At 51.7% G+C, this 251,217-nt stretch overlaps 9 protein-coding genes and 1 long non-coding RNA gene across 49 annotated transcripts; 4 read left to right on the top strand and 6 right to left on the bottom strand.

Annotated features, from left to right (window-relative positions):
• The first annotated feature begins 10,500 nt into the window (after positions 1-10,500).
• On the top strand, positions 10,501-50,125 carry ENG (endoglin). Its single transcript, NM_001132937.1, is given in 16 exon segments — positions 10,501-10,870; positions 22,180-22,331; positions 35,654-35,794; positions 38,802-38,964; positions 39,430-39,471; positions 39,636-39,801; positions 40,132-40,258; positions 40,516-40,690; positions 41,025-41,167; positions 45,103-45,240; positions 45,479-45,517; positions 46,313-46,429; positions 46,765-47,022; positions 47,940-47,994; positions 49,093-49,203; positions 49,334-50,125. Coding segments are annotated over 16 exon segments (2,019 nt in total). The 5' UTR covers positions 10,501-10,803; the 3' UTR covers positions 49,459-50,125.
• Positions 50,126-51,065: 940 nt separating this feature from the next.
• On the bottom strand, positions 51,066-62,464 carry FPGS (folylpolyglutamate synthase). 12 transcript variants are annotated; one of them, XM_063714452.1, is made up of 16 exons: positions 62,096-62,296; positions 60,754-60,882; positions 60,615-60,668; positions 60,467-60,531; positions 58,049-58,163; positions 57,851-57,928; positions 57,655-57,716; positions 57,449-57,551; positions 56,829-56,906; positions 56,435-56,582; positions 56,251-56,340; positions 55,308-55,458; positions 55,032-55,107; positions 54,127-54,193; positions 52,369-52,419; positions 51,066-51,936 (listed from the first exon to the last, which is right to left on the bottom strand). In XM_063714452.1, the coding sequence occupies exons 1-16, from the start codon at positions 62,231-62,233 to the stop codon at positions 51,527-51,529; spliced, it is 1,815 nt and encodes a 604-aa protein (XP_063570522.1). In that variant the 5' UTR covers positions 62,234-62,296; the 3' UTR covers positions 51,066-51,526. The 12 variants fall into 12 exon arrangements, with proteins under 12 accessions (XP_063570522.1, XP_063570523.1, XP_063570525.1 ...); XM_063714453.1 differs by having other exon boundaries at positions 60,754-60,852; positions 62,096-62,287; XM_063714455.1 differs by lacking the exon at positions 62,096-62,296 and adding an exon at positions 61,762-61,978 and having other exon boundaries at positions 60,754-61,023.
• Positions 62,465-72,362: 9,898 nt separating this feature from the next.
• CDK9 (cyclin dependent kinase 9) lies at positions 72,363-79,225 on the bottom strand. Its single transcript, XM_024252717.3, has 7 exons — positions 78,820-79,225; positions 78,278-78,359; positions 77,453-77,543; positions 76,952-77,118; positions 76,680-76,851; positions 76,373-76,521; positions 72,363-75,879 (listed from the first exon to the last, which is right to left on the bottom strand). Exons 1-7 carry the CDS (start codon positions 78,909-78,911, stop codon positions 75,514-75,516), a joined length of 1,119 nt encoding a protein of 372 aa, XP_024108485.1. The 5' UTR covers positions 78,912-79,225; the 3' UTR covers positions 72,363-75,513.
• A 690-nt stretch (positions 79,226-79,915) lies between these two features.
• On the top strand, positions 79,916-126,688 carry SH2D3C (SH2 domain containing 3C). 7 transcript variants are annotated; one of them, XM_054520677.2, is made up of 13 exons: positions 79,916-80,208; positions 82,063-82,159; positions 90,551-91,028; positions 103,407-103,446; positions 113,737-113,865; positions 115,373-115,827; positions 117,752-117,876; positions 119,924-120,459; positions 122,054-122,169; positions 123,049-123,220; positions 124,642-124,753; positions 125,123-125,329; positions 126,085-126,688. In XM_054520677.2, exons 2-13 carry the CDS (start codon positions 82,090-82,092, stop codon positions 126,258-126,260), a joined length of 2,616 nt encoding a protein of 871 aa, XP_054376652.1. In that variant the 5' UTR covers positions 79,916-80,208; positions 82,063-82,089; the 3' UTR covers positions 126,261-126,688. The 7 variants fall into 7 exon arrangements, with proteins under 7 accessions (XP_054376652.1, XP_063570519.1, XP_002820282.1 ...); XM_063714449.1 differs by lacking the exons at positions 79,916-80,208; positions 82,063-82,159 and adding an exon at positions 86,327-86,503; XM_002820236.5 differs by lacking the exons at positions 79,916-80,208; positions 82,063-82,159; positions 90,551-91,028 and adding an exon at positions 93,464-93,846.
• LOC129048022 (uncharacterized) lies at positions 80,094-88,294 on the bottom strand. 4 transcript variants are annotated; one of them, XR_008510019.2, is made up of 3 exons: positions 87,157-88,294; positions 80,588-83,380; positions 80,094-80,265 (listed from the first exon to the last, which is right to left on the bottom strand). It is a non-coding gene; the product is annotated as an uncharacterized LOC129048022 (long non-coding RNA). The 4 variants fall into 4 exon arrangements; XR_008510020.2 differs by having other exon boundaries at positions 80,133-80,265; positions 82,036-83,380; XR_008510018.2 differs by having other exon boundaries at positions 80,133-80,265; positions 82,040-83,380.
• A 1,583-nt stretch (positions 126,689-128,271) lies between the features above and the next one.
• On the top strand, positions 128,272-133,139 carry TOR2A (torsin family 2 member A). Of its 11 annotated transcripts, XM_054520687.2 has the most exons (6): positions 128,674-128,691; positions 129,985-130,250; positions 130,514-130,595; positions 131,114-131,289; positions 131,981-132,108; positions 132,392-133,139. In XM_054520687.2, the coding sequence occupies exons 2-6, from the start codon at positions 130,135-130,137 to the stop codon at positions 132,634-132,636; spliced, it is 747 nt and encodes a 248-aa protein (XP_054376662.1). In that variant the 5' UTR covers positions 128,674-128,691; positions 129,985-130,134; the 3' UTR covers positions 132,637-133,139. The 11 variants fall into 11 exon arrangements, with proteins under 11 accessions (XP_054376668.1, XP_054376662.1, XP_024108493.2 ...); XM_054520685.2 differs by lacking the exons at positions 128,674-128,691; positions 130,514-130,595 and adding an exon at positions 129,055-129,433 and having other exon boundaries at positions 129,842-130,250; XM_009244876.4 differs by lacking the exons at positions 128,674-128,691; positions 130,514-130,595 and adding an exon at positions 129,067-129,433.
• Positions 133,071-148,684, bottom strand: TTC16 (tetratricopeptide repeat domain 16). Of its 5 annotated transcripts, XM_054520682.1 has the most exons (15): positions 148,561-148,665; positions 147,729-147,901; positions 147,321-147,411; positions 146,973-147,116; positions 144,535-144,635; positions 144,318-144,447; positions 141,358-141,572; positions 140,320-140,564; positions 139,780-139,921; positions 138,195-138,360; positions 137,505-137,647; positions 137,152-137,347; positions 134,955-135,042; positions 134,357-134,429; positions 133,071-133,989 (listed from the first exon to the last, which is right to left on the bottom strand). In XM_054520682.1, exons 1-15 carry the CDS (start codon positions 148,576-148,578, stop codon positions 133,962-133,964), a joined length of 1,953 nt encoding a protein of 650 aa, XP_054376657.1. In that variant the 5' UTR covers positions 148,579-148,665; the 3' UTR covers positions 133,071-133,961. The 5 variants fall into 5 exon arrangements, with proteins under 5 accessions (XP_054376657.1, XP_002820283.2, XP_054376658.1 ...); XM_002820237.4 differs by lacking the exon at positions 134,357-134,429 and having other exon boundaries at positions 148,561-148,671; XM_054520683.1 differs by lacking the exons at positions 134,357-134,429; positions 134,955-135,042.
• On the top strand, positions 148,682-171,555 carry PTRH1 (peptidyl-tRNA hydrolase 1 homolog). Of its 5 annotated transcripts, none has more exons than XM_024252720.3 (5): positions 148,682-149,183; positions 149,533-149,752; positions 150,024-150,123; positions 150,302-150,347; positions 150,443-153,722. In XM_024252720.3, the coding sequence occupies exons 1-5, from the start codon at positions 149,046-149,048 to the stop codon at positions 150,623-150,625; spliced, it is 687 nt and encodes a 228-aa protein (XP_024108488.1). In that variant the 5' UTR covers positions 148,682-149,045; the 3' UTR covers positions 150,626-153,722. The 5 variants fall into 5 exon arrangements, with proteins under 5 accessions (XP_024108488.1, XP_063570521.1, XP_054376670.1 ...); XM_054520695.2 differs by lacking the exon at positions 150,443-153,722 and adding an exon at positions 169,524-171,555 and having other exon boundaries at positions 148,710-149,183; XM_024252723.3 differs by lacking the exon at positions 150,024-150,123 and having other exon boundaries at positions 148,710-149,183; positions 150,443-150,790.
• Positions 150,702-157,740, bottom strand: CFAP157 (cilia and flagella associated protein 157). Of its 2 annotated transcripts, XM_002820233.4 has the most exons (9): positions 157,507-157,740; positions 155,009-155,280; positions 153,956-154,109; positions 153,213-153,480; positions 152,760-152,890; positions 152,361-152,511; positions 151,835-152,001; positions 151,504-151,690; positions 150,702-150,891 (listed from the first exon to the last, which is right to left on the bottom strand). In XM_002820233.4, exons 1-9 carry the CDS (start codon positions 157,668-157,670, stop codon positions 150,820-150,822), a joined length of 1,566 nt encoding a protein of 521 aa, XP_002820279.3. In that variant the 5' UTR covers positions 157,671-157,740; the 3' UTR covers positions 150,702-150,819. The 2 variants fall into 2 exon arrangements, with proteins under 2 accessions (XP_002820279.3, XP_054376659.2); XM_054520684.2 differs by lacking the exon at positions 151,504-151,690 and having other exon boundaries at positions 157,507-157,738.
• A 273-nt stretch (positions 171,556-171,828) lies between the features above and the next one.
• Positions 171,829-250,778, bottom strand: STXBP1 (syntaxin binding protein 1). The gene is given in 19 exon segments (NM_001133100.1): positions 171,829-173,751; positions 181,989-182,143; positions 184,319-184,404; positions 186,028-186,129; positions 187,493-187,602; positions 188,302-188,440; positions 190,611-190,691; positions 191,757-191,822; positions 193,966-194,026; positions 195,739-195,846; positions 197,627-197,757; positions 198,533-198,617; positions 200,516-200,664; positions 202,641-202,744; positions 203,745-203,823; positions 205,353-205,429; positions 209,999-210,080; positions 212,101-212,150; positions 250,621-250,778. Coding segments are annotated over 19 exon segments (1,785 nt in total). The 5' UTR covers positions 250,658-250,778; the 3' UTR covers positions 171,829-173,668.
• Between the last annotated feature and the right edge of the window lie 439 nt (positions 250,779-251,217).

The following is a 251,217-nucleotide window of genomic DNA, read 5'->3' as shown; positions in this document are numbered from 1 at the left end:
GCTGTAATGCAGGCTAGCGGGGTCGCGGTAGCAAGAGACAAGGCTAGCAGTGTACTAACCAGACTCACAGGGTTTCTCATAAGGGCAATGAGAGGCTAAAAAAGAGGTGTTTTTTGGTTGGTTGGTTGGTTTTTTGCAACAGAGTCTTATTCTGTCACCCAGGCTGTAGTGCAGTGGTGCAATCTCGGCTCACTGCAACTTCTGCCTCCTGGGTTCGAACAATCCTCCCACCTCTGCCTCCCGAGGAGCTGGGATTAGAAGTGTGAACCACCATGCCCAGCTAAGCAGGGTTTCACCATGTTGGCCAGGCTGATCTCGAACTCCTGACCTCAAGTGATCTGCTTGCCTCGGCCTCCCAAAGTGCTGGGATTACAGGCACCAGCCACTGCACCTGACCAAGAGGTGTATTTTTGTGTGTTTTTTGTTTGTTTGTTTGTTTAGAGACAGGGTCTTACTCTGTTGTCCAGGCTAGAATACAGTGGCACAATCATAGCTCACTGCAGCCTCAAACTCCTGGGCTCAAGTGATCCTCTTGCCTCAGCCTCCCAAGTAGCTGGGACTACAGGTGTGCACCACCACCCCCAGCTAATTTTTTTAATTTATTTTATTTGTTTATTTTGAAATGGGGTTTCTCAGACTCTTGAGCTCAAGTGATCTGCCCACCTCAGCGTCTCAAAGTGCTGAAATTACAGGTGTGAACCACCACACCTGGGTTAATTTTTATTTTTTATTGTAGACAGGGGTCTCAGTATATTGCCCACGCTGGTATTGAACTCCTGGCCTCAAGTGACCCTCCCGCCTCTGCCTTCCAAAGTGCTGGGATTACAGGTATGAGCCACCACATCTGGCCAGTTTTTGTTTTTTGTTTGTTTGGGTATTTTTTTTTTAAACAAAAATTGGAAGAAAATATATACTGAACACCCATATACCCATCAACATTTAGCAATTGTTAACATTTTCCCATACTTGCTTCCTTGTTTAACTTTTGCCAAAGTATAGTATTTTTATTTATTTATTTATTTGAGACCAAGTCTCACTCTGTTGTCCAGACTGGAGTGCAGTGGCATGATCTCGGCTTACTGCAACCTCTGCCTCCCGGGTTCAAGCGATTCTCGTGCCTCAGCTTCCCAAGTAGTTGGCACTACAGGCACGCACCACCACACCCAGCTAATGTTCGTATTTTTAGTAGAGACGGGGTTTCACCATGTTGGCCAGGCTGGTCTCAAACTCCTGACCTCACCTGCCTTGGCCTCCCAAAGTGCTGGGATTACAGGTGTGAGCCACCATGCCTAACCTTGCCAAAATATTTTAAGTAAATTACAAATATGAGAAAAATTTACCCCTAAAGTATGACCAAAGTCTGGGCACTCCACTGCACTCCAGCCTGGGCAACAGAGTGAGACCCTGTCTCAAAAAATAAATAAATAAAAATAAAATAAAGTATGACCAAAAATAAGAACATTTTCCTAAATAACCACAACTCAGAGTTTCAATAACATTAAATTCACACACACTGTCATAATAGCTAATACTCAGCCCGTGTGCAATTTTCCCCAGTGTCTCCAAAATGTGTCTTATAGCTGGTTTGTTGAAACTTGCATGCAATCCAGGACTGCACATCGCATTTGGTTGGGATGCTCATCAGATCTTATTTATTTATTTATTTATTTATATTTTTGTTGAGACAGTCTCGCTCTGTCACCCAGGCTGGAGTGCAATGGTGCAATTTCAGCTCACTGCAACTTCCACCTACCAGGCTCAAGTGATTCCTGTGCCTCAGCAACCCAAGTAGCTGGGACTACAGACACGCACCACCATGCCTAATTTTGGTATTTTCAGTAGAGACGGGGTTTCATCATGTTGCCCAGGCTGCTCTCGAACTCCTGGCCTCAGGTGATCTGCCTGCCTCGGCCTCCCAAAGTGCTGGGATTACAGGCATGAATCATTGAGCTCAGCCAAGATCTCTTTTAATCTAGGACCACTCTCCCCCTCTTTCCGTGAAGGAACCAGCTGTTCTGCAGAGAATTCCTCCTTCTACATTCATCTGTCCCTTCTTATGGTGTTGTTTAACTCGCACCTTTATCCTTCAACATTTCTGTAAACTGGAAGTTAATTGTAAAGTCTTCGTAGATTCAGGTTAAGCCTTTGGGACACACTCGTGACGGGTTTTAAAACCAGACAGGAAGGTTAGATCTGCAGTGCTTCCAGCTTTGGTGCACGCATGAATATCCCGGGGTGGGGGTCTTGTGCAAAAGCTGATTCTGACTCAGCAGGTCCAGGTTAGGTGGTGACGCCCAGGCTGCTGGTCTATGGCTGACACCGTGAGCAGCTTAGGGAGATCCTGCTTGGTGGAGGGAGGGCCAGAGGGGGTCCCGTGGAGGCAGGAGCTCAGGGAGGAGTGTGGAGGAGGAGGGGACCCCTCCAGGGTCAGTGAGTGCTCACCCCCACTGGTGGACTGAGAGTTGGGCGTGGTGTTGGGTTGGATAACGTCAATGCTGTCACACACTTCTTATCTCTAGGGACACTCCAGGCAGTGGCTTGTCCCAAGGTGCTGGAACATTCTGACCAGCCAGTGGGATTAGAGCCTCTATAACCTGGGTGCTCCTGGGCAGGACTCACTTGGTAGTGGCCTCAGATGACCCCTGCTCCCCCCCCACCCCTCGCAAAGACTGTGCCTCCAGGTCTTGGCCTCGAGGGCCCTGAGGGCCTGGGCCGGAGGCGCTGAAGTGGGAGAGGAAGGAAGTGGGGAGCAGAGGAGGCCAAGGCTGTCGCCTCCCAGCCGCTCTAGGGGCCTCGAGTAAACAGGAAGGCCTGGCGACTCCGCGAGGGGGGGCTTTAGAGGAGTGGGGGCCAGGAGCCCTATTGGACACGTGCAGCCTGTGCACACAGGGCTCCCTCACTAGGGAAGTGGGCCCAGAGAGGCTGTGTGGTTGGCCCCAGGTCGCACAGCAGCAGGGGCAGGGGGTGAGACCTTCTCCCTGTGCCCATGGGTTCTAGTGCGTGGGCTCCTGCATGGGTCGCTATGGTGGGAATACACACTGAAATAACAATAAGCCAGGCTCGGTGGCTCACGCCTGTAAACCCAACACTGGGAATGCTGGGTGAGTCCCTTTCCCTCTTGGGCCTCAGTTTCTCTTTCTATGAGCTCAGAGCCGTTACGACTCAGAGGTTCTAGAATCCTGGCCCAGTGGAATCCTCTGTCTCCTAGGGGGGTTTTATGAGTTCTTTAGCTCTAGGGGGGTGTGTTTCATCAGGAAGGCCAATTTCACCCAGGATTTGGAGGCTCCAGCTCCCAGGGCCCCTTCCTTGGGGAAAGAGAGGGTGACTTTAAGGGACTCTGCTCTTCTAGAACAGAGTAGGGTCTGGCGGGACGTGACCAGACCTTACTCTTGGGGAGTCATTCCCCCTCTTCAGAGACCCTGTCCCTGGGCTCAGAATGCCCCCAACACCCATACCCCGGGAACTCAAAACATCGCCCATGAGACCTTGAGCTGTATAGCCCAGTGGCCAAACCCACTCATTGATTCACAAGCTTCTTCAGCACCTACAAGGCCAGGCACTATTCCTAGTGATGGGGATTCAGCAGCAAACAAGGCAGAACCCGGTCCTCATAGAACTTCTGGAAAGGAAGACAAATCAATCAACAATATATAGTGTGTCAGCTGGGTACTGTGGCTCACACCTGTAATCCCAGCACTGTGGGAGGCCGAGGATGGTGCATCACTTGAGCTCAAGAGTTCGAGACCAGCCTGTCCAACATGGCGGAACCCCGTCTCTACTAAAAATACAAAAATTAGCAAGGTGTGGTGGCGAGCACCTGTAATCCCAGCTACTCAGGAGGCAGAGGTTGCAGTGAGCCGAGATCACGCCACTGCACTCCAGCCTGGACAACAGAGCAAGACTCCGTCTCCAAACAAACAAAAAAACAATATCTAGTGTCCGATGGTGCCACGTGGGCCCATTGCTAGTGGGAGGAGAGGGCTGTTTTAAATGCGCTGCTCAGGGAAGACCTCACTGGCCGTGTGACATTTGATCAGGGATGAGGGAGCGAGCCCTGTGATGACCTAGGAGAAGAATGTTTCAGCGAGCAGTAACAGCAGGTGCAAAGGCCCTGGGGTGGGCATGTGCTTGGCACATTTGAGAAAGAGCAAGGAGCTGGAGTGGAGTGGGGTGGAGGTGAGCAGAAGGGGAGGCTGAAGAGGGGACAGGGAGAACCTCATTGGCCTGAGGGGCTTTGGCTTTGACTCTGAGGGAGACGATGGCCAGTGGAGGGTGCTGAGCAGAGCAAGGATGGAATTGGACTCAAGCTCCCTTGATAGCGGAGAAAAGGCTTGGGGCAAGTTGGAAGCAAGGTGGGCTCAGTGCAGGGACTGGGGACTGTGACATTCCAAGAGGGAGGTGGCTGTGGGTGATGAGAAGCAGCCATATTCCACAGTCTCTGGGAATCTGAGGGAGGGCCTGCCAGATTTGCTGTGGCTTGGATGAGGGCATGAGAGAAAGAGCCAAGGTCAACCCCAAGGCTTGTGCAGTAGGAGGAGGTCAAGGTCTGAGATGGAAAGACTGAGGCAGGAGCAGTTTGCAGAGAAAGAACAGAGCCCAGTTTTCAATGTGTGGAGTCTGAGATACGACATCCAGGGCCCTGGAGCCAGGGGGAGTTCTGGCTGGAGACATACAGTCGGGAGCCCTTGATATCTAGATGGTATTTAAAGCTGTTGTCTGGACAAGGTTGCCTGGAACAGGCCTTCTCAAACGTTGACATGCACACGATTCCCTTGGGGATCTTGTGAAAACGCAGGTTCGGATCTAGCAGGTCTGGGACAGGACCTAAGAGTTTGATTTCAGTTTTTTTGTTTTTTTATTTTGAGACGGAGTTTTGCTCTGTTGCCCAGGCTGGAATACAGTGGTGCGACCTCGGCTCGCTGAGAGCCAAGGGTTCAAGCAATTCTCCTGCCTCAGCCTCATGAGTAGCTGGGATTACAGGCGCGCAACGCCACACCTAATTTTTGTATTTTTAGTAGAGACAGGGTTTCACCATGTTGCCCAGGCTGGTCTCGAACTCCTGACCTCAGGTGATCCACCTGCCTCAGCCTCCCAAAGTGCTGGATTACAGGCGTGAGCCACTGTGCCCAGCCCTTGCATTTCTTTTTATTAAAATGTTTTCATTTTTCATTTTTTATTTTTATTATTTATTTGAGACAGAGTCTCGCTGTGTCACCCAGGATGGAGTACAGTGGTGCAATCTCAGCTCACTGCAACCTCCACCTCCTGGGTTCAAGAGATTCTCCTGGCTCAGCTTCCCAAGTAGCTGGGATTATAGGCACCCACCACCACACCTGGCTAATTTTTGTACTTTTAGTTGAGACGGGGTTTTGCCATGTTGGCCAGTCTGGTCTCAAACTCCTGACCTCATGTGATCCACCCACCTTGGCCTCCCAAAGTGCTGGGATTACAGGCGTGAGCCACCACGCCCAGCCCTTCATTTTTTATTTTTTAGACACAAGGTCTTGCTCTGTCACCCAGGCTGGAACACAGTGACGTGATCATAGCTCACTGCAGCCTTGAACTCCTGGGCTCAAGCAATCCTCCTGCCTCAGCCTCCTGAGTAGCTGGGACTGCAGGCTTGAGCCACTAAGCCTGGCTCAAATCTGCATTTATAAGAAGCTTCCAGAAGAAACAAGACCACACTTTGAGTAGCAACAGTCTAGAGCATTATATTTTATGGCCAAGACTCGTTGGTGGGTAACAAAACCAACAGATGAGCTTGTGACGAGTAGTGAAAGAAAATGCAACAGGTTGGGGGTTAGTGGAGGGCATCACAGCCGCAAATCTATCTACAGGACCACAAAATGCTTGTTTCCATTATTTGAGTCTGAGTCCCAGGGTCTGTGCTGGGACTTGACGCCAGGGTCACAAAGGTTTGAGAAAACCTGGCTTGGGAGTGAGGGTAAACAGAGAAGGAAGGGGCCAGCGACCAACCCTGGGGGAACAAGGAGGAACCAGGGAGGAGACAGATAAGGTGACCAGGGAGGTGGGAGGAAAGCCAGTACAGAATGTTCTGGAAGCCAAGGGAAAAAGGCCTGGATTTCAATTATCCTCTGCCTCTTCCCAGCCCTGTGGCCTTGCAAACCTGAGCCTCAGTTTCTTCCATTGTAAAATGCCGACATGGCAGCCTCAGCCACTGAAGTGGCTGCGAAGTGGCACTTGGCACAGGGCCAGGCAAGCTCATGGATGGTGGCGCAATTCCAATTCTTGTCTTGCCCTTTGAACTCCTCTAGACCAGCAGGCTGCCCTCCCCTTGTGCAGATGAAGAAACTGAGGCTCAGAAAGTGGAAAGATCTGGCTGGGTGCGGTGGCTCACGCCTGTAATCCCAGCACTTTGGCAGGGTAAGGTGGGTGGATCACTTGAGGTCAGGAGTTCAAGACCAGCCTGGGCAACATGGTGAAATCCAGTCTCTACTAAAAGTACAAAAATTAGCCGGGTGTGATGGTGCATGTTCCCAGCTACTCGGGAGGCTGAGGCAGGAGAATTGCTTGAACCCAGGAAGCGGAAGTTGCAATGAGCCAAGATCATGCCACTGCACTCCAGCCTGGGTGACAGAGCGAGACTCCGTCTCAAACAGACAAACAAACAAACAAACAAAGATCTTGCCTGAGGCCACCTGGCCAGTGTGGGGCAGAGCCTGGGCACCCTGCTCCGTCCTGTGGGTCTGGCCCTGCTGTTATCAATGGCCCCTGGCTCCAGGCCAGTGCTGGAGACGGTCAGCCGCCTGGTGGGTCCCTGGGGGCCGCCCGAAATTCCTTCAGTGGCCAGTGGCCAGGGTGGACGTGCTCTGTCCTTTCCTGCAGCCCTGGCCTTCCTGGCCAGCCAGGAGGAAGAAAGAGCAGAAAGTGTGCATCTGCCCTTTGTGGGGTCCAGGCACAGAGGCCTGGCCACTAGCCATGCGTCTCTCGGGCGTGTGGACAGACGGCACCTGAACACATCCGTATCAGTCAAAGCCCCGGCAGGAAACAGATGGCACGTTCCAGCAGGATCATTAGAGGAGAGTTTGGTGAAGGGTCTGTTTACACAGGTGTGGTCGGGGTGTAGGGAAGCCCCAAGGGACGGTGCAGAACCCCAGGGCTGGCAGCGGCGTGGGCTGTGACCACCCTCAGCCTGAAGGGGCCGGGGAGGAGCTGAGTCCACAGCCGGACAGGGCTGGGTGGAGGGGGTCCCCAACAGGACCGTGGTCTTCAGTGGAGGGAGGCCACCAGTATGCAGTGACCCTGCAGGGAAGGGGCTGGAAGATGGACCCTCCTCCTCCTGCCTCCTCTGATCTCTGCAGGGATGGGGAAGTGGATGTGTCCCACAAGAGGGAGAGTGCAGCTGGGGGACGTAGAAGACAGCTACCCCAAGGCCTGTGCCCAGCAGTGAGGCCATGTGGCCATCAGGCTTCCTGGGGCAGGAGACCCAGTCCAGGACTGGCCTTTTCTCCTGGGAACCAATGACAAGGCCCACTTCTCTGGGCCTCCATGATCCCCACCCCTGCCTTGACTTCTAGGCTCCCTCATGCTTTCAGCAAATCTATCTCAAGAGCCAAAAGGCCCTGGGCTCTGTGCTGGGGACACGGCAGTGCAAAGGGTGTCGAAGTCTCTGCCCTCGTGGGGCTTCTAGTCAAGTAGAGAGATACATACAGATGGCTGCACACAGGCTTGGGTGTGACGGGGAAGGTCAGGGTGCTGTGGGAGCCAGAGATGACTTCTGCTTCACCCCCCACCCACGGTGGTCCCAATTTCTTCCTTCCTCCATGAGGTGTCTGGGGTCGGGGCCCCAGTTCTTCCTAGAGTCCATCTGGAGTCTCTCCTGCTTTCTAGAGAATCCACTGGGTCTTGTTTACAACGTGGATGGGGACAGACTGTGCAGCGTGGAGGGAAGGGGAGGGAGGGAGGTTTGGGAAGAGCCTCCTGCAGGGTCCCTGTCACTGCCCCATATGCCCCCAACACCCTGTGATACCCACAGCCCCTGCCACCTCTGTCCCTCACTCCAAACTCAGCTCAGGGGGTGGTGGCAGGGAAGGAAGTGAGCTTGGAGCCAGGCAGCCCTGGGGTCACCACCCTCCAGCTGGGGTTCCTCCTCTGTAAAGTGGGGGTATAACAGTACCCACCTCCCAGGGTGGCTGTGAGGATTCAGAACTGATAAGGTGAACGCCTAGGGCGGGCCCTGGTGCAGAGAGAGTGCTCAGCCCCTAGGGCTGGATTAACTGTCCCTGGGGCACAGACCTTGGTTTGGGGCCTGGGGAAACCTCACAGCCACCCCTGAACCCACACTGAGCCACCCTTTGCCTCGCAGTGCCCATGGCCTCGTCTCCGAGGTTACAGGAAAAGGCAGAGGAGATGCCCTTCTCAGGGTGGCCCCCTGGAAGAGGACACTCTCCCTTGACCTCACAGCCATGCTTGGCTGCAAACTGGCCAGGCAGCCACAAAGCTGGGCGAGCAAAACTATCCCTAATCCCCACCCAAAGAGCCACACCAACCCTCCCAGCCCCTGTGACAGCTCCTGCAGAGACAAACACATGGCCTACTCTTGTCACCGGGGCCGGCCAATAAGCACGGAGAGGCAAGGCCTCAGACCCTGGACAGACATCCTCCTTCCAGAGGCACCCAGGGCTTCAGCCTTCTCCTCCCTCCCAGGACCTCAATTTCTCCACCTGTGACCCAGGGCAGGTGGATCCAGGGAGAAGACCCTTCTGGCTCCATCTCACCGTGGGTCCTGCCAGCACACATGAAGATTTGCCCTCTCAAAGCCCAGCTCTGCCAGCGTCCTTCTGCTCAAGAACTCTCCATGACTCCCAGTGGCCCTAAGGACAAAGTCCTGGCATTTGAGGCCCTCCCAGTGCAGGGCCAGACTCTGCCTCTCCAGCTTCCTGTCCCTACCACACCCCTGCTGGTCTCACGGTGGTCCGACTGCTTCCTGCTTCTGTGCCTTTGCTTAGTCTGGCACCCCTGCCTGGCATGCTTTCCTCACCCCTTCTTCTCCCCACCCTCAACTCACCCAGTCTTTCAAAGGGCAGGCCTAAATACCAGCCCCTCCAGGTGGCCCAGGCTTCCTTCTCTGAGCTTCCATGGGCCTGGCCCTGGGTGCTACCTGTGAGTAGTCCCATGGTAGGTACATAGTAGGTGCGCTTACTGTTTGCAGAATGAACATGGGACAGTTTGGGGACTGTCACCCAGCTCAGGGAGCACTGATAGCGAAGCATCTCCTGTATGTCCCAGGGCTCAGTGCTGTAGTGTCCTGACCCTCAGAAATCTCATAATGGCTTGGTTAGGAAGACATCGTGCCCCACTTTGCAAACAAGGGGTGCTGAGAATTGAGGGGCCTTGTCCAAGGTCTCATGGCTAGGAGCAAGCAGAGTAGGATTTGAACCCAGGGCCATGTGACTTCAGAAGTGCCATTAAAGTCCCCATAATTTGGAGCTGTCTTTTTTTTTTTCTCCTTTTCTGTTTTTTGAGACCGAGCCTCACTCCATCACCCAGGCAGGAGTGCAGTGGTCTGATCTCAGCTCACTGCAACCTCCGCCTCCTAGGTTCAAGTGATTCTCTAGCCTCAGCCTCCCAAGTAGCTGGGACTACAGGCGCACGTCACCATGCCCGGCTAACTTTTGTATTTTTAGTAGAGATGGGTTTTCACCATATTGGTCAGGCTGGTCTCGAACTCCTGACCTCAAGTGATCTGTCTGCCTCGGCCTCTCAAAGTGCTGGGATTATAGGCTTGAGCCACTACACCCGGCCTGGAGCTGTGTTTTGTTCGTGAAGGATTTTCCACCCATGAAGGGGTCAGACGTGCAGTGTGTGGCCCTGGGCAGCTCCTCTGAGCCCAGAGACGCCAGCCCTAGCCGCCTTGCTGTGCCACTTTGGGACTTCCCTCCCTAGCCTGAGCTTCAGTTTTCCTGCCTGTTAGGCAGCCCCATGTCAACTGCACTTAGTAGGCCGGGTTTGGTGCCCAACAAGACGTGAAGTGGTGGAGGTGGGCAGGATCCCAGCGCTACCATCTTCTTGAACCAGTGATCTCAACACACTGGATCTCTGTTTCCTCATCTGCAAAATGGGATCGGTGAGCTCAGGGGGGGTCACAAATTCCACAGGAACTACTTTAGCCAAGCCCAGCCCCCTGAAAGGTCCCCTCGGTGGGCTGTTAGGGTGATTGTTTTCATCTGTGGGGCTGCCGGATGCGACTGTTAGGGTGATTGTTTTCATCTGTGGGGCTGCCTGATGCGTCCCCACCCGCTAGCCTTGGAGAGGGTGGGATGGGAGGGTGGGGTGCTTGGGGAGACAAGCCTAGAGCCTGGGCCCTCCCACCCCACTGCCTCCCCCCATCCCAGGGCCCCCCACCCAGTGACAAAGCCCGTGGCACTTCCTCTACCCAGTTGGCAGGCGGCCTGGCCCAGCCCCTTCTCTAAGGAAGCGCATTTCCTGCCTCCCTGGGCCGGCCGGGCTGGATGAGCCGGGAGCTCCCTGCTGCCGGTCATACCACAGCCTTCATCTGCACCCTGGGGCCAGGACTGCTGCCGTCACTGCCATCCATTGGAGCCCAGCACCCCCTCCCCGCCCATCCCTCGGACAGCAACTCCAGCCCAGCCCTGCGTCCCTGTGTCCACTTCTCCTGACCCCTCGGCCGCCACCCCAGAAGGCTGGAGCAGGGACGCCGTCGCTCCGGCCGCCTGCTCCCCTTGGGTCCCCGTGCGAGCCCACGCCGGCCCTGGTGCCCACCCGCAGCCCTGCCACTGGACACTGGATAAGGCCCAGCGCACAGGCCCGCACGTGGACAGCATGGACCGCGGCACGCTCCCTCTGGCTGTTGCCCTGCTGCTGGCCGGCTGCAGCCTCAGCCCCACAAGTAGGTGTCCAGGGACCCGGGGTGGGGAGACTCGGCCTCCGGTGCACGGACCAGGCCCCAGGTATTCCCGGCCTCCTTCCTGTATCCTGAGCTCACGCCCAGCAGAGCCATCCTTGGGGCTTTGAAGGGTCACCAACCCTCCCAGTTTGCTGGAACTAAACGGTTATGCAGGACTTTCAGTGTTGAAAGCCTCGGGCAAACTGGGCTGACTCACTTTAACCCTGGTCTCTGGCGTCTGCTCACTCAGCTGTGTTCCATCACTCCCCAGGAAGCCTAGGTCCCAGAATGCTGTGCAGCCACGGGAGAGTTTCCTGGCCTCTCTGGGCCTTGAGTTTCCCCATGAGGAATGGATGGGAAGGAGGGCCCACAGCCTGGGCTCTGGGCACCGGCTCTGGGTTCAAATCTCACATAGGCACTTCCTTGTGGTGTGATCCTGGGGGACTGCCTTCGGGCCTCTGAGCAAAGTGGGGATGAGAACAGACTTCCCTCTCAGAGCTGCTGAGGAGGTGGGTGGTGAGGGATCATTGCAGAGACGGCTCTGGCAGACTGGCCACTTCTGTGTTGTTTTATTTTTAGCTTTGAGTTCCTCCAGCTCACCTTCCCCAGGGCCTTTGAGCAGCTCCTAAAACCCTTTGAACAGGCCAAGGCTGCAGGGCCCTGCCCTGCCTCCCTCCCACCTCCCTGATCCCCAGGAAGGGTGCAGGAGTAGGTGCCGGCCAGGTTAGGGGTTCTGAGGGGCTCCTCGGCCTGGGGGCTCTTCCAAGGGGTCATGGCCTCTGCTGCTTTCTGAAACTGACCAGAAGAGGGGCGGTGAGGAGCCAGGGACCCCCAGCCCCACGTCCCACTCCCTATCCCTCGGCCACCTCAAGCTGCTGACCGGTCCTGTGGACATCCTTTGACCCACCTGTGCATCCAGGGGCTTCCTGACGGATGTGGGGGAAGAGGCGCAGAAGCGAGCTGAGAGTGTGGGGAGGAAGGGGAAGGAAAACAGCGGTGGGGCAGCCAACTTCTCCCCACCTCCCCACCTGATGGCATTTTAGAGTCCCTGATTCTGGGTCTCTAAAGCTCTGCCCACCACCTGATTGATAGGAAACTGAGTCTCAGACATATTAAGTGACTTAGCAGGGATTTGACTCCCAGCCTGCGGCTCCCTAAATGTTTGCTCCTAGTAAGGTGTGATAGGGCGAACCCTCTTAATGCAGCTCACAAAGACCCTGCAAGATGGCTGCCATCATCATCCCCATTTTACAGAAGAGAAAATGGAGGCTCTAACCTGCCAAGTTCACATGGCTAAGACGGAGCCCCTACCTAAGCTCCAAGATCTCCCTCTCTCGTATTTCTCGCTGCAGTTAACACTCTCTTCCTCTTGGTCGTTAGAGAAAGGTCCATGCAGACATTTAGGGCCTGGTTTTAAGGCTCAAAGGCAGTGATGTGCTGGTAAATAATTAACAACGGGGTGGGGAGCTGAATTTGCAGCGTTTGTGGATTTTCACAGCGTAAATACTCCCGCCCGGCTGACTTCAAGCCACCAACTCACCAAGTTTGGAGCTGGGAATCAGTGCCCAGTAGCACCTGGCAGTTGGTTCTCCAGAGTCTCTGCAGGCGCAGATCACATCGAGAGCAAAGATGACAGTCAGAGGTGTAAAATGATTAGGAAGAAATGAGTTTGGACATTCATGATCTTTTAAAAATATATAGTAATAGCTATGCAACAGCCAGTTGGAAAAACTCCTGGAAACGTATCCGTCTGCTCCTGTGAGCAGGTAGGAGCTGGTCCCAGTGCACCAGGGGTCACAGGCTCAAAGGTACAACAGACCATCAACCCAACTCATTTATGGTCTGGGAAGCTGAGGCCCATGGAAGGCAGAGTGGAGCCTGGGGCCAGGGCCTGGAAGCCAGCTGGGGGTGGGGGTAGTAGCGACCCTGACCTCCTAGAAATGGGTCTAGAATTTGGGGGCACCACTTAGAATCTCCTAAAACTGTACGTTGCATGTGACTTGTTACCCTCACAAATCAACCTTCAGTAGTCAGCCTTCTAGAGTTACTCGTCCAACTCTGTAAAGATGTGGTCCATGGGTACCTGTAACAAAAACCCGATAACTGGAAATGATCTAAATGTCCACGAGCAAAGACTGTTAATAAATTACCACACGACGGAATATCATGCAGCAGGCACCAAGAAGGCAGAGCCATATGAACACTGCCGTGGACGGATGTCAGGGACACACTGTTAGGTGCCCAAACAACAATAATTCCATTTTGGCAACAATAAAACAGTAATAATGTACAATATGCACAGAGAAAATTCTGGAATAGAGTTTTCTATTTAACCCACTATTACTGTTCTCTGGTCTGGGGTTTTCTCTGTGGGACTTTCACTTTCTTTTTTAAATTTTTTTGAGACAGAGTCTTGCTCTTGTCACCCAGGCTGCAGTGCAATGGCACAATCTAGGCTCACTGCAACCTCCGTCTCCTGGGTTCAAGCAATTCTCCTGCCTCATCCTCTCAAGTAGCTGGGATTACAGGCACCAACCCCACACCCGGCTAATTTTTGTATTTTTAGTAGAGATGGGGTTTCGCCATGTTGGCCAGGCTGGTCTTGAACTCCTGACCTCGTGATCCACCTGCCTCAGCCTCCCACAGTGCTGGGATTACAGGCGTGAGCCACTGTGCCTGGCTAGGACTTTGACTCTCTAAGACACACTTTCCTGTCATGTTGGGTTTTTTTGTTTTCTTTTGTTTTGTTTTAAGAACAAGCAGGCCGGGTGCAGTGGCTCACGCCTGTAATCCCAGCACTTTGGGAGGGAGGCTGAGGCGGGTGGATCACCTGAGGTCAGGAGTTCAAGACCAGCCTGACCAACATGGCAAAACTTTGTCTCTACTAAAAATACAAAAATTAGCCAGGCGTGGTGGTGGGCGCCTGTAATCCTAGCTACTTGGGAGGCTGAGGCAGGAGAATCGCTTGACCCTGGGAGGTGGAGGTTGTGATGAGCCGAGATCAAGCCACTGTACTCCAGCCTGGGTGAGAGAGCGAGACTTTGTATCAAAAAAACAAAACAAAAAAAAAAAAAACCAAGCATGTAGAGATTTTTTTTTAAAGCAATTAAAATTAACCATATAGCTGCCTCAGCCTGCCCCTCAAAAAAAATAGAGAAAAGGGAAAAAATTACCTCGGAACTCCTTTATTGATACAGGTACTGTTAGTATGGTGGTAGATGGCTTACTAGTTTTTTTTCCTAACTTTTTAAGCTACTTTTAATCCAGATGGGTCCACATTTTGGGAGTGTTTTGTCTACTTCTTTCGAACCAGGTCTCCATGTTGTCCTGTGGACCCCATGACCGTCCTCTTGCAGTTCTGGAATATTCTGTCCCATCAACTTGTCACGTTTGCTTTGCAGACCCCTTATTGTTAAATATTTAGGTGGTTTCCCGTTTGTTCTAGTTATAAATACTACCACAATGCACAGCTTTGGTACATGCACCTTTTCCTGTATTTTGGATTATTTCATGTGGATTGCGTCCCGGCAGCAAGGTTGCAGGGGCTTGTGGCCCGTGCTGGGCGGCTGGGATTGAAGAGTGTTCCTGAGTGTGGAGGATCCTTTGCTAGAGGACTTGAAGTCCCCATGCTGCTGGCTGTCTGTGTTGGAGTCTGGGACTCGCTGGAGAAGGGTCAGTGGCGCAAGACCGAGACCACAAACACCCGTCTCTTAGAGGCTGCATTCCCATTTGCTAGGAGGAAAAAGAGGCTGGAGCAGGAGCTGTGTGAACCAGGAGAGGGTGGGCTCCCTGAGACACGGGGGACGTGACCATTAGCATTCTCCCTCACCTCAGCCAGACAGATGTGACCCAGAGGGACAGAGGGACTTGCTTGTGGTCACGGATGTGTTGGTGCTGGGCCCTGTGGCGACGGACCCATTCGTTTGCCCCAGGGCTGGAGGTGGATCTGGGCAAGAGTGAGGCGGCCACGTCTCCTCTGTCCCCAGCATGTCAGGCATAGTGCCAGCTCCTCCTTGCCTCTATCCCCAGTTTACAGATGAGAAAATTGAGGCTTGGGAAAAATGACGGGTCCAGATTTCAACTCCAGGCCGTCTGCTTCCAAATTCAGCTTCTTTTCCCCACAACTTTTGTGGCCCGAATGCTGGAGACCTAAAGAACTGTTTACCCTGGCTCTGGGACCCTGCTTCCTAGTTCCAGCCCAGGCTTTGGGGCACCAGCCTTGGAGGCTGAAGGGGACCCTCATCCAGGGTTCAGCTGGCTTCAACCCCTGTGGCAGGAGTGGGGGTAGGATAAAGAGATGATGTAACAACTGACATTTATTCAGCACTTACAGTATGTTAGACACTGCTCTAAGCGTGGTATGTGTACTGTCAGACTTAACGCTTGCAAAAGCCCTACAAAGGAGATACTCTTTCTGCCCCCATTTGACAGATGGGGAGACTGAGGTACTCATATAACTCAGTCAGGTGAAGAAATTTACCCAAGTAACACTGCCCTGAAATGAGCCACTGGGGCTTGAGCCCTGGGCCTAAGCACTGCGGTGTGCTGCCACAGTGGAGAGGATGGGGATCTTCCTGTTGCCTGATCTTCTCCCCGCAGGCACTCAGCCTTTTCTCTGGTCCCCATAATGGCCCTCCCATCTGGGGCACAACCCCTGGCACCCTGCCTTTACCTTCAGCAGCCCCATCTATGCCCTGCCCTCTCTTCCTCCTGCCTTCATCCTTAGGTGAAACCTCAGACTGTCAGACCCCTAGTAGAACTTAGAATATGTCCTATCCACCCCTCCTTCTTCCCCACCCACTAGCCATAGGGAAACAGAGTCCCAGAATGGTGGCGGGACTTGATGTGGGTCACCCAGCAGGTCAGAGGCAGCCCTGACCAGCCAGTTCCAAAAATGGATGTTTGTGGTGTTAGAAACAAAATGCTTGTTCCTCAGTGCCACAAAGAAATAGCACTTGAACATAAATGTAATTTTCTCAGCAAGGCAATTTTTACTTCTATAGAAGGGTGCGATTCAAGAATGGAGTAATGGCGAGAGCACATCTGAACAAGGGAGGGGAAGGGGTTCTTACTCCTGACGCAGGTAACCCCTACTGCTGCATTGCTCCCCTATTGGCTAGGGTTGGACCGCACAGTCTAAGCTAATTCCAATTGGCTCTTTTAGAGAGAGCAGGGGTATGAGCCAGAGTGGCGGGGTGAGTAGTTTGGCAGGAAGGATGGTTAGGAACAGGTAACTAAAGGTGACTTAGGTCAAAGCAGGTGACCAGGGGTGAGTGAGGTCAAAGCACATGACCAGGATGAGTCAGGATAGAGCAGGTGACCAGGGTAACAGATGTGAACTACTGATTAAAACTAGTGGAAAAGGTTGTTTACTGAAACCATGAAGAAGTTAAACTTTAAAATGGAGGACAAAGAACTGAACATACTGACATACTGATTCTTTGAAGAGAAATCTAGAACTCACTGTATCCAGTGGAAGTGGATGTTTGCTCTGAGCCCTGGACTAACTGATTGGGACAAGGAATGGTGTGGACTCTCCTTGTCCTGGAAAAACTCACTGTCTGCTGGGAGTGCAGACACAGCACACCTGGGCATGTATGGGTCTGGTTCTCCAAAGACATCCAAGGACGGATGCACCTAAGAAAGGAGGGACTGGCTTCAGTGAGATTTTCAGGACAGAGTTTTGAAGGATGAATAGAAGTTGGCTAGGGGCTGGGGCCTGTAATCCCAATGTTTTGGGAGGCTAAGGTGGGAGGATCACTTGAGGCCAGGCGTTCAAGACCAGCCTGGGCAACATAGCAAGACTTTCTCCACAAATATTTTTAAAACTTAGTTGGGCATAATGACTCATACCTGTAGCTGCTCAGGAGGCTTAGGCAGAGGATTGCTTGAGGCCAGGAGGTGGAGGTTACAGTGAGCTATGATTGCGCCACTGCACTCCAGTCTGGGCAACAGAGCAAGACCCCGACTCTCCAAAATAAAAAAAAAGGCCAGGTGGTCAAACAAAGGATGAGCGTTGGTCTGGGAAAGGGCATGGCAGGGGCAGGAGCGAGGTGTGTTTAGGGGAAGAGCCCACATCTCCCCACTGACTAGGCATAAATAATTGTGACGGTAGTCACCAGTTCCTGAGCAACCCCCACTTAGCAGGAGCCGGCCTAGCGCTGTGCAGGTGTAATTTACTGGCCTGCTTGCCAACTCCATAGGAAGATGTTATGATGACCCTCATCCCCATGTTACAGATGAGAACACTGAGGATGGAAAGGCAGCTGGCGGGTGGAAGAATCAGGACCTGAACCTTTGGCATCTGTCAAATCGCTGTGCTTTTCACCTCTACTGTAGGCTGCAGTGCGGGAACTTGACCCTGCAGGCATCGTAGAACCATGGGGGAGTCTGGGGCCAAGGCATGCTGAGACCTCCTGGTGGCTGGGGGCAGTGGCTGGGCTGGATGCTGGGAAACCTGTGAGGCTGTAATTGGGCCTGAAAAGAGTAAAGAGTGGCCCGGGGGTACCGAACAAGACGGGGCAGGCGTTGCAGTAAGAAAGACCCTTGTTGAAACGTATCTTCCTTGGGAGGCTGAGATGGGTGGATCGCTTAAACCCAGGAGTCTGAGACCAGACTGGGCAATATGGTGAAACCCCGTCTCTACAAAAAATACAAAAATTAGCTGAGTGTGGTGGTCCACTTGTAGTTACTCAGGAGGCTGAGGCATGAGAATCGCTTGAACCTGGGACGGGGAGGTTATAGTGAGCTGAGATCAAGACACTGTACTCTGGCCTGGGTGACAGAGCGAGACTCTATCTCAGAAAAAAAAAAAAGTGGCGGGAGGCGGGGCAGCGGGAAGAAAAGTATCTGTCCTGGTATGATGAAATAATATTCACAGCTTCTGTGTCTGGGCCACCTACTCAGTACCAGGCACTCGACAGGGGTTACCCCATCAAACTGACACACTCAGCCTGTGAATGCCTGCTGCTTGCTGGAGCCAGACTGTCTGGGTTTAAATCCAGGTCGTGACACTTACTAGCCAGGTCACCTCGGGCACATTCTTTAACTGCCCTGGTCTTCAGTTTCCTCGAGTGTGCGTGGGTGTAATAGCATGGCCCACCTCATAAGGCTGCTGTGAGGATCAAATGAGTTCACTCGTGTAAAGCCTTGAAATGCTGCCTAGGCTCCCAGTAAGCATGATGGGAGCATCTGCAGCGATTATTGGTGGTCTGCAAATGGGGAAACTGAGGCTCAGAGAGGTTAGGCTTCTGCTCAAGGTGACCAGCATTTTAAGAGGCAGAGCTGGGATTTGACCCAGGCCATCTGGCTCCAGAGCTGTTTTTCTTGATCATCCTCCAAGGTGCTGAAGGTAGCCCTCTGGAAAGTCTGGGAGGTGCTGTGTGCACGTGGGTGGCGAGGGTGGAGAGGGGACAGTGGTGGGAGGTGGCTTCTGGGTCTCTCACTTGGGGTTCCAGTCACCCAGGCCCCCAGCGGCTCCTCCTCTGACCCAGTCCCGGGAGGCCCTGGCGTTTCCCTTGGTGCCAGGGGATTGTTTTCAACTTGGTCTGGGCCCGCCTCAGGCTCCGGGAGACAGGCCCAGGCGTCACACTCCCTCCTGTCTCCCCATTCTCGTCTGTGGGGTGGGGGCGGCCAGGATTCGAAAAGGCCCCAAAATAAATGGACCTCTTATCTGATCTCCCCGCCAGGCCTGTTATCTGATCATTACATAATGGCCAGGCTTGCGGCCTCTCCCGCTGGCTGACGGCATGGAGGAGGCGGCCCCAGGCGGCCCCAGCAATCCGGGAGGAACTGGGGTTCCTGGAAGTCTGGGGAGGGGGCAGGGAAAGTCCCAAAGGGAAGGAGGAAGGCGCTGCGATAATCTGCAGGCCAGACACTGGGTCATGTCAGGAGACGTGGGTCCGAGGCCCGGCCTGGTCAGCCATGTGCTGTGAGACTTTGACCTGTCCCGTCCCTCCAGACCTCAGTCTCCCTATCTGAGTAGGAGGGGCTTCAACTAGGTAACAGCCAAGGAACCTGTGCTCACCGATGAGGAAAGGAGAGGGTGGGGAGAACATGCGGGCTGGTGGGTCAGAGGGGCTGGAGACAGGAGATGGCACCAGCCCTTGATTTTGTTGGGGTGAGGGAGACCCCAGTGACCTCTCCATCCCAGAGGACCGTCACCTGGAGGCCACCCCATCCCGCCACTTCACCCCACCCCTTAGAACAGTCAATTCTACAGTGACTGAAGTCAGTCAAATAATTGTAATTAAGAGAAAACTGCCGGCCAGGCGTGCTGGCTCACACATGGTAGCCCACACCTGTAATCCTAGCACTTTGGGAGGCTGAGGCGGGAGGATTGCTTGAGCTCAGGAGTTTGAGACCAGCCTGAGCAACATAGCGAGACCCAGTCTCTACTAAAAATTTAAAAAATTAGCCAGGTGTGGTGGCGCACAACTGTAGTCCCAACTACTCGGGAGGCTGAGGCAGGAGGATCACTTGAACCCAGGAGCTCAAGGCTGCAGTGAGCTGTGATCACACCACTGCACTCCAGCCCAGGAGACAGAGTGCAACCTTGTCTGAAAAATAAATAAATAGAAATTTAAGAAAGAATTGCCATGTGCCCAGTCTCATGGAGTCCTCCCAGCCACCTCTGTGGATCATGTGGGCTCTGTTGTCATTTTATAGACCAGGAATTGAAACCCCAAGGGGTGAAATCATTCACCAAAGCCACATAGCTGGTAAGCTTTGGGCCCGAGAGGCAAACCAGGTCAGCCTGGCTCCAGGGAGCTTGCTTTTAACCAAAATGCCACTATGTCCAGGCACTCCAGAGTCCCTGGGACATGTAGGATAGGGCCAGAGAGAGGACATAGAAGGCCTGGGCCCCCGTGGCAGCCAGATGTCCTCATCCAGATCTTCTCCTTCCCAAGACAGAGCTGGGAATGGCGTTGCCATGGCAAGGGGCAACCATCTCACTTCCTTTGCTGACTTCTGGAGCCCAGAGCCCAACGTGCTGTGGGAAGGTGAGGAAGGAGGCCGGTGAGGCTCCAGACAGCCCAGGATTCAGAAGAAGCCTCCCTGCCCCCTCCTCTGAGCCGGCCTTGGCTGGACATGAAGCCAGTCTCTCCGCGCCCATCTTTGATCTCCAAGAAAACAGGAAGTGAGCGCGACAAGATGGAGACACAAACTTCCAAACAGTCTCCCCTTCTGTCCTCCTTCCCTCCTCCGGAGCCCCCTTCCCCCGGCACATTCCTCAGGACGAGGTGTAGGAGCCTCATTTCCTTTTCCGACCCTGCTGGGTCAGGGTGAAATTCCATTCCTTTCCCTCAGGACCTGTGTTTCCGGGCTCTGCGGTCTGCTCCGGCAGCCTCCAAACCTGGGCCGCCTTCTCGGCTCGCCCTGTCCCTTGGGGCTAGGGAACTCTCAACCCCTTCAGACCATTCCTCTCACCACCTTGAGGCAAAAGAGGGGAAGCTTTGTCTCCTGATCTCAGCTCCTGCCTTACCTGGAGGGAGACTTGGGTTCACACCTAGGCCCTGCCATGAAGTTAGGGTTGCCAGATACATCAAATAAAAATAAGCCGGGTGTGGTGGCTCATGCCTGTAATCCCAACACTTTGGGAGGCCGAGGTGGGAGGATCTCTTGAGTCCAGGAGTTCAATACCAGCTTGAGCAACATGGTAAAACCTCATCTCTATAAAAATGCAAAAATTAGCTGGGTGTGGTGGTGCATGCCTATAGTTCCAGCTACTCAGGAGGCTGAGGTGGGAGGATCACTTGAACCTGGGAGGTTGAGGCTGCAGTGAGCTATGATTTTGCCACTGCACTCCAGCCTGAGCAACAGAGCAGAGTCTGTCTCAAAAAAATAAAAAATAGGCCAGGCGCAGTGGCTCATGCCTGTAATCCTAGCACTTTGGGAGGCCGAGGCAGGCGGATCACCTGAGGTTGGGAGTTCGAGACGAGCCTGACCAACATGGAAAAGCCCCATCTTTACTAAAAATACAAAAAATTAGCCGGGCATGGTGGCGCATGCCTGTAATCCCAGCTACTCGGGAGGCTGAGGCAGGAGAATCACTTGAACCCAGGAGGCAGAGGTTGCAGTGAGCTGAGATCACACTGTTGCACTCTAGCCTGGGCAACAAGAGCAAAACTCCGTCTCAAAAAAAAAAAAAATAAATAAATAATAAAAAATAATTTTTAAAAATAAATAAAAAATAAAAATATACGAGGCTGGCCGGGCACGGTGGCTCACGCCTGTAATCCCAGCACTTTGGGAAGCCGAAGCGGGCAGATCACCTGAGGTTGGGAGTTCGAGACCAACCTGACCAACATGGAGAAACCCCGTCGCTACTAAAAATACAAAATTAGCCGGGTGTGGTGGTGCATGCCTATAATCCCAGCTACTTGGGAGGCTGAGGCAGGAGAATCATTTGAACACGGGAGGCGGAGGTTGCAGTGAGCCAAGATCACACCATTGCACTCCAGCCTGGGCAAGAAGAGCAAAACTCCGTCTCAAAAAAAAAAAATATATATATATATATATATATATGTGTGTGTGTGTGGGTGTATATATGTATATCTATATATGTATATGTATGTATGTAGATCTATGTGTGTGTGTGTGTATATCTATATATACACACATATATACATGGGGCCCAGTGAAATCTGAATTTCAGATAAACAATGAAAATTTAGTATAAGTATGTTCCATGCAATATTTGCAATATACTAATACTTAAAAAAATTTACTCATTGTTTATCTGAACTTTGAATTTAGCTGAGTGTCCTTCTATTCATCAATCCTATACATAGTAGCATTGTGACCTTGGGCAGGAGACGTTTCCTCTCCTAGCCTTGGTTTTTTTAATCCATGGAATGAATATAATGATATCCACCTCGTAAGGTGGCTGTGATGATGCAGGAAAGCCCTTAGCTCATGTCAAGTCCCTAGGAGACGTTTGGAAAGTAGGAGTCATTGGCCGGGCAAGGTGGCTCATGCCTGTAATCCCAGCACTTTGGGAGGCTGAGGTGGGTGGATCACCTGAGGTCAGGAGTTCAAGACCAGCCTGGCCAACATGGTGAAACCCCATCTCTACTAAAAATACAAAAATTAGCTGGGTGTAGTGGTGCACGCCTGTAGTCCCAGCTACTCAGGAGGCTGAGGCAGGAGAATCGCTTGAACCCAGGAGGCAGAGATTGCAGTGAGCCAAGATCACACCACTGCACTCCAGCCCAGCCTGGATGATAGGTCTCCAAAAAAAAAAAAGAAAATAGGAGTCATTGTCATCACCTTATTCTCACCTGGCCTCCTTCTGGATGTTTCTCCAACAGGTCTTGCAGAAACAGTCCATTGTGACCTTCAGCCTGTGGGCCCCGAGAGGGGCGAGGTGACATATACCACTAGCCAGGTCTCGAAGGGCTGCGTGGCTCAGGCCCCCAATGCCATCCTTGAAGTCCATGTCCTCTTCCTGGAGTTCCCAACGGTGAGTGTCCCATGGCAGGGTCGGGTGGGGGCTCAGAGGAAGCTCCAAGGCAGGTAGGGTGAGGGGTGCCTTCCTTGTGGCTGTCCCTGGGGCAGTGGCTGAGTCCTCATTAGGCCCCCTGCCAAGAGAGTGATGTGGGCATCTCACAGGGCCCATAAGAGGTGGCATTTCTGGGGGCAGGGTCTGGATCAGGGCAATCTTTTGGGTGCCACCAGAAGACTCAGGTGGGAAGAGCTGAGTAGAGAAGAGCCAGATGGGTGGGGGGGACCAGGTGAGTGCTGCTTATGCACCTCCGATGATGGAGACCTCACGGAATCTCAGAAGATGCAGCTCCTCTCTAGAGAGCTTGGACTTTGAAAAGTGCTTCTTGGGCCAGCCGCAGTGGCTCACGCCTGTAATTCCAGCACTTTAGGAGGCCGAGGTGGGTAGATCAGGAGGTCAGGAGATCGAGACCATCCTGGCCAACATGTTGAAACCCCATCTCTACTAAAAATACAAAAATTAGCTGGGCATGGTGGTGAGCACCTGTAATCCCAGCTACTCGGGAGGCTGAGGCAGGAGAATTGCTTGAACCAGGGAGCTGGAGGTTGCAGTGAGCTGAGATTGCACCACTGCACTCCGGCCTGGTGACAGAGTGAGACTCCGTCTCAAAAAAATAGAAAATAAAAAAATAAAAACAAAATAAATAAAAATACAAAAATTAGCTAGGCATGGTGGCGCATGCCTGTAATTCCAGCTGTACTTGGGAGGCTGAGGCAGGAGAATCGCTTGAACCCAGGAGGTGGAGGTTGCAGTGAGCTGACATTGCACCACTGCACTCCAGCCTGGGTGACAGAGTGAGACCCTGCCTCAAAAAAAAAAAAAAAAGGAAAAAGAAAAAGAAAAGTGCTTCTCAGTTGAGCCCAGATATTTCTCCCTGGAATGTCCCCTGTTGAATATCTGTGACCCTCAGAGATCCAAAGGCTGCTGCCGGCCTGGAGACGATTCTCCCCAGAAGACGCCCCCTCCCAGCCCACCATCAGTTTGTCTGATACGTTTGTCCTTAATAATAACACCACCTTTGTTAAGTGCTATGTGCTAGAGACTGTGCTAGGGCCAACTCTATGCTAGGAATTAAGCATCTCACATGTATTAAGCCTCCCGAGGCTCATCTGCCAGGGTCTGTTATTATCCCCACTTCTTGGAGAAGGAAACTGAGGCTGGCTGAGAACGATGGAGTGACATGCCCAGGGCCAGAGTTCACACCAGATCCCTGGGGATGCCAGAGCCCGCCTGCCACTTGGTTCCCCAGGTGGATCTCAGTATTCAGGTGGCTTCTGGCCTGGTTGGACTGGAGATTACGCCTGGTTGATGTGGTCTTAGGTCCTGATGATGACTTCGCCGTGTCAGCTCCGGGTAAACTTATGGCCAGTCTGCCCCCAAAACTGTTAAGTTGCCTTGCGTTTGTGCAGTGATAAGAAAGTGCTCAGACCACCAATATCGGGGGACCCTGCTCCCCACCGCCCTGCCCTCCACCAGGACTGTGGGCTTTGATAATTTCCAAATCATAGATAGTGCCAAACACACTTTGTGTGGTTTTCATAGGCATTGTCATTTTTTTTTTTTTTTTCAAATTTGGTAATGATATTCAAAATACGACTGCCTCTGTTAGTTCACGTTGTTTGTTTTAATGTTCAGGTCCCTGTGCCTCCTCTGGGGGACTGGGATCCCCCAACCCTAATTGCTCAATACTGGGCCAGGGTGAGAGGAGGGCCCCTAGGCAGGTGTCTAGGTCTATGGGAGACAGGTGTGTAGATAGCCAGCCAGGATCCAGGGAACTGGTGCGTTCTCGGGGCACAGGGCCAGGGCACTCCAGCTGCTACGGGATTAGGCATGGCTTGTTACGGCCACACCATCCTGAACACACCTGATCTCATCTGATCTTCGAAGCTAAGGAGACTTGGGCCTGGAGGAAGAAACATCATGGATGTCCAGGAGCTCACCAAGGAAGGAGGTGGTGTGGAAGAGCACAGAATAGAGTGAATGCGGAGGCAGAGGGGGCAGGCTTTGTCTGGGGTCATCAGGTGGCAGGAGCTAGAGGTTCCCCAGCAGGACAGGGGAGATGGCAAAGGCCTGTCGCCATATTAAGAAGTTTGATCTTTATCCCGTGGGCAATGACAGTTCTTGGAGGGATTTTAGGGGCATGACAGGGGGCCACTGTAACTCATGCCATATTCCAAGGATCCTTGAGTTCATGACAACAAAATCTCCCTGTTAGCCTCTGCCTCTTCTAGAGAACTCACTCCAGGGAGCTTCCAACTTTTAATTCAAGGAGCCAGGCTGCAGGCTCCAGGGCTTTGAGGGATGTTCATTTGAGGAAGTGGTAGAGACATCTGGGGTCCAGGAAACCCAGGGTTCAGTCCTGGATCTGTCCCTGGCCAGCACCTCGCATAGCATCTGGTGTGCAGAGGGTGGTTCTTCTCCCCACTTGCTGGTAGACACACCTTTCTTGGACTCAGGAGCTCACCTGAGAACACAGAGTAGCAGAATCTGGCCCAGGGACCTGGCTTACACCAAATCACTCTTTTTGTTTGTTTGTTTTTTGTTGTTTTTGTTTGTTTTTTGCCTCAGACTCCCATAGCTGGGATTACAGGTGTCCACAACCACACCCAGCTAATTTTTGTATCTTTAGTAGAGACGGGGTTTCACCATGTTGGAGAGGCTAGTTTTGAACTCCTGACCTCAAATGATCCGCCCACCTCGGCCTCCCAAAGTGCTGGGATTACAGGCATGAGCCACTGCGTCTGGCCCCAAATAACTCTTGAACGTGTGAGTGAATGCACGCATGCGTGCACAAATGTGTGCACCGCTGTATGACCTTGATGCAGGGGTTGAGAACACAGGTTCTGGAGCCAGACAGCCCTCCAATTGAACTGTGGCTCCACCTCTGAGAGCCACATAGCCTTGGGCCACCTCTGAGCTTTGATTTTCCCATGGGAAACCTGGAACCATTAACAGCACCTGCCTCACAGGTGTGTTGTAAGACTCCAGCAGGATGGTGCAAGCAAAACACCAAGTGCAGGACCTGCCTGGAGCGACGACTCAACGTATGGTGGCTACGGTTATTGTTATTATTATTTCTCTCTGGGCTCCATTTCTCATCTGTGAACATCCTCATTTTGGCAGGGTTGTTACCGTTTACAGAATGTCTTCGCATCAGTTGAATAATTTGAAACTCAACGGTTATTGCTACAAGATCAATGGGGCAGGTCAGGCGCGGTGGCTCACGCCTGTAATCCCAGCACTTTGTGAGGCTGAGGCAGGCGGATCACTTGAGGTCAGGAGTTCGAGACCAGCCTGGCCAACATGGTGAAACCTCATCTCTACTAAAAATACAAAAATTAGCCAGGCGTGGTGGCAGGTGCCTGTAATCCCAGCTACTAGGGAGGCTGAGGCAAGAGAATCACTTGAACCCAGGAGGCGGAGGTTGCAGTGAGCCGAGTTTGCACCACTGCACTCCAGCTTGAGCGACAGAGCAAGACCCTGTCTCAAAAAAAAAAAAAAAAAAAAAAAAGATCAATGTGGCAGGGCTGTGAATCATTTTCAGCAGGGCAAGCTGAGGTCCAGCCTCATGGAGCTGGGCCTTCCTCCTCCTGGTGCTTCTTGTCTCCCTGCTCTGAGGGTTGAGCCCATGATGCTGCCAGCCCCTATTGCTGTGACCACTGAGGAAACTGTGGTTTCCCTGGGAGGCACCTTCCTCCCCAGGCATCCCCTAAGAGTGGGGTCTAGAACTCACAGTCCCCATTGTGCAGCCCTCACCAGGTGCCACTCTGTGCCCAGCCTGTGTTGATGATGCAGACAGAAGGTAGAGCCAGGGAGGCAGAGGTGGCATCAGCAGCCCTGGTATGAGTGGTGGGATCAGCAAGTGGGCCTTCAGGGGGCCGCAGGTGATGGGGCAATGAGCACTGAAGGTAGAGGAGGGAGGGGCACTAGGGAAAAGGCCCCTGGTGTCTAGCCCAGGAGCAGGGTAGAGGGCATTCCAGGCAGAAGCCAGTGCATAGCAAAGGCCTAGCGGCATGGGGCTGGACGTGGTAGCGGGGGTGGCGGCTCTTAGCAGCCAGCCCAATCCCTCCTGACCTATGGCCGGCTTCTTCGATCCCTGGCACAGAGAAGTGGCTTTCCCGTCCATCCCTCAGAATCCTCAGATTTCCTGTGGGTGGGTGGTAGATGGGCGGTGGCAGCCGAGAGCCTTGGGGAAGTGCCGCTCCGTGCGTGTGCTGGGCAGGTCTGCAGACAGCCCCGCTGGGCAGGGGCTGGATCTCGCTGGGTCCCTGAAGGGCAGGCCGGAGCCTGGATTCCGGGAGGGGGCCTAGGGTCACATCCTGACCCTCGGAGACAGGAAACCAGCCTGGTGTCTCAGCAATTCCCGTCAGGCTGACTGGGCCGATCTGCTATCCTCCTAACAAATGCACAGGCAGCCAGGCCAGGGCAGAGCTGGGTCAGCACTGATTCACCCACTCCTGGGCAAACTTGGGGCAGCTGAGACCCCACCCACCCCTGAACAGACACAGCCTGTCAGGCCCCAGCACTGACTCACTCTTGACCAGAGGGGCAGGCAACACCACTCAGGCAGAGAGAGAGAGCCGGGAGGGACCTTAGCACCCCAAGACTGTCCTGGGAGGCTGTGGGAGGCCATGAAAGGCAGTACAGCCCTCAGACTTGGGCAAAGGGGACCCCTGCCTAGGCTTGGGGGAAGCCAGTCTCCCTCTGGCCCTCTGCCAATGGCAGCCCTCTCCCAGGGTGGGGACTCTGTGGGGCCAAAGGGATGTACCCCCCTGAAACCTGCACCCCTCCCTTCTAGACGATGCTCTGGGTACCCAGGACCCCAGAATCCCAAATGGCTCTGAGCCTCCTCTCAGGGCTGCAGGGATCTTTCCTGTTCCATCCTCCAGGGGAGCACTGCATGGCTATGTGAGCTCCCCCAGACCTGAAGGATGGTTGAGTTGGCTACTTGGGGAGGCAGGCATGGTGGAGTTTGGGTATCTGGGCTGCTGAGCTGTCCACATGTGGACACATGAGCACCCTTGCTGGGCTGTCAGAACCACAGTGATGAGAAGGAGAAAGCACTGGGGCCAGAGGCTGCCATTTGTATTCTTGTCTCAGGCCTTGCAAATATTAGAGGCAGGCTTGCTGAAGGGGCAGGACTGGGGGTTGGGGGGTGTCAGATGGGCTGAGCAGGGATTGTGCCTGCCCTCTCACTGCTGAATCCTTGGTGTTAAGCTCAAAGTCAGCCCAGGAATCAATATCTGTTGGATGGATGGGTGGATGGATGGATGGATGAATGGATGAGGATGAATGGATGGATGGATGGATGGATGAGAGCATGGATGGATGGATGGATGCATGGATGAGAAGATGGATAGATAAGAGAAGGGAGGGAGGGAGGGAAGGAGAGAGGATAAAAGAAAGGAAGGAAAAACTGTACATTCTTATAAGTATTTGATGATTGGCTATTCCCAAGGGGGCTGATGGTGTTCCTTGCTGTTTATGTCTGGTCGTTCGGAGGTGTTGGTTTGTTGTCTGCCAAGCTCTTGAGGACAGAGTTATGCCTTTTCTGTCCTTCTTTGAGAACACAGAAGCTCCAGGCTGGGCCCAGTGCCAGCCTCTCAGGCAGGCAAATGAGTTGGAGAGGTGAGGACAAGTGGGCTGACCACCAGAAGGGCTGGAGGTACCAGGGGCCCCCTCAGCTGAGGAAGAAGCATATCTCTCCAGGGGATTCTGGAAACTCACTCTGGCCATCTGGCTGGAGACCAGGGCTCCTAGATGTAAAATGCTGGGACCCCCAGAAGGCAGCCTGGGATCTAGGGGCCACACAATTCTAGAACATCACTGAGCTCAGCTCCTCCCTGTAGAGATGGAGAGGCTGAGGCTCAGAGATAGGATGCCACAGCGAGGCATGGCTGAGAGATTTGTAGTTCTCACCAGCTGCAGCCCACCTCTAACTGGACCCATGCTTCCCAGCCCCTAAACCGTGGATGGCTCTCCTTGGATGACTGTGCAAGGGGAGAATCAGAGGGATTAAAAAGCCAACCAGGCCAGGCGTGGTGTCTCACGCCTGTAATCTCAGCACTTTGGGAGGCCGAGGTGGGTGGATCATTTGAGGTCAGGAGTTCGAGACCAGCCTGGCCGACATGGGCGAAACCCCGTCTCTACTAAAAATACAAAAATTAGCTGAGCATGGTGGTGGGTGCCTGTAGTCCCAGCTACTCAGGAGGCTGAACCAGCAGAATTACTTGAACCCAGGAGGCAGAGGTTGCAGTGAGCCGAGATCATGCCACTGCACTCCAGCCTGAGTGACAGAGCAAGACTGTGTCTCAAAAAAAAAAGCCAAACTACTCCCACATGTTTAGCTGGGCACCGGACAACCTACTTTGCAGGCGGAATTGCAGTGAAACCTCATAAGTCTATGAAGTGGGAATACCATTTTCCAAATCAGGAAACTGAGGCCCAGAGAGGCATAGTGACTGTCCAAGGTCATAGGCTAATGACTGAGCCCCCTTCTGAATTCAGGTTGGTCTGGCTTTGATCCCTTCCCCTGCCACCCTGCCTGTAGGACCATCTGAGTTTTCTGGGGTGGACAGAGGGGCAGCTGGCTCCAATCTGACCGCCTCCAGTCAGGCCCTGGGAGGGTGGGAGCTGCAGGCAGCCCTGAGGCTCCACTCCTAGAAGAATTGCTGGAAGCGACTTTCTATAAGTGGCTACTAGCACTCAGGGCCTCCTCACCGAAATCCCCCCTTCCCACCACCAACTGCTGGGCAACAATGGCATCTGTGGGACATTGGCACAAAAATAGAAACGCGGTCTCCCGCCCACCCGCTCAGGGAGGGGGCCGGGTAGGCGCAGGCTGGCCGGGCTGGGGGTGAGGGGCTGGCCAGACTGTGGAATTCCCAGGGTCCCATGAGGAAAGCCGGGAGCTTGGGGTTGGGGGCACAGCTGGCGCCATCGTTCTTTGCCTCTGGGGCCCCCGGCCGGGAAAGAAGGGGGAAGTTGGTGTGCGTGTGAGTGGCCGTGGCGGTGAGTCAGGGCCGTGGGGAGGGAAATGTTTGCTGTAGAAACCCTGACTGGGTTTTTCTGGTAACCAGCTGTTTTTCAGCTTGGCCCCGCAGCTCAGAGAACCTGAGCACCCAGCTTTCCAGCCCCTCTGAGTTTCCCAACTACTCACTTGCCGTGTGACTCAAGGCCCCCACCTCCTACCTGCCCTCAAGCCTGCAGGGAAGGACTTGGTGACAACTGAGTGGTAGCTTTGGTTCGTGAGCTCTGGGATGAGAGCTGAGTGTCCCTGAAGTTCCAGCCTCCTCGTCACCCCTCACACCCAGCATGACCAGGCTGTGACCTGCACTTCTCTTTTTTTTCACTCCTTTATCCACAGCCCAACCTGGTGCTGGTTCCCAACCCTGTCCTACCCCCATTTCACAGATCAGGAAACTGAGGCATAGAGGAACAGGGACAGTGGCGGAGCAGCAGCAGGACTGGATGGCCACGGGGCTCCTTCCTCCCCACTCAGGGCTTGGCCACCAGACTGCACTCTGGCTTCTGCAGCACGCTTGGCCTGTGGGTGTCACCATGGGATGGCGGATGGATGTCCTCATCTACCACAGGCTGTGCTGTGTCCTGGCCATGATCTGACTATCCAGAGGGCCCATCTCTTCATCATGTGGGCCTTGCAGTTCTTTCCTCCAGGTGGGGACAAGCAGATGGGGCCGCACAGCAATGGACTGTAGGGCAATATGAGAGAGAGGTGCAGTTGAGAGGGAGGACATGGTCCAGGGAATGCAGGCCCCGCTCTGGCATCACACCCAGCCTAGAAAGCGTGATATTTTTTAAAACTGTCAGGTATGGTGGCTCACGGCTGTAATCCCAGCACTTTGGGAGGCCGAGGTGAGTGGATCGTTTGAGTCCAGGAGTTCAACACCAGCCTGGGCAACATAGTGAAACCCCATCTCTACAAAAAATATAAAAATTAGCCAGGCATACTGGTGTATGCCTGTAGACCCAGCTACTTGGGAGGCTAAGGCGGGAGGATCACTTGAGCCTGAGGGGCGGAAGTTGCAGTGAGCAATCACGCCACTGCACTCCAGCCTGGGCAACAGAGGGAGACCCTGTCTTAAAAGAAAAAAATTATATATATATATATATAATTTTTTTATTCAAAACTGACGAAACAATATATTTCGAAAACCAAAAGTTATAAACCCACTAGAAAACATTAATCAAAACATGAACTTATACAAACATAAATTTGAAACATATCTTATCCCATAAATTAGCATAAAATAATTATTTAAAAATAACCAACCTAACTGGGCGCAGTAGCTTACACCAATAATCCCAGCACTTTGGGAGGCTGAGGCAGGCAGATCACAGGTCAAGAGATTAAGACCACCGTGGCCAAAAAGGTGAAACCCCATCTCCACTAAAAATACAAAAATTAGGCTGGGCATGGTGGGATTACACACCTGTAATCCCAGCACTTTGGGAGGCCAAGGCGCATGGATCATGATGTCAGGAGTTTGAGACCAGCCTGGCCAAGATGGTGAAACCCCGTCTCTACTAAAAATACAAAAACTAGCCAGGTGCAGCGGCAGGTGCCTGTAATCCCAGCTACTCGGGAGTCTGAGGCAGGAGAATTGCTTGAACCCAGGAGGTGGAGGTTGCGGTGAGCGGAGATCGCTGTACTTTAGCCTGGGCGACACAGCAAGACTCTATCTCAAAAAAAAAAAAAAGAAAAAATTACAAAAATTAGCTGGGCATGGTGGCACACGCCTGTAGTCCCAGCTGCTCGGGAGGCTGAGGCAGGAGAATCGCTTGAACCTGGGAGGGTGGAGGTTGCAATGAGCAGAGATCGCTGCACTCTAGCCTAGGCAACAGAGCAAGGCTCCATCTCAAAAATATATATATATAAAAATTAGCCGGGCATGGTGGCGCACGCCTGTAGTCCCAGCTACTCAGGAGGCTGAGGCAGAAGAATCGCTTGAACCCAGGAGGCGGAGGTGGCAGTGAGCCGAGATCGTGCCATTGCACTCCAGCCTGGCAACAGAGCAAGACTCCATCTCAAAAAATAATAATAAATAGAAAAAAACTAAATGGCACACTAAAATGAAAAAAAAAAATTTGTGTTTACAAGTAATTGATCACAACCAGTTACAGATTGCTTTGTTCCTTCTCCACTCTCACTGCTTCACTTGACGAGCCTAAAAAAAAGAAACAATATTTGTGACACATTGAAAATGAAATACTATTATTTGTTCTTTTTGTGTTTTAAAGAGGAAACTTAAAAGCAAAGAGTAATTATAGCATCATTATTGAGTAACAGAAATATTTCTGGGCAGATTTTTCCAGTGGCTGAAACACTGTCTCTGGCTTTGTGACGTCAGTTGGGGAAATGGCAAGATGATTAAAAGTTAAATCTCAAAACTTTCCACTGGCATCTTCATCTTGAAATATCCTTCCCCTTTTTCATAACTTTGAAAAGACCTTTTGGATCATCTTTTAGACTGGCAGCTTTTGTATGAGAGCACTGGGAGTCTGTGTTTCAGCAAATTACATTTGTCTTTGTCCTCCTGAGTTGGTGGCAGGGCTTCTGAGGCATTTACCTGTCTTTTTTTTTTTTTTTTTTTGAGGCAGAGTTTCACTCTTGTTGCCCAGGCTGGAGCTCAATGGCGCGATCTTGGCTCACCGCAACCTCTGCCTCCTGGAGTTCAAGCGATTCTCCTGCCTCAGTCTCCCGAGTAGCTGGGATTACAGGCATGCGCCACCACACCTGGCTAATTTAGTATTTTTAGTAGAGACGGGGTTTCTCCACATTGGTCAGGTTGGTCTTGAACTCCCAACCTCAGGTGATCCACCCACCTCAGCCTCCCAAAGTGCTGGGATTACAGGCGTGAGCCACTGCGCCCGGCCCACCTGTCTTAGTCTCAGCACTCACCTGTTCACATGCCACTAGTTCAGAAAGTCTTTGAGGTCATTCTTTCAATAGACACTGCCTTGTAGATTGCTGTGTTCTTTTTCTTCTTGGGAATAAGGTTAGAAAAATGTGCTAGGGAAGGATGTGCTACACAAAAATGTGTAGAAAAAATGTGAGAGCGGCTGGGTGCGGTGGCTCACGCCTATAATCCTAGCACTTTGGGAGGCCAAGGCGGGTGGATCACCTGAGGTCAGGAGTTTGAGCCCATCCTGGCCAACATGGCGAAACCCCATCTTTACTAAAAATACAAAAATTAGCTGGGCGTGGTGGCAGGCACCTGTAGTCCCAGCTACTTGGGGAGGCTAAGGCAGGAGAATCACTTGAACCCAGGAGGTGGAGGTTGCAGTGAGCCGAGATCGCACCATTGCACTCCAGCCTGGCAACAGAGCAGGACTCCATCTCAAAAAATAATAATAAATAGAAAAAAACTAAATGGCCCACTAAAATGAAAAAAAAAAATTGTGTTTACAAGTAATTGATCATGACCAGTTACAGATTGCTTTGTTCCTTCTCCACTCTCACTGCTTCACTTGACGAGCCTAAAAAAAAGAAAGAAACAGTGAGCTGGGATTGCACCATTGCACTCCAGCCTGGGCAGGAAGAGTGAAACTCCATCTCAAAAAAAAAAAAAAAAAAAAAGTAAAAAGAAAAGAAAAGAAAGATGTGAGAGCACAAGCCTGCCTGGGCACGAATCCCAGCCCCTGGCTGACTTCCTGTGTCATCAAAGGCAAATGACTTCACCTCTCAGGGTCTTGGTTCCCTCATCTGTAAGTGAAAATAAGAATGGTGGCCGGGTGCAGTGGCTCATGCCTGTAATTCCAGCACTTTGGGAGGCCGAGGCGGGCAGATCATTTGAGGTCAAGAGTTTGAGACCAGTCTGGCCAACATGCTGAAACCCCGTCTCTACTAAAAATACAAAAATTAGCCGGGCATGGTGGCAATCGCCTGTAGTCCCAGCTACTCAGGACGCTGAGGCAGGAGAATTGCTTGACCCAGGAGGCAGAGGTTGCAGTGAGCCGAGGTTGTGCCACTGCACTCCAGCCTGGGCAACAGAGCAAGACTCTGTCTCAAAAAAAAAAAAAAAAAAAAAAGAGAAAGAATGGTAGCTCATGTCTGTAATTCCAGCACTTTGGGAAGCCGAGGTGGGAGGACTGCTTGAGCCTAGGAGGTTGAGGCTGCAGTGAGCCGTGATTGCACCACTGCATTCTAGCCTGGATAACAGAGCAAGACCCTGTCTCAAAAAACAAACAAAGAAAAGCCAGCCTGGCCAACATAGTGAAACCCCATCTCTATTAAAAATATAAAAAATTAATCTGGTGTGGTGGCACACGCCTGTAGTCCTAGCTACTCAGGAGGCTGAGGCAGGAGAATTGCTTGAACCCAGGAGGCAGAGGTTGTAGTGAGCTGAGATTGTGCCACTGCGTTCCAGCCTGGGAGACAGCAAGACCCCGTCTCAAAAAAGAAAAAAAAAAAAAAAAAAAAAAAGGCCAGGCAGGGTGGTTCACGCCTGTAATCCCAGCACTTTGGGAGGCCGAGGCAGGTGGATCACAAGGTCAGAGTTTGAGACCAGCCTGACCAACATGGTGAAACCCCGTCTCTACTAAAAATACAAAAATTAGCCAGGCATGGTAGCGGGCGCCTATAGTCCCAGCTACTCAGGAGGCTGAGGCAGGAGAATGACTTGAACCTGGTACATGAAGGTTGCAGTGAGCCAAGATCGCGCCACTGCACTCCAGCCTGGGCGACAGAGTGAGCCTCCGCCTCAAAGAAAAAAAAGAAAAAAAAAAAGCCAACCTGGCCAACATGGTGAAACTCCATCTCTCGTAAAAAATACAAAAAATTAGCCATGCGTAGTGGTGGGCACCTGCAGTTCCAGCTACTCGGGAGGCTGAGGCAGGAGAATTGCTTGAAACTGGGAGGCAGAGGTTGCAGTGGGCCGAGATCACGTCACTGCACTCCAGGCTGGACAACAGAGGGAGACTCTGTCTCTTAAAAAAAAAAAAAAAAAAAAATGGTATTTACGTCTTAAGGTTGTTGAAAGGATTAAATCAGTTAATGTGTAAAGCACTTAGAACACTGCTGGGATTTAATAGGCCCTATTTACGTGGTAGGCAGGTGTTATTGTTATAAAAACATTCTAAATGTATACACCATTGAACAATTAAAAATTTTAATGCAGTGGGTACGTCTCAAGACATAAATGATTTCAACTTCACATTCTTATATCAAAATAATGGCATTATACCAAAAACAACCCCCCAGGATTTTAGTATTTCAAAATGGTAAGACAAGCAGGAATACTGCAAACTGGGAGAGCAATTGTGACTGTCTCATGTGGGCTGGAAGCAGACCTGTCACTCAGGGACAGCAGGAAAGGTGGTGGGGACGATGGGGCAGGGGATCGCTGCCTCCATGCACAGGACACTCCCTAAGGCCCAGTACACAACAGGTTCTCATTCGATCCTTGATGGATGCAATTCAGGCTCATCCCTTTTTTTTTTTTGGAGACGGAGCGTCATTCTTGTTGCCCAGGCTAGAGTTCAGTGGCGCAATCCAGCTCACTGCAACCTTTACCTCCTGGGTTCAAGAGATTCTCCTGCCTCAGCCTCCCAAGTAGCTGGAATTACAGGCGTCCACCACCAGCCCACCTGGCTAATTTTTTGTATTTTTAGTAAAGATGGGGTTTCACCATGTTGGACAGGCTAGTCTCGAACTCCCGACCTCAGGTGATCCACCTGCCTCAGCCTCCCAGAGTGTTGGGATTACAGGTGTGAACCACTGTGCCCGGCCTTTTTTTTTTTTTTTTAGATGGAGTTTCACTCTGTTGCCCAGGCTAGAATGCAGTGGTGCCATCTCAGCTCAATGCCACCTCTGCCCCCAGGGTTCAAGCAATTCTTGTGTCTCAGCCTCCCGAGTAGCTGAGATTATAGGTGCCCACCACCACGCCTGGCTAATTTTTGTATTTTTAGTACAGATGGGGTTTCACCATGTTGGTCAGGCTGGTCTCGAACTCCTGACCTCAGGTGATCCGCCCACCTCAGCCTCCCAAAGTGTTGGGATTACAGACGTGAGCCACCGTGCCCAGCCTAATTTTTTTTCTCTCTTCAGATTTGCTGGGCTTACCTCCTTCATTTGTTTAGTGTGAATTCCCTGAGGATGGCCAGAGGGCCAGGCACTACCCCGGGCACTGGGAGGCGAGGGTGGACAGAGCAGGCAGGGAGAGTGGAGTGGAAGCATCCAAATCATCACTGCCTATCTGGTTGGCACAAACTATACAAATCTGACTGGACTGTGTGTGTCTCTCCTCTGTGTCCCCCAGGGCCTGTCACAGCTGGAGCTGACTCTCCAGGCATCCAAGCAAAATGGCACCCGGCCCCGAGAGGTGCTTCTGGTCCTCAGTGTAAACAGCAGTGTCTTTCTGCATCTCCAGGCCCTGGGAATCCCACTGCACTTGGCTTACGTGAGTGTGTTCCCTCCAACCCCAGGCTGAGGCTCTGGCCATGGGAGGTCCCTGCTGTCCATCTCTGTGGGTCAGGGTCTCCCACCCCAGCAGCCCAGCCCTGCTTCTCCCTTTCATCCTGACATTATTCACCAGGGTCCTGCCTGGTGAATCCAATGGTCTCTGCCAGAGAGAACCCAGAGGGCACTAGGACTACAGTAAACAGTCTAAACCAAGAGGTGGGAGTCAGGTTGATGTGCAGCCCTGGCCAACTCTGATCCTCTGCATAGCCTCAGTTTGCCTCTCTGTCCAGTGGGACAACTGAACTCAATATTTTCTATGATAATCTTTTCATTGTCTTTGAAAAAGTTACATGACATATATTTGAAAACATTTAAAGACAGAGGAAAAGGGCCAGGAGAAAACCTAACGATGTGTTAACAGTGGTTATGGCTGGGAAGTGGGATTAGGAGAGACATTTAGTTGGTGCTTCACACTTCGTTGAGTTTGCAAGAGTTGCTCTAAATGGATTTGGCCTATTTTGGAGAAAAAAATATTTTTAAAAAACTCAAGCTTTCAGGTCAGCTGTGGATTTGGGGAAAAAAATTAAAAACAAACAACCAAAAGCCTCAAGTTTTAAAAGTGTTCGATATATCCACCAGAGAGAGAATGTCAGGGAGCTGGGACCCACTGCCAGAGGTCAGGGCTGGAGGAGGTGGGGTGGCTTGCCAGCACTGCCTCCTCCATGTGGAATGTCTGGGAGGTGGCCCCCAGATGTGAGCAGCTGTTGTTTACAACAGAGAAAGCAGAGGGGCAGGAAGGGGAGAGCCCGGGGGAGAGCAAAGATAGCAAAGGGGAGAGAGGCATAGAAAGAAACATGCCCATTGCGGGAGGGAGGCAGGCTTGAGCGAAGTTGGGCGTGGGGGACAGGGGAGAAGCTTCCGGACTGGTGACAGGGACAGCACAGAGACAGTCAGACACGACCAAGCCAGCATGCCAAAGTCCTAGGAGGGAGGGGGCCAAATCCAACCACCAGGGCCAAGAGGATTTGACTCCTTGCAGCCTATCCCTTGGCCGCCCAGAAGGGGAATCGAGGTCCCAGAGGGGGCATGGCCTTTGCCATGGACCCTCCCCCTTCCCGATCTGAGTCCATGCAGCCCAGGCTGAGGCAGGAACATGAAACGCGCCCGCCAGCCGGAAGGTCGCAGCAGCCGCCGGCTCTGGCCTCGGCCACACCGCCTTCCTCCTGGGGCCGCGCCGCTTCCCGAGCGGGCTCCCTGGGGCCGGTGGCCAGAGGGGACAAAGAGGCCAAGGGGCGGCCTCGGTGTCGGACCCAGTGCCAGGCGACCAACAGATGTCGTGCCCTGCTGTATCCCCATTTTACAGGGGATGACTCAAGGATCAGATCCCTTTCCCAACCCAGCTGTAAAGCCAGTGTCCCAGCCCTTTCCCATTCCGCGGGCTGGGTTCCTCACCCAAGGTGCCCATTGCTTTGCCCCCTTGTTGAATCCCTGCAGAGAAGGTATCTGCTTCCTTCTAGATGGGCCATTCTCGGGTGTCTTGTCTACTGTTGCCATCTGGCAGTCCTCAATATCTAGCTTGGGCCAGGCGACCTGGCTTATGTCGGTAATCCCAACACTTTGGTAAGCCGAGGCAGGAGGGTCTCCTTTTTTTTTTTTTTTTTTGAGATGGAGTTTCACTCTTGTTGCCCAGGCTGGAGTGCAATAGCCCCAACTCACCTCACTGCAACCTTCGCCTCCTGGGTTCAAGTAATTCTCCTGCCTCAGCCTCCCGAGTAGCTGGGATTACAGGCACCTGCCACCACCCCCACCTAATTTTTTGTATTTTTAGTAGAGACAGGGTTTCATACCATGTTGGCTAGGCTGGTCTCAAACTCCTGACCTCAGGGGATCCGCCTGCCTCGGCCTCCCAAAGTGCTGGTTTACAGGCGTGAGCCACCGTGCCTGGCCAGGAGGGTCTCTTGAGGCCAGGAGTTGGAGACTAGCCTGGGCAACATAGTGAGACCCTCGTCTCTAAAAAATAACAATAAAAATTTTTTTTAAATCAAACCCAAAGCCCTTTTGCCCTTCTGCTGCTGCTGCTTCATTCAGCTCAATGCCCCTGGCTTTGGAGACTGTACACTAAGGAGCTCAGTCAGTGGCCCCAACAGCTTCCTCTGAATCCTTCAGCTTTCCAGAGTCACTCCTCCAGGAAGTCTTCCCTGTCTGCTTTCCTCCTCACCCCTGACCCCCATTTCTTCTGAGGCAATGGCAGGGTAGGCAGTGAGATGCTGGAGCCACCCAGATTCCCCATCCCTGTCCAACCAGGAGATCTGTCTGGCTCCTTTCTCATTAAATAAAATTCTGTCTTCTATTGCTTCAAATGACTTGATGCATGTCTAGTTTCTGAATGGTAATATCCCCTAGGGCAGGGACCACAGATATCTGTCTTTAGTTCATTAATTCATTCATCCATCCCTTTCTTCTTTCCTCCCTTTCTCCCTTTCTTCCCATAGGCAGGGAACACCCACCACATGCTGGGTGTCAGGGTGATGCTGGCATGTCAGGATCCTGTGATGGGCCCAGGGCCCAGCACAAAGTCAGACAAATATTTGTCAGTGCGTACTATGTGTCAAGCACTGTGCAAAGATGGGCAGGGTAGACGTTGCCCCCTGTGGACCTCAGAGTGTAGGGGGATCCAGAGCCTCAGGGTGTAGGGAGAGACAGCCGCATGATGGCATAGATGTGGGTTGAATGAGAACAGCTCTGGAGGGGTGGGTGATGTTTGGACAGGTGGATGAACAAGGTGGTATATTCATCTGGCCCCCCAGGTATGGAAGGGAGAAGGGGCTGATCTGACTGCTAGGGGGCTCTGGGCTGACTGCAGATCCACCAGCCGACATTCTCAGCTCCTGCCTCTTTCTCTCAGCCAGTGGGCTGACTCCACAAATTACTTCCTGACCTCCTACATGGGATAAAGGGGGCACAGGGCCAGGAACAGCATGCTGAGCCTCCACATGTCTCCCCAGAATTCCAGCCTGGTCACCTTCCAAGAGCCCCCGGGAGTCAACACCACAGAGCTGCCATCCTTCCCCAAGACCCAGGTCCTCGAGTGGGCAGCTGAGAGGGGCCCCATCACCTCTGCTGCCGAGCTGAATGACCCCCAGAGCATCCTCCTCCAACTGGGCCAAGGTCAGTTTCCCCAGCAACCTCTCTGGGCTCATGACACCGCTCAGGAGGAATCTGAGCTCCTCTGGCCCACACCTCAAACTTGGGCACCAAGAGTGCAAGAGGGGACACGATGTGCCACACTTCACATACCACAAACCACTGCTGCCTTGGGACAGTGATGGCTCCTCCACCAAATATCAGATTGAAACATGTGAAATATGCCAGTTTTTGACCTAAAAACCCCCAGCATTTTCATATGATTTATTGTGCATCTACTATGTGCCAAAGCCCTATTATGCTAGGCACTTGGGGATACTGTGGGGACACACTCAGGCCCTGCCCTCCTGGAGCTGATAGAGGGAGGTCACAATAAACATGTACATGTACACAGATACATCCATAATTTCAGGTCTTGCTGGGTGGTTTCGGGGCTGCAGCCTAACATGTGTCATGGGCTCATCCCTTATGTTAACCCTGTGTTGACAGATGAAACGGAGGCCCGGGGACTTGCACAGGGTCACTCGGCAGGTAAGTGGTGGAAGGGAAGTTCGAACCTAGGTCCTCTGACGCCTCTTGCCCTCTGCAGCACTGTCCTGCCTGCCCCACCACTACCTTTGGCTGTGGGTGAGGGTGGGGCTCTGTTAGGTGCAGGGCTGCTGGGGGAAGGGACTGAGGTGCGCGTGTCTCCGCAGCCCAGGGGTCACTGTCCTTCTGCATGCTGGAAGCCAGCCTGGACATGGGCCGCAGGCTCGAGTGGCGGCCGCGTACTCCAGCCTTGGTCCGGGGCTGCCGCTTGGAAGGTGTGGCCGGCCACAAGGAGGCGCACATCCTGAGGGTCCTGCCGGGCCACTCGGCCGGGTATGGGTCTCGCCCCGTCCCTGACACTAGTCCCCACCCCGAGAGACGCCCCCACCCCCGCCCCCTCTCCGGTCCCTTATAAAGCCCCACCCCGGTCCCAGCCCCAGCCCCGCCGCAGCCCCGTGAGAGCACAGTCGCCTTCTCCTACTCTAGGCTACGCCCCCTTTGGGACCCTTCCCTTTGGGCACAAGCCTGGCCCCAGTCCCATCCCTATCCCATAGACCCACACCTGGCCAGGTAAGAGTGCAGCTGCCGCCCACCCGACGCCAGGCCTCGCTCCCTGCCTGGCCTGTCCACTTCAGTGTTCCATCCGCGTCTGTCTCCCCGCAGGCCCCGGACGGTGACGGTGAAGGTGGAACTGAGCTGCGCATCCGGGGATCTCGATGCCGTCCTCATCCTGCAGGGTCCCCCCTACGTGTCCTGGCTCATCGATGCCAACCACAACATGCAGATCTGGGTGAGTTTTGCGCAGCTCCCGAGACACAAAACCCAAACTCCCAACCTCTGGATCAGGGAAGTTTCCTAGAAAGGTGAACCCCCCGAGCTGAGCTGAAGGACAAATCACCTATGCCCATACGTGAGGGAAGGGGCCAGGCAGAAAACGCAGCAGGAGTGGGGACACAGCAGGACTGAGGCCTGGCGTAACACTGGCTGGCCTGCTGTGGCACAGACTGTGTCCATGGCCCCCTGTTCTGCCTCTCTCCCCACCATTAGACCACTGGAGAATACTCCTTCAAGATCTTTCCAGAGAAAAACATTCGTGGCTTCAAGCTCCCAGACACACCTCAAGGCCTCCTGGGGGAGGCCCGGATGCTCAATGCCAGCATTGTGGCATCCTTCGTGGAGCTACCGCTGGCCAGTGTTGTCTCACTTCATGCCTCCAGCTGCGGTGAGCACCCTTCCCCTCCCTTGGATCAGTGGCCACACTGTTGGTGAAGCACCTCTGTGTGAGCTTGGGCAAGGTACATCAGCCTCTCTGAGCCACATTTTTCTCATCTGCACTTGGGAACAGTGGGAGTAGCTAATCATAGAAGAGCCTGAGAATTGCTTGAAACCGGGAGACGGAGGTTGCAGTGAGCCAAGATCATGCCACTGCACTCCAGCCTGGGTAACAGAGCAAAATTCTGTCTCAAAAAAAAAAAAAAAAAAAAAAAAAAGCCTGGTGCAGGCGCACAGTGATCACACAGTGACCATCCGCCTGGCCTGCCTCTGCTACCCCACAGGTGGTAGGCTGCAGACCTCACCCGCACCGATCCACACCACTCCTCCTAAGGACACTTGCAGCCCGGAGCTGCTCATGTCCCTGATCCAGACAAAGTGTGCCGATGACGCCATGACCCTGGTACTAAAGAAAGAGCTTGTTGCGGTAAGGGAACTTCTGCCCCTCTGGCTCAGGATGACATGGACATCTGGTTCCTCCCCTAGCCCAAGACTCTTGGGGTCCTAGCCCAGGCAGGGGGGCAAGTCACGTCCCTCTGCGAGCCTTAGTTTTCCCACTTGTATAATGGAATTGATAACGGTACCTACCACGTGGTTGAGAATTAAAGGCAGTCTGACAGGCTGATCACGTGGCACAGTAAGATGTGGTACATAGTAGGTGCTTAGTAAATAATGCCAGCACTAGGTAGTTGTCATTATTAATTCTAAATGCTCTCTGAGCTGGTTGGTCACTTAGCAGAATACCTACCTACGCAGGCCAGGCATGGTGGTTCAAGCCTGTAATCTCAGCACTTTGGGAGGCCAAGATGGGCAGATCACTTGAGGTCAGGAGTTCAAGACCAGCCTGGCCAACATGGTGAAACCCTGTCTTTACTAAAATACAAAAATTAGCCAGAGGTGATGGGACACACCTGTAGTCCCAGCTACTTGGGAGGCTGAGGCAGGAGAATGGCCTGAACCCGGGAGGCGGAGCTTGCAGTGAGCCAAGATCGTGCCACTGCACTCCAGCCTGGGCGACAGAGCGAGACTCGTCTCAAAATAAAATAAAATAACACGTGCTGGCCAGGCACAGTGGCTCACACCTGTAACCCTAGCACTTTGGAGGCCGAGGCAGGCAGACTGCCGGAGCTCAGGAGTTTGAGACCAGCCTGGGCAACACAGTGAAACCCCGTCTCTACTAAAATAGAAAAAATTAGCCAGACGTGGTGGTGTACGCCTGTAGTCCCACCTACTCAGGAGGCTGAGGCAGGAGAATCGCTTGAACCCGGTAGAGGGAGATTGCAGTGAGCTGAGATTGTGCCACTGCACTCCAGCCTGGGCGACAGAGCGAGACTCCGTTTCAAACAAACAAACAAACAAAAAACATGCTTTAAAAAATATGTGAAAATTAGACCCAAAGACAATGGCTGCCAACATTTTGGTTTGCTTCTTTCTGGAGTGTTTTCTCTGTGTATTTCTTATATTGATGTAATCATAAGGGATGTGTTCATTTGTCTCTTGCTATTTCACTTAATGTATTTTTAGAGCTCTGACAGCTGTACCTAATATCATGTTTAATAAGCACATATTATTCCATCATATTGACATGCTATAATTAACTCCTCTTCCCTTGTTACACATTTAGGTTGTTTCCAATTCTGTAGTATTATAAATATGCAAAAAATGTCATTGTGCATGAAACATTTCTTTATATAGGATTATTTTCTCAGGATAGATTTCCACATTAGTGGAATTACTGGGTCAAAATGAATGAAGTTTCAATACATGTTGCCAACCCACTTTCCCAAAGATGATTTGAATTTTCACTGCTGATTTACAAGAACACCTCAACCTCTTCGCTCTCTCCAGACTATAATTCAAAAAAAGAAAGGAAAAACCTTTGCCAGTGTGGGAAGAGGCACATGGCGTTCCATTCTTGTTTTAGTTATAATTCTCTGGTTAGTAGTGAGCGTGGGCATGGCTCCATGTGAGTGATGAGAACCTCAGTCTCTTTATCATTGAGGCTTGGTATTTTTCTTGATGATTTTTATAAGTTTTAATAAAAAAAGGGTTGCCCCTTTGGCCATCACTTCCCTTGATTTGCTGTAATTCTTTCCATTTTGGCTATAGTGGTTTTTCCTTTCTTTTCTTTTCTTTTTTTTTTTTTTTTTTTTGAGACAGAGTCTTGCTCTGTCACCCAGGCTGGAGTTCAGTGGTATGATCTCGGCTCACTGCAACCTCCACCTCCCGGGTTCAAATGATTCTCCTGCCTCAGCCTCCTGAGTAGTTGGGAATACAGGCGTGCACCACCACGCCTGGCTACTTTTTTTTTTTAGACAGTCTCACACTATTGCCCGGGCTGGAGTACAGTGGCACAATCTTGTCTCACTGCAACCTCTTCCGTCCGGGTTCAAGAAATTCTCCTGCCTCAGCCTCCCGAGTAGCTGGGATTACAGGTGCCCACCACCACTCTTGGCTTATTTTTTGTATTTTTTTAGCAGAGATGGGGTTTCACTATGTTGGCCAGGCTGGTCTCGAACTCCCGACCTTGTGATCTGCCCACCTCGGCCTCCCAAAGTGCTGGGATTACAGGTGTGAATCAGGTGCCTGGCCCGCAGCCTAGCTACTTTTTTGTACTTTTAGTAGAGACGGGGTTTCACCATATTGGCCAGGCTGGTCTCGAACTTCTGACCTCAGGTGATCTGCCTACCTCAGCCTCCCAAAGTGCTGGGATTACAGGCGTGAGCCACTGCAACCGGCCTTCTTTTTCTTGTTTTAGAGACAAGGTCTCACTCTGTCACCAAGGCTGGAGTGCAATGATGCGATCTCGGCTCACTGCAGCCTCCTCCTCCTGGGTTCAAGTGATTCTTGTGCCTCAGCCTTCCCAGCAGCTGAGACTATGGGCATGTGCCACCACACCTGGCTAATTTTTATAATTTTAGTAGAGTCGGGTTTCACTGTTGGCTAGGCAGGTCTCGAACTTCTGGCCTCATGTGATCTGCCTGCTTCCACCTCCCAAAGTGCTGGGATGACAGGTGTGAGCCGCCACACCCAGCCTGTGCTAGACTTTTATATGACCGGCAGTGCAATAAGTTTGCTTACACCAGCATCACCACAAACACTAGGCAATAGAAAATTTTCAGCTTCATTATAATTTTATGGGACCAGGGACCACCATCATATACACAGTCCATCACCGACCACAACATTGTCCCATGGTGCATGACAGTATTTACTATCTGGCTCTTTATAGGAACACTTTGCCCACGCCAGGCCTGAGACTGGATTATGCTTGTAGGGTTTGCATGCCCTTGGGGCTGTGAGTGATGATTATATGTGGAACTTGAAGGAATATTTTTAATAGTTCTGTATTTATTTTGATAGATATAAAAAGAAAATTTGGCCGGGCGCGGTGGCTCACGCCTGTAATCCCAGCACTTTGGGAGGCCGGGGTGGGTGGATCATGAGGTCAGGAGATCGAGACCATCCTGGCTAACACGGTGAAACCCCATCTCTACTAAAAATACAAAAAATTAGCTGGGCGTGGTGGCAGGTGCCTGTAGTCCCAGCTACTCAGGAGGCTGAGAAGAATGGCGTGAACCCGGGAGGCGGGGCTTGCAGTGAGCCGAGATTGCACCACTGCACTCCAGCCTGGGTGACAGAGTGAGACTCCATCTCAAAAAAAAAAAAAAAGGAAGAAGAAGAAGAAAAAATTTATAATCTGACAGCTATTATTGCTTAGGACAAGGCTTAGTGCAAAAGTGAGCAAGTTCAAGAAGTCTTAAGTAGGCCAGGCATGGTGGCTCATGCCTGTAATCCCAGCACTTTGGGAGGCCAAGGCGGGTGGATTACCTGAGGTCAGGACTTCCAGACTAGCCCCGCCAGCATGGTGAAACCCCGTCTCTACTAAAAATACAAAAAAATGGCTGGGTACAGTGGCTCACGCCTGTAATCCCTGCACTGGGAGGCCGAGGCAGGTGGATCACCTGAGGTCAGGAGTTTGAGACCAGCCTGGCCAACATGGTGAAACCCTATCTCTACTAAAAATACAAAAAATTAGCCGGGCATGGATTACAGGCACGTGCCTGTAATCCCAGCAACTCAGGAGGCCAAGGCAGGAGAATCACTTGAACCCAGGAGGTGGAGGTTGTAGTGAGCCGAGATCAAGCCACTGCACCTGGGCAAAAAGAGTGAGACTCCGTCTCAAAAAAAGAAGTTTTAAGTGGTGTAGGATGATGACATCTAACAAAAATGAAGAGGGAGTAGAGCAGGGGCATGGCTGTGACTTGGGACCCCTGGATTGTGGTCAGTCCTTGGTGCTGGGGTGTGGCAGGCCACAGAAACTGCAGTGCCTCCTGATGGTGCCCCTCTCTTCCAACCCAGCATTTGAAGTGCACCATCACGGGCCTGACCTTCTGGGACCCCAGCTGTGAGGCGGAGGACAGGGGTGACAAGTTTGTCTTGCGCAGCGCTTACTCCAGCTGTGGCATGCAGGTGTCAGCAAGTATGATCAGCAATGAGGTAAGAGCTGGGGCCAGAAAGGTATCAGGACCAGCCTGGTTGGTGCCCCCTCAGGTGCCTCCCTGATCCCCCAGGGCAGAGGTGTGTTTGGGAAAGCAGGGTGCAGGGGCTCAGAACACAAGACAAACTTGGCCATTGGTTGGCTCGGTCTCCCCATCTGCAAAAATGGGTGTATTGGGTGGGATACCCTCTGGGATCCTTTCTGGCTCTGACCAGCTCCCTGGCTTTATCCCCGCAGGCGGTGGTCAATATCCTGTCGAGCTCATCACCACAGCGGGTGAGATGGACAGTCACGTGCTAACTCACCTGGCCCAGGGGCTGCTGCTGGGCCGGGGCCTCTTCCTGGCTTGGGAGGGAGCAGGCCTCGGGAAACTCCTGGCAAGCCATGTGTCTGGCATGCCTGGGTCTCCCTTTCTATATGACCGGAGCAGGACTGCTGAGGGTGACACTCTCAGTCTCTCAAGTCAGAGGGCTTAGCACATACTGGCTGTGTGGCCTTGGCAAGTCACTTTAGTTTTCTGGGCCCAAAGGTGGCCTAAGAAAGGACTCTGCGCCACAGGGTGCTTCTGGGCAGCCAATGAGGTGCTGTGTGGAAGCTCTTCACACAGCCTGGCAGCTGGTGCCTCCTTGATAAATATTAGTTTAAAAAAAAAAAAGGGCCGGGCGCAGTGGCTCACACCTGTAATCCCAGCACTTTGGGAGGCCGAGGCAGGCAAACCACGAGGTCAAGAGATTGAGACCATCCTGGCTAACATGGTGAAACCCCGTCTCTACTAAAAATACAAAAAATTAGCCGGGTGTGGTGGCAGGCACCTGTAATCCCAGCTACTCAGGAGGCTGAGGTAGGAGAATGGCGTGAACCCGGGAGGCGGAGCTTGCAGTGAGCTGAGATCGCACCACTGCACTCCAGCCTGGGCGACAGAGTGAGACTCCATCTCAAAAAAAAAAAAAAAAAGATGAGGAAGAGAGTCAGGCAACTCCACGGGGCCATGATGCCTGTTCCTCCCCGCACCCCTCGCTCTCCTGGCTGGTGCCGCCAGAATGACCAAGTCTCCCTCCCGTCCTCCCCCAGAAAAAAGTGCACTGCCTCAACATGGACAGCCTCTCTTTCCAGCTGGGCCTCTACCTCAGCCCACACTTCCTCCAGGCCTCTAACACCATCGAGCCGGGGCAGCAGAGCTTTGTGCAGGTACCTGGCATGCCTGTCACCCCTCGGGCCTCCCAGCTCCTGGAACTTCCTCTCCGCCTTTCCCACCATGACTCCAGAGGAGATGAGAATCCCAGAGTCAGGAGGGGGACAGCCTGGGTGCACGGGAGGGGGAGAGACAGAGAAGGCATTGCTCAGGGACGCTGACAAGGATGTGGCCCTGTCCTCCTCCTCTGCCCCAGATAGGTCCATGTCTTTCTTTCCACCGTGAAGACTCAGGGGTGGGAACTCTTAATTCTAGCCGATATTTCAAGGCAGCAGGTGGGGTGGGGTGAAGAGCAGCTGCCCATGCCGCGTGGCCCTACCTACCCGTGCAGGTCAGAGTGTCCCCATCCATCTCCGAGTTCCTGCTCCAGCTAGACAGCTGCCACCTGGACTTGGGGCCTGAGGGAGGCACCGTGGAACTCATCCAGGGCCGGGCGGCCAAGGGCAACTGTGTGAGCCTGCTGTCCCCAAGCCCCGAGGGTGACCCGCGCTTCAGCTTCCTCCTCCACTTCTACACAGTACCCATACCCAAAACCGGCACCCTCAGCTGCACTGTAGCCCTGCGTCCCAAGACCGGGTCTCAAGACCAGGTGAGTGGGGCCTGGGCCGGCCCCAGCTTCAAGTGGGAGCTTCCAGGTCTGTGGTTTGCAGGAAGGGACATGGCAGCCCACAGGGATGTGGGGCCAGCTGGTGAGGGGCGGAGCCTTAGGCATGTGGCCTGGCAGTCTGGCTGCCAGCAGCACTTTCTGCCACCCGAGAGCTTTCTGGTGGGACTGCTGTGTCTGGGGCACTGGCAGACTATGCAGCTGCAACTGTCTATCTATCCATCCATCTATCCTTCCACTTACTCACCCGTCCGTCCATCCATCCACCCTCCCACCCAGGAATCTAGCCAACCGCACATCCATGTAGTATGGTCACCAGTGTAATCTCAAAGAACAGGAGACCTGAGGGAAGAGAGGCAGACAAAGGACACACACTCCTGGCTTTCTGTATTTGCCAGTCACAACACTTCACCATCTGGTGACCCCCCACTCTCAGGCAATCTGTCCTGGATGCCCCCAGAGTCACCCCCAGGCCCTTGCACAGACAGGCCTCCAGGATTACAAACTTCTCTGGTCGTGGGAAGCTAGGGAAGCTTTCAAGGCTCCCCTAAGTGGGCCTCTTCCTCCAGCCACAGTGAGCCTGGGACTCTGGGCTGACCTGGCTCATAGCTCCAAAGTGTTCACGAGGGTGAGGGATGCATAGTGCTCCCACAGTGCGCCCGGGCATCAAGGCCTCCAGGAACTCACAGGAAACATTTCAGCAGCAGCCAGGGATCGTCCACTAGGCACCCTCCCACAGCACAGATCTTCTAGGACTCACCCAGAAGCATCCAGCTACGAAGCGGTGGAGATGGGATTCAAAGCCAAGGCTCTAGGGTGGGCTGAGGTCACAAAGCCAGGGAGTAAACCTGGAAGCCGCCTCCCAAAGGTGCCACATACTGCTCTCTCTCTTCCTCCTCCAGGAAGTCCACAGGACTGTCTTCATGCGCTTGAACATCATCAGCCCTGACCTGTCTGGTGAGCCCCCTCCAGGTCTCTCGGGTTTGTTCTAGTGGCTGAGGTCACAGTAGGGCACAGCGGGCAGCCCTGAGAAGCGGCCTGGGCACATAAGCACATGGCAAGGGGGACCCCAGAGAAAGCGGCCCAGAAGGGGCAGGAGGAGGGCTTCCCAGAGCCATAGCAGCCTAGAGCGGGGGCCGGAGCTGCACTTTGCAGATGGAGATCCCTTGCCCGGGACCGCCCTGTGGGGTGGGAGTCTAGGCCTCTGCCCCTACTCACGGCTGCACTCCATCCCCACAGTTATTGGCTGACCTTGCTGGGAGGATGGAGCCTCCTGGGTGGGACAGAGGCCCTTTGGGGTGGGGGTGCTGGCCTTGCCTTCCTTGAGGCCTCTCCCTGCAGGACGCCCCCACTAGCCTCTCCATCAGTTCCCCCCAGGCCCAGGCCCACACCAGGCAGAAGAGTCCCGACACTGGCGGCAGAGGCAGGGGTGAGGGATGGGGGCACCTACCTCTTTGCCACCCCATCCAGGCCAGGATGGAGCCTCCACTCCCAGCCCAGGACCAAGAAGGCAGGGCTGATAGCCCCATGACACAGAATCGGATATCAGAGGCTCAAGGGAAGACTGCTTGGCCCATAGTTACACAGGAGTCAGGAATGTGGAGGGAATGAGGCTTGGAGCAATCTGAGAGCACAGCTGCAAGGCACTCGGAGCTGCTCTGACCCATTCTTTACCTGCTAAAGGCCTCAGAGAGGGGCAGGGTTGACCTAAGGTCATGCAGCAGGTGGGGCAGGCTCTGTACTCCCAAGCCTCAGTTTCCTCACGTTACCCCATCCATCCTCCCTGAAAACGCATCTCCATCAGCCTTGAGGGGCAGAGGCATGACCCAAAAGGCCTGGCTGGCCCTCTAGGTAGACAGTCCTAGCAACCATGGCTCAATGCCAGGCCTGGCTGTGATGAGCCCATTTGCTACAAGAGGAGACTGTGAGGTTCAGAGAAGTCAAGGGTCCATGGCTGAGCAAGGCTGGCACCACAGCCCACGTGGGCCAGCACAACAGGGTAGGGGATGGGGCAGAGGCAGAGGTGGCAGTGCTGATGGCATCGGCCCTCTCTAGGTTGCACAAGCAAAGGCCTCGTCCTGCCCGCCGTGCTGGGCATCACCTTTGGTGCCTTCCTCATCGGGGCCCTGCTCACTGCCGCACTCTGGTACATCTACTCGCACACGCGTGAGTACCCCAGGCCCCCACAGTGAGCATGCCGGGCCCCTCCATCCACCCGGGGGAGCCCAGTGAAGCCTCTGAGGGATTGAGGGGCCCTGGCCAGGACCCTGACCTCCACCCCTGCCCCTGCTCCCAGGTTCCCCCAGCAAGCGGGAGCCCGTGGTGGCGGTGGCTGCCCCGGCCTCCTCGGAGAGCAGCAGCACCAACCACAGCATCGGGAGCACCCAGAGCACCCCCTGCTCCACCAGCAGCATGGCATAGCCCCGGCCCCCCGCGCTCACCCAGCAGGAGAGACTGAGCAGCTGCCAGCTGGGAGCACTGGTGTGAACTCACCCTGGGAGCCAGTCCTCCACTCGACCCAGGATGGCACCTGCTCTCCGTGCCCACCCTTCCCGCCTCCCTCTTAGAGGCCTGCTGCCAGTGCAGCCACTGGCTTGGAACACCTTGGGGTCCCTCCACCCCACCCCACAGAACCTTCAACCCAGTGGGTCTGGGATATGGCTGCCCAGGAGACAGACCACTTGCCACGCTGTTGTAAAAACCCAAGTCCCTGTCATTTGAACCTGGATCCAGCACTGGTGAACTGAGCTGGGCAGGAGGGGAGAACTTGAAACAGATCCAGGCCAGGCCAGCCAGGCCGACAGCACCTCCCCCCTGGGAGCAGAAGAGGGCCCAGCCCAGAGCCACCTGGATCTATCCCTGCGGCCTCCACACCTGGACTTGCCTAACTGGCAGGGGAGACAGGAGCCTAGCGGAGCCCAGCCTGGGAGCCCAGAGGGTGACAAGAACAGTGGGCGTTGGGAGCCTAGCTCCTGCCACATGGAGCCCTCTCTGCCGGTCAGGCAGCCAGCAGAGGGGGAGTAGCCAAGCTGCTTGTCCTGGGCCCGCCCCTGTGTATTCACCACCAATAAATCAGACCATGAAACCAGCAACGGGTTGGGCTGGGAGAAGGGCAGTGACATTCAAAGCCAGGGTGGGCTGAGGGCACAGGACAGGGCTGCTTTTGTACTTGGCCCCCACTGGGCTGGCCTGGTGGCAGGGGTGGCATCCTGAACAGTAGCAGCAGCCAGGGCACAGCAGGTTTTCATTCAGCCAGTTCCCCTCTGCCACCCACCCCCTCGACGGCACACCCCAGGGTCTAGGCTGCAAGAAAGCAAACATCAGGAGGCCCCATCCACACTCTCTCTCTGGGGTTCTGAACACAGGCCCTCGACTGCTCTAAGCTCAAATCCTGGACCTGCCACTTGTTGGCTTGTGACTGTAGGTAGGTCCCATGACTTTTTTTTTTGAGACGGAGTCTTGCTCTGTCGCCCAGGCTGGAGTACAGTGGCACTATCTCGGCTCACTGCAACCTCCACCTCCCGGGTTCAAGCAATTCTCCTGCCTCAGCCTCCCGAGTAGCTGGGACTACAGGCGTGCACCACCACTTCCAGCTAATTTTTATATTTTTAGTAGAGACGGGGTTTCATCATGTTGGCCAGATGGTCTCGACCTCTTGACCTCATGATCTGCCCGCCTCAGCCTCCCAGAGTGCTGGGATTACAGGCGTGAGCCACTGCGCCCGGCCCCCATGGCTTGTTGAAACCAGCCACAGTTCCCTCGTCTGTCAAATGGGCATAATTCTCCATCACAAGGTCTCTGCAAGGGGGTCTGCAGAAAGCACTGCCTGGCATATGGTCAACAGGCTTCAGTCCGGTCTTCCCATCTCACAGACAGGCCACCTGAGGCGCACAGGGAGGGAGGGACTTGTCCCAGGCCACACAGCCAGGCTCCCTCTACACAGTGCAGGTCCCTGACCACCAGCAGCCCCTCTCTCCCTGTCTCTACTGAGGGAGCAGGGGGTCAAGGGTCAGTCGAAGGCTTTGCCATTTCCTTAAAAAACAAAGGCTTTAATTCACTTCAGCCACCCTCTGTCCCACAGTGTCCCAGGCAGAGGCCCTCTTCCTTCCCAGAAGGCACTGGGAGGAGAAAATCTACCACCCAGCACATGGCAGTACCCGGGGCCTGGCCAGGCAGCACACACAATAAGCTGGGCCTGAGCCAGGAGGCAGGCGGGGTGTTGGGGGAGACAGGCTGAACGGCCAGGCCACTGCAACAGTGAGAGACCCGGGGAGCCCCCCTGCTATCTCGGCCAGGAGGAAGGAGAGACCAAGGCACAGAGCCTTAAAAAAGAGGACATCCTCTCCCGGCCTCCCATTCCAGAGCCCTGGTCCCTGGGCCAGTCTAGACAGAACCAGGAAAGCAGAAAACAAAAGGCACCTAGTATGTAAGTTCATGGGGAGAACGCAGGCAGGTGTGGGAGGCTCCCACTTCCAACCCCGGGCCTTGGCTACTGGGACAGTGCGGGCTCCAGCAGCTTCAGGACACCACCCACCAGGTGCAGGCTGCCAGTGACTAGCACATGGATGGCAGCAGCCTCACGGAGTACGCCGGCCCCACTGTGAGCCACGGGGTGGGTGAGGAGGCCCTTTGGGGGACTGGGGGACTGGAAGATGGGGTCTCGGCCTTGGCTGATCCATTGCAAGGCATGTGAAATGCAGCTGAAGACGAGGGAGCTGGCACTGCAGGTGTGGGGTGGGTGGGGCGCCAGAAGCAGGGATGTGGACCCACCAGGCTCTGGGCTGGGGGCACTCCAGAGGTCCGGGCTGGCCTGCTCTTCGTCCAGGTGGTTCCAGTGCTGCTGGTGTTCCAGGCAGCGGAGCAGGACCTGGTCCAGTGTCACTGTGAAGTTCTGTTGGTCTGTGGGGCACAGAGACAGGCATATCAGCAAAGGGAAGAGGGAGTAAGGGACAGGGGTGGAGAAAGGGGCGGGTGCACCGTGAGCACCTGCTTAGCACCAAGCCCTTTACATCATCAGGCCAGCAGTCTCGGCTAGTGGTCTTCTCCATGGACACAATGAAGAAACTGAGGCTCAGGCAGGTTCAGTGACTTCACCAAGGTCACGAGAGGCAGAGCCAGACACTCTGGCTCCAAAGCTTTTGCCCACTAGGCACCCCTTCCCCACTCTGGCCTCACTGTCTCCATCTATAAAATGTACATCCAGCTGGGGACCATCACCAGGTGGGCATAGTTATTTCTGGGGCTGCTGGTTAAAAACGCAGATTCCAGGCTGGGCGCGGTGGCTCACACCTGTAATCCCAGCACTTTGAGAGGCCGAGGCGGGCAGATCACCTGAGGTCAAGAGTTCAAGATCAGCCTGGCCAACATGGTGAAACCCCGTCTCTAAAAAAAAAAAAACACACAAAAATTAGCCGGACAAAAATTAGCCAGGTGTGGTGGCACACGCCTATAATCCCAGCTACTTGAAAGGCTGAGGCAAGAGTATCGCTTGAACCCGGGAGGTAGAGATTGCAGTGAGCTGAGATCAAGCCATTGCACTCCAGCCTGGGCGACAGAGCAAGACTCCATGTTATAAACAAACAAAAAACAAAAATTAGCCGGGTGTAGTGGCACGCGCCTGTAGTCGCAGCTACTCGCGAGGCTGAGGCAGGAGAATCATTTGAACCTGGGAGGCAGAAGTTGCAATGAGCCGAGATGGCACCACTGCACTCCAGCCTGGGCAGCCTGAGTGACAGAACGAGACTGTCTCAAGAAAAAAAAAAAAAAAAAGCAGATTCCAGAACTCTCCCCAGCCAGACTGATGTGAGGACTGGAGATTTTTTTTTTTTTTTTTTTAGACAGGGTCCAGGGTCTTGCTCTGTCACCCAGGCTGGAGTGCAGTGATGCAATCACGACTTCATGACTCACTGCAGCCTCCACCTTCCAGGCTCAAGCGATCCTTCCACTTCAGCCTCCTGAGTAGCTAGGACCACAGGTGTACACAACCACACCTGGCTAATTCTTCTATTTTTTTTAATAGAGATGAGGTCTGGCTTTTAACTCCTGAGCTCAAACGATCCTCCTGCCAAAGTGCTGGGATTACAGGTGTGAGCCACCAAGTCCAGCCTGGGATCTGTATTTTTTACACTATTTCAAACTTTTTTAACACGATACATAGTAAAAAACACATTTTACATTGCAACCCAGGACTCACATACTTATACATATACCTGGAACAGAATAATATTCACCAAACAGGACCTATCCTTACTCTGTGCAATGTACACTGGTATTTTCTATTCTACACTATTTCATATAAAATAAAAAATGCTGGCTGGGCCTGGTGGCTCACACTTGTAATCCCAGCACTTTGGGAGGCTGAGGTGGGTGGATCATTTGAGGCCAGGAGTTTGACACCAGCCTGGCCAACATGGAGAAACCCTGTCTCTACTAAAAATACAAAAATTAGCTGGGCATGTTGGTACACGCCTGTAATCCCAGCTATTCCAGAGGCTGAGACATGAGAATCATCTGAACCTAGGAGGCAGAGGTTGCAGTGAGCTGAGATTGTGCCACTATATTCCAGCCTGGGTGACAGAGTGAGACTCTGTCTCAAAAATTAAATTAAAAAAAATTTTTTTTTGAGACAGTCTCGCTCTGTCGCCCAGGCTAGAGTGCAGTGGTGCGATCTCGGCTCACTGCCAGCTCCGCCTCCTGAGTACATGCCATTCTCCTGTCTCAGCCTCCCACGTAGCTGGGACTACAGGTGCCTGCCACTACGCCTGGCTAATTTTTTGTATTTTTTTTTGTAGAGACGGGGTTTCACCATGTTAGCCAGGATGGTCTCGATCTCCTGACCTCGTGATCTGCCCGCCTCGGTCTCCCAAAGTGCTGGGATTACAGGCGTGAGCCACCACGCCCAACCAAAAATTTTTTAAAATAAAATTAAATAAAGTATACTTTGGTGTATAAAAGAGTATAAGTACACTAAAGTGTGCTTATACAGTAAAACAAATTTATTTCCTACCCCAAACCTCCAGTTTGGAAGCCCCCACTGTCTACCTCAGGGACCCCTGCTCATCCCCAGGGGCCATGCCTGTCACCTCTCACCTGCGTTGCCTGTGGATGACACCTCTGTCAGGTTAGGGCAGAAGACGGCATAGTCAAACTGGCAAGGCTAGAAGGCCAAGGGAAAGACTTGGTGTCAGACCCCTGAAAGGATGTCCACCAACTTCCATATGGCCCCCTGCACCCACATCTCTGGAGATGCAGCCTCCCTGACAACTAGAATGATGCTGTATAAACCTAGCCAAGGTACTTCAGCACCCTGCCCCCATCTACCTCAGTATACCCTGCCTGGCCTGTGGCCTGAGCAGCGAAGCCCCAACCTACTGTACAGACGAGGGAACAGTGGCCACGGGTCAAGGGGACTTGCTGAAGGTCACTCAGATAGTGAGGGGGCCCCAAATCCAGGCTGGAAAAAGGCTGTGGGTAAATGGGAGAGGTTCTGGATACAGCCTCAGCCTCCTGGTCTGTGAAATGGGAGATGATACCTAGGGGCCACTTCAGCCCTGACAGCTTGGGCAGCCTCAGTTTCCCCAAGCAGAGAAAGGCCCAATGACTCCTTCAACCAAACTTGAGAAGCAGGTATCCTTAGCAGCAACCCCATTTTATGGAGAGGCAAACTGAGGCTCAGGGAAATGCCATTTCTCGTCCAGGGTGATATGCTAGTGCCTAAAGGGGCATGACAAGCGAGTCCAGAGTCTACACCTTTAACCACGATGTGGCCCTCCTCTTATGCCTGGACTTGAGTCTAGACACGCGGGAAAATGAGTAATGACCTATGACTGAATTCCCCGCGGCCCTACAGCACCTGGCGGAACCAGCACAGGCACCTTGTCCCATCTAATCCTCAATACAACTCAAGGGGGAGGGGATTCGCACCCCCCAGGGTCACACCGCCAGACCTGGGGCTTCAGGACTGCCTACCGCCCACCCCCAAGTCGGCCCCTCACCTGCAGCAGCTTCAGCAGGGCCGCCGGGTCCCGGTCCCCGGTAGCATTGAAGAGCAAGACTCGAACCTCGGGGCCACTGCGACAGGGGTGAGGAGCTGGGTCAAAGGGCGCTGCCCGTTCTCCCTGCCGTCCCAATCCCGTCCCCGCCCACGACCCCGCCCCTCCCCGTGGGCCCGCCCCCGTCCTTCCCCACGACCCCGCCCCGCCCTTCCCCAAGATCCCGCCCCTCCCCGTGGGCCCGCCCCGGCCCCACCCCCCCCAAGCCCCGCCCCTCACCCGCTCGGCCGCTCGCGGCCCTGCAGCGCCTGGCGGAACCAGCGAACGCAGGCCTGCACGCTGCTGGCGGTGTGCGCACCGTCCAGGTACCAGGTGAGGGGCCCGCGCCGCAGCACCTGCGTCCGGCCCGGCCACTCCGTGTTCCGAAGCCCTGGGGGAGGGCAGCAAGGCAGTCCTCCAGGCCCTCTCCCACCCCCGTCCTCAATTCCGCACACACACTCCTGAGCCCGTTCTCCCCTGCAGACTGCGCCCGCCCTCAACACTCAGGACCCCGACAGCCCAGGAACTTTTTACTGGCACCAGTCAATGGCTTGGGCTTTTCGGCTGTCTCATCTGGTGGAATCTTTCAGGAAACCCTGAAAGGGCCTGCTATTCCCGTTTGACAGCCCGAGAGCCCTTAGCTGGCGCCGGGATGTGATGGGAGGTCGGTTTGTCTCCAGGACCTTATCACTTGCCCCTGACAACAGGCATGGCACACAGCGGGCCCACCATTTGCTGAAGGGGCTTAACAGCATGAGCACCTGCTGGGTGCTGAAAGCTTTGGGGGAGGCAAGAAGCAGATGACTGGATCACCATCCTCCAGAACCTCAGGGTCTGATGACGATGATAGTGACAGTGACAGCAGCTACCACTGGCTGGCACTTTATCCCACATTGGCCAGTCTCTGCACTCAGCACCTTAGTGATGTCACCTCAGCGAATCCCCACCACAGCCCTTGGCAGTGGCTCCTATCATCATCCACTCTGGCAGATGAGAAGACAGGCTCAGAAAGAGTTCATGAGCTCAACAAGGCCAGGGAGGTTTGCTGACATCAGAGTCCTTTCTCTTAAGCACCACTTCAAATTGTCTCTGTCTCCCAAACAGAAAACAAACAAACAAACAAAAATCTGAAGGGGCACAGACACACGCAGTGGTCCCAGCTGGGCAGGAAGGTCCAACTCACCGAGCCGCATGTGGGATGTGGGCTGGAACACAGGTGCCAGGGGCAGCTGCCACAGAAGCCCTGGCCTGGATGCCTTCGGCTCCCCAGCACCTGCGGGGTGTGTGAGACCAAGTGTGCCTGGGACCCTCCTAGGCAGGCTCCACAGGTGCCACCCACCTGCCTGCCCACTCAGCTGCCCACTCACCATGGTGGTCCTGCCGCTGCAGCCAGCAGTGGGCCAGCTGCAAGGCCAAGGCAGCGTTGGACCGCTGGTGCTCCCCCTCCAGGCCCAGAGTCAGCGGCGGCCCCCCTTCCTCCAGGGCCTCCAGCATCGGACACAGGTATAGAGGACACTGGGGGAGACAGGCAGGAGCGGGTCAGCAGAGGCCCTCCCTGACCACGTCAGCCCTCGCATCTCTCCCCTCCCCCAGCCACCAAGCCCTGCTCCCAGAACTGAGATGTGTTCCAGCAGGCCCGGCGGCTGGCCCAGCGTCCTCACTGCACAGATGAGCAAACTGGGGCCCCAGAGGATGCAGTGCCTCCTCAAACAGGAGGGACACACGCCCACTCCGCCGCTGCCCCATTCCAATCAGACTTACTGAGATCTGCTGGGCTCGGTCCCTCAGCACTGCCAGGGGACCTTCAGGTTGGAGCACAGTGAAGGCAGGGACACCTTGCTGTGGAGGGAAGGAGAGAGAAAGGGCTACCTAGCATCCTCCACACTCCTATCTCTGGCCCCCACATCCCTGGGTCTGGGCTACCACTGTCTCTCATCCCTCATGTTTCTTTTCTTTTCTTTTTCGAGATGAAGTCTCACTCTGTCACCCAGGCTGGAGTGCTTTGGTGCAATCTCGGCTCACTGCAACGTCTGTCTCCCGGGTTCGAGTGATTCTCCTGCCTCAGTCTCCCCAGTAGCTGGAACTACAGGCGTACACCACCACACCTGGCTAATTTTTGTATTTTTAGTAGAGACAGAGTTTCACCATATTGGTCAGGCTGGTCTCAAACTCCTGACCTCAGGTGATCCTCCCACCTCGACCTCCTGAAATGCTGGGATTGCAAGCATATAAGCCACCATGCCCAGCCATCCCTCAAGTTTCAATGGGGAAACAGTCTGGAGAGGAGACTCAACTTGTTCCAGTCACACAGTGAAGCCAGGATGAAAACGCAGACGCCCAGGCCTTCCATGTCTCTCCCTTCCCCCAGTCTGCCTGGTCACCTTAAAGATGCCCCCTTTCTGCCATGCGATCTTCTCCACCGTATCCCCCAGGAGGCTGGTGTGGTCGATGCCAAGAGAGGAGACTCCGCACACCACAGGCTTCCTGCAGGGGAGGAAAAGGCCATGAGGCCCTGCCCTGAGCCACCAGGCGGCAGGTGAGGCTGTGTTCCTGGCTGCCACCCCTCGTCCCAAGCAACTGCGCTCACCTGATGATGTTGGTGCAGTCATAAGCCCCGCCAATGCCCACCTCCACCACTGCCAGGTCCACCTGCCAAAGAGCAGAGGGCACGGCAGGGGATATGAGGGTGCCCAGAGGCCGCATGAAAGCAGGGAGCCCCCAAGCCTGCTGAGGTTCCTGTTCCCAAGGCCTCAGATGCAGGGTTCTAGGGAGAGGGCACACACCTTCTCTTGGAGGAAGACGTGGAAGGCCATGAGTGTCAGGAAGCGGAAGTAGGGGGGCATGGAGACACAGCTGCCATCCTGTGGCACAGGGACATGTCAGGGCCCAGAGCCCGTGCAGCCCCTCCTCTGGGGAGATGGGGTGCTGGAACACGTAGCACCCCAACCACACCCACCCACCAGCCCTCCTGCATGGGGCACCTTGGTCTCTTCCAGCCGGTGGTAGAGGTGCCAGAAGTACTTGGTGAAGAGCTCAGGACTGATGGGCTGCCCATTGATGCGGATCCGCTCCCGAACCTGCACCAGGTGGGGAGAGCTGCCGGGACAGCTGGGGTCATCAGGACTCCCTTCCCGAGCGTCCTGGCCTTCCCCCACCCTGCAGGGGCTGATGCTGCTGGCCTCCGTGCCTCACCTCTCCTGTGTCCTTCAGTTTGTTCCTGGTGCCCCATCCCCCCGGACTATCTGTAGCCCCCCGGTCCTCCCCCTCTTCTATCTCCAGGCCTCTGCACCTGGCTCACCCTATTCATCACACTGGTCTCAACTAAGACAGCTCCTCCTCTGGACCCTCACCCAGGCTGGTCTTGCACATTCTATGGGCTCCAACAGTCCCATACCAATCAGTCACTCTGCTGACATCTGTCCCACAATGTCATCTGTCTTACAGCTCTCAGAGACAAAGCCCACAAGCAGTGTTCAAGCTGCAGCCCTAGGCTGGCCCTCAAGGCCATGTGGGCCCAAGTTGAAGGCTAGGTTTTTATCCCAAAAATGATTGTAGTTTTTATTTTTGTTTATTTATTTTTGAGACAGGGTCTTGCTCTGTTGCCCAAGCTGGAGTGCAGTGGTGCAATCTTGGCTCACTGCAACCTCTGCCTCCCAGATTCAAGCGTTTCTCATGCCTCGGCCTCCCAAGTAGCTGGGATTACAGGCACACACCACTACGCCTTGCTGATTTTTGTATTTTTCGTAGAGACAGGGTTACGCCATGTTAGCCAGGCTGGTCTTGAACTCCTGACCTCTGGTGATCCACCCACCTCAGCCTCCCAAAGTGCTGGGATTACAGGCATGAGCCACCGTGCCCAGCCAATTTTTTTGTATTTTTAGTAGAGATAGGGTTTCGCCTGTTGGCCAGGCTGCTCTTGAACTCCTGGCCTCAAGTGATCTGCCCGCCTCGGCCTCCCAAAGTGCTGGGATTACAAGCATGAGCCACCACGCCTGGCCCAAAAAAATGATTTTAGAAGACAGGTTGGTGCCTTATTTTTCAATCCTCAAAGCTACTCAGGTAGTAAGTCCTCCTCTCCATCTCTTTATTTGAACAAGAACTGTTTAGGGAAAACATATCAGCTTGAAATGACCTTAGGCAGCTGATTTCCGAAGTTCCTGGTGATGGGCTTAGGAGACATGCGTGGCACAGGAAGAGTGATCCCGGTTCTACCTAGCCATCCTCTTGTGTAAGTCTAGACAAGTGAGACCAAGAGGGGGTGCTGCCTCCAGGGCAAAACCACAGTGGACACTGGCCGAGCAGAAGGGCTCCTATCTGCAGCCCGCCTGGGAGACCTTAACGTGGATGGCACAAGCCACCCTTATCGTTTAAGCCCTTGCAAGGCAATTTTCTCCTTACTCTAAAGACATACTAATTGATAAATATCTCTATGTGATTTTAAAGTTATATATGGACTTTAAAATTTTTTTCTTTTTCATTTTTTTTTTTTAAACAGAGATGAAGTCTCACTATGTTGCCCAGGCTGGTCTCAAACTCCTGAGCTCCAGTGAGCATCCCACCCTGGCCTCCCAAAGTGCTAGGATTACAGTTGTGAGCCACCACACTCGACCTGGACTTTAAGTTATTAAAGAGACATCTGACCATCTGACTATTCCAACTATGTAATTTTCTTTTTTTTTTTAAGACAGCATCTTGCTCTGTCGCCCAGGCTGAAGTGCAATGGCGTGATCACTGCTAACTGCAGCCTTGACCTCCCTGGGCTCAGGTGATCCTCCCATGTCAGCCGCCCAAAGTGCTGGGATTATAGGCATGAGCCACCACACTGGACCTCCCGCTACATATTTAGTTTATACATTAAAGTTGCTTCCCCTTCCCCAATTTTTTTTATTACGAAAATTAAGGCCAGGCACAGTGGCTCACACCTGTAATCCCAGCACTTTAGGAGGCCGAGGTGGGCAGATCACTTAAGGTCAGGAGTTCGAGAACAGAAATGGCCAACATGGTGAAACCCCATCTCTACTAAAAACACAAAAATTAGCCTGGTGTGGTGGCAGGTGCCTGTAATCCGAGCTACTCGGGAGGCTGAAGCAGGAGAATTGCTTGAACCTGGCAGGCGGGGGTTGCAGTGAGCCAAGATCGTGCCACTGTACTCCAGCCTGGGCGACAGAGTGAGACTCAGTCTCAAAAAAAAAAAAAAAAAAAAAAAAAATTAAAGGTTGCCATAAACATGGGCCAATATGGTAAGTGCTAACTGAATGTTTATTGAATGAATAAACATTGGGCAGAGAGACATGCAGCTGACCTCCTGGGGGTGACCCTGGTCCTGAAGCACTGGCTGGTTCCATAGCCCCCCAGGGTCCATTGGGACAGAGACACCACATCCCCCCACAAGCCAGTACCTAAAGAATCCCGTCTTCAGGCCATAGCTTCGGAGGATACATTCCGTGAAGGCACAGGTGGAGCCCTTGAAAGAAAAGGGATTGTCTGGGCAGGCTCTACCCCACCAGCCACTTAATAGACCTCCTACCCCAGGGTCCTGCCCCTCACCTTCCCCTTCGTCCCAGTGACGTGGATGATGTTCAGCCGATCCAAGTCCTCCACCTGGGACAGACAGACAAGGTCCCTGCCTCAGCTACGGGGATCACAAATGGGGGTGGGAGGTGGTCACAGGCCCTCTCTACCTTACCTGCAGCCCACTCCGTGCCAGGTACAGTTCCATGGCTTCCAGCTGTGTCTGGGGGTCACCCCGCTGGCGCTTCACCTGCTCCAGGTAGCCGGCATTGGTCTGTAGGGTATTGAGCATGCGCACGGCATCCTGGCAACCACAGTGCCCAGGTAGCAGGTTAAGGCTCACTCAGGGTCCACAGGCACACTGACAGCCAGCAGACCGGTGGCCAAGCCAGGGCAACAAGGCCAGTACCAGGCCTGCCTGCCGTGCCAGCACTGTTAGCCTAGCCTGTAGGTTAAGCAACAGAGAGCATGGCATCTTTCCAGCTCTGGCAAAAATGGGAGTCTGGGGCAGTTCAGACCCACCCAGGGAGTGCTACACAAAGAAGGTGGCGTGACTAACGGGCTAGCCTTGCTTCCTGCCCAGGCTCCCCCGACTTCACTCCTGGGCCTTTGCCCTCATTCTCCCCAATGGGGTCCATTGCTATATTGCTCCCTGCCAGGGCGGGGCCAGAACTACAGAAGGTTGGGGTATTCGAATTCTGGAGTTCCCCGAAGCTCCACCCCAACCCTCATGACTCTGGGTTCCACATTCCAACCCACAGAAGAGCAACTCAGAGGGAGGAGGGGTGTGCCAGGGGTCACTCAGCCAGGAAGGCAGGTAGGTACGGCTTCAGGAGGGTTCACAATGGAAGTGAGAGTGGGGGTGCTATTTCATTCCCCTTAGGCCTCATATTCCGTGCCTCCCACCCTCAGGACCTCAAGGCTGGTTGGAGGCCCCACCCTCATCAAACCAGTGCCACCAGCCTGACTGGCATCAGGGTCTGGTCTAGGGCAACCGGCTCTTGGCACAGCGCCCGCGGACATTTTCTGTTTTCCAGGTTCTGGGGCCCTCCACTACCCCTGATTCCTGCCTCTCCCCCAAATCCAGGCCCTTGGATCCCCAATCTTCTGAATCCTGGACAGCCCACCCCCAGATTAATACTCCTGGATCTTTCAAGCCTGAATTCCTGAGTCTCTTCCCTACCCTCTTTCTCCACTCTCACTGCCGGTTCAGACTCCGAGATCGCTGGAACTCCAGAAGCACCGCTGAGCCTCTGGGCTTCTGGATCCTAGCTCCAGTGCCCCTTCCCACTCCCCAACCCGGGGCGGGGACGCTATAGTCTCCGAATTCCCAGACCCGGCGGCCCGGGCCCAACTTCCTGGTCCCTGTCCCCACCCCCAGCCTCCAGGATGTTCCGCCCCCCGAGTCCCCCAGTCCAGGGCTCCCGATACCCTCTCGGCTAGCAGAGCCCGGATGTTCTGCGGCTCAGCGCAGGCCCACGTGTCGTCGCGCCCCGGCCCGCTGGCCCGCCTGATACCTGGTACTCCATGCTGGGCTCCTGCGGCACCGGCCACGCGCTCAAGCCCCGCCGCGCCGCGACCTGGGTCGTTACGCCGCGCGCAGACGCCGCTGCCAGGAATAGAGCGGCGCGCAGGTGGCTCCGCGCACGCGACATAGTCCCGACGCCCCCGGCAGCGCTCTAGGCCCGGGCGGGAGACGCCCCGCCCCCCCCCCAGCCAATCAGCGCAGCGCCGCCTCACCACGCCCCCCGCCAATCAGCACCGCCCCGCCCCGGCCATCATCAATTAGCACCGCCCCAAACGCCCCCCGACCAGCCCCCTTGCGCCACTAAAAAGCCGCCCCTCCCGCGTGCACCATCCTGATGAGGGGCAGGCCTCGGGACCATGTTTTTGAGTGGCACGCTCCGGGGCGTCCCCTCCCTTAGCGGGCACGCACTCCTTTCGTCATCAACCTCCCAAGGCCCCCCCGGCAGCACGTCCCAAAATAGCCAGTCCGGGTCAGCAGCCCTCAGTCTCTGCTCCGAACAGGGACAGGATGACAGAGCTGCGGACACCTGGGACACCTCTAAACAGCTGCTGCAGTTTAGAGAATGGATTTGAGGGCCACCTGGGGATGGTGGGGCAGTAATCCTTCTTTTCTGTGAGGAAGACACCTATTTGTCGTCCTGGAGTTTTCAGAGCTTTTTCTCATCTGTTAGCTTCTTGGCCCCAACTGCTAGCATGAAAAAGTTGCATGGTGAAATCCTTTTGACAGCTGAGGCCCAGAACTGGGGAGGAGGAAGCTGCAAACAACCCACTATGGAAAATCAGTCTGATAAAAGGCAGTCCTTCAAATGATTGATGGAGTTTCCGTACCTCCTTCCCCTCTCCCTCTTCCCGGCATTGGGAGAAAATATTTATGAGAAATTGTTTGATTTCGAAATAAGCAAGTGATGTTTTGGGAAGAGTCTGTCATTGGCTGGACTTCTGCCTTTCACACACTGCTGGGGTGCCCCGACCCTGGCCCCGTGGGAGATAAAGAAGTTCTTTCTTGGTTTCCTTATTTTTAGTCATTGAAACTTTCTCTGTACACATGCATGTACATAGTTTAATGACTGCATAAAAATAATCAAGACACTGGACGCAGTGGCTCACGCCTGTAATCCCAACACTTTGGGAGGCCACAGCGGGCGTATCATGAGGTAAGGAGTTCGAGACCAGCCTGGCCAAGATGGTGAAATTCCATCTCTACTAAAAATACAAAAATTAGCTGGGTTGTGGTAGCAGGCGCCTGTAATCTCAGCTACTCGGGAGGCTGAGGCAGGAGAATTGCTTGAACCTGGGAGGCGGAGGTTTCAGTGAGCTGAGATCGCACCACTGCACTCCAGCCTGGGTGACAGAGCAAGACTTTGTCTCGAAAAAATAATAATAATAATAATAATCATGAGCTTTAAATATTTTTATTTTGCTTACTCCCTTCCCCCTCCCCCCATACACACACAAACAGTTCCTCCTCTGGCAATCCTGTTGACAACTAAGTATGTGTCCCATAGTTTTCTATGCTCATGAAACCACACACACCTAGACATCTATACGGTCTTGCCAATGCAGGTGACAATAATTTTGCATCTTAGCTTTTCAAAAATGTTTATTTTTAGAGACAGGGTCCCAATCTATAACTCAAGCTGGAGTGCAGTGGCACAATCATAGCTCATTGCAGCCTTAAACTCCTGCCCTCAAGCAATCCTCTCACCTGGGCCTACCAAAGTGCTGGGATCACAGGCATGAGTCACCATGCCTGGCTGCAACTTAACTTTCTTACTCAATGACAAGCTTATTATTTTTTTAAGACATTTACTTAGCAAACCCTTTTTTTTTTTTTTTTTTGAGATGGAATTTTGCTCTGTCACCCAGGCTGGAGTGCAGTGGCGCCATCTTGGCTCACTGCAACCTCCACCTCCCAGGTTCAAGCAATTCTCCTGCCTCAGCCTCCCAAGTAGCTGGGACTACAGGTGCATGCCATCACACCCGGCGAATTTTTGTATTTTTAGTAGAGATGGAGTTTCGCCATGTTGGCCAGTCTGGTCTTGAACCCCTGACCTCAGGTGATGCACCTGCCTCGGCCTCCCAAAGTGCTGGGATTACATGCTTGAGCCACCACGCCTAGCCCTTCGCAAACACTTTAAGTAGTACCTCTCTAGATTCAGACACTGCTAAAAACACTTCTGACACAGTTGCTCATTTAATCTTCATCACAAACCCATGAAATAGGTACTAATATCATATAGGCCCAAAGGAGTAAAAGCATATGCTCAAGTCACAAAACCAAGATTTGATATCTGGCCCCAGAGTCCTTATTCTTAGCCTCTGCGCCTCCTTCCCTGTCTCCGCAGGGACACTGCTAATTCAGCGTCTTTAATGGCCGTATGGCCTTCCCAGGAGCATCCTGGATTCGTCTGTGGAAGGGCATTCATTCTGCCTTCAGTGTTTTGCTGCTATGAATATGCATTTACATCGAAGGGCTTGATTTCTGTGAGCTGGATTGCATGGAGGGGTCGGGTTGGGTCCAGGGATGTTTGCAATCCTTTTCCCCAATGCTGCTGTAGTCTTGGCATCCCAGCAGCTGTGTGTGAAGGAGGCACCCCTCTCCCAGGATGCCCCCAGAGCACAGGGTGCAGAGAACCATCTCAGTGTTTCTGTCATTCCCCCGCTGCAGTGAACTTGAGCATCTTCCCATGCATTTATTTCAGTGAACTGCCTAACCCATCCTTGGCCCATTTTTCTAATGTCTGATTAGCTTTTTCATGTCAGTTATAATAGCCCTTTGTGGGCTGGGCGCAGTGGCTCACACCTGTAATCCTAGCACTTTGGAAGACTGAGGCAGGAAGATTGAAGCCTAGAGTTCTAGATCAGCCCGGGCAACATGGTGAAACCCCCTTCTCTACAAAAAGCAAAAATTGCTGGGCATGCTGGTGCACATCTGTAGTCCCAGTTATTTGGAGGCTGAGGCAGGAGGATTTTTTTTTTCTTTTTGAGACAGAGTCTCACTCTGTTGCCCAGGCTAAAGTGCAGTGGCACAATCTCAGCCCACTGCAACATCCGCCTCCTGGGTTCAAGCAATTCTCCTGCCTCAGCCTCCCAAGTAGCTGGTACTACAGGCACGTGCCACCATGCCCAGCTAATTTTTGTACTTTTAGTAGAGATGAGATTTCACTATGTTGGGCAGGCTGGTCTCAAACTCCTGACCTCAGGTGATCCACCCGCCTTGGCCTCCCAAAGTGCTGGGATTACAGGTGGGAGCTACTGCGCCCAGCCAAGGAGGATCATTTGAGCCCAGGAGTTTGAGGCTGCAGTGAGCTATGATAGCACCACTGTACTCCAGCCTGGGTGACATAGCGAGATCCCCATCTTTTTAAATAAATAAATCAAATGTTTAAAAAGTTAAAAAAAAGAAAAAGAAAAAAAGGCACTTTGTGTAGCACTGATATTATCCCTCAGTTTCTGTCCTCTGTAAGGTAAGTATTTTTTCCAGATCTACTATTGGTGGCCTCAGTGGACTCATCTGTAGGAGGTGGCATAGGTGCTCTAAGCCATTCCTCCATGAATGAGATCCCAGAGCCGGACTCCCTCCTCCGGTGTAAGGTAGAAAGCTTGTCCACATTGCTGGAAAAAAACACTTTTTCTTATGTTTTCTTTTTAAATTCTGGTGTTTTTTGGATAATATATCATTCAAATAGTTCAAAGATTGGCTGGGCATGGTGGCTGATGCCTATAATCCTAGCACTTTGGGAGGCCAAGGCGGGTGGATCACTTGAGGTTAGGAGTTCGAGACCAGCCTGGGCAACATGATGAAACCCCATCTTTACTAAAAATACAAAAATTAGCCAAGCTTGGTGATGCGCACCTGTAATCCCAGCTACCTCGGAGGCTGAGGCACAAGAATCACTTGAACCCGGGAGGCAAAGATTGCAGTGAGCCAAGATTGTGCCACTGCACTCCAGCCTGGGTGAAAGAGCAAGACTCTGTCTCAAAACAAACACAAAACAACAAATAGTTAAAGGGTCAAAACTGTGTACAGCAAAAAGCCTCCCTCTCTGGGAGCCGAGATTCCAGCACCCTAATCCTCCTTCCTCAAAGCAGTCAATGTTATCAGTTTCTTGTCACCTTTCCAGAGAGATGTTATGCATTTACAAGCAAATACAAATATATATTGATTTCCCTTTTATACCCACAGATAGCAGCAGACTGTAAGGCAAGCCTGCCTTGTACTTTCTCCATGTCCCTTTTTAACCAGGGCCCTATTCTGGGCTGTGTCAGTACATAAGGGCCACTCCGTTGGCTAATTTGTTTTGAAGCTGTGTAGTACTCCATGGTGTGGAAGTACTACTGTGTATTCAGCCAGTTGCCTATTGATGGACATTTGGGTTGTTTCCAATATTTTGCTATCACAAGCAATGGATAACATTTTACCCAAGCTACAGTGGGTAACATTTTACCTTCATCATTTCTTCCTTGTGTGGGATATTTCATGGATAAATTCCAAGAAGTGCAATTGCCAGGTCAAAGGTGACCTGCACTTGACATTTTTTTTTTTTTCTGAGACGGAGTCTCTCTCTGTCACCCAGGCCAAAGTGCAGTGGTGCCATCTCGGCTCACTGCAACCTCCACCTCCCAGGTTCAAGCAATTCTCCTGCCTCAGCCTCTCGAGTAGTTGGGATTACACGTGTGCGTCAGCACGCCCGGGTAATTTTTGTATTTTTAGTAGAGACAGGGTTTCACCATGTTGGGCAGGCTGATCTCGAACTCCTGACCTTGTGATCCACCCGCCTCGGCCTCCCAAAGTGCTGGGGTTACAGGCATGAGCCAGTGCGCCCAGCCGACATTTTTATACACATAGCCACATTGTCCCCCAGAGGGGTACAAGTTTCCCCGACTTCAGCAGTGCATGAGCCAGCATTTCCTCACATCTTCAGCAACACAGCCAGCTTTGATCCTTGCCAATCGTAAGGTGGAAAAATGGATTCTCTGAGTAGTTATCATTTACATTTATTTTATCGTGAAGGAGGCTGAACACTTTTTTGTGTTTAACAGCCGTTTGTGGCCGGGCACAGTGGCTCTTGCCTGTAATCACAGTACTTTGGGAGGCTGAGGCAGGTGGATCACCTCAGGTTCAAAATCAGTCAACATGGTGAAACCCTGTCTCTACTAAAAATACAAAAGTTAGCCAGGTGTGGTGGCACTTGCCTGTAATCCCAGTTACTTGGGAGGCCGAGGCAGAAGAATCGTTTGAACCTGGGAGATGGAGGCTGCAGTGAGCCAAGGTCGCACCACTGCACACCAATGTGAGGGACAGCAAGACTCCATCTCAAAAAAAGAAGAAAAAAAAAAAAAAGCTGGCCGGGCGCAGTGGCTCACACCTGCAATCCCAGCTCTTTGGGAGGCTGAGGCAGGCGGATCATGAGGTGAGGAGTTCAAGACCAGCCTGACCAACATGGTGAAACCCCATCTCTACTAAAAACACAAAAATTAGCCAGGCGTGGTGGCCCGTGCTTGTAATCCCAGCTACTAGGGAGGCTGAGGCAGGAGAATTGCTTAAACCCGGGAGGCAGAGGTTGCAGTGAGCCCAGATCGTGCCACTGCACTTCAGCCTGGGCGACAGAGTGAGACTCCATCTCAAAAAAAAAAAAAGCTGTTTTGTTTCTTTTACAGCCCACTCACCTCCTTTGTGGCTTTTTATTTGAAAAGCCATAAATATTTATAGAAGGAACTAGAAGAAAGCGTAAAGGGAAAAATCAAAGGGATCTTCATCATGCAGCTGGAGAGGAAATCGCCATTGGCCTTTTGGTGACCACGAAGGCACTGCGTTCTCTCTCTCCAGGAAGAACAACAGAAACACAACCATTGATGGAGAGAAGAGAAAACAAAGTGGGCAGGGGAACCAGTAAGTGGGCCAGTGCCCACTCATGCAGGCAGATCTGCAGGTGCGTGTGGACGGAAGGAGGGGCTGGGGTAGAAGCAGACTGAGGAACTCTGCCTTAACCCCCACCTTCCCACAGGGAAACGATGTCATTCATTCACTTATTCATTGGGAAGAAATTATCTCTGCCAGACCCTGGGCTAGATGCTGGGGTCACTGTGGAGAACAGAAGAAAAGGTACTGCTCACAGAGCACCCAGTCCTGGGGGTGAGAGGGCAGCAAAGAAAGAAATTCACAAAGGAATATACAGATTTACAAACTCTGATCAGATCACAGGGTAACCACTGTAGAGTGGCAGGCTGAGGCTGAGAGAGAGACAGACAGCTGGGGCCTCACAGTGGGTCAGGTCTTTCTAAACTCAGATCTGCCTGGGATACTACACTCTCTCCTGCCCCGTCATACACTCGGGATTAATAAAACCCACAAGTTCACTGTGGCCTGGTCCCTGCCTGCCTCTGGACTCATCCCCCACTTACAGGGCACAGTCCCTGCCAGCTGGCAAGGACTTCAGCAATTGGCCTTGGCCTCTCCCACCTGCAAGCTTTTGCTCGCGATGTTTGCCTCTGCTGAAACACCCTTGCCTTGTGTTTGTCCTCTTTCCTTTTTTGGGGTGGGTTTTTTTTGTTGTTGTTGTTAACATTTATTAAGTAGGCACTCGGCTGGGAGCAGTGGCTCACGCCTGTAATCCCAGCACTTTGGGAAGCCACGGTCGGTCAGTCGCTTGAGGCCAGGAGTTTCAGACCAGCCTGGCCACAACAGTGAAACCGCATCTCTACTAAAATTACAAAAATTAGTTGGGCCTGGTGACACACTCCGGTAGTCCCACTACTTCGGAGGCTGAAGCAGGAGAATCCCTTGAACCAGGGAGGCGGAGGTTGCAGTGAGCCGAGATGGCGCCACTGCGCTACAGCCTGGGCAACAGAGTGACAGAGTAAGACGCTGTCTCAAAACAAATGAACATTTATTAAGCACTTATCCCTGTGTTTGGCACCTGGAATCTCATGAAAATTGTGTGAATTACAGATGATCCCTATTTTACAGGTGGAAAAATGGAAGCTCAGAGAGGTTAATCAACTCACCCAGGAATACAGCAGGCACATGGATGTGGCAAAGCCGATTCAAACCCAGATTACTGACTTTAATGTTGGTCCTTGCACCTTACCACCACCTGTCTGGTCACCCTGGCCATCTCTGCTGTCGAACTGCTGTGTGACCATGGGCAAGACACTTCCCTCTCTGATCCTGTCTGACCCTTAGTCTCCTCTTTAGGAGGATGAGGAATTTTTGTTTTTTATGAGACAGAGTCTCGCTCTGTAGCCCCGGCTGGAGTGCAGTGGCGCGATCTCAGCTCACTGCAAGCTCTGCCTCCGGGGTTCATGCCATTCTCCTGCCTCAGCCTCCGAGTAGCTGGGACTACAGGCGCCCGCCACCACGCCCGGCTATTTTTTTGTATTTTTAGTAGAGACGGGGTTTTACCGTGTTAGCCAGGATGGTCTTGATCTCCTGACCTCGTGATCCACCGCCTTGGCCTCCCAAGGATTACAGGTGTGAGCCACCGTGCCCGGCTTTTTTTTTTTTTTTTTTTTTGAGACAGAGTCTCACTCTGTTGCCTAGGCTGGAGTGCAGGGACCTGATCTCGGCTCACTGCAACCTCCACATCCCGGGTTCAAGAGATTCTCCTGCCTCAGCCTCCAGAGTAGTTGGGATTACAGACATGCGCCACCATGCCAGGTTGTTTTTTCTTTTTTTTTTTTTTGAGACGGAGTCTCACTCTGTCGCCCAGGCTGGAGAGCAGTGGTGTGATACTGGCTCACCGCAACCTCTGCCTCCCAGGTTCAAGTGATTCTCCTGCCTCAGCCTCCCAAGTAACTGGGACTACAGGTGCCCACCATCACGCCTGGCTAATTTTTGTTATTTTTAGTAGAGACGGGGCTTCGTCATCTTAGCCAAGCTGGTCTCGAACTCCTGACCTCATGATCCACCAGCCTCGGCCTCCCCAAGAGCTGGGATTACAGGCATGAGCCACCGCGCCTGGCCGTCTTACCAAAATTTTCAGAGGAAAAAATGTGAGATTTTTTTTCAATTTGTTCTCACCCTCCAAGCATGCTGGGTGCTGAGCTGAGCCCTGTGAGGGGCTGGCAGCATCGCCCCCAAGAAACTGAGGCTTAGACAGGAAAGGCCAACTGCCTGGTCACCGGGTTCTCCTACCTGGAAGGAGGCAGTTTTAGCTGAGGAAGGATGTCCGGATGGGCCCTCCATGGTTCCTTCCCACCAGAACTTCTCAGCCACGGGCAAGGAGGCAGCCAGGGACCTGGCACCTTTCATCCCTTGGTTTCCTACTCCCCTTCTGGGTAGGGCACGAAGTGACGCACAGGTGTGGGCACTTCTGCCAAGCCAGCTCTGCCCAGGATTTAACTAGAGCTATGAGGCTTGTTGACCCAGAGAACGTGATTTGGGAGATGCCAAGGCCTCCCCTCCCCTGATGGGACTGGGGGCAGAAGTTCTGACCTTTCCACTGTGCAGGGAGAAAGGTTTTACCTGATAGGTTCCTGCCCTCATCCTAGGGTCAGCCCAGGGACTTAGCCCCCCTGGCAGGTTTCTGGAGTGGAGCATGGGACTGGTCAGAACCTCACCGCGAGTTAAATAACAACTGGGTGGAGGTTAAAGGTAAGCACGCAGACAGGCAGGTGGGTGGGAAGAGAAGGGGCTACGCTTCGGAGGCTTCCAGACCTTGGGGCTGGCTTTATCTGGCCTCTTCCAGGCCTCCTTATCCCAGCCCACCCACCTTACAGTTAGAGCCCGTTTTGCCCTTGCCCTGCCAGGGTGAGATCCTGGCCAGGGAGAGGAGTACACAAAGTACAGCATGGACACGGGACACCCTTGACTTAAGAGTCCAAGTCCGCTGGAGGAAGAGGCTTTGTTTCACCAAATCACTTGGGCAAAAAGAAGCCAGGTAGCCGGGGGAGTGGGTGGCAGGCACCTGTAATCCCAGCTATTCGGGAGGCTGAGGCAGGAAAATCACTTGACCCCAGGAGGAGGAGGTTGTAGTGAGCCGAGATCATGCCACTGCAATCCAGCCTGGGTGACAGAGCCAGAGTCTGTCTTAAAAAAAAAATAATAAAATAAAATAAAAATTATACTGAGGTGAAGGGTTAAGCTGTAACATACTTGATTCCCTTAGCCATTTTTTGGCTGTTCTACTATAGTCCCTATTTTGATCGTTATGCTAGTATTTGTGGAAAGAGGTCTTGTATTTGCTGAATCATAATGACATCAGTACTACTTTGGCTGGTTTAAGTACAAATGAATAAAACAACCACTTTTTCTTAAAAAAAAAAAAAAAGGCCAGGATGTGACTCCAGGCTCTTAAAAAACAAAAAGCCAGGACACAGAACTCCGTCCCCAGCCTGAGCTCATCCCTGCGAGCTGGTGAAGGCCTTTCCCATCTACACAGCCTCCTCGGCCATCTGTTCACTGCACTCACTCCACTGTATCCCAGAGACTCACGTGTGCAGGCACTATCTAGGTGCCGGGAACATGGTAAAAGCCCCAAAAGGCCCTGCCTTCTGGGGAGCCTTTATTCCAGGCGACATACCTCCCTCCACAGGTGGAAACAGCACCCATGTCACACCAGAGCTTGATGCCAAAGCTAGAGAACCCTCACCTGACTGGCCAGCCCCGTTCCTCCCTGGGGTAGACTCTGGGGAAGAGGGGTGAGGAGGAGCTTGGGTCAGCAGCTCCAAGGTTTAGGGCCTGTCTTGGATGTTTTAAAATGTAGCTTAATTGGCTGGGCCTGGTGGCTCACACCTGTAATCCCAGCACTTTGGGAGGTCAAGGCAGGAGGATCCCTTGAGCTGAGGAGCTGGAGACCAGCCTAGGCAACAAAGCGAGACCCCATTTCTAAAAAATATATGTATTTTTAAAAATGTTTAAAAATGAAAAGATGGCTTAATTGCATGAACAAATGTATTAGTTAACCAACTATGAGGAAACACCGAGAAACAGAAGAACCACACACTCTACAAAGCTCCCCAAAGGCTCTTCAGCCCTTGGCACTTGTACCCACACCCATGCCCCACAAAGCCTTGTCTCTTGATTTCTGCTTCCATGTCATGCTGAGCCCCTCAACTCCCCCCTGCTTTTCCCCTCACCCCACTTCATTGTTTTCCATGGAACTCAATCAAACCAGTTTGGACCTACTGGAAGGTGAGCTCCACTGGGGTGGGGGTGGGCCACCACTGTTTCCAGCTGTATTAAGTCCCGAACAGGATGACCCTTGGAAGACGCATCTAATAAACATGCTCAATCAACGAATGAGACCATCGAAATTGCAGTGAGGGTTCAATGAGATAAAAACTATCATTGTGTAATTGCTCTTAAAAAATTCCTGTAAGTGGACATGCTAAGTCAAAGAATGTGAACCTTTTAGAGAAGCTTTTTATCCTTCAAAGGAAATACAATTAGGCCAGCCCTGTGAGTTTATCCACACTCAATTCCTAGTGACTGCTGTCAGGACAGCAAATAGCTTTAATTTCAATTTTTTTTTTGATAAGTCGCGCTCTGTCGCCCAGGCTGGCATGCAGTGGTGTCATCTCAGCTAACTGCAATCTCTTGCCTCCTGGGTTCAAGTGATTCTCCCACCTCTGCTCTCAAGTAGCTGGGATTACAGGCATGCGCCACCACACCCGGCTAATTTTTTTTAGTAGAGATGGAGTTTCATCATGTTGGCCAGGCTGGTCTCGAACTCCTGTCCTCAGGTGATCCACGCACCTTGGCCTCCCAGTGTTGGGATTACAGGCCTGAGCCACCACGCCCAGCCCTGATTTGGATTTTTTTTTTTTTTTTTTTTTTTTTGAGACGGGAGTCTCGCTCTGTCACCAGGCTGGAGTGCAGTGGCACAATCTCAGCTCACTGCAACCTCCGCCTCCCTAGTTCAAGTGATTCTCCTGCCTCAGCCTCCCAAGCAGCTGGGACTACAGGCGTGCACCACCATGCCCAGCTAATTTTTTTATTTTTTTTTTGAGACAGAGTCTCACTGTGTCACCCAGGCTGGAGTACAGTGGCTCAATCTTGGCTCACTGCAACCTCCGCCTCCTGACCTCATGATCCGCCTGCGTTGGCCTCCCAAAGTGCTGGGATTATAGGCGTGAGCTGCTGCGCCTGGCCAATTTGCATTTATTTGACTAGTTACACTGGGTTGAAGTGTGCCCCCCGAATTCACGTCCTCTCCAAACCTCAGAATGTGACCTTATTTGGAAAGAGGGTCTTTGCAGATGTAATCGGTTAAGATGAGGTCAAACTGGGTCAGGGTGGCCCCTAAATCCAGACTGGTGTCCATACAAGACAGACACATAGGCCGGGCGTCGTGGCTCATGCCTGTAATCCCAGCACTTTGGGAGGCCAAGGCAGGTGGATCACCTGAGGTCAGGAGTTCGAGACCAGCCTAGCCAACGTGGTAAAACCCCGTCTCTACTAAAAATACAAAAATTAGCCAGGTGTGGTGGCAGGCGCCTGTAATCTCACCTACTAGGGAGGCTGAGGCAGGTGAATTGCTTGAACCCAGGAGGCGGAGATTGCAGTGAGCCAAGATCATGCCATTGCACTCCAACTTGGGCAACATAAAGCTAAACTCCATCTCAAAAAAAAAAAAAAAAAAAAAAGACACACACAGAGGGAAAAATGCCATGTGAACACAGGCAGAGACCGGAGTGACGCCTCTACAAGCCTAAGGGATGCAAGGACTGCCAGCAGCCACCAGGAGTCACAGGGAGGATTCTCTCTCCCTCAGATCCTCCAGAAGGAACCAATCCTGCCACCAATGACTTTGGGAACCAACAGAATAAATTTGTTACTTTAAGCTAGCATGCCTGTAGCAATTAGTTATAGAAGTCTCAGGAAAACAAATACACCAATCAAGAATTTTTTCCTTGGCTGGACGCAGTGGCTCACACCTGTAATCCCAGCACTTTGGGAGGCCGAGGTGGGCAATCACCCAAGGTTAGGAGCTCGAGACCAGCCTGGCCAAGATGGCGAAACCCCATCTCTATTAAACATACAATCAGCTGGGTGTGGTGGTGGGCAGTAATCCCAGCTACTCAGGAGGCTGAGACAGGAGAATCGCTTGAACCCGGGAGGCAGAAGTCGCAGTGAGCCGAGATCTCACCACTGCACTTCAGCTTGGGCAACAGAGTGAGACTGTCTCAAAAAAAAAAAAAAAAAAATTTTTTTTTCTTACTTTCACTGGCCTTTTGTGTTGTGGTTTGGGTCAGTTTCCGTAAATGAAGGACAGTTCTGGTCAAAGGTTTTGCCAACCTTCCTTCCTGGCCCCACTTCAAGGTCTCTGCCTGTAAGAGGATGTAGGAAATTGACCTCCAGAATGTCTCTTCCTAACTTCAGGCTCACAGAAAACGTGCCTGCCAGAACGTGCCGCTCCTCAAAGGTTCCCAGGGATTCCACCTTCAGTCTGTTTTTCTCCCACATACTCCCCACCCCCATCCAAACTACTGCCACCTTCCAAGACCCCTGTGATGCCTTCACCCTCTGCCCACTTTCTCTCTCCAGCCTGCCCCAGGCCCTCTACCCAGCAGTCTGAGGGACCATCCTTCTCAGGTGACAGGTCAAATTGTCACGCCAGTTATCTGCCCAGCTGGGTGACCACCGCAGCCGCAGCAGCTCGCAGCAGGCCCTCACCAATTCCCTCACCAGGGACATGAGATGCGTTCTGGAAGGCACCCAAGAGGAAAAACAGAAAAAAGGCCTTTCCAATTATGTAAGAGAACATGAACTGAGATAAAAGAGTCAAGACCTCCAGTGACTTGACAATCAAGTCCCAATGGTCAGGCCCAACCTGCTGCTGACTGTGGGGGAAGAGCTGGCGGTGTGTGCGCAGAACAAAACACACATCAAGTCCTGGAGGGGGAGAAAAAAAAAAAAAAAAAAAAAAAAAAAAAAACTCAACTTTTAATTCTAACGGACCAAACTATGCCCAGGAATGTCTCCAAACAACGGAACCAAAAGAAACACGATAAAATTCTCCTGTTGAAGAAACCAAGAGTTTGTGCCAGCCCCAGTGCTTCTGAGGGTTAGGCCAAAAACAGCCCATTCCTGAGGCCAGCCCTGTCCCCACGCAGGGTTCTCAGCCCGAGAATAGGATTGCGGGTGGGTGAGGGACCTGTCCCCTCTTCCACCATGCTGGGAGCTCTTAGAAAAAGTCACTGGTGGGCGAGCCCGTCCTCCTACCCCATGGAAACCCTCTGGGAACCATCCAGAAAGCCAGCGAGGACAGGACAGCTCCAGTGCCCTCCTGGCCTCTCAGCCAACGCTCCACTCCAGTCCGCTCAGCGGGCTGCTCCCAGAGCCCAGGGTGGGGATTAAATAAAATATGCATGAGAGATATAAACTCAAATGCCCCGTCTCCACGATGCAAGTCACATAGCAGAAGAAAAAAAACACAAGAGCCCTAGTGGCAAACGCTGGCCCTCAGAAGACACGCTCAAACTCCGTCTGGTTGGTGGTGGCGGGATTGCGACTCTGGTTGGTGGACTGCTGGGCGATCTGACTGCCCTTCCGGCGCGGTGGTGCCAGGTACTCGAACATGGACGTCAGGTGGGTGGAGAGCATGCCCTTGAGGTCAGAGGGCATGGGGTCGGACCAGAAGAAGTCGTGGTTGAGGGCGTCATCGCTGTCGATGCGCTGGGCAGGGTCCAGCACCAGCAGCTTGTCGATGAGGTCCAGTGCGTATGGGTCACGCACATAGGCCTTCAGCCTGTCCTTCACCTTCCGCTTCTGGCCCTTGACCAGCTCCAGCTTTTCATACAGCTCATAGTTGTCCACGTTTGGCCACACCTGGGAGGGAGGGGGCGTTGAGAGAGGATGGAGTCCGGTCAGGAGGTGCGTGGCTTATCCCTTCGTCAAGGCTTAAAAGGACTAAAATACCTGCACCACTCAGAGGCTCCCAGACTGCTCCTCCATCCCTCCCAGGAGAAGCAGTGCCTGCCATGGATTGGCACATACCACGTGCCAAGTCCTTCTACCTACATCACCTGGAATATGGGCTCCAACCCTGATACACGTCACATTTCTGGTGCACAGAAGAAAAACCCAGCGCTGACTCAGATGTTCTGCCCAAGGCCACAGAACGGCTGATGGAACCGAGACTGGCGCGCACAGCCTGTGTCAGGTGTTTTTTTCTCCCACACACTCCCCCCAACCCCAGGACAGGCCCTGTCACCAAACCAGCCTCCCTTCCAGAGAGGAGCGTTCCTTCCATTCTACTCCCCACTCCTCCTCTGCCGGGGGACCTCAATCTCTGCACCCCGTGGGGACCGGGGCCCCGTACCTCAGGAGTGATGGAGCCGCAGAGCTGACTGATGAGGGCGAGTTGGTGCTGCTCCGTGTTGCCCTGCATGATGGGGCTGCGGGTCCACATCTCTGCCATGATGCACCCAGCACCCCACAGGTCAATGGGGGGGCCGTAGTCCCGCTCCCCTGGGAAGAAGAGCGCACCAGGAGGGCCCCTTGAGCCCGAGGGCGTCCTGAGGCTCAATGCCCCAGGGCCAGCAGCTCAAGAAGCCCTGGCAGTTGGGGGGAAGGGGCCAGGTAGATGCCTGGCCCTCACCCCCCTTGGCCCGCTCGGGAGTCCTCACCGAGCAACAGCTCCGGGGGCCGGTACCAGAGTGTCACCACACGGTTGGTGTAGCGGTTGGGCTGGCTGTTCTTGGCCAGGCTGAAGGCCCGGGCCAGCCCAAAGTCTGCCAGCTTCAGGACCCCATCACGAGTGATAAGCACATTAGCAGCCTTCATGTCCCTATGCAGGATCTGCAAGAAGGGCAAGAGTGGGTCCTTTAGTGACATCCACCCGGGAGTGGGAGCCAAGGCCAGCCCAAGCCTGGGTCCTCCTCCCAGCTCTGGCCCCCACCTTGTTCCTGTGGATGTAGTAGAGGCCGTTAAGCAGCATCTGCATCACCCTCTTGATCTCAGACAGCGTGAACTTGACCAAAACATTGCTCAACAGCCCAGCAAGGTCATGCTCGCAGAAGTCAAACACCAGGTATATACTACCCTTGCAGCGGTTATAGGGGGAAGCTGAGGCAGGAATAGAAGGAAGAAAAAGTCAAGAAAACCACACCCAACACACTTTCCCACAACCAGCTTCTTTCTTCCTGCTCCAACCCACGGGCACCCATGCCCTACAGAGCATCTGTCTGTTCCTTCCTTCACTGGTCAATTATTTTCTGAGTGCCTCTTCTGGGCCAGGGCAAGCCCCGAGGAAGCACCAGCTATGATGAAAGAGGACCAAAAAAAGCAGTCACCATGGGTCCATCTGAGTTAAGAAGAGGCAGTTTAGGTGTGTCTAGTTCCAACTTTACAAACAAAACCTTAGGCTACAAGTGTCATCTTCTTGTAAGAACCAACTTACCTTTGGTTCGACAAATCTCAATCAAGTTGACCACATTCTCGTGTTTTAGAAGCTGAAGGATCTTGATCTCCCGCAAGGCTGTAATGGGGAACTGGGTGGGAGAGAGGGGAAAGTGGTCAAGAGTGAGCACAGTACAGAGCCCAGCCCTGGGGTCTGTACTGAGAGGCAAGTTGGGAGACAGAGCAAGATCACGGGCTCTGAAACCAGCTGTCTCAGAAGCCTTCTCTGTAAAATGGATATTAGTAGCATGCACGCTTCAAGGTGATAGTTTGAGACAACAAACTGAAACAGCAATACTTTGCTATTAGCCACTAAATGCTCGGCGGTTTCAGTCTTCAAACTTCAGCTCTATGGCTGTTTCATTGGCAACAAACATGATGATTTAAAAATGTCCTTGCTAAAACACATTAGGCAAAAGAAGGTTTATGGGAAGTTGTACTAGAGCTAAGATGGGGTGGAGAAAGGACCGCTCCTTTTAAATACATTAAATAACTGAGTATTAGACACCTTTCAAAAAGCATGCATATGTATCTTTCTTTTACATTAAGCAAAATTTAACACTAAAAAAAGGTGTTTAAAGGCTTCCTAACTTCGTGAGATAAAGTGCACACGATGCATGCATCACCTCCCCATCCTGGCCTCACCCATAACTGCCTAAGAATTAAACATTTAGTTTTAGGGTGGAGGCCACATTCTCTGGAAATTTCTGAACTACTACAAAAAAATTAAATCTCAACCTGAGACTCCCAGAAGCAGCAGGGTGGAAAACCGACCCGGGGTCCCGGGCAGTTAGCCGGCCGGCCCGCACGCCCGATCCGTACTCACCCCCTCCTTCTCGTTTTCCATCAGCACCTTCTTCAGAGCCACCTTCTGGCCGGTCTTGCGGTGCCTGGCCTTAAACACCTCCCTGCAGGCGGAAAGGGAGACCCGAGAACTCATCAGGCCATTTCCGCAGGGCCCGCCCCTCCCCGACTACAAGAGGAGGAGCAGCAGCAAAGAGATTCCCGGGGGGGCTGGGCTAGGTACCCAGGGCACGCGGCTACCCCACCACCCGGCACCCTGTCTCGTTCGGAACCTCTGCTTCCTTCCCTCAGTCCCTTCTCCTCACTTGGGTGTCCCTTGGAGAGGTCCCGCTCCCCTCACGGGCGCCTCTCTGCAGCCCCTCCCCGCCCCCACCATGGGCCTCAGGCTCCTCCCCACCAGCCGGCTCCGTCAGGCTGGGGCGGGGTGCGGCGCGGCCTAGAGACCAGAGGGCAAGCCCGGGGACAGACGACTTCTCTACCAACTCGGGCGGGGCCCCGGGCATACCGACGTCGGCCCTAGGGGTGCAGGCCCAGGACTCCCGGCCCCGAGGGGCCCAGCCTTACCCGAAGGTGCCTTGGCCGATCTTGGCGAGCTTCTCGTATTTGGAAACTTCATCGCAAAAAGGGCACTCCACCGAGTCGTACTGCTTTGCCATGGCCGCCTCCAACGCGCCGCCGCCGCCCCCAGTAGCTGCTGCTGCCACTCCTGCTCCGTGTCCCGCCGCCGCCGCACTCCAGGCCCCTCCGCGGCCGCGCCACTTCCGCCTCCACGGCCACTTCCGGCCTCGCGGCGCCGACCCCGCCTCTTCCGCCCGACGCCCGCCGCCAGGCCCCCTGGGACTTGTAGTTCCCGAGAGGCCAGGGGGAGCCGGAGCTGCAGAGGCGCCTCCGCCGCCGCCGCCGCCGCTGCCCCCGCCTCCGCCGCCGCCACTACTGGCGGCGGCCCCGATCGGGGGCGCGGGGAGCCGGGGCGCCGGAGCTGGGGCTCGGGGTGGCGCGTCCCGCTGCATGGGCCCGGGCCGCCGCTGCTGCCGAAGCTGCTGCCGCTCTGGCGCCCGATCCGGGGCCAGCCGCAGTGCCCTGCTCCTCCTCCTCCGACGGCGCCGCCTCCGCCGGGCTGCGCGGGGCGGCGGGCGGGGGGGCAGTCCCCGAGCCGCGGCCTGGGGGCTCCCTGGCCGGACCCGGGCCCGGGGCGGCCGGGCGAGGGGGCGAGACGGGAAGAGCCGACTAGGAGACGGCCCGAGAGCCCGGGAGGGGGCGCGTTATAAAGGGGGAGGTGCCCGGCCTCGCCCTCCCCTCCTCCTCCGCCCGCCCCCGCCCTCCTCCCTCCCACCCTCCGCGGCCGCACCTGCCGCCGCCGCCACCGCCCGCCCGCTGTCCGCCGGCCGCCCTCGGCGCGTCACCGCCCGCGGCCCCTCCTCCGCCCTCGGAGGTGGGGCCCCGCGCTCGGCACCTGGCTGCGAGCGCTCCGCCGCGTGCCTCAGTTTACCCCCACATGCCGGTTGCCGCGGAGAGCCCCTTCCTCCCCGGCTCGGAGTGCCCCCCCCAGAGGCGAAGGCGGGAGGCGCGGAGGGAGCGTCCTGCGGCCCTGGGAGGAGAGAACGGCCCCCGCCTCCGCCTCCCCCGGTCCCCGCCACCCTCCGTTGACATGGCAACCGACGGCCGCCAGGGGGCGCGGCGGCACTGGAGGCGACGAGCAAGCAACGCCCGGGCCTTCTATCGCTGAGGCCTGGCTCTCCGGGAGGCAGGGATGGGACCTGCAGGACTCCCACCTCCGCTGAGTCGTGCCGGAGCTGGTAGGGCCCGAGGCAGTAATCGCAAAAAACAGCTACCATTTTCTCAGCACTCTTGTGTACTCAGGAAGTGCTAGGCGTTCCCGCCGAATCCTGAATCAACAGCCCCATAGTCAGGATCACTAACCCATTTTGCAGAAGAGGACGTTGAGGCTCAGAGGTGAGGTCATGTGCCCAAGGTCACACGGCGACAAAGCTGGGACCCGAACCTGGGTGTCTGAGTGAAGGGGATTCCCTTGACTCACGCTATTCGCTGTTGGGCCAGGAGGACAGCAGTGGGGAGGCCTGCTGTCCTTCTGCAGGCGCGAGCTCACCGTTCACCCCCCCATCTCCCTCCCCCATCGCGCCCATCCCTTCCCTCGCATCTTCCTGGCTCCAGCGGCCCCCAGATTCCCCCTCCAGCTCTGCCCAAGGACAGCCTCCGGCAAAGCCGTCTTTTCTGCCTCCTCTGCCCCGCTTCAATCTGCCCCCTCCTCTCCAGCCCTCTGCGGTTGGATCCTGAGACCTAGCCCCCAGTCTGGCCTCTGTCCCCGAAGAACCTGAATGTGACATTGGAGGCTCTTTCCAGTTCACACTCCACCCCCCAGGCTGTGGCCATGCAAATCTCTCTACTGTCTCCAGAAGCCTTCCTGCGTTCAGGGCGGTGCTCCTCTGATCCCACACTCCCCCAGACTCTCGGTACCCTCTCTTCCTGCAAGAAGCCATTGGGGTGGGCGCGGTGGCTCACGCCTGTAATCCCAGCACTTTGGGAGGCCAAGGCAGGCGGATCACAAGGTCAGGAGTTGGAGCCAGCCTGGCCAATACGTTGAAACCCCGTCTCTACTAAAAAGACAAAAATTAGCCAGGCGTGGTATTGGGCGCCTGTAGTCCCAGCTACTCGGGAGGCTGAGGCAGGAGAATTGCTTGAACCCAGGAAGTGGAGGTTGCAGTGAGCCGAGGTCTTGCCACTGCACTTCAGCCTGGTGAGAGAGTGAGACTCCGTCTCAAAAAAAAAGCCCTCGGGGTGCAGCTCTCACCCCACACTGCTTAGCCTCAAAGCCTCCTAGGAGGAGGCAGGAATGGCTTTGGTGACCTTGATGTCACAAGAGGTCTTGTTCTGGGGAAGGGCACTACCAGGGAGGGGCTGGAAGGTCAGGCTGAGGAGGAAGGAGCCCTCTCCTGAGAGTAACGTGGAGCAAGAGAGGGGTTTAGGCAGGGAGTGACGTAGGGTCGGCTTCATGGGTTACACTATTAGAAGCAGGAGGCTGTTCACTATATTGGAGGTGGGGAGGATAAGGAGTGAGACCATAAAAATTTTAGTAATGACAACTTATTGACGGAAAATAAATGGTCCAAGCCCTACACTTGGCACTTTATGGGAATTATCTCGGTTGCCACTCAACCACATGGGTACTGTTGTCACCTCCATTGTACACATCAGGATTCTGAGACGCAGAGGTGACATCACTTGGCCTGGGTCAAACAGCTGGTCAGTGACCATACTGGTATTTGAACCAGGTCAGTCTGGCACAAACCCCAGCACTTCCCCATCTCAGGGCCCTGCCCCTCTGGCCTAGGGGTGGAGCCACGGCATTGCTGGGGCAGGGCACCACCGGTCTAAGCAGTAGTGCGGTGGGCGGGGATCTGTGGTGGGCTTGTGTGGCCTCCATTATCCGACTATAGCTCAAGCCAGGGCCTGCCGTTTCCCATGAGCCCTCCCTAAGTCACATCCTGTGGGCAAAGGCCCTAGCAGAAGTTCCGGTGGAGTTGTCACCTACACCCCGCCATCCCTGGTCTGAACCCCAACATCCGCCTGCCACTTCCCCTTGGGGCCTCAGGGCCTCAGTCCCCACTGTGGGATGCAGGCAGGCAAGAGAGGCAGGAAAGGCCGGAAGCCTGTCAGAAAGCTACCCAGGCTGCTACCCAGAAAGCTACCCAGGTCCGGGGCCCCAGGTCACCAAGCTGGCAAAACCCAGGCAGAAATAAGAAGAAATGAGTGATTTCTCACTGACTGGAAACGTTTCCTGCTTCCCAGGGATCGGCTAAGCTGGCAAGGCTGAGCATGTGGTCCGTCCTCCTTGGTAGATGTCTGCCCCAAGAGAGCCGCTGGTCCTGCTGCCATTTAACAGAAGGTGAGGGCAGCACAGGAAAGGGAGGCGCTGGACAGCTGTCTGACCCCGGCCTGGACCCCCTGTTTTCCTCTGAGCAGAGACAGACGGGAAGCATAGGAGGGAAGAAGAAGATGGGTTTATGGAATGGGCTGCTCTTGGCTGCTGGTGCACCTGAAGAGACAGTGGGTCAACTGGATAGCAGGGGTACAGGACAGAGAACAGCCTGCGATAACCACAACCCTCTAAAATCACAAAAGTTGCCTGTTCGCAGTGGCTCACACCTGTAATCCCCACTTTTGGAAGAGGAGGCAGGTGAATCACCTGAGGTCAGGAGTTCGAGACCAGCCTGGCCAACATGGCGAAACCCCGTCTCTACTAAAAATAGGAAAAGTAGCTGGGCGTGATGGCACGCGCCTGTAATCCCAGCTACTCGGGAGGCTGAGGCAGGAGAATCACTCGAACCTGGGAGGTGGAGGTTGCAGTGAGCCAGGATTGTGCCACTGCACTCCAGTCTGGGCAAAAGAGTGAGACTCCATCTCAAAAAAAAAAAAAAAACCTGGCCGGGTGCAGTGGCTCATGCCTGTAATCCCTGCACTTCGGGAGGCCGAGGCAGGTGAATCACCTGAGGTCAGGAGTTCGAGACCAACCTGGCCAACGTGATGAAACCCCGTCTCTAATAAAAATACAGAAAATTAACCGGATGTGGTGGCGCCTGTAATCCCAGCTACTCAGGAGGTCTGAGGCAGAAGAATCACTTGAGTCCGGGAGTGATTGCAGAGTCCAGGTAGGTTGCAGTGAGCTGTTGCACCCAGCCTGGGCAACAAGAGCGAAACTCTGTCTCCAATCAATCAATCAATTAATCACAGAAGTTCTGCCCACACTAGCCAGGAACTGACTCAGTGCCTGGCCTGGGGTTGACTTGCATTGTCTCCCTGAAACTCTCCAGCAGCCCTATTAGGAGGTTGCTATTATTAGACCCAAGTTACGAAAGGGGAAATTGAGGCCCAGATTGGTGTGGTCTGCCCCAGGCTACACAGCCAGGAAGCTATGAAGCTGGGATTCAAAGCCAGGTCTCTTTACTCTCAAAGCCCAGGGTCATTTGCCATCATCCCACACTGTCCCCAATGTCAGGTCAACTGAGGGAGAAGCATCTATTGAGCACCCGTGATCCAGTCCTCATATGGAAGGGAGCTAGCGTGGATGGGTAAGGCCCCGTCCTCTCTCAGAAGGCTTCAGGTCTGTCTGGAACATACAAATAAGGACACAAGGGGATTAAATCAAAATGATATTCTTGGTATAAATATTTTATTTCGTTGCCATGAGATCATGTAAGGGATGTTATATTTATCCTATTTTACTGATGGGAAAAAAAAAAAAAGAGGCTCAGAGAGGTGACATGACTTGCCCAAGGTCATGGAGGTGGGGATTGAATCCAGGATTGCATGGGCCTGATGCCTTTGACGATGAAGTTTAAGGTCTCCAACTTTGCCCCTCTGCCCTGTCTGTGAGCCTGTCTTCTCCCTCCTCTCCACAGGCCCCCCACACTGTCCCTGCTTGAGTCACAGACTGAGGAAGAGGGGCAAGGATAGGGGACAGAAGTGAGAGCAGGTGGCTGGGCGTGGTGGCTCACGCCTGTAATCCCAGCACTTTGGGAGGCTGAGGCTGGAGGATCACCTGAGGTCAGGAGTTCGAGACCAGCCTGAGCAACATAATGAAACCCCGTCTCTACTAAAAAATAAATAAATAAATTAGCCAGGCCTGGTGAGGCGCGCCTGTAATCTCAGCTACTCGGGAGGCTGAGGCAGGAGAATTGCTTAAACTCGGGAGGCAGAGGTTGCAGTACTAAGATTGCACCACTGAACTCTATCCTGGGTGACAAGAGTTTTTTTTTTTTAAAGTCTCTGTCTTAAGTTTTTTTAAGACTCTGTCTCAAAAAAAAAAAAAAAAAAAGAAAAGAAAGAAAAGAAAAAGGAAAAAGAAATGAGTTCAGGGATCCTGGGGCACTATAGCCTCAAGCCAACCTGCAGGGATCCAAAGGAGGTAAAAGCCTGAGGCGGCGAGGGCAGAGCTGCATTCCCGGGGGTGTGGGGCCAGCCTGAGTGAAGGCCTGGAGGCAGGAAAGCACTCGGGAGTGTTCAGGGCAGGGGACCATGGGCCGGGCTGGCCTGCCCTCCAGTGCAAGCTGAAGAGCTCCTGCAGGACAGCCACCCACCGGCAGGTCCTCGGCCGCACTTCTAACGGCCACTCCAGGCAGCACAAAGGGGGCTCTGAGCTCAGCGGAGCCACCACACTGAGCCCTATTCATTCTCCTAGGGGTGCCAGAAACTGCCGTGGCTCCCGGGCCAAGAGCAGACAGGCCCCAGCACTGACGAGGTGCCTCTGCCGCAGCAACACAGCATCTCTGTGGCTGAGATTCCCAGGTCCTGTGTCTTGTGCCTGCCTGTCCCTGTCAGGATTCCCTGTCCTGTGCCAATCTGCCCCTTATCTGTGCCCATCTCACAGCAACCACAGCCAGGGCTCGCGGAGGCCCACAGTGTGCTGGCTTGGACCAGTGTTTGCTTCTCTCACCCTCCCAACAACCCCACGAAGTGGGAGCTGCTGTGGCTCCATTTAACAGGTTAGGAAACTGTGGCCCAGAGAGGCAAAGTGTCTTGTGCGGGATCACACAGCAAGTTGGGAGCAGGCCTGGCCAGGAAGCAGCACAGCCTTGGCAGCTATCCCAAGTCACACTGCAACCCCCTCCTGGGACAGAAGCCGCGTACCTACTTTCTATCTTCCGCTAGGGGACACCAGCCAGGGAGTTAGGACACTTGGTTGTCAGTCTGTCCAGTGTCTGCCTCTGCTTTTTTTTTTTTTTTTTTTTTTTTGAGATAGGGTCTCCCTCTGTCGCCAGGCTGGAGTGCAGTGGCGCGATCTCGGCTCACTGCAACCTCCGCCTCCCTGGTTCAATTCTCCTGCCTCAGCCTCCCGAGTAGCTGGGAATGCAGTTGCACATCAACACACCCGGCTAATTTTTTAAGATGTATTTTTAGTAGAAACGAGGTTTCACTATGTTGGCCAGGCTGTGCTCGAACTCCTGACCTCAGGTGATCCACCCACCTCGGCCTCCCAAGATGCTGGGATTACAGGCGTGAGCCACCGCGCCCGCCCTGGGGCTGTTACTGTTAATGGAGGATGCAGGAAGTGCCGTATCAGATGGCAGTGGACTCCTCTCACAGCCTGGGTTGCCAGCCTGGGGTCCAGGATAAAACGCTGAACCCACGCAGGTGGGCAGGTTGGCTGCATACCTCCCACTTCTCCCCATTCTAGAAATCAGGTTACTGAGGCTTGGGAGGTGGAAGTAGCTGGGATTGGCAGCCCTGGCTCTTGGGCCCCGCCCCCAGCCCCAGCAGCTGCTGACACCCTTTGCAGATGTCCAGGATGGCCCGTGGAGGGGAGGTTGCATTTCCTCATCTCGGTCTGCCCACCTGAGCATGCACACGTGGGAAGTTTGTAGGGTTGAAAGGCACCAGCCCGTGGGTTAAGGGGCCTAGAAGGGAGAGTTGTGGCCCAGTCTGGGCCAGCAACCAGCTGTGTTACCTGAGGAAATCCCTCTGCCTCTCTGTGCCTCGGTTTCACCATCTCTGTCCAGTGGGTACAGTGGAACACATGATGACATCTCCCTGATAGCTTGGAAAGCGGTGACTGTGCTTTGGTAGGCACCGATTCTGTGCCAGACCCTACACCCACAGCTGAACACAATGAAGTGGGCACTGCGAGTACCCCTGGTTCACAGGGAGGAGGTCACACCGTGGCGAAATGGCCAGCCAAGAGTGGAACTTGGGTCTGGGGGGCCCAGAGTCGACAGGCCTGACCACAGCACTCTCCCATCTGCGGCTGCCAGTCCCTCTCCTGGGTACAGAGGCTGAGAAGCAACTGCCCTGCACACAGGCCTGACTCCCCTCACCTTCCCAGCCTGACGGCCAGGCCCCCTGACAGCTGTTGGCAGGTCCCCAGCGGCCCCCAGCCCACTGGGCTCCATTCCCAGAGCCTGCGGCCTGCTCCTTAGACCTTCCAGGTCCCATGGGCTTACGGGCTGCCCCCTGTCCCTGCTGCTGAGGCCAAGCAGGCGGCCCACAGGGGCCAGGGCTAGGAGAGGCCCCAGCCCCCGCCCCCTGCGGAGAGGGTGGGGAGGGTGGAGCTGTGGGAGTTTCACTGGTTTAAAAATACACAGAGGAAGCGAGTGAGAGAAAGGGGAAGGGGAGGTGGGAGAGGCACCTCAACTTTGATGTCCAGAGCCTTGAGTGGCCACTCGCAAGCTGGCCAAGGGCTTCACACAACTTGCCAAGATGACAGAGGGGACCAAGAAGACCAGCAAAAAGTTCAGTGAGTGCGGGGTGCCGTCTGCACTGTCCTCCATCCCTGGCTCTCCTCTGGGCCTCCCTCTGCATCTGTTTCTTCATCACTGTCTCATTTCTGTTTCTCTCTCTCTCACTCTTTTTCTTTTTTTGTTTTTTTACTTTTGGACACCAGTGTCTGTCACCCAGGCTGGAGTGCAGTGGCACAATCTCGGCTCACTGCAGCCTTGACCTCCCAGGCTCAAGTGATCCTCCCACCTCAGCCTCCTAAGTAGCTAGGCAAGTAGCTAGGACTCCAGGCACAATTAAATTTTTTTTTTGGCCGGGTGGGGTGGTGGCTCACGCCTGTAATCCCAGCAGTTTGGGAGGCCGAGGCGGGTGGATCACCTGAGGTCAGGAGTTTGAGACCAGCCTGGCCAACATGGTGAAACCCCTCTCTACTAAAAATACAAAAAATTAGCCAGGTGTGGTGGCGCATGCCTGTAATCCCAGCTACTCAGGAGGCTGAGGCAGAAGAAACGCTTGAACCCCGGAGGTGGAGATTGCAGTGAGCGGAGATTGCACCACTGCACTCCAGTCTGGGCGACACAGTGAGATTGCATCTCAAAAAATAAATAAATAAATAAAGTAAAATAAAACTGATTTTTTAATTTTTTTGTAGAGACCGGGGTGGGGTCTCACTTTGTTGCCCAGGCTGGTCTCAATCTCCTGGGCTCAAGCGATCCTCCTGCTTCTGGCCTTGTTTCTGTTTCTCTTTGTCCATGTCTCTGCAGACGTCTCTGCTTCTGGGCATCCCGTGGCTTTCTGGCTGTCACTCTGGCCCAGCATCTCTGTCTCTCCCTCTGACTGACTTCGTTCTCCATCTCTGTGCTTCTCTTGTCTCTGTCTCTTTATCTCCCCACTGTGTCTCTCGATCTGTGCAGTCCACCATGTCTCTGGCTGTTTCTGACCTCGCAGCCGGGCAGGGGAGGCGTTCGCACACTCCATCCCCTGCCCGCAGGCCTGGGCTCACATGGGATCCCAGGTGGGGAGTTACTGGGGCGGCAGGGGGATGGGGGCGTCATGGGATCCCAGGTGGGGAGTTACTGGGGCGGCAGGGGGATGGGGGCGTCATGGGATCCCAGGTGGGGAGTTACTGGGGCGGCAGGGGGATGGGGGCGTCATGGGATGCTGTCCCACATTCCCAACAGCAGTGAGGCTGGGACCCAACACTTAGGTGGGGAAAGAGCCCAGAGCTACTACAACCAGGCTCCAGGGTGAGGGGCCACACTCGCCCACTGCTCTGTTTTCCTGTGTCTGTCCTTCCCAGTCCCAGCAAACTTTTTCTGTCTCCTGATTCCTTTGATCTGACCCCACCAGGGTGGGGGACGGGTGGTGTAAAGGGCAGTGATTGTGACTGCATTTCCCAGATGGCAATGCTGAGGCCCGGAAACTTGCCTGAGGTCACACAGACTATTGAGCAGGGCCCAATCCCAGACCCTGGACTCTGGGCCTCAGTTTCCCTCCTGGCCCCCACTATCTCCTCCTGGTGCCCAGGAGGCAAAACCAGTGGTGCTGAGAAAGAAGGCGGTTGGAGGTCCTCCCTCTGGCCACTGATGCAATTTCCACCCCCACCGCATGCAGCGGAAGGGCAGAGCGGCCACATTTGCCAACCACGTTTCTCAGGAGACCAAGGCAATAACCAAATAGGGCTGGCAGGGCTGGGAAGCAAATCCCTGAGCACTGACCCAGCTGTGCCGAGCCCTGGGCCTGTGTCCAGGCTCAGCCATGGCCTTGCTGTGTGACCCTGGGGGAGTCCCTCCCCATTGCTGGGCCTCAGTTTCCTCCCTTGTCAACTGGGGGCATCCTACCTGCATCCCAGCACAGGCGTGAACAGCTGAGGAGGTGGAGGATGCTGAGGATGTGGAAAATGCCAGAGTTTCTCCTTTTTGCTCATCTGGAGGCTGTGGGGAAGTCAGTTGGTGGTGGCTGTGAGAAGGGACAGTCCCACAGCTGGGGGCAGGGGGAGGGAACTCACATGCACCCCCGCGGAAACCAGGAGATGGTATCACCCCAGCCGTTCCTCTTGAGTCTGGAGCTGGGCTCAGCTGACAGGAAGGAGAGAACCACAGATGGTGCGACCCTCAGGCTCGCAATAACCCCCTCCTCATTCCACCCCCACCCCAGGTGCACAGAGGCTGGCTGGAACACCCCCCAACCCCCTACACGAGCACAAAACATGCATACCTGCTCCACCTACCAGCAGTGTGACCTCAGTTCATTACACTGCTCTGAATCTCAATTTTCGCATCTGGAAAATGGGGATTAAACTGTGTCACTGAGTTATGCTGAGAATTCATGCAGCACATGTTTGGCAGATGCAGAATCATTTTCAGAAAATTTTAAATTATTATTATTAGTGGCCAGGCAAGGTGGCTCACCCCTGAAATCCCAACACTTTGGGAGGCCGAGGTGGGTGGATCCCTTGAGGTCAGGAGTTTGAGACTAGCCTGGCCAACATGGTGAAACCCTGTCTCTACTAAAAATACAAAAACCAGCTGGGCGTGGTGGCACGTGCCTGTAATCCCAGCTACTCGGGAGGCTGAGGCAGGAGAATCGCTTGAACCCAGGAGGTGGAGGTTGCAGTGAGCCAGGATTGCACCACTGCACTCCAGCCTGGGTGACAGAGCGAGACTCTGTCTCAAAAGAAAAATAAATAAATAAATAATTATTACTATTAGAGACAGGCTGTTGCTCTGTTGCTCAGGCTGGAGTGCAGTGGTGCCATCATAGTGCACGGCAACCTTGAACTCCTGGTTTCAAGCCATCCTCCTGCCTCAGCCTCCCAAGTAGCTGGGATTACAGGCACAAACCAGCACGTCCAGCTAACTTTTTATTTTTATTTATTTATTTATTTATTTATTTTGAGATGGAGTCTCACTCTTGTCGCCCAGGCTGGAGTGCAATGGCGCAACCTCGGCTCACTGCAACCTCCACCTCCAGGATTCAGGCTATTATCCTGCCTCAGCCTCCCAAGTAGTTGGGATTACAGGCATGCACCATGCCCGGCTAATTTTTGTATTTTTAGTAGAGACAGGGTTTCACCATGTTGACCAGGCTGGTCTCGAACTCCTGACCTCAGATGATCCGCCCGCCTCAGCCTCCCAAAGTGCTGGGATCACAGGCGTGAGCCATGGCACCAAGCCTTACTTTTTTATTTTTTGTAGAGACAGGGTCTTGCTATGTTGCCGAGGCTGGTTTTGAACTCCTGACCTCAAGCAATCCTTCTGGCTCATCTTTCCAAAGTGTTGGGATGACAGGTGTGAGCCACCACACCCAGCCCAGAGACATTTATTGTCATCATCATCATCATCATAGTCTTTGCTAATTCTGATTGAGGCTATTGTGTGCCAAGCACCATGTTAAGCGTGTTATTTATAAGCTTTTCTTTCTTTTTCATTTTATTATTTTTTTAAATTTTGAGACGGAGTTTTGGTCTTATTGCCCAGGCTGGAGTGCAATGGTGCAGTCGCAGCTCACTGCAACCTCCGCCTCCCGGGTTCAAGCAATTCTCCTGCCTCAGCCTCCCAAGAAGCTGGGATTACAGGTGTGCCACCACACCCGGCTAATGTTTGTATTTTTAGTAGAGAAGGGGTTTCATCATGTTGTCCAGGCTGGTCTCGAACTCCTGACCTCAGGTGATCCACCCGCCTCAGCCTCCCAAAGTGCTGGGATTACAGGCATGAGCCACCATGCCTGGCCTGAGCTTTTTTGTAATTCTCACATTGCCCTAGTGGGTAGGTGCTAGAATCTCTATTTTACTGATGTGGAGAATGAGGCTCAGCTTAGAGAGGTCAAGTGACTTGCCTAAGGTCACACAGCTAGGATGTGAAAGAGCAGGAATTCAAGTCCAGGGCCACGTGACCCCAAAGCTCCCATCTTATACCACTTCTAGGGGTGTGTTAACAATTTTAGAAGGGGTGTCCGGGAAGCCGGCAGCCCTCTTCAGCCCCTCACCGAGTGAAACTGCAGGAATTGTTCATTATTATCACTGACGTTGTCATTAACTTCTTTTCCTTCCCTTCCCCTCTGCTAGAGTTCTTCAAGTTCAAGGGCTTTGGGAGTCTCTCCAACCTCCCTCGGTCCTTCACTCTGAGACGATCCTCAGCTCCCATCAGTAGGCAGTCCCACCTGGAGCCTGACACCTTTGAAGCCACGCAGGATGACATGGTGACGGTGCCCAAGAGTCCCCCAGCCTATGCCCGCTCCAGTGACATGTACAGCCACATGGGCACCATGCCTCGCCCCAGCATCAAGAAAGCACAGAACTCACAGGCTGCCCGGCAGGCCCAGGAGGGGGGTCCCAAGCCCAACCTGGTACCCCGAGGTGTACCCGACCCCCCGGGCTTGGAGGCAGCCAAAGAGGTGATGGTGAAGGCCATTGACCCTCTAGAGGACACCCCAGCAATGGAACCCAACCCTTCAGCAGTGGAGGTAGACCCCATCAGTAAGCCTGAGGTCCCCACAGGAGACATAGAAGAGGAGAGACCTCCCAGGGACGTGCACTCAGAAAGGTAGGTGCCCAGGGGCTGGTTGGGACCTGCAGGGATGGCTTCTGTTTTTTTCTTTTTCTTTTTTTTTTTGACAGAGTGTTGCTCTGTCTCTCAGGCTGGAGTGCAGTGGTGTGATCCCGGTTCACTGCAACCTCTGCCTCCCGGGTTCAAGCAATTCTCCTGCCTCAGCCCCCCGAGTAGCTGGGACTACAGGCGCCCAACACCATGCCTGGCTAATTTTTGTATTTTTAGTAGAGACAGGATTTCACCATGTTGGCCAAGCTGGCCTCGAACTCCTGACCTCAGGTGATCTGCCTGCCTCGGCCTCCCAAAGTGCTGGGATTACAGATGTGAGCCACCGGGCCCAGGCTTCTTTTTAACCCAGTACACATCTGGGTTAAAAAGAAAAAAACCTACACATTAACCAGGTGCTTACTGTAGACCAGGTACTGTGCTAAACCCTTTACTTGTAATTAGCAAAAGAAAACTGGCAAGGAGAGACTGTTACTGTTTCCATAGGACAGATGAGGAAGCTGAGATTCACAGAGTGACATCATCTGCCTCAGGCAGGGTGCATATTTGCTAATGACAAAGCCAGCATGTGAACCGAGACCTCCTGCCTCCAAAGCCCCAGTCAGCCTCTAGCATGGGCCCTCAGCTGCTGGATGGGTCCTAAACCCAGTCACTAGACCCCTTCCCTGAACCCCCTCACCCAAATCGTCACCGTTAGTTCTGCTGAACAATACCTCCACCTAGTCTAGAAAATCATTTGTCAGCTTACTTTGGTTATAGGGTGAGTTGACTTCATGTAAAAATACAAATTGTGATGATAGGACAATAGCTCCCATTTAGTAAGCATTTTTACTGGGTATCAAAACAAATATCTCACTGAAAACTCCATAGAAGATTCAATCATTAAGGCTGGGTGCGGTGGCTCATGCCTGTAATCCTAGTATTTTGGGAGGCTAGGAGTTTGAAAACAGCCTGGCCAACATGGTGAAACCCCGTCTCTACTAAAAATACAAAAACTAGCAGGGCGTGGTGGCGCGTGCCTGTAATCCCAGTTACTCAGGAGGTGGAGGCACGAGAATTGCTTGAACTTGGGAGGTGGAGGTTGCAGTGAGCCGAGATCACACCACTGTACTCCAGACTGGGCAACAGAGCAAGACTCAGTCTCGAAAAAAAAAAAAGATTCAATTATTAGCCCCACTTACAGAGTGGGAAACTGAGACTCAGCCAAGGTTACACAGAACTGGGATTTGAGCAGGAATCTGCTTGCTTCCAGAGGCTGCACACTCATGTACAACATTAGACTCACCACCTTCTCAATCCTAGGGCCATGCCTTTCACACCCTGGGAGACCCCTCAATCCCAGCCAAAGGAGTCCCCGGCTTTTCAATCCTTAGAACCTTTGTCTCAACCACACCAGTCACATGTGCCTGTCGAAATAAGAAAAAAAGTCAGCTGGCCGGGTGCAGTGGCTCACGCCTGTAATCCCATCACTTCGGGTGGCCGAGGTAGGCAGATCACAAGGTCAGGAGTTCGAGACCAGCCTGGCCAAAGAGACCAGCCTGACCAACATGGTGAAACCCTATCTCTACTAAAAATACAAAAATTAGCCGGGCATGGTGGCGGGCACCTGTAATCCCAGCTACTCGGGAGGCTGAGGCTGCAGAATTGCTTGAACCTGGGAGGCAGAGGTTGCAGTGAGCCAAGATCACGCCATTGCACTCCAGCCTGGGCGGCAAAGCGAGACTCCAACTCAAAAAAAAAAAAAAAATGCCAGCTGAGCAAAAGCAATTGTAGGGCCAGAGTTCTGGGACCTTTCTTTCTTTCTTTCTTTCTTTTTCTGGTAACTTTCTTGAGCAGCTTTTTCCTGAGACACCAAGCACAGCCTCTGTCTCTGAGCTGTAATTGCCTAGACCCCTGATCAGTGAGGACGACCACGTAAAGGGGTAGAGTGAATCCAGTCCAGATTCTGCCTCTTACTGGCTGCATGACTGGACAAATCTCTTCCTCTCTTGGAGCCTCAGTTTCTCATCTGATAAATGGACATAACAATAGCACCTACCTGGTCGGTTTGTGGTGAGGATTCAAGAATAACATACCTGTAAAATCTCAACACAGTGGCTGGCATGCTGCACTCAGTAAATGGGAATGCTGTATTTACGATTAATAGAACTCATGTTTTTCCACCATCCCCGGCTGCCTTCTGCCATCCCCTCCTACATTCGTCCTCATTCGGGCGTAGAGGACCAACGATTGTATGTAGCTGAGAGGGCCTGATGATGGGTCTTGGGGCGTTCTAAGACACCCCAAGGTATGAGACTGCACCGGGAGCCTAGCCCCTCCCACCCAGGGAAGCCGAGTTTCGCGGGAGCGGGGCGGGGCGGGGTGGGGCGAGGCGAGGCGGAGTTGAGGGCGTGTCTAGGGGCGTGGTCTACCCACGCTGCGCGGAGAGCGGCTGGGGAAGCGAGCGTTGGAGCCGGGAGGGCGAGGCGGAGGGGTGTGCTAGGGGGCGCGGCCTTCCCGACACTGACTGATGGGGAGGGGGCGGAGCGAGACCGCCGGCGGAGGGCCGTGTCCGAGGCGGAGAGCGTCCTTCCCTGCCGGTGGAGTAGGCGGTGGAGCGGGGCCAGGCAAGGAGCGCAGGGGCGTGTCTGGGGGCGTGGCCTACAGGTCAGTCTCCGCCCCCGGAGTCCGGCACTGAACTCCGCAGCTCCGTGGCCTGAGAAAGGCGGGAGCCGCTGGGATTAGGAGGTCCCCGGGCTGCCGGCGGCGACAGCGGGGGAAGCATGACTGCTGTGGGCCGAAGGGGCCCCGTGCTGGGGTCCCGAGGGTGAGTGACCGAGCTGGGCCTGGGGAGGGCCAGCGGGGAGCAGGAGAGGTCGAAGGAGGAAATCTGCACCCCTGGGGCAACTGACAAATTTGGGGGTGGGGTTAGCATCAGGGACTTTTCTAAGCCAGCTTTCTTTGGGTGTAACTTTGTCACCGCAGGTCAGGCATCTGCTTATCTACTCTACACAACAGCCCCAGGAGAGAGGTACTACTATCACCCCCATTTTACAGACGAGGAAAGAAAGGTTTGCCTGCCGAGTTTGACACAGCCAGTGAGCATCAGAACCAGGGTTTAATCCCAGCTTCCTGGCCCATGCTGTTAACACCTGGGAAGCACATTCCTCTCCAGCAGGGCCAGGGCCGCTGAGAAAGGTGGTCTTGAGAAACCTTGAGAATGGCAAGTCCAGGACCCAGCCCAAGCCTTCTTCCCCCGTGGACAGAGCCCTGGTGGGCCTAGCAGTGCCTCTGGCATCATGCTTAGCCAGGAGCTGACCAAGGAAATGGAGAGACTCTTCCCCTCCAGCATCTGGAGTGTCCCGAGGAGGATGGGGTTAGCAGACCAGATTGAGCCCCCTTCTGGTGCCCTGGGACCCAGTGCTCCATCTGCCCCCCAGGGACTGTTGAACATTCCTTCCAGAAGTCCCTGAACCTCAACCCTGTGCCCTGGAGTCAGGGGAGCAGCCTGACCCATGAGATCTCAGACTAGCCCTGCCCCATTCTGGTCCTTAGTCTCCTCAGTAGCCCAGATGGGCCTGAGATGGTCTCTGAGGATCCATCCAGTTTGGGGAGGAGGACATTTGGGAAATGCCAGTGAGCAAGTTCAGGGGCCCTGTTCCTGAGTGTCTAGAGGAGGCCATCCCAGGCCTAAGCTGGGGAGACAGTGTCCCTCCCCCACCCCTGGGGAGGCAGGGTGCACCTGGAGCAGGAGGAAGGAAGGGGAAGAGGTGAGGCTGCAGGGGTTTCCTGGTGTCCTGTTCCCTGCTGAGATCATGGGGATGAAGAGGAAGGAGGGAGGAGGGACCTTTAGCTCCCCCGCCTAAAAAAGGAAAGCACCAGCCTAGCCTGCCCCCTACCTCCCAAGGACCCTCAGTCTTCTGCAGGTCCCAGAGAGGCACCCTCCCTCCTCAATCCATGTTACAGAGGAGGAAGCAGAGGCCTGGAGAGGGGCAGGAAGCCCCAGCACTCCCTACCCCACGCCCACCCACACTGGATTTGTCAGGGGAGGATCCCACCAGGCATGATCACCAGCTGACAACCAGCAAGCACCTGACAGGTGTTGTCTAGCTCAACACTAGACTGGGGTGTGAGGTGGGAGCCTACTTGCTCCATTTTGCCAGTGAGGAGACTGAGGCTTAGAGAGGGGAAGGGACTCTCCTGGGGTCACAGAAATTGGGTGTCAGGCCTCACTATTTGATCCCAGGCCTGACTAGCTTCTAAGCCCAAGCTCTTAACCACTAGGGCCACATTTCTCCTCCTGCAAGGAAAAATCTCAAAGCTTTTTCTTTTGTTTTTTCTTTATTTCTTTTTTTTTTTTTTCGAGATGGAGTTTCGCTCTTGTTGCTCAGGCTGGGGTACAATGGTGTGATCTTGGCTCACCGCAACCTCCGCCTCCTGGGTTCAAGCGATTCTCCTACCTCAGCCTCCCGAGTAGCTGGGATTACAGGCATGCGCCACCACACCTGGCTAATTTTTTTTTTTTTTTTGTATTTTTAGTAGAGACGTAGTTTCTCCATGTTGGTCAGGCTGATCTCAAACTCCTGACCTCAGGTGATCCGCCCGCCTCAGCCTCCCAAAATGCTGGCATTACAGGCATGAGCCCCCGCGCCCAGCCAGCTTCTTCTACCATTATTTCAAATGACTTCCCATGACCCCCTGGAAAGGAGCCCATTTTACAGATGAAGACGTTGAGATTTTTGTGAGGCTAATAACTTGCTTGAGTTGATGCAGTTAGTTGAATGGGAATGATATTCATTTTCATTTTGACTGAGGTACAGCTATGCCTCAGACACTGTTCTAGGTTCTGGGAGATAGCGGTGAGCATGGCAGACAAAACCCTGCCCTCATGGAGTCCCCATTCCGGGGAAGGGGAGACAGATGATAGACAAGATAAATGAGTTCTGTGGTCGACTAGAAGAGAAAAGCCTTACCGAGAAAATTTAAAATCAGCTCTAGAATTGGTTGGCGAAAGTGGGGAGTGGCTGGTGGTGCCAATTTAAGAAGGTCAGCCAGAAAGAAAGGCTCAGTGAGGAAGTGGTGTTTGAACAAAGGAGACGAAGGGACAAACCCTCTTGCTGTCTGGGAAGGAGCATACCAGGCCAAAGGAACAGCGTGTATAAAGGCCCTGAGGTGGCATGTTTGGGGAACAGCAGAGACCACTGTGGCCGGGGCAGAGCAAGGTGGGGAGGACAGAGAGGGGTGGGCTGGGAGGCTGGGATGGAAATGGGAGCAGATAACGTAGGGCCTGGAAGAGCCCAGTGAGGACCTGGCTTTGGCTCTGAGCAAAACGGGAGCCATTGCTGGCCTTGAGCAGTGGCAGGCCCCACTGTGACTTATGTTTTTAAAGGACCTCTTTTTAGGATAATCTTTTCTGTGTTTGATATTTTTTTGAGACAGGGGCTTTATTCTGTTGCCCAGGCTAGAGTGCAGTGGCTCGATCATAGCTTGCAGCCTCGAACTTTTAGGAGGATCTGATTGCTGTTCTGTGTCGCTTTTTAGTGCCTCATCTGAGTGTCCTTTGCCTCCCACCTAGAGATCCAAGCCCCTACCCTCACTCCCAAGGGGCTGTTTGGAAGGAAACGGAGACTTGAGAACCAGGGGTACCCTGTGTTGCCCCTGCCCCAGCCCTGGTGCCAGGCACTGAAAACAGGCCAGGATACTCCCCCCACCACTCCATTTCCTTTTGGAATGTTGATTCTGGTCCAAGAATTCCCAACTCTCCCCAGAGTCCCACGACCCTCTCGGCCCTGCAGGGTGACGTCAGCTGCCGGGCATCTGGTAGCGATTACCCACCAGGGGTGGGGGTCGTGGTGGGCCGCGTCTGTGCAGCCTCTTCAGGCTCTGGGAGGCTAGTCCTTGTCTTCCAAAGGGGCCCAGCTGCTCCTGGCTCTCATTTCCTGTGGAGACTTTCTCACAGTCCTTGAGACCCCCGGACGCCTTGGGCTGTGGGAACTGGGCTGGCTTGGGAAGGATGGGCTGTTCCCCCGACCCCTAGCTGGATCCACATCCCCCCAAACCCTCAGGGGACCCAGTTGCAGGCTGCTGGACTTGCGTGGGGTGAGGGCTGGGGAGGATAGGGGTCAGGTACAGCAGTAGCTCAGAGGCCCACTGACTGTGTGACCTTGAGCCAGTCCCTTTTCTTCTCTGAGCCTTAGTTTCTCCATCAGTAAATTGAGAACAATGACAGCACCTGCTTCATAGAGTCACTGTGAGGACGGGATATGTCAGGTGGAGCATTTATTCTGGGCTTGGCCCAAGCAAGTACCAGTAAACAGGAGCTACTCATGCTGTAGAAGGGGAAACTGAGGCCCAATGAGAGGGACTTGCCCAGAGCCATGCCACTTCCTACCTCCCAGCGGAGGGCCCTCTCAGGCTCCACCCCATTTCCTCTTCCTGACATTGGTTCTGGGTTCTGGTTGAAATGTTGTTTTTTTGTTTGTCTGTTTCTTTGCCTTCCCTCTCTAGCTTCTCCTCCTCTGCACCCAGAAGTGGCTTCCAATGTCTGGGGGAGTCCGCCCATGTAAGGAACAGAGCAGAGAATTAGACATCAGGCCATCTGGTTCTAGTCTGAGCAGCTGCATGCCCTGGGTCAAGTTACAAGCTTCAGTTTTCTCCCCTGTAAAATGGGGCTTCGAAATCACAGGCATTCCCTTAGCCGCTAGCACTCAGTAGATGCCTTTTCTTTTCTCTCTTCTTTGGCAGGTTTTGAGACTTGGGTGGCAGCTCTCAGGGCCCAGCATCCTCAGCTACGCCCTGGGAAGAATGGCCCCTGCTCTGCCTTCTCCTCACAGGGCTGTCGCCCGTCCTGAGCTCCTGCTGGACACTGCAGCCCACTCAGGAAAACTGAGGGCTCCAGACGGTGGAGAGGGAGCAGAATGTGCTGGGCACAATGGTGGCCCATCTTGGGGAGTGGGGCAGGGCTAAAGCCAAGAGTCTTCCCAGCAGGGAATCCCACAGGCCCCATGGCTGGTGTCCTGGGAGAGATAGGGCTTTCCACCCAGCTCTTTTTGCCCAGGGCCTTTAAGGACTGAGAAGCTCAGAGCAGGCAGGTGCCTGTTGCTTCTCTGCGGTGGGTGAGTGAAGATGGGCCTGAAGGAAGGAAAGAGGCTGGGCACAGGGCTCACGCCTGTAACCCGAGCACTTTGGGAGGCCAAGGCAGGTGGATCACCTGATGCCAGGAGTTCAAGACCAGCCTGGCCAACATGGTGAAACCCCATCTCTACTAAAAATACAAAAACTAGCCGGGCATGGTGGCGCACGCCTGTAGTCCCAGCTACTCAGGAGGCTGAGGCAAGAGAATCACTTGAACCCGGGAGGTGGAGGTTGCAGTGAGCCGAGATCATGACACTGCGCTCGAGCCTGGGCAACAGAGCAAGACTCCATCTCAAAACAAACAAACAAACAAACAAACAAACAAAAAGGAAGGAAAGAAACTTCAGCCCCCCAGGAGGGGCATGGTGGGTGGGTGGCAGATCTTCATGGGTGGAGCCTGGGGCAACAAGAGGAGCCCCACATGGGCCAGGGAACCTTGCACCCCTCCTTCTCATGTGGTCCTCACAGCCCCTCTGGGAAGATAGTTATAATGTCCCCACTTTACAGATGACGAAGTTGAGCTTCAGAGAGGGAAGGCAGGGAGCCAGGGATCAGGGGCAGGGGAAAAGCTGAAAGGCAGGTGGCAGAGGTTGGGGAGGTCTCCACTTGAGGACGTATGTCCAGGCCTCAAGGCCCAAGGGAACAGACAGGGAGAGAGAGCAGACAGGCCTGTGCAGAAGACCAGGTCGCCGTCATGAAAGAGGGCCAGGGTGGGGCAGGATGGCAGCCTCTCCCCACCCCTTTTCCTACAGGGCCCCTGGGGGAACGTCACCCTTCCTTCTGGCCCAGGATGAAGGCCCTGAGGGTGAAGCTCAGATTTAAACATGCATTGGGAAAATAAGGATAATGGGTTTTAATTGCTGCTCATTAATCCAATTAATTAAGCTAATGTATGCAATAAGTGGTATCAGTTATCAGAACAAATCAGTTAATACAGGCAGTGAAAGGGGTTGGTTATTTAAATAATTAATGCTGATGATTAATGGGACTGATTTAGCTCAATCGTCACTATTATTTATTAATTGATTTCACCACTAATACGGCAGGAGAAATCTCTTTTAGGTTTGTAAAATGAGGAATAAATAAATTAATTAGTGGAGCTGAGTTTTAAAAATTGATGCTTTGATTCCTGGATTTGATCATTACAATGGGAGGGAGAGTTTTCTAGAAATCCCCAAGCAAACTGAACTCTGAAGGCTGAGTAGGAATGACCCTAGCCAAAAGGGAGTGAGGACATTCTAGGCAGAGGGAACAGCACGTGCAAAGGCCCTGAGGCTGCAGGGGGTGGAGCTCTTTGGAGGAAGTTTGAGGAGGCCAGAGTGCAAGGAAGGGAGAGGAGAGAGAAGAGATTTGACCAGCAGAGGCTGGGTCACAGATGGCCCAGCCAGGAGGACTAGACTTTGTCCTCAGGGCTGCAGGGGGCTGCTGTGACACTCATTCATTCATTCATTCAAAAAAATATATTTACTAAGTTCCTGATGGTTCCTGACATTGTCTAGACAGAAACACAAACCCTTGTCCTTGTGGGGCTGATGTTCTAGTGAGAGAAGCTAGTCCCTGCATGAGAGGAAATGCGTGCTAAGTCAGATGAGGGGTCAGGGCACAATTAAGCAGGGAAGGGAATGTGGTAGTGGAGGAAGATCACACTTTCAGAAAGGGTGGCCAGGGAAGGCCTTGCTGAGAAGGGGACATTTTAGTGAAGAACTGAAGGAGGGGTTGGGTGTGGTCGCTCACACCTGTAATCCCAGCACTTTGGGAGGCTGAGATGGGATGATTGCTCCAGCCAGGAGGTCGAGGCTACGGTGGCCATGATCTCACCACTGCATCCCAGCCTAGACGACAGAGTGAGACTCTGTCTCGAAAAAAAGAACTGAAGGGCCAGGCATGGTGGCTCTTGCCTGTAATCCCAGCACTTTTTGGGAGGCTGAGGCAGGCAGATCACCTGAGGTCAGGAGTTCAAGACCAGCCTGGCCAACATGGCGAAACACCGTCTCTGCTAAAAATACAAAAAATTAGCCTGGCGTGGTGGTGGTCACCTGTAATCCCAGCTACTTGGGAGGCTGAGGCAGGAGAATCGCTTGGACACGGGAGGCGGAGGTTGCAGTCAGCCAAGATCGTGCCACTTTACTCCAGCCTGGGCGATGGAGCGAGACTCCGTCTCAACAACAGCAACAACAACAAAAAAGAGCAGGAGGGAGGGAACCCAGGGGATATCTGCAGGAAAAATATTCCAGGCAGCAGGAATAGAAAGTGCAAAGACCCTGAGGTGGGGTGGGGGAGATGGAGCAGTGCGGGTGAGGGGGAGTGTGGTGGGCCGTGGGGTCAGTGTGCAAGGCTGTTTCCAGGACCTTGGCTCTTACTGTGACTGAAGCTGGGGGCCACGCAAGTGGGCTGGAGCAGAGGAAAGCTGTGATCTGAACTTCATTTGAACAGGACTGCTGTGGCTGCTGTGCGGGGAGAATAGGTCTCAGGGACACAGATGGAGGCAGGGAGGCCAGTGGGAGGTGGTGGTGATAGTCCAGGCAAGTGATGGCAGCAGATTGTAACTGGACATGGTCATTGTGTCTTGGACTCGTCAGAGTGTTGTAGCGCCACCCCATGGTGAGGCCATGGGGCGAAAGAGTGGCCCCAGAGCCTCAGCTTCCCTGACCTGGTCCTTTGCCCTGAGCACCCCTATAGGCTCTGGCCACCCTAGTCAGGCCTGATCTCTTGTGCAGGCACCCTGTCTCCAAGGCTCTGCCCCGTCCCAGAGCCCGAGGGGAAGTACAGGAAGCAGGAGGAAGCACTGGGTTGATCCAGTGTCCTGGCCAATCTGTTCCCAGCAGTGGGAGGATTTCCGGGCCTGAATAGCAGGAAATGTTGGGATGGGACGCCTCACCCGGGAAGAGTGAGTGGAGGTGGATGGGGGAGGGGTCCCTACTCTACCTCACTCCCACTGCTGCTGGACAGAGAGAACCCAAAAGCCTACTGTTGCTGGGCTGTAGCTTGAGGGACTGTGGTTAGTTACCAGCTAGGGCTTTCTAGGAGAGAAGATTAGCGATGAAGAACCCTAGAACGTTAGAACAGGGAGGGCTATCAGACAACATCTCAAGGAGGAGCTTTTGGCTTTAGGATTGGGGGAACTCACAATTTTATTTTTTATCTCAGCTTTCGTTTGTTTGTAAATACTAGGCTCCCGTATTTGAGGAGGAGGTCCAATATTCAACTTCCCCTCCCCATTTTGCAGATGGGAAGGCTGAGGCCTTTCTTAGCTAAAGAACCTGGACCCAGCCTAACAAAATTAATGATGACAGTGATTAACAATTAAAATTGGCTGTTTACTATTCATGCATCCCTTTAAGCAATATTTCTTTCTTTCAACCTCTTCTTCTTGGGTTCAAGTGATTCTCCTGCCTCAGCGTCCCAAGTAGCCAGGATTACAGGCGTTCGCTGCCACGCCCGGCTAATTTTTCTTTAAGCAATATTTCTTGAGCTCCTGCAGGCACTGTGTTGGAGACTGGGTCTCAATGGTGATTTAGACAAAGTCAACACTTTCATAAGGGCATCAGATAATTAAGTCAACAAATAAATATGAAGTGGCCGTTTCAGGCAGAAATTGCAAAAATTGAAAATAAAGTAGGGTTGGGAACACAGAGTGAAGGAACGAGGGACTATTCGAGGTGGGGAGGTCAGGGAAGGCTTCTCCGAAGAGGTGACATTAAGCAAAGCCCTGAATAAAGAGGGAGGAGGGACAAGCTTCATGAAGCCCTTGGGGAAGAGCATTCCAGGCAGAGGGAACAGCAAGTGCGAAGGCCCTGTGGCCAGAACAAGTTGCCAAGGAGGGTGGGGCAGAGGCAGGATAAGGGACATGAGGTGCCAGGGAGACAGCCTGGAGGGTTGGCAGGGTGGCTGTTGGGTACCAGCAGGCCACACAGGGCCTTGCGGGTTGGAGAACAGATGAGCCAATTTATGCCTGTTTTTCCGGCATAATCATGGTACCCTCTTTACTCTCACAATGGAAGAAAAGTTCTGGTTTGGATGATAAATTGCATGACCACGGAGAGGAGTTTAGATTTTGTTCTTCTAGAGGTGGGAACAGCTGAAGGGCTGAGGATGGTGTGTTTGCCATCAAATGCTTAGGTTATAAGCTTAGGTGCCTTCTGGCCTTGGGGCAGAAGCTGACTGTGGGTGACAGTGGACACGGAGCCCGAGGGAAGGCTCCTCTGCTCCACTGGAGACACGAGGGTGGCCCCACTGTGGGGACGGGGTGGACATGCGGAAAGGATTCTGATGGCGGAGCGGCAGGATTTCCTGGTGGACTGGGTGTGGAGCTGAATGGAAGAGAGGGGGCACAAAGGACCGCAAGATTTTTGGCCAAAGCTGCAGGAAAGAGGAAACTGACATCAGCTGAGATGGGGAAGATGGGGAGGGGGCAGGGAGGAGCCACAGTTCTGCTTTGGATACGACAAGTTGGAGATGGCCTTCAGATATCCAAGGGGAGGCGTCCAGGAGGTGGTTGGGTTTCCGAGTCTGGGGTTGGAGGGGCAGGTCCAGGCTGCCTGAGGGTAGGGGTAGCATTTAAGGCCGTGCAGTAGGGGGAGTGGTTCACGGTGGCCCTCAGGAGGAAGGAAGGAAAAACAGCCACCTCTGGCCTCTGGCCTCTCCAGGCTCTCCACCCCGGGGGCAGAATCAATTCCGTAGCCCTCTAGCACCGGCAGTGGCTCCGCAGTCGGCTGGGCAGTGGCTCCGCAGTCGGCTGGGCAGTGGCCGTGACTGGGTCACTCTACCGTAGGAAGTGAGCGCAGGGTAGGAGGACGGGCTGATCCCCACTTGGGGCCCTCCGGTGTTTAGAGTCAGGGATGATGGGGGTGGGGTGGGAGGAGGGGGCTGGGGAAGGCAGGCAGAAGAAGAAAACCAGGGAAGCGTAGTGTCTGGAGTCCAGTGAAGAAAGTGGTTTGGGAAGCAGGCTCCATAATAAGCGTGTAATGTTCATCATGCCCTGAGTCCTTGAGTCAACGCCATTAGGCAGAGGCTGTCATTATTCCTGATTTACGGATACGAAATGCAGGCTCAGAGAGGTGAAGGGACTTGCCTAGGGGTGCACAGCTGGAAAGTGGAGGAGCCAGGCCAGCTGATATGTGCCCCCTCCTGCCTTCAGGGTGATCCTGCTGGGGTCCTAAGGGCCAGGTGCTGGCCCCAGGCAGGCAGGCAAGAGACTGGCAGCTGGGGAGCCAAGCAGGGCTGGGGACGCTCACTTGTCTTTTCTCCTTCCAGGGCCGCTGGAGAGCTGGAGGCTGGCGGAGACTATGTGAAGGTAGGAGGGGCTGGGCCAGGGGTTGGTCAGAGAACACTGAAGGTCTCAGAGCCTGTTCCATTACGGGTGGGCAGAGCCTTTCCTCAAGCCTTGTTAGGAGCCAGACCTCACTGTGTATTCCCAGGAGGGGAGGTTCTCGGAGTTGAGGCAGCATTTGGATCCAGTTTCATTCTCAGCACCTTCTTCCTACACCAGCCATTATTCTCTCCTGGCCCCAAACTCAGGGCATCCCAATATTTGATATCATCTGACCCCACCCACTTGCCAGCTGGACGGGGCCCCAACAGTGTCTCCATGTAAAGGATGCAGCTTTCCAATGTCACCCAATCTTTGTGCACCTACTGTGTGCTGGTGCTAGGAGCAGGGAGCAGGAGAGGATGACTCAGTTCTTTATCACAGATAATGGGCACAGCTCAGATTTATCTAAAGCTTAATTTATCCTGGGCACTGGGAACATTGAAATGCAGTTTTGGCCGGGCATGGTGGCTCATGCTTGTAATCCCAGTACTTTGGGATGCCAAGGTGGGTGGATCACCTGAGGTCAGGAGTTCAGGACCAGTCTGGCCAACATGGTGAAACCCCCATCTCTACTAAAAATACAAAAAATTAGCCAGAAGTGGTGGTGCGTGCCTGTAATCCCAGCTACTCAGGAAGCTGAGGCAGGAGAATCGCTTGAACCCAGGAGGCGGAGGTTGCAGTGAGCTGAGATTGCGCCACTGAACTCCAGCCTGGGAAAAAAGAAAAAAAAAAGAAAATGCGGTTTTGAAATAACAATGATAGTAATGATAATAATCATAAATAACATATTGAGTGCCTACTGTGTGCAGACCCCATGCTGGCTGCTAGACACTGGAGGAGAGGCATTCTTTACATGAGAGGTCTTTGATTTTCTCCCTCATCACTGGGTAGGGAGAGCCTTCTTGTGCCCATTTGTAGATGGGAAACTTGAGGTCCAGAGAAGTGCAGTGACTTGCCCTGGGTCACGTTACTTTTTTTTTCTTTTTTTTTTTTTATGCTTTAAGTTCTGGGGTAACACATTCATGTGCAGAACGTGCAGGTTTGTTACATAGGTATACACGTGCCATGGTGGTTTGCTGCACCCATCAACCCATGATCTACGTTAGGTATTTTTCCTAATGCTATCCCTCCCCTAGCCCCCTACACCACTTACTTTTAGGGGTGAAAACCACAATTACTTTTGCACCAATCTGATATTATGAGGAAGAACTGGGATTACACCCCAAGTTTGATGCCAGGACTATAGCCAAAGCCCTTGGCCTTCTACCCCCAGGAGCCCCCACCCTGAGCAACGCCCTGTGCTGAGTACTGAGAGTAGGCAGAGGGCAAGGAGCACCAGGCCCTGAATTCAAAGGGCTCCCAGTCCATGTGGAACCCACGGAAGAAGCATATAGTGCTTTGCGCTTGTTTTTTGCAATCCATCAGATCCAACTTTTATTTTTATTATTATTTTTTTAAGAGATGGGATCTTGCTCTGTCTCTCACTGCAGCCTTGAGCTCCTGGGCTCAAGCAATCCTCCTACCTTAGCCTCCTAAGTCCCTGAGACTACATGTGTGTGCCACTGCTAATTAAAAGAAAAAAATTTTTTTTTTTTGAGATGGAGTCTCACTCTGTTGCCCAGGCTGGAGCACAGTGGTGCGATTTCGGCTCACTGCAAGCTCTGCCTCCCGGGTTCACGCCATTCTTCTGCCTCAGCCTCCTGAGTAGTTGGGACTACAGGCACCTGCCACCATGCCCGGCTAATTTTTTGTATTTTTAGTAGAGACGGAGTTTCCCCATGTTAGCCAGGATGGTCTCGATCTCTTGACATCGTGATCCGCCTGCCTCGGCCTCCCAAAATGCTGGGATTACAGGCATGAGCCACCACGCCCGGCCAAAAAAAATTTTTTTTTAAAGATGGGGTCTCACTATGTTGCCCAGGCTGGTCTCAAAAGCCTGGCCTCAAGTGATCCTCCTGCCTCAGCCTCCCAAAGTGCTGGGAATACAAGCACGAGTGACCATGCCCAGCCGATCCAAATGTTAGTCCCGTCAAAGCATGATGGGCCAGGCGCAGTGGCTCAGGCTGGGCACAGTGGCTCACGCCTGTAATCCCAGCACTTTGGGAGGCCGAGGCAGGCAGATCACCTGAGGTCAGCAGTTCGAGACCAGCTTGGCCAACATGGCGAAATCCTATCTCTACTAAAAATACAAAAATTAGCCAGGTGTGGTGGCACATGCCTGTAATCCCGGCTACTGGGGAGGCTGAGGCAGGAGACTTCCTTGAACCCAGGAGGCAGAGGTTGTAGTGGGTCGAGATAGCACCACTGTACTCCAGCCTGGGCAACAGAGCAAGACTCCATCTCAAAAGAGATTAAAAAAAAAAAGCATGATGTAAGCTGATATAAAAAACCCCACAAAACTAAAAAACAAATTTTAGTCTGAGATCTGCCACTTGCTTGCCACTGGATTTGGGTGTGGCATCGCCTCCCTGAGCCTGTGTTTGACTGTGTGAAATGGTAACAGGGGTGCCTCCAACCCAGGGTTGCTTTGGCTTCAGTGAGCCCGTGGCCATGAATGGGCGACCTGGGCCTGGAACAGGGCGGGCTGGCCTAGCTCCTCACCACAGGGACATTTCATCACCCTGAGATGCTACCTGCGCAACTCTATGTAAGTGACTAGTAATGGAGCAGCGTGAGAAGTCCTCAGATTGCTGCCCCCTCACCATCACCAGAAGCTGTGGGAGCTCCAGAGGTAGGGGATGACTTTTAGCTGGGGAGCTGGAGAGCTGGAGATCAAGGAAAGCTTTCTGGAGGAGGCGGCATTGGAGCCAGGCCATTGCAGTTGACTGGGAACATTCACTGAGATCTCTCCATGAATGAAATGCTAGAAAGGAGACAAAGTTAAGCAGAGATGGGTAGGAGAGTGGTCCTGGCAGAGGCAGGAGTGTGGACAAAGTCAGAAAGTAAACTGCGTGAGCCCAGAAACAGAGCCCAGGGTAGCAGCAAGTCGAGCAGAAATTCCAGAACCCTTATGCCACCGTGGGAGGGAAGACCTGGGGAAAACCAACACCAAAGCCAATGAGTGGAATGCAGGGGGCATATTTCAGCATCCCGTAGACCCCAGCTGCCTGGTAAGGTAGTGAGATCCCTGTGAAGAATGTTGGCTTTATATTTTTTTCCTTTAGTTTATTTTTAGAGGTTAAAAATGTAGGTTTTTTTTTTTTTTTAACATTGTAAAATAAATAATACCTGCTCAGTAGAACTGATTAAACAGTCTCCCAAAGGACAAAGTCAAAGGAATGTTAATTTTAGTTTCAAGACTCAGATGAGGTTCTGGGCGCGGTGACTCATGCCTGTAATCCCAGCAATTGGGAGGCCACAGTGGGAGGGTCATTTAAGGCCAGGAGTTCGAGACCAGCCTGGGCAACATAGCAAGATCCTGTCTCTACAAAAAATATATAAAAATTAGCTGGGAAGGCCGGGTGCAGTGGCTCACACCTGGGCTCACACCTGTAATCCCAGCACTTTGGGGGCCTTGGGCCTTGGAATTGGGAGGCCAAGGCAGGCGAATCACTTGAGGCCAGGAGTTTGAGACCAGACCGGCCAAGGTAGTGAAACCCCTCTACTAAAAATACAAAAAACTGGCCGGGTGCAGTGGCTCACGCCTGTAATCTCAGCACTTTGGGAGGCCGAGGCGGGTGGATCACTTGAGGTCAGGAGTTCAAGACCAGCCTGGCCACCATGGAGAAACCCCATCTCTACTAAAAAAATGATATAAAAAAGTTATCCAGGCGTGGTGGCACACTACTGTAATCCAGCTACTCAGGAGGATGAGGCAGGAGAATTGCTTGAATCTGGGAGGTTGCAGTGAGCTGAGATCTTGCCACTACACTCCAGCCTGGCGATGGAGCGAGACTCCATCTCAAAATCATCATCATCATCATCATCATCATCATCATCATCATCTGGGTATGGTGGTGCACGCCTGTAATCCCAGCTACTCGGAGCTACTCAGGTGGCTGAGGCATGAGAATCACTTGAACCCAGGAGGCAGAGGCTGCAGTGAGCCGATATTGAGCCACTGCACTCCAACCTGGGTGACAGAGTGAGACTGTGTCTTGAAAAAAAAAAATAGCTGAGCATGGTGGTGCGCACCTGTAGTCCCAGTTACTCGGGAGGCTGAGGCAAGAGAACTGCTTGAGCCCAGGAGGTCAATGCTGCAGTGAGCTGTGATTATGCCACTGCGCTCCAGCCTGGGCGACAGAGGGATACCCTGCCTCTTTAAAAAAAAAAAAAAAAAATCAAATGAGTGTTAAAAGGAATCAATAGTTGGGTTCCAAAAGCCCCCTCCTAGGCCGGGCACAGTGGCTCATGCGTGTAATACCAGCACTTTGGGAGGCCGAGGCGGGCAGATCACTTGAGGTCAAGAGTTCAAGACCAGCCTGACCAACATGGCGAAACCCCATCTCTATGGAAAAAAAAAAAATTAGCCAAGCATGGTGGCACGCACTTGTCACTTGTAATCCCAGCTACTCGGGAAGCTGAGGCAGGAGAATTGCTTGAGCCCGGGCGGCCGAGATTGCAGTGAGCCAACATCACTCAACTCCACTCCAGCCTGGGCAACAAGAACAAAACTCTGTCTCAAAAAAACAAAAACAGGCCAGGCGCGGTGGCTCACGCTTGTAATGCCAGCACTTTGGGAGGCCGAGGTGGGCGGATCACGAGGTCAGGAGATCGAGACCACGGTGAAACCATCTCTACTAAAAATACAAAAAATTAGCTGGCATGGTGGCGGGCGCCTGTAGTCCCAGCTACTCTGAGAGGCCGAGGCAGGAGAATGGCGTGAACCCGGGAGGTGGAGCTTGCAGTGAGCCGAGATCTTGCCACTGCACTCCAGCCTGGGCGACAGGGCGAGACTCCATCTCAAACAAAAAAAAAAAAAAAAAAAAAAAAAAAGCCCCCTTCTACCTTGAGATACTCATCTTTGAGGAATCAGCTTCCAGAACTTCAGAGTTCTCAAAACTATTTTGTGCATCCTTTGATTCTATGGCAAGGATTCTTAAATTCCAAGACCATAAAATTCCAGGCTGCATGCCCAGAGCTTCAGATGTATTTACAGAAAACAAAAAAACAACTGAGGCCCAGAGAGGTGGACTCACCCACCTGTGGTCACACAGCCTGTCAGAAGGATCTGGACCTGAGGCCTGACTGATGGGGAATCAGCAATGGCTCCCTTTGCATTGAAGAGCCTATGGTTCTGGGACAAAAAGTCCAGTTTCTTTTTCTTTTTGAGACAGAGTCTTGCTCCATCACCCGGGCTGGAGTGCAGTGGTACAATCTTGGCTCACTGCAACCTCCTCCTCCTGGGTTCAAGCAATTCTCATGCCTCAGCCTCCTGAGTAGCTGGGATTACAGGCATGCGCCACCACACCCGGCTAATTTTTTTGTGTTTTTAGTAGAGACAGGGTTTCACCATTTTGGCCAGACTGGTCTGGAACTCCTGGCCTCAAGTGATCCACTTGCCTCGGCCTCCTAGGGTGTGGGATTACAGGCGTGAGCCACCATGCCAGGCCAAAAAGTCCAGTTTCTAAGACAGGAAGCTTGAAAATAATAGCGTGCCCTTATTGAGCCCTTACTTCATGCCTGGCAACTTACATGCACCAGCTCAGCGAAAGCTCACAAGGGTTCTGTGAGGTCAGCGCAGGCTTTAGCTGCGTTTGACAGGTGCATTTTCCACAAGTAAGTCGTAGATCCCAGGGAAAGGGCTCGTGGGAGTGGGCGCACCAGTAGTTAGGGGACAGTTGAACTCAGGCTGCTCCTCTAACCGCTGGGCTTTACTGGCTCTCTGCACCCCCAGAGTCTTGTCAGTGAACATCCGCGATTCCCAGCAGAGTCTCTGATTCCAAACCAGGGGTGAGAAATCCTGGGCTCTGGGAGATTTCCTGAGGCCACAAAGAATTTGGTCGAGCACATATAGGGATTTTTCCAGTTTTAGATATGATTTAATTCAAAGTCTCTGCCCGCTCCCGGTCTGTTAGAGGTGCGGCGAGTGGGGGAGGCAGGAACCTCCCCTCGCTGGTCCATGGGTCCCCACCCGATCCCGCTGCCCCCGGCAATACCCTCCTTGGCAGGTCCTCTGCTCCGCGCCCGCAGCTCCAGGCAGCCCGAGCGCGCGGAACTGGAGGGCGGGGGGCGAGGGGCTGGGAGCGGGGGGCGGGCGGAGGGAGGAACAATGGCCCCCTCCCCTCCCCTGGCCGGCTGGAGGGTGGGGTCTCCCCGCCCCGCCTCCCCGCTCCTCCCCCTACAAGGCGATGAGGTAATCGCGCCGCTGAGAGGCACGCGCAGCCGGTGCCCAGCCGGTTGGTCCCTGCGCCCCTGCCCCGCCGGCCACCGCCCCCCCACACCGTCCCGGCCCCGGCAGCCTGGCCCCACCATGACCGAGCGGTGCAGCCTGTGGAGCGCCCTGTCGGCCGCCGCCTGCTGCTTCTACCGCGGCTCCTTCGTGCAGGTGCAGGTGAGGGGGCGGCTCGGCCCCCGCCACGCGCGCCGGGCTGGGACCCCCGGCCGCTCCGCCTGGGGCCCTAGAGCCAGCCGGGGAGCTGCAGCTCCGCGGCGCCCGGCAGGGTCGGGCTGGGCTGGGCCGGGCCGGCCAGAGGAGGGGGCGGGGTCGCCCCAGCCTCACCTCTGGGCGCCCAGGCGCTCCGCGGGGTGAGGGTTCGGCGGCCACTCCTGGGACTCCGGGCTGCGGTGGATGCCGGTCCGTTTCTGCCTCCTCCGCAGGAGGGAGAGAGCTGGGGCAGGGGGACCGGGAGATGGGGTCTCCGGCGTCCTGCCGGTCCTCCGCCTGGTACGCTGGCCCTTGCGGCTGACCTGGGCACCCTGGCTCATCATTGTACCGGGGGCGCTAGGCTGGGATCTGAAGACTGAGTGAGGAGCAGGAAACGTGGGGGATGCTTCGGGTGCCAGGGTTGGGGCCAGAGCGCCCGCCACCCTCCCGCCCTCTAGGTGGGCTTGGACATGCCTGGGGCGCGGGTCTCTCCCAGCCTAGCTGGCTGGGCAGTGCAGGACGGCGCCGCGGCGGTGAGAGGGTTAAACGGAAGGGGGTGGAGGGGAGGACCCGGACCCCGCCTCTCTGCGGAGCATCCTTTGGGGATGGCTTTGCTTGGGGTTGGGACGCCGAGGGGAGCTGGAGGGGATGCTGGGCTCGGGCTGGCGGGAAGGGGTTAAGACTCTGTCCGGGGGTCTCCGCGCTCCTGCCCCCTGAGCCCCCTGGGAGATGCCAGGCGCGTCGGCTCTTCGCTCCCCCAGGCTCACACACGCTCGTGGAGCCCGCCTGAAGGACGGCCCCGCCGGCGGCGGAGCGCAGCGTCCCCGCACCGGCCAATCAGGCGCGCGCAGGCCGGGAGGCGGTGAGATCATCTCTGGCCAATAGCAGGGCGCGGAGCGCAGGGATGCCGCATTCGCACCCCAGCACCCCCAACTCTAGGGAACTGGGGGCTCCCAGGTCGAGGTGAGATCAAGGCACAGGGACCCTAGGATTCCTCACCCTCAGGTGTGTGGGAGGACCAAGTTGGTCCCCGCAAACTCTCCGTGACCAGTGATTAAGCTGGAAAACAGGAGCCCAGTCTCCCAGCCCCTTTAACGGATGAGGCTGCCCAGGCCCAGAGAAGGGAAGTGACTGGCTCAAGGTCACACAGTGGCAGCCTTGGGGCGGTTCTTCAACATCCAACCTCCTCCCTCCTTTGCCTGCGTCCCTCTAGCTCCAGCTGTGGAACTGGGGGAAGGTCTCAATCGCATGCCCTTTGTCAAGGAGGACGCCAGAAGGCTGAGGTCTTGGTTCTCTTTTTCCCTGTGACGCCCACTCTTCCCTTTCCAGGGTTTGGTGTGATATGAGGAAAGAGGACTAGGCTGGTGTGAGCACCGCAGAGTGAGAGGGAGAGAGACCAGGGACCCCCAGAAGTAGGGGACCCCTTGGAGAAGTGTAGGTGTCTGAGAAGGCCCAGATCCTAGCTCAGCCCTGGGCGTCTCTGCCCTTCGGGGGCGTCAGTTTCTACCACGGCCGGAGGATGTGCAGAATTTCCACCCCCAGGCCCCGCCTTTCTCCTGAGCACCTGTGCAAACCGCCCACTCCCACCATCTGTCCCCAGAGCCCTGCAGGCTCCTCAAGGTCCAAATTGTCATGGGCCCACCGCCAAACTGCTCCTGCCCCAGCCTTGCCCACTCAGAGCATGTCCCATCATCCTTCTAGGATCGCGGCTGGGAGTCCTCTCTGACCCCTCTGCCCTGCTCCCCCACATGAATCAATGGCCATCTAACTCCCTTCCCCCACTCCTTCTTCCCATGCCTTATCTGCCCTGCCACTGCCCGGAAAACCCCAGGGTGCTCTCCACAAGTGGACTAAACCTGCCCCAACACTTCCAAACCCCTTCGTGGTTCTGCTGTGGCCTCCGGGTAAACCCCAGCTCCCTGAGGCAGCCCTGCCACACCTGCTCCTGCCCCCACAGCCCCTTGGAAGCTTCTCATTCATCTCCACTCCCTCCCCTTGGCTCTGCCCGTAGGGCCCTGACTTTGCCGCTGTCTCCCCAGAAGCTCTTCCCTGTCCACCTGTCCACCCGCCCTCTCCACCCTGGTGCTTGTGCTTGGCTCACCCAGTCCTTCTTCAGACCTCAGCAGAAATGTCACCTTTTCAGGGAAGTGATCCCTGACTCTGCCCCCTGACTAGTTTGGTGGTGCACCATTTCTGTCTGTGCATCTCAGGACATTCAGGAAACGTGGAATTGATTATCAGTGCCTGCAAGGCCTCCCCCAGGGCAGAGGCCACCTTGGGTCCTCAGCCCTGGCACAGGACCAGGATAGGGACCTAGTCAATGTTGAATGGGGTCAGAGATTCTAGATATCTCTGACACTGGGAATCATGGTGTCTTGGGAGCAATGCAGACTAGGGTAAACCCAGGCAGTGTGGGCGCAGAGGGATGAGGGCTGTAGCCACAGAATTGGAGGCAAGATCTGTGGATAGTCTGAGGAGGCAGGGAGTGGACTGGAGGACCCTCAGACTCTCGGGAGCGAGGAACCCCAGGGAGAGACTCACCTGGGATGAAGACCCTTTACTGCCCTCCCTCATCTATCCTGCCTTCTAGCCAGTGCTGGGGTCTGTCTGTCTTGGAGTAGCCATCTTTGGGGCCCAGAGGTGGGGGAAGGAGAGGAAGAACCATCCCATGTCCTCGCAGTGATGAGGATGTCCATGTACTAGTAGTACTCTGGAGTGCTGTCTCTTTTCATCTTCGCAGTGAGGTGAGGCAGGTTCTGTCACTGTACCCATTTTAATGAGGAAGAAATTGAGGCCCAGAGAGCTCACATGGCACAGCCAGGATTGGGCTGGGCTCTGGTGGGCGTACACCTGGCATTAGGGGCTTCCCTTCCTCTTCCCTTAGGGCCCCTGGGATCCATCAGCCTCCAACTTCAGGCCACAGTAATCAAGAAACCAGGAGTTCTGGGCCAGGTGGGAGGGTGGAGTACTGGGCATTATCTCCCTTGGTGGCCTTGGGCTTCCCTGCTGGGCCGTGGTCTCCCCATCTGGGTGAGGATTGCTGAGGATTTCAAGGGAAAAATGGCCTTGGAAATTGTAAGGGGCAATGCAGATGTCTCTGTGGGGTCCCCATGTCCCTGTTTGTAGTCTCTTCCCCACCCTTGCATTGTAGAATGCACCGTCCCAGAACGTATCCTTGTCCAACCAGCTCTGTGGTTTTGTACATAGCTTTTCCTGCAGTTACCTGCTGCCTTACCTCCAAGATTCACCTGTAGAAATTCCCCTCCAACACTTCAAGAACAGTTTGGTGCCCTTGGTGCATAATGAGTGTTTTCTTACTGCCATCTCCTCCAGGAAGGCTTCCCAGACCCCTCTGTCTCGCCCAGGCTTACTCCCGCTTGTAAAAGCCACCCGGCTCTTTGCCGCTGTCCAGCGCTGTGGTGCTGACAGCACTCTACTCAGAGGCTCCCATTCCTTTTGCCTCTCCTCAGCCCAGGCACTGCCTTGAGGGCCGGGCTTGGTTTATGTATCACTGCATCCACCCCTGGCATATAGCACAGGGCCTGGAATGCAGTTGGCATTGTTTTGTGGAAGGAATTGAGATTTCTTTACTCTTTCTGGGACCCATGGGAAAGGGTCTGGCACCTGTGCCTTAGTGTTCCCAGAGTCCCAGGATAGGAGGAGTTCATCCATGGTAGAATGAAGTTGGGAGGGAAAGAAGAAGGAGGCTTTAAGTTGGATGCCAACTCTTGCTGTTTTCTACCCAGTTCTCCAAGGAGAAGTACATCCTGGACTCATCGCCAGAGAAACTCCACAAGGAATTGGAGGAGGAGCTCAAACTCAGCAGCACGGATCTCCGCAGCCATGCCTGGTACCACGGCCGCATCCCCCGAGAGGTGAGTAGGCCCTGAGCTGGACTTCAACCCTGGACCCTCCCACCCACTGCCTTGGCCAGCCCCAGCCCTGGCTACAGCCACCTGGGAGGCTCTGACCTGTTGCTTGGTGGGTTCAATCAGAATGGACTGGGATGAGGTCTAGCTCTGCCCTTTACTGACTGTGTGACCTTGAACAAGTTGCTTCACCTCTCCGAGCCTCAGTATCTACTACAAAGGGTTGTTGTGAAAATTAAACGAAGTAATGCAGGTAAAATGTTTAACATGATGCTTGACACCATGAGTGTTGGCCTTTGTTATTATTATTGCTGTTATTGTTACTGGTCTACATATCTGCCTTTTGTATGTTTGCTTAGTGAGTACCAATCTTTGGGCTGCTTAGTTTTGGCAAAGTTGAGTTTCTTGGCTGAGATGACTTTATAAGCCATAGACTTAAGTCGATAGATCACTTGTTCCTTCTTTCATTCATGCTATGATCTTTGCCAAACACCAACTCTGCCAGCACCTGTGCTAAGCACCAAGGGTGCAGAGGTAGAAGAGGTGGTGGCTTCTCTTGATGGCTAATGGCCCAGGGTAAGGGGCTGACAGGCAGGATGACAGTCAGAGCCTAGTGGAAGAAGTACAAGAATAGAGTGCCTGGTAAGAATATGGGCGAGTCCCGAGGAGGGGACACTAAGGATGGAGGCCTTTGTGAGATGGATAGGAGTTCACCAGGTGGGGCCAGGTGCGATGGCTCATGCATGTAATCTCACCACTTTGAGAGGCTGAGGCGGGCAGATCACCTGAGGTCAGGAGTTTCAGACCAGCCTGGCCCACATGGTGAAACCTCATCTCTACCAAAAATACGAAAATTAGCCAGGCATGGTGGCATGCACCTGTAATGCCAGCTACTCAGGAGGCTGAGGCAGGAGAATCACTTGAACCAAGGAGGCGGAGGTTGCAGTGAGTGTGCCACCTCACTCCAGCCTGGGTGACAGAGTGAGACCCCATCTTAATAATAATAATAATAATAATAATAATAATAATAATAAAAAAGAAGTTCATCAGATGGACAAGGCAGGAAGGGTTTTTCCAGGACAAAAAAGCAGCTTGAGGGTGCAAGGGCCAGAGGCATGCCAGAGCACTGGGTGGTTGGAAGAATGAGGATTAGGAATTCACTCTGCCCAACTGGAACCCTGAGAAGGGATGAGTCTGAGACCTGGGTCTCAGGTCACAGCCATTCTCACTCCTCCAGACCCTGGGCCTCTGTGCCTTCCATTCCAAGGTGTTAGGTCCTCCCATTCCTGAGCCTCTGTACTGCAGACTCAGGGCCTCTGGCTGAGGTGCCCCCTCTGAACCTGGGTCATTGCATCCCCGCTCTCAGATGTCAGATGTCTGTGTTCACTGGGTCCTCTATACCCTGGGTCTGGTCTTGCTGTGCCCCCTAATTCTGGGTTGCTCTGTCCCCCAGATCCTGGGTCTGACCCTCTCCTGGCCCCACCCTACTCCAGCCTAACCATGCCTTCTGCAGGTCTCGGAGACCTTGGTACAACGCAACGGCGACTTCCTCATCCGGGACTCACTCACCAGCCTGGGCGACTATGTGCTCACATGCCGCTGGCGCAACCAGGCCTTGCACTTCAAGATCAACAAGGTGGTGGTGAAGGCAGGCGAGAGCTACACACACATCCAGTACCTGTTTGAGCAGGAGAGCTTCGACCACGTGCCCGCCCTCGTGCGCTATCACGTGGGCAGCCGCAAGGCTGTGTCAGAGCAGAGTGGTGCCATCATCTACTGCCCGGTGAACCGCACCTTCCCACTGCGCTACCTCGAGGCCAGCTATGGCCTGGGACAGGGGAGTAGCAAGCCTGCCAGCCCTGTCAGCCCCTCAGGCCCCAAGGGCAGCCACATGAAGCGGCGCAGCGTCACCATGACCGATGGGCTCACTGCCGACAAGGTCACCCGCAGCGATGGCTGCCCCACCAGGTCAGCCAGGGCCCCATTTGTCAAATGGAGTTGTGGGTAATGAGAGGGCTAGTGAGAAAGAGAAGGCCCAGACACACTGAAATGGGATGAAGTTACTCTCCCGGAGCCTCTGTGTGCAGGGAGGAATGGAAGGAAGGCTGGGCCATACTCTGTGGATGTACGGAACACAGGGCTTGCAGGGAGTCAGACCCAAGTTGCAGTCCCAGCTCTGCCACTCGCTGGCCATGTGCCCTCGACCCTGTCGCCTCTCCTCTGTTATCCCCATGTTCCTACCTATAAAGGCTTTCATTCAAGCAGCCCTCCCTACCCCAGGGGAGCCCTGAGTCCTGAACCGGAGAGGGGCCTTGTCCCTGCCACCTGATGCCACCCCTCCTCATCCTACCCAGCTAGGCCAAGGTGGGCATCCGAGCAGAGGGCTTTACAGCATGCAAATCACTGCACAGGGAATGGGATGTTCTCAGCAACTTTTAATCACACCTGGTTGTCTCTGGGGCTAAAACCAGGCCCCAGATGCCGGGAAAAGCCACAGCAGCTGACGGTTCCTGAGATCCTACTAAGTGTTAAGTGCTGTACGTGCCCAATCTCATCAATGCCCACTTCCTCCTGGGAGGTGGGTCCTGCCCATACACCCAATTTGTAGATGAGGACATAGGCTTAGAGGGGGGAAGCCGCTTGCTAGAGAGTGGTAGGATCAAGATTCAAACCCAGGTCTGTAGACTCTGAAGTCTGTGCCCCAAGTTTCTGTGGTTTCCCTGGCTGTTTGCAAAGAGATCTGCTGTCCTGTGCCACCTGCACTTGGATAGGCCCTTGAGGCTCCATCTCCCTGGGGCTGGGTTGGGTGCTCCCAGTCAAGGAATTGATGAATGGATACCCTGTGGGCTGCAGCCACTTGGCCTGTGGTTTGGAACCAGTAAACATAATGGTGCCAGGATCCACGGACCATGTGTGCCTGAGGCATCCTGAGCATAGTTGGGAGCAGTGAGGAGAGGTTGGGATGGTGGGCCCACTCCCTAAGGCTCCCTACTCTTCCTGCTAGCCCCTCTCCCCAGACCATTCTCCAGGCTGGAGGAAAGATTCTGCTTATCAAGCTGAGGGCACTAGTGAGGGGCCATGTCTGCCCAGAGAATGGTTGTAGTTGACTAATTTGCACAAAGGCACCTCATGGGGTAGTTGAATTCTGGCCTATACCCCCTTTCCCATCCTTTCCTCCTTGGGAAAGGAGAGGGACAGAGGAGCGTGAGAAGTGTTGGCTCAGCTGGGTGCCCCCAAGCCTCATGCTCAGGCTGCTCTAAGCTTTGTGGGAGGGGAAGCTGGATAGGAAAGGAGGAGAGCAGGGTCATGTGGAGGATACCGACTAGGAACCGGGCTAATGGCCAAGCGCGGTGGCTCATGCCTGTAATCCCAGCACTTTGGGAGGATGAGGTGGGTGGATCATCTGAGGTCAGAAGTTTGAGATAAGCCTGGCCAACATGGTGAAACCCCATCTCTACTAAAAATACAAAAAATTAGCCAGGCTTGGTGACGGGCACCTGTAATCCCAGCTACTCGGAGGCTGAAGCAGGAGAATGTCTTGAATTCGAGAGGCGGGTTCAGCAGTTGCAGTGAGCTGAAATCACGCCACTGCACTCCAGTCTGGGCGACAGAGTGAGACTCCATCTCAAAAAAAAAAAAGAAAAGAAAAAAGACAAAAAAAGAAACCAGACGTTCTAGCCACCAGGGTTCCTAGCTCTGCTCCTGACTCGCTGTGCCCCCTTCCTCCTCTGGGCTTCAGTTTTTTTTGTACCTGTCAGTCGGGAGGTTGGATTTCATAATCTTCAAGCCTTCTCTGCCTCTGAAGTTCAAGGTGCAGAGGTGGGGGGTCCCAGAGGCAGGCTGAGGCCCCTGACCTCCGGGCTCCCTGCCCATGATGGTGTCTGCTCCACAGTACTTCGCTGCCCCGTCCTCGGGACTCCATCCGCAGCTGTGCCCTCAGCATGGACCAGATCCCAGACCTGAACTCGCCCATGTCGCCCATCTCCGAGAGCCCTAGCTCCCCCGCCTACAGCACTGGTATGGCCAGCAGAGGGGGTGGAGCAGGTGGAGGGAATCTGTCGTTGAAGACTTCTGTCACCTATGTGTGGTTATGTGTGTTTCCGCCTCTTTTCTGAGGCGCGACCTTTACTGAGAGCAAGAACTGACACTGGAAACCTGCTAACAGAACTGTTGATATTAACATATAAGATGTATCCATGGTTTGTTTATTTAGCAACTATTTATTTATTTATTTTTGAGACAGTTTTGCTCTTGTGGGCTGGAGTGCAGTGGTGGGATCTTGGCTCACTGCAACCTCCGCCTCCTGGGTTCAAGCGATTCTCTTGCCTCAGCCTCCCAAGTAGCTGGGATTACAGACCCCTGCCACCACACCTGGCTAATTTTTGTATTTTTATTAGAGATGGTGTTTCATCATGTTGGCCAGAGTGGTCTCGAACTCCTGACCTCAGGTGATCCACCTGCCTTGGCCTCCCACAGTGCTGGGCTTACAGGCGTGTGCCACCATGCCTAGCTAATTTTTGTATTTTTAGTAGAGATGGGGTTTCACCATGTTGGCCAGGCTGGTCTCGAACTCCTGACCTCAGGTGATCCGCCCACCTCAGCCTCCCAAAGTGCTGGGATTACAGGCATGAGCCACTGCGCCTGGCCTCTATTTTTCTTAATAGACTTTATTTTGTAGAGCAGTTTTAGGTTTGCAGCAAAATTAAGTGGAAAGTACAGAACACTGTGCTTTCTTATAAATACGAAGAAAGTTTCTATGTTAGAAACATTCCAATAGATCATTTCTGGAAAAAAATAAAAAGAATGTTTTCAACAGGCCGTATTGTCCGCGTGGTAGGCCAAGTGTCACGAGAGGGGGCTGTCTCAGGAGGAACTTTTGCCTAGGGTGGCATTCCATTGAAGTGTTACTGTCTGTATCGGTTGTTGCAAATCCTTCCCTAAACACAGAGCCACCAACTTTGTCATAACTACAAACTTGATTTCAAGGCAATACCTCTGAGTATAAAATCTAAAATTCCTTGCCAGAATGACTTATTGGATAATTTCTAAGCAATCTGGTATAGTAAAGCAGCCCAGATGTCAAGACTTAAATCTCAGCTGTACCACTTGCTGGCTGGGTGACCTTGGGCACACTAGTGCACCTCTCTGAGCTTCACTTTTCTCATCTGTAGAATGAGGATTATAAAAGTACTTACTTCATAGGACATTGAAAGGATTAAATAGACTGAGGTACAAAGAAGCGTCTTGCAGCCACTAAGAGCTTAGTAAATATCGCCTTTGAGGTTTGATGATGGTCTTACTGTCGTTTTGTCTCCAGCATGTTGCCAGCTCCTAGCACACAAGGTTTAGCAACAAATCCTTATTGCTAATTCAGGCCGGGCGCGGTGGCGCACATCTGTAATCCCAGCTACTCGGGAGGCTGAGGCACAAGAATTGCTTGAACCTGGGAGGCGGGGGTTGCAGTGAGCTGAGATCATGCCATTGCACTCCAGCCTAGGCAACAGAGCAAGACTCTGACTAAAAAAAAAAAAAAAAAAATTAGCCGGGTGTTGTGGCACATGACTGTAATCCCAGCTACTCGGGAGGCTGAGGCTCAAGAATTGAAGAACTGCTTGAACCCAGGAGGTGGAGGTTGCAGTGAGCCTAGATGGCGCCACTGCACTCCAGCCTGGGCCACAGAGCAAGACAGTGACTCAAAAAAAAAAAAAGGAAATCATTATTGCTAATTCGTCAGGAAACAATCGCATGTGGCACAAGAAACTCCAGCAGGTACTCAGCTTCCCCGGATCACTGAAGCTCCTCCAAGCAGTGGGTCCCCAAGGCTGCAGCAGCCTCAGGGTGGGGCCATGCAAACTCCTGGGTCCTGGTGATTTCAGAGCATCGCCTGGGCTGGTCAGCTTGCCAGAGTCAACCGGCCCTGGTCTCTGGTGATGCAGGGAGGTGGGGACATCACCTCTGTACTCCCTACAAGGAGTGAGGGAGCCTGTTCTTTGGGAAGGGGTGCGGGAATCTCACTTTGGTGGGGAGCTGCTATAACGGGGCCTCTCTCTCTACCTTTCTGCAGTAACCCGCGTCCATGCCGCCCCTGCAGCCCCTTCTGCCACAGCATTGCCTGCCTCCCCTGTCGCCCGCCGTTCCAGCGAGCCCCAGCTGTGTCCCGGAAGTGCCCCAAAGACCCATGGGGAGTCAGACAAGGGCCCCCACACCAGCCCCTCCCACACCCTTGGCAAGTCCTCCCCGTCACCATCACTCAGCAGCTACAGTGACCCGGACTCTGGCCACTACTGCCAGCTCCAGCCTCCCGTGCGTGGCAGCCGAGAGTGGGCAGCAGCTGAGGCTTCCAGCCAGCAGGCCAGGAGCTATGGGGAGAGGCTAAAGGAACTGTCAGAAAATGGGGCCCCTGAAGGGGACTGGGGCAAGACCTTCACAGTCCCCATTGTGGAAGTCACTTCTTCCTTCAACCCAGCCACCTTCCAGTCACTACTGATCCCCAGGGATAACCGGCCGCTGGAGGTGGGCCTTCTGCGCAAGGTCAAGGAGCTGCTGGCGGAAGTGGATGCCCGGACGCTGGCCCGGCATGTCACCAAGGTGGACTGCCTGGTAGGTGCTGGCTGTGCACTGGGGTGGAGGGAGTGTCTCTGTTCTGTGGGGCAGGGCAGTGAGAAGCTGGCTCCCAGATTCCCCAAGTACAGCAGGTGGGCCTGGATTCTAGCTCCATGGCTGTCCTTTGCCTGCTCTGTGACTCTGGGCTGGTCATTTAGCCTCACTGGGCCTCCAGTTTCTCCTTTTAAAAAGCACATAAGGCCGGGGGTGGTTGCTCACACTTGAATCCCAGCACTTTGGGAGCCCGAGGCAGGCGGATCACCTGTGGTCAGGAGTTCAAGACCAGCCTGGCCAACATGGCGAAACCCCGTCTCTACTAAAAATACAAAAATTAGCTAGGCGTCGTGGTAGGCGCCTGTAATCCCAGCTACTTGGAAGGCTGAGGCAAGAGAATCACTTGAACCTGAGAGGCGGAGGTTGCAGTGAGCTGAGATCACACCACTGCACTCTAGCCTGGGCAACAGAATGACACTATTCAAAAAAAAAAAAAAAGCATATAAGATATCCTTGCTTCCTCCAGGTGTCAGTTTGGCACTAAAACTGGGCAGCCCTGAAACCCAGTGGTCTCTGGCTCCCTGAGGCAGTTGGGGACACTTCTCTAGTGTGCCATAGAGCCTCTTGAGGGTTAGCCAGCTTGTCCTGGGACTAGAAAAGGCCCGACTCTCCGCCCCCACCCCCCCAGTGGACAAATAAGCAGAAATCATTACCTCCTCGGCCCATAAATTGTCAATGCCCGGGCCTTAGCTTTGTTGAATCTTTGAACATCTAAAGACCCCAGTTCTCTCTGTGCTTCAGTTTCTCCTTTCACAGTTTGGAAGAAACTGATTATCGGGTTATACTGGTCTCAGAGCACGGGAAGCAAGAAAAGAGACAAGGCAAAGATGTCACTCCATGAACAGTCCAGCGTGGCAGGGAGGACTCAGGTTCTAGGCCCAGTGTGTGATCTTGGGCAAGCCCATTCCCTGCCCGGGCTTCAGGGTTTCCGTCTGCAATGAACAAGTATCCGGCTCTTAACCTTAACTGAATATTTATTTATTTATTTTATTTTTATTTTTTGAGATGGAGTCTCACTCTGTCACCGAGGCTGGAGTGCAGTGGTGTGATATCGGCTCACTGCAACCTCTGCTTCCTGGGTTCAAGCGATTCTCCTGCCCCAGCCTCCCGAGTAGCTGGGACTACAGGCACGCGCCACTATACCCGGCTAATTTTTGAATTTTTGGTAGAGATGGGGTTTCGCCATGTTGCCCAGGCTGGTCTCGAACTCCTGACCTCAGGCGATCCGCCCACCTCGGCCTCCCAAAGTGCTGGCATTACAGGCGTGAGCCACCCCGCCCGGCCGACCTTAACTGAATATTTAATATGCCAGGCGCCTCTGGGCATTTTCCTATTAATTCCTGCTTCACAGATGGGGAAACTGAGGCTCGCTGAGACAGGCAGAGTCACTTGCTCCATATCAGAGGGTTAGCGGTGGAGCTGGAATTCAAACCCCGCTTCCCAACCAGGCTACCCCCTTAGATAAAGCTCTCTGACTCCCAGATGGCTGGGGCCAGCCCTGACAGGATATTAATCAGCCCTCTGGGCGTCTTTGCAGGTTGCTAGGATACTGGGCGTTACCAAGGAGATGCAGACCCTAATGGGAGTCCGCTGGGGCATGGAACTGCTCACCCTCCCCCATGGCCGGCAGCTACGCCTAGACCTGCTGGAAAGGTGAGACAGCGCCGGCACCCGGGGACTCGCGGGGAACCTCCGGCTACCGCACTCCCCGCTGGCCGGGGCGGGTTGGCCAATCACAGCCTCAGCTCGGCTCCCAGGAGCTCTGGCCACGCCTCCCATCCCGTTGACCAATCGCAAGCCCTGATAACCCGCTCTAAACAGGCTGATTTCCCAAAGACTGAATCCTGTATCTCCGCATTCGCCTTCCTTTCGCATCCCCTTGACCAATCATCCCCTTGACCATCAGCCTGGCCTCGCCCATCAGCTCGGGCTCCTCCTTGTTCATTCTTACTGCTCTGCCTGGCCGGCGCGGTGGCTCGAGCCTGTAATCCCAGCATTTTGGGAGGCCGAGGCGGGCGAATCACCTGAGGTCAGAAGTTCGACACCAGCCTGGCCAACATGGCGAAACCCCGTCTCTACTAAAAATACAAAAATTAGCAGGGCGTGGTGGCGCGCGTCTGTAATCCCAGCTACTCTGGAGGCTGAGGGAGAAGAATCGCTTAAACTCAGGAGGCGGAGGTTGCAGTGAGCCGGGATCGCGCCATTGCACTCCAGACTGGGCGACAAGAGCGAGACTCCTTCTCAAAAAACAAACAAACAAACAAAAACAAAAAACAAAAAAACTGCTCTGCGTGATGCATTTCCGTGCTCACCCACAGCTCTGGGCCCGCCCCTGACTTATGCTGACCAATCAGAAGCCCGAGGCCTTGCTTTCCACGCTCTGGCCGCACCCCCTTATCCCACTGACCCTTACAACCTCTCACGTTGGCTCAGCCCTCCGCCTCTCCCGGCCCAACCACAGGCAGCGCCCCAGGCCCGCACCCCTCACCCCTGTCCCCGAGCCCGCCGCCTCTAACCCCGCCGCTCTGACAGGTTCCACACTATGTCCATCATGCTGGCCGTGGACATCCTGGGCTGCACCGGCTCTGCGGAGGAGCGGGCAGCGCTGCTGCACAAGACCATTCAGCTGGCGGCCGAGCTGCGGGGGACTATGGGCAACATGTTCAGCTTCGCGGCGGTCATGGGTGCCCTGGACATGGCCCAGGTACTGAGAGCTGCGCAGAGCTGGCATCCGGTAGACTGTCTGGAAGAGCCCTGGGGTGCCTTTGGGATGGCTGTGTATGGAATCAGGAGGAGCTTTGGAATTTCTAGGCAGCATTGGTGAGAGTACCCGGGAGAACTGAGTTCTGCAAGTGCCGACCCACAGCAAGTTCTTCCCCTTCTCTGGGCCTCAGTTTCCTCGTCTGTAAAATAAAACAAATGAGGAACATTATATGAGTTTAAAGAATAAGAATAGGCCGGGCGCCGTGGCTCATGCCTGTAATCCCAGCACTTTGGGAGGCCGAGGCGGGCGGATCACGAGGTCAGGAGTTCAAGACCAGCCTAGCCAATATGGTGAAACCCCGTTTCTACTAAAAAGTACAAAAAACCGGGCGTGGTGGTGCGCGCCTGTAATCCCAGCTACTCAGGAGGCTGAGGCAGGAGAATCGCTTGAACCAGGGAGGCAGAGGTTGCAGTGAGCCGAGATTGCGCCGCTGCACTCCACCCTGGGCAACAGAGTGAGGCTCCGTCTCAAAAAAAAAAAAAAGAAGAAGAAGAAAAAAGTGGCAACCATTTAGTGAGTATTTCCTATAGGCTAGGTGCTATACTAAGTACTTAACCAGCACTGATTTCTCAGAACCATCTCATGAAGTAGGTGCCTTTAGCGTCCACATTTTACAAATGGAGTGTTTGAGACAGAGCAGTCCTTGCCTGAGGTCTTACAGTCAGAGGCTGAAAGAATTAGGACTTGAACCAGGTCTGGCTGACTTCAGAGCTGAGCCTGCCTCTCCTATGACTAATAAATAAGAACAACGGCCAGGCGCGGTGGCTCACACCTGTAATCCCAGCACTTTGGGAGGCCGAGGTGGGTGGATCACAAGGTCAGGAGATTGAGATCATCTTGGCCAACATGGTGAAACCCCGTCTCTACTAAAAATACAAAAAAATTAGCCAGGCTTAGTGGCACATGTCTGTAGTCTCAGCTACTCGGCAGGCTGAGGCAGGAGAATCGCGTGAAGCCAGGAGGTGGAGTTTGCAGTGAGCCGAGATTGCGCCACTGCACTCCAGCCTGGGTGACAGAACGAGACTCTGTCTCAAAAACAAAATAATAAAAAATAAATAAATAAGAACAACAAGGTCCCAGAGGCAATGTCCTGCGTTCAACTCCCACCCAGCTCTGCCACTTTTTTTCGGAATAACCTTGGGCAAGTGATTCCCGTCTCTGAGCCTTAGTTCCCTAATCTGTAAGATGGGTTGTGAGAGCTTCATGGTAGACATGAAAAGTAGTCATCACTGTCCCTGGTACATGAAGGATGGCCATAACAATCATAATGATCCCACATCTGGGTGTCCACTCAGCAGGGCAGCAAGGTGGCCCCTGCAGGCCCTCTGCCTGGCTGGTCTCTCACAGTTTGGCCTCCCCAGATTTCTCGGCTGGAGCAGACATGGGTGACCCTGCGGCAGCGATACACAGAGGGTGCCATCCTGTACGAGAAGAAGCTCAAGCCTTTTCTCAAGAGCCTCAACGAGGGCAAAGGTACTTCCTTGTTGCGTAACATTGGACAGGCTGCAGCCCTCCCTGGGGTGGCAAAGACTCCCAGCATGGACAGTGATGAGAGCCTGGCTGAGCTCTGTGCAAGCTACTTTCCCTGAGCTCACTGTCCCTGCTGGCAGCTGTGTCAGCCCTGTTCATGTCCAGGCTCAGCCCTTGGGGCTGGGCCAGGGCTGCAGTGGGTTCAGTTGGGGGAATCCGAAAGAAAGGGTTTGTCCCAGGAGTCAGGAGCCCTTGGGGCTGTCTCTGGGACCTCAGCCAGGCCTGTTCCCTCCTGCGTCTCGGCTTCCAGGACTGCAGTGGATGGTGGGGCACTATAGGATCTCTAAGCGCCTGCTGCCTTTCTCCCTGCAGAAGGCCCGCCGCTGAGCAACACCACGTTTCCTCATGTGCTGCCCCTCATCACCCTGCTGGAGTGTGACTCGGCCCCACCAGAGGGCCCTGAGCCCTGGGGCAGCACGGAGCATGGTGTGGAGGTGGTGCTGGCCCACCTAGAGGCCGCCCGCACGGTGGCACACCATGGAGGCCTGTACCACACCAATGCTGAAGTCAAGCTGCAGGGTGAGTGGTGGGTGGCATCTTGGGGGGCTTGCAGGCCTGGGCCTCCCTCCACCTGCCTCACTCCTTCCCTTTCCTCCAAGGCATCCATTCACATTTCTCCACTCCTCTGTCCTGCCCTGTCTCCCTGACCCCTTCCTCTCATGTCTTTTCTTTTTTCTTTTTTTTTGAGATGGAGTCTCACACTGTCACCCAGGCTGGAGTGCAGTGGCACAGTCTCGGCTCACTGCAACCTCTGCCTCCCAAGTTCAAGCGATTCTCCTGCCTCAGCCTCCCGAGTAGCTGCAATTACAGGCGTGAGCCACCATACCTGGCTAATTTTTTGTATTTTTAGTAGAGGCGGGGTTCCACCATGTTGGGCCGGCTGGTCTTGAGCTCCCGACCTCAGGTGATCCGCCCGCCTTGGCCTCCCAAAGTGCTGGGATTACAGATGTGAGCCACCACACCCAGCCTAAAATGTATACATCTTTCTTAGGAAATAATTTGGAACTTAACAGAAAAATATGAAAAAAGAAAAAAAATCACCAAAAATCTGCAAACATATTTAACATTAATATTTTATGGTCTAGTCATTTTTAAATTATATGCTGCAAATAACAGGACAAAGATGCTAAACTACAGGGTCATGTTGATTCACAAACCTTGTTGGATCCCTGGCGGAGTTGAGGGGAGGTCCCTAGCAGGGGGGTCCTGAAGAATGCTAGGGCTCTGGACAGGAACCCCAGCCTCTGCCCTGACCCTATGCCCCAACACTGCAGGGTTCCAGGCCCGGCCCGAGCTCCTGGAGGTGTTCAGCACAGAGTTCCAGATGCGCCTCCTCTGGGGCAGTCAGGGTGCCAGCAGCAGCCAGGCCCGGCGCTACGAGAAGTTCGACAAGGTCCTCACTGCCCTGTCCCACAAGCTGGAACCTGCTGTCCGCTCCAGCGAGCTGTGACCCCGGGGACATTTCCCCTCTGCAGCTGCGGACAGCGTCAGGGGCAGAGGGGCACAGACCTTTCCCCAGAGCACCCCAAGGACACTGTGATCAACCCGAGAATGTTCTGGGTTCAACTCAAGCATCTCCCTTGCACCTCCAGGGTCCTGCGTGGACCCTGGGTTCCATCCCACCTGCTACACGCTCATCAGGTCTCCGTTGAGGAAGAACAGGAACGCCGGTTCCCCCACCAGCTTTTGCTGCTCCCCTTCCTGCTGGGGTTCCCTGTTTTCGAGCCATGGGAGGCAGGCTGCTCACGCCTCCTCACTCTCCGTCTGTCCCTCACCAACACCAAGGCCTCCATCTCACTGTAAATAGTCTCTGTTCTGTAAATAGATGTACAGAAGCCATGTTATTTCTTTCATATAATAAACTTTTATGACTCTTTATTCTGTCTCTCGGGCTCGTGGGGTAGAAGGAAGCACCTTTTCTCAGGTGAAAGGTAGAAAACTTCATTCAACAAATGTTGCGAGTGCTGAGTATCTGGGGCCAGTGGCATGGGAGTAAGAAGAATTTACCAAGACAGTTGTAGGTAAAGAAAGGCAGATTTATTACAGGAAGCATGAAAATGCATTGCAAGGTAGCAACGGGCAGATCAGCAGAAGAGGAACTGACTGCAAAGAGACAAAGCCTTGCTGTGAGTTTTTATGGGATGGCATTTCTGCTGTGTGCTGAACAGGGCTTTCTGCAGTACTGATAATGCCAAGGTTGCAGTGGGTTAACCTATGTGTGTCCGGTGAGAAGTTGGGCGCAGGAGGGCTGTGTGTCCTGAACAATCAAGAAGGCAGACTTCTGGCCAGGCGCGGTGGCTCACACCTGTAATCCCAGCACTTTGGGAGGCTGAGGCGGGAGGATCACCAGGTCAAGAGATCAAGACCATCCTGGCTAACATGGTGAAACCCCGTCTCTCCTAAAAATACAAAAAATTAGCCGGGCATGGTGGTGGATGCCTGTAGTCCCAGCTGCTCGGGAGGCTGAGGCAGGAGAATGGCGTGAACCTGGGAGGTGGAGCTTGCAGTGAGCCAAGATCGCGCCACTGCACTCCAGCCTGGGCGACAGAGCGAGACCCCGTTGCAAACAAAAACAAAAACAAAAAAGGCAGACTTCGAGTTTATCTGCTTTCTCTTTTTGCTTTCCCCTGATCCCATCAGCATGACTCATTTTCCCTAATTAGGACTCAACAACAAATACTTCTTTAGCACCTGGGACAGTCTAGATTGTGCCAGGAGCCAGGGTTACAGCAAGTATGAAAACCCAATCCTTGCTTTCTGGGAGCTCACAGACCAGCGGGAGAGATAAATAGCTAATTCCAACCCAGTGCTCCTATCCCCTGCCCTGCCCTGGGATGCCATGGCAACAGTTCCCACAAATGCACAACCAAAAATCCGAAGATTTGGGGTGGAAGGGCTTTTTGAAATCTATGATCCCAACTCCCCTCTGGAAGACTGAAAGGAGAAGGGACTTTTCCCGGGTCACAGCAGCAGAGTGGGAAAGGCTCCACCTGGCTTCCTGGACCCAGAATTCTCTCCTTTTTTTCTCCTTGATAGTGGGAACTACTCATTTTCTTTTCTTTCTTTCCTTCCTTTCTTTTCTTTCTTTCTTCTCTCTCCTTCCTTCCTTTCTTTCTCCTTCCTTTCTTTTCTTTCTTTCTTTCCTTCTTTATCTCTCTTTTCTTCCTTTCTCTTCCTCCTTTCCTTTCCTTTCCTTTCTTTTTCTTTTTGAGATGGAGTTTCCCTCTTGCCACTGCAACCTCCGCCTCCCGGGTTTAAGCGATTCTCCTGCCTCAGCCTCCAGAGTAGCCAGGATTACAGACAGGCGCCTGCCAGCACGCCCGGCTAATTTTTGTATTTTTAGTAGAGACGGGGTTTCGCCATGTTGATTCACCCGCCTCGGCCTCCCAAAGTGCTGGGATTACAGGCATGAGCCGCCGCACCTGGCCGGAAATACTTATTTCTTTTCAGGCTCTGATATTTGGCCCCAGAAGTCTTGGGTATGTGTGTGTGTGTGTGACTGTGTTGAGGTTGGTAGGGACAGGGTCTTTGAGGTGGGCCATGAAGGCTCTTGTCTCCAGTGGGTGGGGGAGGTGGGCAACGTGGATCAAAACGAATCCAGGCCAAGCTGGAGGCCTGGGGAGCCTATGCGCTGAACCTCAAACGTCTGGAGTCCTTTGCCTTCTGAATCCTTTGACCAAGAGAGGCTGATAACATGCAACTACGCACTAGGGCTCTGGTAGCAGCCAGACTTGGGTTTAGTTCTATTGTTTACCAGCTGCGTGACATTGGGTAAGAGGCTTAACCTCTTCGGTCCCAAATTCCTCCTTATTAAGATGGGGACAACAACAGAACCCATCTCCCAGGACTGATGCCAAGCATTTAGCCACAGTTGCTGCTAGGTAAGGGACAGTCCTGTTTCATACACAACGGAATGTTGATGATCATTTATTGATCACTTTCTGAGCCAGACAATTTGTGTGCCTTTATCTCATTGGAACACCACCATTTCTCTGGAAAGCAGATACTATTACCATATTATAAGGTATATAGGCACTTAGCACTAATGGCACAGAGTAAGTGCTCATCAAAAGCTGTTAGTGAGGGCACTTTTGTCATATAAACGAAAAAAGGCGCATGGAAAAGGCGCTTTGCAAGGTGTAAGGTTCCGCACAAGTTTTTGCTGTAATTGTTACGTCGCCCTTTGTGGTCGTAATCCTTTATTTATTCTTTCTGAGCCACTACGATGGTCCCCTAGTTACCGTGGCCATGGAAACGCGGCCCGCCGTCCCGGATTGGACGGTTCGCGGGTTCCCCCTGGAGGCCACCTTCTGGTCCTGCTGCGGAACGACGGGCGGGCCTTGGAGGCGGGGAGAGGGGGTGTCGGGAGTTGTAGGCGATGGGCGTGGCTGCTGCGGAGCGGTGCACGCCGGGAGTTGCAGTTCCCGGGCGAGGCAGTTGGCTGCCCCACACCGACCTCGGGCATCACCCGGATGGCGGCTGCGACGCGCGGCTGCCGGCCCTGGGGCTCGTTCCTCGGGCTGCTCGGGCTGGTCTCGGCCGCGGCCGCCGCCTGGGACCTGGCTTCCCTGCGCTGCAACTTGGGCGCCTTTTGTGAATGCGACTTCCGGCCCGACTTGCCGGGTGAGGCGCCAGGGAGCCCGGAGCGAGGGGCGGGCGGACGCGGGCAGACGCGGGAGCGCTGGGAGCCGGGCTGGCGCCGGCCAGAGCAGCTGAGAACCCAGAGGGTGGGACCGGGGGGCGGGGCCCGCAGACTTGGGAGGGTGGAGGGTCCGTGCCTGGACCCGTTGAGGTCCAGGAGGCCCTGCCAACCTGGAGAGAGGCCTCAGCCAGCAGAACCCTTGGTGGAAGTTCTTGGGCCTCCCCGGAATGGCCTGGCCGTCAAAGGAGAAGTGCGCCTTGGGGATGGGCGGGGTCTGCGGCTGACCCCGTTGACAGCTCGCATTTAGGGCTGAGTGCAATCTAGAGGACCGCCTGGTGGGGGCGCTGCCGAGCTGAATCAGGCCCGAAGGTGGCTGTTTTCCGCCACAGACCCCAAGGTTCGCGTGCCATGTGCATAGGCAGCTTGGACAAACGTAAGGACACAGGAGTGCCAGACCACGTTCCAGACATGACGTTCTCCTTGAACCTCTGCCTTGGTGGGATGTGTCCTCACCATCCTCCTGTGGCCCTAGGTCTGGAGTGTGACCTGGCTCAGCACCTGGCCGGCCAGCATCTGGCCAAGGCGCTGGTGGTGAAGGCGCTGAAGGCCTTTGTGCGGGACCCAACCCCCACCAAGCCACTGGTCCTCTCTCTGCACGGCTGGACCGGCACCGGCAAATCGTATGTCAGCTCCCTGCTGGCGCACTACCTCTTCCAGGGCGGCCTCCGCAGCCCCCGCGTGCACCACTTTTCTCCCGTCCTCCACTTCCCCCACCCCAGCCACATCGAGCGCTACAAGGTAGGCTGGATGCGTCCTTGACCACTGTTCTCACCATGGGGTGCCACCTTAGGGAGTAAGTCCTGAGCCCAGACAGGGGAGTCACCTGCTCCAGGCCACACAGCCGGCTGCAGCCCCAGCCCTCAGGACCCATCCTGCACAGAACTTGGGAAGGTTCCATTCTACCTGGCAGGGAGTACTTTGATTCCTTGGGGCAGTAAGGAACCCTGGCAGTACCTACATGCCAGGGTTGTTGTGAGGGACATGAGATTATATCATTGCAGATATCATTTATGGAGCACCTGTGTTTGTCAGATAATCTGCACTGTTGTCTTGCTGGAAATCAGCCCCAATTTGTGGCTCAGAGTAAGCATCGGGAAATACTGGCTCTTACTACTACTGTTGTTGATTGCGAGGTACCCACCAGGCTGATCAGTTTCAGCTGTCAACACTGCTGTGTAGTTTCGGGGAGCAGGGAGGAGCCTTCCCCTTTTATAGAAAGCAGCAGGTGTCGTGGAAGGAGCCTTCCCCTTTTATAGAAAGCAGCAGGTGTCGTGGAAGGAGCCTTCCCCTTTTATAGAAAGCAGCAGGTGTCGTGGAAGGAGCCTTCCCCTTTTACAGAAAGCAGCAGGTGTCGTGGAAGGAGTCCTCAGCAGGGAAGTGGGAGGCTTGGGTTTGAGTCCCTGTTCTGACCGGCTGTGTGACTTTGGGTGAGTCTCTGCCCCGATCTGGGATACAGTTTCACCATCAGTCTCACTAAGAGGTTGGTGCTCTCTGGAAGACCACATCTCCCTAGAAAGGAGATTAGTTTTTTGTTTGGGAAGAGGTCTGGGGTTGGGGGAGTTTCTCCAGCCCCCCCTGGAACTCCTGTCTCTCCCCTACAGAAGGATCTTAAGAGCTGGGTCCAAGGGAACCTCACTGCCTGTGGCCGCTCCCTCTTCCTCTTCGATGAGATGGACAAGATGCCTCCAGGCCTGATGGAAGTCCTGCGGCCTTTCCTGGGCTCCTCCTGGGTTGTATACGGGACCAATTACCGCAAAGCCATCTTCATCTTCATCAGGTGGGGCGCGGCTTTACAGGGGGCACAGTGGGGGGCCACTTCTCAGAGGTTCAGCTCTACAGCCTTGGCCTGTGCTCCCAGCAGAATCCAATTCCCCATGGGCTTAGCTGGGCTTTCCCAGTGCCCCCCCCACTCTCAGAGATGACATTGTCATTCCGCCTGGTTGATTTCCCTTTGGACATTCTCAGCAAATTCTGGGCTCAGTCTTTTTGATCGCCACTTCTTTGTGGAAGCCCTGCCAGGTCAAGAAGTTTTCCCTCTTTTGTGGTGAGGAAGACACAGGCCTGGGAAAAACAGGAACAGAGTTCTTGTCCTTTGGTCCCAGCTCTCAGAATCCTCGCTGTGTTTCCTCGGGCAGCATGGCTCCGCCTCTCTGAGCCTCTGTCTCTGCTTCTGAACAGCAGGGCCAATAATGATGCTCCGATGCCTTCCTGGAAGTTCAGTGAGGGAAAGTCAGTTGAGGAACACAAGAGTGTTTTGTAAACTGTAAAGTACATGGCATGTGTAGGTGAATTACAGGGGCCATGGATGTGGACACCATGGAGGGGGAAGAGGAGCATTTTCAGTGGAGTTAGCTCCTCCCAGCACTGAGCCGTGTTCCTATGTCAGGTGGCAGCGGGGAAGCGAGGGTCCAATCCTGCCCTGCGCTAGTCCTCATCTGAGTCTCAGCCTGGGTCCCCCATGGTTTTAGCAACACGGGTGGCGAGCAGATCAACCAGGTGGCATTGGAGGCGTGGCGCAGCCGGCGGGACCGTGAGGAGATCCTCCTGCAGGAGCTGGAGCCGGTCATCTCCCGCGCGGTGCTGGACAACCCGCACCGTGAGTCTGGCTCAGCAGCCCCCTCCCGGGCAGCTTCACCCCACACCCAGGGGCCAGGCTCTCCCGGGGTCTCATGCTTTGCCCACTGACCTGCCAGTTCTGAGCCCGGCTTTGGCACTCCCAGCTCTGTGACTTTGGGTGAGCCTTACAGCCCCCTGAGTCCTACACCCAGACGGCGGCTGAGGGGACTGAGGCCAGCATTTTTCCTCCTGCCTCTGGGGGTCGGGGGCCGGCTTCTCCCCTCTTGTGAAGCACAAAGTCCCCTCCCCTACCCTTTCTGCAGATGGCTTCTCAAACTCGGGCATCATGGAAGAGCGCCTCCTAGACGCAGTGGTACCCTTCCTCCCGCTCCAGCGGCACCACGTCCGGCACTGTGTGCTCAACGAGCTGGCCCAGCTGGGCCTGGAGCCAAGGGATGAGGTTGTCCAGGCTGTGCTGGACAGCACCACCTTCTTCCCTGAGGACGAGCAGCTCTTCTCCTCCAACGGCTGCAAGACCGTGGCCTCCCGAATCGCCTTCTTCCTCTGACTCCCCGGGTGGTGTCCGTGACCCCCCTGATGGCCAGGCCATGCAGAGAAGGCCTGGGACCTCTGTCACAGGAACACAGAGCACCAAGTGAGATGAACGGAGTGTCGGCTAGGCCACGGGACAGATGGCTGGGAAAGGCCCTGGCCTCTAAACTGGCTCGAGAGCATCTTGGCCCCGGCCACCTTCCCCAGGGAAACCCTTGGTCACCCCAGAACCTCAACCTCCCCCTGCAGCCTGAGCCTTCTGACTGTGAATTATAACTCAGGGACTGTGGCTTGTGGCGGTGCTCCCTCCTCAGTCTGCCACCCTTGCCCCTTGCTTCCTTGGTCGGGCACCATACCCCCTCCCCTCCACCCCACACCCTGTGTCCGTATCAAGCCAGGTGGAGCCTTCTCAGTTTCCAGAAATGGAGGGACTCAAGCTGCCACTTGGGCCTGGTTTTAGAAGTTTTTAATTTTGTAAAAGAAGAGAACAAGTATAATAAACTCAGCTGTGGGACCAGAGGACTGTTGCTGAGACTTTTAATTGCTCTGGAATGAGGCAGCTGGCTGAGTGCCAGTTTTGGGGCGGTGGGTAGAACTGCTCCCCTCCCCAGCAGGAAGTGAGGGGCTGGATGGTCCCTTCAGACAGCTTCATAGTAGGTGAGGTCCTGATCAACTTCATTTTTGCTGAGACTTGGGCTGGGTCCCCAGGTGGAGTCAGCCTTGCTGGAAGTTGAGCTCCTGCCCTGGCTCTTGCCCTGGGCAGCCTCAGCCTTGCTGGGCCTCTGGCCCTGGCCTTGGGCATCCTCAGTCTTGCTGAGGCTCCAGTTTGAGTCATAGAAAGCCTCAGTCTTGGTGGAACTTCGGAGCAGTCCCCTGCTTCGGCCCTGGGTGGCATCAACCTTGCTGGGTCTCCAGCTCCGGCCACGAGCAGCCTTGACCTTTCTGGGCCTCTGCCTTGGGCTCCGGGTGGTCTTGGTGTTGCTGGGCTCCTGCCTTGGGCCCTGGGTGGCCTCAATCTCTCTGGAGCTCTGCCTCTGGCCCTGAGTGGCCTCAGTCTTGCTGGAGCTCTGCCCCTGGCCCTGGGTAGCCTTGGTCTTGCTGGAGTTCCTCTTCTGTATGGTGGCCTTGGTCTTGCTGGAGTTCTGCCTCTGGCTCTGGGTGGCCTCGGTCTTGCTAAAGCTCTGCCTCTGGCCCTGGGTGGCCTTGATTTTTCTGGGACCATGGCTCAGTGCCTCCCTGTTGTTCCCAGAGTCTGAGGATTGCGTCTTCAGCAGTGACGAGTCAGAGAATGTCACGGCGGTGGCTGAGGTGCTCCTGTATTCCTGGCAGATAGCCGACGTCTCAGTCTCTGAGGTGCACGTGGTCCTGACTGGGAAGGGTGTGCCAAGAGCACCCATCAGGCCTGCCGCACCTGCCCTGGACAGCTCTGGGAAAAGGGGCTTCCCAATCTCACACTGGCCTATGGCCCAGAGGCTTCGCATCGCCAAAGGGAAAGACCTGCAGATCACCCCGCCCAGCCCCCCAGCGACCCAGACCCTGAGGGGTGGGGCTGTGAGATGGGGGAGATGCCTAGGAGCCCCCTTCTCCCAGTCCCAGGCCTCTGCTCTGTGGCTGCCCCTGCCCTCTGTGCTCCTGTTGCAGCAGACAGCCCCAGCAGGGCCCCTGCGTCCCCCCGCCTGGCACCCTCTTGCCCTTCCATCCTTGTCCCCACTAAAAGGCGCTAAATGCACCCATACCCCGGCTTCCCCCGCACTGTGTCTGCCCTGTCTCCTGGCTGTGGGTCACCTGGGAGCCTTCTTCCTGTTGGAGCTTAGAATTCATGTCTCAGGGCAAGGACTATGCCAGTCATCCCTGTGCCTAGTGTTGAGCACAGGCCTGGCCCAGGGCACTCGGTGAGTTTGCTGGATTCACAAAATGAAGAAGGGGCCTGGGCCCTGCCACTCCCCTCCCCAGCGAGGACTGCGCACACCCGCCTTGGGGCCTCTGAGGAGCAGCCTCCCCATTCTTCACTTCTGTCTCCAGGCTGGGGCCCTATGGTACTGGGGCTAAAAGTCCCCCTGGCCATGCACAAGGTTTGTGGGCTTATTTCAGGGACAGGGCTAGGAGGGGATGAGAGCAGAGCAGCAGCTACCATGAAGTGCCTGGAGCAAGCCTCACCTCATCCTGGGCAGGCCCTGCAACAGTGTTGCTCCGGCTCTAGAGCCACCCGCCCCAGGCCACCCAGCTGTCAGCAGCGGGGCCGAACTCACACCTAGGCCAGCGGTCTTCGACCCGAGCTTTGACCACCCTGCTGCCTTAGCTTCCTGAGGCCTGGTGGAAGCACCAGGGACTTACAGCTCATGCTGGAGGCTGAAGAGGTCTGGTCAAGGTAGCTGTCAGACAGGGATACCACCTTGCTAGGTATGAGCTCTGATTTTTTCTCCTATGGCAAGAAACAGGCTTTGTAGTTCAGATGGTAGGAGGCCCGCGCAGCTGCACCTCTAGAAGGCCAGCAGCCCTGGGCCCCTCAGTGGTCATTCTCCTGAGCTTGGAGGTCCTTGAAGGTGCCAGGTTAGGGTGGGGTGGGGACACGCAGAGTCTAAGCCTGGCAGGAAGGGGAGCGACCAGGCTAGACAGGCATGGTGCCGTGAGACCAGTTATGTTGAAGGGGCTGCTAGCACCTTGGTTTTTTCAACTGCAAAATGAAAATTAGTTCAGGTATGGAATAGGCTTGTGTAAATTGTAAAGGGCTGTGCCCTGGGGAATGCTTACGGAGGACTTGAGGAGCTTCTGTATGCTTTACCCCCTTCCATTCTCCCCATATAAGTGGGGACGGAGGGATGGGGAGAGCTGCTAATGACCATTTAACTGACCAGGAAACCAAGGCTCAGAGCCCCTAAGCAACCTGCCCAGGGCCACTCAGCTAAGAAGCAGAGAGGCCGGGTTTGAATCCAGGTCTGCTGGCCGCCACAGCCAGACCCTACCTAGGCTGCGGGTCTCTGCCCACGTTTACACCTGTAGACAGTGAGGTGCACCATAGTGCTCCAGGCGCCAGCTGGGAGTTGCGCTCTGGGCTCCATCCACTTCAGCCCAACGTCTCCCTGGGGGAGGGAGCCTCTGACTTCAGGGGTCACACAGAGGGAAGGTGTGTACTTTACTATTCATTCTAACATGAGCTAGAAAACTGAAAAGCTAGCACTTTCCTTTTTTCTTTTCTTCTTTAGATAGGATCTGGCTCTCTCACCTAGGCTGGAATGCAGTAGTATGATTACGGCTCACTGCAGCCTCAAGTGACTCTGGGGCTCAAGAGATCCTCTTGCCTCAGCCTCCCAAATAGCTGGGACTATAGGCACACACCACCATGCCTCGCTAATGTTTGTATTTTTTGTAGAGACAGGGTTTCGCCATGTTTCCCAGGCTAGTCTTGAACTCCTGGGCTCAAGCGATCTGCCCATCTTGGCCTCCCAAAGTGCTAGGATTACAGGTGTGAGCCACCGCGCCTGGCCACATTTTCTATTGATGGCAAGGGATGCTGGCTGGTATTCCTCTACTTCAATTGTGTCAAGTTTCCTTTGAACATTAGTGTACTTGATGTCTACCAGCAGTAGAACAGAGGAACACACTGTGGGACTGTCAAGGATGGAATATTCTGCAGCACCAGCGAGAGGGAGCAGGCTGCTGCCACCCGCCGCAGCGTGAGTGGCGCTCACCATGCTGTCCACTTACATGAAGAAAAGACAAAACTCATGTTTGGCGTTAGGAATCAAGACAGCCTCGTAGGTGGGGTGGGCTACAGGAGGGGCCTCGAAGGGGGCCCCAAGGGGCTTCTGGGAGCTGGGAAAATATTCTTTCTCGATCTGGATAATGGTGTCATGGGTGTAATGCAGTTTGTGAAAATTCATCAAACTGGTACTTATGATTTGTGCACTTTTCTATATGTTACGTTCAATAAGAGGTGTTCAGAAACAAATTTAAGAATTAAGAAAATTCTGGGGGCTGGGCGCAGTGGCTCATGCCTGTAATCCCAGCACTTTGGGAGGCCCAGGCGTGCAGATCACTTAAGCCCAACAAAAATACTAAAAATACAAAAAATTAGCCGGGTGTGGTGGCACACACCTGTAATCCCAGCTACCTGGGAGGCTAAGGCATGAGAATTGCTTGAACCCGGGAGGCAGAGGCTGCAGCGAGCCGAGATTGTGCCACTGTACTCCAGCCTGGGTGACGGAGCAAGACTCTGTCTCAAAAACAAAAAATTCTGGCACAAGTGGCAAGTGGCTAGTGCATACAGTAGAATTCATGACAGTGACCATGAGCAGGGGTGTGACTCCTCTCTCTGAGGGCCCACATCCCCACACACCCTCCCTCAGGAGCACCCCTTGCTGGTACCATCCCCATCTCATAGCAAGATGTCCTCAGCCCATCACACAGCTGAGGGAGTGCAGAGCCAGGCCTGGAAGCCAGACTCCACTGGCCTGCATCCTTCAGCCCTGGGCTGGGGTATGCTGTGCCCCAGACCCCAAGGGCTCCAGGCCCTGGCGCGTGCTCCACTTACCTCTTTTTTCTCCTTCTCCTTTTCTTCCTCCTCTTTGGGGGCCTCAGCCTCTCCCTCTGAGCTTCCCAGTTCTACCTGCGGAATCTCAGGGGTGGCCTTCAGCTCCTCGGAGGTCGCAATCAAAGGCTCCCCCTGCTTCCATGAGCGCTGCAGGGCCAAGGCCTTCTGGCACTCCAACTCCTGCTGCTTAAGCATCCTGCCAAACGATGCCCCCCAGGTATTGTCAGTCTCCCTGGCCCATGCTGGTCTCTCCAAGGACTAGACAATGGCCCCGGCATGCAGCTGGAGCCAGAGGAGCCTGGAGCTGCAGCCATTACCCAGCCCTGGCCTGTGCCCCCTGCTCCAGGGCTTACCCCACAATGCCTTGTGGGCTGCCGGCCTGCAGGCGGCCCTCCACCATCCGCTCCAGCTGCAGCCTAGCCAGGTGGGCTATCTGGGTGCTAAGAACCTCCTCCACCGACATGCCCGGGAAGAGGTTGGTCATCAGCAGGGACAGCTGCCACGAAAGGGGGTGACCAGAGCCAGGTGAAGGCTGGAGCAGCGGGCAGACAGCACGATGCTGCCCTGACCCTGCACAGCCAGATTTGGCCCTTCCCAGGGCTGAAGAAGGAAGAGTTTCGCAATGTTTTTTGTTTGCTTGTTTGTTTTGTTTTGTTTTTTGAGACAGAGTCTCACTCTATCGCCCAGGCTGGAGTGCAGTGGCACAATCTTGGTTCACTGCAACCTCTGCCTCCTGGGTTGAAGCGATTCTCATGCCTCAGCCTCCTGAGTAGCTGGAATTACAACCGTGCACCACCATGCCTGGCTACTTTTTGTATTTTTAGTAGAGATGGGGTTTCACCATGTTGGCCCAGTGGGTCTCGAACTCCTGACCTCAAGTGATCCACCCGCCTTGGACTCCCAAAGTGCTGGGATTACAGGCATGACCCATCATGCCTGGCCTTATGATTGTTATCAAACCAGATTTCTTTGGGGGCCAAGGAGTATCTTTATGCACCAGGCATGACTCCGGAGCCTACACTCCTGACGTGTCAGGAACCTACCTTTGGTTGCTTGGGGTTGAGGAGCAGGACAGTGGCCACATCCTGGCGGGCCCCAAAAATGTTCTGCAGCAGCTGCCGGCTCTTGGCCCGGTACAGGTAGTACTGGGCCTTCTGGGGGTTGTGCCGGATGGCCGTGGAGAAGTGGTCCTCTGCCTTCTGGAACTGCCTGCACGACACAGTGGGTCCCAAGCTGCCATGAGCTGGGCCATCTGTGGGGGAAATGGTGGCTTCTGGGCCCCACTGAGGAGTTAGAGGGAAACCAGGCTGGGTCTGCTCCCCTCACCACGCCCCTCTCCTCTCTCTCCACCAGGTACGTCCCTGATGGAGCCAACACTTAGATGCCAGGGTGAAACTCCAACATCAATGAATATTTTTATGATCTTGGGGTAGGGAAGGCCTTTCTGAGAATGGCATAAACCCATCAGCTAAAATGAATATATTAATTTGACTATGATTAAGTTCCAAGTTATTGAGTAGTAAAAATATCACAAAGAAAAGCAGTATAGGCTGGGCGTGGTGGCTCACGCCTGTAATCCCAGCACTTTGGGAGGCCAAGGCGGGTGGATCGCCTGAGGTGGGAAGTTTGAGACCAGCCTGGCCAGCATGGTGAAACCCCATCTCTACTAAAAATACAAAAATTAGTCAGGCGTGGTGGCAAGTGCCTGTAATCCCAGCTACTCGGGAAGCTAAGGCAGGAGAATTGCTTGAACCCGGGAGGTGGAGGTTGCAGTGAGCTGAGATTGTGCCACTGCACTCCAGTCTGGGCAACACAGCGAGACTCCGTCTCAAAAAAAAAAAAAAAAAAGGAAAGCATAACGGAGAGAGCAGCTTTTTTTTTTTTTGAGATGGAGTCTCGCTCTGTTGCCCAGGCTGGAGTGCAGTGGTGCGATCTTGGCTCACCGCAAGCTCCATCTCCTGGGTTCACGCCATTCTCCTGCCTCAGCCTCCCGAGTAGCTGGGACTACAGGCGCCCACCATGACGCCCGGCTAATTTTTTGTATTTTTAGTAGAGACCAGGTTAGCCAGGATGGTCTCGATCTCCTGACCTCGTGATCCGCCCGCCTCAGCCTCAGTTTGTAATCAGTGCTGGGATTACAAGCTTGTAATCCCAGTTTGTAATCCCAGTTTGTAATCAGTGCTGGGATTACAAGCGTGAGCCACCAAGCCCGGCCTTTTTTTTTTTTTTTGGGACGGAGTCTCGCTTTGTCGCCCAGACTGGAGTGCAGTGGCGCAATCCCGGCTAACTGCCAGCTCCGCCTCCCTGGCTCAAGGGATTCCCCTGCCTCAGCCTCCTAAGTAGCTGAGATTACAGGCACACGCCACCACGCCCAGCTAATTTTTTAAATTTTTTTGTATTTTTAATAGAGATGGGGTTTCACCATATTGGCCAGATTGGTCTCAAACTCTCGACCTCAGGCGATCCACCTGTCTCGGCCTCGCAAAGTGCAGGGATTACAGGGGTGAGCCATCACGCCCGCCCGCAGAGAGAAGCAGCTTGATTGACCCAGGGATCCCAGCAGTTGGCCTCCTGCCCGCCCTGCCCTCGGGCCTGCCCCGCCCACGGTGGGGGCCGGAGCCCACCCACCTGCGCCTCTGCTCGCAGAAACCCATCTTCTCCTGCAGCAGGCCCATGCGCGTGTTGGCGCCCTCGTCCTGCGGGCTCAGCGCCAGCGCCTGCTGGTAGTCCGCCTCGGCAAAGGCCAGGTTGCCCAGCTGGAAGAAGCAATCTAGGGTCCGGAGGCGGGGGTGAGTGGACCCCCAACTCCCAGTGCCCGGGAGCCCCAGCCCAGCCGGCTCCAGCCCGGGGGCCAGGGCCTGAAACTGGTGGCTGATAACCCCCTTGGCGGTCGCGGTCTCCGTCCCCTCTAGTTTTCTGGGCGTCTGGGCACTGTTCCCCAGCTGCCTGTTTTGAGCATTTTAAGGAGTCTGGAGCCAGTTTGTCTAAGGCAACATTTCCCAGAGTCTGTTCCTGGGATACTGACACTATTACATTTCCTGTTCCCTCGCTTCCTTCCTCTCTCCCTTCCTCCTTCCCCCACAGGGGCCTCAAGTGCCCAATGGGGGCCTTAGAGATGGTGAGGCTCCCTCGCACCCGCCCCCCCTCCACGCCCTGGTCGCTGCACACCGCCTCGGTTGATGTAGAGTCCTTTCTCCTGCTGCTCGTCCCGGAGGGCCTTGTTCAGTAGCAGCACGCCCTCCTGGTAGGCGCCCTGCCTGTAGCAGTGCACGGCAAAGTCGTTGTAGGTCAGCAACAGCTGGCGCTGCGCCTGCCGCACCATATCCTCCTGGTCCTCGGTCACCATGTCCAGCATCTTCAGGAAGTCCTCCACTGCCCCATCAAACTCCTGGAGCCGTCGGTACATGGTGCCCCTGTGGGGGAGGGCGTGGGAGACGGCAGGAGCGACATGAGGGCCAGTGCACCCCCACCGACTGGTGAGTGGCCAGACAAGCCAGTGCCGGCTCGGGGCCTCCTGACCCATGGAGGCAGTGGGGATCCCACCTCATTTGCTAGGTTTGTCCCGTGGGGCCAGCTCTGGACTGCTACTCAGATAACCCATTAGGCACTGAGCATTTTATTTTTTGCAAAAATACCCTCTCTCTTTCTTTTTGGGAGCCAGGTGTATGCCGGTCTCTACATGAAAGCATTTTGTACAAGAAGCAGGTGTTTTACTACCACTGTTTGGATAGGTTAATTGGCCCGAAATCACAGTGGCCTCTCATGTCACTGAATCACTTGTGGGATACTAAACCCAGCCCCTTGGCATAGGGAGAGATTGGCTGGGTGGACCACCCCCTGGAGTCACTCCTGCCAGGGCAGCGGCACTCCCTCCTGAAGCGCAGCAGGATGTGGGAAGTTCCTGGGACCAGACTCAAGCCTAAGTCTCCTCCATTGAGCTGGGCTCAGCGCCCAGCGTGAACGGCTTCGCAGGCTGCGGCTCTAGGATTCCTGGGATAATTGAGACATGTGTTGCCATCCCTCTTCCAGCAGTGACAGAGACCACCTCTGCAATGCCTTAACCCAGTAGGAAGTAGGGAAAGACTGTTAGAGGCTAGCTGGGGAAACTGAGGCCCAGAGAGGGTCAGGGACTCTCCTTAAACCACACAGAAAGTCTGTGGCCGGGCAGGGCCTGGGACCCAAGGCCAGCACCTTCCCATGCAGTACCGGAAGAGGAAGAGACTGGGGTCCAGAGGGTTGTTCTCGATGGCACAGTTGATCTGCTGCAGTGCGTGCTGCAGCTTGCCCTGCACGGCCAGGATCCCTGCGTCTTGGCGCGCCTGCTGGGCCTGGGCCACCATCTTCTGGAGCAGCATCCTGGCCTGCGGGTGCTTAGGATTCAACAGCAAGGCGCTGTGCAGATCCCGGTAGCAGAGGCGGGGCTGCAGGAGGCCAGAGGTGGCATCAGGGGCACAGGCCAACTGAGCCACGGGACCTAGAGGCCTTTATTCAGCAGGGTGGCATCACACCATGCCTCCTCCATGTCCCTCACGTCCCTCCATGTTCCACCCTTTCTGCTTTTTTTTTTTTGAGATGGAGTCTCACTCTGTCACCCAGGCTGGAGTGCAATGGTGTGGTCTTGGCTCACTGCAACCTCTGCCTCCCGGGTTCAAGCGATTCTTCCACCTCAGCCTCCTAAGTAGCTGGGACTACAGGTGCATGCCACCACACCTGGCTAATTTTTGTATTTTTTTTTTTAGTAGAGATGGGGTTTCACTATGTTGGCCAGGCTGCTCTCAAACTCCTGATCTTAGGTGATCCGCCCACCTTGGCCTCCCAAAGTGCTGGGATTACACGGTTGAGCCTTCATGCCTGGCCCCTTTCTGCCTCTTGAAGGACACAGGGAGCATCGTGGGGAAATTCCATCCCAGGCCCCATGCCAGCTGGCCCTTTCCAGATGTGACCTCAGGTAAGCCAGGCCAGCCCCAGTGGTTTCTGCAGATGCTGCCTCCTTGTCAGGCCTCTGTGAAGCCCACTCAAGGTGTGGGGAGCATGTGACCTCCTGACTGTGAGAGTTGTGTCCTCCCTCCCCACCCCTGCACTCCCTCTTCCCCTCCCTGATCTTTGAGCCCAAGACCCCTCTGCCCAAGCCGAGATTTGGGCCTGGGTACAGCAGAAACCTCCCCCAGCAAGTCCCTTCCACTGGGAGGAGGAAGGTGCAGCTCAGCCAGGCAACAGACAGTTCAACAACACCTTGTTCCCTGCGGGGTGACTGGCTGGCAGGTGAACAGGATGGTGTGGACAGCAGGTGTGGGTGGAGGGAGGGAGGGAAATGGCAGGAGCTAGGGGCAGGGCTTTGGCATAGGCAGCTTTGGGCTCCAGGCAGTGCCACTGGGAACACGCTGTGTGACTTTGGGCAGGTCACCTGGGGCTGGCTCTTCCTCTGTGAAAGGAGGATGGTGTGTCTTTATCGCAAAGGGTTGCTGCGAGCCTCACAGCTAAGCAGGGTCAAAGTGCTGAGAACACGCCTACGCATGGGAGGGGCTAAAATCACAACAGTCACCAATAATTATCAATAATTACTAGTCTCAGCCGGGCGCGGTGGCTCACACCTATAATCCCAGCACTTGGAGAGGCCGAGGCAGGGGGGATCACCTGGCGAAACCTTGTCTCTCCTAAAAATACAAAAATTAGCTGGGCAGGTGCCTGTAATCCCAGCTACTCAGGAGGCTGAGGCATGAGAATTGCCTGAACCTCCCGATAGAGGTTATGGTGAGCCGAGATCTCACTACTGCACTCCAGCCTGGGTGACAGAGTGAGACTCTGTCTCAAACAAAACAAAACAAAACAAAACAAATTACTAGTCTCATGCCACTGAATCGCTTGTGGGAGGCTGCAGCCCAGCCCCGGGGCATAGAGAGGAGTTGCCAGGGTGGACTGCGCTCCCCGAAGTCACTCCTGCCAGGGCAGTGGCGTTCCCTCCTGCAATGCAGGCTGGCATTCAGCCGCCCCCAGGATGCTTGGAGAATGAGGTGAACCCGCCCCACCCCGCCCACCTGCTCCTCCCCATCCTAGCTTCCCAGCTCCCCATCCACCCAGGCCAAGCCAGAACACCAGGCACCCTTCTGGATCCTTCCTTTTCCTTCAAGCCCACCCCCAAGCCAGACTCCGGCCCTGCCTTCTGAAGGGCTGTGGGACTTGCCCCTCCTTCCCGCCCTGATGACCACCTTCCCTCCACCTCACCCCACCCTGCAATGGTGCCCAGCCTCCTTCTCAGGCTCTGGCCTCCAGGCCTCCCCGCTCACCCACACCCCCTGCGGACACCAGAATGATCTTCCTAAAGCCCCCTGCCTTGGGGACACCTGGTGGAGGCTCCCACTGACTCCAGGGAGACTTCTCATCCCTACCCTCCTCTCCTTGGTGCCCAGCACCCCCTCCGCCTCCTCCCTTGTGACAAGTTTCTATTGCTCCCAAGTTGTTCCCTGTACTGTCTGTCCCTGTGCCCAGCCCAGGTTGTGTAGGTCGTCAGGAGTAGGGATGATTCATTGAGGCCAACAGGAAAAAAGAAAGGAAGAGGGAGGAATAGGAGAAGGAAGGAGAGGAGGAAAGGAGGAAGGGGGAAGGGAGGAAGGGAGGAAGGGAGGAAGGAGGAGGGAGGAAGGGAGGAGGGAGGAAGGAGGAGGGAGGAAGGGGGAGTGAGGAAGGGGGAAGGAGGAAGGGGGAGGGAGGAAGGGGGCAGGGAGGAGGGGGAAGGCAGGAGGGAAGAAAGAAGGAGGGAGGAAGGGGGAAGGGCTACCTCATGTTAGGTGCCCTGGGTGCCCCGGTGTGTGGCTTCACAGGATTGTGGCTAAAGCCTTCCTAGTGTACTCATCTGCCCAGGGACACCTCCCCCAGGCTGTGAGCTCCATCCGGACAGGGATGACATGAGTCTCTCATCTTTTGCTTCCCATGGGGTGCAGCACAGGCCTGGCACACAGCCAGGGCTGAGCAACAATGGAACAAGGACCTGACATGGTAGTTGAGTGGTCCAGGCCAGTGTGGGCCTCTTCCCAGGGAGGACAGCACCCACTGCACTGTGGGATGGGGCTTCTGGGCTAGCTGACAGCCTTGCCTCTTCCTGCAATCTTGGGGCACACTGAGGACTCCCAGGTTGGGGGGTACGCCCCCACCCGCCCTCCCCGCTGTACCTTCTGGAGAAAGTTGTAGAGTCTGGCCCGGAGGATGTAGACATCGGCGTTGGTGGTGTCCTGCTTCAGCTCATTGGTGATGAGTGAGAGGCAGGCCTGATGCTGCTTGAGGGCCAGGAGACAGGCCATGCTGAGGGCAGAGGGCACAGAGTGCTCATTTCCCGGGTGGGGTGGCAGGAAGTGGGTGCTGGGAGAAGGGGCCGGCAGGGGCACTCACCATCGGTAACGGAAGCATGGTTTCTCAGGCTGGAGCTCAGCAGCATGTGAGAAGACATTCAGGGCATCCAGGAAGGCACACTGCTCAAAAAGGCATTGTCCCTGGGGACACAGGGGACAGTCAATTCTGCTTGCCACCCCAGCCCAGCTGCACCCCCCAGTTGGCAGCAGAAAGCCCTGAGGCAGGAGGGAGAGATACAAAGATAAGGACAGAGCCTTTTAGATCTGGCAGAGACTTGAAGATGCAGAGACACAGACAGAGATGGAGAAAGATACAGATCTGGGAAAAGACAGCAAGAGACAGTAAGAGATGCACGCCTGGCAAGAGACAGGAATACAGAGATTCAGGAACAAAGAGAAATGCAGAAAACTCAGATGGCTGAGCCAGACATGGTGGCTCACACCTGTTATCCCATTCCAGCACTTTGGGAGGCCCAGGCAGGTGGATCACTTGAGGCCAGGAGTTCGAGGCCAGCCTGGCCAACATGGTGAAACCCCATCTCTACTAAAAATACAAAAATCAGCTAGGCGTGTCAGTGCATGCCTATAATCCCAGCTACTCAGGAGGCCGAGGCACGAGAATCGCTTGGACCCAGGAGGCAGAGGTTGCAGTGAGCCGAGATCATGCCATAGCCCTCCAGCCTGGGTGACAGAGTGAGACTCCATCTCAAAAACAAAACAAAACAAAACACTCAGATGGCAGAAGAGATCAGCAAAACTAACACAAACAGGCTGTAGCCTGGACCTGGGCTCTGGGTGCTGAGCCCTGTGCTAAGAACTTGAACTTGTTTTCTCACTGGCACTAGCATGCTTCTCTTATGGATAAAGGAACTGAGGCTCAGAGAGGTGAAGTGATTTGCTCAAGGGTACACAGGAAGTGGCAGTGCAGGACATGGGCCCTCAACAGACAGACTCACACATGGTCTGAGGGCCCCAAATGTTTCTTTTTAAGAACAGATTTTTTTTTTTTTTTTTTTTTTTGAGATAGCATCTTGTTCTGTCACCCAGGCTGGAGTACAGTGGCACGATCTCGGCTCACTGCAACCTCTGCCTTCTGCTTTCAAGAGGTTCTCCTGCCTCAGCCTCCCAAGTAGCTGGGATTAGAGGTGCGTGCCACCACGCCTAGCTAGTTTTTGTATTTTTAGTAGAGATGAGGTTTCACCATGTTGGCCAAGCTGGTCTCAAACTACTGACCTCATGATCCGCCCGACTCGGCCTTCCAAAGTGCTGGGATTACAGGCGTGAGCCACTGCACCCGGCCAAGAACTGAATATTTTTTGACATAAACAAAAGACATCAAGCCCAGGTGCAGTGGCTCACACCTGTAATCCCAGCACTTTGGGAGGCCGAGGCAGGAGGATCACTTGAGGTCAGAAGTTGGAGACCAGCCTGGCCAACATGGCAAAAACCCATCTCTGTTAAAAGTACAAAAATTAGCCAGGCATGTTGATGCACATCTGTAATCCTAGCTACTCGGGAGGCTGAGGCACAAGAATCATTTGAACCCAGGAGGTGGAGGTTGTGAGCTGAGACTGCGCCATTGCGCTCCAGCCTTGGCAACAGAGCAAGACTCCGTCTCAGAAAAAAAAAAAAGACATCAAGGTTATCAAAATGGAAAAAAGCAAGACTTTGTTGGTGTTTTATAGTTTAATATTGTTTTTCCTTTGAAATACACTTGGGGGTCCCTGTGACCTTTTTAGTGCTTAGAGCCTCTGGACTCTAGATCTGTGCCGTCCTGTCCAAGACAATAGCCACTAGCTTTGTGTGGCTATACACATTTAAATTAATTAAAATAAAAATAAGAGGCTGGGCGCAGTGGCTCACGTCTGTAATCCTAGCACGTTGGGAGGCTGAGGCTGGTGGATTGCCTGAGCCCAGGAGTTCAAGACCAGCCTGGGCAACAAAGTGAAACCCCATCTCTACTAAAATACAAAAAATTAGCCAGGCGTGGTGGCGGGTGCCTGTAATCCCAGCTACTCAGGAGGCTGAGGCAGGAGAATTGCTTGAATCCGGGAGGCAGAGGTTGCAGGAAGCCGAGATCGTGCCACTGCACTCCAGCCTGGGTGACAGAGCAAGACTCTGTCTCAAAAACAACAATAATAATAAAATAAAATAAAAATAAGATATAAAATTCAGTTCTTTAGTCACACTTGCCACATTTCAAGGGCTCAACAGTTCCACGTGGCTGGTGGCTAGCATATTGGACACTGTCATTATGGCAGAAAGCCCAAATGGACAATGCTGCCAAACTTGACTCAACCCTGGCAGTAAACTAGCCTTGGAGGTGAGAGGGCAGCAGGTGGGGACCCAGACACAGGGACAAGGAGGAATCCAAGGAGACAGAGCTGGGCCCAGGAGCCAGGAGAGCCCCCGAGAGCGGGAGGGAAAGCCAGTGGTGTGAGGTGGGTGCCCTGCGTGGGCCCGAAAGGCCCCAGGCACCTGTAGGTAGAGCACAAAAGTGAGGCGCTCCAGGTGCTTGCAGTTGTCCTGCTGTAAGGAGTAGGCCCTTCGCAGGTTCTGGGCGGCCGAGGAGAAGTCACAGAGCTGGAGGTAGGCCTCGGCCCGCAAGGCATAGAAGTCCACCTGAGGGTGAGGGGACCCAGGCTGCTGGATCCTCCCCACCATCTGCCCCTGGAGGGTAGGGGAAAGTCTCCACCCCCCTGAGAGTTGACATCCAATTCCCATCAGGGACTTGGTGGCCCTGAGAGGAGGGATCTGGCAGGTGCGACAGGGAGGGAGGAAGCATGTTCCAGCAACTGCCTGTGCCCACCCAGGTCTGCCTCTCACCAGCTGTGGGTCCAGGTGGAGTGCGCGGGAGAAGAACAGCACAGCTGTCTCCCAGTCTGCCTGCTCCAAGCACTCCTGGCCTCTGGAGTAGCTGTGGGGAAAGTGGGGACAGGCAGAGGGGTGGCCCTGACTGTGGACCAGCCCAGGGCATAGGGCTGGGGTGGGGGCTGTGGGAGGCAGGGGAGCTGGGTGGAGAGGCAGGAGGAGTAGACAGAAACCCAGGGAGGGCAGGCTGGAGTTCCTGGAGTCCAGCCAGGCCATCAGCCTCGTTCCCACTGAGGTGGAAGAGCCCCATTAGACAGTTGAGTTCACTGAGGCCCAAAGAGAGTAAGTGGCTCAAAGCTGCACAGTATGTGAATGGCTGTGTCGGGCAGGAACCTGGGACCCCAAAGCAAGGTAGTCACTCACTACTCCCTGACTTTGAGGGGCACTGTTAACCCCATGGCCTTTGGTTTTACATCACAGATGCTTTGGAACACCTGGCTGGTCCCAAAGATGTGCTGCAGGATCCCTTTGGGGGCTGGAATCACCCATGGCTTTGGGATGTCCTGTGAGGGGCCCTGGTCAACCTTCAGGGCATCCTAGAACCGAAGGACAGCAAGCTGGAGCAGGCCCCCGAGACGAACCCCACCCACTGACACACTCCCCAGCATTCTGCAGGGAGGGAGGAGAGGCGGAAATGAGGCCTGGAAGGAGGCACTCCCCCTCGGGGTTCCGGTGGCGCTCCCAGCCCCATTCCCCTTAGGGACGCTCCAACCTGTCCCTCTGCAGTCCTGCGCTTCTCCCTCTCCTGTGGTCAAGGTCAGGGATCAGGGTCCTCATGCTTACAACACCGTCTGTTCTCCCCCTAGGCCTTCCCAGCTCCCACTTCCGGCTACTGACACCCCAAGCTCTGATGTCTCCAGCTCAGGCTTGGTCCCAAGTCTCAGGCCTTGGGGGTCCTACAGCCCCTCACTCCAGCAGGCCACACTGAGCACCTCACCTGACTTCTGCCCCGGTTCTCCCATTTTGGTGAGGTCACCGTCCCCACCAGCTACCCAAGCCAGAGACCTCTGTCCAAGCAGCCGCCGAGCCTTACAAGGATCTCTCACGTGCCTGGTTCTTGGCATGGCGGCCAGGGCCTTCCCTGAGTCGGACTGCTGCCCCTGCCTCTCCCGGCCTTCACCCTTTCCTGCGAACCCAGCCTCGGTCTCTGTGCCTGGCCCTCTGGTTTTGCGTTAGTCTTCTCCCTAGCCAGTACCTCGTCCGAATCTGTCATGAGGCCCCTTCCAGGAGGACCCCGAGGCCTCTGCCAACTACCTCGCGGCCCTGGTCCTGACGTTGCTAGGCACCATCACCAGGACGCCCACAGGCCCCACCCCTCTGGCCACGCCCCCGGGAACCAAGCTTTTTGAGCCGGAGGGAGGTAGAAAACTTTTATTAGCTGGAGAGGTTGAGGCCTACAGCGGGGAAAGGACTTGCCAGATTTTCGCCGCAAAGCAGGGCTATAGCGGGGGGCATAACAAGGCCTCCCAACCGAAGGTCAAGCAAGAGCTCCGAGCGTCCCACACAAATCCCGCAGGGACACTGTGACGCCGCACCACTGAAGGCGCCTGGGTTCCCGGACTCGGCCACCTCCTCGCCGCTTCCGCCCCTCAGAAGCATGGCGGCCATGTAGCCCGGCCCGGATTGGACGTTGGCGGTCGACGCCAAACAGATGGCAACGCGATTGGCTGCTGCGGGGTGATGACGTCAGGGGGCAGTGTCGGGGGAGTGAATGAGGGCAGCATGAGGCCGCGCGGCTTTTTGGGCGCGGGACAGCGGCTGAGTAGAGCCATGAGCAGATGTGTTTTGGAGCCTCGGCCCCCGGGGAAGCGGTGGATGGTGAGTGGCGTGGGGCGGCGACGTAGGGGCTCCCGGTCCCTAGCTTCAGTTCGGCCATTATGTCCCGGGAGCCGAGTGCCCCCAAATTGCTGCTCTGTTTTCTTAACTGGTGAGTCCAGTGCTCGACGGGCTCCAAACTTCCAGAAGCTCCGTTCCTGCACTAGGGCGCCCTGCCTGCCCAGCCTTCTGGAGTTCTCAGGGGTCGGGTTTCTGGGCCCCTTCTTCGCGCCCCTTCCCCACTGCAGCGTTGCTCTGCGTTTCCGCTCCTCTGCGTTGGGGCCCACGGGACGCTGTGAGATCGGGGGTGGCGAGAGTTGTTGGGCCTCAGTTTCCCTGGTGCCGCCCGCAGGTGGCTGGCCTGGGGAATCCCGGACTGCCCGGCACGCGACACAGCGTGGGCATGGCGGTGCTGGGGCAGCTGGCGCGAAGGCTGGGTGTGGCGGAGAGTTGGACGCGCGACCGGCACTGTGCCGCCGATCTCGCCCTGGCCCCGCTGGGGGATGCCCAACTGGTCCTGCTCCGGCCACGGCGGCTTATGAACGCCAACGGGCGCAGCGTGGCCCGGGCTGGTGAGTTGAGAGCGCCACGGGTGGGCGGGCAGGCCGTGGGGGTGGGGGTGGAGGCGCAGGGGCCAGAGGGGGACTGGCTGTGACAGATCCGCGGGTTCGCCTCCAAGTATCTGTTGAGCTCCAGTTGCTGCATGGCCTTGGGTACTTGGGGGGGGGCTCAGTTTCTTTATATGTGAAGTGGGATTAGTTGTGGCCCCTCATCATGGGAGTCGGGACAGTGCCTCTCTGAGCAGATGGGCAGTAACCAGGGCTGCCGTTTCCCTGTGCTAAGCGGAGCTGTTTGGGCTGACTGCCGAGGAAGTCTACCTGGTGCATGATGAGCTGGACAAGCCCCTGGGGAGACTGGCTCTGAAGCTGGGGGGCAGTGCCAGGTGAGGTCCTGAGATGGTCAGGGTTGGGATAGGGCTTCAGGCCTCCCAGTTGGGGTGGAGTAGGGCTGCTGACCCAGTCTCCACAGGAAATGGGCTGCTCTGACCCAGCCGGGACAGGGAGGGGTGGAAGGACACTGCCCCAGGGAGGCACTAACTGCCCCTCCCATATCCCTTGAAGGGGCCACAATGGAGTCCGTTCCTGCATTAGCTGCCTCAACTCCAATGTGAGTCTACCCTTTTGTTGTGCAACTGGGTCGGGTGGGCCAGGGGTCCCCCAGCACCTCGCCAAACTTCCTGGGCCTCTCTGGCTCTCCCACAGGCAATGCCAAGGCTGCGGGTGGGCATTGGGCGCCCGACGCACCCTGAGGCGGTACAGGCCCATGTGCTGGGCTGCTTCTCCCCTGCTGAGCAGGAGCTGCTGCCTCTGTTGCTGGATCGAGCCACTGACCTGATCTTGGACCACATCCGTGAGCGAAGCCAGGGGCCCTCATTGGGGCCGTGACACTAGTGGCCATGGCTGCCTGCCTGACTGTAGTGCCCACCAACCCAGCCACAGCCACAGAGCTGCCACGCCAGCCTTGGTATCTACTTTTTATACAAATCTCCTCTAGACTGTTCCAGGCTGCCTGCGGATTAAAGTGGGGGTGACTGTGACTGGACCAGTCCATTTCTGGAGTAGGTTCTTCTCTCTGTGTCCTACTTGGGACGTAGGGGAACTTCAGGAAGACTAAACTTTTCAAGCCTTTTTAGAGAACCAGGTGCACGCATCTGTAAGATTAAAGATGCTGGCTTGGAGGCCGGGTGCAGTGGCTCACGCCTGCAATCCCAGCACTTTGGGAGGCCGAGGCTGGGGGATTGCTTGACGTCAGGAGTTCGAGACCAGCCTGGCCAACATGGTGAAACCCCATCTCTACTAAAAATACAAAAAGTAGCTGGGCATGATGGTGCATGCCTGTAATCCCTGCTACTTGGGAGACTGAGGCAGGAGAATCACTTGAACCCGGGAGGCGGAGGTTGCCGTGAGCTGAGATTGCGGCACTGCACTCCAGTCTGGGTGACAGAGTGAGACTCTGTCTCAAAAAAAAAAAAAAAAAGTTGCTGGTTTGGAAGCTGAGGCCTCTTCAGGAGGATCCCACTCTTTCCCTGCTGGTGGGGGAGGGAACAACAGGGTCCAGCCAACCCCCCTCCCAGGGCACGTGTGGGCATGCTTTGGCCCGCTGAGGCTTGGCCACTCCTTTCTTCAGCCCATTTTACAGATGGGAAGGCTCAGAGAGATCTGGTTACATCCCCAGGGCCACACAGCTGTGGCCTGGCAGAGCCTCAGTTTGCACCCAGGACTGGCTGCTATCTTGCTTTCCCTGGGGCCCCTGGCACCCTCACCTCAGGGCTGCTGTGTGCCCGGAAGGTCCCCACACGGGTGATATATGACAGCAGCCTGAGGTCCTGGGGGTTGGGTGGGATGTGGGCCTGGCGAGGTACCAGGCCTAGATCCCCCGGCTGGTAGGGGGTGATGTCAGAGAGCTGCGGCAGCAGAGACCCAGTCCTGGGCAGCTGGATGCTGGGCTGGCTGTGGGGAGGGGGCCGAGGGTCACAGAGCCTTCGGCGAGCCAGGTTTCTGGCCCAGGGTGAGCCGAGCACTGTCCCCATGGCTGAATGCCTTTGCCCTGCTCTCTATGGCCGGCTCTGAGGCCACACAGGGCCACTTGCTCACCTCTCCTTGGGTGGGCCATGGGACTGTGACTCCCAGTGGGGACACACAGCCTTCTGAGGTCTCGGGACCACAGTGGAGCCGAGCATGACCAGCAGTTGCTGCAGCATCTCCTTGTGCCATGGCTGGAACGTCACGTCAAAGTCGCTGTCCTCTTCATCGGGGTGCATCTGTTGGTGAGGGTGGGGTGACAGCAGGCCCACAGTGGCCCCAGTACCCACCCTCCTCCAGGAAATTCCAACCTCAGTGCCCATTTCCACAAAGTTTTCCCTGTCTGTGGTGGGATACCCATTCTTCAGTCTGGAAGACTGAGGCCCGAGACCTTTCAGAGCCTCAGAGAAGGAATCCAACTCCTTTAAGACCTTGGAGGGATCTTTGAAGGCCAGAATCAGCGAAGGACAGACTTTCCAGGAGTCTCTCAGGGAAAAGAGGGGCCTCTGATCCTGAGGCTGCCCCTTCTCTGCAAGCAGCTTCCATCTTGGGCTCACTCCCCCTCCCTTTGCGCCCTCCCTCCCTCCCTTCTGCTCACCTGCAGAATGTTCTGTAGGAAGGAGGTGGCCTGGACCAGAGCCGCCTCCAGGCTGGCCCGAACCTTCTGCTCATTAGCCAGTTTTTGCTGTAGCTGCTGCAAATCCACCTGCTTCTGCTCCAGCTGCAGGCTCAGCTGGTCTCTCTGGCTCCTGGACCCCAACTGGGATGAGTCAACAGCCTTCCCCCTTCCCCAGGACTGGGGCCACCTGGGGCCAGGGGCCCTGCCATTTATCTCCAAGCCCACAGGGGCCCCCATCCTGCCCCAAGCCTCAGCCTGTCTGGCAGGCTTCTGTAGAGAGGGGAAGTCACTGGCCTGGGTCGTGGGATCAGAAAGAGCTGGGCCGGAGCTTGGCCCCAGCCTGCCCCCGCCGCCCGCCCCTCCACGGGCCATACGCACTTCAGTGCCTGGTTGTCCACCTGCAGCTGCAGGGATCTCTGCTCCAACTGGCTCAGCAGTAGGCGCAGCTCCTGGGCCTCCTTGGTGTCCTGCTGCTGCTCCTGGCACTTCTTGGTCAGCATGAGGATGATCTGCGGGTGCGGACAGGTGGCCATGCCCTCAGCCTGCCCTGTCCCCCAGCTGCAGACACAGCCAGGCCTCCCGTGTTCCCCTATGCGGAGCGGCCAGTGAGCTCTCCAGGGCTGGGCTCTGCTTCCATAAGTTATGGGGGCTTTAAGTATATACAATCCGGAGCTAGGCCCAGCGCCCTGCAGCCCCCACAGGAGGCCCAGTCCTCTCTCTGCTGCCTCCCTCCCTCCTGACTTGACTGCCCCGACTCTGCCCCTGCAGGGCCCCCAGGGTGGCCTCCTGCCTTTCGTGCCAAACGCCCTGTGCTGAGTCCTGCAGGCACACCTTCTGGTGGCCTCTTTTGTGCCTGGCCATGACCTTCTGGGTGTTCTCCAGCAGCTCCAGCTGTTTGCACAGATTGTTCTGGCTTCCCTTGAGTTGCTCATTCTCCCGCAGCAGCTTCATGCCTTGCTGGGAGACCCTGGCCATCTGCAGGCTAATGCCGTTGTTCTCTTTGATGGCCCGCTTGGTTGTCTCCCACATCCGGTTCGTGGTCACCTTGTGGAACTCATTGGCCACGAGGTTCACGCGCTGGATGATCTCTTTCCTCAGTCTGGCCAGAAAGGTGGGAGGGGAAGGGGTCAGACAGAGCAGGCACAAGCCCTGGGCACACCGCTTTGTGAGGTTCCCAGAGCACCTAGGGCTGTTAAACACCAGCATGTTCTCTCTCTGGGAGGGTTGGGGCTATGGGCGGGAGGCTTTCCCTGTAGATCCTCTGGACCTTTGTAATTGGTACCATTTCGATGTACTCTCACCTGTTAAGTAAACATGATTTAATCCAAATAAGTGGCAAAAGGAAGCCCTGGGAGTCTCCAATGCCAGCGTGAGGACTGCAGCTGGGAGCTTATTCCTTTTCTCCCACCTCTCCAAAATCACCAGCTGGGATTCCAAGGAGTAGCAGGTTGTGGGGGCGGGGGTCAGTTTCCCCATCTAACCCCCCAGTTAGAAGCTGAGGCCTGAAGACTAGGATGTTCGTAGCCCCAGGGATGAAGCCTCCAAAGGCCCGAAAGGGTGCCCCGTTTGCCCACCTGTCCTTGTCCAGCACCGACTTCTTCTCCAGGTTGTATGCATAGTCCCTGAACTCATTCTCCTGCTTCCGCACCTGCTCCTCCAGCAACGTGAACTTGTCCGTGACCTCCTCTTTCTGCAGCCGGAACTCCTCCAGGGCTGCCAGCTTCCCCCCTGGCCGCCACAGCGCACAAGGCCCAATGATGGGCTGCCTCAGAGGACAGGGCCTGGCGAGAACCTTAAAGATGCCCCTTAGGTCCCTGTCCCTTCCTGTGCGCCCTGTGCAGTCTCAGTGGGGCAGGTCTACCATCCCCCACCTACCCTGCCTGGCCCTGTCACCTTTACTGCCTTCATCTGGGTTGCCCTCCCTCCACCCCTCCATGAATGTTATGAAGCTTTGTTCAGGTTCCACCTCCTTCAAGAAGCCTTCCTTGATACTCTCATGAAAGTGACAGTGACAACAACAACTGTATTTTTTTTTTTTTTTCTTTTTGAGACAGGGTCTTGCTCTGTCACTCAGGCTGGAGTGCAGTGGCACAGTCACAGCTCACTGCAGTCTCAACCTCCCAGGCTCAAGAGATCCTCCCACCTCAGCTTCCCAAGTAGCTGGGACTACATACGTGCACCACCACAGCTGGCTAATTTTTGTATTTTTTTGGTAGAGATGGAGTGTCGCTATGTTGCCTAGGCTTGTCTCAAGCTCCTGGGCTCAAGCAATCCTCCCGCCTTGGCCTCCTAAAGCACAGGGTTTACAGGCATGGGCCACCACGCCCAGCCAGCAGCTGGACTGTATATATTCTCTGGGTTAGGTTCTAATGCCGTCTGACATTTGAGCCTCACAACCCTTGCCAACTGGGGGACCTTGGTCACGACACTTCACCTTTTGAGGTGCTTCCTTGTCTACAAACTGGTTGGGGGATGTTTCCAGCTTCGTAGGATTGCTGGGACAATTAAGGAAGACAGTGTGTGCCAAGCAGCATGTGGCTATTATCCCTGTTTCCCAGGTGAGAAACAGGGTCAGTGATAGAGCTGGGATGTGTGCCTGCAGGCTCACCAGCCAGTCCCCTCCTCACCAAGGATGATGTTCTCCGTGGTGAGCTGGTCCTTGGTCTCCTGGAACTCGTGGCGCACCTGGGCTAGCTGCGCCTCGAAGGCATCCTTCTCCATCTCTTTGGCTAGCTGCAAGTTCTGGAGCTGCTCGTTGAGGTCTGTGATCTCATCAACCTGCTGGTTGAGCGTGCGCTTGAGGAAGGCCACAATCTCCTTCTTGTTATTGGCCAGCTGCTCGAACTCCTGGCGGAACAGCTTCTCCTGCACAGCCAGCTCATCCCACTTCCGCTGGTACCTGGGGCAGGGGCGGAGCCATGGTCCAGGGGTCAGGCTGGGCAAGCCAAGCCTCTGGTGCAGCTGGGCCCACTCTCCTGGACTCCCTGTCCCGTAAAGGGGCATTTGAGATTCCTTGTGATCAGAATCCAGCCTCATCTCCTACTATGCCCCTTGATCTGGCAGTCATGACCACAGCCAATGCCTGTGCTTAGCATGTTATTTTCATTACATCACTAGAATGTAAACTCCATGAGGGCAGGGCCTTGTTACGTTTACAAGTATGTCCCCAACACCTGTGCCTGGCAGATAGCAGGTGTGCAGTGTGTTTGTTAAATCGTTACAACAACCTATAAGAATGTAGGTACTATGATGATTTTATACCTATTGGACAGATGAGGAAACTGAGGCTCAGAAGGATAAAGTAACTCTGAGTTTGTAAGTGGCACAGCCAGGACTTGAACCTGAGTCAGTCTGATCCCCAGAAGCAAGGCTCTTAGCCACAATGCCTGCTGCAGTGGGCCAGCTCTCCATCCCTCCATAACTCTTCCACACTTTCCAATCCCAAGTCTTTGTACCTGGCATCTCCCTTACCTTTTTCCATCCAGTAACCCTGGTGTTTTCTCCTCAGTGGACCCTTCTTGGCCCTGAGCCACATTTGTGGCCCTCTCTTTGGTGCTCCTGTAAGTTGGCCCTTGTCCCACTGAGTGGTCAAAACCTAGTAACATGTCCCTCTCCTCCACCTCTGTATTCCCAGGGCTTGGCAAATAGTAAGCACCCAATAACTCTGTTAAATACATTTGCCTTGAATACATTCTACCTGATGTCTCAGCTCGAGGGAAGTTTGTGAATTTCAAGGGAAGTGTGTTAATCAGTATCACATAACCAATTTCGTGGTTTTCAATGGAATAATTGAAGTTACTTGAAAAGTTTTTTTAAATTTAATTAATTAATTTATTTATTTTTGAAATAGAGTCTCGATCTGTCGCCCAGGTTGGAGTGCAGTGGCACGATCTCGGCTCACTGCAACCTCCGCCTCCTGGGTTCAAGTGATTCTCCTGCCTCAGCCTCCTGAGTAGCTGGGATTACAGGCACATGCCACCACGCCCGGCTAATTTTTGTATTTTTAGTAGAGACGGGGCTTCAACATGTTGGTCAGGCTGGTCTCGAACTCTGCCCTCATGAACTGCCCACCTCGGTGTCCCAAAGTGCTGGGATTACAGTCGTGAGCCACCGTGCCTGGTCTGGAAAGTTGTTTTACATCATAATTTAGTTGACCACCATCTTTCAAATAGTGACTGCACACAGAGTATTTCAGGGGTGTGGGCTGAGGAAGCAGTCTTGCATAGGGGAGTCAGGAGGCCAGGGCTCCCATCCTGGTGCCTCCTCTTCCTGGGGGTGACTTCCCTTCTCTGAGCCTCAGTCTTCCCCATCTGTGCAATGGGGATGGCATCAGGACCTCTCTAGTAAGACTGCTGTGAGGACTCAGTGAGCACCAGCACGTGGGCTGCCTGGCACCACAAGGGACTCAGCATTAGCTGTGGTTACCCACAGCATCAGTCACCTGGGGAAGAGCTGCCGCCTACTGGTTTGTCTTTTAAGGTCACCCTGAGACGGGCTGGTGCCTCACAACTGGGAGGAAACTGGTTGTAACATAAGAAAATGATGGACAGGTGAACATGGCTCTGAAAGAAGAGTTAGAGGATCTCCCCCCAGCACTACGTCACACACAAAACTGGCTCCAGAATAGAATGTCACAGCCATGGAGGGGGAATCAACCTTCCCCACTTACATTTGGGGAAACTGAGGCCCAGCATGGAGAAACAACTGGGCTCATGTGCTGGGTGGGTCAGTGGGGCACAGGTGCCACTGCCAGGAAGTGGAAGTGGGGCCCGGGGGTCCACCTGTCTGCCAGAGGGCTGTTTCCACCCTTTCATAAAGCCTGTGATCCCATGGGGCAGGAGTGAGGCAGGGGGAAGTGGGGATTGCCTGGGGTGGGGCCACGAGTTAGCATCGTGGGCCCAGGGTTCTAGGAGCTGGGAAGGTGGGGAAACCCATTTACCCTCAAAATCGTGAAACCTCCCAAAGGTACATATGAGGAAATGAGGCTGGGGTCGGGATGGGGTCCGGACATCCCAGGGGAGGTCAGAACACAGGCCTAAGGCCTCTTGGCCAAACCTGCATGGGGGCCACATGGGCATGGGCTTCTGACCCAGGGCACCAGACTCCTGCCCGCCAGCCCACGCACCGGGCCAGCCGGTCCTCCAGGTCTCGGATCTGGATGTGGTAGAACTCCTTCATCTCCTCGGCCAGAGGCGGCTCCACGGCCACCACCGGCTCCTTCTTGCCCCCTTTCTTCTTCTTGACTTCAAGCTCCTTGCCTGCCTTGCTCACACTCTTTTTGGGAGCCATGGCTGATGGCAACCAGGGCTCCAGGCCCCAGGAAGAGGCCAGGTGGTTGCTAAGGAAGCTGGTCCCATACATAGCAACAGGCCGAGGAAGCGAGGCTGGGCTTAAAGGGCCCCTGCCCTCTTCTTGCTGGGTGCCAGTACCAGGTCCCACTCCAAGGCAGATGGCCTCAGTGAGGCCCCAGGCCCAGGAGTCCCAGGCCATGGCAGGCAGGATGCCTGGCTCCCAGGGCAACTTTTTGGGCTTCTGGGGACAACCTTCTTTCCCCCACGGGGAAATAAGCACCATGGGGAATGTTCATGTGGGTCAGGGCCCTGGAAATCACCATCCTTTCCTTTGTGCTGATCAGAAGATGGACAACACTAACCCTGGGCACACAAAGCCTGTTCTGCAGCTGTGGCCTGGGGTGACAGTGTCCTGGCATGGGTGCGTTAGGGGGTCCAGCTGATGGGGCCCTGGCCAGCAGCTGGGTGCCTCTATGGGCTCCATCCCCAGCCCCGATCTCAGCCAGCCATGCCTGTGTGCCTGCCTGTGTTCCCCACCAGCCCAGGCACCCACTCCCTGGGACGGTGGGCAGGTCCTTTCCATCCCTGTCGTCCCAGGGCTTGGCACTTAGCAAGAGATGGCTATAGCACCACCCCGAAAAACTCTGACAATAGCCAAGGGGAATGGTAGTGGTACTTCAGCAAATGTGGTTTCTTGGAGCAACTAGATCTTGTGAGTTGTAGGACCCTTGGGGCGGGGGCAGGGGGATGAGGAGAGCTTGGGGGCACGGAGAGGGGTCAGAAACACAGGGAGGTGGGGGCATTTTTACTGTTGGTGATGAGAAAGTTCAGAGAAGTGATTGGTTGGTCAAAAGTGGGCTCACATTTGGGCTCTGTCTGACTTCCAGTGGGTCCTTGGGCCAATGGCCTGAACCCTGCTCTGTGAAAGAGTTCACAAGACCACATCTGTAAAGTTCCCTGTGCAGGGATACAGTCCGGGGATGCTGGGGGCACTTAGTGAGTGGTGGCCCACGAAGCTCCCGCCCACTTTGTGTGGTAGGCAGGCAGCTCCTGGAATTTCCGACACCCCTGGACCGCACCTGTGGTGGTCTGCCCTTCCCAGGGTGCCTGTTCCCTGCAGGGCAGCCCTGGGAGGGCAGAAATGTGACTGGCAGAGGGAAGAGACCCCCACGCTTCTGCACAGGCCTCAGCCTGAGTGCACTCACAAGTGAGGGAGCTCTGGCTGCCCAGGCCTTGTGGGGAGAGGCGGGAGGCCTGGCCCAGTGCCCTTCCAGCTCAATGCAATGCCCCTGCTCCTGCTGGACATTGCCCCCTCCCCCACCTGAACAGCTGCTCCCACAGGAGCCTAGGCGGGCAAAAATTCCCACAGTGCTCCCAGCTGACCGGGGGCCTCCCCGTGCCTCCCCCATTTCTATTCTCGTTTCCCCAGGCCCATCGCAGGGGGTAGCTCTGAATTCCCAGCTTAATGGGGCCCACAGCCCCTCAGGCAGCCCACAGAGGGTGTCAGCTTGGAGACCTGCCCTCCTCGCCTTCATCAGCACCAGGATGGCTTTGTCAGCACCACGTGGCAGGAGGGACGAGCTGAACTTCTAGGCAGGGAGGGGACGCTGCAGGGTGGAGGGAGAGCACTTTCTGGGGTTTGCTTGGAGACTCTCCCCAAAGGTCCCCACTTTGGACCATAGGCTGCTACTTGCCACAGGGGCACTGTCTCATTATCGCTTCTCCAGCTGCCTTCCGTAGTCTCTTGGGGACTGAGACTGATGGGCCCAGAGCTGCTGGATCTGTGAGACACAAACCCTGCAGGAGCTGGGTCTTCTGAGGGGAGTCGGGCAGTGCACAAAGCCATGCAGACTGCAGCACCGGCCAAGGACAGTGGACAGTGGCCTGGAGCACTGTCACCTCTGGGAGGCTTTGGAGGGAACAAACCTAGGCCCTAGGGAGGCAGGGAGGCCAGGCATCATTAAACATGCCCTTGGCCAGGTGCACTGGTTCATGCCTATAATCCCAGCACTTTGAGAGGCCAAGGTGGGAGGATCACTTAAGACCAGGAGTTAAAGACCAGCCTGGGCAATATAGCAAGACCTCCATCTCTAAAAAAAAAAAAAAAATTAACCAGGCGTGGTGGCATCCGCCTGTAGTTCCAGCTACTCAGGAGGCTGAAGTAGGAGGATTGCTTGAGCCCAGGAATTCGAGGCTGCAGTGAGTTATGATCATGCTACAGGATCTCTGTTCACGACGCCATCTGGTCTGAGTTAGGTAGAGGCCAATAAAAGAGGCAGTTAATCTACAACAAGGTCAGTGATGGGGAGGGGGAGTTCTGGTCTCTGGTCTTTCCTCATCATTTACAGAATGGGAACAATGGGGAAGAGGGTTAAGCTCCAGTCTAAGAGGCAGATCTGCAGAACAGGCTCCGTGACCCACATCACAGTCACATATCTCTCAAGGCTTAAAGTGGTTTTGGGGTTCCAACAACTTTTACATTTTTTTCTTTTTTTTTTTGAGATAGAGTCTCGTTCTGTCACATAGGCTGGAGTGCAGTGGCACAATCTTGGCTCGCAACCTCTGCCTCCTGGGTTCAAGCAATTCTCCTGCCTCAGCCTCCCGAGTAGCTGGGGACTACACGCACGCACCACCACGCCTGGCTAATTTTTTAAATTTTTTTGGTGGAGACGGAGTTTCATCATGTTGCCCAGGGTGGTCTCAAACTCCTGATCTGAGGTGATCTGCCCGCCTTGGCCTCCCAGAGTGCTGGGATTACAGGCATGATCCACTGCACCCAGCTAGCTTTTAAATTTTACGTACTCTCACATGTAGGATACCCAGCTGGTATCAGAGAATTAGTGTGAAAAGTAACAAATATTTGGTGTCAGAAAAACACCATTTCTCCCCCTAACTCTCAAGCTGTGTGTTGTGGAAGTTTTACCTGGGGTGTTATACTCTAGGCAGGTGTGGTCAAAAAGACAGGGGCTCTCCTCCCAGCTCCTAGTCTGGCTCTTCATTTCGCCCTGGGAGGGGAAGGCCGCTGGCCTTTCTCTACACAGAACCCCACCCCTCCCTGCCCATCCCTGTGTTGCAGCATCTCTATTGCAAGCAGGTACAGCAGAGAGGACTTTCCCACAAGGCCCACCTGGAGCGTGGAAGCTCTTCTTCAGGTGCGGCAGGTTGAGAATGCTTGGGCCCTGCTGGCCCACCTCCAGCTAGCTCATAGGATAGAGGCTTTTTCACACCAGGCGGGGCGAGACCAGCTGAGAATACCAGTGGCTGACACCCCCTGGCACCCACTTATAGAGCAGGGTGTGACTTAGGAAAAGTAGGTCCCTCCCCCAGTTTGGGTGCTGTGGCACGTGGGTTTTTGCTCTGGGGAAAGAGGCAGGGGAAGAGAACAAACGGCTCTGTCACTCTGCCGAGGGGACTCAGTTTACTTCTGTCACAGCTTCAAAAAATCCATCTCTAAAGGTTGTCAAAGACAAAATTACAACCGATCAGTTTAAATATCGTAATTGACTCTCTTTCTCTTTCCCTCTCTCTCTTTCTCTTTCTTTCTCTTTCTCTCTTTCTCTTTCTTTCTTTCTTTCTCTTGCTCTGTCGCCCAGGCTGGAGTGCAGTGGTATGATCTCAACTCACTGCAGCCTCCACCTCCTGAATTCAAGTGATTCTCCTGCCTCAGCTTCCCAGGTAGATGGGACTACAGGTGTGCACCACCACACCCAGCTAATTTTTGTATTTTTAGTAGAGATGGGGTTTCACCATGTTGGCCAGGCTGGTCTCAAACTCCTGACCTCAGGTGATCTGCCCGCCTCAGCCTCCCAAAGTGCTAAGATTACAGGCGTGAGCCACAGCACCTAGCCTTAATTGGCTTTTATTTATTATTCTAGAATTGGGCAATAGAATGAGTGTCCCGATTTGCTGAACAGAGGAGGCTGGTTTTACAGATAGAGAAGGCTGACAAAAGCAGAAACAGAACAAAAAGTGGATTGGTTGTTTCAAAGTGACTTTCAGCTGTGCACAGCGGCTCACGCCTGTAATCCCAGCACTTTGGGAGGCCGAGGCGGGTGGATCACCTGAGGTCAGGAGTTCGAGACCAGCCTGGCCAACATGGCAAAACCCTGTCTCTACTAAAAATACAAAAAAAAGTTAGCCAGGCGTGGTGGCACATACCTGTAGTCCCAGCTACTTGGGAGGCTGAGGTAGGAGAATCGTTTGAATCCAGGATGCAGAGGTTGCCGTGAGCTGAGATCATGCCATTGCACTCCAGCCTGGGTGACAGAGCAAGACACTGTCTCAAGAAAAAAAAAAAAAGAAAAATAATGACAAATGTTGGCAAAGCATGTCACAATGTCACAGGCTCATGTCAAAAGCCCAGCACCTGGCACCTGATGAGTTCGCAACAAATGGTTGTGGTGATGATAATCATGATGATGATTTGTCAATTAAGATGACACAAACACGCCGTTTTTTATTTGTTTATTTGTTTTTTGAGACAGGGTCTCACTCTGTCTCCCAGGCTGGAGTGCAGTGGCACAACCACAGTTCACTGCAGCCTTGATCTCCTGGGCTCAAGTGATTCCCCACTCCCACCTCCACCCAGTAGGAGGGACTACAGGTGCATGCACCACCTCCGGCTTTTTTTTTTTTTTTTTTTTTTTGAGACGGAATCTCACTCTGTCGCTCAGGCTGGAAGTGCAGTGGTGCGATCTTCGCTCACTGCAAGCTCCACCTCCTGGGTTCACGCCATTCTCCTGCCTCAGCCTCCCAAGTAGCTGGGACTACAGGTGCCCATCACCATGCCCGGCTAATTTTTTGTATTTTTAGTAGAGACAGGGTTTCACCTTGTTAGCCAGGATGGTCTCGATCTCCTGACCTGGTGATCCGCCCGCCTCAGCCTCCCAAAGTGCTGGGATTACAGGCATAAGCCACCACGCCCAGCCTACCTCTGGCTAATTTTTAAACAATTTTTTTTTTTAGAGACGGGGGTCTCCCTGTTTTGCCCAGGAAAACTTCTCGAACTTCTGGGCTCCAGTCATCCTCCTGCCTCGGCCTCTCAAGGTGTCAAGATTACAGGCATGAGTCACCATGCCCAGCCAAACATGCCAATTTTTTTTTTTTGAGACGGAGTTTCACTCTTGTTGCCCAGGCTGGAGTGCAATGGTGCGATCTTGACTCGCTGCAACCTCTGCCTACCAGGTTCAAGCAGTTCTCCTGCCTCAGCCTCCCGAGTAGCTGGGATTATAGGCATCTGCCACCACGCCCGGCTAATTTTGTATTTTTAGTGGAGACACCGGTATTTCTCCATGTTGCTCAGACTGATCTGGAACTCCTGACCTTAGGTGATCCGCCCACCTTGGCCTCCCAAAGTGCTGGGATTACAGACGTGAGCCACCGCGCCCGGCCCAAACATGCCAATTTTTAAAGATTTCAAGTAGATTGGGCACTTTACCAGGGAAATGACTGGAACGTTCAGGTTCATCAGCTCTGAGATGAAGAGCACTTTCTTTAGCAGGTCAGGTACTCCTGATCCTTGGGCTGGAGCCTGTCCGGCAAACAGCTGAGTCTTGATTAAGTGCATTCATTCATTCATTCATTCATTCCCTTTCTTTATTCAACTAATAGATCCCTGCTCCTGTGCCCTTATTAAAGTGAGTGGCCCCGTGTGTGTTGGGGAAGACGTGAATCAGATGTGAACACAAGTAGCAGAATTACACCTGTGATTTGGTACTATGATCCGTTAACTTGAAAAAAATCACATGATTTATAAATTTGGGAAAGGAGAAGAGGAGACTCCTTTAGAGGAGGTTACAGCCTGCAAGGTGGTCATCCCACAGGCTAGGAAGCGTGCCTCCAGCCAAGACCAGAGACAGGTAGGAGAAGGGGTTGGGGTAGGAGCTTTATGCTGAATGGGTTGGCTAAACATATATATTCAGCAGATTGTAGGAGGGGCTATGCATATTCATGAAGGTGGTTTGACACATGCATATTGAACAAACCCGCATGTACCATTCGACCCATGTTTACTTTGGGGTGGAGACTTGGCATTTAAATATATTACAATTAGGCCCTATTTGTCGAAAGGGCTTTTCAGAAAATGAGGGCACACAAGTGCTCTGTAAACTGGCCAGAGCCAGTCCGTAGTCTTCTTATCTGGAGAAAGTTGCTGAAATCAGCCTCTTGTCCAATGAAAGCTGTAGTTATGGCTGGTGGAATAGGTGGTCAGTCCCTCAGCCTCTGGGAGCTGGGTGAATTGTAATTGTTTTAATATTTCTTATCTCCAGGCCATCTAGAACTTGTTTAGCTGCTAGAGAAAAAGAAAAGCTTGTGGCAAGTGTGGAGTGTGTGACTTAATCCTCACCTGCCATGGCCCGAGGTCTTGTTTATAATTTGATACTGTATTGCCATAAAGTCTGTTCTGCCAGTCTTCTGATCTCTGTTGTAACATGAATGCTGGTCGGTTGTTGTTTCTAAACTGTGAAACAGAGAGGCTTCATGAGGCGTGTCTGACCCCCTATCTCATCATGGCTGGGAACTGTTTTTAAGGTTTTTCTGGGGTTCCTTAGCCAAGGGGGACTCCATTCAGTCAGTGAAGGGCTGATTTCATTTTTAGTTGACAGAGGAAAGGTACAGAGAGCTCCAAAAGCACGAGGAGGAGCCAGGAACGGCCCCCATCACGGAGGCGCTAGGCTTAGAGGAGGAGATGCTGCCCATAAGGGGTGTGGGTGGGAGGTGGAAAGACAGCAAGTACAGGGCCTAAGGCAAGAAAAACAACTCAAATTTGATGAAGGCCAGAGAAGCTGCAGCTGAGAGAAGGAGGGAGCAGGCAAGAGGGGGTCAGAGAGACAGCCTAACACGTAAGCTTCCTAGACCAGAGAAGGAGCAGTGCAGTATTTGATCAGCAGCAGAAGTGCAGGTTCCAAGTGGCTTTATTTTTATTTGACTTTATTATTTTTTTGAGACAGTCTTGCTCTGCTGCCCAGGAAGGAATACACCACAACCGGCTAGTTTTTGTATTTTTAGTACAGACGGGGGTTTCACCGAGTTGGCCAGGCCGGTCTCGAACTCCTGGCCTCAAGTGATCCGCCCGCCTCGGTCTCGGGAGGCACTTATATTATTCCCATTATATTGATGGGAAAATTGAGGTTAAGTAACTTCTCCAGGTCACACAGGGAAGTCAGGAGTCAAATCCCAGGCTCAACTCCATAGCCCATCTGGTAACCATTATGCAATAAACACTGAAAATTAAAAGTGCCTGTTCTCCTAGGAAGAGACTGTTCTGGTAACAGCTAACTCCCAGAACCAGTTTTTTTTTCCCCCCCCGATAGCCCATTTTGTTTTGCTCAGCACAGTCTTTCATCCTACTTTAGGGAATCACATGGAAAAAATATGGAACGCTTCACCAATCTGCGTGTCATTGGTTCCAATTTTAGTATTCGTACTGCCTAACCCAGCACCCAGATAGAATGACCAACACTTCACAACCCCGCCTCGGAAAGCCAGCCAATCAGCAACCGTCTTACTCCAGGAACCCCGCCTCCAGGGCCAGAGGCGACCAATCCCTAAACAGCCCGGCTAGTAGTCGCTTACTAGTCCCGGAAGCCCGGCCTCCCCAAGCCCAGTCCCGAGGCCGCGTCTGATCCGCCGCGTGACCGGTGTTGGGTGTCGGCCTTTTCCTTGCTCCCAGTGTTTCGGCCTAGAGTGTCGGTTCCGCGTTGGTTGAGGGGAGTGCGGGCGGCCGGGCAGAAGGCGCCCTGGCGGCAACTCCGAGTGGAGTCCCACCCTTGCCAGAGCGCCGGGGGTTCCTCGGGCATTTTGGCTTCTGTGAAACACCAAGAAGTTGTCCTTGGCCGGGCGCGGTGGTTCACACCTATAATGCCAGCACTTTGGGAGGCCGAAGCTGGCAGATGACTTGAGGTCATGAGTTCGAGACCAGTCTGGCAAACATGGTGAAACCCCATCTCTACTAAAAATACAAAAACTAGCCTGTAGTCCCAGTTACTCCGGAGGCTAAGGAGGGAGGATCGCTTGAACTCGGGAGGGAGAGGTTGCAGTGAGCCGAGATCACACCGCTGCACTCCAGCCTGGGCGAGACTCTGTCTCAAAAAAAAAAAAAAAAGTTGGTCTTGTGGGAAGCCGCTGTTGGGACAGGGACAGCCCCAGGGGCGGCTAATTCAGGACCTTTAACCCATCCCTTCTTTTTTTTGCTGTTTTTTCTTAGAAACAGACAAGGTGGTGGATTCCCCATACCATTACACCCTAGATCCAGGGATTCTATATCCACAGGGAGGGGCGCACGTGCTTCAGAGAGAATGGGTAGGAATTTGCCCCACCCATTTTTATTTTTTGAGACAGGGTCTCACTCTGTTGGCCAGGCTGGAGTGCTGTGGTGCAATCATGGCTCGCTGCAGCCTTGACCTCCTGGGCTCAAGCAAGCCTCCCAAGTAGTTGGGGTTACAGGCATGTGCCACCAGGACTGGCTAATTTTTCTTTTTCTTTTTTGTAGAGATGAGGTCTCACTGTGTTGCCCAGGCTGGCCATGAACTCCTGGGCTCAAGTGATCTGCTCTCCTTGGCCTCTCAAAGTGTGGGATTACAGGCATGAGCCATTGTGCCCGGCCTGTTTTTTGTTTTTCTAGTAGTCATTCTAATAGGTATGAGGTAGTGGTTTTGAGTTGTGTTTCCCTAATGATTAGTGAAGTTGAGCATCTTTTTATGTGCTTATTTGCCATTTGTATAATTTATTTAGAGAAATGGCTATTCAAATCCTTTGCCCATTTTTTCTGGTTTTGATTTATTTTTAAATAGATTCAGGGTCTTGCTATGTTGCTTTGGCTGGTCTCAAACTCCTGGGCTCAAACCATCCTGCCACCTGAGCCTCCGAAGTAGTTAGGACTACAGGCACACACCACCAAACTTCTGCCCATTTTTAAGTCAGATTGTTTTTTGTTGTTGAGTATAGGAGTTCTTGCATCTGGATATTAGCCCCTTATCAGATACGTGATTTGCAAACAGATTTTTCCCACTCTGAGACTGCCTTTTTCATCCTGTAGATTGTGTCCTTTGATTGTAGCTTTAAATTTTGAAGTAGAACAATTTACTTTTTTCTTGTTTTGTCTGTGCTTTTGGTGTCATCTGAGCAAGCAATTTTAATGATAAACAGAGCAAGCACTATCTGAGCACTTCCCCTTCATAAAGAGGCAGCACTCCTACCAGGAGGAGACTCAAATTCTGCTCAGCACCATTCAACCCAGTTGTAAGAGGGAGCGCATGTTTTCAGTGTCCTTCCACATAGTCTGCCACGGACACTTCCCACCAGCCTTGTCATCTGGTGCTGGAGGTCAACAGCTGCTGTTTTTTGTTTTTGTTTGAGACAGAGTCTTGCTCTGTCACCCAGGCTGGAGTGCAGTGGTGTGATCTTGGCTTACCACAACCTCTGCCTCCCGGGTTCAAGTGATTCTCCTGCCTCAGCCTCCTGAGTAGCTGGGATTACAGGCACAAGCCACCATGCTCAGCTAATTTTTGTATTTTTTGTAGAGATGGGGTTTTACCATGTTGGCCAGGCTGGTCTTGAACTCCTGACCTCAGGTGATCTGCCCACCTCGGCCTCCCAAAGTGCTGGGATTACAGGCATAAGCCACTATGCCCGGCCAGCAGCAGCTGGTTTTACAAACTTCTTGCCAACAGTTGGTGCCACTTTTTACTCCAAGGAGCGTAACTCAGATCCCTGTCTCTGTAGTTTGGGTTTCTTCCCAACCTTTAGCAATGGAATTCATCAGTTTCATTCTAGAATGTATTCTTTAGTGCTTGGTCTGGAAAAATGGGCTTGGCTTATGGACTAGGTTACTGTGCTTCAGTTGAAATTGATTGAAATATTTGATTGAAGTAACTGAAATAACTAAAATATTTCAGTGTGTTCATCCACTCTTTGACAATGTTCTATTATAACAGGTAATGCACAGGGGACCAGGCAGGTATAACTCACTGGCCCAGGAAAATCCAATTTGTATTGTACCACTTTATTTCCACCACTCTTTTTCTTCTTTTTTGTTGCTTATGTAAAATCATCATCCTTGAAGAGTCATTTGTTCCAGCCTATACAGACTCACACTCTGTATTCACACTGGAATCCCACTGTCTGCTTATACCGAGAATGTTTTCTTTCTTTTTTGAGATGGAGCCTTGCTCTGTTCCCCAGGCTGGAGTGCAATGGCACAATCTCGGTTCACTGCAACCTCTGCCTCCCGGGGTCAATGATTGTCCTGCCTCAGCCTCCCAAGTAGCTGGGATTACAGGTGTCCACCACCACGCCCAGCTAATTTTTTTGTATTTTTAGTAGAGATGGGGTTTCACCATGTTGGCCAGGCTGGTTTCGAACTCCTGACTTCAAATGATCCACCCTCCTCGGCCTCCCAAAGTGCTGGGATTAACAGGCGTGAGCCACTGCACCCGGCTGTTAATGTTTTTCTGATAGTGGAGGGCTCTGGAGTCAGACGGCTGTGTTTAAATCTAGTCTCTGCCATGTACTAACTGGAGGGCCCTAGCCAAGTTGCTTTGTCTCTATGTGGTTTTGCTTCCCCATATGTAAATAGGGTTAATAATGGCACCTAACTCCTAGACTTGTTGAGAAGATTCAGCAAGTCACATACAAAGCACTCAGTGCCTGGCACATAATAAGTGCCATATATTATTTATTTATTTACAGACGGTCTTGCTGTTGTCCCAGCTGGAGTGCAGTGGAAATCACAGCTCACTGCAGCCTCAAACTCCCGGGCTCAGGTGATCCTCCCACCTCAGCCTCCTGAGTAGCTGGGACTGCAGGCACATGCCACCATGCCAGGGTAATTTTTTAATTTTTTGTAGAGACGGTTTCACCATGTTGTTCAAGCTGGTCTCAAACTCTGGGCTCAAGTGATCCACCCTCCTCAGCCTCCCAAAGTGTTGGGATTACAGGCATGAGCCACTGTGCCTGGCCTTAATATATAACCACAATCAGAATGATTATATTAATACGTTCTTTTTTTTTATTCAGTGAAGTACTTTTAAGCCCGTGGCTCATTTGGAATTGAAGATATAAGACAACAATAATAACCATCCCTCCCCCATGGCCAGTCACTATCCTGACTTCGTTATTTGTCATTCTCACGCATGTTTTCACACATTTACAACATATGTATCCATAAGCAATATATGGTGCTTTTTATGAGGTTTTGAAGTGCCGCGGTTTGCCACGGTTACTACGGGACTGAATGAAGGAGGACGAACGCAGAAATGAAAACTTAGAAGAAACTGTTTTAAAAGAAGGAGTCAGGGGAAGAAGAAGAGGACTCCCTGCTTCTAGTAAGCAAAAGCAGCAGCCCTTTGTATTTACTGGGTAGAAAGAGCAGGGAAGAGGAGGTAATGGTTGGTCAGCTGCTTAATTGACCACAGGTTCACATTATTGCTAACAGGCTTCAGATGTACCAAATCACAAGAAAACTGCGCTTAGGGAGTGACTGCCCTCCACATTCCTTCTGGGCGGCAGATGCAGTTTGTCAGTTTGCCAACATTCTGCATTTATGAGAACAGTTTGCTGTTTACTCATATAGCCTCCAGGATACTGAGCTGATCACGACCCTCACTCTTTCAGCCTGCAACATTGAAGCTTTATATAAATGCACTATCCTGTTTGTATCCTCCTGTACTGTGCTATTTTCACTCATTGTTAAGTGTCTGAGGTCTATTCATGTTGATATATGCAACTGTGTGTCATGCATTTTTAACTTCTTTAAACTCACCATTGGGTGAATATACAGTTTATCTGTTCTCTTGTTGATGAGCATTGGGCTTTTTTAAATTTATGAGACTATTTATTCTTTTCTCCCCAGGCTTGGCTTGGACTCATTGTCAACAGCAGCAGCAACATCATCATCACCACCATCATCATCATCGTCAATGGCTGCGCCCTCACTGTGCTTCCTGGGAGCGTGGCTCAGCTTCCCGCCTCCACGGGCACTACAGGAGGGAACAAAGTCACCTGTCAGGATCTTGTGAAAAGAGACCAAGGGTGGATTTAACCCAGGTGTGCTGATGCTGAAATCTGTGCTCCTAACCACTCTGGCCTTCTGCTTCCTCAGGAACAAATGCTTGGTGTCATTCCGAGGTGGATGCACAGGCCCCCAGCAGTGTCTGCTGAGTCCCACAGCCTGGACCAGGGCCTCTGGAAAGGCACAGTGCCTGGCTGCAGCTCACAGACCTGGTTTTAGAATGGCTCAGTTGGTGTTGCATGCTTTGGGTTGTTTTGAAACTCCCTGCTCCTCCAAGGATATTTAACAGCGTTGGAGACTTTTTAGCAGTGGCCTGTGGGTTCCATCTCTGCTGGGTAACACGGGAGGACCAGGGCTCTGGCCAAGAACCTAAAGGGCCACACTCGTGTGCTCTTGGGTGGTAGGGAAGGGGTACAATGGAGAGAGGTGACAGAAAGCTGGGACAGAAGACTTCAGATACCAAGGAGACACTAGAAAGCCACTCCCAGGAGCTTGGAGGGACAGATGATCCTGGGAAGCAGCAAACACTGCTGCTTTTGCTTTAATGTAAATTTGGCTTAGAACAATTGAGAATTTTAAAAATTCCAATCTTGGATCTCGTTCCAAAGCCTTCTGTTTGCTGGTGAACTAATGATAAAGATAATGGGGGCCAGACACAGTGGCTCACGCCTGTAATCCCAGCAGTTTGGGAGGCTGAGGCAGGCCAATCGCTTGAGCCTAGGAGTTCAAGACCAGCCTGGACAACACGGTAAGACTCCATCTCTCCAGAAAAATACAAAAATTAGCTGGGCATGGTGGCACGTGCCTGTGGTTCTGTGGTTCCAGTTACTCGGGAGGCTGAGGTGGAAGGATCACCTGAGCTCGGGAGGTCAAGGCTGCAGTGAGCCGTGATTAGGCCATTGCACTCCAGCCTGGGCAAGGGAGTGAGACCCAGTCTCAAAACAACAACAACAACAAAACAACAACAACAACAACGACAAGACAATGGGTGTCAGGGGAGTGAGCTTTCTGAATTTCTGCATCTCTCTGAGCCTCAGCTTCCTCATCTGTAGAATGGGAGAGGATCTGCTTAACAGACAAGTATGTGAGGGGCCTGGCATGGTCATCAATGGTTGTTCCCTCCTAATGAGGCATGTCTCACCAGACTATAGCAGGCTGTGGTGGTGCAAATTCCACCAACTGCCCTGGAGTTGGTAGCTTTCTCAGTGCTATAAAGGAGATCAGGATCAGAATGAGAATGATGGGGGAAAAAGAAGTAGAGACAGAAGTCCCTACAAAGGGTCTCACTCCCCTGGGCCCAGCATTCTAGCAAGTTTCCTGTGTGGCCTCGACCCTCACTTACGGGTCCACTCTGAGAGCTGGGCCTACCTCATTGCAGTCTTCTTAGGTCAGGAGCAGGTTCCAAGACAAGCAGGACACGCACCAGCTTCCATCCTGGAGAAAAGTTCATTATACACGTAGGGTGGATGGTGCGGCAGCAGGAGCAGAGGAGAGGAGTAACGCTGGTGAAGTGACCTCACTGCATGCCCTAAATACACAGGCACCACATGATTGGAGAGGGAGCATCTGCAAAGATGGAGCCCTGCAGTGTCTGCGTTAGAAAAGCATTCTAAGGCTGAGGTGGGCGGATCACCTGAGGTCAGGAGTTCAAGACCAGCCTGACCAACACGGCAAAACCCTGTCTCTACTAAAAATACAAAAATTAGTTGGACATGGTGGTGGGTGCCTGCAATCCCAACTACTCGGGAGGCTGAGGCAGGAGAATCGCTTGAACCCAGGAGTCAGAGGTTGCAGTGAGCTGAGACTCGCCACTGCACTCCAGCCTGGGCGACAGAGTGAGACTCCATCTCAAAAAAAAAAAAAAAAAAGGAAAGACAGAAAAGCATTCTAGATAAGGAGAAACACGGTGGAAGAATGGCCTCATCTCTAGGCAGCGCCCTGTTGCTGCTAGGGGCCCAAGACAAGCTCCATGGCTAGTCCCCAGTGCGAGGCGGCTACAGATCTAACGGAAGCAACGGGGACCTGGGTCCAGAAGACTCCATGCCACAGCCAGGGGTGGCCGCCTCCTCTGCGATGAAGCACTGCGAAAGCTTTCTCCTTCCGTTGCCCAAAGGAAAGCCAGACTGGAGCCCCCTGGACACCGGGAAGGGGTGCTGATTTCTTTATTTATTAGACTCAAGTGCTTTAGTACAGAATGGTACAGAGATGATATATGTTTGTGCTTCAATACTTTCAAACACTGAGATTCTGATAATTTTAAGGTAAACAAGTTTCAAGACAGACTAGCTTTTTTAAAATATCCTTTTGATAAATTATTTTTATATAAATAACAGAGAAAGGGAAACCAACATCTTCAACAAACAAGGTCCTGAAGCATGAGCACTGTTTGGTCCGAGGGAGAGGACAGAACAAGCAGCGGGAATAAGACACCCGGCGCAGGTGCCTGCAGTTCCGTCCTAAGGAAATCAGGTCGTATAAGTTGGGAGGGAGACGGGGAGAGATCCGACGACTAATCTCAGTGCAAGGGGAGATTTCAAAGCTTTGAGAAGAGAACACCACAATGCAGCGAGCGGAGAGGGCGGGGAGCAGGCTCTGAAAGGGAGGCGGAGGTGGCGCCGAGCTCGCGTACAGCACTTTAAGAGGACATCACTAGACAAGTAATACACACATGGCCTGCAGGAGGTCAAGGGCGGCGAGGGGGCTGGGCAGGGGACATTTTTGTGACTTCCACTGTTATTATATTTCACAACAGCAGCAGCACAAATGGTGTGCTCACCACTGGAGAATGAGAGCTGCTGAGTCTTGAGGATGGCGAGACAGCCTTCCTGCATTTGCTGCTTTAGTTTCTGCTTTAGAGCTGAGTTTTATACAGAGAATAAAATGATCATCTTCTCTTACAAACACGATGATGTATGACCCCACACGACACAAGGTATTATGAAGTATCTGAAACTGAGGATAATCTGACTGAAGATGCTTGCTGAGAGGGTACAGGGTCTGTGTGAGTCCAACGGGCCAAGAACCTTCTCCACAGCCATAGCCCTCTGTTCAGGGGCCTCCAGAACCCATCTGTTCTGGTCCATTCCTGACCCTTGAACGAAGGCTGACTAGGGAAAATGAGCTGTTGGGATGATGCCTGGGGACAGAAGGGCCTGGGCCACAGGCTCCAGACTAACTGTTTTTCCAAAGAAATGGAGGCTTCCAGCGGGAGTTTGCTTCTCACCTGTCAGGGCACTGTGACTTACAATGGAGGACTTCCCTCGGGATCACAGCACTGTGGACACAGGCTGGGGAGGGGGCAGTGACAGGCTGTGGAGGAGGACGCTGGCCTGGCTTCGTGCAGACACCCCAGCCTCCACCCACAGCTGCACTACCGGGGGTATGAGACTCTGGGAAAGGCAAAGAGGTTTGTTCCACCTCGGACCTCCTGAGATATCCCGATTGTCACCTCCCAGGTTATTTGGATGAGAGCAGGCACTGAGGGGTAGGGACTGGAATGAAGATAACAGATTAGTCCTCAGTGTGAAATACTCCAAGAACACAGACATCTCTGTGATTCTCAACAAGGACAGGAACAACCCCAAACAAGGTTTTAAAAACACCCAAATTTCTACCGTTCCATACCCAAGCAATGTGCACATGTCACCCAGGGTTATGTACAAGGTCACAAATCCTAAATAACGAGGAGAAGGCGTCCATTCATCCTAACAGTCCAGAAATTTCTCCTGCTGTGCACCAATTGCACGTGAACTTCTCTTTTTAGGATACATATATAAGATACTCTTTTTAAAAAACACAATGCATTATTTTCTTTTGTTTCAAACGAGAAGAGGGCATCACTGAACACGAGAACGCAGCAGCAACAGTGCCAGCCAGGGCGTGCAGGGCTGGGGAGGCAACAGACGCAAAGGAACTGAGGCGGGCGGTGGTGGGAAGCTGCGGAGCGCTGTGGGATGGGGACGTGTTTTGGAGGGGCGACTTTTTTTTTAACTGCTTATTTCTTCATCTGTTTTATTCAGTTTCTTCAGTGTGTCCAGCAGTTTCTGTGGGGTGAGGATGTGCGTGGATCCTGGAGGAGGCAGAGAAGACAGTGAGCTTGCCAGTTCTGGTTTCTAACACTTCCTTTCCTGCGCTTCTTGATTCCCAGATCTGCACCCACCCCCCTCCCCCACCCTGGTCTGGGTCTAGTGGAAGCCAGGAGGGGAGTCAGGATTGGGGTTAGGGTCCCGTCGCAATAGGCCTGGGAGATATTTGGGGGCTGTGGATAAACAAAACACATCCTCTGGCTCAGGCAGGGTCCCAGGCTGCACCAAGGAACGAACCGCCTCACCAACAGGGTGCAGAGCCATCTGCAGGTGATGGGCAGCTGCGTTTCTAATTCACTCTTAAACTCCAGGTGAAGCCAGGGAGAGAAATTCCAAACATGGCAAGGGGGGAAAGGTTGAAAATGGGGTCAGAGTTGGTAGGGGGACCATGTGTGGAAAGCATGGTGCCTGATAGAGGAAGTTGATAGGCAAAGCCCCCTGGGAGAATCCACTGACCTCTGGGAGCCAGCCAGTTGGTACTGCCCTGGTGGGTGGGACCTCAGGTGTGAGAGGGAAAGGGCCAGGGGACCTGAGGTCTTACCTTGCAGAGACCGCGTATTGTAAGAGATTAGAAATGCTTGCAAAAATTTAAGCTAATGGAATTAGATATACTTCTACTGCAAAAATAAAAATAAAAATAAATGAAAGTCTTTGTCATAAGGAGAGAGAGAGAGATCTAGTAAGTGCAGTAAAAAAAGATGCATGGCTCGTGTGGTTTGGACATGGACTTAAACAGAACAGAGGTGACCGGGGTGGTGTGTGGGTGAGCATGAGGCCTGCACGCATGCAGCAGTGCGCTTCAAAGAAAGGTCCTGGTGGGAGACAAGAACTGAACAAAAGAGACCCGTACTTGAAAATGTGCCTCCCTGGAGATGTAGCAAAGGAATGGGCCTTCATGGGAGCAGGGGAGCGGAAACCATCGGATGCTGGATTTCCACCCCAAGGGCAGGCAAAAGAAGGCTTTGGCTGGCTCATTGGGCATGACTCCAATACCAGGGTCCCTATGCCTTTGACCACTAACTACTCGCTCAGCTGACCCAAGACTGCTGGAACTGCAGCCCTTCCTGGTCATTCCAGACTAGCAGAAACTTGGAAAGCCATCTCTGTTCTTCCAACATCCCTTTCTCTGCAGTTCAGGCCCCAGCTGCCCACTCCCGGCTGAGTGAGGAACTTGTTCTCGGCACGATGCCCTGTGCAGGGGCCTACAGGGGCCTGCGCTGGAAAGCTGACTCATCATTCTGCAGACCTGAGGCTCCTTCAGCAAATGCGATGCAGGTTTCAGGAGTGTGTCCCTGGGCTTTTTTATAGCACTCCTTTCCCCTGAAGTCCACTCATTTCTGTGACCTTACCACTCCTCCTGCTAGTCCTAAAAGAGGCCAAAGGCTGCTGTACAAATGAGGAGAAAGGACGCATATTACAAGGCTTGCCCCAAACTCTGAAGAGTGAACCATTGCCAGGATGGGGGGGCCCTCCAAATTGCAACTCCGTGTAGCCCACGTGTCCAGATGCTGAAAGACGGCCTCTCCTGCAGAGCGTGGGGATTCGCTTGGGAGCTTCCTCATTACAAGCAACAGCAAGGAGCGCATGTGCCAGAGAAAACGTCCCTGAGGCCCTCCTTAGCCATCCAAATGACTCCAGGAAATAAGAGGGCAGACTCATCTTAAAGGAAGCATCCGAAGGGGTTCCTCTGATCAGATGCTGATTCCAAAGTCCTCCCTATCTTTGCTGATATGTAAATCTAGGATTTGGGAGAGGCCAAAGAGAGGTTAGGGAATTAATGCACTAGAAGTGTCTGATATTATTTAATCACTGACCATTCATTGCTCCCAGTCTTGACTGAAGAACAATAATTCTAGGACTGAGTATTGGAGACAATCAGTGAAGCCTCAAAGACCATCGGCAACAGGCTCTGGCCTAGGCCTTCACCTATGTGGTTTCTTTAAGGGGACCAGACTAGCTGGTGTAAATGCTGATCATCAGAAAGCCAATTCTTCACACTCAGTCATCTGTGTTGTTTTAATAAATTGGTCAAGCTTTTCACCACCATAAACATTGCAAATTAAGCTGAGTGAGTCCATAATCCACATTTTGCACACGTTCTCATTTTGAATCCACAGATGGCTGACCATGTTGGCTTTCCAGAATAGAGCAGCAAGTGGGCCCTATTGCTCTGAGGGTCCTATTTAGTCCCTATAACTGGAAGATTATGAAATGTAAACAGTGGTCTCTAAAAACTAAGTTGAGGCCCATCTACCTGACTGTCTACATGTTTTCAAAGCTGTGGGCCAGACACCGCAAGCTCTGATGGGACAAAATCCTTCTTTCTACATGGACAGAATCTGAAAACCAAAAGTGTTCTTGCAGGCTAGCTGGTCCACATTCTTGAGTTTGGCTGAAGCAGACCTACTGACTCAGAATATGCAGGGCGGCGCCAGAAAATGTGTACATTTAAAGAGCAGCCCAGGTGAGTATGATCATCAGCCAGGTTTGGAAAACTGTGATCCGGCCCACCCCTCTCATCCTACACATGGGACACGTGAAGGCCAGAGCAGTCAGGTGCTTGCTCAGGGTGGGTGGCACAGACAGGCCCAGAAGCAGTGCCTCCAGGCTCTTGATTCTCGGGACCCTGTGGCCCCTGGGAGGGGAGGGGATGGGCAGATGGATGCTTGAATAGCAGCCAGGCAATAGGTGGGCTCTGAATTCAGATTCAAATCTGAGTCCCAAAGAAAAATGAAACGTACCTGACCCCAATCTGGAATGAAGCAAAATAATCAATATAAAAACCCACCAACTTTCTCCCAAGTGGCCCCCATGTACTACAAAGACCTGATCCAGTCTTCAGCTCTCTCGCATTTGCTTCTCACTGTCTCTTGGGCATTCCCCAAAGAAGAGTACTTTTATCATAAACTAACCAGAGCAGAGAGGTGAAAATCTAATCAAAAGATTTCATTTCTTAGACAATGTGGAGGGATGATTGGTGAGGATTTAGTGAGAGTTGTTGGTTAACCCTGACCTTGGGGGAGCCAGCCTCAGCTACAGGAAGGAGAAGAGCCGGGAAGACAGGGCATGGCACCATCACCCATGCACAGTGTCTGCTGAGAACCCTCTCATTTGCTGCAGGAAAACTCATCCTCTCCTAACATTTGCTGCAGGAAAACTCATCCTCTCCTAAAAGATATGTTGGGCTAGGCACAGTGGCTCATGCCTGTAATCCCAGCACTTGGTAGGCCGAGGCTGGGGGATAACTTGAGCTCAGGAGTTCAAGACCAGCCTGGGCAACATGTTGAAACCCAGTCTCTACCAAAAATACAAAAAAATTAGCCAGGCATGGTGGCACATGCCTGTGGTCCCAGCTACTAGGTAGGCTGAGGTGGAAGGATCACTTGAACCCAGAAGGTCCAGGCTGCAGTGAGCTGAAATCATGCCACTGTACTCCAGCCTGGGTAACAGAGTGAAACCCTGACTCAAAAGAAAGAAAGAAAGAAAGAAAAAAGACACAAAAGATATGCTGCCACGATACTGGACTTTAGGACACTCAAGTTTTCTGATGGTCTGCACTGTCCTGTACTTTGGTCACCTGGACAATCACAACAGAAGAGGGCAAGTCAGACCTTAATCTGCTTTCTGACCTCATTGGTATTAGGGCTCTGTGCCTTGCTTAACTGATTGCTCTAAAACCCAACACCACTCAGCAAATGATTTCAGAAGCCAGGAATATACGGAGTCTGTTTACCTTCTGTTTGTTTTGATGGCAGCTGAGACCTCTGCTGATCAAATATAACGCAAAGGAAAATACTCTGCAAAGGAGAAGCTTGTTCTGAAGCAGGGAAGCTCAGAACTCATCCTAGCAGGAGTCTTTGCAGTTTGAGTCTGTGATTCTTTCAGATCCTGCAAGTGGTCTGCTATTGCTGCAGACTCTACTGAACATTTGTCTTTCTAGAAGTCTTAAAATACATACTGCAGCAAATCCATGCACCTACCTGCAGTCTGCACACAGAACCAGATGTCTCTTATTTACAACCTATCAAAGTGCTTCTAAGGAATGATTTTTTTTTAAAACAATGGCTTTTATTCACCACCTACTGGCCTTGCTTTCTAGGGAGGGCCAGCCCAGGCAGGATGGGAGCTATAGCGTAGGGTTATAACCAGGTCCACTTTCTGGGTTCCCAACTACTTTCAGTTCCTTAGCACACTGCTGCCCTGACATTCATGTCAAGGAAGGGAGAGAGGAGGAGATAAACAGCATAGCCTCCTGTTCCTACCTTTAGGAGGAAGCACCATTTTCCTTACATACACAAGCAGCTTCTGATGTCACCTAGCCAAGGTTCTGAAGGGCCATTCCCCTGAGGCTCACCAGAGAGAGAAAGAGTGGGCAGGACTGCATGGTTTGAGGCACAAATCATAATCACTGAATATACAGAATGTCAGGGGTCCTGCGTGCCTGGGGGCACTGCGATCCAGCCTCCCTGTGCTCCTATGCTATGGCCAGAGAGCGAGGGTATCTTCCCACAGCCACACAGGTGCCCATGGAGGAGCTGGGGTAGAGGCCAGTCCTCCTGGCTCTGAGTCCAGGTTTCTCTCCACTGCTCACAGGGAACTCAGGCTCTGTGACTCACTGGGCCACATCTCAGCTCAGGTGAAGGGGCTTTTCCAGGGTCCATTGTCAATGATAGACACAAAGTCAGATACACAAAATATGGCCTCATGACGGAATATATAACAAGCTAAGGAGTCACCGATGTGATGATGGAAGCCTGCCATTTAAACACATAGGAGGTTCCCATCATATCTGAAGGATGGAAAGAGACAGGAGGGAATGAGGACAATTTTGAAGATCAAAATTTGGATAGTTGGCTGGGCATGGTGGCTCACGCCTATAATCCCAGCACTTTGGGAGGCTGAGGCAGGCGGATCACCTGAGTTTGGGAGTTCGAGACCAGCCTGACCAACATGGAGAAACCCTGTCTCTACTAAAAATACAAAAAAAAAATTAGCCAGGTGTGGTGGCGCATGCCTGTAATCCCAGCAACTCGGGAGACTAAGGCAGGAGAATCACTTGAACCCAGAAGGCAGAGGTTGTGGTGAGCCGAGATCATGCCATCGCACTCCAGCCTGGGCAACAAGAGCGAAACTCTATCTCAAAAAATAATACTACTAATAAAAATAAAAATAAATAAATAAAATTTGGATAGTCTACTAAGCAGACAATAGGTTCTGGGTAACAAGCTTGGTGGGAGACAGAAGATGCTCTCTAAAACCACACAGAGCATTAATAATAGGTTTATGCTGGGCACAGTGGTATAGGCCTATGGTGCCAGCTACTCAGGAGGCTAAGATAGGAGGATTTCTTGAGGCCAGGAGTTTGAGGCTGCAGTGTGATGTGATCACACCTGTGAAGAGCCACTGCACTCCAGCATGGGCAACATAGCGAGACCCCGTCTTAAAAAAAAAATACATTTCTACTGAAAGGCTCTCAGACCTTACCAAGGGACTTCAGTGGGAGAGAGAGGGGTATGACTACTCAACTCTTGAAAGGATCCACAGAATTAAAAGTAATTACTAAAAGAGCAAATGACTATTAAGTGCCATTTCCTGCAGAGGAACATGAAACAAAAGCTCTTCCCACTAAAGATTGGAGTTCCCCAAGCAGATGGCGGCTTGTGAGCCAATTACCCCTTATAACTTATTCCTTGAGAAGTGCCTGTCCTAGGAAAAAGTATTCACACCATCCGTCCAGCTGCCACTGACCTGGGGTCTATTCTACATTGCCTGCCAAGCTTCCCTCACGACCAGCCATCTCCACCACCGCCTGCCTTCCTGGACATGGTGTTCCCTGAATGTCCACTGGCCTCGCTCTCAGACCCCCACACCCAGCACAACCAGGACACTCTACATTCCTTGTGGGGGCCACAAATTCATCCCAGACCAGCAGGCTTGGGCACTGTGCCTCAGGCATCCCCCAAAACTTCAGCTCCCTCTCTGACAACTGTTCACAGCAGTCATTATCATTTTTAGTTTCCACCCAGCGGCCTGCAGGCATCTGACTGAGCAGTGCGGAACCCAAGGCATGAGTGAGCCAGCAGGTCGGAGCCCAGAGGGTTCATGGCAGGGCTGTGAGGGCAGCACTGGACACATTTTCAATCGGTGTTGAGAACTGCAAGCATTTTCTTGTTGAAACAAAATCAAATAAATAATAAACTAAAAAGGAAGAAATAAAGAAAAAGAGTGACGGAATAATCAAAGAAAGCCCTTCAGAGTGGAAGAGTTTCTTTTCTGTAATAAGCTGCTTTTACTTTGTTTCTTTGGCTCTCACTCCATTGTTGGAGCCTGATCCTCAAAAGATACCCTAGAGGACTCCCTGAAGTCGGGGTGTCTCAGGTCCATGAGAAATTTGGTGGGAGTAAGAATGTGAGTAGAACCTGTGGGAGAACAGAGGCCAGCTGACTGCTTGAACAAAGGTACGTCACAGGAACATGCCAACTTAGGCCTACATTTTATGCAGCCAATGAGGTATGAGAAAGCAAGACACACACACGTGCACACATGCATACACACACACACAAGCGTGCACGCACACACATGGTAGCAAGACGGCTGGCATGCACAAAGCAGGGGAGGCCACACAGCGGACGTCAGCTGTCTGCGCGAGGCCCCTCCATGAATCTTCATGGGCAACTTCGTACCCCCAGGTTCCCACCTCCCGATATATGGAACCTCAAGTCAGGTCTAAAGATGAAGGGGAAGATTTACACCCAAAGCCTGGCTGTGACAGCTTCTGTCCAGAAAAGCTGTGTTTGAGCTCAGAATTACTCGCTACATTCATGCAATACATATGCAAGCAGGGAGAAGAGAGCTTTATCACCGGGGCTACACAACAGAAGGGAAAAACAGTTATGTGGAGAGCTGGTGACCTGACACGGGAAGCTTGAGGGCTGCGGCGGGGAGGTACAGTCTCCCCACTGGATTGTGCTATCAGAGAGGCGGCTGACAGCCCCAGATCCATCTTGAAAAACCCAGAAACAGCCATGTGGACTGGTCTATGGAGTCTGCTCACTTGGATAGCTTGGGGGGGGGTGCTGTGACTTGCTCACCCCAAATAGGAGGTATAAAACCGCCACTTGTTATTCGAGATCATGACTGTGCCTGGGATTAAGACCAGTGGTGGGCACCTATGGGAGAAGGTCAGCGATGCCTTCCAGCTGGGGCAGCTCAGGGCCTCTCCCTGTCGCAGTTCATGTGTAAGTGGCCCGAGAGGCTACCTTGGCCCTGGAGAGTATAATTCCCCACTGGGTGCAGAGCACACCCCCTTCCAAAAGGAGGCCAAGAGCCCTGGCCTCACTCCTTGCTCAGCATGAGCCTGTTTCCACTGAGGACAGAGCCCAGCCAGGGTAGTGAACGTGACAGCTTCTTGCCAGACAGTGTTGAGAGGGACTCCCAGGCTGGCAGGTACCCTCCATTTTGTTAAGGGCAAAACAGGACAAAAAGGGAGGCATCTGGAGAAAGCAAGACTTTTCTTAACTCGTTCATCTTCTTCCAGCCCTAAACATCATAGAAGCCCCCAAAGGCACGAAAAAGGAGAAAAGGCTCCTGCTGTGTTAAGCTAGCTCCTACGAGTTGCTTCCTCTCTTTTGGAAAACGAACAGGAAATACGAGAAAGGGCATGGCAGACCTAGAAAGTGGTTAGAGGTGGCTGGGGGAGCCCTGGGCAGAGTCTAGCAGTCAGGCAGTAGTTTCAGGCAGCACCTGCTCACAGCTGTCTGTCCATCTCCACCTGACAGGGCAGTGATTGACTGCCATTCACTACCCATTCCTGCCTGGGCATGAGGCCAATGCCAGGAAACTGACAGACCTCATCTTGGGCCTAGCTCAAGGCTGTGAATGAGTATGACTGATCCCGTTTTGCTGAGTAAGGAAATGGTTGGAGAGCTCGAGCCACTTGCTCAAGGTCCCCCACTTGCAGTTTGCAGAGCAGGAATCTGAGCCTGAGTTTGCCGGACCCTGGGATCAGGCACTTCCTACCTCATGAGGCTGCCTTCCATTGAGAGACGCAGCAGGACAGACCAAGGAGGGAACCCTTTGCCCCTAGCTTCTGCTGTCCACAGTTACCCAGAGACTAAGTTTTGTGGGTCAAGGGAGTCTATGACAGAATGAGACACCAAAGCGTGGAATGGAGTCGAGGTGCGATGCGGTGGCGCCTTCTGCTGGAAGCACGGCCACTCACCTATCAGCACCTCCCACTTTCCGTTGGCCTGGGTCACCTCGTAGGCGCAGCGCATCTCATTCAGGCTCACACCCCCAAGGATGAAAATGATGAGGCGGGGGCCACTGCGGTACTCGCCTGGGGCCTTGTTCTTATGCCAGTGCCCATAGCGGGCGCTGAGAAAGAGAGAGAGAGAGAAAGAGAGTGTCAGTCAGTTTATCTGCACTCACGGCATCTAGTGCTTCATACCCCAGTGGATTGTTTACATATTAGGTCTGTACACTTGTGCCCCAAACAGAGTAGATGCTTAGTGAGTGCTGGCTGAATTTCACTGCAATGCAATTTTCAAGTGGTTTGGTTCCCAGGAGAAGAGTCACTATGAATGCCTGTGCTGCTGTGACCTTGTCACTCTTAGAAACATGCAGGCAACAGACAGGATCAGTTCATCTCTGATGTTTGCTGGGTCAAGTTCTGTAGCATCCCCCTGCTAGAGGCTCATGCAGACGTCTACCCCAAGTCACGCATGCTTCTGAGCTTGCCTGGGACGCTCTGCTGTCAGTGCACAGTGATGACAGTCTAAGATTTGCCTTCAGGCTGGCACATAGATCCCCTGAAAACATGTACTGAGTGAGTGCCTCTTGGAGGCCAGGGCCTCCCCAGTACCACATCCCAAGGAGACACAGGCCTTGACCAAGAGGTCATCATTGAATGGGGCAGGTGGGGGAAGGAAGTGAGCCCAAATCCTGGTCTGATGAAGAGCTCTGTGCTATAGGGCCAAGCACAGGGAAGCCCTGGAACCCTGTCCAGGCACCACTGGGGAGGCTTCTCCATCCCTGAGCTGCCTCCTGGAAATCGCGGCAAAGCCAGGGAGGAAGAGTACTTCAGTGGCAGGGCTGCTCCCGGAGGGGCCTCCCTCTGTCCCTGGGCTTCCTTCAATAGCTCTTTACCTTTGACTGAGAAACAGCAACAAATGGGTTGTTCCCAGGTTAAGAAAATGAGAAAAATGAGATGAAAGGAGCAAGTCCTTTCTGGCCACTGCAATGCATCGCCTTTCTTCCTGACTCATGATAGCCTTACAGTCACCTTCCAAACCAGGAAGACGCTTGGGGCACCGTTTGGGCCAACAGAGAATCTCACAGTCGCTTTCTTTCCTTGTGCAATCATTTGATATCCCATTCTCATCACCCAGCCTGACTGTGGTGCTACTTGGGATTTTGTATTTTATGCCATATTTGGCAATAAACGTTTTACCTCTGCTGCCAAGAGAAGGGCTGCACAATGACACAGAGGCCACCACAGGCCTCTGGCTCAGCTGAAGCCAAAAGTGAACACAGAGAGAGGAGACGCAAGAGAGAAGACAGGCGGGGAAAGCAGGAGAGGAGGGACAGAGATGTGCACATCCTGGGGTGCTGGGGTGCCAGGTGTTGCACAGCTGCAGTGCCAGGGTCGCCCTCTCGAGCTGCTAATTCTACCATCCCGAGTGTGTGCTCAGTCCTGACTGTTTTCAGGAGCCACTGTGTGGAGAGACCACGTGTGTTACCCACTCGTCAGCTGGGGGCCATGTGGGCTGCTCCACACTTGGACTGCATGAGTAAAGCTATGAACGCTGATGTGCTGCAATTTTAAACAGGGTGGTGAGGGAAGATTGGAGAAGGTAACACTTGATTAAAGACCAAAGGAGATAAGAGGCAAGCCATGCAGACATATTTTTTCTTTGTCTGTTTGAGATGGAGTCTCGCTCTGTCACCCAGACTGGAGTGCAGTGATGTGATCTTGGCTCACGGCAACCTCTGCCTCCCGGGTTCATGCAATTCTCCTGCCTCTGCCTCCTGAGTAGCTGGGACTACAGGCGTGAGCCACCATGCCCAGCTAATTTTTGTATTTTTAGTAGAGATGGGGTTTCACCATGTTTGCCAGGCTGGTCTCAAATGCCTGACCTCAAGTGATTCACCCGCCTTGGCCTCCCAAAGTTCTGGGATTACAGGTGTGAGCTACTGTGCCCAGCCCATGCAGACATATCTGGGGACAGATAATTTCAGGCAGAGGGAAAAGCAAGTGCAGTGGTCCTGAGGCAGACGTAAGCCTGACTGTTTCGAGAAGTGCAAGGAAGCTGGCACGGCTGATGCGGAGAGAGCGAGGGAGGAGGTGTGAGGGATGAATCAGAGAGGAACGGGATGCTGGAGGGGGAAGGGCCGTGGGACCACTGTGCAGACCTGGCCCACGCTGCAGCTGTAGGGAGCAGGAGCGAGAGGGCTCTGGTAGATCACACAGCCGCACAGAGGGTCTGCCGCAGAGCTGACATCCAACCAGAGCTGGCTCCCCTCTGTCCTTGCTAAGGGATTTTCACCTACCTGACGGCGGTGGTACTGAAGGAGGCAGAGGAACGGGTAGAGATATAAGGGTAGTGTTTGGTGTCAAGTTTGTCCTCAATAGTGTCCTAGAAGGAAAAGAGACAGATATTAGCTTGCCATTTGTCTGAAAAGTGCTCATGGGAACCAAGGCCAGATGATCTGTAGAACATGTCACTTGGCAAAGCCATGGCCAGGTTTGCAACAACCAGAGCTCCCTTCCCTGCGGCCAGAGGTGCCTAGCACAGGGCTCAGTTATAGCAGATGCTTTGTAACTGGCTGCTACACTGAGATAGCCTGCTTTTTAAGAGAAGTTTTTCTTGCTTCTCTTCCAGTTTATTCACTTTCATAATCTATGTGAGGTTTTATAAATGATGCATTCTGTCCAATAAATTCCTGATACTTGCCATCAGCCTTGTAGACACCAGGCACAAGCAGTGTCTCTCCTGCACGAAGAAGTCTTACCCCCTCCGTTTTTCAAGTGTCTAATTATCTGGTGGGTGGACTCTCACCATCTACCTCCTGCTGCCTAGAAATCCACACTCTTCTTTACAGCTCCCACATGAAGCCTACACATGTCTCTTTAGGGGATCGGAGAGGAGGGGGAGCAAAAGGGAGCAGAGAACAAAGGAGGGAATGAGACAGAGGGGTTGGCTATCCCAAGAAGCAAAGATATATAATTGGTTTCTAGATGTTTCATGTTCATCCATCCTTTTAGTTTGTGGATTTTAAAAATGGGAGCTGACTCACTCTATATATTTAAAATACACTTATATTAATGTACAATTCAATAGTTAATTCCTGGGCTGCCAGGAATTAACTAAGGGATCCCGAGAAAAACCCCTTCATTCTCTAGACCCCAGTTTTGTTCACCAATCAAGTTGGAAAGATCTAGTGGTGAGGGATTCTATGCAGGGTCTCTTCCCGCAACGAGAGAAGGGAGTGACCCCACAGGGCTACTGTGGTGGCCACCACCTTATACACCTTCCAGCCAACAACTGCAAAAACACCTGCTGCACTAGAGGCTCTGTGCAGATGACACAGCAGCTGAGGGGACAGGACCAACAAACAAAAAGGCGACCCGAGGCACCAAGAGGCACATGTGCACTAAGGAGTCCAGGGCAGGCCTCTGTGTGCTGAGTGGTCAGACAGGTGGGGTGGCAGATGGAAACGGTGAGATTCAAGAGGGGCTTTGATGGAAAGCAGCGTCTGGGAAGGGGAGTGGAGGGGTGAGAACATGCCAGGCAAGGGGCTGCTTTGGCCAGAGGAGCAGAATCCGATTTGCTTGTGTGTGGAGGCTCAGGTAGGGAAGAGCAGGAGGAGGGCAGGGCAGGGCAGGCAGGGCCGCACTGGGGAGGTGTGCTGAGCCACTGCACCTGTGTGGAGATGTGATGTCACTCATCTGACCTTTGAAATGCACTTGGACCCCTCTGGATGCGGCACCCTAGAAGGGTCTCTTATTATAGGAGCTGAGTCCTCCAAGACATAACGACAAATAGATCTGGGGCTGTGCTTCACAGTCTCTCAGCTCTTCATAAACCCCCAGGGCAAGGGGCGCCATGAGGGTCGAAGGAGGCCTGGATGCGAATCCTCAAGTGGAGGCAGTATGCGTGAAGTCAGCAGCACCTCGCAGCAGGTGAAGCTGGAAGCATCCAGGCTGACAAGCCAAGGGCCCTGGGCCTCGTTCTTCCTCCCTGTGCCCCAGCACTAACCTCCATGATGTCCTTGATAATCGGAGTCCACCGTGAGAGCTGGTAGGTCTGCTCGCTGATGCGCTCCTTCCGCTCTGGCTTGCTCCGGCGACGCAGCGTGGACTGCATGCACACACACACCAGGTTAGAACTTGAGTCAGGGCCACTTGGGCCCTAGGTGACCTCTGCTACTCTCTGGAAATTCTCTGAAGGACCCCAGAGGCAGCACTGGCAAAGAGTAATGGGGGGGGGATGGTTTTCCATGGAATAGCCCCAAATGTGCCCTTTTGGGAACCTGGAGCAAACTTGTTCTTTAGTCATAAAAAGGCCGGATTTGGTGGCTCACACCTGTAATCCTAGCACTTTGGGAGGCTGAGGTGATCGGATCACCTGAGGTCAGGAGTTCACCACCAGTCTGGCCAACATGGCAAAACCCCGTCTCTACTAAAAATACAAAAATTAGCTAGGCGTGGTGGTGTGCACCTGTAATCCCAGCTACTCAGGAGGCTGAGGCAGGAGAATTGCTTGAACGTGGGAGGTGGAGGTTGCAGTGAGCCAAAATCTCACCACTGCACTCCATTCTGGGCTACAGAGTGAGACTCTATCTCAAACAAACAAACAAAAGTCATAAAAAGGGCAAACATAGGTCAAGTATCTAAGTGCCATTAAAAAAAAAAAAACTCCAGGCAGTTGAAACAGTAGTTTGCTGCCTATCAGAGGAGGGCATACTGCTTGGAGCATGCCGTATTGGATTTCAGCAGCACGGTTGCACTGAATGAATGCATATCTCCATTCTCATTGTGATCCCTCTTGTGAACAAGGGTTTAAAAATGCCAAACTCCTGCTAGTTACAGGGCTATGGTCTGGTGGCACTGGAACAGTTTTGTCTATAAGATTCCAGAGGGAGAATATTTGCAACCCTAGCTTTGTTAGTGCTGTGCCTATAGAAGACAAGCACACAGTGGGGCTGTGACATGCAAGGCTCATGGCAGAGTCCTTTGCAAGGGTCCCGGAGGCTTCACCCCACCTCTTCTAGAGCACATCACGTGGTCCAGGTCTCCCAGACAACCTGCCCTGACTTGGCTCTGAACCAACCCAGTGCAGAAGACTCAAAGGTGGCCAAACTGCTAGCTCTAAGTGTCATATTCTCATCTTGACAGGGGACGCTGAGGCTAAGCTGTCCAAAGGTGAGGCCAGACAGACCCTGAGACAAGACAGATAAAACGGCAGGGACCCCTGTTATGGTTTGGTTCCAAGACAGCTCAGCTTTCACAACTGTGAATGACTCACTGCTGTTGAGGTCTAGGTTCTTGGCTTTGTGTCTCTGGTTTATATATAGCTTTACACCTTTATCCCTCTGACTCCGTGTCTCTCTCTCTTGACGTATGAGTGTGTATCAGAGGATGCTGTATGTCAGTCAGAGCAGAAGCAGACAGATCTGCCAGCTCCCTTCCCGCCTCCCCCGGAACCTGAGCCGGCCTCTTACATCGGTGACGATGGGCACGCCGAGGTGGGCCATGTTGGTGATGATCTCACTATCCTCCGGGGGTATCTGGGCATGCTGGATCAGTTTGTTCAGGTTTTCCTCTGTGATGCCTGAGGACACAAGACACCCAATCACCACACACAGCCCCCATACACCCAATGGGACAGGCCGGATGGTGGCCCTTCTCCCCTCAGGGTTAGTGGACATTGCTCCTCTACCTCATCAGATTCACTATAGGTGGGGACAACATGAGGATCCCGATTCCCCTCCAGCCACTCTGCCTGAGTGAGGACCATGAGCAGCTGCCACCATAGTCTGTGTTTCCATCTGCCCCCCGGCTTCTCAGCAACCCCTGCCCACCCCCACCCTGAATCAAAGTCCAACTGGACAAGAGTCTTATTATCTATCTTTTGTACAATGGACATTCCTGGGCAACTGTGATTGAACTGGGTAAAAGACATTTCTTTAAAGGCAGAGATTACCAATGTGATGCAAGTTAAAAATATCTGATGGGCATAGCTCTGGTAAACTGGCCACAAGGCCAAGCAGCTTTCCCTCTCTCCCAAGCCCTGTCCTCTTCCATCTACTCCATACCATTTATTAACTCTACAATGACCGGGGGACATTCAGCCTCTAGCTGCAATGATCTGACTACACTGCATTTCCCCAAAAAAAGGGCCCCTAGGATCTTCTTTTCCTTCCCCAGTCCATGTCTTTTAAATGACTTCTCTACTTTGTTTCCTCTTTCTCAGTTATCTCAGTTTCCCCAAGACAGGGTCTGTGCCTTCCTCTAGGTCCCACAGCCCTACCATTCTTTAAAAAGATGTACAGAAGGATGATGCGGATTTTGTCGTAAGTGCTGACATTGGCGTCCAGCAGAATGGGGACGATGGCTCGCATAGGGTCCTTGATCTTCTCTCCCTCAGCATCTGTGCCCATGGCCAGGTCCTAAGGAAAACATACCTCATTGGCTCCATCTCTCTGGTGACAGTGTGGAGGAACGGTAGCTCTTAGGAAATTCAGGATCCACAAATGTCTAGAACTGCCACCTTGGTTGGGGAAGGTCTTAAACAGGTGCTTCTATTCCTATAATGCACTGTAGTTAGCAGGAGTGTGATCAGCACTGTCTCCCACAGCATCAGTGAGGGTGGATAAAAGCCCTGAGTGCCACTTGCCCAACAGAAACCACAATGATTTACCATCTTGTTTTAAAGTAGGCTGTTCACTGTAAGTGAGTGCCAGTGTACTTGTGCCAGCTTCTCAGATAAAGACTCAATCCTGGCTGGGGGCGGTGGCTCATGCCTGTAATCTCAGCACTTTGGAAGGCTGAGGTAGGAGGATCTTTTGAGCCCAGGAGTTTTGAGACCAGCCGGGGCAACACAGCGGAGACCTCATCTCTACCAAGGCATGGTGGCGCATGCCTGTAGTCTCAGCTACTCAGGAGGCTGAGGCAGGAGGATTGCTTGAGCCCAGGAGTTCAAGGCTGCAGTGAGCTATGATTGCACCACTGCACGCTAGCCCGGGTGACAGAGCAAGACCCTGGCTCATTAAAAAAAAAAAAAGACTAAATCTTGGTAGGCCCTCTAGAGGTACAAGGCCCTGTGAGGGAGCGGGGCTTAAAGGGATGTGCTTCCCTCCCATGAAAAGTGCTGGGATTTTAGGATGCCTCCGCATGGATAGATTCTTTCTATTCTGCTTCCCCTCACATTGAAGCACATGCTTTTTGAGTTTGAACTGCTCCAGGGTTTTAATGTGTTTTTAATCCTTCTACTATGTTTCATGAGTGAGGAAGGGAAAAAAAGAGCCCCCAAACCAGCAAATCCAAACCCTAGGAGATGAAGGGGAAGATAAGGGCTGAAAAAGAACTAGACATGAAAAAGAGTGAAGTGAACACAAGAAAATAGGTATGACCTATTTTCTAGATGGTCAGGTTCTTTTCAAGAGGACACCTTGTGTTTGCTATAATCCCCTGTAAAACTGATGGATTTTAGTAGGGCTGCTTCCCCTTATAAAATATCCAATGATACAGGACAGGGCTTACAATCCTAAGCTGAGCCTGTCACACCAAACCAGAGGATTGAAATCTTAGCTTCACACTGAGATCCTGAATTGTTTTTTTCTATGAAAAGAGGCCAAGCTGAGGCTTCGGAATCTTATTAGTATTATTTTTGAGACGGAGTCTCGTTCTGTTGCCCAGGCTGGAGTGCAGTGGAGCAATCTCAGCTCACTGCAACCTCCGCCTCACGGGTTCAAGTGATTCTCCTGCCTCAGCCCCCCGAGTCGCTGGGATTACAGGCGCCCACTACCATGCCCAACTAATTTTTGTATTTTTAGTAGAGATGAGGTTTCACTGTGTTGCCCAAGCTGGTCTTGAACTCCTGACCTCGTGATCCGCCCATCTCGGCCTCCCAAAGTGCTGGGATTACAGGCGTGAGCCACCACGCCCAGCGGCTTCAGAATCTTTTAACATCCTCTCTTCGCTTAGAAGTTGAACCATGGTTTTATAATGTTGAAACCCTTGAAGAATTAGGATGAATCTAAGCCAGGATTAGTGACTCCACAAGACAACCTTGAAAAATGTCAGCAAAGATTTCCCTTTTGCAGATGAAAAAAATGAAACACAAAGAAACAGGCACATCAAATAATCAGTGACAGAGACAGAACTCAAACCCCAAATTCTCAATTTACAATCCTAATTGTGATCAGGGATGCTTTGGGCAAATTTCTGATCACTACTGCTCTACCCTCTGTCAGCCTCGAGGTCTCCAAAGCTGGTCTGGCCATGGCAAGAGTAGAACACATTCAGAATATAAAATTCTGCCAGCCCTGTCAATGTAGGGCTCAGAACCCCACACATCTTTCTTCACTCATTCCAGGGAAAACAGAGCCTTTCAAAATAGGCATGCAGAATCCAAACGGCACAGCATTCCAGACCAATCTAGTCCCTACCATGGACAGTGGAACCGCACTGGCTCCAGAGTTGAGACAGCACGATCTAGCAGGCCTTCCCGTCTCTATTTCCTATGATTCTGCAGGATGTTCAAGGTCAGATGTTAAAATTCTGCTGGGTAAATAGGCCTGGCAAAAACTTGCCGTGGCAGAAGGAAGAGAGTCCTACCTGCTCCACTCGGCAGAGTTTGTCTACGGTGCCTTGGTAATGCTTCATACAGTCCTCAGCAAGGTGCAGGTGGGTGGAGTACTAGGAAAAAGCACAACAGTTTGTGACCAAGGGACTAATCACGGATGCATGCAACATCTACTGAGCACCTACTATATATAAAACACCACTGGGTACCAAGGAGTCACTAGCCTCAGAAAGGAGGTAAAAAGTGTGTACAAGCGGGTACACAGACATCACAAAGTAGAAAGTGTTACATGTCAAAAGAGAGGGACAAACCACATTCTAAAAGAGTTAAGACGAAGGAGAAATGCTTTATGAGAGTAGGTGGCACCATGGTTTTTTTTTTGAGACAGAGTCTTGCTCTGTTGCCCAGGCTGGAGTGCAGTGGTGCAATCTCAGCTCACTGCAACCTTTGCCTCCTGGGTTTAAGTGATTCTCCTGCCTGAGCCTCCCGAGTAGCTAGGATTACAGGCACATGCCACCACGCCCGGCTAATTTTTGTACTTATAGTAGAGATGGGGTTTCACCATGTTGGCCAGGTTGGTCTCGAACTCCTGACCTCAGGTGATCTGCCCACCTCGGTCTCCCAAAGTGCTGGGATTATAGGCGTGAGCCACCACGCCCAGCCAATGATGGTTTTATTACTACACTGTGTCCGCAGATTCTCTGATGCTCCTCCTTTTAGGAGCAGAGCTTCATTCCCTCCTTAACTGCAGGGTGCAGTTAGTAGCTTGCTTCTGACAAACAGTGTGGAGGACGTGATCATGCATGGCATCCAGGATCAGGACATAAAAGGTATTGTGACTTCCTCCTAGCACTCTCTCTCTCAGACGGCTCACTCTGGGGAAAGCCAATGGCCCTGTTGGGAGGATGCTCAAGGAGCCCTGTGGAGAGGCCCATGTGGTGAGGAACTGAGGCCTCCTGCCAACAGCAAGGGAATAGGAAGGAAAAGATAAAGAGGAGAAAAGAAAGTGACAGGAAATAAGGTGCCTATCCCAGCCTTTCATTTCTTTTCTAATAAAAATTGAAGATGACTAAAAATCTGTGAATTTCCATGAATCAATTAGAGTAGTAGGGCTTTGAGAAGTCTTTTTGCAGCTGTTTCTACTCAATGATTCAAACACAGATTTGGGGCTGCCATACCTTGCTGAGTTCTTTCTGGTACTGAGGCATCTTCTTCAGCATCTGGGACAGGTCCCGCATGGTGGTCTGTAAGGGAAAGGAAAGCACATGGTGTCACTCTAATGGCCCTGATGTTAGGAGGCTTTGCAAGTCTTGTGGGCACAGGACAGGACAGCCGCCCACACTAGGGTTCCCAAGCGCACACTCCGTAACACTCAAAATGAATCTGTGAAACACAAAATCATGTGTGTTTAGATTTCCAGGCCTCTGGCTCAAAAGTTTTTTTGATCCAAATATGATTGTCTTACAGGTTGGGAACTGAATTCTGAAGTCTAGCAGTTACATTTTATTCTATGCTTACTGGACTAGAAAGCTGTTGAGAGCTAATTCTTGCTGAGGAAAAAAAAAATCCTTCTATTCACTGCTTTTCTTCTTCCTCAGCTCAAGCAGCCTTAGCATCAAGTTTGCACTTCCTCCTGGCAGAAAGACTGTGGCTACGTGGACAGGAGGAGCACAGGGAGGTCAGAGAGGGTGGGAATCTGCACCCGATGGGCAAGACAGGTCTGTGTGCTTTCTAACTGTGTGGGCTATCTAATCCCATCCATTTACCCAACAAAAATTTACTGAATTACTACTATATACCAGGAACTATTAGGTGCTGGAGATACAAGCATAAAAGAAAAAAAAAAAGCTCTAATTCACGGAGAATCAGAGCATCCAGGAGAGGAGCCAAAGCACTGCAGAGATCAGGGCCCTTCAAGGGGACTCACCAGGTAGTGTGGGTGCACGTGGCACAGGCATCTGCCTAGTCTGGGTAGGGACCTGGGGAGTGTTTCCCTGAGGAAATGATGCCTGAGCCAAAGAACCTGGCCAGGTCTGAGGCAAGAGGACCCTGGCATGGCTGGAGCAAGGAGGCAGGGCAAGAAGGACAGGGGCAGAGATGAGACCAGAGAGAGGCCTGTGGGGCTGATGATCTGGGCTTTGGAAGTGGGGTGTGTGTGTGTGTGTGTGTGTGTGTGTGTGTGTGTGTGTGTGTGTGTGTGTGTGTGTGTGTGTGTGTGTGTGTGTGTGTGTGTGTGTGTGTGTGTGTGTGTGTGTGTGTGTGTGTGTGTGTGTGTGTGTGTATGTTGCAGATGGGAGTTATTCTAAGGGGAACAAGAAGTCCCTAAATGGTTTTAAGCAAGCGAGTAACACAACCAGCGTTGTATTTTGGTAATTCCACTTCCCTTGACGAAGACAGGTGTGCCACCTGTGATAAACAGGCAGGATATGGAGAGGCCCAGGTAAGGTAGGTTATAAATTCTAATTTCACCACAAGTTAAAAAAAGGTCTCACAGTTCATTCTTCTGGCTTAAAATGAATCATGATCCAAAACAGTAAATATTAACCCTCAGAGTAACAAAAAGCAGTTCTCTGTAAATATCAAAATGTAGGGGCTCTGGATCTATATCTTTTTTTTTTTTTTTAAGACAGAGTCTGACTCTGTCACCCAGGCTGGAGTGCAATGGCGTGATCTTGGCTCACTGCAATCTCCACCTCCCAGGTTCAAGCAATTCTCCTGCCTCAGCCTCCCAAGTAGCTGGGATTACAGGTGCCCACCACCACACCCAGATAATTTTTTGTATTTTTAGTAGAGACAAGGTTTCACCATGTTGGCAAGGCTGATCTCGAACTCCTGACCTTGTGATCCACCTGCCTCGGCCTCCCAAAGTGCTGGGATTACAGGTGCAAGCTACCATGCCCAGCCTGGATCTGTATCTTAAATGTAAAAATGGCCAGACATGGTGGCTCACGCCTGTAATCCTAGCACTTTGGGAGGCCGAGGTGGGCAGATAGCTTGAGGTCAGGAGTACAAAACCAGCCTGGCCAAGATGGTGAAACCCCGTCTCTACTAAAAATACAAAAAAATTAGCCAGGGGTGGTGGCGCGCATCTGTAATCCCAGTTACTCAAGAGGCTGAGGCAGGAGAATTGCTTGAATCCAAAATGCGGAGGTTGCAGTAAGCCAAGATCCTGTCACTGCACCTCAGCCTGGGAAACAGAGCGAGACTCTGTCAAAATAATAATAATAATAATAAAAGCAAAATAAAAATAAGGCAAAATGATGTAAACTAAGAGAGGGATATGACCTTGCTAACCCACTAGTCCTATTAGGAAGAGGCAGCTTCCCTGCTCTTAGAGAGAAAGCAGGGACTAATTTACTGGGCATTTGAGCACTGGCATGGGTTTACCTTCTCTCCAGTATTCATTCTCTTGCTAGAAGAAAAATCTTTCAGAGACCGGGTGACTTCCCTGGAAGATAAAAGGAGGCAGCTAAGTTTCACAGCAACACCATGGACCTTGCTATGGATGCTATAGGAGTCATGCAATTTTTCCTTTAGGAGTATGTGGTGAGTTTTCCTGCCAGTAAGGTATGCATTTCAAGTTATTTTTGGCCAGGTGCGGTGGCTCACGCCTGTAATCCCAGCACTTTGGGAGGCCAAGGCGGGCAGATCACCTGAGGTTGGGAGTTTGAGACCAGCCTGGTCAACATGGTGAAACCCCATCTCTACTAAAAATACAAAAATTAGCTGGGCATGCACACTTCTGTAATCCCAGCTACTTGGGAGGCTGAGGCATGAGAATTGCTTGAACCTGGGAGGCAGAGGTGGCAGTGAGCCAAGATTGTGCCACTGCACTCCAGCCTGGGTGACAGAGCAAGGCTCAGTCTCAAAAAAAAAAAAAAAAAAAAAGAAAAACAAAAAGAAAAAGAAGTTATTTTCTAAGAGAGAAGAGAGACACATAGCTTTTCTAATTAATATTTGAAACCAGTGGTCTCCAGAGTGGGGTGTACCAGATTATTCAAGGAGAAAAGAGAAGAAAATATTAGAATATCTACTTATGTTTATTTTACCTCATTCTTTTCAAATTTATATTGGAATATAAATAGTGAAACATAATTCATGTTTGAAAAATATACAAACATATATTTATGTTGTAAATACACATATTAGTACAATAAAGCATATTTTAAATTCATAAATACATTTAATTTACTGAAATATGGGTTAATATCTTTTTTATTTTTTGAGATGGAGTTTTGCTCTGTCGTCCAGGCTGGAGTGCAATGGCGCAATCTTGGCTCACTGCAACCTCCAACTCCCGGGTTCAAGTGATTCTCCTGCCTCAGCCACCCGAGTAGCTGGGACTATAGGCGCACGCCACCACGCTCAGCTAATTTTTGTGTTTTTAGTAGAGATGGGGTTTTACCATGTTGGCCAGGCTGGTCTCAAATTACTGACCTCAGGTGATCCACCTGCCTCGGCCTCCCAAAGTGCTGGGATTACAGGTGTGAGCCACCACGCCTGGCCACAGGTTAGTATCTTTTTAAGTTGAGTGATCAAAAAATTTAGAGACCTCTAAACAACAGAACTATCCAAGCCTGTATTATTTTCTTACTCTTCCTTGGGAATTTCCTGAATATATCACCAACTCACTGTAGCAGAATGTGTCTTTCTGAAAAAGCAGAATCATTATCTACAGCTTAAAGGTCTTACAACAATGTTTAAATATTAGAAACATTCTGAAACATTTTCAGAGCTGGATACAGTTTAGTAGGGAGACATCAGCTATTGCTCAGGAACTGTAGGTAAAACAGGGAAGGATGTATACCAGCTATAAAAAAAGAAAGTCCAATTGTATACTGTGGTGTTTGGGTCTTTCAATAGAATGAACTAGCTTTAAATTTTTAATGTATGTAATGCATTTTTCTGAGAGAGCTACATATGTTTTCCAAGAATCCTAAAAGCAGCCCTAATACAGAATTGATTTTCTAACTTCATGAAGTCGGAGTAGCTCAAGCTCAGAGAACAGAAGGGATTTATCATTACGGGTTAGCATATTGGTGACTCTGCCAAGAAAACGAATTCACACAGTGATGAGCCCCCGCGAGGTGCCCAGAGTGAACGCCTCAACAGCAGCTGGGGAGAGGCGCCTCGCTGGAGAAGGGGGCAGGGGGCTCTTACTGGGACACCTCTGCGATGTGCTTGTGGCGCAGTGCTATCCACAGGTCGTCGTCCTCGTCCAGGAGCACTTCCTTCACCCGTGCCTCCCCAATGCCACTGGTCTCGTACCTAGAATGGAGATGGGACTCAGGTGGAGTGCACTGTCTCCACAACATTCATCGAACCCTCTTCAGCTTACAGCAGCAGCAGCTCACTACCCTCAGCTGCCAGATGTTCACAAGTGCCGTCACAACATTGGACCTGTCAGCCAGGCCTGCTGTGGCAGCACTGACCCGGGCTGCAATTCCTCGGGTAGGAGAGACTCAAAGCTCTATTCAAAGTCAACAAACTTGAAATTCTGTCTTAAAATCTTCTGGGTCAGCTGATACAAGCTCCACTTGAGCTGCCTGGTCCAGGGCATGAAGTCAGGTCATACATGAGTTTAGTTATTTATAGGGGAAAGGCAAAGATCACATCTGCTCCTCTGGAAAGGCGCTGGGATGTCATCCTCAATGTGTGGTGCCTAAATAGCTTCCAGCAGCTGCCTGCAATGGGCCCTCGGCACCAATCACATGGGAAATCGTGAACAGCTGGAGGAAGCACAAATTATAGCTACCAAAAGGGAGAACCGAGATTCACTCATATTTTTAGAATCTTCATTTTGAAACCACTATCTTTATGATGGATGCTATTAAATGCCATGAGAACAATGTCTGTTCTCATACAGTCTGTTTCTCATACAGTCTGGTTCCATAAAAGGAAAAACTGGTTTTTAGAAACTAAATTTCTGATGATTGTTACCAAGCAAAATGTTTTTTATAAATGAAGAAAACAGCTCCTCTGTGAGGAAAGTTCAGTACGAAACTTCTGGTGATATATTTCATCATCATAATATTTCAGGATCTATAAACAAGTTTCAACTCTGCCTCCAGAGAGGCAGAACCAATAAAACAGAAAAAGAAAAAATTTCAACTCTGAATGAGATACACACAAAAACACAAAAATCAACATATTAACATATCCAAGTAGGCTATGACCTGAGGTGCTGTGAGCTGGGAACCAAAGACCTAAAGTGCTTGTCCTCCCCAAAAAGAGGACAAGTCATGAGTTCCTGCCTAGAAATGCCACATGGATTTGGGGAACTCGCAGAAGAACTTACAGGCTAATTTGCAAGGCTGTTATCAATGAACCGTTTTTCCTAGGGTTAAAAACGCTCTTTTGCTGGGCGCGATGGCTCACACCTATAATCCCAGCACTTTGGGAGGCTGAGGCGGGCGGATCATGAGGTCAGGAACTCGAGACCAGGCTGGCCAACATGGTGAAACCCCGTCTCTACTAAAGATACAAAAAATTAGCCGGACGTGGTGGTGGGCGCCTGTAATCCCAGCTACTCGGGAGGCTGAGGCAGGAGAATTGCTTGAACCCGGGAGGCGGAGGTTGCAGTGAGCTGAGATTGCACCAATGCACTCCAGCCTGGGCAACAGGGCGAGACTTCGTCTTAAGAAAACAACAAACAAAAAAACTCTCTTTTTCTGCCAGGCATGGTAGCTCATGCCTGTAATCTCAGCACTTTGGGAGGCTGAGGCAGGCGGATCACGAGGTCAGGAGTTCGAGACCAGCCTGGCCAGCACAGTGAAATCCCATCTCTACTAAAAAAATACAAAAAATTAGCTGGGCCTGGTGGCACACGCCTGTAACCCCAGCTACTCGGGAGGCTGAGGCAGGAGAATTGCTTGAACCCAGGAGGCAGAGGTTGCAGTGAGCCGAGATTGTGCCACTGCACTCCCACCTGGGCGACAGAGTGAGACTCCATCTCAAAACAAACAAAAAAACCCGTTCTTTTTCTAGACATATTTTTGGTTTATGTGCAGAGCCGTATGCACTTTGGGGTCTGTAACACTATACTTACTTGTATACATCATTTTCGATAGGCAGCAGATCATAACTCATAGCCTGAAAAGTCAATTCGTGGAGCACAGGGGAGCTGGGGTCAAAGCCTCGATCCAGGATCAGGAGCTGGGAGCGTGCCTTGTCTGGGCCCTGGGGGAAAACAGGGAGATGCTTCACAAGCCACCCAGCCAACTCCAGCTTCTCCACCTAGTGAACCCCTCTTGTAAAGGAGGGCAGCAGGAAGCGAACTCTGAGGTGCAAAGCTACTAACGCAGCACAGAAGTCAACTGCTAGACAAGATCACCGAAAATACCCTAAAAGACTCCAGCGTTTCTATTTCATAGCAAGCGCACTTAGGGGCAGATATGAAGCGCTAGGAGCCGAAGTGAGTTTATGTAGGAAACTGCCCAAGTTCAACTACAAATGGGGCAACCACCCTCCAATGTGCCCGGGACTAAGCGGGTTCCCAGGACCTGGGACTTCAGTTTTAAAATCAAGGTGGTGAGGAAACAGCTCTGTATCTTGATTGTAAGATGGTTACATGAATCTATCCATGTGTAAAACTGCACAGGACTGTACACAGAGCATGTGTAAAAACCAGTGAATGCTGAATGAGCTCTGAAGAGTGTGTCAGTGTCAATTTTCTGGTTTGCTATTGTGCTTCTGGGGGTTTCCCAGGACGTGGGCCATTCAGAGCTGCAACCAGGAAAGCCCTGGCAAACAGAACAAGTTGGTCACCCTGGCCATGCTGAACACATGTAGATCGCCCTGCCTCAGAGGCTTCAGGCATTTCACTGGAGGCCAGTCCCCAGGAAAAGCAGCACTGGTACATGCTCTGTGGCAACAGAACCAAGCTGTCTCTGGGACTGTCACACAAACACTGCGGTCCTTGGTAAGAGAACCACGTGGTCCAAGCCAGACTTACCTCCCCCATTGTTGGGTCATCAGCTTTATAGGCATCGAGCTTGTCCTGGATTAGCTGAGCCAGCAGGGCATTGTCCTTGTATTCCCTGACAAAGGAGGGGTGACAGAGCATGAACCACCCAGCACCCATGATGGTGCTGGCTGCCCCCAGGAAAGGAAGCCAAGCAGTGCAGCGGGGTTAGGGGAGACGTGAGCATCGTCTGTATTCGTGTTTTTACAATGAGAGTATAATTAGAAAGGAAAAGCAAAATAAAACACTTAGCTCAGTGCCTGGACCATAAGTAAGTGATTTTCTTATTGCTTTTTTCCAGAATGATCTAAGTGGAAACGGACGTCTTTCCAAGCAGCTTCAGATAAACAGCCGCACTTCCACTGGGGGCCCTGACCAGTCAGTCAACCTTTTGCCAAGATCAGGCTCCCAGCCTGACTCTCATGATTCTCACTTTCCTCAGTTCACATTCTCTTGGGTCTTGTTTTGTTTTGTTTGTTGGAGAGTGACATATCAGCTGGCATGGCCCGAACAATGTGAGAACCTTTGAACCTTTCCCCATGGCTGGGTCTGACAGCACTCCCTGGGCCCCACCTGACCTGATGCTGGGGCGGCGGCTGCCTGCTTCCTGGCCAGTCTCAGCACTGCAATGGCCCCGCTACCAGCCTGAGCTCCCGCCAGTCAGTCAGGAGATGCCACCTAGGTCCCATTTCTTAACGGCCGGCCGGCTTTGTCCATGAGTACCAACAGTGGAGGGAAGCCAGGCACTGGGACAGCAACCAGGAGGTGTTTTTCTATGGCCACAACTTCCAGGAGACAATGAAGTCACAGCATGGGTGAACCCGTGATCGGTGGCACCACCAAGCTCTTGGTTACCTCGGCACAATGCCTTGGCAGCCTAGCCTAAGCCCTTCCTGCCCTACCCCCAACCTGCTGGCAGTTCCGAGTCCACCTCTGCACTCTCTCAGATTCTGTCCTTACCTGTCCACCCCGTTCCCATCACTCCAAGACCAGGCCCTTTGTTCCTCCTGCAGCGGCCTCCTGGTTAGCCACCCCTTCTAGTTTTTCCTTGCCCTGACTCCTGCTCATACTCCAGGCTTCACTCTCCCAGAGCACTGTGGTCACCCCGTCCAAATCCCCCATAGGTTTCCAGTGATAACCACCGAAGGACATAATCCCAAACCTGACATCCGAGACCTCCAGAATTGGCTTAATCCCATGCCACTGCCATACACATACACTGTGCTGGACTACCCGTCTTCCCCAAATGTGCCCCACATTTTCCCAACTCCAGGTTTTTGTTTATACCAAATGCAAGAGCCACTGTGCACACAAAATGCTGGCCTCTCTCTTCTCATGAGCTTATCGTCACCTGTGGTCTGCAGATGGGCTTCACCCTTGGCTCAAAGGGCCCTCTCCCTACCGTGGCTGTCCCCAGCACTTGGCCTGTCCTATCTCGCAGGGTCGAGCCTGCAGGGGTGCATCTCTCATGCACACACACGCTGGAAGGCACATCCCACCCATCCTCCCTGATCATGGGCCGGGTCTTCAGCTTCAGGTGCCCCCAGCACTTAGCACACAGCAAGCAAGTGAGGAATGCATGGCTTGATAAAATCTGAGGAACATGTCCTTTGGAGAATTACTCTCTTTGTATTTTATCTTACTCTGAAACATCTTCAGTAAAGATAGTATTTTTAAAGATTAGAAAGAGATTAAAAATGGTAGGCAGCCTGAACTGCAGTTACATATAGGTTCACATTTTCGTTATTCAATAGTTGATTTATGCTTTTTTCTGCATGTATTATTATATTTCACTATAACATTGAGAAGATAACAAAACCATTGGAAGAATAATTTTAAGTGAGAGATGCTCAAATTCTGATCTTCTTGAGACAACTGTCAGAGGAATCTTAAGGCTGGAGGAGGAGTCCAGGCCAGCTCCTCACTTGGGGAACACACGGGATGCCACTCCAGCAGACTGGTGCGCTGCCTTACCCCCGATACCGCACAGCCGGGTACTCCTTCAGGGTGGCACACAGGGTCGCGATCTGCTCTGCCAGGCGCTCCAGTATAGGATTCTTCATCTGAGCCTTGTGGGGACTGTAGAAGCTTTGGAAAGAGTCAGCAGAGTCCAAGGAATAGACCTGGGGAGGAGAAGAAGTATTAATACATATTGTGAAGTATCGGCGTATTCTCCGACCCTGGCAGTGAGTCTACAGAATATGTCCCTGTTTCTTCCACAAATATGTGCTGGGTGCCTACCATGTGCCCATGTGCTAAACACTTGGGAACTATTAGTGACCAAAACATCCCTGTCCTCAAGGAGTTTGCAATCTAGTAGGAGAAAGCAGACAATAAACATAATGAAAAGCGAATTGTGTGGTCCTGAGAAACTGCCAAGTATACGAGAAAATATCAGAGCAGGGGAGGATGTCCAGGAGGGCTGGACAGGGATGACACCAGGACTCGCTGAGAAGGTGACACCTGAGCAAGGGCTTGAAGGTGGGATGTTTATCACCAGCAGAGGACTTCCACATGGAGGGAACAGGTAGTGCCAAGGACCTCGGGCGGGTGTGTGCCTAGGGTGCCTGGAGAACAGTGACAAGCCCAGGAGGAGAGCAGAAGAAGGGATTAGTGTGAGACTACACTGGAAATTGTAAGCTTAGTTTCAATAAATAAGAGACAAGCCAGATACTGTGCTGTGACTGTGGGCAAATAGAGGAGGTATTTATGGATTTAATAATACCTTATCTTCAGTAGTATGTTCTAAGTATTTGTCTTTTCTTTCTTTTTTTTTTTCTTTGAGATAGAGTCTTGCTCTGTTGCCCAGGCTGGAGTGCAGTAGCATGATCTTGGCTCACTGTAAGCTCCACCTCCCGGGTTCACGCCATTCTCCTGCCTCAGCCTCCCAAATAGCTGGGACTATAGGTGACTGCCACCACGCCTGGCTAATTTTTTTGTATTTTTAGTAGAGATGGAGTTTCAGCATGTTAAACAGGATGGTCTCGATCTCCTGACCTCATGATCCAGCCTCCCAAAGTGCTGGGATTACAGGCGTGAACCACCACACCTGGCCGTATTTGTCTTTTCTTTTTCTTTTTGGAGTGTGCTAGAAGTTGAAGATTCTCTCTTAAATGACTGAGTCGTCCAGTTATCAGTATTCTCTTAAATTCTCATTTATATAAACTACCTTAATCTTAAAAAATGGTATTTAAAAATTAGTTTACTTTCTTAAAGTTTCTGAAATATAAGATTGTCAATATGCTAAAGCTGGATTTTATTCTATCCAGGTGGGGATGGAACACACAGAAGAAAAAAAAAATTCCTTCCCCCAAGCGGGTGATAGGCTTTAGGCCAAGTGAGAAGGAAGCCTGTTTTTAAATGTTCACACTATATCTTATGCATCTCTCCTTCTCTAAGAATAGGTCACTCTCTGGTGTCTCGAAGCTGATCTGTGAAGATCCAATATGCCACAATCATCTTTTAGCTCCATAAAATGCATCAAAGTCCTGTAGTTTTTGTTTCCTTGTCTGGTAAGAGAAGACATTTTAACAACTCTTAAAATACCAAGACAAGTTGTGTCTGTTCTCTCACAATCAGCTTCACCTTTGTTTAATAATTTTGTTTGTTTCCAAGGGAGCACTTTATGGGCCTGGCATTTGGCACTTGAAGCGTTAACGGCTAATGACGAAGGCTGCCATCTGCTCTCTCAGCACATGACAAGCTGAGGTTATCTCCACGTAAAAAACAGTCTCCTTCGCAGCAGATGGGATGCTTCTGCTCCCCACCCTCGCTCTCCTTCCAAGCTCGTTTCTGATTGGCTACTCTGTGGTTATTCAAGGAGTCAGCCGACAGGAGTGAACACTGAGAGCAAGGATGAAATGCACACAAAGAAAGGCACAAGGCTGAAGCAAAGTCAGAAACAACCGGAGAGTAAGATGAGGGCAGGGAGCAGGCCCTTTGGAATACTATTTCCATTCAGTAAACATCCACTTATAACCTGTCATTTGGCAATTCAGAGCATGGTACCTTCCCTCCTCAACTCTTTAGCAGGTCCCACCCCACCCTCTCAGAATAAGACAGGATGCAGATTTCCTTTGCACCCCCTACTCAGGCTCACCTGGGATTCATACGGGAGAAATGCAATATTGATTTCCGTCAGAGTTTTGATGACTTTGGCTGCTCGAGATTTTACCAGTTCATTAAACAGGGCATCTGGACAAGCTGCAAGCATGACAAAAGACAGTTGGCGTTCCTGTCCATTTGCTGGTTCATTTAACAGCTGCACATGTACAGTGGGCTCTTCATTTTATCAGGATTTTTTTTTTTTTTTTTTTTTTTTGAGATGGAGTCTCACTCTGTCACCCAGGCTGGAGTGCAATGGCGTGATCTTGCTCACTGCAACCTCTGCCTCCCGGGTTCAAGCAATTCTCCTGCCTCAGCCTCCCGAGTAGCTGGGATTATAGGCACCTGCTGTCATATCCAGCTAATTTTTGTATTTTTGTAGAGACGGGGTTTCACCATGTTGACCAGGCTGGTCTCGAACTCCTGATCTCAGGTGATCCACCCACCTAGGCCTCCCAAAGTGCTGGGATTATAGGCGTAACCCACCACACCCGGCCAAAATCATTCTTCTGCTATATCCTTTCCACTTTCTCAGTGGTGAGTGCTGTGGGAATTTATCCCTAGAGAGATCTCTGGGTGAATTCTCACTGTTTTATACTCTGCGGCTACCCAGGTCAATTCATCTCCCTCTGCTTCTCCGCTAGGATCTGAGCATAAAATCCTCACAACATAAGAAAACTAATTCTAGGGTAATGACGCAGGTTCTGTCTAATACAAAGACTACTGGATTGGAATATCTTTGTAGTTGAAAAATTGATAAAAACATACTACAGCATACAGTGCTAACTGGAAGTCTACATAATGAAATGCCAAGCCTCAGGAAGGTCATTCTCAGCACCAAGCCTGTCAGTCCTGAGGAGAGGTGCTTGTGTGCTATTTTTCAGCAGGAAGGACTGCATGATCTAGTGGGTTTGTATTTGTGTGCACTTATTTTTGTCTCTTATGCAATTTGTCTTCTGAAGAGAAACTAGCAGATCGGGACAAGCATGGTAACAACCCATTTCTTCCCTCTTCACCTGCCTTAGTTTTGGCTCAGCCCAGCTGTGCAGAAATGCTAACCTGCCTGATGGGACTGGGGACAGCTCTCGGTTGTACTCACAGTCAGTGAAGAAGACGTGTGCAGCCCGGTATTTAGCAGTCGGCGGGTCCTTAAAGTCACTGATGAGAGAGTGGACGGACTGTAGACAGGGGGGAAAAAGAGGGACCTGAATCCAATTCTAGAGCCAAATGGGACCTGTATCTGAACTGAGTTAAATCCAATGGCTTCAAGCCACTTGCACAAAATCAGGGGATTTTTGATGCATAATTCTAACACTCATGTTTGGCCACAACCAAGTCCTGAGGACTTAAAATTAGTATTATTTCAGAGTTTAGATGAACAAAGGCCTTCTTAGCTCATTCTGGAATGACAGTATCAGTTCTTTGGAGCCACTGTGATTAGCTGTTAGGAAGACACCCACAAAAAAGGAAACGGGGCAGAAACCTTCCAGGAGATTCACATTGATGACATTTTGGCAATTTAATTGCATCTGTAGAAATTCATATGTAAGCCAGTTTTCAAAGTGAAAAAAAAAGTGTGAAAATTGGAGGAAATTTATATAGACTAAGCCACCTAAGGCTGGCATGGTGGCTCACACCTGTAATCCCAACACTTTGGGAGGCCAAGGCAGGTAGATCACTTGAGCTCAGGAGTTTGCCACTAGCCTGGGCAACATAGCAAGATCCCCATCTCTACCAAAAATTAGCTGGGCATGGTGGCATGTGCCTGTAGTCTCAGCTGTTTGGGAGTCTGAGGTGGGAGGATCACTTAAGCCCTGGAGGTCGGGGCTGTAGTGAACTGTGATCACACCACTGCAGTCCAGCCTGGGTGATGGAGACAGACCTGTCTCAAAAACAAACAAACAAACAAAAAAACCCCCCAAAAAACAAAAAAGGCTGAGAGTGGTGGCTCACGCTTGTAATCCCAGCACTTTGGGAGACTGAGACAGGTGGATCACTTGAGGTCAGGAGTTCGAGACCAGCCTGGCCAACATGGTGAAACCCTGTCTCTACTAAAAATACAAAAATTAGCTGGGTGTGGTGCGGGGGGGCACCTGTAATCCCAGCTACTCGGGAGGCTGAGGCAGGAGAATCTCTTGAACCTGGAAGGCGGAGGTTGCAGGGAGCTGAGATCGCACCACTGCACTCCAGCCTGGGCAACAGAGCTAGACTCCGTCTCTAAAAACAAAACAAAAACAAAAAACAAAACAAAACAAAACCTGCCTAAGACAACTATTACCCAGAAGCAAGGAGTTGGACCTTGTTTGGATGGTGATTTGAAGTAACCTCCAAAATTATAAGATAGGTAAATGTGAACAGTAACTGGATATTGATAAAATAAAATGAAAGCATAAAATACCAAAGTCTGGAGGTGTACTGCTAATTAGATAGAGTGGATCCTACCTGAAGAGGGAGTGCAAGGGGGAAAACTAGAATGATCCAGGGCCACGGAACACAGGCTCTGGTTTTCTTAATACACTTAATACATTCATCACTTCTCACTGCATAAACACCACCCCTCGCCCCATCCCATTGTGGATTGCATGCTTAAACAGAGCAGTGTGTTAAATGCGTGCTTAACCTAGAAATGTCAGACAGTCTGTGCCACATAAATCCCAAGCCAGTCCATCTAACCTTAGCCAGAGTCCTCCTCTGGTGGAAGGTTTACCTTCTCAGATGGAGTGATGAGATACACAGCCTCCAGGCTGGGGAGCGGCTCTCTGCGCTTATTGATATCTTCCACAACTAGACAACAAAACAACCCACAGTGAATAAGAAAACATGATGGGTGACCATAAAACCAGAAGCAATATAGACAGGCTACCTTCAGACTGTTGCAGACAAATATCTACAGCGGGGGATGGGGGGGAATCATTCACCCATTCCTTAAGGTTACCACGTTCCTTGGGAGTGAATTCCATGGTCTCAACATGCCCAAGATGTTAGAATCTGAAATCCGGGCTGGGCATGGTGGCTTATGCCTGTAATCCCAGCACTTTGGAAGGCTGAGGTGGGCACATCACTTGAGGTCAGGAGTTCAAGACCAGCCTGGCCAACATGGTGAAACCTCATCTCTACTAAAAAACTACAAAAATTAGCCAGGCATGTTGGAATGTGCCTCTAATTCCAGCTACTCAGGAGGCTGAGGTGGGAGAATCGATTGAACCTGGGAGGTGGAGGTTGCAGTAAGCCAAGATCGTACCACCGCACTCCAGCCTGGGTGACAGAGTGAGACTCCATCTCAAAAACAACAACAAAGGAAAATCTGAAATCTTATTACACTAGATAGTTCTCACTTCCCATTTCAGTTTAAGTAAATTCATTGATCTGTTCTGAGAGAAAATGGAAAATGCTATCTAATTCTGTCAAGAATGGGTCCTTTGCCTCTTCTTCAGCTTTGTCTCATCTCCCCTAGATAATCCCAATTCCTTTGGAATTTCCATGTTGGGTTTATTTATCAACAGCTGGATAGTTTCATTGCTCTCCTCTGCATATCAAATGAAGGCATCCCAACCACATTCTCTATACAATATTGCTTCCTTCAATAGTGCAAAGATTAAATGTTCTATTTGGTTAAAACAAACCATAGGCTTTGGTTTGCTTGTTTCCTCTACAGTTATGTCAGGGACTTCACCTGGAAAGAACAGCTTTTGGGAGAATCTTACCAATCACCTGGTAATGCTTAAAATGTGTTATCTACTGTCCTCTGGCATGGAGGGAGAAAGGCAATTATACAGGTGCCATTCTTTCTACGCAGATGATTTAAGTAGATAAAAGCATCACTTTAGAGGATTGTAACATTTATAAAGACTTGGAATATTTATAAAGACTTTCACCTCAAATAATGTTCAAATTAATACCAAAATCCCCAAACATCTACTTTACCAGTGGTTATAATTTGTTTAATTTCATAGGCCACTAATACTTCCCCCCAAAATGTTTCAGAGCTTCAACATAGGGTTGCTAACTTTTAAATTGTGTTAAGTAAGAACATGTTTTCTTTGTTTTTTTTTTTCTTTTTGAGACAGTCTTGCTCTGTCGCCCAGGCTGGAGTGCAGTGGCACGATCTCGGCTCACTGCAGCCTCCACCTCCCAGGTTCAAGCGATTCTCCCACCTCAGCCTCCTGAGTAGCTGGAACTACAGGCACATGCCACCATGCTCGGCTAATTTTTGTATTTTTAGTAGAGACAGGGTTTCACTCTGTTGGAGAGGCTGGTCTCGAATTCCTGACCTTGTGAGCCACCTGCCTCTGCCTCCCAAAGTGCTGGGATTACAGGCGTGAGCCACCGTGCCCGGCCGTAAGGACATTTTTTAAAAACCACTTTTGGGGGTAGGAAAGAGTCTGTGTATAGTGGAGAGCTCTGAATCCCCATCTCCCACAAGAAGTCAATTAATAATATCTAATATCACTGAATCAAGAGATAATAGAACAAGCATTTATGTAGAAAAATAAAAAAGATGACCAGAATGAAGGGTGAGGTGGCTGCCTCTGGGGTAATAGACCCCGAGGATGGAAGATAGGAGGACAGGAGGTCACTGCTCTTTTCTTAGATCCTTCTTAGCTCCATTTGGTGTTTTTCTCCTTTACTTTTGTGTTTTTTGTTTGTTTTTGATTTGAAAACAAATAGTTTGAAAAAAAATAGTTTCAAAAATTCAATGAAGAAAATAACATCGTAAGCTCAAAATAGGGGCAAGCCTAGTCTTAAAACTGACTTGGGGCAGGGCACGGTAGCTCACGCCTGTAATCCCAGCACTTTGGAAAGCCAAGGCGAGCAGATAACTTGGGGCCAGGAGTTCAAGACCAGCTTGGCCAACATGGTGAAACTCCATCTCTACTAAAAAAAAAAAAAAAAAAAAAAAAAATAGCCGGGTGTGCTGGCACCTGCCTGTAACTCCAGCTACTCGGGAGGCTGAGGCACGAGAATTGTCTGAACCCCAGAGGCAGAGTTTGCAGTGAGCCAAGATTGCACCACTATACTCCATCCTGGGCAACAGAGCGAGACTCTGTCTCAAAAACAAACAAAAAACACAATGACTTAGATCACTAAATGACATAAAAGTCACATCAAAAATTGTGTATGCGTGCCAGGTGCGGTGGCTCACTCCTGTAATCCCACCACTTTGGGAGGCCAAGGCAGGTGGATCACTTGAGGTCAGGAGTTCGAGACCAGCCTGGCCAACATGGTGAAACCCTGTCTCTACTAAAAATACAAAAATTAGCCAGGCGTGGTGGCAGGTGCCTGTAATCCCAGCTACTTAGGAGGCTGAGGCAGGATAAAAGCTTGAACCCAGGAGGCAGAGGTTGCGGTGAGCTGAGATTGTGCCACTGCCCTCCAGCCTGAGAGACAGCAAGACTCTGTCTCAAACAAACAAACAAACAAACAAAAAAACTGTGTATGCCATTTACAGGACTGTGCTTCTGCTGATAGATACACTAGATCTGTTTTTTAAAAATGAGGGAATCGCATCCACGTGCAACCAAAATGAATACAGACACATACCTTATACCCTTTAGAAATGTTAACTCAAAATGGATCACAGACCTAAATGTAAAATGCAAAATTATAAAACTCCTAGAGGATTACATAAAAGAAAAGCTAGGTGGCCTTGGATTTGGCAATGACTTTTTAGATATGACACCAAAGTGACAATCCATGGAAAAAAGAATTGATAAGCTGGACTTCATTAAAATTAAAAAGTACTGCTCTGTGAAAGATGCCATCAAGAGAATGAAAAGACAGGCCACAGACTGAGGGCAAATATTTCCAAAAGACATATCTTATAAAGAACTGTTATCCAAAATAGACAAAGATCCCTTAAAATTCAACAGTAAGAAAACAAATAACCCAATTTAAAAATGGGCCAAAGACCTTACAGACACTGCACCAAAAAACAATATACAGATGGCAAATAAGCATGTGAAAAGATGCTCCACATCCTAGGTCATCAGGGAAATGCAAATTAAAACAACAATACCGTACCACTACACAGCTAGTAGAACGCTCAAAATTCAGAACACTGACAACTCCAAATGCTGGTAAGGATGTGGAGCAACAGGAACTCTCATTCACTACTGCTGGGAATGCAAAATGGTCAGCCACTTTGAAAAATGGTTTGGCAGTATCTTACAAAACTAAACATACTTACCATGTGATCCAGCAATCCTGCTCCTTGTTATTTACCAAAAGCTATAGCACACATTTCAAAGCGTGAATACAACATAAACATACAAATAACTATAAGGCAAATGTCTAAATAAGCACCACTCCAGTTAAGAAACAAAACCCAATCAGCACCACAAAAGTGCCCTGGCTCTAGCTCACATTCCCCTCTGTCAACACCATTTCCTCTCTTCCCCGCAAACAGAATCATTATCCTCCCTTGAATGGTGAGCTCTTCTCTTGAGGTTTTACCCCCTACGTCTGCATTTTAAAACAACACAGCTGAGCTCTGCGGTCTGAACTCTGTGGAATGAAGGCTCACTATCAGTGGTTTTTCATGTCTTGCTGTCTTTGCTCACCGTTGTTTATCAGATGCATTCATGTTACTGTGAGCGCTCAGGGCTTGCCCATTTTCATCCCTGTAGAGTATTCTGCTGTGTAACTGCATGCAACTGATTTAACCATTCTACACTTGATGGACGTTTTGGTTGTTTTCCACTTGGGGAACCTATGAGCAACACTGCACATGTATTCCTGCACATGTATCCTGGGCACACATACCTGAGGTTGTCTAGGACACCACCTGACCACAGACTTGCTGGCTCACAGGACAAGCATACCTTCAACTTTACTAGACACTGCCAAGTGGTTTTCAAAGGGGCTACACCAGCAGACATTCCATCACGTAGGAGTTTCCATTTTTCTACCTCCTCACCATCACTTGGCTTTATCAGAGATTAAATATCTAATATTTTGAATCTATATCAGCATCTCACTCTGGTTTGAATTGCATTTCCCTGACCACTAATGACAGTGGACAATTTTCATAGATTGATTGGCCATTTGGATTTCTTCTTTTGTTAAGTGCCTGCTCAGAACTTTTTTCTATTGGGTGGGCTGCCTTTTCTTTCTTGATTTAACCTTTCTTTTGGCATTCCTTTAACAGACATTGAATGAGCATCTAGCCCTGGGTTTGGTGCTAGGGATTCAGTGATGAACAAGATAGCCTTGGGCCTCTCAGGAGCTTCTGGTCCTAGCACACAGGTTGCTGGAAGAATCTAAAATCGAAGGAGATAATAATGAATAGGAAAGAGCTAAGACTGCCACAGAGAGAAGGCTCCAGGACTGCTCAAGTGCAGAGAGCATGCTCACTCGTTATGCCCTCGGTCATGATGTCTGTCATCTTGCAGCAGGAGGACAGCATCCTCATGCTTAACTGATCCACCACCAGCACCTGCAAGGAAAGAGAACAGCGTATGGGCTGCATGGCATCTGCTGTGACTCTCACTCAGCTTACCGCATCAGACTCCAAAAGGAGCTCCAGAAGTACAGAATACAGAAGAAACCATATTTCCTATGGACCAAAAGCCCACGGAGACACATGCTCACTTGTACCTCCCATACCCTAACCTAACTTTCTAGGAGTTAGAGTTTCCTCTCACTGATGTAATTTTATAAACTTAAAAAAAATAGTTTTTATTTCCCATGACAAAGTAAATACCCATTTAAAAAAGGAAAAAAATCAGTCGGGCATGGTGGCTCATGCCTGTAATCCCAACACTTTGGGAGGCTGAGGCAGGTGGATCACTTGAGGTCAGGAGTTCGAGATCAGCCTGGCCAACATGGTGAAACCCTGTCTCTACAAAAATTAGCCAGGTGTGGTGGCTGACACCTGTAATCCCAGCTACTTGAGAGGCTGAGGCAGGAGAATGTTTGAACCCAGGAAACAGAGGTTGCAGTGAGCCGAGATCGTGCCATTGCACCCCAGCCTGGGCAACAGCAAGACCCTATCTCAACAAAATAATAATAATAAATAATAAATAAATAAATAAAAGAAGTATCATCTATAGCGCCAACATTCAGAGATAATCATATTAGTGAGTACTTTTTCACGGCATACACTTGTGTTTAAGGGGAGAGTGAACACTAGCGCTTGCACATGTGGTCTGGCATGTGGGGACCTGATGAAAGGCATCATCGGAACTGTGCAACTAACACACACGTCTGCTGGGACATAGTGTACCTTAGTCTAGGCTGGAAGAACAAGAACATTCCAGTCCTGGCCTAAAAGCTTCAGACCTGCAACTCTTCAGCTAACCTTTCTTATCTTCATTCAGCCCACAGTGGAGAGGAAGCTGGCAGTTAAAACAAGGCTATTTCTCCTCTCTTTTTGTAATGCTATAAACTGAGAAGGGGGCAACAGGAGGAAGACACATCAGGGCAGACAGTGTGGATGAGAAAGCTTTCTGCTGCAGTATAGGGGCCAATTAGTTTTTATTATACAAGGCAGCTTCCTCAAGATTAGTTTAAAATTCACAGGTCTACAAGCCCATCAACTGATGGGAAGGGTAAGTGAGAAAGGTATGCTAAAGAGTTCCCACCGCACGGCCTCCCCTTCTGGGTGGTGAGGACAGATGTGCTGGTTAAGACAAAGGCCCTGGGTGAGACTTCAAAATCCTCCTGTACTAATCAGCTCTGTTGTTCCTGGGCCCAATGCACTTGAAACTGCATGGGCTTTTGACTGCAGGAAAACTTGAGGGCAAGAAAGGTTGGTATAAATTCTTCAGCAACATGCAGAAAAAATCAAGTAAAACTGCACACTCTTCTGGCCAGTGTAATTCTCGGCCTCAGACAACAAAGTAGTCCTTAAAATGCTGACTTCATGTATAGGGGGCAGCAGGTGCCACTCCTGTACCACCCACTCCAGGAACCCGGCCCACCCTCAGTTTGATTGGCTTAAATACTTGTTTCAAGTACCCTATAGTTTCCAGCACTGCTGTCAATGTTATATGATTAAACAAGCTTACTATTTTTGTCTTATGTAGTTACGTTCAATGAGGATAGACCAGATGAGGGCTCTGAGCCCAAACTGTACAGGGACTCCATGGAGATGCTTTATGGCCACAAAGGGGCAAGAAGGCCTCTTCTTCCTCTCCCAGAGCCAGCAGAATTATACCTTCTTCTGCTTTATCTAATGGGTTCCAGGTAATATTTTGTTTGAACAAAAGAGTTCCACTGCTAACTGCCTGACCAGGTGGTCTTTAAGATAAGCTTTATGACAAACAGACTTCTTAACCAAGACCATATGAAATATGAGGCAGAGCAGATCACCTTTCTCCAATCCAGGAGCATTCTATACTCTCTGGACACAGCAAAAGCCCTCATTCCTGCCTATAACTTTCCTCCAACTCCATCCCCTTCTGATTTTTCCATGTGAACTCACCTTAAGCCCATTAACTGTACTTTCTACTCACCTTCCATTCCCCCTTCTTCTTGACCTTCTTTATCACATCATGCATAATCTCTAAAAAAGGAGAGAGAGAGAGAGAGAGGAAATTAATGTAATATCAAAGACGTCTACACCTCTCTGTTAGATAAGGTCATTTCCCACCTTAGGCTTTGTGTTTCTGAATCATGCAATTCACTAACTGGTTTACTGAGCCATAATCAACCCACCATAAAAATAGTTCTCAGCCGGGCACGGTGGCTCACACGTGTAATTGGTGCTAGGGATTCAGTGATGAACAAGATAGCACTTTGGGAGGCTGAGGCGGGCAGATCACCTGAGGTCAGGAGTTCGAGACCAGCTTGGCCAACATGGGGAAACCCCATCTATACTAAAAATACAAAAATTAGCCAGGCATGGTGGCGCATGCCTGTAATCCCAGCTACTCGGAAGGCTGAGGTTGCAGTGAGCCGAGATCACACCACTGCACTTCAGTCTGGGCGACAAAGCAAGACTCCATCTCAAAAATTAAAAAAAAAAAAAAGGTTCTCTTCCTGTCTCCTTAATTCAGTGGTTTTCAAACTTTTTGGTCTCATAACTTCTTTACACTCTTAATTATCGTACTGGAAACTAAACTGAGAAATTTTTAACAATATTAATTCATTTAAGATAATAAACTCATATGTTAAATTAATTGCATTTTAATGAAAAATAAATATATTTGTCATAATAAAACATTTTTAGGGAGACAGGTGGCATTGTTTTACACTTCTGCAACCCTCTTTAATGTCTGGCCTCATAGACATTCTCCTGTCTACTTCTGGCTTCTCCCACCTGCTTCTGCAGCCAGTATGTCCTGAAACGTATAACATCTGGGAAACTTCGCTGTGCCCCGTGAGAGAATGAGAATGAAAAGGCAAACCACATCTTGGTCTTAGTATGAAGATAGTTTTGACCTCATGAACCCCCAAAAGGGCTCAGATTTGAGAACCACTGCCTAAAGTTAAGTGGGTAAAAGGCTGTGACAGTGCCTCAGGCCACATGAGCCCTCCTCAAGCTCTAAAAAGAGATGTGAGGAGCAGTTGTGAAATGTTGCCAACCCTGAGCACATCTCCAGAGCACTCTTATCCCCAAATCACCATTTTAATGAGCCCCGTTACCTAGAACACCACACGCACACACACACACACACACACACACACACACACACACACACACACACACACCTGACCAGCTGTGGAGGCTCCATAGGAAAGTCCACTCTTGCTACTCTGTAAACCTGCGTAACACACGCCTGGAGCAACTTGAAGGGCAAGAGCTGTTTTCAGCACATATGCTTCAGTTAGACAATTCTCTAGGGCTCGATGGTTCCTAAATCTGCTTTTGACTATCTTCAGTAATCACTGAATCACAGTAATCACATACACACACACACACACACACACAGCAGTAAACTTGGAAAACACAGAAAAGTATAAAGGAAAAATTCTGGCCAGGCACAGTGGTTCACACCTGTAATCCCAGCACTTTGGGAGGCCGAGGCGCGTGGATCACTTGAGGTCAGGAGTTCGAGACCAGCCTTACCAATATGGTGAAACCTCATCTCTACTAAAAATACAAAAATTAGTTGGGCATGGTGGTGTGCACCTGTAATACCATCTACTCAGGAGGCTGAGGCAGGAGAATTGCTTGAACCCAGGAGGTGAAGGTTGCAGTGAGCCAAGATTACACCACTGCACTCCAGCATGGGCGACAGACCCAGAGCCAGACTCCATCTTAAAAAAAAAGAAAAGAAAAAATTCAATGTATTACTCGTGTGCTTAAAAAACAATCAGGCCAGGCACAGTGGCTCATGCCTGTAATCCCACCACTTTGGGAGGCTGAGGTGGGTGAATCACGAGGTCAGGAGATCGAGACCATCCTGGCCAACATGGTGAAACCCCGTCTCTACTAAAAATACAAAAATTAGCTGGGTGTGGTGGTGCATGCCTGTAATCCCAGCTACTTGGGAGGGTGAGGCAGGACAGTCACTTGAACCAGGGAGTCGGAGGTTGCAATGAGCCAAGATCGTGCCACTGCACTCCAGCCTGGTAACAGAGCGAGATTCTGTCTTAAAATAAAAAAGATAACAGCCGGGCGCGGTGGCTCACGCCTGTAATCCCAGCACTTTGGGAGGCTGACGGGGGTGGATCACTTAAGGTCAGGAGTTCAAGACCAGCCTGGCCAACATGGTGAAACCCTGTCTCAAATAAAAATACAAAAAAATTAGCCAGATGTGGTGGTGCGCACCTGTAATCCCAGATACTCAGGAGGCTGAGGCACGAGAATCGCTTGTACCCTGAGGCAGAGGTTGCAGTGAGCCGAGATCTAGCCACTGCACTCCTGCCTGGATGACAGAGTGAGACTTCGTCTCAAAAAAAAAAAAAAAAAACCAAAAAGAAAAATTATCTGTAATCATGTCAACTTGAAATGCATAATTAACATTTTAGTTTATTTCATACTAGCTTTTTCTATGCACTTTTACATAGTTAAGATCATGTTGGCCACGTGCGGTGGCTCATGCCTGTAATCCCAGCACTTTGGGAGGCCAAGGCAGGCAAATCACTTGAGCCCAGGAGTTAGACACCAGGTTGGACAACATGGTGAAACCCCATCTCTACAAAAAATACAAAAATTAGCCAGTCATGGTGGCATACACCTGTAGTCCAAGCTACTCAGGAGGCTGAGGTAGTGGGACTGCTTAAGCGAGAGGCAAAGTTGCAGTAACCCAAGATCATGCCACTGTACTCCAGCCTGGGTGACAGAGGGAGACTCTGACTAAAAAAAAAAAAAAAAAAAAAAAAATCATGCTGTAGATATATAATTTTATATTATGCTTTTTTCACTTAATGTACTCAATTCACCCATTTTAATAAAAACACTTCCTAGGATTTTAAGGCCTGAATAATTGTTCATGGTCAACAATATTTCCAATAGCCATTTAGATTACTTCGCATGTTTCAGTGTAGTTAAAAACTAGAAACCAATGTATCTATAATAGGGCAGTGGTTAACTTAATTAGGTTACATTTGTACAACAGAATACTATGAACCCATTGGAAATAATAATATGGAGCTGCTGCTGTAGGGAAGGAGGCAGCCACTAACTGAAAAGAGCAATTGCATTTTCTCATAAGTGCTCTGAATTAAATAAATAAGGTGCTATGATTTTTAAAAAGGGTGTGGGCAGCCTACTTAAATAGGGGGTCAGGCAAGGCCACTCTAAGCAAGTTGGACCTGATGAGGAAGAAGTCAGCCAAGAACTAGGAAAAGGAGAAGGAACAGTACAAAGTCTTGTGGAAAAAGGAAAATGAGATTGACATTTTCTGGGAACTGAAGATGATATACGCTGAGGTTGGAGGCCAGATCATACAGAGCCTCGTGGTCTTTGATAAGGAGTATGATTTTATCTGAAAGGCATTGGAAAGCCATGGAAGGTAAGGATGTAATCTGATGTGCTACAGAGAGACAAGAAGGAGGGGGCAAGAACAGAAGCAGGCGGTGGAGTCAGGAGGCCTTTCCAACAGTCCAGGCATGACAGTGGCAGAGGAGATGGTGAGAAGTGGGCAGATTGGATATACAATGTGGAGGTAAAACCAACAGGGCTAGCTGATACACTGGATGTGGCAGAAAAGAAAAGAAACATAACTAACTCCCAGATTTTTGGTTTAAGCCAAGAAATTGATGTAGAGGCACTCAAGGAGTTTCAGAGGAAGGAGAACTGGTCTGTAGGAGAACATCAGGAGTTCTATTTTCGTTGTATTAAGATTGAGATAGCTAAGACACATTCAAGGGAAGATGCTGAATAGGTAGCTAGAGTTAGCTCTTGGGCTTGGAAGCACAGCCTCAGCTGGAGTGAAACACTGGGGACTTATCATCAAATAGAGGCAGGAGGGAAGGCTGCAGAAAATGACTCTGACAAGAGCAGTGAGATGGACGGACATGGTCTTTGTGGACCTTGACGAGCGTTTCAGTGAAATAATAAGAATGAAGCCAGACTGAAATGGGAGAGGAGGAAGACAAGACAGACAACAACTCTTAAGAAGTTTTGCTTTGGCCAGGCGTGGTGGCTCACACCTATAATCCCAGCACTTTGGGAGGCCAAGGCGGGTGGATCATGAGGTCAGGAGTTCGAGACCAGCCTGACCAACATGGTGAAACCCTGTCTCTACGAAAAATACAAAAATTAGGTGGCAGGCCTGTAGTCCCAGCTACTCGGGAGGCTGAGGCAGCAGAATCGCTTGAACCCGGGAGACGGAGGTTGCAGTAAGCCAATTCTCACCACTGCACTCCAGCCTGGTGACAGAGCAAGACTCTGTCTCAAAAAAAACCCAAAAAACAAAAAACAAAAATTAGCCAAGCGTGGTGCTGCATGCCTGTAATCCCAACTACTCAGGAGGCTGAGGCAGGAGAATTGCCTGAACCTGGGAGGTGGAGTTTGCAGGGAGCCGAGATCGTGCCACTGCACTCCAGCCTGGGCGACAAAAAAAAAAAAAAAAAAAAAAAAAAGGAGTTTTGCTTTAAAAGGTAGCAGAGAAAAGGCATGAAAACTAACAGGGTAGATAAAGACATGGATGCAAGGGTAGGATTTGTTTGTTTTTAAAGATGTGAAAGATTATAGCATTTTTAGTGATGCTGGCAATAAGTCAAAAGGGAAGGAGAGAGTGACGATGCAGGAGAAAGGATGGAGCAATGAAAGACTGAGGTCCCTGAGGAAGAGGGAGGAGTTGGAGCTGAGATACAAGAGGAAAGCTTGATCTGGGACAGGAGGCATCCTGTGCGAAGGAGAGGAAAGCCACAGATGGGCTTGGAGATACGGTGGCAGAGGTGAGGGGTTTCCTTGTTGGAGATGAAGTCATTGGCTAAGAGTGGGGAACGGGTGTTATATATGGAAGCTTTGAAGAAAGAAGGTATCACATATCTTCCCAGAGATTGGGAAAGTCAATTTACTATGGAAATGTTTTAGCATTTACAGACAGTACTAAGGACTAATTTGACGGTCATGACCGTGAATTTAAAGTTAAACCAGGCAGCTTAGTAATGTTTTTTCCCAATAATGTTCGGCTGTCCAGGTGCAAGAAAGGAGGGCTGGTTTCAACTAAGGTTAGAATTTTCATATATGAGTACAAACGAGGAAGAAAATGCTCAAAATATATGGCTAAGGGTGAAAAAAGCATGCTACACTATTTTTAAATCAGATATGCATAGGAAAATTAGAAAAACTCATACCAAAAGCTTATTTTTGTGCAACAAAGTTATAATTAACCTTTACTTGCCAATTTGTGCCTTCCAATGCTGTCCCAAGCTTTCTGCATAAGAAAAATGCTCTCAAAATAATGTGTCAGTGACCATCTTTGTGGCCAGGGCTTTTCTTAGCACAAATTATTACATCAGGGTAGCTTTCTGAGTATGGAATAAATTGGTAAAACATCTAAATGTTCTGGTGTCCTGATAAACTCTGCTGAATTACTTTCCAAAATTATGTCTCCCACCCTCACCAGTACTATGTGGCTCTCCAAATTAACATACTAACTGATAAAATATCTTGAGGTTTACTTATTTTAATCTTTGCCACAATGATAGCAGAAAACAGTATATTTCACTCTTTATTTGAATGTATTATATTATTGAGGATGAATATATTTTCTTGCCACTAAAAATTAATATAAATTCACTGAAAAAAATTACACTTAAGTTGCCTTTTGATAGGGAAAGGCAGAGATATAATCAAAAGATAAAACCAAGTACTAGAAGTGTTAAAAGACATATAAATTACCACTGCGCTGCCACCATTCCTAGGAAGTTATTTCCTTTCCAAAGTTCTCAGGGCATATATTTGTCCTGGGTATTGTTAACAGCCAATTCTAATCCTGCCCTACATTTTTCTAATCCAATACCGAAAAGGAAACAAGGATTAGAGCTCAGTTTAGCATTAAGAATCAAGTAGCTTGGGCTACCTCCTCACAATCCCTGGCAATCTCATTTCATCTCCTTCCTAAGTCCTCTTCATGTGGAGAGAAACAATGAAGCCTTCTGAAGTGGGTCCAGCCAGGAGGTCTTACTTCCGCATACCAAACCATGTGTATCCACAGCCAAATGCCTGCTCCACCACCCATCTAGTCTACGGGGATGTGTTTAAAAGACCCGGGCAGCTTCAATTCCTCCGTAATACTGAAGACCTTGGTGGACTCTGCTTCCCTCATGGCCAAATGAGTAAGAAAGCAGGTTCCTTCTCAACCACATCACCTAGATCCTGGGTGACTCCCAACCTTGGCAAATCTCTGCCATGCCCTGGGAAAAATGGCCGGTGGTCTAAGATGATCTGGGACATCTTCAAATGCACCCAATATTTCAACTGGAGTCCCAAAACACAGGCTCCAGGGATCGCTACAGGGACTGCTGAAGGCTTGCAGCTCCCTATGAAGCCCCACCCTCACAGCCCAGGAGGGACTCACAACTGCCCTCCACAGTGACATATGCCAGATGCCCGATGCCCTGAGCCCAGGGCACATGCAAACACCTGAAGTAGCATGACTAATATTAGATGAGCCAGAAGCTTAGGAGAAGTGCAACCAAAGTCCTCAACACCACAGGCGATTCCAAGATTCCACACAGTAGCCCCAGAGCACCACACTGCTCAGGACAGAGGCACCAGGATCCACTTTCCCCAGGTTGGGAGAAGTTGCCTTCATGCTGCTGAGGGAACTAAGAGAGTCCAACCTCAGCCCACAACTCCCTGCCTCTTTTTACCAATCCAGAGTACAGAGAATTTCCAGAGTTATTCTGACTCAACAGTAGATGTTCTTCTAAAAGGCATCCTCTTGACTGAACTCCAGGGGTCTGAGGGGGTAATGCTGGCTGCTCAAGCAGAAATCACCCCCAAAAATGCCCAAGGAAGCGCTACAGTTAGACCAGGGCTGACATCCAGGTTCAGGCATTTGCTGGCTGTGTGACCTTGGGACTTTTTTTTTTTTGAGAAGGAGTCTCCCTCTATCACCCAGGCTGGAGTGCAATGGCGAGATCTTGACTCACTGCAACCTCCACCTCCCGGGTTCAAGTGATTCTCCTGCCTCAGCCTCCCTAGTAGCTGGGACTACAGGCACACACCACCACACCCAACTAATTTTTGTGTTTTTTGTAGAGACAGGGTTTCACCATGTTGGCCAGGCTGCCTTCGAACTCTTAACCTCAGGTGATCCACCTGCCTCAGCCTCCCAAAGTGCTGGGATTACAGGCGTGAGCTACCGAGCTATCGTGCCTTGCCAAGTTTAAAACATTTTAAGTTTCAGTTTTCTCATCTGCAAAATTAAAATTATAATACTCTAATAGCCTGTTGTGAAGATTAATAAGATAAAATGCTTACTTAGTCCAGTGACACGTATGAGGCACTCTGCAAAAGGCACCTCTTGTGACATCACTATAAAAGCATATTATTCATACAAAGGAAGAAGAAAATTATGAAATATAACTTCCACCAATCAAGATTTTTAACATAATGTAAAAATCCTCTTAAAAGGAAACAAATGTGGCCGGGCACAGTGGCTCATGCCTGTAATCCCAGCACTTTGGGAGGCTGAGGTGGGTGGATCACTTGAGGTCAGAAGTTTGAGACCAGCCTGGCCAACATGGTGAAACCCCATCTTTACTAAAAATACAAAGATTAGCCAGGCATGGTAGTGGGTGCCTGTAATCCCAGCTACTTGGGAGGCTGAGGCAGGAGAATCGCTTGAACCTGGGAGGCGGAGTTTGCAGTGAGCCAAGATCACGCCACTGCACTCCAGCCTGGGCAGCAGAGTGAGACTCTGCCTCAAGAAAAAAAAAAAAGGAAACAAATGTTTAAAATAGTTTTTAAATAATCATAAAGATATTCAGATAGCAAACTACATGGATATTTCACCAAAAATTTCAAAACTTCTCTGACCCGCAGTAAACATATGAATACATTTTTGGAATAATGGCACTATAGCACCAACGTATACGAATCCTAAATGAAAATATAAAGTTTGGCCTGGGCAACATGGCAAAAATCCGTCTCTAGAAAAAATACAAAAATTAGCTGGGTGTGGTAGCTCACGCCTGTAGTCCCAGCTACTCAGGAGGCTGAGGTGGGAGGATCCCTTTGAGCCTGAAAGGCAGAGACTACAGTGAGCCAAGATGACGCTGCTGTACCACTCTAGCCTGGGCAAGAGTGAGACCCTGTCTCAAACTAAGAAAAAAAAAGAAAGAAAGAAAGAAAATATAAAGTTGAACATAAGGACCCCCGTCCCCTTCTGAGAGGGCAGAGAGTGGCCTCTGGCTATCTATGAGTTCATGCTGAAGCACAAGCAGAGGCCGATAGAAAGTCAAAGGCATTTTAGTCACAACAGGGCACACAGGTCTGTATTTTAAAATTGTTATTATTTAACATGTATCCAAAAATTCAGTCAGATAAGAAAATAAAATGAGTTACAATATTAGTAATAATGATATATATCTATCTGCAGAAATCAAAATGATTAGCAACATTAAAACATTTAGTAAGGCAGCAGATAAGAAATAAATACATAAAACTCAAGAGGACTTTTTACACAGCAGCAATAACCGGATTGTAGGAAGAGGGCTCACTCTTTACCAGTTTACACTGGGCTGGGACTCGGCCTCCGAAGGTTCAATCTACTGCTGGAAATTCTGCTCTGGAGCAACATGTCTAGGTAGTCTTCCTCTTTCCTGACAGCAAAGACAGCAACCAAGTTTCTCTGAATGTCTCGTGTGGGGCTGAAGGGTCTCCTTGATAAACAACTGCATTTTCCCAGGTGGAATAAGTTAATGTTCAACAAGATTGCAGGAAATGGTACAAATACTTGAAAACAAGCCTTCCAAGTACTCTCAAGGTTCCTTTCTTGGAAATATCATTTATACACACACTATTGGTAACCTAATTATAAACCACTTTAACTTTTTGCCTTTACGTAGTTCTTTTTTTTTTGAGACGCAGTTTCACTCTTGTTGCCCAGGCTGGAGTGCAATGGCATGATCTTGGCTCACTGCAACCTCTGCCTCCCCGGTTCAAGTGATTCTCCTGCCTCAGCATCCCGAGTAGCTGGAATTACAGGCATGTGCCACCACCCCCAGCCTATGTAGTTCTTAATAATAAAAAAGTAGCACATTCTTGTAAAAAAAAAAAATCAAACAATAGATTATATAAATACAGGGTGAAATTTCCCTCCCTCTCCCTACTCTTGTGGGGAAAACAGCCACTAACAGTTTCGGATGTGCCCTTACAGATCCTTTCCTGGGCACATACACCCAGGTGTGGGGAGGTATGCACATGTACACAGCTCTTTGGTTGGGATATTACACATATACGCATTGTTCTGCAATTACATTTTCTACTCAATATATTATAGACTTTTTCTTATATCATTTCACACAGACCTACCACATGCTTTCAAACTACATAGCATTCCATAGTATGAACATACAATAATTTGCACAAATCTCCTTAAATGTATTCATAAGACAGTCTCTACTTGGAGACCTGCTGATTTATTCCAGTCAAATTAGTGAGGACTTTACTGTAAACATAAACACTAACACAGGAGGCTAATAAAATTTTTTGATCTATGTCACCTTGTAGCCTGGGGAGGCGAAGTAATTTTCAACTATTCTTTGGGGCTTGAAAACTTTAATATTGGAAAGAACCTCGGAGATCAGCTAAGGCCAGGTTCCAGGTCCCAGGTCTCAATTTGGGGATTGAGATACTCCCTGCAGAAGACAGCCATCTGGAGTGGGTAAGCCACTAATTGGTCACTCTAGCATGAGCAGAAACTATTCTCTGGACCCCTGTCCGCATGTTCTTCCCACGGCACGTGTCGTCTCTCTGGCGCTAGCATGGGCTAGACTCTGACACTGATCCCAGCTGTCCTTTGTTGTGCTATATTGCTATGATCACCTTGACAGAGTAAAGCAAAGGGATTCAAATGGGTTTTGGAGCCAGATGGTTAAAGTTCAAATCCCTGCTTCTCCACTCATTAGCTGTGCCTTTGGGCAAGTTATTAAATCTCTGTGTGTCACAGTTTCTCCATCTGTAAAATGGGAAGGACCGCAAATGTCTCATGGGGTATCGTGAGGATTAAATAAGTGACTGCCTGTACAGCACTTAGCTTAGTGTTTACAACAGTACTTAACCCTGTTGGCTATCACTGGCCCCATTATCACCTATTTTAAATAATATTTTTACCTTCCTAATAAGGAAGAATCTAGTGATTTATTGTTCCTCCATGGGGTTTGTAATATGTCTCCTGTCTGCTAATTTTTTCTCTGCATACATTTTTTCTCATCTATTCCACAATATTTATTGAACACCTGCTATGTGGCAGACATCCTTCTAGGCATCAGAAAGACCATGATGAGCAAGCTAAACAAAATGCCTACACTCTGGTGTGGAAGGGAGAGACAGCCTATAAACACAAAGAAATAAACACCATCGCCTCGGAGAGTGATCAGTGCTCAAAGGAAATTTAACAGTTTAACGAACTTGCTGGGGGCTTAGAAGAAGGTCCACCATCTGATAATTCCCCTATTGCTAATTTTTTAACCAGTGTCTGATTGAGATATTACAACCTTAGCCAAAATTTTTTCAAAGCTCTTATTAAAGAAAAACCTTGGCGGGCACGGTGGCTCACGCCTGTAATCCCAGCACTTTGGGAGGCCAAGTGGGCAGATCACAAGGTCAGGAGTTCGAGACCAGCCTGGCCAGCATGGTGAAACCCTGTCTCTACTAAAAATACAAAAATTAGCCAGGCATGGTGGTGTGAGCCTGTAGTCCCAGCTACTCGGGAGGCTGAGGCAGGAGAATCACTTGTACCCGGGAGGTGGAGGTTGCAGTGAGCCAAGATCGTGCCACTGCACTCCAGCCTGGATGACAGAGTGAGACTCCATCTCAAAAAAAAAAAAGAAAGAAAAAAAAAAAAAAAAACTCAGCCGGGCACAGTGGCTCATATCTGTAATCCCAGTACTTTGGGAGACTGAGGCGGGCAGGTCACTTGAGGCCAGTAGCTCGAGACCATCCCGGCCAACATGGTGAAACCCCGTATCTACTAAAAATACAAAAATTAGCCGGGTTTGGTGGCAGGTGCCTGTAATCCCAGCTACTAGGGAGGCTGAGGCGGGAAAATTGCTTGAACCTGGGAGGCAAAGGTTGCAGCAAGCCAAGATTGCACCACTGCACTCCAATCTGGGCAACAAAGCAAGACTCCTTCTCAAAATAAAGAAAAAACTCAATCGTTAATTTACTCTTAATAACAAAAAAAATGCCCATAATAATAGCAATATCTGAAACGTACTGAAGGTTGACTACATGGGAGAGAGTTCCTCATGTGTTTTACATATATCATCTCATTTAAAGCTCCCAGTAGCCCTCAGAGGTCAAGAATTATAGCACCTTCATTTTACAAAGTAAAACACTGAGGCTCAGAGAAACAAAGTATCTAGCAATTGCACAATAAAATGCACATAACCACTTGAAGCCAATAGAGGATACAAGCAACATATAAATCAATGTATTTACCTCAAAGAATTTACAGTCCAGTCTGAGAAAGAAGGAATTACACCTTAAGCCCAGTAAGATAAAAAGGCACTGGACCATCATGCACTGCTGGTGAGAATGCAAAATGGTACAGCTGATGTGGAAAACAGGCTGGCAGTTCCTCAAATAACCAAATATAGAGATCCAGCAATTCTATTCCTAGGTATATATCCTAAAGACATTAAAACGTTATGTTGGCTGGGCGTGGTGGCTCATGCCTGTAATCCCATCACTTTGGGAGGCTGAGGCAGGTGGGTCACCTAAGATCAAGAGTTCAAGATCGGTCTGGCCAACATGGTGAAACCCTGTCTCTACTTAAAATACAAAAATTAGCCAGGCGTGGTGGCAGGCACCTGTAATCCCAGCTACTCGGGAGGCTGAGGCAAGAGAATTGCTTGAACCCGGAGGGCAGAGGTTGCAATGAGCTGACATAGTGCCACTGCACTCCAGCCTGGGCAACAGAGTGAGACCCTGTCTCAAAAAATAATAATAAATAAATTTTAAAAATAAATAAATAACGTATGTCTACACAAAGACTTGTACATGAATGTTTCTAGCAGCATTATTCATAATAACCAAAAAGTGGAAACAACTCAAACACCCACTGACAGGTGAATGGGTAAGTGCAGTATATCCATACAATGGAGTATTATTCAGTCATTAAAAAGGAGTGAAGTACAATAAATGTTGTAAGACCAAAGAACCTTTAAAACACACTAAGTAAATGAAGGCAGTCATGGCTGTGCACGGTGGCTCACGCCTGTAATACCAGCACTTTGGGAGGCCAAGGTGGGCAGATCATGAGGTCAGGACATCGAGACCATCCTGGTTAACGCAGTGAAACCCCATCTCCACTAAAAATACAAAAAGTAGCCGGGCGTGGTGGCGGGCGCCTGTAGTCCCAGCTACTCAGGAGGCTGAGGTAGGAGAATGGCGTGAACCCGAGAGGCAGAGCTTGCAGTGAGCCAAGATTGCACCACTGCACTCCAGCCTGGGCGACAGAGCGAGACTCCGTCTCAAAAAAAAAAAAAAAAAAGGAAGGCAGTCATAAAGGACCACATATGGCGTAACGCCATTTAGATGCAATGTCCAGAACAGGTACGGCCATACAAATTGAAAGGAGATTAGTAGTTGCCTAGAGCAGGAAAGATGGGGGGTTTAGGGGTTACATATAAGGAATATGGAGTTTCCTTCTGGGGTAATTGAAAGTGTTCTAAAATTGATTGTGATGATGGACACACTGTTCTATGAATAGACTAAAAGCCATTGAATTATACATTTTAAATGGGTGAATGGTATGGTATGTGAATTATATCCCAATAAAGCTGTTTCTAAAATCATTAGAGAATTTTAGATAAAAAATTAAAATTCAAACTCAAAAAACTGGCTGGGCACAATGGCTGTAATCCCAACACTTTAGGAGGCCAAAGTGGGATTGCTTGAAGCCAGGAGTTAGAGACCAGCCTGGGCAACAAAGCAAGACCCTGTCTCTAGAAAAAAATTTTAAAAACAAAAACAAAACAAACACAGTTATGCTTAATATAAAACTGTTCCATAGTGCCTTCATTTGAAGACAGTAACTCTATTAACTACTAGTTATCTAGAATAATTTACCATAATTTTATATCTAAATTGTATTTGTGGGAAGTGGGAGAGACCAAAATAGAGATCTCAAATTGTTAGCCACAGAACATCCCTATTTAGGTTTGATTTTTGGGTAATGGGTAGTGAGAAAAAAGGGTGAGGGCTAATTATTTGGAGTTGTCACAAGCTTTAAAACGTGTAGAGATGGGTTAACAATGATTTGATTACATCGGCCTACTGAGCACACCCAAAGATTGCATAAGACTCAAATGTCCAACGCTGTAACATACAAAACCTGGGTTACTGCCAATATCCAAGAGAGTGCCTGATGATAAATGCCTAGTATCCGAGAAACCAAATCCTAACCTCGGGTCCACAAAGATACTGGGTAGGGTTACAGAAATGACTATTTACTTTCTCTTTCAAGGGAGACTCTCATTTTTTTATCTTATATCCCTGTTTTATAAGGTTTGGAGCCAAAAAGTGAAGGAGCCAGAAAATCTCTAAGCAAAACTCATGAACCTTCAAAGTGATTGGTAAAAAAAATCTCAGCCACAGCTGGGTGTGGTGGCTCATGCCTGTAATCCCAGCACTCTGGGAGGCGGAGGCGGGTGGATCATCTAAGGTTGGGAGTTCAAGACCAGCCTGACCAACATGGAGAAACCCCGTCTCTACTAAAAATACAAAAAATTAGCTGAGCGTGGTGGTGGGTGCCTGTAATCCCAGCTACTCGGGAGGCTGAGGCAGGAGAATCACTTGAACCCGGGAGGTGGAGGTTGCGGTGAGCCGAGATCACGCCATTGCACTACAGCCTGGGTAACAAGAGTGAAACACTGTCTCAAAAAATAAATAAATAAATAAAAATAATTTCAGCCAGGCGCAGTAGCTCACACCTGTAATCCCTGCACTTTAGGAGGCCGAGGTGGGTAGATCACCTGAGGTCAGGAGCTCGAGACCAGCCTGACCAACATGGTAAAACTCCGTTTCTACTAAAAAAATACAAAATTAGCCAGGCATGGTAGCTCATGCCTGTAATCCCAGCTACTTGGGAGGCTGAGGCAGGAGAATCACCTGAACCCGGGAGGTGGAGGTTGCAATGAGGCGAGATCACACCACTGCACTCTAGCCTGGGCAACAAGAGTGAAACTCCATCTCCAAAAAAAAAAAAAAATCTCAAACCAGGGCTAGTGGAGATGAAAAATAGGAGCTCCTAGGTATCTGTTAGAGGCAGCAGTCACCTCCCCTCAGTTCTAAAGGGAAATTATTTCTTCCTTATGTTGCCTGAAACAACGTTCCTTGGATAAAAGGAGCTGTGAAGTTACAAAATACACACAAATGGAAAAATCAATCAAAAGTGGAAACCCAATAATTCATATCTTCTTAAAATCAACAGCTTATTGTCATCAACACTATTGAGTTATGTTGATATTTTGAACCAAAAAGACCAAAGAAAGACAAAAATTGTGAAATAGTAACCTTCCAGGGGAGCAAACACTGCTCTCACCACATAAAGCTCTGCTACATAAGGACATCTTTAAAAGAAAGGACTGGAAAATGAGGACCATTTTTATACACCACAGTGATACCAGCATTCAGTTATTTGGGAAGCCTGGGCCAGGCACGGTGGCTCACGTCTGTAATCCCAGCACTTTGGGAGGCCGAAGTGGGCGGACCACTTGAGGTCAGGAGTTCAAGAACAGCCTGGCCAACATGGTAAAACCCCATCTCTACTAAAAATACAAAAAATTAGCTGGGTGTGGTGGTGCACGCCTGTAGCCCTAGCTACTGGGGAGGCTGAGACAGGAGAATCACTTTAACCTAGGAGGCGGAGGTTGCAGTGAGCCGAGATCGTGCCATTGCACTCCAGCCTGGGCAATAGAGTGAGACTTCATCTCAAAAAAAAAAAAAAAAAAAAAAAAAAAAAAAAAAAAAAAAGATACATGACTACAGCTGACCAGGAAAAAAAAAGAAACACAAAAGAAAGAAAAGACATTGCCCTTATACATTACCAACAGCAGCAGACCTCATCTGTTAATGCCCACTTGGCCTGTCAACCTGCATCTGTGTCTGTTTTATTGTTCGTTTGTTTAGAGATGGAGTCTCGCTCTGTCGTCCAGGCTGGAGTGCAGTGGCACCATCTCGGCTCACTGTAACCTCTGCCTCCCAGGTTCAAGCAATTCTCCTGTCTCAGCCTCCCAAGTAACTGGGATTACAGGCGCCTGCCACCATGCCCAGCTAATTTTTGTATCTTTAGTAGAGATGGGGTTTCACCATATTGGTCATGCTGGTCTCAAACTCCTGACCTCAGGTGATCCACCCGCCTCGGCCTCCCAAAGTACTGGGACTACAGGCGTGAGCCACCCGCCCGGCCGCATCTGTGTCTCCGAAAAAAGCTTGTGCTCCTACTACAGACTCTGCGATGGCTGCAGGAATTCCTCCTTCAACTGCAGAAACCCAGAATATGTATCTTGATCTTGGCAGGAACCCAAGATGTGGCTAGCATCTTAAATTGGTAGATGCAGCATTTAATGGCTCCAAATCACATCTCTTGGCTTGAATGGGAGTTTCCCTAAGGACTTAAAGATGAGTCTAAAACTAAAGAGAGAGGAAAAGAATGGAGTGTTTCATACAATCTCAGAAACCCAGCAGCAGACAGGAGACATAAGATCACCTAGTCCAGTGGGGCCGGGCACAATGGCTCACGCCTGTAATCGCAGCACTTTGGGAGGCTGAGGTGGGTGGATCACCTGAGGTCAAGAGTTCGAGACCAGCCTGGCGAACATGGCGAAACCCTGTCTCTACTAAAAATACAAAAAATTAGCTGGGCATGGTGGTATTTGCCTGTAATCTCAGCTGCTCAGGAGGCTGAGGCAGAAGAATCGCTTGAACCAAGGAGGTGGAGGTTGCAGTGAGCCGAGGTCACGCCATTGCACTCCAGCCTGCCTGGGCAACAAGAGCAGAACTCCATCTCAAAAAAAAAAAAAAAAAAGATCACCTAGTCCAGTGGTTCTCAACAGGGAGTGATTTTGCCCCCACAAGGGGAAGGTCAGCATTGTCTAGATACATTTTTTATATTCACGACTAGGGGATGCTATGGGAATCTACAAGTAGAGGTCAGGAATGCTGCTAAACATCCCACAAGGCGCAAGCTCATCTGGCCCAAAATGTCAATAGTGCCAAGATTGAGAAATTCTGATGCAGTCTATCTTATGAAGAAACCGAATCCAGGAGAGATCACATGATTTATCCATGACAATGGTGGTGACAGCCATCTTATTCTTTTCTTTTTTGAAATGAGTCTCACCATGTTGCCCAGGCTGGCCTCAAATACCTGGACTCAAGCAATCCTCCTGCTTCAGCCTCCTGAGTAGCTGGGACTACAGGTGCGTGTCACCAAGTTCAGCTCTGTTTTATTTTCAAGTCCAAGATTCTGACCAGCCCAATCTGTTCTGCTCTAAGATTTAGCCTGCTTCAGGTCTACAGATCTGAGATATTAGGAAATGTTTAGTCCCACACAACATGACAAGGCCATAAGCTCACGCTCCCTCTGGAACCCTCAATTCAGCCATGCTATAGATGTCAAACCCATGTAAGACAAAAGCCCCAGGGAAGCTTCCAGAAGGCAGGAAATGCCCCACCCACCCATTCACACACACAAAGGGTCAGTGTTAAGAGGGCTTCCTTTCCCCAACCTGTGGAACTGGCTACAGTAAGATACCAGGAAAAGAAAACATCCTTTTGGGGTTGGGGCCAAAGATCGAGCACAGGAAGGAGGTGGAGCTCCAGGAAGAGAAGACATGAAAAATCCAAAAGAAACACGGGGAACACTAATGCTCATGAATATGCAGGCTGCGTGATTTCTCAAGCAATTTCCATATTTTATAGCGAAGATTCTGCTTCTTACGGTGTAAAATTGGTTTATTCATTCTGCAATGCCATGATTTGCTGTTTTTGAATTCCCCTGCTAGCCCATTTTCCACCTCATTCTGTTACCTCACATTACATCACATTTGAGCTCTTGGTTGATCATTTTATGTTAGAATGATAAATGGTTTTCTCTGTGCTAGTCTTCTTTACCTATATGCTACACTTGTCTTTTCTCCTCATAAAACGTTTACGAAGTTTCCACATGGATCTTTCTTCTTCTTTTCCACTGAAATCGTCTAGACCAGAGGCTGTTCTCTCAGATCATCTATCTACTTGTATCAAAATCACAGGCGGGGCAGTCTCTGACTCCCTTCCCTGTGCCCCTAAGGCATGATTTGAATATTCCCCTCATGCGTTGGGATGAAGGTCTGTGCTGCCTGCCTTCCACCAGGGACTGAGTGGGTGGTGGAGAAATGACTGACGCTTGTCTCTCCACACTGTGTAATTTAGTTAAAAGTTCTATACCAAAGATTGCTCCGGTGAGGATGCCTCCTGGGGTCCAGGAGGGTGAGGATGCCTCCCGGGGTCCGCAAGGGTCAGGATGCCTCCCGGGGTCCAGGCAGGTGAGGATGTCTCCTGGGTCCGGGAGGGTATATCCAGTCAGAAGGCATGACCTTAGCCTCACCTGATTTCCTGCTTCAAAGTGAGCTGAGGGCTAGTTCAGTATTAAATTCCTGGATTTGTGGTGTTCCGAAACTCTTTCTCTTAGGAGATTCTATTTCCTCTCAGTGAGAAAGAAAAACAAGTGGTCAAAAGAGCCAGAGGCTCTGCTGTGTTAAGAAACTCAGGGCTGGGCACAGTGGCTCATGCCTATAATCCCAGCACTTTGGGAGGCCGAGGCAGGCAGATCACCTGAGGTCGAAAGTTCAAGACTAGCCTGACCAATACGGAGAAACTCCGTCTCTACTAAAAATACAAAAATTAGCCATGCATGGTGGCTCATGCCTGTAATCCCAGCTACTCACGAGGCTGAGGCAGGAGAATCGCTTGAACCTGGGAGGCGGAGGTTGCAGTGAGCCAAGATCGCACCATTGCACTCCAGCATGGGCAACAAGAGCGAAACTCCGTCTCAAAAAAGAAAGAAATTCGGGCATGGTGGTCCCCAGTCTCTGTCTGGTGGCTACTCCCCTCCTTCCTTCCTGGAATGCGGTTATTACAAATGATAAAGTTGTGTTTTTACATTCTGAGTCTGTCGCTTTATTTTCTATAATAGATGCGTTGTAACTGACTTAGTAGGCCCATGAAAGCGGAATCCTAATCTGGTGGTAGGGAGCAGTGAAAACCAACCAAATGTACACAGCAGAATCCTCAAAAGTTTCAGGAACTGGCAGCACCAGCTGCCTCTGGAACCTAAAAGAATAGGAGGGGTGGCTGGGCGCGGTGGCTCAAGCCTGTAATCCCAGCACTTTGGGAGGCCTAGGCGGGCGGATCACTAGGTCAGGAGATCGAGACCAACCTGGCTAACATGGTGAAACCCTGTCTCTACTAAAAATACAAAAGAATTAGCCAGGCGTGGTGGTGGGTGCCTGTAGTCCCAGCTACTCGGGAGGCTGAGGCAGGAGAATGGCACGAACCCGGGAGGCGGAGCTTGCAGTGATTTGAGATCGTGCTACTGTGCTCCGGCCTGGGCAACAGAGCAAGACTCTGTCTCAAAAAAAAAAAAAAAAAAAAAAAGAATGAGAGGGGGCATAAAGCTTGTTGAGAACCCACTGTCAGCCCACCTCATACAGTCAGTTCCCAGAATTCTGGTAGCCAGAACTTTATCTCCCAGACAGCAGACAAAAGACCTCTCTGGGGAATCAGAGACCAAGAAGAAAAATCTAAACATGCTCACACCGGGGGTTCCCCAACAAACAGCCCACCCAGGTCAGGCTCATCCACAAGGTGAGAGCTCCCAATCAGTTTGTTTTTGTTTTTGTATTGAGACAGGGTCTCACTCTGTTGCCCAGGCTGGAGTGCAGTGTTGCGATCTCAGCTCACTGCAACCTCTGCCTCCTGGGTTCAAGCTATTTTCATGCCTCAGCCTCCCAAATAGCTGGGATTACAGGTGCCCACCACCACGCCCTGCTAATTTTTTGTATTTTTAGTAGAAACAGGGTTTCAACATGTTGACCAGGCTGGTCTTGAACTCCTGGCCTCAGATGATCAGCCCACTTTGGCCTCCCAAAGCACTGGGATTACAGGTGTGAGCCACCGCACCTGGCCTCGTGAGTTTTTTTAAGGGATCTTCTTGCTAGTCAATTAGTGATTATTGAGGAATGAGCCAGAGTCGCCCCCCTAGGTAATCTACCCTAAGATTATCTAAGGGAAAGCAAACTGAAAAACATTCTGAGTAGTCACACAATAGCCTCATCCTAAAATCCTGAAGCAGCACTTTGACCCACAATACAAGGAGGTCTGCAGATTAAGTGATTTTTAAGGACTCTGCCTCACTGTAGTCTATTGTTTAAAGCCTATAGTGTGAAATTCTCCCAGAGCGGAGGGTGACTCTTGCTCACCACCAGTGTTTTGTTTTCCTCAAGTCCTTAGCAACTAGAACCATCAATACCAATGTGTCCAGAGACTGGGCAGGGGGCTCCTCTCCAGTGCTATCCTGGCCACACCAATGCTCAGAAGAAACTGACAGAAGAGATCAGTGGGGTTTGGTTCACCTTGTCATACCCAGTATGGGGGCTCCAAAAACAATTTAAGCCTAAATCTTCTTCCTTTTTCCTCCCTTCGCTGCCAAAATGAAGCAGCTTTGTTCCAACTGCCATAAAGGAGGCTCATGAGGCTCATCTGCAACTGGATTAGAACCAACTAGAGTCCAGAGCCACATCTAAGCATAGGGTAGGCAGCCTTTCTGCCTCCACACACTCCTCATGGTTTATACTTGCCATTGTGACTCTACACTGGTGTGGAACATGAAGATAATACTGTATCCCCAGCAGCCACAGAGAAGAAAAAAATTGGCCAATGTGATAAAGCTAATAGACTAGCACAATCTGACTTCCTACTCTGGGTCATGGCCTGGACTAGATGCTTCTAAGATCCTTTCCAGAGCCAAGATTCTACAATTTGATGCTATCTTTTTTTTTTTTTTTTTTTGAAATGGTGTATGAGTCCATTCCCATGCTGCTATGAAGAAATACCTGAGACTGGGTAACTGACAAAGCAAAGAGGTTTCATTGACTCACAGTTCTGCATGGCTGGGGACGCCTCAGGAAACTTACAATCGTGGCAGAAGACACCTCTTCACAGGGCAGCAGGAGAGAGAATGAGTGCCAGCAGGAAAAATGTAAGACGCTTATAAAACCTTTCGACTCATTCATTATCTGAGAATAGTATGAGGGAAACTGCCCCCATGATTCAATTACCTCTACCTGGTCTTGTCCTTGACATGTGGGGATTAGGAGGATTACAATTCAAGGTGAGATTTGGGTGGGGACACAGAACAAAACCACAGCAGACAGGGTCTTGCTCTGTACCCCAAGATGGAGTGCAGTAGTGTGTCATGGCTCACTGCAACCTTGACCTCCTTGGCTCAAGTGATCCTCCCAGCTCAGCCTCCTGAGTAGCTGGGACTACAGGCGTGTGCCACCATGCCTGGCTAGTTTTCGTACTTTTTTATTTATTTATTTTTTAGTAGAGACAGGGTCTCGCTACATTGCTCAGGCTGGTCTTGAACTCCTGGGCTCAAGCAATCCACCCATCTCAGCCTCCCAAAGTGCTGGGATTACAGGCGTAAGCCACCACACTCAGTCAATCTGATGCCATTTTAACACAGCATAAAGTCCAAATGCTCAGAGTTTTGCACGTTGACTAACTATAACATTTCCTCATTTCCTCCTTAAAACAACCCTGAGCAAGGAAGTTAACACAGCCAAGTGTTGTCTAAAACACAGGGGCAACACCACAGACAGGCAAACTCCTGAGAAGTTTCCAGCGGCCAAGCCTCCCAGCCTAGAGAGTGGTGGCTGTTCCTAAACTGGAGCCTCCTGGTGGCTGGCTCAGCTTGCACTGGCTCAGTTTGAGGTTGGGTCCCATGAGTCACAAAATCATAGACACTGCTGTGAGCCTCGCCTTTCCCCTCCGACACTCAGGCCTGCTGGCTGCTCTTCCTGGGCCTGTCCTGTAAATGCCAGTGTCCCACGGGGTGAGATCCCAGCCCTCTTCTCCCACTCTCCTGTGCATCTAACCTGCCCACACTCTGGCACCAGGTGACTGCCAATCTCAAGCATGTCTGCCTGCTGCCCGTTAGCATCTCCCGCAGGTGGTCCACAGGACCTGAAGCCTATGCCTACAAAACCTCATCTTCCCCCACAAACCTGTTTCTTCTCCACCTCTCATCCCTCAGTGCACAGCATGACCTTCCAACTGGCCGCCCAAGCCAGAAAACTGGGATTCATTTCTGACTCCTCTCCTCTTCCTGCACAGCCATCACCATGACCTGACCCTTCTGCATCCTAAGACGCCTTCAAGTCGGGGTCTCCATCCCAACCCTGCTGCTCTCTCCCTGGCATAAATCACCATCCTTGCCATCACATCCCCAGCCAGGACCAGCACCACAGCCTCTTCCCTCCACTGCCTCCCGCCCCCTCTCCGCACAGCAACCAGACAGCATTCTGAACTCAATTGTAACCATACCTCTCCCCAACTCAAAACCTTCAGTAGCTTCCCACAGCTGCTGGAATAGAGAGATAAATGACCTTACCAAGGCTAAGCAGGCCCTGGCAGCTCTCCGACTGCTCTCCACACACTCCCCACAGCTCCAGCCAGCCATAGGCTTTCTCATTTTCTTGCCAAGCTTAGACCTTCCTCTCCCCCCAGGCCCCACGGACCCCATCTCCTGCCTGGCTAACTCCTCATCCTGCAGGTCTCACTCTGCCCCGCTCATGCCCAGGCCTTCCTGGGGGCTTCCCACAAGCTTCAGCATTACCTATATTGCCCTGTCAGGGCACATTCCTGCTGCGTCACCACTGCCTGTCTAAATCCCACAAGGACCCGGTCTACTTACACACTACTATCTCTGCTGCCCGTGCAGCACAGCTTCTGGCATGTAGAGACGGCGCAAATATTGGTTGGATGAATGAAAACACTTGGTCCCAGACCCTGCTGAGCCATGCTGAAATGAACACAGACTATAATTAACGGTCCTGGAGTTCTCTAATATCTCAGAAAGGCACCAAATAAGGGGTGGCTACTGGAGACTCAGATTCAAATCTGCATGAATTTGAATTCACACATCCAGGCTCCAAAGATTTTTTTTTTTAATTTTGTTTGTTTTTCTCCACTTTTCTTTATCTCTCTCTAAATTTTTTTCTTTCCAAGAATAAAACAGGTTTTCCTACTGTAATAAATACTTAATATCTCATTCACTTCCAATAAGGTTTGCTCGTAGACTAAATAATTAGTAGACATTAGTGAAAGGTAGAGGCTGGGTGTGGTGGCTAACACCTATAATCCCAGCACTTTGGGAGGCCAAAGCGGGAGGACCATATGAGCTCAGGAGTTTGAGACCAGCCTGGCCAACATGGTGAAATCCCGTCGTGACTGAAAATACAAAAATTAGCCAGGCATTTCGCTGCACGTTCAATAAGCCCTTTTTGGATACTAGGTGGCAGGCACCTGTAATCCCAGCTACTCAGAAGGCTGAGGCAGGAAAATCACTTGCACCCCGACCCCAAAGGCGGAGGTTACAGTGAGCTAGGATTGCTCCACTGCATTGCAGCCTGGGTGACAGAGCAAGACTCTAACTCACAAGAAAAAAATAAATAAATAAAATAAAGTGAAAGAGACGGGTGGATGTTGAAAAGAAAAAAGTTAAAGATCAGGGCAGGTGCTGCGGCGTGTGCCTATAATCCCAGCACTTTGAGAGGCTGAGGTGGGAATGCTGCTTGAGCTTGGAAATTCAAGACCATCCTGGGTGACATGGTGAAACCCCATCTATACAAAAAATACAAAAATACAAAAAAAAAAAAGAAAAATCCGCCAGGCACGGTGATGCATGCCTGTGGTCCCAACTACTTGGGAGGCTGAGGTGGGAGCATGGCTTGAGCCTGGGAGGTTGAGGCTGCAGTGAGCCAAGGTTATGCTACTGCACTCCAACCTGAGCAACAGAGAGAGACTCCATCTCAAAAAAAAAAAAAAAAAAAGGTCAGGCACGGTGGCTCTCATGCCTGTGATCTCAGCACTTTGGGAGGCCGAGGTGGATGGATTGCTTGAGCCCAAGAGTCCAAAACCAGCCTGGACAACATGTATTTTCTCTACAGAAAATACAAAAATCAGCCAGGTGTGGTTGCACACACCTGTAGTCCCAGCTAGAATTGCTTGAGCCCAGGAGATCAAAGCTGCAGTGAGCTGTGATTGTGCCACTCCACTCCAGCCTGGGAGACAGAGCCAGACCTTATCTCCCACCACCACCCCGCCCTCCAAAACAAACAAAAAAGAAAAAAGACATGGAAAAAGGTAGGTAAACCTCATACTTGCTGAAAGGAAAACAGAGTCTCAGTCACCTCACTCTAACTTTAGCTCTTGCAACAGCCTCACAGAGAAGCAACTAATTGAGGCAATTAAAGAGGATCATACTAGGGATTCCCAAAGCACTTCCTGTACAGGTGAGAGCACAGGACTAGGGCTCAAAATTTATGGCTGTTACATTGTCAGTGATAACTATAAAATTTGGCCTGACCACTCCACTAAAGATATTTCATTAGCTGTCAAGCACCTGTTTGTCTCAGAGGTGCTGTGCGCCAAAAAAGCCAGAGGGAAAACCTTCCACTGCACGTTCAATAAGCCCTTCTTGGATACTAGAGGCAGATACGTGCTCTCTTACATTTGATGATGATGCCTGAGTCCCAAACCACCTCTTAGGGAAATTTTGCCACAATTTAAACTACTTATCACCAGTTATGAGAGTGACATCCATTTCAAAACAAAGGACTATATTTAGAAGTAAATGGCAATAGCCAGGCACGGTGGCACACAAATATAGTCCCAGCTACTCAGGGGGCTTGAGCCCAGAAGGTTGAGGCTGCAGTGAGCTCAGTGATCACTACAGTGATCGTGCCACTGTACTCCAGCCTGGGTGACAGACTGAGACCTTGTCTCTAAAATAACAAAATAATAATTTTTTAAGAAAAGAAATGGCAAAAATATTGGATATTAAAAACTATGAAGCAGGACTGGGTGCAGTGGCTCACGCCTTAATCCCAGCACTTTGGGAGACCGAGGCGGGTGGATCACTTGAGGTCAGGAGTTCGAGACTAGCCTGGCCAACATGGTGAAACCCTGTCTCTACCAAAAATACAAAAAATAGCCAGGCATGGTGGTGCATGCCTGCAATCCCAGCTACTCGGGAGGCTGAGGCAAGAGAATCACTTGAACTTGGAAGGTGGATTTGCAGTGAGCTAAGATCACGCCACTGCACTCCAGCCTGGGCAACAGAGAGAGACTCTGTCTGAAAAATAAATAAATAAAAATAAAAATAAAAACTATGGAGCAGGGGAAAAAAACCTATGGGATTCAACCAAAGCTGTACTCAGATGAAAATTCATATCTTAGATGCTTTTAGTAGAAAACAAAGAAAAATTAATAAATTATCCCAGCATTTTACTCAATAAATTAGAATAGCTACACACAATATAGAAGAAACTGATTTTGGTGGGGTGCGGTGGCTAATGTCTGTAATCCCAGCACTTTGGGAAGCTGAGGCAGGCGGATCACAAGGTCAGGAAATCGAGACTATCCTGGCTAACATGATGAAACCCCATCTCTACTAAAAATACAAAAAATTAGCCGGGTGTTGTGGCACGTGCCTATAGTCCCAGCTACTCTGGAGGCTGAGGCAGGAGAATCGCTTGAACCTGGGAGGCAGAGGTTGCAGTGAGCCAAGACTGCGCCATTGCATTCCAGCCTGGGAGACAGAGCGAGGCTCTGTCTCAAAAAAAAAAAAAAAAAAAAAAAGTAATTTTTTTTTAAAGGAAAGTAAAATAAATAAGTTTCCAGCAAGTATTTCCATGAAAATAATACACAAACAGGATAGAATGAGAAAGGGGATCACAACTACAGTTGTAGAATATATATTTGTTTGTTTGTTTGTTTTGTTTGTTTTTTTGAGACAGTCTCGCTCTGTCGTCCAGGCTGGAGTGTAGTGGCGTCATCTCAGCCCACTGCAACCTCCGCTTCCCAAGTTCAAGTGATTCTCCTGCCTCAGCCTCCCGAGTAGCTGGGATTACAGGCGCTCACCACCATGTCGGGCTAATTTTTGTATTTTTAATAGAGACGGGGTTTCACCATGTTGGTCAGGCTGGTCTCAAACTCCTGACCTCGTGATCTGCCCGCCTCAGCCTCCCAAAGTGCTGAGATTACAAGTGTGAGCCACCCTGTCTGGCCTATGTCTTTTTAGATAATTCATTTAAAATTTAAAAATCACTATTGTTGAGTGGTCCGATTGTGTCTTTGTTTCCAGTTTATTAATTAAAAGTGTTATACTTTTGGAACGTCTGTTTTTTAAAAGGATTCTAATATAGCTTGCTCATCCTGGGAATGTCCCCATTCTTCAAGATCTGGTTAATACTGTTTTTCCCAACAAGATATTTTTCTCTTTCCTATCTGGAATAGAAATTTCTCCTTTAGGCCGGCTGCAGTGGCTGACGCCTGTAATCCCAGCACTTCGGGAGGCCGAGGCAGGCGGATCATCTGAGGTCAGGAGTTTGAGTCCAGCCTGGCCAACATGGGGAAACCCCGTCTCTACTAAAAATACAAAAATAAGCCGGGCATGATGACACGTGTCTGTAATCCCAGGTACTTGGGAGGCTGAGGCAGGAGAATTGCTTGAACCTGAGAGGCGGAGGTTGCAGTGAGCCAAGATCATGCCACTGCACTCCAGCCTGGGTGATAGAGCAAGACTCTGCCTCAAAAAAAAAAAAATCAAATCAAATCAATTTCTCTTTTAACTCTTTTGACGCCACTCAGTTTTTGTTGTTGTTGTTGTTGTTATTGTTGAGGCGGAGTCTCGCTCGCTGCCCAGGCTGAAGTGCAGTGGCGTGATCTCGACTCACTGCAAGCTCCGCCTCCCAGGTTCCCGCCATTCTCCTGCCTCAGCCTCCCGAGTAGCTGGGACTACAGGTGCCCACGACCACGCCCGGCTAATTTCGTTTTGTATTTTTAGTAGAGACGGGGTTTCACTGTGTTAGCCGGGATGGTCTCGATCTCCTGACCTCGTGATCCGCCCGCCTCGGCCTCCCAAAGTGCTGGGATTACAGGCGTGAGCCACCTGCACCCGGCCTCAGTTCTTTATTATGGCACTTTCTGCATTCTGCATTAGGTTATCGGGGTTTTTTTTGGTTTTTGTGTTTTTTTAAGACAAAGTCTTGCTCTGTTTCCCAGGCTGGAGTGCAGTGGTGCGATCTCAGCTCATTGCAACCTCTGCCACCCGGGTTCAAGCAATTCTCGTGTCGCAGCCACCCGAGTAGCTGGGATTACAGGCATGTGCCACCATGCCCTGCACATTTTTGTATTTTTAGTAGAGACGGGGTTTTGCCATGTTGGCCAGGCTGGTCTTGAACTCCTGACGTCAAGTGATCCACTCACCTTGGCCTCCCAAAGTACTGGGATTACAAGCTTGAGCCACCATGCCCAGCCTGTTAGTTATTTGTTAAAAGTGTGTGTGTGTGTGTATGACAGGGTCTTGCTCTGTCGCCAAGGCTGGAGTGCAGTGGCACAACCTAGGCTCAAGCAACCTCCACTTCCCAGGCTCAAGCAATCCTCCCACCTCAGCCTCCCAAGTAGCTGGGACCGCAGGTGTGCACCACCATGCCTGGCTTATATATATATATATATATATATATATATATATTTTTTTTTTTTTTTTTTTTTTTTCGTAGAGATGGGGTTTTTCCATGTTGCCCAGGCTGGTCTCAAACTCCTGGACTCAGTCTGCCCACATTGGCCTCCCAAAGTGCTGGGATTACAGGCGTGAGCTACCACACCCGGTCAAAAGTTTTGCTTCCTTGTTAAATAATACGTCATAAGTTCTTTGAAGGCAGGGACCGTGTCCTCTTTCTTTTGCCATTCCCCATAGTGCCTAGAATAGATTGTTATAGATGGCAGGCAGGCAACAAATAGCTGTGGAATTAAATTGCATATGTATGGCATCTTCTCAGGTCCCAGACCATTACAGGTCTTTCTCAAATTTCTCAACATTATGTATTCTTGAACCCAAAGTTGATATCCTGGTGGTACACACCAGTTTGGCTGATACTAAAATAGTGAAAGTCTTCCATACTGGTTGGTATGTAGTTGCTGCCTTGAGCCCCTCATCTCCCTGCTGTGGGGTCCTTTTTCCTGGTACCTGTTGGCTATTCCCATAACTCAGCAGCCAAGAAAGCAATGCTGGCACAACCCAAGTCACCAAGGTTTTACTCCTGTGTAACAGCAACTCTGTTTGGATGAGTATTTTCTATTTTAAAATCACTTTTGCTCCTAGTTTAGTTTTTTGTTTGTTGTTGTTTTATTTTGTTTTTGAGACAGTCTTGCTCTGTCACTCAGGCTAGACTGCAGTGGTGCAATCTTGACTCCATGCAACCTCCGCCTCCCGGGTTCAAGTGACTCTCCTACCTCAGCCTCCTGAGTAGCTAGGACTACAGCCACATGCCACCATGCCCAGCTAATTTTTGTATTTTTAGTAGAGACAGGGTTTCATCATGGTGGCCCGGATGCTCTCCATCTCCTGACCTCAGATGATCAGCCTGTCTCGGCCTCCCAAAGTGCTGGGATTATAGGCATGAGCCACCGCACTCAGCCTCACCTTTGCTTTTATACCTATTCTACCTTCCTACATTGTTCCTAGGAAAATTGTTTTCTTTTTTCTTCCAAAACCACATTTAGGATATTTTCTTAAGATAATAGGCCAAGCGTAGTGTCTCACACCTGTAATCCCAGCAATTTGGGAGGCTGAGGCAGGAGGATCCCTTGAGCCCAGGAGTTTGAGACTAGCCTGGGCAACACATCGAGATCCCATCTCTAAAAAAAATATAAAAATTAGCCAGATGTGGTGGTGTGTGCCTATAGTCCCAGCTGCTTGAGAGGCTGAAATGGGAGGATCACCTGAACCTAGGAGGTTGAGGCTGCAGTGAGCCATAACTGTGCCACTGTACTCCAGTCTAGGTGACAGAGTGAGACTCTGTCTCAAAAAAAAAAAAAAAAATCCTAGTAAATCTGTTATCAGATAGGGATGATTTTTTTCCCCTAAACTGTCTCACAGTTGCATGGAGAAACTGTGACATGGACAGGTCACCCACAGAATTGTATTTAACTTTGAAGTAAAACAAATGCTCATATTTAAGCACCCTCCTCCCTGGAGACCCAGGCTGTGCAATTAAATATTGAAGTCCTCTGTCTCAATGTAAATGTTTTAAACTGACACTCTTTTAAAAGGACTTCCTTGATGATGTGCATTTAAGCGATACTCCAGGGAAAGTTCAGGACACAGGTGTCAACTGGGCTAATAGCTTACCTTTCAAGTTAGCTTGCTCTCTCTTTTTTTAAAAAAACATCTAAAAGCTACTATTCAGATGTAATTCACATAAGCTTTGCCATTTTGTGTTATTTACTTTTTTGAGACAGGGTCTCGCTCTGTCACTCAGGATGGAGTACAGTGGCATGATCTTGGCTCCCTGTAGCTGGTCAGAACACTTTCATCACCCGACAAGAAGGCCCGTACCTGCTAGCGATCCCTCCCCATTCTGCCCTCCCTCAGCCCCTGGCAACCACTAATCTACCTTCTGTCTCTGGGTTTGCCAACTCTGAACACTTCACATAAATGGGAGCATCCAGTAGGCGGCCTTTGTATCTGGCTTCTTTCACTAGCGTCATGTTTTCTTTCTTTCTTTCTTTCTTTTTTCTGAGACCCAGTCTTGCTCTTGTTGCCCACGCTGGAGTGCAATTGCACAACCTTGGCTCACTGCAACCTCCACCTCCTGGGTTCAAGCAATTCTCCTGCCTCAGCCTCTCGAGTAGCTGGGATTACAGGCACCCACCACTGCGCCCAGCTAATTTTTGTATTTTCAGTAGAGACAGGGTTTCGCCATGTTGGCCAGGCTGGTCTAGAACTCCTGACCTCAGGTGATCAACCTGCCTTGGCCTCCCAAAGTGCTGGGATTACAGGCAGGAGCCACCGCGCCCGGGCATCATCGTGTTTTCAAGGTTCATCTGTGTTGTAGCCTATGTCAGTGCTTCATTCCTTCTTTTGGCTGAGTAATATTTCATCGTATGAATAGGCCACATTTTGCTTATCTACTAATCACTTGATAGGCATTTGAGTTGTTTGGCTGTTATGAATAATGCTGCTGTGACATTTGTATATGAGTTTGGTGTGGATGTATACTGTCATTTCTTTTGATTGTATACACTGGAGTGGTATTGCTGAGTCAGATGGTAACTCTATGTGTAACTTTTTTTTTTTTGTGATGGAGTTTCGCTCTTGTTGCCCAGGCTGGAGTGCAATGGCATGATCTCCACTCACTGCAACCTCCAACTCCCAGGTTCAAGCGATTCTCCTGCCTCAGCCTCCCAAGTAACTGAGATTACAGGCATGCACCACCACGCCCGGCTAATATATTGTATTTTTAGTAGAGATGGGGTTTCTCCATGTTGGTCAGGTTGGTCTCAAACTCCTGACCTCAGGTGATTTGCCCGCCTCGGCCTCCCAAAGTGCTGGGATTACAGGCGTGGGCCACGGTGCCTGTCCCTCTATGTGTAACTTTTTGAGGCACTGCCAAATAGTTACCTCTTTTTTTTTTTTTTTGAGATGGAGTTTCTCTTTTGTCACCCAGGCTGGAGTGCAATGGCATGATCTCTGCTTACTGCAATCTCCCCCTCCTGGGTTCAAGCAATTCTCCTGCCTCAACCTCCCGAGTAGCTGGGATTACAGGTGTGTGCCACCATGCCTGGCTAATTTTTGTATTATTAGTAGAGACAGGGTTTCACCATGTCGGCCAGGCTGGTCTTGAACTCCTGACCTCAGGTGATCCACCTGCCTTGGCCTCCCAAAGTGCTGGGATTACAGGCATGAGCCACCACGCCCAGCCTAAAGTTACCTCTTTTTTTTTTTTTTTGGAAACAGAGTCTCACTCTGTCTCCTAGGCTGGAGTGCAGTAGGATGATCTTGGCTCACTGCAGCCTTGACTTCCTGGGCTCAAGCAATCCTCCTGAGTAGCTGGGACTACAGATGGGGGACACCATGCCTGGCTAATTTTTTTTTTTTTTTTTTTGAGACAGAGTCTCACTCTGTTGCCCAGGCTGGAGTGCAGTGGTACCATCTCGGCTCACTGCAACCTCTGCCTCCCGGGTTCAAGCAATTCTCCTGCCTCAGCCTCCCGAGTAGCTTGGATTACAGATGTGTGCCACCACACCCAGCTAATTTTTGTATTATTAGTAGAGACGGGGTTTCACCATGTCAGCCAGGCTGTTCTCAACTCCTGACCTCAGGTGATACACCCACCTCAGCCTCCCAAAGTGCTGGGATTACAGGCGTGAGCCACCGCACCCAGCCGGCTAATTTCTAAATTTTTTGTAGAGACAAGGTCTCACTATATTGCCCAGGCTGGTTTTGAACTCCTGGGCTCAAGTGAATCTCCCACCTTGGCCTCCCAAAGTGCTGGAATTATAGGTGTGAACCACTGTGCCTGGACTAAGTTATCTCTTTTTACAAGTCAAATTTCTCCTGTACTTAAGGTCAAGCAGGATTTGCAGTACATTAAATAATTAGTAGAGGGAAAGTGCAAGTTTCAGTGTCTTGTTGGCAGAGCTGTGACTTACCCAGTGTCACCCATGAGTCAGGGGCAGAGCCCGGAATAGAATCCGGAGGACCTGTCTGCCACTTGGATCCTGTACATTTTTGGAAAAATTTAGGGAAAAAATATTTTCAAGTATCAAAAACCAAGGAAGAGAGGTTAAGAATACAGGCTCTATGTAATCTTAGCACTTGGGAGGCTGAGATGGGAGGGTCACTTGAGCTCAGGAGTTCGAGACAAGCCTGGGCAACATAGTGAGTCCTCATCTCTACTAAAAATTTTTTTAAAAATTGGCCAGGTGCGGTGGCTCACGCCTGTAATCCCAGCACTTTTGGAGGCCAAGGCAGGCGGATCACGAGGTCAAGAGATCAAGACCATCCTGACCAACACGGTGACACTCCATCTCTACTAAAAATACAAAAAATTAGCTGGGCGTGGTGGCACATGCCTGTAGTCCCAGCTACTCACGAGGCTGAGGCAAGAGAATTGCTTGAACCCGGGAGGCGGAGGTTGCAATGAGCCAAGATCGCACCACTGCACTCTAGCCTGGTGACAGAGAGAGATTTCGTCTTAAAAAAAATTTTTTTTTAATTAACTGAGTGTGGTGGTACATGCCTGTAGTCCCAGCTACTTGGGATGCTGAGACAAGAGGATTACTTGAGCCCAGGAGGTTGAGGTTGCAGTGAGCTATGATTGCGCCGCTGTGCTCCAGCCTGGGCGACAGAGACCTGTCTCTGGGGAAAAAAAAAAAAAAAAAAGTACAGGCTCTGCAGCCTGTGAGCCAGAATCCAAATCTAAGAAGACAGGTGTTGAGGTTAAGACTGATGCTCCAGCCAAACTACCAGGGTCCAAATCCTGCATCTGCCTCTTCTCACCTGTGGGACCTAGAGCACATTCTTCACCTGACTTCAATGTTCTCATCCATAAAGTGCAGGGAATATACCTCTCTTACAGGGTAACTATAGACATTCAACAAGTTAGCATACACAAAGCACTTAGTGTTTAGCACTTGTTGATGTGATATAAATGTTAGTTATTAAAACATTATAACAACAGTGCTGGGGCGGTGGCTCACATCTGTAATTCCAGCACTTTGGGAGGCCAAGGTGGGTGGATCATTTGAGGTCAGGAGTTCAAGACCAGCCTCGCCAACACGGCGAAACCCCATCTAAAAAATATATATATATACAAAAATTAGCCAGGCGTGGTGGCACACGCCTGTAATCCCAGCTACTCGGGAGGCAGAGGCAGGAGAATCACTTGAACCCGGGAGGCGGAGGTTGCAGTGAGCCGAGATCGTGCCACTGCACTCCAGCCTGGGAGACAGAGCGAGACTCTGTCTCAAAATAATACATACATACATACACACATACAAACATTATAACAACAAATTGATAACCGTGTGGAATTATCCTAAACTCTCTCAGCCTCTGTTTCCTTAGAGTAAAAGAAGACTAATGAGAGTAACTCATGGGATCTTTGTGAGGATTAAATGACAACATACGACGTGCCTAGGACAGTGTCTGGCACCTAATAAGTGATCAATAGATTTAGTTTTTATTATTATAGTTTTATTTGAAGCAAAGCAATAATTTTTAGATTTAGATTCAAAGTTCAGACCAATTGATCATAATCTATAACCTGATAAATACTGAAGCCACTTCATAAGAGAGACTGAATTGACTTGGACAGTGCAACTTTCAACGCTTTGTCAGTGTATTTATTTGGGGGGGGTGTGGATTAGTGAGGGAGATTGAGGAAAAAGAGGAGCATCTGTCTTTCATAGACTGATTCTGACACCTCTGATCTCTCCTGCTTTCCACTTACAATTTGGCCCTAGAAGAGCTAAGTGGATGATGCCTGAACTCACCTCTCGGGCTGCTGAGTGCAGTGAGAGGGAAGAGGAGTCACAGTCCTTAGACAAAGGCTCCTTCTACTCATTTCATCCCCTGGCAGAGAAAAGCACGGGCCAGGGAACCTTAGAATTCAATCATCGGGGGAAAATGTTGGAGGGGTGGCTATAGAGGGGATGATGAGAAAATGTGTTTCTTGACCAGTGATTCAGAATTTTTATGACTAGCTTTGGCTAGTTACATTATTAGAAAGTATATGGTCTGAAGCAGAGCTTCTGCTTGCCTGGAACATTAGGATGTCCAACTTGTTCTAATACCAACCCATAATGAACCCAAATGGACAGGAACGTTTATAACTATTTTTGTCAGCAGCAGTTCTTCAGTCCCAGAGTCTGGGTCTTTTGTGTGTCTCCCTGGTGCTCCAGGATTGATGGCATTCCTCCTACCCACTCTTCTAGTGGGTTACACAGGGTATCGAGGGGCAAGGGGACTGGTCTAATGAAGAGCTCAGCCTTTTGGAGCCAGAGAAGCCTGAGTTTGAATTCCAGCCTTACCACTTGTGTGCACTGTTAAGTGACTTTATCTGTACCTGAATTTCCTCATCTCTAAAATGGGGATAGTTATATCTACTTAGGACATTTAGTGTTAAGAATAGCATATTTGGCTGGGCGCAGTGGCTCACGCACTCACGCCTGTAATCCCAGCACTTTGGGAGGCTGAGGCGGGCGGACTGCCTGAGCTCAGGAGTTCAAGACCAGTCTGGGCAACAAGGTGAAACCCCACCTCTACTAAAATACAAAAAATTAGCCGGGCGTGGCGACGTGCGCCTATAGTCCCAGCTACTCATGAGGCTGAGGCAGGAGAATTGCTTGAACCCGGCAGGCAGAGGTTGCAATGAGCCGAGATCACACCACTGCACTCCAGCCTGGGCGACAGAGTGAGACTCTGTCTCAAAAAAAAAAAGGAATAGTATATTTAAGTGACTAGGACAGTGCCTGGCACATCATAGGTTCTCAGTAGGTGGTCATTCTTATTATGATTAGAGCCTGGCACAAGCTGGGGAACTTGGTGATACCCAGCCAGAACCAGAGATGCATTCTCTGTTTTCCCGTTAATAAAAATATTTTTAAAACCTTTATTTTTTAAATTATAAAAGTAGAGCACACTATACATTTTAGAGAAGAAAATCAAATACAGAAGTGTGTAAAGTGAAGGCATCTGGTTGCTGGTCTTGCTCTCCTCCCTGCTTTCCTACTGTGTCCTAGCCCAGTTCTAGAGCTCTTGTTTTCATTCTGGGGTAAGAGAGCCCCCAGGATGGCCTCCAGTGGTCCCTGGTTCCTGGTATTCACATGCTTGTGTAGTCCCCTCCCACTTTGTGCCAGGGTTGGTCTGTGTGATGGATAGGATATGGTAAAAGTGATGATGGTCCTTCTAAATTAGGTTATAGAGACTGTGGTCTCCAGGTCTCCATCTCTTTTGGGTCGCTGGCTCTGGAGGAAACCAGCTGGCCATGCTGTGAGCTGCCCCAGGCGAAGACCCTGCAGCAAAGAACTGAGGTATCCGGCCAACAGCCTGCTGGATAACTGAGGCCCACTAACAACAGGAGTGCCATTGGAGGTGGATTCTTCAGCTCTGGTCTGGTCTTGAGATAGCTGCAGCCCATTGATGTAACCTCCTGAGGGGCCCTGAGCCACAACCTCCCAGCCAGGCTGCTCCCCTCCCAGATCCTGACCCTCAGGATGTCTGAGACAATAAATGTTCATTGTTTTAAGCTGCTAAGTTTTGGTGTAATTTGTTATGCAGCAATAGATAACTAACAGATGTCTTTTGTCTATTTTTTATTTAGTTTTTTTTAAAAAACAATTTAAGGAAGCTCTTTACAGATAGATAGATAAATAGATATTGGCCCTTTGTTATATGCTGCAGATACTTTTCAAGCTTATTTGTCTTTCAAATTGCTTTTTGGTGTTTTTACTGAATAGAAATATAGTCATATCTGTCAGTCTTTTCCTTAATGTTTTCTAATAATGTTTAGAAAGCTCCTGCACAATAATATAAGGAAAAGTACATCTGTTATTGTCTACTACCTTTATCATTTTATTTATTTAATCCCTATGGGACTTATTTTTGTGAACATGTGAAGTACAGAAGTAAATTTATTTTCCCCACCAAAATGTAGCCAACTGCCTGAATATCATATGTTGAGTTTTCTTTCCTTTCCTCACTGACTTAAAATGCCACCTTTGCCATATATGGGATTCTCATGTGGACCTACTCTAGACTTCTTGTTCTATGTCATTGATCTTTTCACTTTCCCTCTCATTTGGAAGTGCTACAATGTTTTGGTAATCATAGCTTTACAGTATGTTTTGAATCTGGTAGGTAAAAATTCCCTTTTTTTTTTTTTCAAAAATTTCTTAGCTCCTTTTAGCTTAGCCTTTACCATTCCAGATGAATGTTGGGACTTTTGTAGGAATTTTATTAAATGTATAGGTTAATTTAGCAAGAACTGATATTTTTTCATATTCTTCCATAAAGCAACATAGCATTCTTCTCCATTTATGAAGGTCTTGCTAACTTCCTATTAGACTTATTCCTAGAGTTTGTTGTGACAGCACTGTGCTAGACGCTAGTTCTTACCCCCAGCGAACTTATGGTCTTACAATTAGTACAAACAATTTATTAATTGCAATTGTGATAAGAATTACAAAGGAAAGTCCAGGGAACCGTGAGTACAGGGATGCCTGATGGGATTGGGGAGGTTAGAGGTTTCTCTACAGGGACATTTAAACCACTCCTTTTAGTTCTGGATTACTAGGAGTTTTTGTTCTGTTTTTAAAATCAGATTAACTTGTTTTTCAGTTTCTAACTGAGAAGATTATATAGTTTTAAAATTTTCATTTCTTAATGTCATTCTAATATTGAACTATTGTGTTTCTGAAATAAGCTCTACGTGGTCATTTCTTTTTTTTTTTTTTATGTATAATTAGGTTCTTTTTTTTTTTTTTTTGAGACAGAGTTTAGCTCTTGTCAACCAGGCTGGAGTGCAGTGGCGCAATCTCAGCTCACTGCAACCTCTGCCTCCCAGTTCAAGCAATTCTCCTACCTCAGCCTCTTTTAGAAAAAAGGGCAAAGCTAAAAACCCTATCCAAAATTAGAAGCCAGAATTAACCTGTGTTATTGACAAAGGATTTCAACATTTTTTTTTCTAAAATTTATACCTAATTGTTATAGGAATAGAAGTCTGTTCACATAATCACCTTTTTTTTTTTCTTTTTTCTTTTCTTTTCTTTTTTTTTTTTGAGATGGAGTCTTGCTCTGTCACCATGCTGGCATGCAATGGCACAATCTCGGCTCACTGCAACCTCTGCCTCCCAGGTTCAAGCAAGGGTTCAGCCTCCCGAGTAGCTGGGATTACAGGCACCCACCACCACACCCAGCTAATTTTTTTTATTTTTAGTGGAGACAGGGTTTCACCATGTTGGTCAGGCTGGTCTCGAACTCCTGACCTCAGGTGACCCGCCAGCCTTGGCCTCCCAAAGTCCTGAGATTACAGGCATGAGCCACTGCGCCTAGCCATACTCACCAATTTTATGTGAAATTGCTTTGTTATCTTTGTGTACAATGGGTTTGCTTTATTTCAGAAAGTAAATTCTGACCATGCTACATATTGATTTTTTTTTACCTTTATGCTTGCTTCTAATTAAAGGTGAGGGAGGAGGATTATGGAGCCACTTGCATAAACAAGGGTTCCGCCAAATGATGCAAAAACTTGATTTCTATAACACTTGAGGATTTTATCTTCAATGTGTAGTATTCAAATATACCATTTTATTTTACTTTTATATTTATAGAGATGAGGTCTCACTATGTTACCCAGGCTGATCTTGAATTCCTGGGCTTAAGCAATCCTCTCATTTCAGCCTCCCAAAGTACAAATGTAACATTTTAAAGAATACAACCTGTAACATTCTATTCTATATTTCACCCTTTAAAAGGATATTGGAAAGAAAAGATATATACAGAATAATGAAGAAAGTTATTTTTTACTAATGTTGCAAGGAAATGCCCACCAGGTTTTACAAAATTAACACTGATTGTGTCAAGTCACTTAACTGCTCCAAGTCTCCATTTCTTATTCGTGGGTAAAATGAGATGTTGACATTAGAGGATCCCTATGGGTCCTCCTAGCCCTAAACATCTCGAGTACAAGTATCAGAACGTGTACTGCATGGGTACAATGAAGGTGTTATGATGAGCACCTTTTAAAATTTTGTTTTATTTGGGGTTCAGTTTTTATAACAATTTTCTTCTGATGTAATAGGTGAGATAAGGTTTTACAACTAGATTCCTCAGTAGGAGTATTTCCTATATATCAATGAAAAGAATGGAGAGGGGAAATAAAACAGCTATGGTGCCCAACAAGAACACTACATGGCCAAAAGCATTCCACAGCGAGCGCGCACTATGATAGGAGAGAATCATTGGAAAGGAAACTAAATTTCCACCATTTTATTCTTTTTCCTTTCTTATCCTCTCCTACAGAGAAAAGCTCAGTTTTAATCTTCACTTAACCCCCAAACAGATAGCAAAAGCCACAGCAATCCTTACACATTTTTTTGTTATAAAGAAATGGCCAAAATATTGACAAGGCACTGTTTTTCCACACATATCACCAATCTTATTTAGCACTGTGGATGCCGTTTTGCAAATGTCACCCACCATCAGCCCTCGCTCCGCTGCGGCCGCCACTCACCGCCACCCATTTTTAAAAATCCATTCATGTGGTGCCTTTCATCCAAACCCATAAACAACCATTTCCTCCCTGCCACCGTGGTCTGAGCTCCTGAAGCGTTCGGCCACGGCAGGGCCAAGCCCCGCAAGCAGGGAGATTGCAGACTGCGGCGCTGGGCGGCGGACACCGAAGCTCTCCTCATCTCCCGAGTGATTTCAGGGGTTCAGGATCCTGATAAGTCCCCGCCCTGGAAGCCAAGCCCCGGGAAGGGGAGGAGTGAGGTGGCCCCGGCCCAGCAGAGCTCAGCCTCCGGAAAACAGGCGTCTCCTCCCCAGGCCGAGCCACTGCGCCTAGTCTCCCAGGTGGGTCTCGAAGCCAGGGACCGCGGCGCGGCCCGGGGCGGGGGAGGAGGACGCAGGCCAGGATCTCGCTCGTCACGACTCACCCAGGAGGGTGGGGAGGAGGAGGGACTGCAGGAAAAGGGAGCAGAGTCTGGGCGCTCAAGGAATAAAGACGAGGAAGGGGAGAGGGGATTGAGGGGAAGGTAACGGGGGTGAGGATGGGGGTGCGGGGGAGGGTGACGGGCTGCAGGGGGTAGAGGCGAGATGAAGGAGAGGGACGGGTGTTGGGGATGAAAGAGGGGGAAAGGGGGTGGGATGGGGGAGAGGCGGGATAGAGAGTGGGGTGAGGGAGGGGTGGGGGAAAGGGGAAGGATGGGGCGAGGGGAGAGAAATGGGGGTGAAGGGAAGAGAGGGAGGGAGGGATGGAGGGGAAGGAGGATGCAGGGAAAAGGGAAGACAGGGACCGCGAGGAAAGAGGATGGGGAGGGAGGAGCGCGGGCTCAGGGGGAGGGCTGGGGTGAAACGTGAGGTGAGGGAGGGCAGAGCGGGGGAAGCCTTCCTCTCGCGCGGGCGGCGCCTGAATAACGGGACCCCACGGACCAGGAGCCTCAGGCCAGGGGCGCAGGGCCGGCAGCCCGCTTGGAGGCCTGGGCGCTGCGGGCAGGGGCCGCGCGGGGCTCCTCGGGAGCCGCAGTCCCCGCCTGCTGGAAGGACCCCGGCTCCACTTACTCTCTCCGACCACAGCTTTGAGGCCAATGGGGGCCATGGCGCTGCGCGAGTCTCCCGGCTCCGATCTCCACCTCCCGCGACGCCTGCGGACCCCGCCGCCTCCTCAGGTGGGCGCGCTGGGCCGGCCGCAGCTCTCCACCCCGCAGCCGCGCTAGGGACCGACTGACGCGCGGACTGGGCGCGGGGGCGCGGCGCGAGCCAGAGCGAGGCTGCCCCGCCGCCGGCGCGCGCGGGGGCGGGGCCAGCCGGGGGCGGGGCCTCGCGCCGGCCGTTGGCGTCACCCACTCGCCTCCGCCAATCGCACTGCGGCCCGGAGGCTCAGCCCCGCCCCCCGAGATGCGGCTGGGCGCCAGGCGGCCGCCGGCTGGTGCGGAGCCGCGCCCTCCCCTTCACCTCACGAGCCGCGCGCGCCCGGGGCGCAGGGTACCTAGGCCTCTTCTTTCCACTCGGTGCTGGGACCCTGGCCACAGGCTACCGACGCGCTCCATCTGCCTGAAACCCCGCTCGGGTCCTGTCTTTCCTCTTTCTGGGAGCTTCCGTTTTTTCCCTGCCCACGGAAGGAGCTTGGAGGCGAGATCTCTTACTAGCAGCGCCCAC

Source organism: Pongo abelii, chromosome 13 (assembly GCF_028885655.2).
Source record: "Pongo abelii isolate AG06213 chromosome 13, NHGRI_mPonAbe1-v2.0_pri, whole genome shotgun sequence".
In the NCBI taxonomy this organism is placed as follows: Eukaryota; Metazoa; Chordata; class Mammalia; order Primates; family Hominidae; genus Pongo; species Pongo abelii.
This window is presented reverse-complemented; position numbering and strand designations above follow the sequence as displayed.

What these genes read in the sequence shown, in the direction of transcription:
- PTRH1 (XM_054520695.2), top strand. Translation starts at nt 149,046, where the DNA reads ATGACGTCAGGGGGCAGTGTCGGGGGAGTGAATGAGGGCAGCATGAGG. An exon ending in GCGCAGCGTGGCCCGGGCTG is followed by an intron (nt 149,753 to 150,023) that starts GTGAGTTGAGAG and finishes CCCTGTGCTAAG; the next exon opens with CGGAGCTGTTTGGGCTGACT. An exon ending in TTAGCTGCCTCAACTCCAAT is followed by an intron (nt 150,348 to 169,523) that starts GTGAGTCTACCC and finishes TTTTCTCCCCAG; the next exon opens with GCTTGGCTTGGACTCATTGT.
- FPGS (XM_063714452.1), bottom strand. Translation starts at nt 62,233, where the DNA reads ATGTCGCGTGCGCGGAGCCACCTGCGCGCCGCTCTATTCCTGGCAGCG. An exon ending in ACCGGCTGGAAGAGACCAAG is followed by an intron (nt 57,929 to 58,048) that starts GTGCCCCATGCA and finishes CCTGTGCCACAG; the next exon opens with GATGGCAGCTGTGTCTCCAT. An exon ending in CACATCCCACATGCGGCTCG is followed by an intron (nt 55,459 to 56,250) that starts GTGAGTTGGACC and finishes GCCCTCCCCCAG; the next exon opens with GGCTTCGGAACACGGAGTGG.
- TOR2A (XM_054520685.2), top strand. Translation starts at nt 129,408, where the DNA reads ATGCGACTTCCGGCCCGACTTGCCGG. An exon ending in GCCACATCGAGCGCTACAAG is followed by an intron (nt 130,251 to 131,113) that starts GTAGGCTGGATG and finishes TCTCCCCTACAG; the next exon opens with AAGGATCTTAAGAGCTGGGT. An exon ending in GCCATCTTCATCTTCATCAG is followed by an intron (nt 131,290 to 131,980) that starts GTGGGGCGCGGC and finishes CCATGGTTTTAG; the next exon opens with CAACACGGGTGGCGAGCAGA.
- TTC16 (XM_002820237.4), bottom strand. An exon ending in TCTACAACTTTCTCCAGAAG is followed by an intron (nt 141,573 to 144,317) that starts GTACAGCGGGGA and finishes GGCCTCCTGCAG; the next exon opens with CCCCGCCTCTGCTACCGGGA. An exon ending in TTCTGCGAGCAGAGGCGCAG is followed by an intron (nt 138,361 to 139,779) that starts GTGGGTGGGCTC and finishes TGTGTCGTGCAG; the next exon opens with GCAGTTCCAGAAGGCAGAGG.
- CFAP157 (XM_002820233.4), bottom strand. Translation starts at nt 157,670, where the DNA reads ATGGCTCCCAAAAAGAGTGTGAGCAAGGCAGGCAAGGAGCTTGAAGTC. An exon ending in GTGGACAACCAGGCACTGAA is followed by an intron (nt 152,512 to 152,759) that starts GTGCGTATGGCC and finishes GTTGGGGTCCAG; the next exon opens with GAGCCAGAGAGACCAGCTGA. An exon ending in CATGGCCCACCCAAGGAGAG is followed by an intron (nt 151,691 to 151,834) that starts GTGAGCAAGTGG and finishes CCCTCCCCACAG; the next exon opens with CCAGCCCAGCATCCAGCTGC.
- SH2D3C (XM_054520677.2), top strand. Translation starts at nt 82,090, where the DNA reads ATGTGGTCCGTCCTCCTTGGTAGATGTCTGCCCCAAGAGAGCCGCTGG. An exon ending in TCACCAAGGTGGACTGCCTG is followed by an intron (nt 120,460 to 122,053) that starts GTAGGTGCTGGC and finishes GCGTCTTTGCAG; the next exon opens with GTTGCTAGGATACTGGGCGT. An exon ending in TGCTGAAGTCAAGCTGCAGG is followed by an intron (nt 125,330 to 126,084) that starts GTGAGTGGTGGG and finishes CCAACACTGCAG; the next exon opens with GGTTCCAGGCCCGGCCCGAG.
- CDK9 (XM_024252717.3), bottom strand. Translation starts at nt 78,911, where the DNA reads ATGGCAAAGCAGTACGACTCGGTGGAGTGCCCTTTTTGCGATGAAGTT. An exon ending in GCCCCCGGAGCTGTTGCTCG is followed by an intron (nt 76,522 to 76,679) that starts GTGAGGACTCCC and finishes TCTTCTTCCCAG; the next exon opens with GGGAGCGGGACTACGGCCCC. An exon ending in GCGGCTCCATCACTCCTGAG is followed by an intron (nt 75,880 to 76,372) that starts GTACGGGGCCCC and finishes CCTCCCTCCCAG; the next exon opens with GTGTGGCCAAACGTGGACAA.